The 288,358-nt window shown below is 47.2% G+C and overlaps 12 protein-coding genes across 14 annotated transcripts in view; 5 read left to right on the top strand and 7 right to left on the bottom strand.

The window, feature by feature from the left end:
* Positions 1 to 47,903: 47,903 nt before the first annotated feature.
* LOC119374927 (uncharacterized) lies at positions 47,904 to 198,341 on the top strand. The gene is made up of 3 exons (XM_049420321.1): positions 47,904 to 48,067; positions 196,979 to 197,236; positions 198,092 to 198,341. Exons 2-3 carry the CDS (start codon positions 197,123 to 197,125, stop codon positions 198,311 to 198,313), a joined length of 336 nt encoding a protein of 111 aa, XP_049276278.1. The 5' UTR covers positions 47,904 to 48,067; positions 196,979 to 197,122; the 3' UTR covers positions 198,314 to 198,341.
* On the bottom strand, positions 77,859 to 81,657 carry LOC119373501 (uncharacterized). The gene is made up of 3 exons (XM_037643548.2): positions 81,364 to 81,657; positions 79,498 to 79,855; positions 77,859 to 78,178 (listed from the first exon to the last, which is right to left on the bottom strand). Exons 1-3 carry the CDS (start codon positions 81,583 to 81,585, stop codon positions 78,135 to 78,137), a joined length of 624 nt encoding a protein of 207 aa, XP_037499476.2. The 5' UTR covers positions 81,586 to 81,657; the 3' UTR covers positions 77,859 to 78,134.
* On the bottom strand, positions 173,362 to 174,868 carry LOC119373502 (uncharacterized). Its single transcript, XM_037643549.2, has 2 exons — positions 174,666 to 174,868; positions 173,362 to 173,698 (listed from the first exon to the last, which is right to left on the bottom strand). The coding sequence occupies exons 1-2, from the start codon at positions 174,849 to 174,851 to the stop codon at positions 173,381 to 173,383; spliced, it is 504 nt and encodes a 167-aa protein (XP_037499477.1). The 5' UTR covers positions 174,852 to 174,868; the 3' UTR covers positions 173,362 to 173,380.
* Positions 198,342 to 199,196: 855 nt separating the features above from the next.
* LOC119375477 (peptidoglycan recognition protein 1) lies at positions 199,197 to 202,291 on the bottom strand. Its single transcript, XM_037645654.2, has 3 exons — positions 201,925 to 202,291; positions 200,046 to 200,251; positions 199,197 to 199,344 (listed from the first exon to the last, which is right to left on the bottom strand). Exons 1-3 carry the CDS (start codon positions 202,274 to 202,276, stop codon positions 199,210 to 199,212), a joined length of 693 nt encoding a protein of 230 aa, XP_037501582.2. The 5' UTR covers positions 202,277 to 202,291; the 3' UTR covers positions 199,197 to 199,209.
* A 4,205-nt stretch (positions 202,292 to 206,496) lies between these two features.
* On the bottom strand, positions 206,497 to 220,943 carry LOC119375476 (peptidoglycan recognition protein 1). The gene is made up of 4 exons (XM_049411090.1): positions 220,795 to 220,943; positions 219,756 to 220,043; positions 218,316 to 218,521; positions 206,497 to 206,673 (listed from the first exon to the last, which is right to left on the bottom strand). The coding sequence occupies exons 1-4, from the start codon at positions 220,895 to 220,897 to the stop codon at positions 206,497 to 206,499; spliced, it is 774 nt and encodes a 257-aa protein (XP_049267047.1). The 5' UTR covers positions 220,898 to 220,943.
* An 8,597-nt stretch (positions 220,944 to 229,540) lies between these two features.
* Positions 229,541 to 249,223, bottom strand: LOC119373577 (E3 ubiquitin-protein ligase synoviolin B). Of its 2 annotated transcripts, none has more exons than XM_037643639.2 (14): positions 248,793 to 249,223; positions 245,481 to 245,573; positions 245,248 to 245,400; positions 245,088 to 245,136; positions 244,827 to 244,930; positions 242,813 to 242,939; positions 242,064 to 242,163; positions 241,492 to 241,557; positions 240,849 to 241,150; positions 239,442 to 239,576; positions 235,689 to 235,844; positions 234,289 to 234,472; positions 232,609 to 232,724; positions 229,541 to 230,386 (listed from the first exon to the last, which is right to left on the bottom strand). In XM_037643639.2, exons 1-14 carry the CDS (start codon positions 248,919 to 248,921, stop codon positions 230,202 to 230,204), a joined length of 1,899 nt encoding a protein of 632 aa, XP_037499567.1. In that variant the 5' UTR covers positions 248,922 to 249,223; the 3' UTR covers positions 229,541 to 230,201. The 2 variants fall into 2 exon arrangements, with proteins under 2 accessions (XP_037499567.1, XP_049266783.1); XM_049410826.1 differs by having other exon boundaries at positions 235,689 to 235,841.
* A 381-nt stretch (positions 249,224 to 249,604) lies between these two features.
* On the top strand, positions 249,605 to 257,503 carry LOC119373579 (distal membrane-arm assembly complex protein 2). The gene is made up of 4 exons (XM_037643640.2): positions 249,605 to 250,262; positions 252,250 to 252,470; positions 254,546 to 254,708; positions 257,169 to 257,503. The coding sequence occupies exons 1-4, from the start codon at positions 249,913 to 249,915 to the stop codon at positions 257,398 to 257,400; spliced, it is 966 nt and encodes a 321-aa protein (XP_037499568.1). The 5' UTR covers positions 249,605 to 249,912; the 3' UTR covers positions 257,401 to 257,503.
* Positions 257,504 to 262,178: 4,675 nt separating this feature from the next.
* LOC119374833 (WD repeat-containing protein 74) lies at positions 262,179 to 270,367 on the bottom strand. 2 transcript variants are annotated; one of them, XM_049411046.1, is made up of 9 exons: positions 270,257 to 270,367; positions 270,001 to 270,107; positions 268,371 to 268,492; positions 268,207 to 268,270; positions 267,839 to 267,982; positions 267,629 to 267,730; positions 267,030 to 267,130; positions 265,022 to 265,154; positions 262,179 to 262,443 (listed from the first exon to the last, which is right to left on the bottom strand). In XM_049411046.1, exons 1-9 carry the CDS (start codon positions 270,309 to 270,311, stop codon positions 262,207 to 262,209), a joined length of 1,065 nt encoding a protein of 354 aa, XP_049267003.1. In that variant the 5' UTR covers positions 270,312 to 270,367; the 3' UTR covers positions 262,179 to 262,206. The 2 variants fall into 2 exon arrangements, with proteins under 2 accessions (XP_049267003.1, XP_037500967.1); XM_037645039.2 differs by having other exon boundaries at positions 262,180 to 262,443; positions 264,956 to 265,154.
* A 1,318-nt stretch (positions 270,368 to 271,685) lies between these two features.
* Positions 271,686 to 272,414, bottom strand: LOC119374464 (histone H2B). The gene has a single exon (XM_037644564.2). The coding sequence runs from the start codon at positions 272,352 to 272,354 to the stop codon at positions 271,980 to 271,982; it is 375 nt and encodes a 124-aa protein (XP_037500492.1). The 5' UTR covers positions 272,355 to 272,414; the 3' UTR covers positions 271,686 to 271,979.
* A 489-nt stretch (positions 272,415 to 272,903) lies between these two features.
* LOC119373860 (histone H2A) lies at positions 272,904 to 273,677 on the top strand. The gene has a single exon (XM_037643927.2). It carries the CDS (start codon positions 273,029 to 273,031, stop codon positions 273,401 to 273,403), a length of 375 nt encoding a protein of 124 aa, XP_037499855.1. The 5' UTR covers positions 272,904 to 273,028; the 3' UTR covers positions 273,404 to 273,677.
* A 1,238-nt stretch (positions 273,678 to 274,915) lies between these two features.
* LOC119373861 (histone H4) lies at positions 274,916 to 275,601 on the top strand. Its single transcript, XM_037643928.2, has one exon. The coding sequence runs from the start codon at positions 275,030 to 275,032 to the stop codon at positions 275,339 to 275,341; it is 312 nt and encodes a 103-aa protein (XP_037499856.1). The 5' UTR covers positions 274,916 to 275,029; the 3' UTR covers positions 275,342 to 275,601.
* A 551-nt stretch (positions 275,602 to 276,152) lies between these two features.
* Positions 276,153 to 288,358, top strand: part of LOC119374394 (Fanconi anemia group M protein) — a 51,304-nt gene continuing 39,098 nt past the window's right edge. The window contains exons 1-8 of the mRNA XM_037644481.2: positions 276,153 to 276,780; positions 278,304 to 278,476; positions 279,736 to 279,813; positions 281,101 to 281,259; positions 283,845 to 284,088; positions 284,574 to 284,743; positions 285,613 to 285,721; positions 287,563 to 287,720. Coding sequence (XP_037500409.1) covers positions 276,267 to 276,780; positions 278,304 to 278,476; positions 279,736 to 279,813; positions 281,101 to 281,259; positions 283,845 to 284,088; positions 284,574 to 284,743; positions 285,613 to 285,721; positions 287,563 to 287,720 — 1,605 coding nt within the window. The 5' untranslated portion in view covers positions 276,153 to 276,266. The remainder of the gene's footprint in view (positions 276,781 to 278,303; positions 278,477 to 279,735; positions 279,814 to 281,100; positions 281,260 to 283,844; positions 284,089 to 284,573; positions 284,744 to 285,612; positions 285,722 to 287,562; positions 287,721 to 288,358) is intronic.

The raw sequence follows: 288,358 nt of genomic DNA, 5'->3' as shown, positions 1-288,358 counted from the left end.
ATCTTATCTCTCTCACAAGGAAAGATTTGCTAAACAGCTTTGCTAAACAACGTTAAATTCCATTTTCTGATACGTGAATATACGGAGGCAGATCCGAAGGCAACTCGCCTAACTGGCAGCAATGTCCCACAAGAAAAGAGAAGGCTAAAAAGTGACTGCGGAGGCTGCATCGCATGCAGCCTCCGCAGATGACTGGTAACATTAATGTGACTAGCAATATAACAAAGCAGAAAACTGGGCGAGTTGGTATGGCATAGAATGGCATAGCTATATCTGCTCTGCGATCAGCCCTGACAAAATCATGTGAACACATGATGGAAGCAAGTGTTAATGTTCAGTTAAGCAAACTTGGGAAGGCGGGATATCCGAACCAGACGACGGTTCTCGCATGTAGCCGGCTTTTGCGGGAGCTAAAAGAATCTGTGGCAGGGCAGCAGCTAGGCGCAACGGAGCCGAAAGCAAAAGACAAGGTGAAGTTTGCCGTGATACCTTATGTGCATGGGTTGTCACATCGTCTAAAAAAGGTGGGCGCCCGGCATGAGGTCAAGGTGGTGTTTTCCGCAGAACACAAGGTACGAGGCGTATGCCCCGCGGTGCGCAGACGCATAGAGTCGAGTTCTAGGAACAGTCAAGCCTGCAGCATTAACCACACCTACAGCCACGTACCTTGCGCCTCGGGAGTCGTATATAGCATCCCGTTATCATGTGGCCGCGTTTATGTTGGCCAGACGGGCAGATGTCTGAATCTGCGCCTCAATGAACATAAGAATGCAGTTAAAGGTCCTACGTTTTCGACACACCTTGGCATGCATTGCAGGGACTGCGGGTGCTCCGCTGATTTCACAGGCACCACAGTTTTATTCCGTCACAAAGACAAGACTACAAGGGAGATCTGTGAGGCCTTCCGAATCAAAAAAGAAGGACATAAATGTGTAAGCCAGACATCATTGGCACTAACAGATAAAGAAATGTCTTTTCTTGGCCACACTGATTAGCGCCTTGCAACGGTGAACAGATTGGTTATCAACTACCATGTTGTTAGGCTTTGATATTATGTGTGGCTTATAATTTAGTTATGTTTTCTGCGCAGTGACGCATGCGCGGTATTTTGTGTTATTTTCTTCTCTTCCGTTTTTCCTTGAATAAACTTTAGTTGAAAGTTAGCGCTTGTGTTGTCGTGTTCTTCTCCCTTTGTCCCCGTTGTAAGTGCGCGCTATCCTGTAGCAATATAAGTTGTGATCCGCGTGTGATTGGCCAGGTTATGTTTTATATATTTGATAATTAATATGGAGAGCGGCGTGCGGCCAGCGCCACCAGATAACGTGAGACACGGTTCCTGAATGGTGGCGCATATCTTTTCACACACACTCCAGTGAACTAAGTGTTGTAGTTGGTTCAGAACTCGCTCCATTCGCACATCACAACGCTACTTAGCCCATCAAACCATGAACGTCAATTTACTAAGGCGAAGCCTTGCGTAGAAGTGACTACAGGTAGACGTGGCTTTAATCCAGGCCGTGGCCATCGCATTTCGATGGTGGCGAAATGTTAGGGCCCGTGTACTCTGCGATTTCAGCGTCATGAAACCGTCATGAAAGGACTTCACTTCTAAGTGACTAGGTGGCGTGGACAGGCAGTTTAACGCGCTCTAGCGTCGTCCGCAAGTTTTCGCGGTTGACTGTACATGCTACTGAATCCTGCGACCTTATGATCTTCTCTTACATGTCCTACATAATACCGAGTGAAAGGTCCCAGGCAGCTAATCACTCCTCTCTGCCTTCATATCTGAGATGCCGTCTATACGAGGTGCTCCAATACTATTCATTTGTGACATGTCTACCAACTGTGTCATCATCAGTGTACACTTGTGGGGCATGGTTAACTTTCCCAGAACGCAACAGCCAGCCTCGCCCACCAGAGCTGTGCTGCACATCCCCGGACTGCCGAAATCTGTGTGAAGGTTCAGGCAAGGTTACGGAACTTTCTTGGGACGTGGAACTGTACCTGTGCTTTTTTTTCTTCATATAATTCTCTCTTTGTTCATCTTTTGCTGTTGCACTGCTCCGGGGGGGGGGGGGGGGGGTCCTGTGACGTCAGAAGGGTAAATGATAGCTGGTAGAAAGGAAGTGCGCGTGCAATCACACACGCACACACACACACACACACACACACACACACACACACACACACACACACACACACACACACACACACACACACACACACACACACACATATATATATATATATATATATTGCCACGTGCCTTTCTTTATCACTTTTGGTGTATTCGGTTTTCGGCCACAAAGACTGTCAGCAACGCTCAGCGCGAACCGCGCCTCATTGTTCGAGAACCTTCGCGACCATTGTAGATCGTTTTGTTAGATTGCGCGCAAGACGCGCACACTCGAGCTTATTCTAGAATTTGCACGGCAGCCAGCGATAACGCTGGAATATTCGACGGCACATGTTTAAATGCCGACGCGCTTCACCGCTAGTCAGTTGATCGACGGACGACGCCCTGTTCGCCGCTATCATTGTACAGCGTGTATTGCTGTAGTTCTAGTTCTCATTTTCTGGCCACAAGTTCGGCCAAATAAACAGTTTCATCCTGCAAACGCCGACTGCTGTCTTCGTCGACGTCACGACCACGTGACAATATATATATATATATATATATATATATATATATATATATATATATATATATATATATATATATATATATATATTGTCACGTGGTCGTGACGTCGTATATATATATATATATATATATATATATATATATATATTGTCACGTGGTCGTGACGTCGACGAAGACAGCAGTATATATATATGCGTGTGTGTGTGTGTGTGTGTGTGTGTGTGTGTGTGTGTGTGTGTGTGTGTGTGTGTGTGTGTGTGTGTGTGTGTGTGTGTGTGTGTGTGTGTGTGGGTCGCTGCCTTTCAGCCCTGGTTCCAGTGGGAATCCAACCCACGCCCTCTGCTTGGCAAGCGGGCGTTCTACCACAGAGCCACGCCATTGCTTGCAAATGCTTCTGAAAAAGACCCTATACGAGTCTCATGTAACGCATGTAATGTTTAGAATCGCCCCAGTCGTCAAGACATGTGAATTGCACGAGTGAGGATTTTACAATAAAGAGCAGCTTCGTAGGTTCTCGTGTTTCCTTACGGACGCGTAATGGGCGCTTCGCCGATTCGCAAAAGGAAGAATTATGGCGTAGCGAGCTCTTCGCAACTGCACTTGCAGCAGGCGTTTTAGGAACAGCCAATGCTACTCGCACAGACGTTCCTTTGATTGCGGCACGGTTGAGGCCTCCACCGAGAACCGAAACGAGGCTACCGATTGCGACGGGAATGCGAACAGGGCCCGATTACGCTATCGCGATCGGCTCTTGAGGCGACGATCAAGCGTCCTTCAATTTTTATTTTCATCCTACATGTGTACATGTCCAGGTGCGTGATCCAATGAGTCCAGGGTATAGTGCTGCAGGTCCAAAATAAACAAAGCGTGCTCTTAATATTTTGTAGCTTGTCGAAGCGTCAACAGCTGGATTAATTTAGGAAGGGGATTTTGCGATGAACTTGAACATAGCGTTCTCTTCGTGCTCTATACCACTTCAGTCATAATTTCAAATAGCGCGGTCTCCAGCCAAATCCTCGTCGGGATCCTAGAGCAATATTGCACTTCCTATACGCCAGCGCTTGCTGCAGAAGCGGCTTGGCCCTGGAGATCTGCGCAGAAACATAAGTCAAACGTTAGTATTTCTGGCATTTTACGTGCAAAACCGCGATACGATCATGAGTCACGCCATAAAGGGGGCGGACTGGGCATTTGTTCGACCAACTGGCGTTCTTTAACTCGCGCAGAAATCGAAGTACACGGGTGGTTTCGCATTTCAGCCTCGTGAAAGTGTGGCCGCCGTGGGTGCGACTCGAACCATAAGGGCGCGCCACCGTCGCCGTCAGCTACCACGTCAGAAAAATCAAAACCGATAAAGCCGCAATAACTGTAGCTTCACAATTTTCAGCCACTCTTCATTGACGTATAGAATGGCTATTCGGCTCATTGTGCACTTTTATTGTAAAGCACTTTATGTGAACTAAACACAAGGAATTTACCGGCCGACCTGAAAACACTTTCTAAATTAAAGAAGAAAAATGCACATGGACATAGCGCGAACCATGCGATGTATTGTAGCACGTAATGCAAAACAATGTATTGTGTAAAGCTGTGATAAAAACAAAATACACACCGTGGCATAAATCTCGATAAACAATTTTACACATGCATAATGTAAACTATTGTTTATACACTGTAGTTTTTAGTGAATCCTAAGGCATATATATATTCTGACGAAGGCCGTGCCACGGCCGAAACGTAAATGAGTAAAAATATGCAATTTTCGTAAGTGTGCTCCTTCATTTCTTCAACTACATGTGCACCGGACCTTCAGAACTTTCTTTTGAATTATATATATGTATATATGCATAAATTTATGTTCCTTGGATACGGTGAATAATAAGGAATTTGAAGTACGGACGCACGTACGAAAAGAAAAAAGTAGTTATTCCACGTTTCGACCGCGGACCAGTCCGCGGTCCAAACGTGGAATAAATGTAAAGTTGTTGCTTTCCGTGCGCCGGCACTTCATTATATATACATATATATGACGTCTATTCACTGCGTGTGTTTTTGGGATTGGCAGGACATTTCCGATCTTTCATAAAGGACTTTGCATAAAGGACCTTTCTTATGTGCAATATGAAAGCTTGTGAAATGGCCTTCGCGGTGGCGATACCAGCGCACCCTGCTTTCTTCACTTTGCTCGTCCCTCTGCTCCACAGTCCGCTGCAAGTTTCGCCATCTGTAAAAATATAGCTATTGCATAGGCCATTGTTTTTGCAAAGCCTAACGTGCATACTCGCATATCACCATCATTGCATAATGTTGGCTAACTATTGCTAAGTGTTGGCTGCGCACTCTTACGTGACAACATGATGCGCGTGTTCTGCTATGGCTCTGCTTCACTGCATTAACTTCTTCGCACACTGCAGCACTTTTCCTTAGGAAGTTTCACCGCGAGTGTTATTTTCCTTCGTTCGCAAAATGCGTACCGGCCCACTTGCGTCGATCCTTGCAGAGAGTCATGAGGATCCTCATAATCAAGAAATAGAAGAAGATGGCGATTAAATTCCGCCCTTCCCGCTTCAGTTTACGCAGGCACCGGCCGGTGAAGACCATTCGGGCCTCCGTCGTACGTCGCCAGTGGAAACCGAAAGCACGAAACGTCGCGCCGACGTCGTTCCCCGTGAGGACCACCAGCGAAGGGCCCAGCAGCAACGCTCCCACAAGTGCTTGCATCCTCGCCATGTCGGCAAGCCACCTCAGGTACCAGGTGAAATACTCCTGTCGGTACACCTCCGGGAAAAGCTGCGAGCGAGCAGTCCAGCGCATGGAATAGCAAACTGGAGGATGATGTTTACTGTATAGCGCTCATATTTGAAAATTCTCAAAGCGCCACTTGCGTAGCCTGGGATGGGGTTGGGAGAGTTAACCCCCCCCCCTCCCCCTGCCTTTGAAAATTTTCCATTATGTCGCCAGTGGAGTATGTAAATACGTGGAGTATGCATACAGGGGGCCCCAGCTAATTTAGCCAGATTTTAAAAGCACGCCGACGCACTCCATGACGACGTGACCAAATGCATGTAAAAGCTAGCTATTGCATGCTGTAAGTCACTTTTTGTGTGTGTGTGCTGCTTAACTACTTAATTATGCAAGATTAATCAACAAACTCCTGAAGCAATGAAGCTGAGCAAGAAATTTCGATGAGAAAGTTCTAGATCGGTTTGCAAAATGTCCCATTAGACACTGTCTAACGTCCTACGCATTTAGCATTAGTGTTTTTCTGCCTATTACACAGACTCGCGAAAAAAAAACACACATGACTTGCCCCCTTTCGCGCCTATGCGCTTTGGGATTGCAGTACTCCTTAAAAAAAATCCGGAGAAATTTGCCAGGAAGTTCCCTTTATCGACCTAAACCAGCGACACAACCGTATATCTTTGGAGGAAAATCAACCATTTTAAATATGGGTGCACGAATATTCGAGTTTCGAATTCGAATCGAATAATTCGATTCGACTTCTGAATAGCTATTATTCGAAGTTTCGAATAATTCTACAGGACGAATATCTAAAATGCAACAAAGTAGAATGGTGTAACTTGGCTATGGTGGGGTGGCTAAAACTAACGCTAACGTCGTTATTGTGGGCATTTCATTAAAACCTTCACCGATGTCCTGGCTCGAAAGCGAGTGCGTGTTTATTTTAAAGAATATGCCATTTCCGCACGTGATGGCTCTAACAAGGCCAGGAAACAGTCTCGAAGACTGTCGAACCTCTAGCGTCAAAAATGACTGGCAGAGTGAGCTCCGACCTTATAGTCAAGAGGTCCAAAAAATACTTCAATGAGCCTCTCATCCCAAGAAAGGATGAACCTTTGAAATACTGGAAAGAATATGGAGCTGCACTTTATCCAGGCAAGGCCAAAATTGCTTTGCCATACCTTCCCATCCCTGCTACCGAGGTAACCAGTGAGTGCATGTTTTGACCTGCAAGAATCACCGTAACATCACGGCCAGAGAGCCTGAAGCCAGTTCATGTGGAACAGCTTGTGTTTCTGCATGAAAACTTGCAGTCTTTCGGTAGCAGTCACTTACCGCGTTATGTGCTCGAAGACATGAGCAGAATTTAATGTCTCTGTTCGTTCTTTCAATTTTGAATAGAATCTTTAGTATTCGGTATTCGATATTTTTGGCCACTATTCGGCACTATTCGATTCGAGATGAAATTTCACTATTATCACACCTGTAATTTTAAACACTGGAAAGCACTGCACGTCACAGCAGGCCCGTAGCCAGGGAAGGGGGGGGGGGTGCCTAGCCCCCCCACCCCCACCCCCCCCCGAAGTTTACGTGAAGTAGGTGTTTTTACCAAAAATAAATAATGAAAATAGGTGTTTTTATCAAATAGTCAAGGTTTTCAGCAAGTGGGCGCCCCCCACCCCCCTCCCCCGGAAAAAATTTTTGGCCAAGGGCCTGCGTCAGAGATATAAGAAAATGTAATTGGAGAACACCCCTTTTGCATTAACGTATAGTTTCCAGCTGTGCCCCTATGAAAAAGGTAAAACAAAAGATGTTCAGCAAACAGGCCGTTGCCTAAATGATCGGCTAAGAGAGCATAGCAAAAAAAGTAAAACTCACCTTGATACCAGCGCGCACCTCGTAAATACAAGCGAAGCAAGAGGCCAGTAGGATCACAACGTTGGTCACCAGGAGACAGAACAGCAGAACGCCCACTCTAAGCTTCGTCACAAAGCTCGCGTTTGCCGCCAACAGCGAGAGAGAGCGCGTGACGAGAGAAAATGCGGCCGGACACACTATCGCCATCGCGAAGTGCTCAGAACAGGTCAGCAGAACACGTAGAGTGTTACACTCTGCCAGCGTCGACAGTACAGCCAGCATATGGAGGGCCTGCGTGCAAAGCGGCACCCATTAAGCAGGCAGAATACGGCAGTCCACTCAAACATTTGGTATTCAATAAAGAAAACGCTGCTATTATTAAAGCAGGTACCCAGTGTCATTATGAAACATTTAGCCAAGCATGTCAATATTATCCGGAGCTAACGAGCGCTGATAGTATAGGCAGTAGAATCTCGGTGATAGGATCACGGATCATACGAATTTCGGGGTGATACGAATTATTCTGTGGTCCCGGCCGAGCCCCATTAGCCTACATTCTGCTTAGAGTACGGCTGTTGCGAACGGTTCATGCGAACGTAGTACAAGGTCGATTCAAATAGGTCGCGAATCTTCGGGCGAAAAGCGGTTCAGAACCTATTGTGAACGACACCAGCAAGGGGAATTATGGGTGCTGCTATTGAAGCGCGACTATGTTTGGAGGGAACAAACACTAATACCGAAAAACCCAGTTTTATTCAAGGGCGAAGCAATCTTGATGTTTTACAAATTACATTTATTTTCGGAACAATATTATGTAGGTGCAATGTGCCAAGAATGTATGATAGTGTTTAATTATTACGAAAAACCTTTTTCTTAGCGCCCCCTGAAGAGAGGCGCACGTCATTGTTATTCAGTGCAGCTCTTGCAGTGCATCGAAAGGCGCGCTCGTAAGTTCGTCTGCAACGACACGCCCCCTCACGTGTTCTGGTGTTTCGCATTTGCATGCGTTCTGTGAATTATTGTGGTGAGAATTTGATTTTGGTGTTCGCGAAGTTTCGAGGTGCGTTTCATTGTTGGTGAACGTGTTGGCTGCGGTGTTCAACGGGCAACGGCACGACGCGGCTAACATTTCACGCCGAACGCTTTCCTCGGTATTTGCGGAAACGATGTGGTGTTCCAACGATGCATAGCAACACGCGTATGCCTGACGAGCCCTCTCTTCTAGACAAGACACCGGGGCAACGGTTCGGAGTATTGTGCTTGCAGGATTTTCATGGATCAGTATTCCTGCTGCCCGGTTTCCTTCGTGAACAAGCAGTGCCTACCTTATTTTCTGCTATCGGTGAGCAGATCGCTAAGTTATCTGTCGCGCTACAATTCGCATGTCTTGATACGTTACAGGTAAGGCTAATTTATCGGAACATAAGGCAAAACACAGTGCATTTAGTGTACGCACTTTTTATTCTTATTACGACATTTTTTGCGCATTGTGTAGGGTGTGATAAAATTGCGTTATTGTGACCATTGAATAAAACTGAAATGTCATTATTTTGGTGGGACCAGGCGTCATTTCTTCTCGTTAGAACTGAAGTACACATGCAATGTGCACTTTAAGTCCCCTGCGCATGTGCGAAGCAAATCAGCAACGTTGCAAACATGAGAGGTACGCTGCTGCCTACTTTATTCCCGCTGTGGAAGACGACACGAACGCAGAATAAAAGTTCCAAGAATAAGGTTTCCTAGTAAAACCAAGGCGAATTGAACGGCGGTACACTTAAACACCGCTGTTTAGTCACGGGTCGATATTAGTTTAGCTAGCGTTGACTTCAAGCGCACTCGCCAAGGGCTTGCCGGCTCGCCGTAGCGCGAGTCCTTAGCGATCAGAGGCCCAAGAAGAATATTTTGAGGTCAAATTTCGCGCTAGTGACAACAAAATGACGTCACTTTTTTACCGGATATTGCATCACATCCGCTTTATTTTTGTTCCGCCGGAAGTGTTCCCTCCTCACACAGATGGCGCTAAGCCCCATGAGCAGCTAGAGTCACTGGAAAATCAGAGTACCGCAAAGGTAGGCTGCAAGCGGGCAACATTGGGTAGCGGCGGCCATGTCCCTTCCAGACCGTCCGGCGCGTGGCTAGCGTGTGTTGAGAAGTGACCGATCTTTTAGCCTCAGTGCCGTGTTACGCTCGGTAGAACGGCATTATGTGTGTGTGTTTCTTCAAGAGGATATTAGAAGTGATTTCGAGTCATCGACAGGTATGGATCGACTGCGCTGTTAGCGGTGTAACTATGAAACGTATGGTGAATGTTGCCATGTGCTCGCGAACTCTATTGATGGCTTCATCGGTCTCTTTTCGTGTCACGCCCGGGCGTGTTCGCTAGCTCCGGATCTGTAAACATAGTTGCATTAGCGCAGTGACATCGGGCGAGATGCCATTTACTTCGACATTTGGTGAATCATGACTGCTTGCGCTAGCGTTGCAGTAGGTGTTCAGGTTCACTGCACTCGAGAACGTTATCGAACAACATCGAGAACATTCAACCGATTCAACATTGCGTCCTTCGACTGATCGCTGACGCATCGCTTGCTTGCGCACCGTGCTTGCTGTTCAACCGGTTGATATGTGTAATAGAAGTTGTGTGTGTACGGTAATTGGAAGTTGTGCGCGACGTCGTGATTCGGAACGCCAGCAGCCGAACGCACGGGCGAATCGGCGTGCGGTAGGTAAGGTGCATCTTATCTTACGGTACGTAGAAAATAGGCCATCAAAAATGATTGACATCACTACCTAATCGTTTCATTTCCTATGTCTTGTCTCCTTAATATTCCCAACGTTGCAATTATTTGCAAATATTTTGCTGTGTTCCGACAAACAGTTTTTTTTTTTTTGGCGTTGCCAGTACGTAAACAGCTGGGGTTCGGTTTTTGCACTGCTGCACTTTTTTTTCATACTGCACTCTTATTAAAACTTCCTCGGCACGGTGCTTGATGTTCTTTTGATCTGAAATAGCACATCCCGGAATTTTTAAAGCGCCATGCTACTGCAACACAGTATGTATATAGACCTAGGGCTCGCATAAAATCGACTCCCTCAATGCGTGGGATCTGCTTTTTTTTTTTTTTTTTTTTTTTGCTGTGACCATTTCTCACCAACTACAGTAAAACCTCGGTGATACGAATCTCGCGGGGTTATCAAAAATATTCGTATCATCCGAAATTCGTATCACCAGAAAACATGTAAAATGAGTATGCGACAAAAGAGAGTTGGCATACGTTTTGATTTAGTGTTTCTCAGGGTCGCAGCGACGTCATGAACAGCTCTAAATGAATGCCGGTAAAGTTTTTAGATGTCAACGATCATAATTGTACTCGTAAATGTACGGTGCATGTGCGCGTGTGTGATTAATGAACCAGATGTGTTGTGCCCCGTGACCGCTAGTAGTCCCTTCCTAATCTTACTACGCTTTTCTGCACGACACGAGAGTACTGCGGCGAAAGTGACTTAAGAAGCGCTTTGCACACAATAGATGGAGGCCAAGCTTCTTCGCCAAGGCCGTCAGCTTCGTCTCTTGGGGTCTTCGCCCACCTTTAACCCTTTCAGTCCCAATTTTTTTTTTCGATGTAAGCAACTGGTTTTTACAATTTGAGATGCGCATGATCATGGTAGTTCAAAAATATGAAAAAAACTGTGCTCGCATTTTCAATCAAGAGTAATTAGCGACCGAATTAATTTGTAAATTAATTATTATTTCATAATATGTCGATCATTTGTTTCTTAATTTCTTACTTAAAAATTATTTCGATGGGACAGCAAAATACCCAACGGCGAAAATTCGATTTTTCGACACAGAGCTCAGATAAATGCCCTACTTCTGCACGGTGAAAGAAGAAGCTGCCTCAGCGAACTGCGCGAACAGCGCGACCACTTCTGTAATTTCTTCGTTCACACGTGACCTCGCTTTGTTGAGTGTACCAGGTTGGCACCATATGTAGACCAAATGCTAAATATGAACTCTTTAAGAAGAACAATGCTTTATCTTTACCAGGTGCTTGCTGACTGACTTGCAAAATTTATGATTCCAATTGGAATCACTGGGACTGAAAGGGTTAATAGGACTTCATGACGGACCCGCAGCCCAAGTTTCGGTCTTGTTTCATAGAACGTCTGATTGTGGGGACATGGTTTGCATCGACGTGGCAGGCACGTGTTAACACAGTACAAAGACGCTGCTGCCTCGAGCACAGGAGCACGCGTCAACGAGTCGGGGAAAAAAAAAAAGCGCGACGTCAACTTCACCTGTAATCTAAACGCGAAGGCGCCTAAAGGCCTCCAAGATTCGCGCCCACTATCTCCCGAGGCAACGACGCACCGTGGATGGTCGCGCAGCGCGCATGTCCGCGCCCACGTGTGACTGCCGGGTCTTCCGCGACAGCGCGAGCTGCACCTGTTCGTACCTGTGCGCTAGCGTACGTTCGTATCAAACGTCGCGGGGTGCAAATCGGTTCGCAACAACCGTATTCCAATACATTGCAGGCTAATGGGCCTTGGCCAGGACCACAGAAAAATTCGTATCACCCCGAAATCCGTACGAGCCGTGATCGTATCACCGAGGTTTTACTGTATACAGTATTTTAAGGGTACGCTCGGTGCAATGCAGCATTAGCAGCATTTTTTTGCAACAAGTTTAAAAATACGCTTGATAACATTGTCTTATACCAAGTTTATTAACAGAGTTCCATGCTTCTGTTTTGTGCAATGCCAAAGATCATGCCACAATTGCCTTCAAGGTATACCAGTAAACAGTTATTATTTTATTAAATGTTTGATTTCGCTCTCGTGCGTGACACGCTTATAACTCGGATAGCATGCGTAATCTGTTCAACAGATCGAGATATAAAGAGCCGAGCAAATAGAAAGGTATGTAGTGTTCAATATTGCTGACCATAACGAACCGAAGAGGTGAAGTATCCTGTCGCATAAGATCTTTTCCAGCAAAGTTAGTGTAGTTCACTGCAGGAAGGAGGGAACGTTATTCAAGGGGGGCGAATACTTTCAGGCCAACTATGCAGCTACGTAGAACGGCGCTCTTTGCCATTAATTTTTCCCACACGGCAAACGAGATTCCCAGAGTAGCTCACCAGTAACGTTCGATTGATGGTGAGCTACTCTCTTCTGGCATCTGCATGCAGTGGCGTAGCCAGAGGGTGGCACACCGAGACCGTGCCCGCCCCCCCCCCCCCCCCCGCGCGAAAAAAATGTCTTCTTACGCCCCTGTCTGCATGACGCGTTATAAAAGCGACGAAGTACTTCTGAGGACCGTGGTACTGCTAAATGTCCGGCCACGCTCTGCATTGAACGCGCCTGCACCCAAAGCGCTTGGAAGGGATATGGCGGCGAGAGGTCACGTGATTCGAGTAAGCCAATCGCGTCGGCGGCGGCGCGCGGAAAACAGATGCGATACTCTGAAATTTTTCCAGTGACTCTACACGTGACCTCTCGCCGCCATATACCTTCCAAGCGCTTTGGGTGCAGGCGCGTTGAATGCAGAGCGCGGCCGGACATCTAGCAGTACCACGGTCCCTAGAAGTACTTCGTCGCTTTTTTAAACGCGTCATGCAGATGCCAGAAGAGAGTAGCTCACCAGTAATCGAACGTTGCTGGTGAGCTACTCTGGGAATCTCGTTTATTTTTGCATGCCGTGTGGAAAAAGTATGAAAGAGCGCCGTTCTACGTGGCTGCATAGTTGGCCGGAATGAATTCGCCCCCCTCGAATAACACTTCTTTCTGCAGTGAACTACACAAACTTTGCTGGAAAAGCTCTCATGCAACAGGATACTTCACCTTTCCGGTTCGCTATGGTCAGCGATATTGAAAACTACAAAGCTATTGCTCGGCTGTTTATATCGATCTGTTGAACAGATTACGCATGCTATCCAAGTTATGAGCGTGTCACCGACGAGAGTGAAATCGAAGATTTATTAAAATATTAAGTGTTTACTGGCAAACCTTGAAGGCAATTGTCGCATGATCATTTGCCACTGCGCAAAACTGAAGCGTGGAACTCTGTTGATAAATTTGGCATAAGGCAATGTTATTAAGCGTATTTTGTTTTTCCAAAAAAAGAATGTTGCTAATGCTGCATTGCGCCGAGCGTACCCTTACAATACTGTTTAGGGGGTGAGAAATGGTCACATCAAAAAAAAAAAAAAGGCTTATCCTCTCACGCATTGAGGGAATCGATTTCATGCGAGCCCTAGATCTATATACATACTGTGTTGCAGTAGCATGCGCGTTAAAAATTTTAGGGATGTGCTATTGCTGATCAAAATAACATAAAACACTGCGCCGAGGAAGTTTTAACAAGAGTGCATTACGAAAAAAAAAGTTGAAATTATGAGCAGTGCAGAAACCGAACCCCAGCTGTTTACGCGCTGGCAACGCCAAAAAAGAAAACTTTGTTGGAACACAGCAAAATATTTACAAATGCACTGCAACGTTGGGAATATTAAGGAGACAAAAAATAGGAAATGAAACAACTGAGTAGTGACGTCAATTGTTTTTGATGGCCTATTTTCTACGTATTTGTTAGGAAATGACAACGTATTCGCAAAATAAGATGCACCTTACCTACCGCACGCCGATTCGCCCGTGCGTTCGGCTGCTGGCGTTCCGAACCGAGACAAATACTTCACGCACAACTTCCACTTACCCTACACACACCACTTCTATTACAGATAACACCCAGCTGAACAGCAAGCATGGTACGCAAGTAAGGTATGCGTCAGCGATCAGTCGAAGGACGCAATGCTGATTGTTCTCGATGTTCGATCATGTTCTCGAATGCGCTAGAAGTGAACCTGAACACCGACTGCAAAGCTAGTGCAAACAATTAACATTCACCAAGTGTCGAAGTAAATGGCATCTCGCACGAAGTCACTGAGCTAATGCAACTATGCTTACAGCTCCGGACCTTGCGAACACACCCGGTCGTGAAACGAAAAGAGACCGATGAAGCCACGAAGAGAGTTCGCGAGCACATGGCAACATTCGCCGCACGTTTCATTAGCTACACCGCTTACCGCGCAGTCGATTCATGACTGTCGATGACTCGAAATCACTTCTAATATCCTTTTGAAGAAAGACACACACACACATTGCAGTTACGCTGAGCGTAACACCGCATCGAGGCGCAAAGATCGGTCACTTCTCAACACACGCTACATACGCGCCGGAAGGTCCGGAAGGGAAATGGCCGCCGCCGCCCAATGTTGCCGGCGTGCAGCCTACCTTTGCGGTACTCTGAAATTTTCCAGTGACTCTAACGCAGCGCGCGTCTATCGTCTTTCGGCGGGATTTGCAGCGTAGCACGCAGATACGCGGCAAATTTTTAGTGGCGAAGCTGGTCGGTCGTCGCTCCGTCCGGCGTTCCCCCGCCGTCGCGTCTTCCATATCATTCAATAGATGGCGCTGTTCCACAGAGATGCATGCAAACTGCAGTTGGGTGACGATATACTAGATGGCGCTGTCCCGTAGAGATGTGTGCAATATGGCGGTTGGGTGAATGCACGCTAGATGGCGTTATAGGTGCCGCTGCTCTCAGATTGGCTGCTGCGCCCGTTATCTCTCATTCTCCTTGATCGTCGACGTACGTGGAGGAGTGCGCTTGCCGGATCACGCCGCTTGGCGGACCATGGACGACGAGGAGCGCCGGGTGCGTCTCGGCCGCTGCGTCTCGTGCTCGTGCTCGGCCGCTGCGTCTCGGCCGCCTGGCGCCGCGCTCGCTTGGCGGCAGCCTCTCGATCCCGAGAGGCTCGCTTGCTTGGCGCTCGCTTGGCGGCAGCCAGGCGGATCCCGTGACTGTGCGCGCCAAGGACGCCGCTGCGAAACGGGCTCAACGAGAAGCGGATCCCGAGACCATGGTTACTTCAGGAGCTTCACCCAAGCTCTTAATCATTCACCCGTGGATATGCTATAATTTTTTAGTTTTAGCAGCGTCCATCAGCTGCGCGTCCTAATCTCCGAGATGGAGCGCTCGAATCTTGGAGGCCTCAAGGCGCCTTCCCTTTGATACAGATAACAGACTGCGTTGGCTTCGCTCATGTCTTTTTCTTTTTTCTTTTTTTTCTTGAGAGGCGTTGGTACGTGCAGCTGCAACGAAGGCCGCGCTGTTGTATTTATACCTGCTTTTTACGCCGAAGCAGGCCATGTCTCGCAATCAGACATGCTACGAAGCGCGAAAGAGGACCTAACAAGGAAGCGGACAGACTTGGCGAAGGAGCCACGTCTCACAACGTCAACGAGCACCTCTGTTGGGGAACGCATATCGGCCAGCTCTCCTACTTTTCCCTGGAAAAACTCTAATTTTGAGCAGTCCAGCCGATCGTCCGGTCGGGGTCCCCGCTTCTCCACAATAATAAAATAATAATAACGAAACACAACGGTTGCTAAATTTTCTGTCCTTGCTCTATGACGTGCGGACCGCTTAAGTCACTTTATCCGCAATACACTTATGTCATGCGAAAAAGCGCGCTAACATTGGAAGGGGCTACAGCTGCCTCGGGACAAAGGCCACTTCCTCCGCTGTCATGGCCCGTTGAAACTGCGTGTTCGTATAAAACGTCGCATTCGTCGAATTTGGGCTTGCATTGACCATCTCGGCACTGCAAGGAAAGATTCCTTGGCTCTCCTTGGGTTAGCGACCTTTTATGCTCCATTAATTTCTTACTAACACAACTGCCCGTCTGTCTTTCGCAGAAACGACCGCAGCTGAAAGGTACTTTATACGAACCACGCTGGTACGTCTGCTGCGAACACTCTCCGCATGGCTTTGCGCATAGCCGGCCGCATTTCACACGTAATCTGTGATTACTGAAAAGGCTGGTCGAGCGAAGGCTGGTCCCAAGCCCCTGTAGTCCTGGTAGCCTCCTTACCTAAAGTTTCGGCGATGAATTAGAGCGATAGAGAGCGCGAGGCGAGAAGCTCTGAGGGGCGTTCATAAAGTTCGTGTTATAGGCATGAATAAAGAGAGACAAAGAAACGAAATCTCAGTTCATTCTTTCTCTACATAATCTCCTCCACAACACACGCGCTTCTGCCAACGATGCACGAGCTATAACGCAGGGCATCGCAGTAGACATCTTCAGTTTGATGCTTCAGAAAGAGCTCAACTTCAGCGATGACTTCGTCGTCCCGAAGTTATTCCCGCGCATCGTACTCTTCATGCGAGGGTAGAGGAATCAGTAATGTAAAAAGTTGGGCGAGTTGGTGTTGGTTCACCAACACCAACTCGCCCAACTGTGGTGTTAGCGCGTCGTCCCGTGTTCATCTTTTTCTTTGTGTACCGTATTATCCGCCCCTCTATTTATCATAGAGGAATAAGTCACTTGGTGGCAAGGTCAGATAAAAATGGCGGGTGAGGCAAAATTTCGTAACCTAAACAGGCTGCATGCGTCACTGTCACGTGTTCTGTGTGAGCCGGACGTTCCCAAAGGATGCTGTCATTTTTGTTTTGGTACCGTAGTGGTGTTTCGCGGTATTACAAAGAATAGAAGTTTTATATTACGCTAAAATCAGATAGATGCTCGCTCACTTTGATGCCTATCGTGTACGCCTTTTGTAAATCTATCGCACTGATAGTACGAACTGTCTGAACGCTCCTCGTAGATCTGGGCTTAATGGTTCGGCATCTTTATGTTGTTACTCAGGCCGAACAAAAAAATGGACTGAAGGGCATATTACACTACATACACCATTACGTACTGCGCTGTGTGTTATCTGCTATGCATTTCTATGTGTCCGTCGTTCTGCCTGCCCTGAAAAGAAATAGGCAACCCAAAGCACTTGTTCACCTCTCCCTGCGCTCTTCCTCGCGTCAGGGTGATCACAGCGACTATGCTCGGTTATTTATTGACACCTACTCGGCTCAGCCTGTACGTGAGCGTGGCAGCATACTAATTTATTCTATTATCGACTGATTACTTTGGCACTTATACCAGAGAGAGATCTATAGCCTTTATTTAATATATTTTATATGTTACTTTTCATGCCAATGACTTGCGTTTAGGACAATACTTTGACTATATTTGCCCGTGTGTGCGTGCACTCTTAAAAAAAAGAGAGTCAAAAGGGAGTCACGTCTGCTTGACTCTCTTTGTGGCAGCCGATGACCACCTTTTTTTCTAAGGGGAGTCACAATGCTCTGGTCGACGCTCCTGAATGAAATAGATGACTCCCTTGCTCCAAGGGAGTCAGTGATGGTTCTGCATATACAGGGTGGGTTTTTTTTTAAAAAGAAAGCTTCACTGGCTGCGACCAAGATACAGTTCGCTGCTTTGGCTTGTGGTATACCGAAAAATTTTGGTTGAGAATATATAACATGGATTCGTAAAATGTGGAATTACGCACGTATTGTGTTATGGCTTCAGTTACGATATTGCTGAAACGGCGCTTCGAAAACGTCTACAAGTAAACAGGATTCTTAAAAAATCTTGCCCCCAAGCGAAACATTCAGAGTTATGACAACGTTTAACAATGGCAGCGCTGACAAATTTGCGAATCTTCGCACGTTTGCAAGCGAGGTTTGTAGATTCCTACGACAGCATGTATGGCAGAAAACATACATTTATTAGTGAAATGGACGTGCATGGTGTTGAACGCACTGGCGATCGGGAACACATCTAACTCGACGGCCGTAAAAACATGTGCCGCAAAGCTGGCATGATAACCGCGCAGACCGGTTATCAAGGCGACGCTTTACTGCGTCTCCTAAAGAGCGACAATACTACCAGAATTATAGCTCGCGTGGTCATCATTTCTGCCCGCCACACGATAATCCGCGCGGGCCACCAAATCGCTCAGCAAACGTTGAGCACAGTTAGGCACGCACACACGGCCTCACCGCACTCTCCCTAGCCCCTAGAGCAGGGGATGCACGTTCACCTGCGCCCCCTCCCACCGTACAGCCCTTACAGACACACACAGGGCACGCTTCGCCTCCTCCACCCTGATATTTTTCAATAGAGCTTTAACTATGCATGGATGTGTGTTCTATAGCACCAAAACAAAACCGAAACCATTTAGGCGTTCGTGGAGGCTACTTTAATCCAAAGCCGAAGCCATCAATACGAGACAGCCATTTTGGCGTCGTTAGACCAGTTTGACGGCATTGTTCGTGATCCGTCTCGTTGTGGTCGTTCTTTAGTCCGCCAGAATAATCTGTGTCGTCAGGCGTGATTGCAAGTGATTGTTTTGCGTGACTTTCTTCGTGCTATGCATTCGTGGCGTAGTATCGTATCGTCGGCTCGCTCTTGCCGTGTCTGGCTGATCGTTTTGCGTGACTTTCCTTCCGTGCTATGCATTCGTGGCGTAGTATCGTCGGCTCACGCTTGCCGTGACTGGCTGAAGCAGTGTCTCTCAGTGTTTGGGAAAAGCAGCCTCCGGACGGAGAAGTCCCTGCAGTAAGCTTCGTTTCGTCGTGAACTTGCCTGAGCAAGATGGCAGCGCATGACGGATCCCAGTGGCACCGACAGACGAAGCCTGTGGACGACGCTCCTACGGTCGTTATAGATTTCAGGTGAGTTCTGCCGGCTTCTGCCTACAACTCTTTTATTCGCTTCACACGTAGCTTTGCCACTTGTCTTTCTGATGTTCCAGTTGCGCGGATTTTGCTATCGTGTTTCAATGGCTTGGCAACGACGAAAACCGCACTGGACTATCCAGTAGCGGGTAAAACGGAGTGGTGCGCGCCAATATCGTGTTTCCTTATTCCATACATGCCAGAAAAACATGAAATTGCGAGTTGAAATCTCGGTTGCAAGTCGAGTGTGGTGACACGTAGAGCAACGTTGCACCGATATATATTTGAAGGGTAAGTAAGATCAGCTGATCAAAATCAATCTAATGCACCCGGCCCGAACATGCCTGATATCCAGATCATGATTTTGGCTCGTGAAACTCTAGAATTTAGTGTTTCTTTCCTTTGCTACCCAGACGTTGAAACACGTTTAATACGTATTTATTCGCTGCATATTCGAACTTCTCGCCGTGTTTGCTTGCTTGTTTGTTTGTGTGTGTGTGTGTGTGTGTGTGTGTGCGCGCGCGCGCGCGTGCGTGCGCGCGCGTCCGTGCGTGCGTGCGTGCGTGCGTAACTGCTATAAAACTTTGATGCAATAGCTTTTGTAGCACGGTTTCATTTAATTGAAACAGTGGTGACTTGATCTTATGATGCTAAAAATTATCATGCAACAAAGGTAAATGTGAGTTCACTTCAAAGTTGTAGTTTTTTTTTTTTTTTTTTTTGTCCACAAACTGCATACGAGCATAACCTCATCCTCCTGTGATACTTGCTTTGTCTAATGTGGTGTGGTGCTAGTACCTAATAGTAAACACAACACCGGCTAGTAATAATGGCAGTAAACATACTGCTCAAACGCTGTGTTTCGTGGATATTGGATGCCTTTGTTATACCAGCCGTGGTTCAGTTCTTTATTATTTTCAACACAAAGATACAGTCTACAGTGATGTTGTGGGCAGTGGACAAAAATCCTTTAAAATGGACTTGGAAGCGTTACGCTGCGAAGCCCAAGGACGCGGGTTCTATTCCTGACCCCGGCAGCTGCATTTAGAAGGGGGCGAGATACAGAAACTCCCATGCCCTCTGATTTGTGCACGTTGAAGAACTCCAGGTAGTTGAAATTAATCCGTGATCTCCCACTATGTAGCACCGCTTAATCGCATTGTGCTTTTCGCTCATAAATCTCTAGCAATTATTGCTTCGTCATTATACCTCGAAACACTCGCTGTATTCTATTTGAATTCTATTCGCCATAGTATGCAATGAATACTTAGCACTTTTTACAGCAGGGTACCTCATTTGACATTCTTTTACAATGCACCTTAATTGTCCCAATTTCGTGCCATAATCAGCTGTTGTTTTTAATATGTATATAAGTCACTTCAGCACTGTTCCTTTTTGTTTGACCGCTTCTCATCACCTCGATTGTTTGAGGTTTGAGGTGATGTTTGTGCTGCACAGTTTGCCCGAGTTTGCTCCCAACCCTCTATACTGGTCAACGCTGGCTGGTGAGTTGTCCTTCCAGACAAACGTAAAAACGAGACCTTTGCCTGTTGATATAGATCTGAAGAAAAAATGGCACATTAGGCCTTTAGAATAGCTGCACCTTCGTGCAGCTGTTCTGAAGCCAGGCACTAGAAGGGCACGCTCACAATGATGCGACAGAAAGAAGGCTGTGAAGGCAAGCCTAGTCTTGTCGTACATTCGCCATATTTCGTGTAGCTGTATACACATTTTGCCGTTTTCTTCGTTAAACTAATAATAACATTTGGCGTTTAACATCCCAAAACCACGATATGATTGAGAGACGCCGTAGTAGAGGGCTCTGGAAATTTAGACTACCTGGGGCATAGAGTTTCCTAAAATGACCTAGAGGGAACTCTGGTGCTGCGATCGTTCAGCCACCATGGGAATGATGGGTAGTACACGGATTTGCCTAGTCTTCGTGCTTGTGGGCTTCGAACGCACTTGTGGCTTTGTTTATTGCTATGTTTTGGTTTTCTTTCGGATAAAAGAATGGATCGTTGTGAACTTCGTGACCAGATTTGAATCGGTGAGCCTAAAGAAGTTAAAGTGGTGAAGTGAAACTGCTGATTTTTGCTGAACTTCGTTTTGCGACAAAGCGGATGCAGGCGACGCGGAGCCAAACGGAGCCGAAAGAACGAAGTTTAGACAAATCCGTGTACTACCCATGATTCCCATGCTGGCTGAAGCGCAATGCATTGCAGCTCCCATAGACACTAGCGCCAGAGTTCCCTCTAGTAAGTATTGTAGGAAACTCTATGACCTGGGGTTCTTTAACGTGCAGCTAAATCTAAGTACACGGGCCTCAAACATTTTCGCCTCCAACGAAAATGCAGCCGCCGAGGCCGGGACTCGATCCCGCGACCTACAGGTCTTCGTTAAAATACTGCTAGTCTAGTGGTTATGGTGCTCTACTGCTGACCCGCAGGTTGCGGGATCGAATCCTGGCCGCCGCGGCCGCATTTTCGATGGAGGCGAAAATGGTTTAGACCCGTGTGCTTAGATTTAGGTGCACGTTAAAGAACTCCAGGTGGTCGAAACTTCCGAAGCCCTCCACTACGGCGTCTCTCATAATCTTATCGTGGTTTTGGGACGTCAAACCCCAACAATTATTATTATTATTATTAAAATACTGCTGCCATGCTATACAGGGTGATTTTTTTTCAGACAGTACATATCTTTTATAAAAAAACTCTATGACAGTCACGCTCCAGTAGTACTCTAGTTCGAGGCGGAAATATTCTGCCGCAACAAAAAATGCGTTGACGGGACTAATTAACAAAAACCCGTTAACTAATTTTTATTTATTGACTTGAGGGCAGTTGTTTATATTAGAAGTTTGTAGTGCGTGCCGCTTTATGGTATACCCATTTTTCAGAAATCATGAAAGTTTTACGTAACTCGAGATATTTATTGTGAAATTTTAAGGGCTAAATCAAAACTGATTGTGTCCGGCACACAGAAAACGCGGTTTTTCTGTTACGTCAGACCGGAGCTGCCCGCGACAAGGGAGTGACGAAATTTGAATGAAGGCGCGTCGTGGTCGTAGCTTTTCGTGAAAACTGGCAAGTCATCTAACTTGCATCAGCGGATCGCCTTACCTTTGCATGTGGCGTTTGGTGCTCATTTGTTTCTTTCGAGATGCGCGCATCCGAAACGGCAGTAATATCAACCTTTTCTTTCTATGTTTACAGATAAGTACCACACATCGCACCCAAATAATAAGCTGTTTACTTGTGTATTTCTGAATGCTTGCAGATTTTCCTGATCACATTCTGCTTCGGCCCACCTTGATTAAACTATCATCACCTTCTTTTCACGTGTAGCTCCGAGCTTACGTAACAGAGAAGCGACGTTTCCTGCACGTCAGGCGCTATCAGTTTCGATTTCGTCCTTGAAATTCAAGGATGAATATCACGAATTACGTGTAACTTTCGCGATTAAAAAAATGTGTATGCCATAAATTGGCGTGCGCTACAACTTTCTAATATAAACAACTACCTCCAAATCAGGAATTAAAAGTTAATTAACGAGTTTTTGTTAATTAATCTCTTCATTGCCATTTTAGTTGCAGCAAACTATTTCCTTCTTGACATAGAGTGTGTGCGCGAAAACATCTTGAGCGTGACTATTATACAATTTTGATAAGAAATATGCGTTCTCTAAAAAAACATCCTTCTAATTGTACGGAGGTCATGCAGCGGAAACAGTTGCAGCTGGCTAAGGGAGTAACAGACCCTCAAAGTACAGCAAAGTTAATGAGTATCCCTGGTTTTGTTCATTGCCATGACACTTCATGGAATCTGGTGTGTGAGCGCTGCCCTTGTCAGATTAAAAGGTGATCGATCTGTCTGTCATCATGTGTTTATTTTTGTGCACTTGACTATTTCAGGTTGCTTCAAGACTGCACATTGAAGCTCTACAGCTGCATTTGACCAGGAAGCCTCCTTGGAAACTTCGTGTCTCGAGGTAGTCAAGACGTGTCCAAGAATTCGGAATAGCCACGCTTAAGGTCTGGCCGTGAGTGGTCTCGAATCAGTGCAACCTGCTGTCCTTTTCGCCAGAATGCCACCTGACCCTGACATGGTCTGGGAACACGACACTGCCAAGCTCATGCACGCAAGCTGTGTCACCTATTGGGGTCCTGTATCTCAGATGACTACATGAGAATCCTGTACTACATGAGAACTACACATGTTGCATGTTTTGCGCTGTATGCCACATAAAATATGTAATGGATGTCGCAAAGAAGTGCTTGATGGCTGGCCATTGATTCCTATTCATAAAAACTGACTGCTGGCTATGCTAATGTTTATGCCAGGTCTAGTATATTGCCGCATTTGACAGTAATGAACGATGTTAGCGAAACTATTGCTTTTCATATCTCACTCATTCTGACAGTAATGTGTCTCGCTGTATTTCTGGACGGTGTTTCTGTATTTCAGTTCTGTACAGAACTCTCCATACCACCGCTAAATATATATATTTATATATATCATACCTTATATATATAAGGTACTTGACACACGACGTACATTTTAGCATTAGCATAGTGCTAAAACGTACGTCGTGTGTCAAATGCCTTCCTACAGTATCAGGACCTTCGTGATCTTTCTGTAGCTCTTATATTTAAGGGTCATTCCATGCCAAGTGTCCCAGACGTGGCGCTCGCACATCGCAGCTTTTGCTGATAAAATTTGTGCCTTTTTCCTGTGCCACATGGAGTATTGTGGCAAAACATTCTTGCTCGAAAAAATTTTTGACGGTCCTGGCACCCCCTCGAATTTCGCTTCTATTTATTAAACTGTACCTAAAGAAAAATGTGTATAAAATCTACTTTTGTGTGTTGAGCTTCTAAACTGCGCTTGCGCTATCGCAGAGGTTCTGTTTAGTTGTCCCATTCATTATTTCCGAATTTTTATGTTTCACTACCAGCTACGTAGCTTCAAAAACTACAAAAATCTTCAAAGTTCGTGAATTTTTCTTGAGCTATCTGGAACTCACCCTAACCAATATTAATAATAGCCTGATTTCCAGGAAAGTGTATTTTAGTACAGAAATGTTTAGGGGTAAAATAGACTTCAGATCTTTCCGAAAAAAAATTGTGAAATTAGAGAAAATGTACGATTTGTTGCATGTTTGACCATATTTTTCATACTGATGCGGTCAAAGTAAAAATCCTCGTCATGCGGCGTTTGATAAAAGACTTCATCGTTAAGTAATGAAAAAAGTCTTATCAAATCATTTTTTTCTTTTAAGGAAGAAAATAATTTTTGAATTTGGCCCTCCGAACGCGCAGTGCATTTCATTTTGTTGCCACTTCGCCGCAAAGCACGTGGTAGCCCTTGCAGCTGACACTCGTCACAGGCAACGGCCAGATGCGAGATGTATGTCAGTGGCTCGTGAGTGGTCGAAAGTCTTGTCACGTTGATGTCAGGGCGATGAGTAATGAATTCGCGTTACAATGTGAGCTTGCTTGGCGGGCCCAATGGGAAGTATGGACGCCCGAGAGCAGCCTGTGGCGTCGTTGGCACATTGTGCTAGAGGCCGTCTGTACAACATGTATACCCTGAGAAAGAAGTGTGTACAGTGTGCATTATTTCTTTCAGTATGTGTATGCTAGTTGTGCAGACGTCCCTCTAGGACATTGTGCCAACGACTCCACATGCTGCTCTCGGGCGTCCATATTTCCCATTGGGCCCGCCTAGCAAATGCTCATTGTAACGCAAATTCATTACTCGTCGCCCTGACAGCGCGACAAGACTTTCGACCACTCACGGGCCGCTGACATACATCTCGCATCTGGCCACTGCCTGTGACGAGTGTCAGCTGTAAGGGCGACCACATGCTTTGCGGCGAAGTGGCAGCAAAATGAAATGCACTGCGCGATCGGAGGGCCAAATTCAAAAATTATTTTCTTCCTTAAAACAAAAAAAAATGATTTGATTAGACTTTCTTCATTACTTAACGATGAAGTCTTCTATCAAACGCCACATGACGAGGATTTTTACTTTGACCGCATCAGTATGAAAAATACGGTCAAACATGTGACAAATCGTACATTTTCTCAAATATCACAATTTTTTCGGAAAGATTTGAAGTCTATTTTACCCCTAAACATTTCTGTACTAAAATACACTTTCCTGGAAATCAGGCTATGATTAATATTGGTTAGGGTGAGTTGCAAATAGCTCAAGAAAAATTCACGAACATTGAAGATTTTTGTAGTTTTTGAAGCTACGTAGCTGGTAGTGAAACACAAAAAAAAATCGGAAATAATGAATGGGACAACTAAACAGAACCTCTGTGATAGCGCAAGCGCGGTTTCGTAGCTCAACACACAAAAATAGATTTTATACACATTTTTCTATTAGGTACAGTTTAATAGATAGAAGCGAATTTCGAGGGGGTGCCATGATAGTCAAAATTTTTTTCGACCAAAAGTGTTTTGCCACAATACTCCATGTGGCACAGGAAAAAGGCACAAATTTTATCAGCAAAATCTGTGATGTGCGAGCGCCACGTCTGGGACACTTGGCATGGAATGACACACACACACACACACACACACGCACACACACACACACATATATATATATATATTGAGAGAGCGTAGGCATCGGCAAGTTGGTAATTCATGTTTGACTTTTTGAGCGCGCAAAAGAACAGGGACGAAAAACGACACAGACACAGCGCTGACTTCCAACATATGCTTTATTTTCTACAGTGGTACATATATATATAGACAACAAAAAGCAACGCACGCAGGCGCATTGTACAGGAAGGCTTCATGTAAAACCACAAATAAGTATGCATGATAAGCAATCAAACAACCTGATACCGGATTTTTTTCTTCTTTAAGAGATCAAGCGGTCATTCCTGACTACCACTATCGTCTAGTCACCCTGTGGGCCTTGCTTAGAAAGTCTAGTTCTTTTTGGATAGGTCAATTGAAGGTGCACTAATGCACATGTCTCCCAAACTTGCAATCTTCGCCGCTTCAATTATCTCACGTGTTGTTTGTGCCTGGTTCCTTCCTGTCGCAGTGCACTGCGAATACATGGGATCGCACCCACACTTCCTGCAGTGGAAAGCCAAATGTCCCACACCTCCAGTTCGCACATTATTTGCGTGCTCACGCAGCCTGTCATTGGCACACCGTCCCATCCGCCCTATGTATTTCTTGCCACAGGACAGCAGTAACTCATAAACGATGTTGTTCTCACATTTAACAAAGCTTTTTTTGGCACCTGGGTTTTTCAGAACCACTGTAGGAGGCCTTGCACAGATTATAAAGCTTGTTTGGTGCTGAAAGGACGACTCTTACGTTGGCGTTGTTTCCTATCTTTTTCAGCTTATGTGAGACATCGTGAAGGTACGGTATGACGGCGCATTTCTGCTTGACAGGCTCCGTTTCTGGTGAAGCCTGCTCCTCACCCTCGCGAGCATGTTTGACAGTCTTGAGAAGACCCTCCGCCACAGATGTGACGACATACTGAGGAAACCCCGCCTTTTTCAGGCAGTCAGCTTGCGCCTGGAAACTACACGAACACTTGTGAGGACATGAGCGGCGAAGCGCATTCATTAGGGTTAATTTTGCAATACCCCTTTTAACTAGCTTGGAGTGGCCCGAAGAAAACGGCAGAAGCGGCTTATTGGCCCTAGGCTCGTTTGAAGTAAGTACGTTTGAAGAATCATTGCCAAATTCGCCTGGACTTGATTCTAGAAAGACAACGTAGTCGTCTACATATCTAAACACCTTCTTTACATTTGTGCCTGTTACTAGAAACTAGAAACAGAGCTAACAGGCACAAATGTAAAGAAGGTGTTTAGATATGTAGACGACTACGTTTTCTTTCTAGAATCAAGTCCAGGCGAATTTGGCAATGATTCTTCAAACGTACTTGATCTGTTCACGCGTTTCCTGCAACCGCTCGCAGTCACGCATGAAATGCCGCAAAACAACGCCTTGCGTTTTCTTGACTTACGAATGTTCTTCGAGCGAGACCAGGTCTGCTGGTCGTACGAGCCTAGGGCCAATAAGCCGCTTCTGCCGTTTTCTTCGGGCCACTCCAAGCTAGTTAAAAGGGGTATTGCAAAATTAACCCTAATGAATGCGCTTCGCCGCTCATGTCCTCACAAGTGTTCGTGTAGTTTCCAGGCGCAAGCTGACTGCCTGAAAAAGGCGGGGTTTCCTCAGTATGTCGTCACATCTGTGGCGGAGGGTCTTCTCAAGACTGTCAAACATGCTCGCGAGGGTGAGGAGCAGGCTTCACCAGAAACGGAGCCTGTCAAGCAGAAATGAGCCGTCATACCGTACCTTCACGATGTCTCACATAGGCTGAAAAAGATAGGAAACAACGCCAACGTTGCCAAAAAAAGCACAAAGAAAGCTTTGTTAAATGTGAGAACAACATCGTTTATGAGTTACTGCTGTCCTGTGGCAAGAAATACATAGGGCAGACGGGACGGTGTGCCAATGACAGGCTGCGTGAGCACGCAAATAACGTGCGAACTGGAGGTGTGGGACATGTGGCTTTCCACTGCAGGAAGTGTGGGCGCGATCACATGTATTCGCAGTGCACTGCGACAGGAAGGAGCCAGGCACAAACAACACGCGAGATAATTGAAGCGGCGAAGATTGCAAGTTTGGGAGACATGTGCATTAGTGCACCTTCAATTGACCTATCCAAAAAGAACTAGACTTTCTAAGCAAGGCCCACAGGGTGACTAGACGATAGTGGTAGTCAGGAATGACCGCTTGATCTCTTAAACAAGAAAAAAATCCGGTATCAGGTTGTTTGATTGCTTATCATGCATACTTATTTGTGGTTTTACATGAAGCCTTCCTGTACAATGCACCTGCGTGCGTTGCTTTTTGTTGTCTATATATATATATGTACCACTGTAGAAAATAAAGCATATGTTGGAAGTCAGCGCTGTGTCCGCGTCGTTTTTCGTCCCTGTTCTTTTGCGCGCTCAAAAATGTCAAACACACACACACACACAGATATATATATATATATATATATATATATATATATATATATATATATATATATATATATATATAAAATGCTTAACAATCGTGGTGACGTGGCTAAGGACTACGCATTATTCGCAGGATGTTGTGCCTATAGTTTAGGTGCTTACTGATAAAACAGTAGGTTGTCATTACAATGTGAACATGTATGAAATGGCATGAAGTGTTTAAAACCGATTCAAAGAATAATTTTACGAATCGCAGAAATTTCAGTTTGTTTATAGGATGAAGGCATGCAGACGTGAAAGAGAAGACACAGACAAACCAAACGCTAGCGTTTGAGCTGTCCGCATCTCTTCTGTTTCCGTGTTGCATGGCTTACTTTCTTCTAGAATCAACATTTTTTGTTGTTTTACGCGAGCGGAAATTGTTCTGAGACTCACCTATATAAACTTCGAGTAGTATTTTATTTCCCCCAGAGGAATCGAGTGCAGCACTGTAAAGTTGCTACAAAAACTTGTTGCGGCTGTCATGCATCCACCACAGTGTTCCTGTTTGCGTAAACCCGGTGGAAGTGCCTTGTTGAGTAACAAGAGGTAGCGGCACCAACTTTCGTCGATTGTCAGATAAAAACCCCAATGGTGTTCGCTCTGATTTGAAGTTCTTTTGAAATTCTTGATCAATCTCTATAAAACTTGTTTAGTTTATGTGTATTTGTACGCTGATTTTGAAAATGCAAATATTTTTCTACTATTATATGTCGTGTTAAGTATATCAAACATTTCATGTGCCATGTTAGGCCTGCACGAGTTACAAAGTAAGCATATCACAATAATATGAAATGGGAACTGTATGCAACATAATCAGAATGCATGTCCTAAACCCACTTAACAATAGTCATAGTATGCTGAACATTGACCAGTAAGTGTATGTCTAGCTGGTGATTCGCTCACGAGAGTTCAATATTACGTAACTTTTAACTCAAATGGGTTTAAAACGCGAGTTCGTATGTGGGCTAGTGGGTTCATGAACATTATGCCAGAACAGCGCAGTAAACTCCTTTAAAACTATTGCATACAGTTTTTATCCCCTAACTATAGCGATATGTCGATTTACTTTGTAACTCCAAGTTTGGAAAGGCTTGCTCATCAAGACACATGAAATTTTTATGTGTAAAAACTGCGTTTTCTTCCAGATAATTGCATATTTGAAATTGCCACATAAGTAAACCTAAACTCAGCAAGTTTCATCAATATCGACCAAGAAGAAAAATAAACGCATTATTTGTTGCAGAGTGTCTCATTGAGTACCACGAAGTGGTCACACTGACTCTTGCCAGGGGAGTCATGTACACCACTGTCCTTAAGGACAACGGAGTCAAAGGAACGCTCCAGTGGGGGTCAGCGTTACCATGGCAAAGGGGTCACCCTGACTACCTAGAGGTACTAGCGGGAAATAAAAGGTAGTCACGTAGACTCCTGCGTTGGGAGTAACGTAGACTCTCTGCTTGTGAAGAAGGGAGTCGTTGGTCTGAAGAACGAAGGGAGTCGTTTGACACCCCAAATTGTGAAGAAGGGAGTCGTTGGTCTGAGGAACGAAGGGAGTCGTTTGACACCCCAAAAGGTCATCATATGTGTAGCGAGGCGATTACCACCCAAAGGTAGTCAGTACAGACACCCTTTTTTTTAAGAGTGTGGAGACCTAATTTGTCTAGCAAGGAACATAACTGTAACTTGTTTTCTTCATGACGAAGACAAGAGCACCTTGTCGAAACGTTCGCTCCAGCTACATTCTTTACTCGGCTGCTTCTCTTGACTCTAAACCCTCAAATTGCCCTGAAAATTAAAGGTGAGTGGCATCACCATCCGCAGCTGAAACTGGATCGCGTATGTGTCGACTCACAGTATTCACGCAGAGGGCGCCGCCAAGGACGTATGCACGGGCGTTATCCCAGAAGGAGTCGCCAAAGAGAACGTCGTTCCAGGCTGAGCGACACCACTGCAAGAACCATCTTGCGACTCGGGCGCTCTCCTGTCCTTTAACCGCACTCGGAATGCTTTCCTGCTCGCCTTTCCCGTCACTATCTTCCTCCTTGAGAAGCACTTCCTTCTTTCCGTCGCCGCCATCTTGCAGAGAGACCCACTCTTCGCCGGCCGCAGACTCCGCGGTCTCCGTCGGTCGGTGGTTTGACGCGGCCATGACCTGCGCTTCCCGTCTCCCTACGGGACTCCGGGGCTTGTCGACTGCGCTGTTTTGTCCCTCCTGGAAGGGGACGACGGTCGGCTCCGTTTCCCCGACGGAGCTACGTCGAGATCAGAGAGTGGTCCTCGCGCGTGCTCGCCGTGTGATGATGAGGGTGATGATGGTGCTGCTGCCCATCATGATTAGGGTGATGATGGCTGTGACACCTACCCTTTCAAAATCATTAGCAAGGTATCGGCAAAGGTAACGTTTGTCCTTAAAAATTACGATTTATAAGAAATGGATCGACTTGGATCGACTTGAATGATTAGCAGACTGTAGTGAGGCTTGGTTGTCGGAATGATTGCCGTCTCATGCTTTAGAGCTGATGATGATTATTTGCACTCTGAAGGGCAGTGGTCGCACCAAATTCAAATTTAGTCACAAAATATACGTAACTAATGCGGATACGCGAATATTAGGGGCGTGCGAATATTCGAGTTCCGAATTCGAATCGAATACTACGTAATCGAATAATTCGATTCGACTTTCGAATAGGTGGTATTCGAACTTTCGAATAATTCGACAGGTCGAATATCTAAAACGCAACAACGGCCAATGGTGCAACTTGATGAAAGTGCGGTAGCTGAAGCTAACGCTAACGTCGTTAGAGTAGGCCTTTAGTGAAAACTTTCACCGACGTCCTGGTTCAAAAGTGAGCGCATGTTTACTTTACAGGAGATTATGTCATTTCAGTGCGTAAGAAAAAAGAAACAAGAGAAAACTGTCAAGGCCTTCTCCACTTCGCTTCCGAAACGAAGGTACGGACTTCTTGCGTAGTTCGGTCGCGTATACCGCAAGTGCCGTAAAACGTCCCGACTTTGGCCGGCGAAAGGATTGGCTTCACATCTGAAAATTTTATCACGCTGCGCTGTCGCTACTGCCGCATTGCACCACTCGTTCAGAAACTCCCGTCCTTCCGGCGCTCAATCAAAACGCTGCTGTGAACGGCCGCCCGAAGATTTTTGGGTTCAGAGCACCCATGGCGATGGAGCACAATAATGTGACCGTGGTCAGATGAGGCGTATTCTACGACTATACGGAAAAAAAAAAGACTAGCTACCGTACCACCCTCTGTTACCCAAGAGGTTAAGAGTGGCGCGGCTAACTGGAATGGCGGCTCTTCCATCAATCAACATGGTTGCGCAGCCATAAAATCTGAAAAAAAAAAAATCACAGCATATCCACGGAGTGAATGACGATGAGTGGGCGAAGCTGCGGAGGTTCATCGGTAAACCGTGAATCTTCCGTGAATTCTGCCCAGTACATCATCACCGACGTGAGATCGGGCGCGTTTATACTAAAGGTTCGATGAGTTATGACGACTTGCAGCTCACTTTAATTTTACATGTACGCTGTGAATTTTCATTGTTTAGAAAACCATTGCTTTAGAAAACATCTGGCGTCTTTCGTTAAGCAGCTGGCGTCTTTTCGTTTTGCTTTAGAAACAGCTGGCGTTCTTTTGTTTTGCTTTTAGAAAACATCTGGCGTCTTTCGTTGGTTTATTTCGTCAATCAACGGCGTTTTGAACAAAATTTTTATTGTTTAATCACGCACAGGAGAAATCTCACCAGGCACTACCTTGGAGGTAAACAATGGCTGCTAATGGGAATGAGAGACAGAAGAAGTCGGCTTTTAGCTAACACTTACACTTCTACTTCTACTAACGTTTCCCACTGGAACATGCCAATGGCTGCTAATGGGGAATGAGAGACAGAAGAATTCGGCTTTTAGTTAAAGCGCACGCTGCGAATTTTTTATTGTTCAACAACGCACAGGAAAAATCTCCCACCGGCACCACCTTGGAGGTCAAGATCTGGTACTAGCGTTACGACTGGTTACGCACTACTACGACTACGAGGGACGAACGGGTGCCGCCTTAAGGAGCTTCGCCCCTAAAAAAAGCTCCCGAACAAGCACGTAACAAACTTGTCACCACGCCATAGCTTTCTTAATTTTTCCTTTGCCTTGGCGTAACTGGCGCTGCACGCTTCGATACTATTCGATATTCGATATTTATGGCCACTATTCGGCACTATTCGATTCGAATTCGATTCGGGATGAAATTTCACTATTCGCATACCCCTAGCGAATGTACGTAAGACGGTGCGAATGTACCTGGCCGTAGCAGAGACTTCTGTGAAACTAAAACGCAGGATATAAAATATCTCCTATGTACGTATGGCGTCGCTACCGACTACGGCGCTATTGTATGGATGATGCCCGTGGACGCCTAAGCGACGAGGAAGAAGATAGAATAAAGAGTGATGGGTACCTGGCCATTGTGGATTAGAAATAAATGAAATGGCCGACACACTAGCGAGAGCGCCATTGAACGGTCCAATAATTTCGGTCCTTCCTGTAGTAGCCAGCATAACTGCGATTAGGTATAGAAAATTTTCCCTTCGAGCAGACGCCATAGAATCAATAAGTTCATGGACAGAATTTAGACATTTAAAATTTCCTTGGAAAATCCTGTGGTGTCGAACTAGACAATTAGAAGTATTATTAACTAGATTACGATGCCGAGTGCCCCCGTTGAATCTGTATGCACACAGGGCTGGTCTGGCGATATCTCCCCTCTGTCACTTTTGTTCAGAAATCGAATCAATAGAGCATTATTTTTTATCGTGTCGCCGCTATATATTACAAAGAAAAAGACTTCTTGAAACTCCATGTGCTAAGCTGGGGATAATCTTAACAATAGACGCTATTCTCACCTTCGGTGCTTCGGATTTGGGCGTCAGCCACAGGAATATTTTTGATGCTGTAAGTGCTTTCCTTCATGAAACAAAACGAATGTGTTTTTAAGTTCCTAATTGCATACCTGTTCCGATAGTAGCAATGAATCAATAAAAAAAACAATAAAAAAGAAGACGTTCGGTACCACATTAATTTCATTATTCTAATTTCTAGTTAGGATGAGAAGTCTGGGCTGAATGTAGAAGTAATTATTGCACTAGTTCTTTTTTATGTTTGCTTGTCTTTTGTGTTAACTCAGTAGTTATAACTTTAAATCTTCATATCTACAATTCTTGGCCAATCCCCCAGTGTGGGTATGAGCTATGTGTAGAGGCACACCATCATCATCATCATCATCATCAGTGAGGGATTGACGTCTCTGTTAATGTTGTCTTAACGTGCACGATATAACACTTTACGCGTCCCTCTTATAGAGATGCTCAGTGAGCTTAACGTCATTTTAAATGTAAGTTCCGATCAGTGTGTAATTGGTTCTGATGTGCTCTATATTTGATCACAAATAGTATGCAGTATGGAGCGCAGCACTTGCGTTTACCACTTATTGGTACTTGGCCGATGACTTCTGTGGCGGCTGCACCTCGAATTTCGCTGATAATGAGTGGCAATTTCTTAACATAACGAAGCCTGGACTTCATCGCATGTTCATTTGTCCTCGGCCTCAGCGCCAGGAAACACACATCCTTGTCGGGACAGCCTGTCTCGCCTTACCTTGCACCTACAGAGTACAGATCTAGACACATTATCTAAACTATCTGGACATAAACTACATAGACATATTTGGAAAATAAAACAATTTAGTTTCTAAAACAGGGCATCACCCGTATCAAAATCCAAGGCAAAGATTTCTCGAACTACCTTTCCGAAAACTTGGGCTTGAGTTTTCCTTAAGGGTATTACTCTGCCTGGGGGCAGGGGGGGGGGTCGTCACTGGGTCTCTGCAACAGGGACATATATGATACGGTACGATACGAAGAACTTTATTTCAAAATCCGGAGAAGTTCCACCCTGCGGTATTTAATTATATAAAAGAATCAAGGAGACTGCTACGCTAATATTTCAAGTATATACTTATTATTTTAATTCTTTATTTATTTATTTATTTCCTTTATATTTACCTATTTATTTATTTTATTTAACTCTCTCTCTCTCTCTCTCTCTCTCTGTTTTTAGCACTAAATAATGGAACCATAAACACAACTAATATCTTCGCTTGCCTACAATTATCTTTTTAGGATTATTTTTTTCTTTCACAAATCCTACTGCCGCACGATTCATGGCCGATTTTCCGTAGTGGTTTGAGCCATTTCTCCAGGAACCAACCGACCAACCAACCTCGCGTGTGTGTGCTGATGTGCATGCTACTGAAGCGCGTGCCCTTATGTTCTGTGTCATACGGAATGAAAGGTCAGAGGCAGCTAATTATTCTTCCCTGCCTTAATTCTCTTAAAATGGGGCGGAGACGATATACATACAAACAAGGTCTCGAATGGGGAACGCTCGCCGCCTTGGCTACGAGTGGCACTCGCTAACTAACGCATTACACGCATAAGCGTGCGCAGGGTTCCCCATTAAGCGGGGGGAAGGGGGTGAAATCTCACCGCAGCTACGCCACCCCAAAAAACCATTTTGAGGACCACGTAATCAGGACATTTTGCCAAAACTACATCCCCACAGGCCCTTCGCTGACTCGCGCACCGTATGCGGGCTCACCCATTGCCGCCCTAGATGAAGATTTCAGTGTAGCCGAGATCTGCACCGCCCTTCACAAGCTGCACAGCCGATCAGCCCCCGGTCCGAATGGCGTCACGAACCCTGAGGAACCTAGATGACCCATTGGTTGAACTGCTCACCGGTTACATCAATTATTGCTGGCGCCAGGGGTCCATCCCCCGACAATGTGAAACTACCAAAATAGTTCTTATCCTCAAGTCAGGCAAGGCGTCTTGTCTCGAAAATCTTCGCCCCATCTTCTTAACCTCGTGTGTAGGTAAGGTCGTGGAGCACGCGCTCCTTATCCGAGTGAACTCTAACCTCGACAATAAGGCGGCCTAGCCGCACTCCATCATCGGTTTTAAGTTACACCTGTCAACACAGGATGGCATGCTCCAACTCAAGCATGGAGTCCTCGATGGCTAATTCCGCCATGCGAAAGCAATCCTGGGACTAGACCTAGAGCGCTTTTGACAATATTGCTCACTCCAGTATACTAGAGTGCATTTCACAACTCAACCTCGGGGAACACACCGATCATTATGTCCGGGACTTTCTCTCAGACCGACGAGCGTTCTTTGTAGCCGGGAACATCACATCAGACGAGCACTCTCTTGGATGCTCGGGCACCCCACAAGAATCGGCCATATCCCCGATGCTTTTCAACCTGATCATAATCGGCCTAGCACAGAAACTCCAGGAACTTGGCGGCATTGAATATACAATCTCTGCGTACGACAAAGCCGTCTGGGCGACCAAGGGCGGTGACAGCAACTTGAAACAGCGTTACAAGAGGCTATCGGCACAGTGCAGAGTTACGCACAAAACACTGGGCTCGGATGTTCCCCAAACAAATCGGAACTCCTACTTTATCGCCCCACACTCCGCGGTCGCCCACCTGTGGCCTCCACCACCAAGCGAACTTACGAAGAGATCCACCTCCGTACACAGGACGGAGACACCATACCCGTGGTCTCAACCGTCAGGATGCTAGGCATGACAATCTAGTCAAACGGCGCAAACTCCACAGCAGTCACTAAGATCCTTCGCCAAACAGCCAATACGTCCCGTCTCCACACATACGTGACAATCAGGCAACAGGGAATGAAAGAGGAGAACTTCGTTCGCCTCGTTCACTCGTTCGTGATCTGCCACATCACGTATGTGCCCGCTTTCCACTATTAATATAAGGCAGAAAAGGCAAAACCCGATATCATCATCCGCAGTGCCTACAAACTTGTCCTAGGACTGGTGAACAACACAGGCACAGACCTTTCACTCTAGTTAGGCCTGCACAACACCCGTCGCCCAACTGATTGAGGCACAATGCCGTTCTCACACTAGAGAGACTGACACTCATCGAAACTGGGAGGCACATATTGGACAAACTCGGCAGCAACCATCATCGACAACATGGAGATAAGCACTCAATCCCAAGAAGCCTACCAGGCCGGCTACACATCGACCGAATCCCCCGAGAACATGCATCCCGAATGTAACAAAGGACGGCTCAAAGCGCGAGCAACGTCCCTTTTAAAAGCCTACGGAGAAATAAACGGCGCCAGCTTTGCAGACGCAGTTGAATACCAGGAAGGACATCGCTTCGTGGTGATAACTACCACTGGCGGTACGCTAGATCCTACGGCCTGTATCATCTCTCCCAATGCCGAAACAGTCGAGGATATCGCCGTAGCTTTAGCTATGCTCAATCCGAACTGCCATACCATTCATTGCAAGTGACTCTCGCACACACATCAGCAACTATGCCAAAGGAAGGCTCTCCCTTCAATCACTACGCATTCTACACCAAATCAATCGCAAGCACGAAAACTCTATTTCTCTTTCTCTCTCTGTACTCGTTCTCTCGCCCATTGGAGCTATTGCATCCCATACCGGACACATCGGCGCGCGCGTTCTGGGAGCGAAGCAGAAGAGGACGAAGGGAGCGCGTGCCGCTTCATCATTATAGTTCATCAAAACTGTTACAGCTACGCTGTAAAACAACAATCAACGTCCCCTATGTATTCCTTAGCCTGATTGTCTGTTGGATTCATTGGGTTGCGTCTAATAAGTTTACCTTCAGGTCACCACAATCACGCCACAAAGAAAATGTCTTTGTACTCCCGCTTACTTTGCCTCGCACCTACAGCGTAGGAATTGCGGGATGCGACGGGAACTTGTCCCATTTTCTTGAAAACTTGGAAACTTTCTACGCGTAACCAAGCCCAAATACGTGGTCATATGATATCGTATAAACGAAAGACGTTCTTTTGTAAAGACAATTTCATGTAAAGTACAAGGTGATAATTTTATCGTCAGTCATGTGTTTACTTGCGGAACCAAGGCGAAAGCGGCCTCCTTTGCGCCTGGGGACGGGGAATGCCGCAAACCGTCAGAAGGCCGACGATCCACTCTTCAGACCCAAAATTTCTAAGGGCCCAAGTGGATTATGCAGCGAGTCCGGAGCAGCGGTGCAGATCCAGGATGAACCGCGTGTGACGCAACCAATTTCGCAGCTTGCAGAAGAGTAGACAGCTCCGCTAGTGTTGTAAATTTAGGTGTTGTGAAGATCACAGCCTTTTTCTTGAGCTCTACACTAAGTGAACTATCATTTGGAATTTCTGAGTCTCCAGCCAGCTGCGAATCCCAGTGCTAGAGCAATTGTCCCGCTTCCTAGATGCCACCGCTTGCTGCAGGAGCGGCGTGGCCAGGGCGATCTGCGCAAAAGAATACGTCGAACGATAGGCCTCCATGAATATTATCACTGTAAATTTATAGACTATATCTATTGGTGTCTTACAATGTTATATCACTCCAAACGGTTTCTGATGACAAGTATTTTATCGGAAGTAAGTCAAACGCTAGGCTTGCATGAATATTACAGCTAGAAATTTGTAGAATATCTATTGATGTCTTACAATGTTATATGGCTAAAAAGAGGTTTTTCATGCGAAGCGTTTTACAGTATATAAGTATGATTAAAAAGGAGCTAATGGGTCATCATCCAAGAAGATATTTTCCTAGCTAAAATCAGTTCGAAAAAAAAAGATCTCTAGTTATTGAGTGGATTACATACAAACTGTCGTGAAGATAAAATTTTTACTAGAACAAAATGAGCCATCCGCCTAGCTAACTCTAAGGAGAGTGCTTGCCAAGAAAGCCTATGCTCTCACGAAGAACTCACTGAATTAGTGATTTCGCTGTCATTCGTGTCCGTGCCGCTGGTGTCGGACGCCGCAATTTTGCACTCATACTGATGGCCACACAAAGCTTTCGCTTTAACATACGCGTCGTGATACCCCCCCCCACTAGCACCACCCTTGGCGCACGTCACCCGGTGTTGCACACTAACTCGGTCCACCTGACCTTTGCTACCATTCCTGTGGATGCCGTCGACACGAAACGCCAGATTGTTTTAACGCGATAGCGTTAAAAGCTCGTTTCGCAGAAATTCCGGCGTCGCAGAGTTGGCGTCGTTGGTTGTGAGCGAAAAATCAGCGTTGCCCGTGAGCGAAAATTCAAGGTGATGCAAATAAAGAAATAATAAAATATCTTCGGCTCGGAGGAGGACCGGGGATTCGAACATGCGACCCCTCACTCCGATGCGTTTAGCAGCTCGGCCGATACGCGTATATCCTCTAGCGTACTAACACCGAGCTATTTATATGCACTATATGTCTTTGGTGGTACGCACATCTCGGAGGTGCTTGAGCGTGGCAGATGCTTGACTATCACCCGCGAGATGTCGCAAAGGGCCGACGAGTGTGCTTTAAACGGCATCGCCCCATGCATTGATATAGGAGCCGGAGGGCCTCCGCACTTTAGGGCACAGTTTAGGTGTCCGCCGAGAAGCGCACCTAGGCTAGCGGTTGTCCGCGTGGGGAAATCTCTGATTGGGAAGGCGATATGAACACGGTCCGATTGCGCTGTCGCGTTGTATTCTTGAAAGCGAAGCTCAAGCGTCCTCCAAGTTTTTGCACGATCATTGCCATAAAGTCTTCCGCCTTAATTATTGAAAAAAGTTAATTGCTAATGTTAAGTATACCATGTTGCTACTCTCATAACACCAGCTCTAATTAGCGTCGACAAATGTTGGCCATCCACTCTTGTAATGCATATATCCTTACTGTACATCCGCCCCAGTCGAATATTTCACGCCGTACAACAGCTTCACCTCGGAAGTTTCAACCCAAATTTTCGTTCATATTTTTTTTCTTATGAGAGTAACCTCTCTTCTCTTATTTTTTTAGGGGGGGGGGGTGGGGTGATTTCGTACCTATTACGGAAATCCGTACCGGTTATCCCAGGCAATCGCAGCCACATCAGGCCCAAAATCCAGTAAACCGCTGCTTCGAATATGACCATGCTGGTGTCCACAAACGGATGGAGTATCGACGGACGCCGGTAGGTGCTCTGCGCTCGGTCTAGCGTCTGGCCAGCTGCTTGTTTCCAGGTCTCCTCCATATTCTGTCGGCGTCGATGCAACATAGCACGTATTGTGGCTCTCACATCGATCCCCATTCGGACCACCAATGAAGCGGCCAGCACAACCGCCAGTGTAAGCGCTTGCACCCTCGCCATGTCCGCCAACAGCTGAAAGAACCACGAGAAATCCTCCTCCTGCCGCACCGCCTGGAAAACCTGGAAAATATTGAAGACTACTCGAACATTCGTCTACTGACGGCTGGAAAACGAAATCGCACAAAGTTCGGTCTCTTCAGCTTAGGCTATGTTCGGCTTTCTAGTTATCTTCTTTCGCTAATTTACCTACAATAATGACTGCAAATTTATAATCTGCATTGCATAGCTCAGCTTAAGTAACGCATTTGTTCGTAAGCATCTTGCCGCTCGTTGGAACGATTGCATTCCACTACCAAGTATAGTTGTTCATGCTTCGGCCTTTACTCAATACCCACTGCTGCGAAGCCCGATAGGACTATAGCAGGAGTGGGTTATACATTAGATACAAAATATAAGCACAGATCACTAGACATCCGATACAACACTGTAGGAATCATCATTGTTTCATAATTAAAGATACAACAGGTATTAATAAACATACCGTGAATTAAACCAACTTCAGAGAAATCCCACTGAACGCAACGACCTAGTTTCACGTGGTAGTATCAACTATACGAGGAAAGAAGGTGTACTTTAAAATGTTAGTGTATGATTCAAAGGTTGCAAGGCCTATAAGTAATGGTTTTCAATTGATCAGAAGACAGGTAGTCGTTATTTAATTAGTAATTTGGGGCGTTAATAAGGTTATGCAACAAATTAAGGCATCATTGATCGTGTCGCTCGGACACATGTCGTCGATATACCGCAACAAGGGGATATGAGGTGAGAAGTCCCACTCATGGTGCCGGTATATGAAACGGATTGCTTCATTTTGAACTGGTTTAAGGGCGTTCATGCGATACCATATAAGGGTTTAAATGTAAACATTTCGACAGAAGTCTGTCTGGCTGGGTGGAAGAATTAAGAAGTTAAGAATATCTTAACTCCGTCGACCAAGCAATCCAGTTTACGGTGGAAAGAGAACAAGACGGAGCGCTACCGTTCCTCGATATTTTAGTACGACGACAAGGCGAACGCATGACCTTCTCGGTGTACAAAAAACCAACGCACACCGGCAGGTATTTGCATTTCACCTCGAGTCACCCCACTGCCCACAAAGCTTCCGTGGTGTCGGCACTCTTTTCACGAGCAAGAGCCATTTGCACATCAGAAGGAGAGAGAAAGAGAGAAGAAGAGAGGATCGTGGCCGAGTTAAGAAGGAACGGATACACGACAGCTTTCATCCGCCGTGTGGCACGCCGCATGTCGAGAGATCAGCTTCCCCACCGCGGAGACGCATCTGCGAACGACACACGCGACCCTCCTCCCACCCTGGCCACTCCACCGGCTACAATGGTATCGAAGAAACCAGCCCAACGAGTCGTCATCCCGTATGTTCCGGGAACTAGCGAACAGCTCGCCAGGGTTCTCGGAAAAGCTGGGGTCACGGTGGTTCACAAGCCGGCCTCAACGCTCGCTCGCTTACTACCGCGGCCGAAAGATCGACCATCCCGGGAGCAACACCAGGGCGTGGTCTACAAAGTGTCATGTGCTGACTGTCCAGCGAGCTACATAGGCGAGAGTAAGTGCTTCCCGGAAAGAATGCGCCAACACAAAAACGACGTCAGGAAGATGGAAATACAACGCAGTGCCCTTGCAGAGCATTGCGAGAAGCACGACCACAAAATTGACTTCGAGGACGCTTCCATCATAGAAACGGAAAGGAATCTGGGAAGGAGGCTCTTGCTCGAGTCGTGGCACATCCAGAACACACCTGCGAATGTGAACCTGTCCCTCGGAACAATGCCTCCGACCTACGTGCACGGCCTCCGGAACGTGAGGGAAAGAGAAAGGCGGAGCCAAAAACAAGCTGCGACGAAGCCTCCCTGACCAGCACAGTCACCCCTGAAGAAGAGACCAAGCCGGTCTCGAAACGTCGGGTTTCCTCCAAGAATTTGTGGCTGGAGGTATTTCATATAAGGGTTCCAAGTGGAGCAGCCATATTCGAGGATTAGACGGATAAGTGATTCCGGCGTTGCGAAGAGTCATTTATATTATCACAGCGGATAGGCTGTAACTCCAAAACGTCGTTTTGTTTTCTAAAATTGCAGTCTACTACATGGTTAGAAGTAAATATGAGCCAACCATTCTAACTTTCCTTATCACGAAACTGGGGCCATCTAGGTTTCATTTCACTTCTCGGAAGAAACAGCTTAGCTGAAAATTCAGCTCTGATTTTTTGCGAGAAGACTACAGCAGCAAGAATAAACTCACCATGATGCCGGCGCGCACTTCATAAACACAGGCGATGCAAGTGACCAGTAGGATTTCTATGTTCGTCACCGCCAGATCGGACAGTAAAGACACTCTCGTGTTCTTCACTTCGCTCGCCTTGACCGCCGACAGAGAAAGAAATCGTGTGGCCATGGATGATACGGCAGCACATAGCATCGTGGTCGTGAAGTGTTTCAGACTGTTGAAGAGAGCTTGCATAGTGCCGCATTCGGTCAGTGACGCCAGTGCTGCGAGCACGTGCAGGACCTGCGCACAAGGCAGCAGCTATTGAACAGGAAAAGTAGGGTACGCAACTGAAACTTTGCATTGATACTGAACAAAAACAATGTGACTGTTGTTAAAGCCGATCGCCAGTGTTATCCAAAGTTAGCAGTTCGCCGCAAGGGCGAACTGCTAACTTTGGATAACACTGGCTAAAGATAACACTGGATAAAAATTTGGAGGGGCGAAGCACTAAATACGATAGCTACAAATTGGAATGTTATATAAAATAAGGCTAGCTGCTCACTTGTTTAGAAAACGCGGCCGCTGTGAGCGAAGTGTCCGTGTGATCTATGGCTTCAACGCAAACTTTTCAATGAGCACAACACGTACAGACGTCTGAACCATCTGTTGGTCCGCTGGCGACCACGACCGATCGGTCAAAGTATGCATTTCATCATCATCATCATCAGCAGCAGCAGCAGCAGCAGCAGCAGCAGCAGCAGCAGCAGCAGCAGCAGCAGCAGCAGCAGCCTGTCTACGCCCACTGCAGGGCAAAGGCCTCTCCCATGTTCCGCCAATCAACCCGGTCCTGTGCTTTCTGCTGCCACGTTATACATACCTACAAACTTCTTAATCTCATCTACCCACCTAATTTTCTGTCTCCCGCTCACGCGTTTGCCATCTCTTAAGAGACAGGAAGAGAGCAGAGTGGGTCAGGGAACAAAAGGGGGTTAAGGATATCATAGTTGAAATCAAGAAGAAGAAATGGATATGGGCCGGGCACGTAGTACGTCGGCAGGATAACCGGTGGTCATTAAGGGTAACTGACTGGATTCCAAATACGCATTTACTGCTGCGTAAATGCGTGCCGACCACCTCCGGCCCTATCTCCCTGTGCCTGTCGCGCGAAGAAGACGGCCCGCTCATTACGTCTCTGCTTTGATCCCGTTCGTCAGCAGCGGTGGCGCGCTTTCACTCGCACGTAGAACATACGAAGCGCGGGGCGATGTTATTGATTTGTACTTTGCACGAAACATCACGGCGACGGCAAAAATTCACCTGAAATGTCCATATAGTTGCTATAGCAATAAAATTAGCCAGCATGTTGCCAACCATACGGACGCACCTAGTGTTTCTTAGAAGCAGTCTTATCTAGAGTTTCGTTGCCGCGTCGAAGTGATAAGCAAAGCGAAATGAGTAGCTATACCTGGCCTTCAATCGTTCTACGGTTACTCCTTTGTTTAGCGCGGCCATAATTGCTAACTTTCAGAAAGGCGTATTAGGCAGTGTGCATGGCGATATCTTGCGCAGTATGTTATCGAATGTGATTTTCTTCGTGTTTCTCATTCTGCCTGCTCTAGAACGTAGTAGACAATGCGAAGCGTTTACTCACACAGTGCTGCAGCGATTGTTTTATGTTATTTACTGATATCTGTTGAGGTTCACATGTGCAAGAGTGCGAAAGCGCGCTTGTGCATTTATTTGGAAAGCAATGGTCTACAGGGACGCACGTGCCGTCGATAAATCGACATACCCTATTTCGTGTTATTGTGTAACACGTTACTTTGCCCGCGAATGATTAGCCTTCAGGACAAAACTGCCGCCTTCTTTGCGACATAGAATGTCGCAAAGAAGGCGACATAGAATGTCGCTGGAACCAACGATTGTAGTTCAAAGGCATTTGTCTTCGCCCTGAAGAAAGCAAGATCACCTTGTCGAAGCGTTGGCTCCAGCGACATTCCTTGCTCGGCGTCTTCTATTCACTTCAGAACTCCATCTTTCCCCGAGTCCAGTCTTGCTTGTACATATCTATATAGGCGTATGGCTACACACCCAACTTCTACAGGCGAAGCCCTACTGCGTATACTATATCAAGTGTTTCAACTCACAGTATTCATTGAGAGGACAGCGCCGAGGACGTATGGGCGCATGTCATCCCAGAGGGCGTTACGAACGGAAGCGTCGTTCCACGCGCAGCGACAACACCACAAGAACTTTCCCGTCGCTTGGCCGCTCTCCTGTCCTTGAACAGCATTGGAAACGTCTTCCTTCTCGCCTCTCGCGTCGCCATCTTGCTCCTCGAGCAGCTGTTCCTTCGCTGCGTCGCCGTCGTCTTGAAGGAAGACCCATTTTTCGTTGGCCGGAGACTGCACGACCTGCGTCTGTCGATGGTCCGACGCGGCCATGACTTCGCCGTCCCGTCTCCCCAGTGGACTCCGGGACTTGTCGGCTACGCTTCTTTGTCCCTCATGGAAGGGACAGGCGATCTCTGGAGGGTCCGTCTTCTCAGCCACGCCAAGGTCAGAGGCTGGTCCGCCCACGTGCGTGCCGGATGGTGATGATGGTGGCGGTACTGGTTGTCACGCCTACCCTTTAAAGTTCAATAGCCAGCTTTCGATATTTCGGTTCGCTAAAAATGTATTATATCAGAAATTTGTATTTAAAATAAAACTAGGTGAATTCAATTTCAATGCATAACGGAATCTCAGGATGATTGTCATCGCATTCTTTACCGATGATGATGGTGATTTCCTCTTTGAAGCGTATTCTTCGCATGAAATTCCAATTTAATCGCAAATACGTACCAAACGCGGATACGAGATTATAGTACATACAAGGAGCTCAGAAGGAAGGTGGGGCCCCTGCGCAACCAAAAAACAATATAGAAAAAATTCTCAACCCATCCATTGTTTCGAGATTATTGGCGGCATTAATGTTATCGGGAGTGTTTATTTATTTATTTATTTATTTATTTATTTATTTATTTATTTATTTATTTATTTATTTATTTATTTATTTATTTATTCTTATATATACCTCAATGGCCCCTGAGGGAAGGGGTTTTTGATGAGGGGTGGGCGTATCTATAGTAAAACCGCTCTTCGATGATGTGTTTCAAGGATAATTTATGATTGGTCATTATGCTTTTGCATTTCTCGGCAACTATGATGGATAGCGACGCGCAGCCAGTTAGCGAATACGGCCTACAAGGTGGTCGTTGAGGGGCGACGCAAAACTGCTCTCAGGAGAACGAATGCAGTTCGGTCGTTTGGGTTTGTTCCGAACTCGCTTCCGTTTCCACACCAATCCAATCCTCTAACCATCAGACACTGTGTGCTTTTATTTTTTACGGTTAAGCTGCCTGAGGCTAGCCTGTGCAGTAGTATTAGTAGTAGTACTTGTGGTAATAATAGTAGTAGTAGTAGTGGTAGTGGTAACGATAGTAGGAGGAGGAGGAGGCGTCTGCAGAAGTCTTCTAGTGGGTCTATTGGCTGAGCCGGCAGGTCACGTAATCTCACTTTGACCAATCAGAGGCAGGCGCGTGCATTTCAAATCTAGCGGCGGATTCACGACATCACGAGGCGTCCGCTGAAACAGCATTGGGTGTGCAGACAGGTCACGTGATCTCGGTTTGGCCAATCAGGTGTGCGCAGCATTTCAAATCTAGCGGCGGGTTCACAACATCACGTGATCTCGCTATAGTCAATCATACAGACTCGCGCGTATAGACGTCGCCGTGCCGAAGACAAATCTGAGTCAGTTCGCCAGCGGAGAGCTGAAGACTGCAAAATGCGAACTCTCTAAGCCGAGGCAACACGGCAACGAAAGGTAGCCGCTACTATTGAGGGCAGCGAGGGCCACTGTAAGAAATGCCGCAACAGGGATCATCATCGCGCAAAGAGAGCTTCGCTGTACAGTTTATTTATTTATTTATTTATTTATTTATTTATTTATTTATTTATTTATTTATTTATTTATTTATTTATTTATTTATTTATTTATTCCAGTTGCAGATAGTTTAAACAACAGAAAAGGCTACAGCAAAAGCTGCAATGAGGCACCTTGAGGCAGCTTGACCCATTCCACGACGCAAAATACTGGAAATTCCTTTGACTGAATAATTACCTGACATTACTAAGTCTTCAGTCATACACGCAAAGAAAGCTTTCAGAAGAATCTCGGAACTTATCCTGAAAAGCAATTTTGAAACCATTTCTTACCCTTGACATGCATGATCTATGACATTATCCAAATTGGGGGAAAATGCATAAAGACGTATAAATATCAGCCAAGGAAATATTTAGGCTAGCCTTCAACGCTGGTGTCATTGAATGGCTAACATTGAACCGATTAATGCGATACAATAACAGAGGAGGTATTAAGATGGGGTTAATATAACTAAACCCATATAATAGACAGTTTAATTTAACACGCCTTTGTACGTGTTGTGCTTTCATCGCAAAGTTTGCGTTGAAGCCATAGACAGAACAATGGTCGCTTCGCTCGCTGAAGCGGCCGCATTTTCTTACGTCATCGTTTCGTTGAGTTACGCCAGGTCGGATGCTAAACTAGTGAGCTGCTATCCGTTTACTTCGTGTAATATTCCAACTTCTTGCTATCCCATTCGTTGCTTCACCCTTGCGGCGAAAGTTGGATTTTATTTTTATCCACCATCTATACAGGTCCGGATACATGATCCAATTAATACAGGGCAGCGCTGCAGGTCCAAGATGAACAAGGTGCGTCGGTACTAATTTTGTAGCTTGCAGAAGTGCGCACAGCTGGGTTAATGTTGCAGAACTGGCAGATGATTTTGTGAGGAACATAGGATTCTTTCCGAGCTCAATACCACCTCAGTCATTACTCCAAATTCCTCGTCTACAGCCAACTATCAATTGGAATCGCAGAGCAGCGTTCCACTTCCTGGATGTCAGCACTTGCAAGCAGGAGCGGCTTCGTCCAGGAAAGCTGCGCAGAAAGATAAAATCAAACTTTAGCGATTCTGGCCTTCTACGAGCCAAGTGCGCGACACGACCATGAGGCAACTTGTAAAGGGGGACTCTGGATTAATTGCGACTAACTGGCGTTCCTTAACGCACGCATAAATGTAATTATTATTGGGGAAAAACGAGGACATGGTCATGAGAGGCGCCGTCTGGGGGAGAGGGGGGGGGGGGGCGCTCCGTAAATTTAGACCAGCTACGTGCACTTGAATCTAAGTACACGGGCCTCTAGCATTTCGCCTCCATCGAAATGCGGGCGGGAGTCGATCACGTGACCTTCGAGTCAGCAGTCGAGCACGGCAACCATTAGACCTCCGCGTGGGGTCACAGAAATCCTAAGCATTGCAAATCAATTCTGCGGAATCCCGCAGGGCGGCGGAAGGGTCAAGAAAGAGAAATTCACATTCAGTGTTCGTGTGCTTGGAGTTCTCGATGAATTCGCCCCCGCGCTGCCAATTGCAAGATTCCTGGTTACCTCAGTTGGTCGAGCGCCCGCCCCGGAAAGGCGTTGGTCCGGAGTTCGATCCCTGGACCAGGGCGATATTTTTGGGAAAAAAAGAAGCTTTCTTGCTGAGATATCCGTATTGGTTTCCTTGAGGATTCGTGCTACGAACGGATGGTTGTCAATTTCCCTTAAACAAATCTAAGTACACTGGCGTTTACGCACTTCAGCCCTATGCCTAAATGTGGACGCCGTGAGCGAGAATCGAACCCGTGTTCTCGACTATAAAAACGCGAAACCTTGGCCGTAAGATGCCACGGCGCGGAATTCAAAAGTGATACTGCCGTAATAAATGTAGCTTCAAAATTCCCGGCCACTATCCATTCATGTCTTAAATGAATATTTGACTCATTGCGCGCTTTATTGTGAAGCACTTGGTGGGAATTAAACACAAGCAATCCACCGGTCGGCTTCAAAACATTTTCTGAGCTAATGTTAAGAGAAACATATGCCGACGTATCGCGATACATATACCATGCATTGACGCATGTAGTGCAAAAAGTACAAAGTATCCTCTAAACTTGTGATAGAAAATATATATATATACTGTAACATTAAGCTCGACAAACAACTTTACATATGAATGATCTAAACTATACGTTATACAGTACACTTTTTGCGAAGCCCAATGCAAATTTATATATGAGCCGTATAAAATATCGTTATTCTACAAACCATATAGTTTCTGCGAGGCCTCGCGTGCATACTCGCATAGCACCATCATTAGACAATGTTGGCTGACTGTTGGCTTATGTTGGCTATGCACTCTTGCGTGACAACGTAATACGCGTGTTCTAATATGCCTCTGTTTTACTCCATCAACTGATCCTCAGAGTGCTGCAGTTTTTCTTGGGAAATTTCACCGCGAGTGTTCTTTTCCTTCGTTCGCAAAATGCGTACCGGCCGGCTTGCGTCCATCCTTGCCTAGCATCGTGAAGATCACCGGAAGACAGATACATAATAAGATGGGGGCAAATTCAGCGAAGCCCGACAGATCCCGCTTCAAGTCACGCAGGCACCGTCCGGTGAAGGCATTTCGGGCCTCCGCCGTGCCTTGCCAGTGGAGCCTGAAAGCAAGAAACGTTGCGCCGACGTCGCTTCCCGTCAGGACAACCAGCGAAGGAGCCAGCGCCGCTGCTACGACCAGTGCTTGCATCCTCGTCATGTCGGCAAGCCACTTCAGGTACCACCTGAAATACTTCTGTCGGTGCGCCTCCGGGAAAAGCTGCGAGCGAGCAGTCGAGTGCGTGGATTAGCAAACTTGAGCATGCTGTTCGCTATATAACATTCATATTTAAAGAACTTCAAAACGCCACTGGCGTAGCCACTGGTGGGGTTGGGAGAGTTCAACAACCCTGCGCCCTCCCAAATTTTTCAATATTGAATGTTGTCACGTTGGGTGACGAACGCTGCACCAAGAGTGGAAAATACGTAACGTTACAAGATCTCCGAATAAATTTTCCAGGAAGTTCCGTTGATCGACCTAAACCAGCGACACAACCGTATATCTTTGTGGTAAAATCAACTGCTTTTTCAAAAACTGAAAGCTCACAGAAAACACGGACGAAAAAAGGCACTCGTATACACACAGGTGCTTTTCTGTGCGCTTTTAGTTCTTCAAGATGGATTACCAGCGTACCCAGACTGCCGCATAGCTCCAACTGCTTTAAGCTCGCGAAAGTGCATTACGTCACAGGTATAAGAAAATGTCATTGGAGAGCACCTATTTTGCATTAATGTATACTTTCCTGCTGTGCCACAATGGAGAAGGTAAAAGAAAAGTTGGGCAGACCAGCCGTTGCCTAAATGATTGACTCAGAGAGCATGGCAAAAAAGAAAAAGTAAAACTCACCATGATACCGGCGCGCACCTCGTAAATACAAGCGAAGCAAGAGGCCAGGAGGACCACAACGTTGATCACCAGAAGAGAGAACAGCAGGACGTTCACCTCCAGCTTCTTCACAAAGCTCGCCTTTGCCGCCAACAGCGAGAGAAAGCGCGTGACGAAGGAAAATGCGGCCGGACAAAGTATCGCCATCGTGAAGTGCTCAGAACAGGTCAGCAGAATACGTAGAGCGTTATACTCGGCCAGTGTCGCAAGTACTCCCAGCATATGGAGGGCCTGCGTGCAAAGCGGCACCCATTAAGCAGGCAGAATACGGCAGTCCACTCAAACATGTGGTATTGAACAAAAACAACGTTGCTGTTATTAAAGCAGGTACCCAATGTCATTATGAAACATTTAGCGAACCACGCCAACCAGAGCCAACCATGCCAACCATGCTTTTTTACATTTATCCGGTGCTAACGATAGTAATAATTGTGGTGGTTTAATGTCCCAAAACCACGATATGATTATGAGAGACGCCGTAGTGGAGGGCTCCGGACCACCTTGGTTTCTTTAACGTGCCCCTAAATCTAAGTACACGGGCCTCAAGCAATGTCTCCTCCACCGAAAATGCGGCTGCCGCGGCCGGGATTCGATCCCGCGACCTTCGGGTCAGCAGTCGTGCACCATGACCACTAGAACACTGTCGCTGGGGCGGCGCTCACGAGCGCTGATAGTATGCAAGCAGTAGAATCTCGATACGATAACGGCTCGTACGAATTTCGGGGTGATACGAATTTTTGTGTGGTCCCGGCCGAGTTCCATTAGCCTACATTGTGTTGGAGCACGGTTGTTGCGAACGGTTGATAGGAACGTGGTACGCTGTCCAGCAGATGCGAACAGATGCTACCCAGCGGCCGAGGAAGTCGCGGCAATCACGCGCAGGCGCAAGGAACTGTAACGCGGGCAACGCGGGCATGTGCGCTGCGCCACACCTCCGGTTTCGTTATTTTCAGCAACGTGCATCAGCTGCGCGTCGTCACCTCCGAGATGGTGCAAGCGAATCTCGGAGGCCTCAGTGCGCCTTCGCTTTGATGTAGATTAGGACTGCGCTGGCTTGCGCAATTATTTTTCTTTTCTTTCTTTTTTCTTGCGATGCGTTGGTGCGTGCTACTGCAACCAAGGCCACGCTGTTTTTTTATGCCTGCTTTCCACGACGAAGCAAGCCATGTCTCGCAATTATTGGACATCCTACGAAAGGTGAATGAGGAGCCAAGCAGGATGCGGATGGACTTGGCTACGGAGCTACGACTCGCAGTGTGAACGAGCGCGACTTTTGGGAAACTCATACCTGCCAGTTCGCCCACTTTTCCTAGGAGACCCCCGAATTTTGAGAAATCCACCAGACTGCACGGGCGTAGCTCCCACCTCTCCGCGATAAGAACATAAAACTCACCAGGTCCCTCATACACTTAAGACGACTGGAAGGCAAAAGCTATCTCCTTTTTCTCCTTGGTAGATGTATTGATCCTGCCCCGGCATCATCCGAAAGCATTGTGCACCTAACGTGGTCTTCCTCTAACTCCAGGATCGGAGGCACCTCACCTGGTTTTACACTGCCTCCGTGATCGGCACGCCTTTGACCAAGTTACGATGTCATGTGATGACGCCATAATGATAGCCATCTGTGACGTCATGATGACGTCATATGGTGACGCCATCACGTGATGATGACTTTTTGCATCACTCGTATTGAGGCTGACGACAGAAGACACAGACGCGGAACGCTGGTCAAATTTCGCGTTTGATGAGGAACATAAGGCTTTCTCCTTAAGCAAACACGACAGTTCCAAAATTGTGTGGCCTTGCCCTTCGACGTGCGGACCGCTTGAGTCACTTTATCCGCGACACACTGGTGTCACGCGAAAAAGTGTACTAAGATAGGAAGGGGCTACTTGACATCTCGAGAGAAAGCACGTTTTCGCCGATGTCATGGCCTGTTGACACTGCGTGTCTGTATAAAACGTCGCATACATTGAATTTGGGCTTGTATTTGCTATCTCAACACTACAAAGAAAGCTTTGGCGATCCTCGGGTTGACGGCCTATCTCTTACTAACACAACTACCCGTCTGTGCTACGCAGAAACGCCGCAGCTAAAAAGAAACTTATAAACCACGCCGGTACGTCTCCTGCGAAAGCTCTCCGCATGGCTTTGCGCATAGCCGGCTGCATTTCGCACGTAATCTGCGATGACTGCAAAGGGTGATCGGGCGAAGATAGCTTGTGGCTCGTCTTATTTCCTTATCGAATGTTGCCAGTAAGAACTGAACAGATAAAGAGCGCGAGGCGAGAAGCTGTGCCTGGGCTTAATGGTCCAGCAACATCTATGTTTTAACGCAAGCAGACTGAGAGAAAGGCATATTACACTACATACACCGCTCTGTATTGGCCTGTGTATTATCTGGTAAGTTTCTATGTGTCCGTCGTTCTACATGCGCTGCAACGAAATAGACAACACAAAGCACTTTCTCACCTCTCCCTGCGCTCTTCCTCTCGTCATAGTGATCACAGTGACTATTCCCGGTTGTTTAGTGACATCCGCTCAGCTCCACCTGTACGTGAGCGTGGTAGTGTACATGATTTATTTAAATTTTAAATGGTTGCTATGGCAGTTATACCACAGATAAATCTATAGTATTTGTTCCATATATTTCATATATTACTTTTCCTGCCAATTATGTTGTGTTGATGTTTCTTGACTATATTTGCGCTCGTGTGCGTGGAGACATCAGTCGCCCAGCAAGGAACATCGCTGGAACTTGTCTTCTTCATGACGAAGACAAGAGCACCTTGTACGAACGTTCGCTCCCGCTACATTCCTTACTCGGCCACTCCTCTTGACTCTAAACATCCAAATTGCCCTGAACATTAAAGGTGGTTGGCCAGCACATAACCCTCTACAGCTGAAACTGGATCGCGTATGTGTCGACTCACTGCATTCACGCAGAGGGCGCCGCCAAGGACGTATGCACGAGCGTTATCCCAGAAGAAGTCGCCGAAGAGGACGTCGTTCCACGCTGCGCGACACCACCGCAAGAGCCATCTTGCGACTCGGCCGCTCTCCTGTCCTTCAACCGCACTCGGAATGCTTTCCTTCTCGCCTTTCGCGTGACCATCATTGTCCTTGTTAAGCAGTTCGCTCACTCCGTCGCCGCCATCTTGCAGAGATACCCAATCTTCGCCGGCCGCAGACTCCACGGTCTCCGTCGGTTGGTGGTCTGACGCGACCATGACCTGCGCTTCCCGTCTCCCTTGGGGACTCCGGGACTTGTCGGCTGCGCTGATTTGTCCCTTTTGGAAGGGACCGACGGTCGGCTCCGTTTCCCCTACGGAGCTGCGCCGAGGTCAGAGGCTGGCCTCCGCGCGTGCTCGCGGTGTGATGATGAGGGTGATGATGATGCTGCGGCTGTTAGTTTATGATGGCTGGGTCAACTACCCTCTCAAAGAGATTAGCAATGCATCGGCAAAGGTACCTTTTGTCTATAGAAATTTCGTTTTATGAAAAAAATGGGCGACATAGACTTGAGTGAATAACAGACTGTAGTGAAGCTTCGTCGTCAGAATGATTTTCATCGCGTTCATCATTGTTTATGAGAGTTCTTTCCACTTTGTAGGGCAGCGGTCACAGAATATGCCTAATGAATGCGGATAAGTAAATATGCGGGAGGCGTTCCTACGGTACCTCGCCGTAGCAAGGACCCCCGTGCAACTAAAACACAGGATGTAAAATGTCCCCTATTTTATATAAGGCGTTGCCGCCGACTGCGGCGACATTAGATGGCGCATGCTTGGTTTCTGCTTTATCGAGGAGGAAGATGATGGAATAGTCAGTCTAGAAATCAATATTAATTGACTAGCGCATCTAGAAATTATGCATTACAGAAAATATTGCATGAATTCACCCACTACTCGGCCAATTTCCTGCACTGGATATGTGTCATGCACAGAGGACAATAAAGAACAACAGCGACCGATGTATCCCGGTTCTTGGCCAGTCCCCCAGCGTGGGGGTGTGCCACGTGTTCAAGGTTCTACTCTACTCTACTTTTCTCTAGTGATGGTTCCATTAATTTATTAGCTAACGTACGCGATATAACACCCTACGCATCCAACTTTTAGATGTGCTGGTGGACTTTAAAGTCACTCTAAACTTACGATCAGTGGTTATGATATGCTTTATTTGTTATCATAATTAGCATGGAGAATGGGGCGCAGCATTTGTATTTGCCCACATATTGACACTCGGCCGATGACATCTGCGGTGGGTGGCTGCACCTGGAGTTTGGTTGAGCGTCAATTTTTAACGTACCGAAACCTCTACTTCATAGCATGCCAAGTTGTCTTTGGCCGAACACAAGCAAACAAACATTCTCCTCACCACACCCTCTCTCCCCTTGTCTTGCACCTACAGCGTGCGGATCCCGGGAGGCAACTGGAACTCGTCACATTTTCTTAAAAACTTACTAACTTACTACGATTAATAATAATATTTGGGGTTTTACGTACCGAAACCACGACATGATTATCAGAGACGCCGTAGTAGAAGGCCCGAGAAGCTTCACGTAAATCTAAGCACACGGTCGTTTAGCGTTCTGCCTCCATCAAAATGCGGCCGGAATTCGATCCCGTGACCTTCGGGTCAGCACCTAAGCCCCATAACCACAAGACCACCGCGCCTGGAAAACTTAATTACTAGGAGTAATCGGTGGTCATACTACTGTATCGTACAAAACAAAGCGCTTCTTTCCTACAGAGCGATGTCTTGTAAGGTAGAAGACACTTTCTGTGCAAGGGTACCATCCGAGACGCATTCGCGTGCTGAGCCGATACAGGACTGTCTGCTCTGCATGCCCAGTCAGAAAGCGCAGCAAACACTCAGAGAGTCGATGGCTGTTTAATTATTCATTTATTTAGATTTAACGTGTCCGTGGATACAGAAGGATTATTCAATGAGTCAAGGGCAGCGCTGCAGGTCCCAGATGAACCGTGTGTGAGGCGACGGATTTTGGACGTTCCATTACAGGGGACAGAGAGAGTATTGATGAATTTGGGAAAGGCTCTTGGGCAGATCATCGCATTCTTCTCGAATTCTTCACTACCTTAGCTATCCCATCAAATATCCCAATCTTCAGCCAGTTCTGTATCTGAACACCAGGGAAGCTTACTAGACACCGGTGCTTGCTGCCGGAGCGGCATGGCTTGGGAGAGCTGCACACAAGAATACGTGAAACATCAGGTCCCTTAGGCATTAAGCCTAACAATTATAGGATATTTCTATGGATATCCTATTTCTATGGATATTTTACAATGTTATTTGAATCCATAGAGGTCTTAAACGCGTAGCATTTTATTGGAAGTAAGCAGACCACAAAATATCCAGGGATAGGAAACAAAAGTCAGTTTCACCGCACGGGCACAACAATGAATGCGATAGCAACAAATTGGAATGTCACGAGAAGAACGACAAGCAGCTCGAAATTTGCAGCGCACTGCTCAAGCACAAAGGACGCACGAAAATAACACACACAGGGCGAGCGCGAGCTAACTTATCCAGCTCGACAATTAAAACGCGCTGCTAAAACACAAAGAAGGGCGCAGAAACAAATGCACAGGTGTGCACAGGACGAGCGCCAACCAAGAGCTGTCACAGTTGTTACTTCCTTGTGTTCGAGCAGAACGCTCCTTTCGCAAACGCGGCCGCTGCAGCGAGCGAAGTGACTTTTGTGCGCATGTAACATCAACGCATATTTTCCGGTGAAAGCGTAAGACGAACAGACCGCCCCCATCAAGAGATAAGACCGCGCGCAAGGGAGACAACGCCCTGTAGGGCGAAGTACAAGTGGTACGAGAGCGCGCGCATCGCAACGAGCGGGGCGATGACCTTTAAAGCGCGCCCTTCGCGCCATCTCGTTGGTAATGCAGTGAACAAGCCGCCGAGCTCTGCGTACAGCCAGTGGTAAATTCTCTATATAAATAGATCGCCGGTAGTATGCTGAGGGACGTACGCTCCGTTGCTGAGCCGTCTTATATATATATATATATATATATATATATATATATATATATATATATATATATATATATAAGGGTCATGACGGCGACTCCGACGGCACAAACAGCCTAGAGTGTCCATATAATTGCTATCGCAATAAAAAAAATCCAGGCAGAATCTACCTTGGTAGTTTCTTAAGGGATGCGTAAGCGTAGATTTTTATAGCGATAGCAGTTATATGGACACTCTCGGTGAGTTTTTGCCGTCGCCGTCGGCGCCACCGTCCCTTCCCGTACATTATTTTAAGTTGCAGCCTGGCCTAGAAAGCTGATTCGGGGCAGCATCGGCATGACGTCTTTCATCCTCTTTCTAGCCTTCGTCAGCGCCAGAAATAGCCACATGGAACACGCATCTTGCGATCACCGAAATGCGTATTTAGCATTAAATATTCGCACGAAGTCGATATTTTCCTGGTGTGTACACTGTAAAATGTTCCATGTGAGCTTTACACCTTGCCCTGCAGAGCGGTTTTATTCCACCTTCGTAGAAAGTGTTCTCTTACATTTTTTTTTGCACAGAACGCAATCGACTGGGAACGTCGGGGTAACTTAATGCGTGTACCTCACACGGCGGCTCGTTTTGTCTTCCAAGAAGTCTTGTCCACGAGTGTAAAGCTTAATGCAGTGCCAAGTGTGCAGCGGGCTTTAGCATTTAAGTGTCACAGAGAGTGCAACATGCTGCCGAACTTTTAACAGTCAAGCTGTGAAAGCTGGCAGCAAGACGTCCATTAACAATACACCCCTGCTGCGCCGTTGCTAAAAATAGCCAAGCCGCCGCCGCGCCGATAAGCAGCAGCCGCCAAGCCGTCACCATAGCAACTGCCACAGTGTCTTACACCGTGCCTCAGAGACAGCGATTTCAACACATTCAAAAGTAGCAAGCTTTTGCGCATATTCCGGATCCGGCCACCGCCGTCTCTTGGCTGTCGCTTCTTCGGCCAAGCATGCTGGATCAGCTTCGATGTGCCAAGCTTTGCGCAACTTAGTGCAAATTTCCCGCATTTCTTTCTTTATAGTGATGTTCATCTTACGTGACAAAGGCACGTACGGGCGGACACTTTTCTGGCTAAAATACTGTTACGTGAGTGACGAGTCGCTTTTACAAGTCGTTATTCACACGATATATTTGCAAGAGCGGCTGCAGCGCTGACCAGACCGGCTCCGAGCTCGAGCAGCTAGCGACCTTCGTCCTCTTCGTCGGGCGCACACGCGCGTCGACCATATGAATTCCGGCAGCCTACATGTAGCATAACCCCCGGCGGCAAAGGCGCCGTCTCGGCGCATCTAGACGTCAACGTCATTGGGCGAGTGGTACTGCTTCAGGCGTGCGACGTGTACAATGTCGCTGGCATGCGGGGTGGATGAAGACGGCGAGGCAGCAGGAGCGATTTCATAGGTGACGGGAGTCACCGCACGAAGCACTCGGTATGGCCCTGTGTACCGAGAGAGCAGTTTGTCGGACAGGCCAACGTGCCGGGTCGGAGACCACAGCAGAACCAAAGAACCGGGCGAAAAGTGTACGTCGCGGTGTCGTTGATCATACCGACGGCGTTGGTTCTCTTGGGAGGTCAGAAGGCGAGTACGAGCGGCTTCGCGTGCATGAGCGGCCCGGCTGATGGCGTCCAGGGCGTATTCAGTGGTCGGAGCTGCTGGCAACGGAATGACTGTATCGAGGGGCAATGTGGGTTCGCGGCCGAACAGCAGGAAAAATGGGGAGTAACCAGCCGTGTCATGGCGCGAGGAATTGTAGGCAAATGTCACGTACGGTAGAGCAAGGTCCCAGTCGGAGTGGTCTGAGGAGACATACTTTGAAAGCATGTCGGTTAGGGTTCGATTCAGACGCTCCGTGAGGCCATTCGTTTGCGGATGGTACGACGTAGTGAGCTTGTGCCGCGTTTCACATGAACGCAGGATGTCCGCTATGACTCTCGATAGAAATGTGCGGCCACGGTCCGTGAGCAGCTGGCGTGGAGCACCGTGTTGCAAGATCACGCCGCGCAGAAGGAAATCGGCGACATCTGTGGCGCAGCTTGTTGGAAGAGCTCGTGTGATGGCGTAGCGTGTGGCGTAGTCTGTGGCCACAGCTATCCACCTGTTGCCAGCAGAAGACAGGGGAAAAGGGCCGAGTAGGTCCAAGCCGACGCGAAAGAAGGGTTCAGACGAAATGTCGAGGGGTTGAAGGCACCCAGCCGGAAGCGTCGACGGTGTTTTGCGGCGTTGGCATTTCTCACACGCCGCGACGTATCGTCTGACGGAGCGTGCGAGACCTGGCCAATAGAAGCGACGGCGGATTCGGTCGTATGTGCGGGACACACCAAGGTGACCGGCAGTTGGAACGTCGTGAAGTTCGTGGAGTACAGCCGAGCGGAGGTGTTTGGGTACAACAAGCAGCAGAAATGGTCCGTCTGGATGAAAGTTGTGGCGGTATAGTGTACCATTCTGGAGTACGAACGAGCGATGAGATCGGTCCGAAGGTGAGGATTCGAGGCACTCGATGATAGCCCGTAAGGATGCATCACGGCGTTGCTCGTCGGCTATGTGGGTCAGTTGGGAAACGGTGCACACGCAAGCTTCCGTGTCAGGGACGGTGCGCGACTCGCCAACCGGATAGCGAGATAGGCAGTCGGCGTCCTGATGCAGGCGTCCAGACTTGTACGTCACTGCAAAAGTGTACTCTTGCAGTCGCAGAGCCCAGCGACCAAGTCGACCTGTGGGATCCCTTAATGATGAAAGCCAGCAGAGCGCGTGGTGGTCGGTGACTACCGAGAAGTGAGTGCCATATAAATATGGACGGAACTTGGAGACCGCCCACACAAGAGCAAGGCATTCTCGTTCGGTGATCGAATAGTTGCGCTCCGCAGGTGTAAGGAGGCGACTAGCGTAGGCGATAACGCGGTCGTGTCCCTGCTGACGTTGGGCGAGGACGGCTCCGATCCCGTGACCACTGGCATCAGTTCGGACCTCAGTCGGGGCGGATGGGTCAAAGTGGGCCAATACAGGTGGCGTCGTCAAAATTGTGATGAGGTGAGAGAAGGCGGCAGCTTGAGTGGACCCCCACGAAAATGGGACGTCTTTCTTCAGAATATCAGTAAGTGGTCGAGCGATTGCTGCAAAGTCTTTCACAAACCGCCGGAAATATGAACAGAGTCCCACAAAACTCCGAACATCTTTGGCGGATTGGGGTACTGGGAAACTGGTGACGGCACGAATTTTCTCAGGGTCCGGCCGCACACCAGAAGCATCAACGAGGTGGCCCAACAATACTTACGCACTTAAAATCTCTATCGTCGGTTACAACCTGAGTATAGATACAGGTACTACTCCCCGAACTGCGGCGCTGTTGCCCTTCATCTGTGCAAAAGAGTTGTGCTAAATGGTTGCCATTCCGACCTCAAGTACTTTTTCGCTCCCAATATAAATACTACTTAAAATAAGAGCTTAAAGTTCGTCGTGCTTACTGAGAGGCAACACTTTTAATCATCGGATGGATTCATTGAAAGAGCTCATTGCCTCACGAATAGACTGCCACAAAAAATTTTTAGAATCCGTCAAGTACGAGCGGAGTTACAGGGACTTGACGCACGTTACAGGCGCTTCCTCTCTCCTTTCGTACCTGCGAGCGCGCTGAAAACTACGCGGCGGAGGAGGGAGGTAATGACAGAGGGCAAGAAAGTGCGTCCTTTCGTCAGCGCGCGTCATGGCTTTGACAGCACTTTTGTTTTTTTCTTCGAACGCGCGGCTTACTTTCAGTGTGATCGCGAGGGGCCGTTTCTTTTTTTTTTTTTTGCAGGTCGAACTGTTTCGCCCACGTGACTATTGCGACGACGTCACCTTCTACGTCACTGACGACGCATCGTCTTGGGATTTTCGATCGTGGTGCCGTCACCGTCACTTTAAAGGGCCATTTTCCTGTTGCTCTGTGAAGGCCCTCTGCGCCCTTCGGGCGCGGAAATCTAATCGTGGCTTCGCGAGTGCGGCCATTTCGCTAACGCTCAATGGCCGGTTGGCAGGGTCTCCGTCACGCGCTACTGGCCGCTGTCACGGCCACGCGCTGTGTAGCCCGCGCGCCTGCCTCGCAGGGGCAGGCGCCCGTCCGTGCCAGCGTCCGTGGTGTGCCCGTGTAACTGGGGCGCACGTAACCCACGAGCCGCTTCGCGCTTCTCTGGTAACAGACTAATGCAACACCAAACAATACGCTGCCGGAAAAAAAGAAAGAAAAGAAAACGGCACAGCAGCGAGGTTCGAACCAACGTCCTCGCAGTTTCGAGCACGACACGTTAACCGCTGCGCCACTAGGGCCAATCGGGTGGCTTCGCACGGAAAGCCTGAAAAACGCGCCCGACAATAACGTGACGCGTCGTCAGTGACGTAGCGGTGACGTCGTCACAATAGTCACGTGGGCGAAACGGTTCGACCTGCAAAAAAAACCGTCCCGATCGCGAGCGAGCGAGCGCGTACGTGGCGGCATCCCGCGGCCGCCGCAGTAACTATGTAGCACACGATGCTCAAATCAGCTGATGACCGTAGAATTTGGGTTTAGGGCATCATTTGTCGAGAGAAGGGGGAACGATTTCTAGCTGATTTTGAGAAATAATTATAATTTCCAGGCTAGGTGCTGCGCTATATTATTTGGCTCGCGTGTTCTCAGGAGCCTCGGCTACCGATTGGCAGCGTTTTCTGACCCTGCTGAAAAGTGTTGCAGAGCCCCTTTAAATATTACGTTCTGCTGAGCGAATATGTCAGAATCTTCGCTTAAATTTGGCAGGAAGTTCAAGTTGTCTACCGAAAACCAGTGGGAGCACTTCAATAGAACCCACTAATGGGGTGCAAAGTTTCATCGCAGTTCCATCGCCCAATGTTCCAATTCCCTAATGGGTGCACAGCCTGCGCACGCCTATAGGCGTGCGCAGGCTGTGCGAAATACATAACGAGACTCGTTATGTATTTCGGGAATGCGTACCGTTAAGCCCACGGACTCCCTGCTCAAGGATGGTCAAGATCCACGCAAGGATCGTTACGAAGATGAGGACGGTGTTCGTTTTCAACGGGAGGCGTGAATGTGGACCCAGGTCAGCAATGACCTCTCGATCCAGCCTTCCTTCAGCGGCGCGTTCTCTGTCCAACGCCATCGCTTGGATGTGAAGTGACATAGCACGAAACGTGGTTCTGACATCGGTCCCCATCAGGACTGCCAGTGAAACGGCAAACACAACTGCTCCCGTGAACGCCTGCACCCTCACAATATCCGCGAGCAGCTGCCGGTACCACGTGAAATTCTCCTCTCGCCGCACCTCCTGGTAAACCTGCGAGCGAGCAATCGAGCGTGTGGAATGGTAAGTTTCAGCGGTATGTATGACGCAACCTTAATGGAAATTAGCAGATAATGAAGCCAAAGAAGGTACAGGGGACGTTAATTGTACTGTTTAACTTTGAAAAAAGATCCTATGCAGGCATAATGTCGGTGCGACGTCAGTTGTGGTTGCAGTGCTGGCTATCTAATTTGCACCAGAGCAATAAACATGACATATGTACTCCCATGATACAGGCGTCATGCTGGGTTAACGTCAATTGAGAACCAAAGGCACTTTAATCTATCTACGCATCTATCTATCTAGCCGCCTACGTCTGGGTGCTCTCGTGATCGCATCCTTAACTTGGTGTAGACGAAATTGGTATCGGAGGGTAAGAGAGCTTGACGAATATAACTGTCTGGTCATGGCACGAATAACGTGAAAATCCTGTCGTGTGCGTCTTCAAACCCTTTCTTCTAGACACGCGTGGTACACACGCATACTACGGGCCGCGGTATGCGCCACAGGTGTTTCACAGTTTATATCTGCCCAGCAACGGCGAGAACAGACATTGGTAATTGAAATGAGAGAGCTTTAGTAAAACCTTCCATCGGCAGCATCGTCCCGACGAATGTAACGAAAAAAATCAGGATCCCAGCAGGAATCGAACCCAAGCATTCTGCGTGGCAGTCAGGTATACTACCACAGAGCCACGCCAGGTCTAGAAACTGCATTGGAAAAACACCCTATAGGCGTAATGTCGGTGTAATGTCAATTGTGGTTGCAGTGCTGCCTGTGTAATTTTATAACAAAGCAATAAACATTACGTATGCACTTCTATGATGCAGGCGTCATTTCGGGTTAACGTGAATTGTGGTTCCAGTGTTGGCTCCGCTTTTATAGCCGTCTTATAAACATTGCATTTCTATCCCTATGATTCAGCAAGCTACATTCAAGCGTTGCCCGACCCCGGAGGAATATGCTAACGAAAGTTGCGTATGCTATTCACATCATCGCACCGTAAAGTGCACTTCCTTTGAATAACACTGACGTCTGTGGTCTAACGTCAGTGCTGCCGTTACGTCGGACCATAAGTCAGCCTTTAAACGCCAGTGTAGTCGACGTGCCTGGCAAGCCCACGATGCGCACACAACTACTACACTTAAAAAATCACAACATATCCACGGAGTGAATGATGATGAGTGGGCGAAGCTGCGGAGGTTCATCGGTAAACCGTGAATCCTCCGTGAATTCTCCCCAGTACATCATCACCGACGTGAGATCGGGCGCGTTTATACTAAAGGTTCGATGAGTTATGACAACTTGCAGCTCACTTTAATTTTACATGTACGCTGTGAATTTTCATTGTTTAGAAAACCATTGCTTTAGAAAACATCTGGCGTCTTTCGTTAAGCAGCTGGCGTCTTTTCCTCTTGCTTTAGAAACATCTGGCGTTCTTTCGTTTTGCTTTTAGAAAACATCTGGCGTCTTTCGTTGGTTTATTTCATCAATCAACGGCGTTTTGAACAAAATTTTTATTGTTTAATCACGCACAGGAGAAATCTCACCAGGCACTACCTTGGAGGTAAACAATGGCTGCTAATGGGAATGAGAGACAGAAGAAGTCGGCTTTTAGCTAACACTTACACTTCTACTTCTACTAACGTTTCCTACTGGTACATGCCAATGGCTGCTAATGGGGAATGAGAGACAGAAGAATTCGGCTTTTAGTTAACGCGCACGCTGCGAATTTTTTATTGTTCAACAACGCACAGGAAAAATCTCCCACCGGCACCACCTTGGAGGTCAAGATCTGGTACTAGCGTTACGACTGGTTACGCACTACTACGAGGGACGAACGGGTGCCGCCTTAAGGAGCTTCGCCCCTAAAACACGTTGATCCACCTCGTAAAACTTAGCCCAAAGTAAAAAAATGCCCCCACCTCCCCGAAGGGAGTCGTGAGGAAATGCGAATGCATTTCTTGCGCCGAGAGTACACGGCGTAGTAATTTTAATGGCGTAAAGCTGGACACATCGACGCGCTCAAGTGCCTCCCTTTTGGGCGCCTCTTTCAACGAACGCTTCCTACGTGCGTTCGTAATCACCTCAGGGATGTTGCCACCGCCTTCAATGCAGCAGAAACGCGTTTAGAACGCTCTGTTTTCAGGCTGTGCCAAGGCAGCACAAACGCTACAAACGCGTTTCAAACGCACTGCATTGAGGCGGTGGCGCAGGGAGGAGAGAGAGCGAACGGCGAGAGAAGGAGCGGCGAAGCACTGCACCTACCCTCTCCTACACTCTCTCCACACACGCGGGAGCTCCGCCAAGCTTCCTAGAGTGCCTCGATGTCCTCCTCGCCCGCCGAGGGGCGGGCGAGGAGGACATTGAGGCACTCTAGAGCTTCCGCAATGCGAGCGCCCTCACACGCCAGAGCGCGCTCCTCCTCTCCACTCACTCTCCGCTACTCCGCCCGCACCACCTGCTCCGGTTGCTAGGGGCGAGGATAAGCGCGCATGCCCGCAGCTGTTGCTATGGGAGAGGGCGTGAGAGCGGAGGCGCGCGGACAAGGCCGAATGCCACAACATAACCCGACTAAGAAATGCATTCGCATTTTAAAAAATGCTGCATAGACAATTACGCGGCGACTGCTTCGCATGGTACCGATTCCCACAAGGGGTGGAATCTGCCGAATTTTTTTTAAGTGCATTTTAGTAATTGTCATATAAATGTGAAGAAAGTAAAGTGGACGAAAAGGCTACGTGCCGCCGGCAGGGATCGAACCTGCAACCTTCGGGTTACGCGCCCGAGGCTCTTACCGATTGAGCTTCGGCGGCGGTCGTCCCCTCGTCCACATTATCGGGTATTTATGTGCATGAAACCTGGGAGTGTTAGTCGGCGCCACTCGCAGCTATGACGGCAAGTGTGGAACCGAAGTGTGTAAATCCGAACGTTGCAGGTTCGGTCCCTGCCGGCGGCAAGTTGTCTTTAGGTCCGCTTTACTTCACACCTATATATCACAGTTACTACAATACACTTAAAACAGAACCATTAACTTCCCCAATTAACTTCCTTGGCTTCATTATCAGCTGGTTTTCATTAAGGTTATTGTGTCAAACAAATAAACGAGCCCTCAACATTCCATGGCGTGATGTATGGTATTGTTTACCTTCATCAGCTACGCACGTATTACTAATGACAGATAACGTAATAGTAGATGTTGAGCTTGATTACTTCAAGCGGCGGACGTTACTTCTTCCACAAAAGAAAACTGCGATAAATGATCGGCTAACTGATACATCCTAGATCGTCAGATGAATATGTCGCAGGGTTAGCGTTACAAGTACACTGTGGAACGTTTTGCGAATTGCCGGTTTATGTAGACGCAATGAATTCCAAACTCTGTAGTACTGAGCATTTCATACCACGTTATTTTTTTATAACTTTATGCTTGAAATTGTATTTAAGCTGCGTAAGCGTCATAACACTCAAACGTGATGTAGCGTTTTTTTTTTTTTTTTTACTCAGCGGAGTGAAGTTTCGCCTGTGGATAGCCTACTAAGCCAATTACTGATCAATTATCGCGCCAAATCAGCTATAACTAAAGAAGTTTAGTTTTCATTCCTAAAAGTACTCTCCTCTACATGGTCGTAAATACATGTGAACCAGCCGCTCAGCTTTTTCTTGTTGCGGAACTTGGGCCTTCCAGCGTTGGTCTCATTTCTCGGAAGAAACCGCTACGTTAAAAATTCGGCCCCAATCGGTTTTGGTAAGAACATGCCCTAATTGACGGTAACTCTCACCATGATTCCGGCGCCCACTTCATGAATACTGGTGTAGCAAGCGGCCAGTAGGATAACTACGTTGGCCACCAGCAGCCAGAACAGCAAATCGGCCACCCCCGATTTATTCACAAGGCTCGCCTTGAGCGCAGCCACGGTGAGAAATCGTGTGGCGATGGAAAAAACGGCAGGGCACAGTATCGCCAAGGTCAAGTGTTTTAGACAGGCAAACAGAGCTTGTAGAATGCCAGATTCGGTCAGCGACGCCAGTGATGCCAGAAAGTGCAGCACCTGCGTACGAGGACACAGGCACTGAATAGGATAAACATAGGCAGCTGAAACGTTTCATACTGCGTAAGGACAATTATTGTTGCTGTTGTTAAGGCATACAGCGATTATTAGCCGGCATTATCCATCATATAGCTAACCAAGCTAGCGATCGTAGTGTTGGAAATAGCCGTACCTACAGTTTCCGTTACGCGTTGAAGCGAATGATCAGCGCGAGACAAGCAGGTAGCTATATTTGTGCGGGATGGTTCGGCACTTTGTGCTCACTTGTGACGCGGGCTGAACGACGGGTTCACTGAAAGTCAGATTAGATGACCTACAACGCTGTGTTGTGCGTTGTTATCAAATATGCTTTTCTCTGTATTCCTGATTCTGCTTGAGCTACAACGAAGTAGACAACGCGAAGCGTTTGCTCAATACTGTCGACGCTATTCCTTACGTGAGAGTGTCGCAGCGAGTGTTAGTAGATAACGAGATCTCTTCTCGTTTACCTGTGCATGACCGTGACAGAGTATGGGCTAATTAATGAGCGAACGACTTATGGGACATAAATACCATTGATAAATTGCAATCATTATTCCGTGCATCTAATCAATTACATTTTAAGGCGACAGCCTTAGATGCCTCATCAAACGCGAAATTTGACCGTCGGCGACGGCGTCCCGCGGCGTCGGGGACGAGTTATGCAAAAGACTCATCCTCACGCGATGATGTCAGCATATTGTCACCAGGTCGTGACGTCCACGAAGACAGCAGTCAGCGCGTTCAAGATGAAACTCTTCATTTGGCCGAACTTGTGGCCGGGAAATGAAAACCAAACCATAGCAATACACGCTGTACACTGATAGTGGCGAACAGGGCGTCGACCGTCGATAAACTGCTCATGGCTGGGACGCGCCGTCTTTTATACATCAAGCATCGAACTTTCCAGTCTTATCACTGGTGGTCGCGCAAGCTCCGGAATAATCTAGACTAACGGCGTTCTGCGCGCAACCTTAACAAAGTGATCTACTACAATTGTGAAGCTTCTCGAACACAGCGGCGCGGTCAGCGTCGAGCGTTGCTATCCGTCCTTGCTTAATAATAATAATAATAATATCTGGGGTTTAACGTCCCAAAACCACGATATGATTATGAGAGACGCCGTGGTGGAGGGCTCCGGAAATTTCGACCACCTGGGGTTCTTTAACGTGCACCTAAATCTAAGTACACGGGCCTCAGACATTTTCGCCTCCATCGAAAATGCAGCCGCCGCAGCCGGAATTTGATCCCGCGACCTTCGGGTCAGCAGTCGAGCGCCATAACCACTAGACCACCGTGGCGGGGCGCGTCCTTGCTTGTCAAACCCGAATAGATAAAAATAAAACAAGAAGCGGGCGTGGCAATATGACGTCGTGATGACGTTACAGATCACCAAAACATGTGATGTCATGATGACGTCATCGTGACGCCACCACACGTCACATTATGACGTCATCACATAACATTGTAGCTTGGTCAAAGATGGTCCGACCACGGAGGCACTACAAAAACCCATGAGGTGCCTCCAATCATGGAGTCAGTGCAAAACCACGTTAGGTGCAGAAACCTTTCGAAGGGTGGCGGAACAGCATCAATACATCGGCTGAGAGGAAAAAAGAAGATGGCTTTCGGCTTCGACTCGTATTAAGTGAATGCTTAAGGGGCCCTGTGAGTTTTACTGTCAGTGGATTGCCTTTAAGACGAAACTGCTACTTCCTTTACGCATGTAGTTGAGTAGAGAGATAAGTCGTTCCAAGATTAATTATTAATATCGCTAGAAAGAACGTTTCAGCAACAGAACCGGTCTTCGCGGGATGAAAGCAATATCACCTGGTCGAAACGTTGCCTCCAGCTATGCTCCTCTTTCGAACATTTCTCTACAAATGTGCACCATGCCCTGAACATAAGTCTCGTTTGTATATTGAGAGTTCTACAAAAGTTGCTCAGCAGCACATCCACTTTTCAAAGGCGCAACCAAATCTGATATGCGTCAACTATTCCTTGAACTCGCGGTAATTCTGCAGCAAGGCATACGCCTATTTAAGGCAAAGATACAGACATATTTAAAAAAAAACATGGCTGACCCCCTTTCATAGGAATCGGTATAACACGAAAGTGGAACATGTCTTCACAGGGGTAGTTGAACGTTTACTTAGCATTATTTCGCCACAAGGGCGAAGAAATGAATGCTGTAGCAACAAATTGTAATGTCACGCGAAAACGGCAAGCAGCTCGAAACTTGCAGCCCGCTCCAAAGCAGAAAGGACGCACGAAAAGAACATACACAGGACGAGCGCGAGCTAACAACTGTCACAATTGTTGCTTCTTTAAACGCGGCCGCTGTAGCGAGCGAAGTGACTTTCGTGTTCTCTGTAACGTCAGTGGAAACTTGCGGTGAAAGCACAAGACGTACAAACCGCCCTGATCACGAGATAAGCGCGTGCGCATGAGAGACATCTCCTGCAGAGGCGCGCTCGCATCGCTGCGCTGCGCGCGGGCGACGACCTTTAAGGGGTTGATATACTCCAACGTAACGTCGACGCGCGCGCGCGTCACGGCGACGTTACGTCACCAAGAAAGTGATAACAAGAAAACGCTGAAGCCACCAAGCTCCGAGGACCGCAAACGGTAAGTAGTGTATATGAATAGCTCGCCGTTAGTAACTTGAGGATCGTACGCTCTGTGGCATGGTTCGCGCCGCGCGCTGCGGAGCGAGGGGTCGTAAGTTCGACTCTCGGCAACGGAAGTTTTTCTTCTAGTTTTTTTTTTTGCCATCTGTTAGTGTATATTGTACAACGTCATATCCGTGACGGAAATACGTCAGCGGAGCCGTGGTGAACCCCAGCATAAAACACTTTCGTGTTGAAGAAACTCACGGTGATCACGCAGAGGGCGCCTCCCAGAACGTATGGCCGTATGCCGCAACAGAGTATGCTGCGAATGTGAACTTCGTTGCACACCGAGCGAAACCACCACAAGAAGCTTTTTGTATCTTTAGCGCTCTCCTCTCCTTGAGCTGCATTGGGAAGGCTTTCCTTCTCGCCTCTTGCACCGCCATCTTTCTCCTTGAGAAGCAATTCGCTCACTCCGTCGCCGCCATCTTGCAGAGAGACCCATTCTTCGTTGGCCTCAGATTGCGCGGTCTCTGTCTGTCGGGGGTCTGACGCAGCCATGACCTGGGCTCTCCTGGGGACTCCGGGATGTGTTGGCTGCGCTACTTCGTCCCTTTTGGGAGGGACCGACGGTCTCTGGTGGTTCCGTTTCCCCCCTCAGAACCACGCCGAGGTCAGAGACTGTGCCGCGCGCATGCTCGCCGTGTGATGATGATGGTGGTGGTGGTTTTGCTTGCTTGCTTGATTGCTTGCTTGCTTGCTTGTTCCTTGTGTTGGCTCTTATCCACTACGGAGGATCGGCCATGAAACCGGCGATTAATAAGATATTAAAAAAGATTTTTTAGCTAAAAAATGAGGAATAAATCAATTGCCGAAAGAATAAACGAAAATTTAAGAATGGCTTGTCGATATGGAAGAAGGAGCAGAATAATACAACAATATGAGAAACAATGAACGGATGACAGGAATTCTCGAGTACCAAATTTTGTTCAGGAATAAGTTAACAAGGAATTCTTCGTGTCTCACCGAGAAATTCGTATAGGGCTGAGCAGACGTTCCTGTTGCTGAAACCAAGAGTTGGGGCAACACTCAGAAAGGTTAGCGAAGTATAAGCAAATATAACTTTCGCCTTTATAAATTTCAATTTATGAGAAATAGGTGAGGCGACATTTTATATATTAGTTTGTGATACCCTCAATGTACATTCAGTACAACAAAAAGGAGAAGGGCAAGATTTTACTTGATCTTAGTCCCGCGACTAGTTGTTACGGGATTTTTAGTCACGTTACCGACTCACCCACCATAGTTATTTCAATCCGCGACGGACAAATCGGCGCACGTCTTTTGGGAGTGTCCACCGCGGTGGTGAAGCGGTTACAGTACCCGGCTGCTCACCAGAAGGTCGCAGGTTCGATCCCGACCGCAGCGGTCGCATTTTGATGGAGGTGAAATGCTAGAAGCCAGTGTACTGCGCGATGTCAGTGCACGTGAAACAACACCGGATGGTCGAAATTTCCGGAGCCCTCCACTACGGCGTCCCTCATGATCATATCGTGGTTTTGGAATGTAATACTCCTGGATTGTAAAACCGATCACATCCGTGGCACAGAACAATCTCAAGATGTGTCCCCACAAGCGAAGATGATGAAGAACACCATGTGATGACGATATTGTACAGATGATGAAGTGCCTGATAAATTTCCATATTATTATTATTATTATTATTATTATTATTATTATTATTATTATTATTATTATCCTGGTTGTTCCTGCGCACGTAAAATAAACGTTTGATTGATTGATTGATTGATTGATTGATTGATTGATTGATTGATTGATTGATTGATTGATTGATTGATTGATTGATTGATTGATTGATTGATTGATTGGTGTTGTGGGAGTGAAGCAGAAGATCAAGAAGAGGATGAAGCGAGTGAGTGCTGGTTCATGATGGTGATAGCTGCTGTTCACACTACCCGGCGCAACGAGAAGCTTAAGTAGCTCCGCTGTTAGACTCTTCCAGGATCGGCATCCAGATTTCAGCCGTTCTGGAGATTAGTACCGATCCGTTTCTCGAAGCGTGACTTTAAATCCCCTTCAAAAATGATCCTTAAGTGAGATACAGAAAAGGCCGCTATCAAATCGCAGCGTTAGCTGACACTTTTTTCACCCCCCCCCCTCCCCCCGCCTCCTTCACTGACCCGGCTCTCGTGGTAGACGAAGTTTCGCGACTGCGGCTTGCTAGCTGAGGCGAGTTTGAGACCGCTGTATTAGGAGTCAAGAGAAAGGAAAGGTGGACTTACGCAGGTATCTCTCAACAGGATTGGAACCACCTACCTTACGTCGCCGAAGTGATCGTCGGACGCGGTGGGCCACGGCTACAGTATTGGCTATGGATGCCCTCTATTTATTTTGATCCGACTTCTCTGCAGACCCAGCTGCATGATCCAAAGATTCCAGGGTAGCTCTGTAGGTCCAAGCTTAACAACGTACGAGGTACAAATTTTCGAGGATGCAGAAGGGGAACAGCTGGGTCAATGTTGCAATATTGGGGAGGGTATTTTGCGAGAAATATAGCGTTCTTTCCGAGCTCTATACTACCTCGGTCATTATTCCAGATAACGCGCTTTGCAGCCAGCCAAATCTTCATCGGAATGCTAGAGCAGTGTTGCACTTCCTAGATGTCACCGCTTGCTGCAGGAGCGGCTTGGCCCAGGAGAGCTGCGCATAAACATAAGTCAGACGTTAGCATTTCTTAGAATAACAGAGAGCTGAGCTAGGCGGTAAGCATTCATTCTAAAAGACAGGGCGAGCAAACACGGACACAAGAAAGAATTCAAGGCACCCCGAACGCCGACTAACAACTGAAGGAGTGCACAGTGGCGGATAAGAAAGGCACAAAAACTTATCTGCGCATGCCCAGGTAATATGCGAACCTATCAACCCGGCACGTAAACCCGGGGGTCTGCGTATCGACCCGGGGGTCTACGTTAAAGATAATATTTAAGGCATTTGATTTATTTGTGCAAATTAACCGACGGTTAACTCGCGCATGCGCTGCCACTATTATCGATATGCCATATACTTCATTCATTAGACGCGACCGTACAGAACTGCGCATTCGTCGAATTTTGGCGTGCGCTTGCACTCTCGACAATGTGAAGATAGACTGGAAGATCAGCCTCCGGTTAGCGATTTCTTGTGTTCCGATAGTAACTGGTTAACATTGAGTCTGTGTCTGTGTCCGTGTTTGGACGTCGTCTCTTTTAGAATGTTAGCAATTGTGGCCTTATACGTGCCAAAACCACGATACAATCCTGAGTGGCGCCGTAGAAGAGGCCTCGGGGTTATATTCGACGAACTGGCGTCCTTTAACGCACACATAAATTGGTTTCACAATTCACCATCATGGAAATGTGGCCGCCGTGGCAGAGAGTCGAACCCGCTTGATCATAAGAGCGCTACACCGTCGCCGTAAGCTACCACGGCGGGTAAGGCAAAAGTGATAACACCGTAAAAACTGCACCTTCACAATATGCAGCGAATCTTCATTGAAGTCTTGATTGATCATTCGACTCGCTTTATGATGTTATTGCGACGCACATCGTGAGAATTAAACATAAGCTCTCGTTTTTCGGTCGGCTTGACGAGAGAAAATTTACTGAACTAATGTTGAGAAGAAAAATACCGAGTGATGTACAAATGCGTTGAGTAGTGTAGTCTAAATGATAACATCTGTTGAAGCATGTAATGTAAAACGTGCAAGCTGTCCTGTAAAACTGTCCTGAAAAAAAAAAAAAACTAGCTCACATATCAAATGCGCAAACTACGCCTTATGCGTACACTATACATTTTGTGAAACGAGCCTAAGCTCATATATACGAACTGGAGTTTGTCTTTAAATTATTGTTTATGCAAAGCTTTACTGGCATATTACTAACACTGGATGATGCTATCTATTGACTCTCATAACAATGTAATAAAATTAAGCATGTGTAATATTATGCCCCTTCCTCACTTCGCAGACTACGCCACTTTTTGTAGAAAAATTCATCCTCAGTTATTATTATTCTTTTTTTGTAAATACGCACCTGTCGCCTGACCTCCAATTGAGGCCAGAATGCAGAAAATGCACTCAAGTACGACACTGATGATTGCGACGTAGAGTGTTTCCAACAGATGGCGCTTCAGTACGAGGAACAGTCGTTTCAGCCAGCGCCAAATGGCGAGTTTCCAGGCCTCCTTCGTCTCTCGCAAGTGGCGCACAAAAGTGCGAAGCGTGGCACAGACATCGGCCAGCATTGATATCAACTGGGACTGGGCCAGCAACCATGGTACGATGCTTGCTTTCAGCATCGCCGTGCCCGCAAAGTGCTTCAGGTTCCACACCAAATCTTCCTGCCGGAACAACTCTTGGAAAAGCTGCGAGTGAGCAGTACAGCGCGTGGAATAACGAGTTCGAGCATGCTGTTAAGTGCACACTGAAGTTTGTGACAACCAACGAAAAAAAATTGAAAAAAGAAAGGCTTCCACCCACACAACCGCGGGGCGCCTGCCCCTGAACTCTGTCAGATAACCATGCCAGCTGGTGGTTGTTCATACCCTGAGGTGAATTGAGAGTTGGAAAATGAGTTTCAGAATTTGGCCGTACAGCAATGGTAATAAAAGCTATGGCTATGAAACTTGCACAATATTTTGAAGATAGACACAGGTTCCATTGGAGCTCAAAATTAGTTTTAAACTGCATTTGTTTTGTTTTTATTTTGATTTTTGTTTTCTTATTTTTTCTACATATGTACTTCTTCCCTAAGAACTCCGATCTTCAGAGCATTTCAATCTTGTACAAAGGCGGCAATCATCGTTTTACACAAGTTCAACTAAAATGCTGAGCGTGCAGCAAAAGCTAGATTTGTTATATTTTTTTACGTTTGTCGATGCATGAAATGTGCCACTTATAAATGTTTTTTTTATACTTTAAAAGTACAAATAGACCTAGGTTACTGATTCTAGTTCCAGTTATGTAAATGCCACTAATAAACACATGTGAGAATTTTTGTTTGCTCACATGTGAGAATTTTTGTTTGCTCAGTTCTCGAGGAAAAGATACACTAACTTCCAAAAATGCTGTTTTGAGAAAGACACAGAGATAGCTTCGAGGTACACCTACATTTCCTGTCAACGTGTCGAAGAAAAAGGACCAAAAATTATTTTTGAAACCGACACGCGCAAACACCTAACGCCCCAAAAGTAAGCGAATGTAATTGGGGAACACTGGTTTTGCACAAAACCACGAGTTTCCGGCAGTGCCGTAACGAAGAACGTAAAAGAAAACAAGAAATTATGCCCGCATATTTTACATATTTTACATGAGCATATTTTACATGCGCGCATTTTACATATTTTACATATTTTACATGAGCGATGAAAGGGCTTGATGGTATTAATGTATTAATAATAATTATTGGGATTTTACGTCCCAAAAAAACTATCCTAATATGAGAGACGGCGTGTAGTTGAGGGCTTCGGAAATTTTGACCACCTGGGGTCCTTTAACGGGCATCTCAATCTAAGCACGCGACCCTCTACAGCAACTCGCCTCTATCGAAATGCGGCCGCAGCGGCCGGAATTTCCACTGTCTATAAACCCGCGTTAAAACTGCTGGAACTGCGGCTAGGACCATTGTTAATTAAGCGACGTAGTATCCCCATGTGATTCTTAAAATACCATTTTCTTTTGTAAGAACTGGGCGCTACACAGATAGAGATAAGCTCGAACACGCCGTTATAATTTTCCTTGATGTATAATTAAGGCCTTACGATGTCAGTGCCAGTTCTCACAGGAAACAGCTTCGCTGGAAAGTAGTCAAGGATTTTTTTTGTGTGTGTGAGAACATGACGGGGCTCAGGAGTGAAACGCACCTTGTGGCCAGCGTTGAGCTCGTATGGACAGGCAAGGCGAGCGGCCAGTAGCATCACAAAGTTGGTCATTAGCAGACCGAGCAGCAGGACGTTCGCGTCCAGTTTCTTTACGGCGCTGGTCTTGGCCGCCAACAGAGAGGTAAATCGCGCGGCGTAGGAAAACACGGCAGCGCACAGTACTGCCATCGCGAAGTGCCCTAGGCTGGTCAGCAGAATACGTGGCGCGTTCCATTCGGCCAGTGACGCTAGCACCGTGAGCAGACGCAGGACCTGCGTGCAAGGCGGCCGCCACTTAACGGGGAAAATATCGCAGTGGACACGAAGATTTGCTATTGAGAGAGATAGAGCGAGTAGACATCTTTACTCGGGTATTCTTCAAGCGTTGTCTTCTGAATGCTATCACCATTCGAGGAAACCATAGTCTATCTCCGCATCGGCGGCCCTCGCGACCAGATTCTCCATTTTCTGTACTTGCACAGAAAGAAACAAATAAAGAAAGAAAGAAAGAAAGAAAGAAAGAAAGAAAGAAAGAAAGAAAGAAAGAAAGAAAGAAAGAAAGAAAGAAAGAAAGAAAGAAAGAAAGAAAGAAAGAAAGAAAGAAAGAAAGAAAGAAAGAAAGAAAGATACCATTGTTTTGCGAGCTGTCTAGGGCTCTCTCCCAAAGCTCAGGTGTGTGGTGTGGATTGAGTGTGCCAGAGGCTCTTCTATACACCCGCCTGTCACGTGGTAAGGCGAGTCCTGTTCCACACCACAGAGGCTGAATACAGACAGTGTTGTTTTTATTAAAGCGGATACACACTGGGAGCCAACATTACCAATAATTTCGCCAACTATGTCAGTACAATCCCGTGGTAACCAACCGTGGTATTGCGCAAGTACGACAGGTGAAGCCGCTTAAATTATGTACACGCTACGCTAGACAACGCTGTTTTCCAGATCGGCCCATATTTTCGATCAGAAACCATACAGGGTGTTTTTTTTATATAATACAGGTTTTTATACAAATCCTATGACAGTAAGGTTCCTGTCGTTTCGCACACGAACTCTACGTCGAGGCGGAAATACCTTGTCGAAGCTGAAATGACACCGTTGCGACTAATTAACAAAAACTCGTTATTTAATCTTTAATTATTGAATGGAGGGCAGTTGTTTATATTAGAAAGTCGTAGTTCATGACAGTTTATGACATACCCATTTTTTTAGAAATCGCGAAAGTTCCCCGCAATTCCAGATATTCAACATCGAATTTTAAGGGTGATATCGAAAATGTTCGCGTCCGGTGCACATGAAACTCGACCACTCTGTTAGGTCGGACGGGAACTACCCGTGACAAGGAAGGGACGAAAGTGACGCATTGACGCGATCAGCTACATATGGGCCTAATGGTTCGCATGTTCTACGTTGTAACGCAAGCAGAACAGTAGGCTCTCTCGAACGCACATTAGATGACATGCACCTCTACGTCAGGCGCTATATGGTACGTGTTTTTTTTACGTCCGTCGTTCTGTCTGCGCCGCAAAGAGGTAGACAACGCGAAGAGTTAACTCATCTGTGATTGAGCTCTTCATCGTGTCAGAGTGGTCACAGCGAGTAGTCGCGTTTATTTAGCCAGATCCGTTCGTCATAATGTGGTTCAGCGCAGACTTATCGGCACTTTTCTTGATTTCACCTTTTGGTTTTTACTTCCTGGTTTCTTCTTTTCTTGCTTTCCCTGTGTGTATATATACATGCGTCCCAATCCAATAAACTTTAGTTGGAAGAATGCGCTGTGTCCTTGTCCTCTCGCTCGTCTGTTGCCTGTTTTTTGCGCTGAACCACATTATGACTGATTCGTTCCAACTCGCCCAACAAGCAACGTTGCTAAGTTACAGATCTGTTCACCTCAGCCTGTTCGTGAGCGTGGCAGCGTATTTCAAGATTTAATTACAGAACGAATGATTACTTCGACACCTATACTGCAGGTGGATCTACACTCCTTATTTAGTATATATTACTTTTTCTACAAATGACTTTCATTTCGGTCGATACTTCGGCGATATTTGCGCATGCGCACCTGGAAACATAAGTCGTGGTACAAGGAATATCCCTGGAATTGTCATCGTCATGATGAAGACAAGATCACCATTGCGAAGCGTTGGCTCTGGCTACATTCCTTACTTTTTTATTCGGCGGCTTGTCTTCCGTTCTAACGTTCGCGTTTCCCTCAACGTTATCCTCGTTTGTATACAGAGGGATGAAAAATCCGTGAACACGTGGTGTCGGTGCAGCCAACATTTGGACAAGCGGTCCTTTCTTCAAGGCCGCAACTTGAAGAAGACAACAGTTGCAGGCTTAAAGACTGCTTGGTTCCAGCGACACCATATGTTCACGAATTTTCCATCTCTTCAAGCTTCCATCTTTCCCTGAACTTCTGGCTTGTACGCAGAAAGTGCTATAAGTGGGTGCCGGCAGCGTATGCACTTCGCAGACTCGCTACCGGGTGTAATACGCTTCAAGTAGTGTTTCTACTCACAGTACTTCCGCAGAGGGCGACTCCGAGGGAGTACGCGCGAATGTCATCCCAGAGGTTCTTGCGGATAAGAACATCGTTCCAAGCAGAGCGAGACCAGCACAAGAACTTTTCCGTGTCCTCAGCGCTCCACAAAAGCAGATCCGCATTCTGACAGCCTTCCTGTTCGTTCGCTGCGTGGCCGTCGTGCTGCAGGAGGACCCATCTTTCGTCGGCCGAAGACTCCCCGCCCTCCGTCTCTCGGGGTTCTGATGTGGCCATGGCCTCGGCTTCCCGTCTCCCTTTAAGACTCCGGGGCTTGTAGGATGCGCTGCTCCGTCGCTTTCGAAAGGAACCGGCGGCTCCGTTTCCCCGACGGAGCTACGCCAGGATCTGACGCTGGCCCGCCGGCGTGCAGGCCCGATGATGATGATGACGACGACGACGACGACGGTAGTGGCAGTTGTGGTAGCATTGGTGGTTGTGGGTCATGGAGATAAGTAAGTAGCGGAAAAATATATGAATTTCAGAAATTACTTTAGTAATTGAATAGAATTATAAAATAAATAGCGTGGGTAATGGCGAGAGTAGATGGCGTGAAAGATGGCCCTTGAAGAGCGGCGCATACCCATTGTCACGTGATCAATAGAACCAGCTTTGTCCTATGGTTGGTTCCTAACTCGCTTCTGTCCACAAAGCAGCCTGCTCCTCTAACTTTGATGCTGTAGAGTGCATATATTTTTATTCATTAAGAGAGGAGCTCTTCAAGCCTTTCGTCGCGCCGGGTAGCGCGAACAGGAATTATCATCATCATGAACCGGTACTCGCTCTCTTCGTTCTCTTCAGCTTCTGCTTCTGTCCCGCAACACGTGCGGCGATTTGACCGGCGTGGGATACAATAAGTGTGATGGCGCGTCTGTTACATGACTAAAAATCACGTCACGTGACAACTAGTCACGGAACTAAAAACACGTAACCACTTAATACCTACTCACGCTACAAAAATCACTTATCATCACGCAACTAGTCACGTCACTGAAAATCACGTAACATCACGTAACTTCTAGTCGCGTGGCTAAAATCACGTACCATCACGTAACAACACTCACGTGACTACAAATCACGGAGCATCACGTAACTAGTCCCCTGACTAAAATCATGTAACACCACGTAAGTACTCTCGTGACTAAAAATTAGGTAACACTGCCTAACATAGCAGTCACGTGATTAGAATCACAACATAACGTAACTAGTCACGTGACATGTTCCCGCCATAATAAATTGCATACTTGAGCACTACTCGCTCAATGCATCGAGTGAGAAGAAAAAACATGGCTGATCCCTTTGTCATAGGAATCAGTATAACACGAAAGTGAAACGTGTCGTCACAGAAGTAGTGCTTATTGCGTAGTAATATATGAGAGCTTGTACAATGTCTATTGGTGTGTGGCAGCTATAGCATCCCTTGACGTGGACGCATACACGTTGACGCTTAGTGGCACATCTCCATCGCGAAGACTAACGCCCATGTCACGATTTAACCGATGTGGTAGCTGAAGTTAACATACACCTGGACAAAGCGTATCGTGAATCCCGCGCAATGATGACATCGACAAACACATAATATACACTGGTACCCGATATGCACTTCTTCAAAGCGTCATCTTCTTATACTGTTTCTTTCTCATCCATTAGCGTCCATTTTATCGACGTCATATCCGTGATGGAAATACGTCACTCAAGTCTTGGTGGACGCTGACATAAAACACTTTCGTGTTGAAAGAAGATGGCTTTTTCCTTGAAGTCGTCTTAGGAGAATGCATAAGGTACCCTGTGAGTTTTTGTTTGACTCGGTGATGAATCTTGACAATTTCCAACGTAGGCTGTTCGCGGCATCTGCGTCGGTGTAGTAACTGAATGTACTGTAACACCGGTTTCTAGTCTGAAAGCACGGCCCATTGGCTCAGTTTCTCAGTGTCGATGTACTCTAAGGCAACGCGCAGAGCCGTAAGTTCTGCCACCGCAGACGAAACGACACGTGATATCTTGAGTCGCAGAGTTATTCCTCATGCTGCCGTCATCCCAACCACAGCTCCATAACTCGACGCCATGGTCAAGCGATCGGTGTAGATCTGCATGTGCTCACTTTAGGTCTCGCGCATGAGTAATAGGTTCAGTTATTCTAGCGCTAGGACCGGTAGACCTTGACTTCTTTTGCAGCCCCGGGATTGCTTAGACGTATTTGTGGACGATTCAGACACCACGCAGGAAGCATCGGCTTGGCGTTGGGTGTCTTTGATCTCCACGTTACGCTATATCATTCGCGCGATCATCATCAGATTACAAGTTATGCATTGACTTAAAAATGCCGCGAAAAGTTCGCAGCCATTCCACTCTATGAATGTGGGCTGCCATCGAAACTTTAAGAGAACTACTCAAGCACGACTGTACGAGTAACTAGGTTGTGGGATGCGATTACAACTTTTTCGCACTTTGTCTTGTGAAATTAGAATCTTACTTCGCGCAACAACGTAAGCCGTCATACTATGTATTGGCGTTCCGAGCCAAGTGCGAAGACGGTTGGCTCTGCAGTCGTCGACGGGATGCGCAGCAAGCATTTAGAGGGGTCAATGGCTGTAAACCCGGTCTTTATTTAAATCCCATTCTAATAGTCCAGCTGGATGATCGAATGAGTCCAGGGCCGCGCTGCAGGCTCAAGATGAATAACTGCCTGGCGGCACAAATTTTAGAGATTGCACAAGAGTTGACAGCTGGACTTGTGTTGAAGAATTTGGGAAATGATTTTGCGGAGTATGATATCACTCTTCTCGAATTCCACTCTAGCTCAGACACTATTCTGAAATTTCGCATTCCCCAGCCAGATCTGAATCTGGGTGCTCAGTTTCGCTTCTTAGATGCCGCTGCTTGCTACCGGAGGAGCACGGCCCAGGAGAGCTGCGTACAAGAATAAGCCAAATGTTAGACCCCCGTTAATATTATATGTGAAAAATTAGAATATATGTGTCGATCTCTTCCAATATTCTTCGATTTCTTACAGGTCTCTAATGCGAAGCTGTTTACGTGAAGTAAACTGACGTTTTCAGAATCAGTTTCTGTGGGTCATCATAAAGAAACGTTTTCTTAGCTATAATAAGAAAAAGATTTCTCTAGGGATGTAGTGTATGGCATACAAACTATCATCAAGATTAAATATATAGTAGAATGAACAAAATAACCCAGCTTCACTGACTTGACATCGCAAACGCTGATGTTGATGTTAATAGTGAAGTTTCTGTCGTTCCTGTCGCAAGTCGATGGGCTTCACAGAAATTCTAAAGCTTGCAAAGCCAACAGATCAATTTGCCTAAGCTAAACTGGCTGAGCGCTATTCTATCCAAGCCATGCCACACTTTTCTGACTGCCGTGCGAAGCCCAGCATGTATTTTTACAGCCGAGCTGTTGTTCTAGGTTTGCCGTGTGTAGTCGATAAAAAATTATGATAATTAAACAAATTAAGACAGCGTTCGTGTGTGTCCGTTCCTTTTAGTCTTCCGTCCGGGTCATGCTGCCCACAAAGCAATAGTATGTAGAAAATCATCAAGAGCCGGCACGCGCTCATTGAGCAGCCATGCATTCTGTGCGGATGGTTAACAAGAGGAGCTGAAACGTGTCCACCAGATCTGTTGTTAAACAGCCTTGCGCGACTTTGTGTAAGCTACGCTAATTTGTTTTCTCATACTGCTAACACTTCCTAGCGTTGGCAAATGGTATCTGCACACACTAATAATGCATGTGTGCCTGCTTGGCCTTCGCCTCACTCCATGCATTTTTCACGCGGTACGAGCACTCCGTCTTCGGAAATTCATCCCGAATTCTCTTTCAATTCTTTTCCGTATGCGGTTACCAACAGCTACACGCGCCACCACTGGACATGACGTCAACACTAACCTCCTGAAAACTAACACGCCAAGGATGACAAGGCGCCTTTGACCAAGATAGGTATTCCTATCGAAGCGTCGGCCAGCCTGTCTGAGGCACTTTCTCCTTTCTCGTTGAACCTATCCCTTTCCGTATGCGAGTAATTCTTTAGCGAAGTTAACCAGCACGAAAGACGAGACGAAATGTACAAACAGGACCAGTGCTGACAGGATGTGTCTTTCGTCTCGTCTATCGGGCTGGTTAACTTCGCAAATGTCGCACCAACTTGCCCCGACAAGAGCACTCCTAAGCATAATACTTTAGGACTACTCGGCATGTATTTCGGACAAGCGTACCTTTCACCTTACGGACACCGAGGCACAGTACGTTGATGATTGGTCCAAGAACAGCAACCAGGATAATGGTCAGTCGCCCAAGTGTGGCAACCAGGATGATGTCATTGATTTGGAGTAACGTACTGCGTCTGTATACAACCGGGTACGGATCGTTCGGATGCTGAGCGTTGTGTTGTATCACTTCCTCTCGGATGCGGTACAAGTGAGCGTGAAACGAGTCTCTGGCATCGATCCCCATTAGGACAACCAGTGCATTGGCCAGTACAACTGATCCTGCAAGCACTTGCACCCTCGCCGTGTCTGTGAGCAGCTGCAGGTACCACACGAAGTTCTCCTCTCGCCGCGCCTGCTGCAAAACCTGCGATCAAACAATCCACCGTGAGCAAATGTAAGTTTTAGCATCACGTAAAGTGAATACTAGCGGCAAGCTTTTAAGCGAAGCTTTTGTAGCCGGAATGTACCTAAATGGTTGGTACATCGTTACAACGGGAACAAACAGAGCTGGACACGGGACAGCGATAGAACGGCAGACCCAGCGCGCTGTCTGTCGTTGCATCACCGCCCCGTGTCTATAGAGCTGTTTGTTCCCGTTGTAAGGAAGCTCTTGTAAATGACATATTTCAGCGGCAGAGTCGTATGGAGAAAACTTGGCGCCGGCGAGCGTACGGAAATACGGTCATCGAAGGTGAGCCGGTCACAGCCGTATTGGTGTGCGCCGTTTTCCAAAAACGCACAGGCTTTCTTATGCACTCACCTGAGACGAGTGGAAGGCGTAAGCCATCATCTTTTACTTCTCAGTCGATGTATTGTTCTGCCCCGCCACCCACTGAAAGATTTCGGCTTCCAATCTGGTTTTGCATTGCCTCCAGGATCGAAGGCACCTCACCTAGTTTAGCACTGCTTCCGTGATCGGCACACCTTTGACGAAGCTTCGATGCCATGTGATGACGTCGTCATGTGACGCGACGTCATCGTGATGTGATGACGACGTCATAATGACGTCACAAAATTTGGCGATCTGTGGCGTAGTGCTGACGTCACCTTGTGATGATTTTTGGCATCACTCGTGTTGATGCCGACAGAAGACGGCGACGCTGGACGTCGGTCAATTTTCGCGTTTGATGTGGCATCTAAGGTTTGATGAGGCCTCAATACATTGATGGTTTGTCGATCGTGGGCTTCTAGGCCAGCACCTGTTGCTGCTATGGCAACCTGATCTTTTATGGGATTCACTTGTGATGTCACGTTCCTACATTCCATTGCTGCCTGATATGAACGTATAACCTCACGTTCCACTGCCGGAACGTGGGCCATTAGGCGCGATGCCAACTGCGTAGGCGCTTTTAACATCATGCCGACGCAAAGAAAGAAAGAAAGAAAGAAAGAAAGAAAGAAAGAAAGAAGAAAGAAAGAAAGAAAGAAAGAAAGAAAGAAAGAAAGAAAGAAAGAAAGAAAGAAAGAAAGAAAGAAAGAAAGAAAGAAAGAAGAAAGAAGAAAGAACTACGTCAGGCACGCACACGCCGAGCTTCGCTTGCCACCCTTTTCCCGATGGGCCAAGGGCTGCTGAGTTTCTATCACCTACACTAGCTGCGCTCGTGCAACCAGTGCTATACAGCTTAATGCGCTAACTCGAAGTGGTGGACAATTGTTTCGCGAAAAGTGGAACGACATAATCAGTCAACTCGATAATTTTACTAAATAGCTTTACTCTTACTTACTTCTCTGCAGATTTTCAAATGTGCGAATTCTATGCAATGACTTCACCAGCGCAACCACATTTAAGATATTTTCAGGATGGCACCACTTCGTAAATATTCATTCCTGATAGCTACGACAAAATAACACCGGACATAAAGCAAAGCTTACCATGATGCCGGCGCGCACTTCGTAAGTACAGGCGAGGCAAGCGGCCAAGAGGATCATACCGTTGCTGAAAACCAGATCGCCGGTCAGAAAATTATTCCGTTGTATCTTTCCGCGGCTCTCCTTAACCGCCGTCAGAGAAAGAAATCGTGTGGCCATGGAGAATACGGCAGCACTCAGCGTCGCCGTCGTGAAGTGCTTCAGACCGATGAACAGAGCTTGCATGGTGCCGCATTCGGTCAGCGACGCCAGTACTGCGAGCACGTGCAGAACCTGCGTGCAAGGCAGAAGGTATTGAACAGGACAAATGTGATAGTCATGGGCGTACGCACGGGGCAGTGGCGGCGCCTCCCTAGTCATATAAGGGGGCGCTAAGTGTGCACCACACCTTTACTCAATCGACACACTCTGCGTCATCCTTTAAACTGCAGGGTTACAGCCATACAGGCATTTGACGGTAATTGGTAATTAATAATTACGGCCTAGGACCCCTACTGTTGCATTCCAAGAACTGTTTACTTCCCCATTTATCCCTGGAAAGTCGGAACCAAAGGCAGGTCGTTGTGAGAAGCGTGTCATTGCTTCATTATCATATTTGCATAATTTGCGCAGTGGGCTGCGATGTGGCAGGTGGGGGAGGGAGGACGGGTGCTCCGGTAAATTATTAAAACTGCTCAGCGCAAAAAAGTAGACACAGTACACACAGAATTAATGAGGACTGCGCTGATCCTCGTTAATTCTGTGTGTACTGTGTGTACCTCTTTGCGCTGAGCAGTTTTAATAATGGAAGACCAACTAGCCCGATCCCACACTTTACTTGTGTCGATAAAATGGGGTGCATCGCTGCGAGCACGTACAATGCTGCGCACAATGCGACATCTATTGAACAGAAAAAAAATTTTATATGAACTAAAAGTTTGGATTGATGCTGAATCAATACACTGTTGTTAATAGGAATGATAGATAACCAGTGTTAGCCGACACTGGTAATCATTTAGTTAATCAAGACAACGCGCCTTGTTGGAAGTAGCCTTACGTGAAGTTTCAGAGAAGCATTGAACCGATAAACAACGCGAAGCGATTAGCTAGCCCCACTTGGGCTGGATGTTAGCTATCCTACACATTGTTGCAACGCAGGCAGTGTAACAGGCTCACAGAAAGGCACATTAGACCATCTGCTTTGCTTTGCTTTGCTTTGTGCTGTGTGTTATCGAATGATTTTTTCTTACGTGTTCGTCGTTCTTTCTTCAATGCAATGGAGTAGACAACGCGAAAAGCTAGCTCACCTCCGCTTGTGCTCTTTATAGAATTCACAGTTCTTTCACTTATCGAGCGAGATGGGCTCGCGTTTTCCCGTGCGCGAGCGTGCCGTCATATTTGTTACTTTAATAAAGAATTCATTGTGTTACAATGGCATATATACCATAGATAAATCTAATACTTTATTTCGTCTATTTCTGTAATTCATTTTTTCCCTGTCATCGTTCGGCCTTCAGCACGAAACTACGACATTCTTAGGGCATCTGCACTTGGAGTCGTTCGACGTCGAACGAGCAGTATCGCTGAAACCAACGTTTCGACAATAACACGTGCCATCGCGATGATGAAGACAAGATCACCTGGCCGAAAAGCTGCCGAAAACGACATTCCTTCTTCAAATACTTCAGTTCAAACCTCCATCTTTCCCTGAATACCAGTCTTGTTTGTACATGGAGAGCGTTACAAAAGGTGTGTAATCTACACATCCCCTTTCCAATCTCGCAACCCGATAGAAAAGCTTACCCCAGTTCCACCCAGTGTTCAATCTGCAGAAACAGCGGAGTTGCGGTGCATTACGTTTCATTTTTGATTTCCTGGGATTTTCTGTGATTTTCTTGTGATTTTGTGTGGGTGTCTGTGACCACGTTATTTGTACAGTAGAGAGGCACGGGTAAGGACGTGTGGCATCCCCTGACACACCCACCCCTGATACAGTTACTTTATGCTCTATTCACGCTCGAGCCGGGTTTACCAGTTACATGGTGCGGCTACCGCTTCGTCCGCGACCGAAGCAGTGACGCCATCTATGGGGGTATCTGGGAACTGGGTTTTGCGGAACGGCTTCGGGTCCTATTCACCATGGAGGGGGGGAAAATAGGAGAGAGCTTCACGTGACAATGTTGAAGCCCAGCCATAAGAAATGATACGGGGGCATGCTGGCAATTTTGCAAGAGCATGGAGCACCAGGAGAGAGCGGCATCGAAGGAGGTTGGCTTGTGAACGCTAGGCGCGCGCGCTCGTCAATTTGTTTTTGCTCTCCACGAGCTGAGCAAAAAAGAAAATGGAACAGGAGATGATGGGAATCGTGTCATTAACACGAGGTGGAAGCGGCTTCAGAGAAAGTTGGCTAGTGGATGCTTCTCGTGCTTCCTTCTATATTTTTTCCTCCATGCTATTCACGCTCGAACCGCGCTCCCCTGCCGTTCCAGAGTGCGGCTACCGCTTCGTCCGTGATCGAGGCAGCTACGCCATCTATGGGTGTATCTGAGAACCGGAGCGTGACTACCGCGGACACTCATCTGTCGTCCGGCTCGGCCCAACGGCTCCGCCGTTAATATGCGTCAGTTAGTGTTTCAACTCACGGTATTCACGCAGAGGGTGGCTACAAGGACGTATCGACGTCTGTCATCCCAGAGGGCGTTGCGAATGGAAAGGTCGTTCCATGCCGAGTGAATGCACCGCAAGAAACTTCCTGTATTGCCGCCCCTCGCGTCGCCATCTTGTTCCTCTTGCAGCTGTTCATTCGCGGCTTCGCCGTCGCCTTGGAGGAAGACCCATTTTTCGTCAGCCGCAGAGCGCACGGCCTCCGTCTGTTGGTGGTCGGACGTGGCCATATCTGGGCTTCCTGTCTCTCTTGCGGGGCTGCGAGACGTCGGCTTCTTTGTCCCTCCGGGAAAAGACCGGAGGTCTCTGGCGGCTCCGTTTCCCCCACGAAGCTACGCCAAGGTCAGAGCCTGGTCCGCGTCCGTGCTCGCCGGGTGATGATGATGAGCAGGAGGATGAGGATGGTGCTGCTGCCTGTAGTGGCGATGATTGTGGCACCTGCCTTGTCAAGGGGATCAACCAAGCATCGGCAACGATAACTTTTGGCTTTAAAATTTTCAATTTATGAGAAACTGGTGCCATTGACTTGAAAGAGTAGCAGACTGTAGTTGAACTTCGTTGTCAGAATTACTGCCATCTCATTCTGCGCTGATGATTGCGATTTCCGCTTTGAAGGTCAGTCGTCCCATCACATTCATATCTATTCGGATAATTATCATATGTTAAACCACCGATACTGCGCGGAACGCGCAGTACAGTCACAGCGAAAGCTGCAACAGCGGCCTTTCCAGAGCCCGTTCTAAACTCTCATGGGGCAACTAATACAAGTACACTTACAGGGTACCCACTACGCCATAAATCATAATTTTTGTTAAATAGGGAAGCACCAACTATGCCACCATTCGTCATTCTAAGGAGAAGCGAGGTACCCGCTACACAGCTGCAAAGCATTATGTGCACATTGTTTATGTTGTGTCTGATGGAATGGAATGGAATCGCAAAACTTTATTTGGTACGACAGGGCGTGAACCAGCACGTAGCGGGCCGCTCTCACGTCGGGAAAAATAGGCCAAGTCTCTCCGCCACGTCGCGGTCCCGTTGGACTGCCCATAGCTGTGCTTCAAAATCCTGACTGCGTAGCGCAGCATCCCACTTGGACGACGTAACGTCTTCGTCAACCCGTAACGCGGGGCACCGCCAGAGCGTGTGGTCTAAGCTGGCAAAGTCTGAGCAAAGCGCGCAAGTGTTCGACGTCTGAATTTCGGTATAGACCTTGTGCAAGAGTGCGGGACTATGATATGCCCCGTCGATTCAATCTCAGTCGATGCAATACATCGACAGAGAAGAAAAAGAAAATGGCCTTCGCCATCGAGTCGTCTAAGGTGAATGCATAGGGAATGAATGAATAAACTTTATTAAAGGTCCGGCAGTTTCCTCCGGGCGAGGCGGGGGGAAGAGGGGATTAACCCCTGTCCCGTCCCACCCTCCGTCGATGATGATGGCGTCAGGTGACGGCTCGAAGTCCTTGGGCCCGGGCGGCATCTTCGGCTTGCCGGGCGGCCCAAAGTTGGTCGATCAGCTTGTCGCATAAGGAACCCGTGAGTTTTTTGTTGCTTTTACCCTCGTAAAGGTAGACTATTTAGTTTAGCCCTCTGTTCGGAGAAACGACATCGGTGTTTATTGCCCTCTAGCGGCTTCTGCAGCCCCCACAAGCGACATCGGTCCGCCAAAATTAATGCCCCGTACTTTTTGCCTGACGCCTGTTTCTTAGCAGATGCACCGATTAATCCTGTTGTATTTTCCCATGCATTGACGCTGGGTCGAGGCCACACGCTATGGCGGCGCCTGGAGTTTTCACGGGCGGCAGTCAAACTACTAAAGCATCAACATTGTAGCAGCTATTTCTGCCCGTGACGCAAGTACTGCTTATAGGGCTACATTGTTTCTTTGCGCACAGCACGAGAAAGCGAACAGGCATCCTTCGCGACACACCCTCTCTCGTTTTCCTCGCACCTACACCGTACGGAGCATGGGACGATATAGGAAATTGTCTAATTGGAAACTAAGAAAACCACTACGGTCAACGTAGCCCCATTCTGTGGTGATGCTAATGTATCGTATATTGAAGTTTTCTTCGGAAGAAAGTGTAAGATGATAACTTTACGTCCACGCGCTTTCTCTGAGATGTGTTCGCGTGCCGAGCCAATGAAAAAACTGTCTGCTGTACAGCGGCAGGAGGCAAGCGCAGTAACCGCTTAGAGATTCGGTGGCTTCGTGTTGAAACTGGTCAGGCTCCGCAAGAGCGCCGATGTGGAGCCTCCCTATAAACAAGTGGGTATCTCTGCAGGATTCGAACCACCTAGCCGCCGTAGCCGAAGCAGACGGCCTACACACTGATTCACTGCTACAGTAGTGGATATGGATTGACTCTTTATTTAGATCCAACATCTATACAGGCCCAAGTGAATGATCCAACCATGTCCGGGATGAACAAAGCGTGATGGCGCGAATTTTGGAGCTTGCAGAAGAGTGAAAAGCTGAGTCAATGTTGTAGAACTGGGGAGGCAATTTTAGGGATTAGTATAGCGGTCTCTTCGAATTATATACCACCTCAGTAATCATTTCAAATATCCCGGTCTCCAGCCAACACTCTATCGGGCTCTCAGAGCAGTGTCCCACTTCCTATACGCCACCGCTTGCTGCAGAAGCGGCTTGGATCAGGCGAGCTGCGCAGAAACATAAGTTAAACGTCAGCATTTGTGGCCTTTTACGTGCCAAAACCGCGACACAATCATGAGACACAGGTGAGACTCAGCATTAATTTTGACCAACTGGGGTGCTTTATCGCGCCCATAGATCTAAGTACACTGACGTTTTCGCATTTCGCCCCCATAGAAACGCGGCATTCGTGACCAAGCATCGCACCCGTGTTCTTAACTTAAGGAGCGCTACACCTTTCAATGCTATGCTACCACGGAACGTAATCCGAAGTGACACTTCCGTGATAATAGCAGTTGCAAAAAGTGCAGTGCATCTCCATCAATGTCTGAAGAGATTATTTGTCCCATTGTATGCTTTTATCAAAAGCTGAGCTGTTTAAGGTGACCTTTACACCATGTAAAGTGAACACAAAGCTATCATCATCATGACCCGCCACGCGATCTCTTCGTCCTCTTCTTCCTCTTGGTCATCTGCTTCGGTCCGAGAACACGTGCGCCCATTCGTCCGACATAGGATGCACTCACTCTGATGGGTGAGAGAAAGAGTAGAGAGAGAGAAAGAAAGAGGGAAATAGAGATAATAATATCTGGGATTTTACGTCCCAAAACCACGATATGATTATGAGGGACGCCGTAGTAGAGGGTTCCGGAAATTTTTACCATCTCGTGTTCTTTTACGTGCACTGACATCGCACTGCACACGGGCCTCTATCATTCCGCCTCCATCGAAATGCGACCGCTGCGGAGAGAAAGAGAGAGAAAGAGGCAAATTCTTCTCGAGGCGGGATTCAAACCCGCGTACCCAAGAACCGACGGTGAGCATCGTAACCACTCAGCTATCCAGGCACGCGAGCATAGCATAGCATAGCCTTGTATAGCTGCGTTCTCTCCGAAAGGAGACAAAGAGGACGACCCACTAGAAGGTGCTCGAGAGGACGACCCACTGTAGAGGTCCAATGCTTCGCTACAAGTGTAGTATAGCGAGGGGGTTGGAAAGGGAAGGCGAGGGGGAGGAGGGAAATGGAGAGTGTAAAGCGTAACATAGAAACAAGGAGAGAGAAAGAAAGGGAAGAAATAGGAAGAAAGAGAGAGACAGAATCAAAGAAAGACAGAGAAAGAGATAGAAAGATAGGAAGAGCGAGAGAGAGAACTAAATACATGAAGATAGAAAGAGAGCAAAAGAAATGAACAGAGACAAAAAAAAAAGTCATCGAAAAAACAGAGATGAGAGAGGAAGAAAAATAAAGACAAACAGGCAAACAAAGAAGGCCGTTCAGTACCGCGTGTCCTTCGGGCTTGGCGCCACTAGTGCGTAGCTGCTTTAATTTTTTGAGTACTTCATGAGAATTACACACAAGCATTTTTTCGGTCAGCGTGAAAAGAGGGCATTTTCTTAAATAAAAGTGATAAGAAAACATTGACAATTTCGCGCAAGGGCGAAACGATTAATTCTGCAGTAAGGTCAGACCGGGAGTACAGACTTTTGGGCTAGTCCGTTCGGCCCATCCAATCAGGCCATAGCGCTGAAAAGACAGGGACAAAGGAAGCGCGCGTCCTTTTAATAGCGCAGCTGTTTAAGCTTGGCAAAATTCCGGATGGCGTTGACAAAATCTCGGGCGGGTATGAGTCACTGAAAGCGGTATGTGCCAAGTAGCTCCTTGCATAGCATAACCATGCACAGTATGGTATAGCAAGCGGTGCGAAAGGGAAGTGAAGGTGACAAAGAAAGCGCACGTCTTTTCTCCCTGTCTTTCCAGTGCTAAGTCCTCGCTGAATGGACCCCTCCGGGATTTCTTCCTATCTGACCTCCTAGGCCTCTCACGCGACCAAAGACGGCCGACGCCTTTTCTCTACACTCGAGTCGCGATCGTCAGCTGCCTCGCACCCTTTCGGCTGGCCGAGAACGCCGCCAAGACTCAAGGTCTGGCCGCCACCTGAGGCGGCGGCCACGTCAAAAGCCTGCCTAGCCAAGTCTTTGAACATTAAACAATGACGCGACAGGCCCAACAGAGTGAAGGTACGAGGCGGACTCAGCGCCCCCCTTAGATGAATAAGGGGGTGGGGAGGCAGCTGCCCCCCCCTCCCCCCTCCCCCCCCCCCGGGCGCACGCGTATAAGCGTTGGATAATGTTGTTTATACACGGTTATGTGACAACCTCTGCTTGACTCCATTAACTGTTTCGCAAACTGCAGCACTTTTCCTTGGGAAACATCGCCGCAAACATTCCTTCTTTTTGAGAAGCGTTGACCATTGAGTCAGTTGGTGCATCTACTGCCTAACCCGTCCTGTACTGTGTTTTGTGGCGCTCAACTATTTCACAAGGATCCTTTCTTTTGCTTCGGAAATGCCGGGTTCCTTACCTCCAAACACGACTGGGATGACGACGATCCCCGCAGCCACAGACAACAAGCCGACAAGAATAAACGATGCCAGTACTTGGCCTATCAGTGGATGCAGCCATCGCTTGGCGAAGAGTTTCCTGGCCTCCTCCGTCTCTCGCCAGTGGAGCACAAAAGTGTGAAACGTGGCGACGACATCGGTCTTCATGAGCACCACCAGTGAGGGCGACAAAATTACTGCCGCCATAAGTATGGGTCCTCGCACCATGGCCACAGGTAGCTCCAGGTACCCCGCGAAATACTTCCCTCGCCTCGTCAACGAGGAAACCTGCGAGCAAGCAGCCGAGAATGTGGAACAGCCCATGCTAGCGTTGTGTTAGGTACATAATATATGTCAGGGGTCTCAAACACGCGGCCCGCGGACTTCGCGGTAACGGCCCGTGGCTTCACACGGAATAAAGATGTGTGACTTTGCTAAATACTACTCGCATTGTTTTCTCGCCTCCTGCAATTGAAAGCGTTTTGTTCGGGTAATTAAGCTACAGAGGCGGGACTGATATCAAGCATATTTTTCGTGAGGAACCCCATGCGGTCACTGAGTTGAAACTTCAGCGTAGAACGAAAACTCGATATTTAAGAATCGGCGTCAAGATTTCAGTCATTGTGGAAATCAGTATCGATATGTTTTTCGAAACCCGACTTGATATAGCCTTCATAAATTACCCATATAAGGCGTTCTTTCAAATGGAAACGTTACGTGAGATTTTGTTCAAAAGTTCTCCGACCCCCGCCCTCTTCCCCCCGCTCCCACTGGCTTCACTGTCCCGGCACTTGTGGGACTAAATTTCTTGACTGCGCCCCGTTAGCTTAGGTGAGTTTGACTCCCTGCGATATGTGGTCACGACCTAAGAAAAAAAACATTAAAGTCCACCCCAACAATCGCGGTGCGCCGGCCCTTCCACTCTGGCACATAGCCGCGCAAGCTGTCTTCCGTTCGTACCCTTAGCATTCTTCTTATGCCAAGGTAAATACTAGGCATATTGGAAAATTGAGATGTGTCATTTATGATTCTCTGAGTACCGGTGACTCGATATCCAAATTTATCCGCCAGGGCGTCCAAGTGTTCGACTTAACCCAGCGAGAACAGTTCTATGGTAAAATCAACTCTCAAACGCTCAACAGTACTTGACCTCGCCGAAATAAAGGAACATAATTGAAGAACACTCACTGCGCATAAAACTAGTTTCGGAACGTGTCATAATAAAGAACGTAAAAGAAAAGTGGCGTCAACCCCTTTCTGTCCCCTAGTTATAGTGGTGCGACGTTTTAGCAAAAAACACGTTTCTCGTCGTAGGACGCTATGAATTATTGCAGTTTTTACAACGTTGCACATACCTATTGTGTAAGTTCTACCAACGCGAGTTACAAGCATAATTCGTGCATAAGCGTCTGTAGGGCTGGCGTGTATTGGCTGAATATAAGTCCCTCCCTGCTGAAACATTTCGTATTTCATTCCAATAATTCCATGCTTCTTTATTGAATCAATATGTTTTCCATACATCTGCCCCATATTTCTGTAAAAATTTTACGGAAACATGCGCAATTATTCAAATGGCATACAGAACGGTTCAGTGGGACTTCGTCGATTTCAGGGCAGACATGACTACACAAGTGAAATGTGACTACGTTGTGGCGCAAAATGAGATGCACTGTAATCATTTCGAAAGTACAGCTAACCTTGAGGCCGGCGATCACCTCGTAGAGACAGGCAAAGCAGGCGGTCAGTAGGATCACAGCGTTGATCGCGACAAGACCGAACAGCAGAGCGTTCGCCTCGAGCTTCTTCACCACGCTCGCCTTGGTCGCCAAGAGAGAGATGAACCGCGTAGCGTAGGAAAACACGGCAGCGCACACTACCGCCATCGTGAAATTACCGAGGCAGGTGAAGAGAATATGCAGCGCGGTATATTCGCCATGTGCCGCCACTTCCGTCAACAGGTGCAGGACCTGCGGGCAAAGCGACAGGAAAAAATTATGGTAGAAACATTAGACTGTTACTGAATAAGGACACTGTTACTTAGCGCTTACTATTTTAGCGCACTGTTAAACAAGACAGAGGACAGAAGAACGACACGGACAAAGCGCTTTGCCCAAAGCGCTTTGCCCGTGTCGTTCTTCTGTCCTCTGTCTTGTTTGCGCTAACCAGTAAAACCAGTAACCACAGTGCGCTAAAACAATAAAATGGATTACCAACATGCCCAAGCCTACGCTCTGTCAAGAATACTTGACGTTAGCCAACATTAGTCGTCATTTAGTCATAGCCAAAGTAAACCAGCACACTAACCAGTGCTGCTAGTCTGCAAGTAAATAGGACAGTTTAAGTCACGTGACTTCGCAGGTAATCTGCGGAGACTGCAAAGGCTGGCCGAGCCTAGATAGCTGGTGGCACTGGCGTAGTCAGATGCGTGTGCTTGTTGGGGTGAGAGTTGGAGGGGAAGTTCATAACCCTTCCCCCGAAATCTTTCAATTTTGCATGCGTACATATCGTATATACACGCACACTAGAAACAGATGCACGAATGTGCATAAAGAATGGTTGAGCACTACTCCCCTTCCCGAAAAACAAATTCTGGCTACGCCCCTGGCTGGTGGTTTGGTGTGCGCTTTCTTCCGCTGTGCATAGTGTTGGAAGCCGCTTTAGGTTTCTTTGATACATTGAAGTGATAAGCAACGCGAAACGAGTGCCTATATATGGGCTTGATGGTTGAGCATCTTCCACTTCGTTGTGACGCTGGCGAAACGACGGAATCAGAAGAAGGCTGCACTAGACAATGTACAGCGCTGCCTTCTGCGCTGTGTGTTATCTAATTAATATGCCTTCCTCTTTGTGCACCGAAGAAGGTAACGCGAAGAATTCGCTCACCTCTACCTACGTTCTTCCTCACGAAAGAACGGTCGCGACGAGTTTTGTCACACATATACCACCACGAATCTACAGTTCTTCTTTCGTGTCCCTCTCTAATATAGTACTTTTCCTGAAAATAATGTGCCTTTAGGACGAAACTGCGACTTCTTTTGTGTGTGTGTGCGTACAAAAAGCAGGGTTGGATACAGGATTTTTACGAGGCTAGCTTAAGGGAAGTATGATAGCTGCAGCTGAGCGTAATGTGTCAACACCACACAGAGATTCTTGTAGAGGAAGGAAGGAAATAGGCCATAAGTTAAGCAGTAACTGCCCTGCTCAGCTGATACATTCAAAAATTAAAGTGGATGGGGTTGAACCTTCCTCTGAATCCACCCATGAATATAACTGTCCAACAAAGAATGCCCCTGAAACCAACGTTTCTACGAGGCTACCCGTCCTCAACAAAGAATGCCCCTGAAAGTAACGTTTCTAAAAGGCTACCCGTTTTCAACAAAGAATGCCCGTGGAAATAATGTTTCTACGAGGCTACCCGTCTTCGACAAAGAATACCCGTGGAACCAACGTTTCTAGGAGGCTACCCGTTTTCAACAAACCTGAAAATAACTTTTCAAGGAGGCTACCCGTCTTCAACAAAGAATGCCCCTGGAACCAACATTTCTGCGAGGCTACCCGTCTTCACCATGAAGACAAGATCGACTTGTCGAAACGTTGCCTCCTGTGACATTCCTCGCTGACAACCTCTTTTCAAACCTCCATCTTGACTGGAACTTTAGTCTTGCATGTACGTACATAGAGTGCTATAAAGGTGGATAGCCAGCACAACCACCATCTACCTCTGCAACCATACCGCATCCACGTGAACTGGTGCATCAACTCACAGTATTCAAGGAGACGGCGACGCCGAGGGCGTATGGCCGTATGTCGTCCCAGATGTCGTTACGGACGGGAACGTCCTTCCACGCCGAGCGACACCAGCCCAAGAACTTTTCCACATCTAGGGCGTTCTCCTGTCCGTCTTGCTCCTCGAGCAGCAGTTCCTTCGCTACGTCTCCGCCGTCTTGCAGGAGGACCCATTTTTCATCGGCCGTAGACTGGACGGCATCTGTCTGTCGGGGTTCCGGCGCGGCCATAACCTGAGCTTCCCGTCTCCCTTGGGGACTGCGGGGCTTGTCGGCTGCACTTCTTTGTCCCTCTTGTAAGAGACCGGCGGTCTACAGCGGCTCTGTTTCCCCGACGTAGCTATGCCAAGGTCAGAGGCTGGCGCGCGTCCATGCTCGCCTAGTGATTATGATGACGATGATGAGGAGGAGGATGGTGCTGCTGCTGGTAGTGAGGATGATTGTGGCACTTGCCCTCTCGAGGAAATTAGTCGAGTATTGACAAAGATAACTGTTGTTATTAGATATTTTTATTTATGAGAAATTGGTGACATCGATTTGAATGAATGGCAGACTGTAGTGAAGCTTCGTTCAAAAATGTTGTGGTATAAACATCTACTGACAGTGGCATTCATGTCTAGTGGGTGGGTCCCCCAGTCCAGGGCCCCACTGATGATCGCGGTACGCCGGGCTTCGAAGAGAAAAGCCAACTGGTCCTTCCGCACCTAGCCGGTATGCAGCACCTCACACTGGCCGCTGTCATAGTTTGGCCCCAAAAGGGGGAATGAAACTTTTTTGTGGCCGATTCTGACACGATTATGTGATGTAGTCAAAAGGTTGTCATCCCATTCTTCGTTGATGATTTTGGTGATGTCCACTTTGAAGGGCAGTTTAAGAATAATTTCGGGTAGGTTAACGAAGGTTTCGCGCTGTTGAAAAAAATGCCACTCTCTTTGTGCGTCTTTGTGCGTCATCCTGACGCACAAAGAGACTGCTATTTTTTTCAACCTTCGTTAAACTACACTAAATTATTGTTAAACTTAACAATTTATGCTTAAATATAAGCAATTGTTATAGTGAAGTGTTTATGCCGTGCGCGTTTAAGTTCTCGTGAAAGACTTTTGCAATTTGTAATTTCAATGAAAATGTCAGTTATTTTCGCACACGCCTGGCTACTTTTGGCTACTTTTGCTCCCATTGGTTCAAGTTGGCTACTTTCTGGCTACTTTTTCTCATTTCTTTGCATATTTTCTGCGTTTTCGATCTAGCAACCCTGGTGGTCGCCCGTGCGCGCGCGCACTTATCTCGTGATGGGGGCGGTTTGTACACCTTGGTTTGTGCATCTTGTGCGTTCACTGCAAAGGCGGCGATGAAGTTACACAGTGCACGAAGCTTCGCTCGCTGCAGCGGCCGCGTTTGCGAAAGGAGCGCTCTGCTCAAACACAAAAAAGTAACAACTGCGACAGTTGTTAGTTCGCGCTCGTCCTGAGTATACTTGTGCGTTCGTTTCGTGCGTCCTCCTTTGTGTTTGATGGTGCTACAGCTGCCAAAGGCCAATAGACATTATACAAGCTCTCATATCTCAATGCACAATAAACGCTCAATGACCTCTGTGAAGACACTTTCACTTTCGTGCTATACCGATTCCTATGACGAAGGGATCAGCCATGTTTTTTTCTACCACTCCAGTGATTATTTTGAGAAACTAGATCAGTGTTTCTTGGCTTCTAGCGGCTTCTGTAGCCCCCAGAAGTGAAGCGCAGCAACCGCTTATTGATCCAGCGGGCATGTGGAGTGGCATCAGCCATTGGGGCCCTGAAATAAGGGCTACACCCTCGGAAGACGGCGGCTTACCCTTCTACGAATAATAGTTCTCTCTCTCTCTCTCTCTCTCTCTCTCTCTCTCTCTCTGTTGGTGGCTTTGTATTGAAAGTGGATATATGCTCTGCTACAGGGCTGATGTCAAGCCTTCCAGTCTTTTCCTGTAAACGACTGGGTATCCCTGGACAGGATTCGAACCACTTACCTTACGTAGCCCAAGCGTACGGCCTACAAACTATGTCACTGCTGCGGCAATGGGTGTGGAGTCACTCTTTATTTTGATCCAACATTTCTACAAGCCCAAGTGGGTGATTTAAAGACTCCAAGCATGCGCTGCGTGTCCAGGACGAACAAAGAGCTGCGGTACGAATTTTGGAGTTTGTAGAAGGGTGACCAGCTGGGTCAATGCTGCGGAACTTGGAGAGGGTGTTTTGGGAGGAATGTAGCCTTCTTTCCGAACTTTGTACTAGCTCAGTCATTATTTCGAATATCCCAGTCTGCAGCCAACTTTCTGTCGGTATCCTAGAGCAGTGGTCCACTTCCTAGGTGTCACCGCTTGCTGCAGGAGCGGCATGGGCTACCCGGCATGGGTTACCCAAACTGCGCACAAGGATAAGGCAAACGTTAGCATTTCTGGCGTTTTCCGTGCCAAAACAGCAATAAGGCAGGATGCGGCATTAGTTTTCACTAACTGGGGTTCTTTAACGCACGCTTAATCTAAGTGCACTGGCGTTTTCGCATTTTGTCGCCATCGAAGTATAGCCTCCGTGGCCGAGAATTTCACCCGCGTTCTTGGCTTCCGGAGCGCGACACCCTCACCGCTATGCTACGATTGCGCGCAAGTCAAAAGTGACACTGCTTCTAAAAGTGTCGTCACTCTCCATCAATATCTGAAAAGATTGTCACATTGTATACTTTTATATTGAGGAACTTAATGAGAACTAAACACAAGCAGTTTTTCGATCAGCATGAAAAGAGAACATTTTCTTAACTAATCCTGGGAAAAAAACAGTCACAATTTCGAGGAAGGGCGAAGCGTGGAATGCGATCGCAAATAGTCCCTCGTTTATATTGATCTTGAGAATTGTGGTCGCAATATATTGGAAAGTTATACGAAGTAAGGCTTGCCGCTAACTTATTGAGCATCCGCTCGGGCGTATAGCTGACCAAAGTGCCGGCGTAAGTAAACGCGGCCTACGCAGCAAGTGCGCCCGTGCAATCTATCGCTTCAACGCGAACGGCGAGAATAGAGCGCATACAAAAATATGAGCCGTCTAGCTAATCCCTGTCACGATAGCGTGACTGTGTCCGGCCAGTCAAAGTGCGCACTTTCAGTGCTGGAAGGGGAGATGCAGTCCCCGCTTCCGCGACGCTCCCACCTCGGCCCCATGGGCCTTTCGCACAACGAAAGGTCGCCGGCGCGTTTTCTCTCCGCTTCAGTCCCGATCGTCGGCAGCCCTCGCGCGCTTTAGGCTAGCCGAAGACGCCACCGGTTTGAATCTTATACGGAACCTCACACCAATGCCGATGGCGCAATTCACTTAAATTAAGCTTATTTATACACTGTCTGGGCTGAAAGGACTAAATGCCGATAATTTCTACCTGACTAAGGTCCATCCACCCATACGCCTGTTCAGGAGCAGTGACAAGAACAGTGGCTTTTTTTTTTTGTCATTTTTCGAATAGAACGTGACAAAAATATTTGAAAACCAGAAGAACCGCTCCCCCTCCCCCATCAGCATGGATAAGCCTCATAGCACAACTATGAGCATTGCATAATGCTCATAGATGTGCAACGCTCATGTAACAACCTGATGCGCGCTTTTATGCATCTGCTTAACTCCATTAACTGCTTCGAGCACTGCCGCATTTTTCCTCGGGAAAGTTCGCCGCAAACATTTTTTTCTGATTTTTCTTTCCTCGGGAAATACCGGTCGGCTTACCTTGAATTATCATTAGGATCCCGACGATCATAAAAAACACAAACATGTAGGCGATCGTGATGAACGTATTCATCAGCTCGCGTTTCAGCGGAAGCAGCCACCTCCTGGTGAAGAGTTCCCTCGCCTCTTTCGTCTCCTGCCTGTGAAGCAGAAAAGTGCGAAACGTAGCGGCCACGTCGGTCTTCGTGAGCAGCACCAGAGAAGGGGCTAACACCACTGCTGCCATAAGTGCGGCTCCTCGGACCACGTCCACAGGCAGCTGCAGGTACCCCTCGAAACACTTCTCTCGCTGCGTCAACGGGCACACCTGCGGGCAACCAGTCGAGAATGTGGAATGGCACATCTGAGGGCTGTGTAAGCTACGTCCTACATGTGGTTACAACCTAAGTAAATGATTGAGGAGCCCTTGCCCGGTTGGAAAAATGGGTGCAAGCGATGCTTTGTGTCTGCATGCATGAAGTACTACTTATGCTTTGTTTACCTATTTCTTCATTTCTTTCTCTCTTTCTTTCGCGTTGTGCAATGCTCCCTCCTAACTGTTTCCTTCCTTCATGCCGGGAATTAACCTTCATCCACGTGCTTAGGAACTTAGGCGTGCGCACGAAGGTGGCAGCCCCCCCCCCCCCTTTCACCTAAGAGGGGGAGGGGGGCGCAAAGTCTACCCCATACTTTGACTTAGTAGGGAGGGGAGGGCACTGCAATGAACCTTCGCCCCCCCCCCTTCCCTGACGAGGAACCCTGCGTACGCCTACGCTTAGGAACGCAACACTTCAGTTGCTACATACAACAACGACGGTCATGCGTTCATATCCAGGCAACAATGAAATGCGGCAACGTAAAATGACAAGTCGCCTCGAAAAATATCAGTAACGGCTGGTCGCCGACAAGCCCACGATCTAGAGAACACCAATTATTGGAAAACGGCGCATAGAAATGCGCAGGTGACAAGTGCACCTTCGAGAGACGCACTCTGCACGCTCGCCGGCGCCGGTTTTTTCGCGTATGACGCAGGCAATGAAATCTGCGAGTTGTAAAAGCTTCGTTTTAAAGTTAAGCTCCCCACAAACAGTTGTGGTACGCCTGCCTTTGAACTCTGGCAGATATCTGTACCACCTGGTTTGCGTTCGTGCCGTGTTTTGTCCATGCAAATGTAGGCATATTATATGAAATAATGGGTTGTCATTTCCTTCTAAAATATTGCAATTCGCTAATTACTCACGCTTCAATGTCCAAATCTATCTGCCAGGGCTTCCTTGTGTCTGACCTAAGCCAGCGACAAAAACTCAATGGTAAAATCAACTCTCTTAAACGCGCCGAAGTGCTCGACCTCGCGGAAATGAACGAGCATACCTAAAGAACACTCATTCAGCATGAAACGAGTTTCGGAAAGTCCCATCGTAAGGAACATCAAGGAAAACAAGTGGCCCCAACCCATTTCCGTCCCCTAGTTTGAGTGGTGCGATGTTTTAGTCGTAGTGCACGATGAATTATTCCAGTTTCTATAACATATCCTGCTTAGCGTTTGTGTAAGTTATACAGACGTGAGTTATAAGCATAATTACTGCATAAGCGCCTCTAGGTCTTCCGTGTAGTGGTTGAATGCACGTTCCTCCCGCTCCTCCCTACTGAAACGTTCGGTATTTCCTTCCAATAATTCCATGTTTCCTAAAGGAGTCCTTATGCTTTCCATATATTTTCCATGTATTTGTAACATATTCCATGTACTTGGAACATACCATATTTCTCAAATAGTGCGGGCTCGCGTTCATTTATTCCCAGGGCAGCAGGAAATTGTAACCGCTTACCTGCCTTTATAACTGATATAACTAATCCGACTGCATTTAAAAATGTCCTATCAAACCTGCTGTAGCATTACACGTTTGTATCTGCTACGTAATTTACTTTACTTGATGTTTGTAATTATTTCAATGCTTCCATTTTACTATTATTATTGTCTATGCTTTTTTTTTTTTTTGCTATGTATACCCCCACCCCCTCTGCAATTCATTTGTACCCTGAGGATACTACAAATAAATAAATAAATAAATAAATAAATAAATAAATAAATAATAAATAAATAAATAAATAAATAAATAAATCGGTGAGAATCTGACAGAAACATATGGAATTATTGGCATAGCACGGAACGCTTAAGTAGGGCTTTGTCGATTTCAGGGTAAACATGGCTACACGGGTGAAACGTAATTACGTTGAGACCATAGGCGAGAGCAGAATTCTCCATTGGGGGAGGCAAGTACGACCGCAGGGATCCACCCCCCCTCTCTCCATCTTTGGTCGAGTTCGAAAGAAAACAAGCTTTCCAATGGACGCAAAAATGAAAAGGAAGCCACTAGGTGCTTCTCACGACGGCCAGCTTTTGGTCCATGGCTTTGCGGGTTCTTGGAATTAATCACCAGTGGCTCTCGGCCCCTATTATATTTACACTCGGACGGCCATAAATGTTCACATTAAACAATGTCGGGACAAGCCCGACAGACTAAAGGTACGGTGCCGACTTGGTGCCCCCCTCACATGAATTAGGGGGGGGGGGGGGGTGCGGGTGTGCCACCCATCGTGCACACTTCTATGGCTGACACGCAAAGAGAGGTGTATTCTAATCGATTTAAACGTAAAGCTAACCTTGAAGCCGGCGATCACTTCGTGAACACAGGCAAAGCAAGCAGCCAGTAGTAGAACCACGTTGGTCACCAGCAGGCCGAACAGCAGAACGCCCATCTCCAGTCTCCTCACGACGCTCGCCTTGGCCGCCAACAGAGAGACGAATCGTGCGGCGTAGGAAAACACGGCAGTGCACAATACCGCCATCGTGACGTGATCTAGGGAGGTGAGCAGAACGTGTAGCGCGGTACTTTCGGCATGCGACGCCAAATCCGTGAACAGATGCAGAACCTGTGGAGCGAAGCCGCAGCCATTGAACAGTTGAAATATAGTAAAAACATTAGACTGACACTGAGTAAAGATGATGTTGCTGTTATTAAAGGAGCACTGACATCAAATTTTAAAGTCGAGATGTGCCATTCATTCGATTGCTCGGTATGCATAGGTCTTCTTGGCCAAATTTGAATGGCGTCCGTCGCGTGGAAGTAATCTTATTTCGAGGGCAAACAGCGTACAAAAGCTCAACGGAAGATTGATCACGCTGCGACATCGACACTAGTGCTACGTGTAAGGTGTGATACATTCCGCAAATACCATCCTGAGTGACGATACGCTAGTAACAGTGACGTCGCCGATCTGAGTGTATTTATTGTGGCGCCGACGCCAGGCGACGCTCTCACTCCCAGCCAGTGGCTCTCCTTGCTGTCCCGATCCGTGCTTGCGATTCATCATGTCGCAGACTAATTTGTCGTGTTCTCCACAGCGCGAGTGCGATCAATCGGAGCGACTACGTGCCAGCATGTCGGGGAACCGCTGCGTAGTGCTGACCTGCTCGTCGAGGCGCGGAAAAAGCGGAAAGTGCGTCGCGTTTCATTACACGTACGGTACACGCCAACACGACCACAAGCCATCAAAGTGGAGTAGCCTATAGATAAATAACATCGCTAACAAGTAACACGCATGTAGCGTTAATAGTGAATGTTAGTTCGTCCGTGGACTTCCTTGCGCTGGCGTAATACCGGGTTACTGCAGCCATAACCGTGAGAGGATAGGTGGGGCCATCTGGCGGCGCAAAGAAGAACCTGGCAAGCACAGAATTGTTATTGTAGAAACCTATCGTATTCTATTTCTCCGCTGGTGTGCATTCGCTATGCCGATATTCCATAGACCCCTTCCCAAGCGTGCGTCCCCGGGCACCTCCTCGTTGCTGCTTGGAACAGCGTCCATTTCTAAATCGCTGTTTTGCAAAGGGTCGAAGCGAAAATGATTCGCGACGTCGCGTATCGCGGTGATTCTAAGTACCAGAATGTCATCTTCAACACAAGTCGATACTTTTGACGGCGACGACGGCTACGCTGGTGACAAGGCATGACTGAACTGCGCGCCTAGCAGACGAAATGTTAGCTGAGCAGCTGATCCTCACGTCACTCCTTTCTGTGGACAAGTGGTAAACTGGGGCGCGGTCTGGAGTTGACCGCGAGGGAGCGCTGCCAGCGCTAAAAAATTAGAACGCGTAGTTATAACCTTAGAACGCGTAGTTATAAAGCGAGATTTAGTAACGAAGAAGAACAATGTACATGCTGCGGGGGAACTAAGGAAACGATGGAACATGTACTGATTGAATGTGGCGATATTCACCAGGTATACGTGTGGGCACGAGTCTACATGAAGCCTTGGGTTTTAGGGACAACAATGGAAAGCTGAACACGTCCGCGATAGAAATAAGTAAGAGACGGTTAGAGTATTGGTGGCAGAAAAGTAGAGGATAAAGAACAAAAATAAATAATGGGGGAAAAATAAGGTCATTCTGCCTTAAGAGGCAGAGAGATGGACCGTGAATTTATATTTTTTGGTATAATAACATAGATTTAATCAATGTAGATAAGGTATTTGGCCAACATGAAACAAGGAAGGTTTTTTTTTTTTTTTTTTTTTTTTTTTTTTTTTTCTTCGAGCCTGGTGGCAGACATGTCACCGCCCCGTTTTAAAGGGGACGCTCATAGCATCCATCCATCCATCCAATGGCGGGCTTGCAGGCCGTTTTGAATCGTGCTAGATACCGGTGATATAAATCAATAAAACAGATAGCTATTCGTCCCTCAGTTGCATTTTCGGTCGCGAATCACTACTAGGGGTAGATAACTACTCGTGGACGCAAAAATCTTGACATGCGTAAAATTTGATGTCAGTGCTCCTTTAAAGCGGATACTCAACGTTAGACAACATTAGCAGTCATTTAGTCATAGCCAAAGTAAGCCTGTATATATACTAGCCAGTGCTGCTAGTATGCAGGTAAATACGACAGTTTCAGTCGCGTGATTTTGCAAGTAGTCTGCGGTGACTGCAAAGGTTGGCCGAGCCTAGATAGCTGGTGGCACTGGCGTAGCCAGATTGGTGGGGGAGAGGTTTCTCCCCCCCCCCCCGAATTTTTTTTTTCAATTTTGCAATATGTACACATACAAATGTCCATATGTGTACATATGTAGATACATATGTGTACATATGCACATACGTGTACATATATACACGCACACATAGAACACACGCACGAATATGCATAAAGGTTGTTGACCACCCCCGGCGAAAAATATTTCTGGCCCAGCCCCTGGCTGGTGGTTTGATGCACGCTTTCTAAGTTTATTCGATGCATTGAAGCGATAAGCAACGCGAAGCGAGTGCACATATATATATGGGCTTGATGGTACGGCATCTACGACTTCGCTGTTACGCTGGCCAAACGACGGAATCAGAAAGAGGCTACATTAGACGACGTACAGCGCTGTCTCCAGCGCTGTGTGTTATCTGATATGCCTTATTCCGTGTAAGTGGTTCTGCCGGCGCTACAACAAACCAGACAACGATAAAGAAATTCAGATGCTTCACTTTCCCGAATTACATCAAGAAAGATTACACCAAGATTATACCAAGATTACGCCTAAATATACTAAAGGCCCGAACACACGTACGCCTTGCAGCGCGTCAACGCGTGACTTTGTGACGCGGCATCGCGCCCTCTACCTATGGGGAGAGAGGGCGCGCGGCTACGCGAAGCTGCGCGCCCTCCCTCTCCATAGGGAGAGGGCGCGACGCCGCGTCAGAAAGTCACGCGTTGACGCGCTGCAAGGCGTACGTGTGTTCGGGCCTTAAGAAATTTGCTCACCTCTACCTCCGCTCTTCCTCATGAAGCAGTGGTCGCAACGAGTTTTGTCACGCGTATACCACCCACAAATCTACAATTCTTGTTTCGTGTGTTTCTCTCATATATTACTTTTCCTGTCAGTATTTCGCCTTTAGGACGAAACTGCGACTTCTTTTGTGTGTGAGTGTGTGTGTGTGTGTGCGAGTGTGTGTGCGTGTGTGTGTGTGTGTGTGTGTGTGTGTGTGTGTGTGCGCGCGCGCGCGTGCGTGCGTGCGTGCGTGTGTGTGTGTGTGTGTGTGTGTGTGTGTGTGTGTGTGTGTGTGTGTGTGTGTGTGTGTGTGTGTGTGTGTGTGTGTGTGTGTGTGTGTGTGTGTGTGTGTGTGTGTGTGTGTGTGTGTGTTCAAAGAAGCAGGTTTAGATACGGGATTTTTATGAGGCTCAGCTTATAGGAAGATGATACCTAAAAGTGAATGCGGGGCGTCAACACCTCTCAGCTTATACCTTGAAAAAATTAAGGGCAGGGGGGTGGATCCTCCCACTGGATTCATCCGTGAATATAATTGTCCAACAAAGAATGCCCTTGGAACCAAAGATTCTACAAGCTTACCCGTCTTCACCATGAAGAAGACAAGATCAACTTGTCGAAATCTTGCCTCCAGCGACATTGCTCACTCGACAAACATCTTTTCAAACCTCCATCTTGACCTGAACTTTCACCTTGCTTCTACATGACGTGACGCCAGCTGGCAAAGAAAGTGTTCCACACTTGCCATCATGGCTGCGAGCGGCGCTGACTAACACTCCCAGGGTTTGCATGCACATAAATACCCCCACAAAGTGGACGAGGGGACGGCCGCCGCCGTAGCTCAATTGGTTAAAAGCATCGGGCGCGTAATCCGAAGGTTGCAGGTTCGGTCCCTGCCGGCGGCAAGTTGTCTTTTCGTCCACTTTGCTTTTTCACATCTATATCACAATTACTACAATACACTTAAAAGACTACAATTAACGTCCCCTATAGTTTCCTTGGCTTCATTATCTCGTGGTTTTCATTAACATTGTACATAGAGAGTGCTGTAAAGGTGGATGGTCAGCACAACCACAATCTATCTCTGCAACCGTACCGTATTCGCGTGAACTGCTGTATCAACTCACGGTATTCACGGAGAGGGTGACGCCGAGGACGTACGGCCGTATGTCGTCCCAGATGTCGTTGCGGACGGGAACGTCGTTCCACGCCGAGCGACACCAGCCCAAGAACTTCCCCACATCCAGGGCGTTCTCCTGTCCGTCTTGCTCCTCGAGCAGCAGTTCCTTCGCTGCGTCTCCGCCGTCTTGCAGGAAGACCCATTTTTCATCGGCCGTAGATTGGACGGCATCTGTCTGTCGGGGTTCAGACGCGGCCATGACCTGAGCTTCCCGTCTCCCTTGGGGACTGCGGGGCTTGTCGGCTGCGCTTCTTTGTCCCTCTTGTAAGGGACCGGAGGTCTACGGCGGCTCCGTTTCCGGACGAGCCTACGCCAAAGCTCGAAGGCTGGGCCGCCCGCGTGCTCTTCTTCTTTTTCACCTCAGTAAAGGAAGCTCATACCCAATGCAAGGGCACGAAGCGGGTCTATTATTCCGCTGAATCCGATAGGTTAACACGGCTGGGCTGCAGTAATGAAAATACATGCAATATAACGAATTGCTAATGATCAGTAATGAAGTACGGCTTGCCGGATAATTATGATGGTCGTGATGATGATGATGATGATGATGATGCACGCGATGATGGTTGTGTCACGTACTTAAGCAAATGCATTAGCCAAAAAACTTGGAGGACGCTCGAGTTTCGCCTTCAAGAGTAGCGTAGTGCCCACTACGCCATAATACTTCCTTCTGCGAATCAGAGAAGGGCCCACTACGCAATTGTTCGATTCTTTTGCTGATGGTGACGATTAAATATGTCGTAGCGCTTTGTAACGGGTGGGCCTTTAAGACACCCACTTTTTGTGAAATTCGCATGTTTTTATGCCTGGCGCGATTCTACGCTTAGCCACTCAATATTACATGCGTTAAGGAGACTGCTCCCCGTTACATGACAGATACATGTAGTGTTTTTTTTTTCGGAGCAGCTTCAACCAATGGCGCGGTTCAATGGTAGCCTGCCTGCCACGCAAAAGGTCCTGGTTCCATTCTCGCTCGAACCCAATATTTTCAGAATTTATTTCATTTGCATCTTTCTCGATGTTTCAGTCACGGACAACACTAATTTTTCGCTCACAACCAAAGACGCCGACACCGGAATTTCCGCGAAACGAGCTTTTAACGCTGTCGCGTTAATATCTGCAAATATAACTTGGAATTATTAGAGTTGTCCCAGACAGTCTTCAAGTGCAAAGTTCGAGGAAGTATTCCAAGAAGAAGCAAAATATAACAATCGCGTGTTAAAAACAACGCAAAAATTACACACCATTACGTTACGTACACTTAAAGACGCGCACGTGTAAATGCCGAATAAATATAAATTATGATTGCAAGGTATTGCAATAATTCGGTGAAAGACCGATGATGCATAACCGGTTCGAACCGTTTTATGTTTAAGTTATCAACGTCGACATCGTGAACAAATCCAGCGCTAATTCTTCGGTAAACGAGTATAATTCTTGCGTAGGTCTTGGTCTAGTTCTAAATCTCACGCTAAATCCTGCTCTAATGCCGTTCTTGTAGTTCTAAATCCTGCAAGCATCAAACCTGTGGAAGTGCGTAGCACGGGCAACCCAGCGATTCCCTCGGCAATCGTGCGCTTGCCGAGGTGATGGCGCCCTCTCTTGCATGGCGCGAGTATCCGGTGGATGTTTCGCAAACGTTTTTCGCGATTATAGATAAATTATTGCGATTAATTTTGGCCTATTTCTGTAGTTTGTAGTATTTTAGACCTTGTTAGTTTATCTTGCACTGGTTTTGAGCATCGTTAGCCGTGTTTTAGGCCTGTATTGACCACTTCATGACCATGTGACATGAGAAGACATGAGATGGACGACAAGCCGGGCCAATAATGTGCTACGCATTTAAAGAGCTAAGCACGCTCTCTAATTTTTTGTCTCATTGCGCGCTTTAATTGGTTCGCGCTAACGTACCTAGACGCTCCGCGCTGCCTTTCATTGGAGGATCCAGCAGCGAACGCCTTCGGTTCGCTGTCGAAGTGAAAAACCTACTGTGGCGGTTGCCCGTCCGGCCAGCTCAGAGCCAGTCACAGTACGGATCAGGAGCGTAGGCAGAAATGTTTCGCTGGTTGGGGAAAGGAGGGGGTGGAAGGGGACGGAATCAAGTATTCGTTATGTATGCTCGTGCATGCGTTTGTATGTGTGCGTGAGTACTCATGCAAAATTGAAAATTTTCGGACGGGTAGGTTCGATGCCCCCCCTCCCCTCAGGATCGCCAGGAATACGAATAGATGGACAAGCTGTGCTTACACGTTCGCTCACTCGGTATTACAAAAAAAAAACGAACACGTGGGAGAGAGAATACAAACTTATACGGAAGCAAATGCGCCTTCGTCGCCGCCATCAATCCCTTCAGCAGGAGACAGCGGACGAAGTTCGCCGCTTTGGCGCTGGAAGTTAGGTCCATGAGGGTCGCGCCTTAGTGGGCTAACGGAACGACGACGCGTATCAAGCCACCATCATTCGCAAAACACCAAGGTGGCGACTGGTATGAAGGTCAAGGTATCTTGGTGTGCGTTACCTGTGCGAATTCAATTTAAACTTGTAACCTAGCGCCGACAATTACGTGAAAAATTATTCGGTACTCACCTATCGTTGCTCAGCGACTGCCACTCACCTGAAGTACTCAATGTGTTTCATTGCTAATTCCGTCTATCTCTCATGCGAACGTGACCGTGAGAGAGAAAGACAACTTTATTCACGGCACAATCAGGCCGCTGGAGTTAGCCTTCCGGTTGTTGGAAGCGGGGTGGCCAGTAGCTAGCCACGACCGTCTCGGCCCAGTTAATCATGTCTGCCTGAATGCGGTTGTTAGTTGCTGACAGGAGTGACTCCCGCTCTTCGAGGGAGGAAGCTGGCAGTTTTGTCTTAGGAGGTGGGAACCCTTTCGCGTTTCCAAAGAATGAGCGAAAAGCCTGTGTTACGTGGCGTGAGCGAAATGAAAAAGTAATGACGACGATTTGACCACGCAAGCTGCGCGCTCAGATCGTCATGGCGGCGTTCACGTGACCAAACATTTTTTTAAAGTAGTGCTTCTCTCAAGCGTAGCTAGACGCGCGCGAGCTGCAGGTTCACTTCGTCTTTGCGGCGTTCGCGTGACTTCAAACAATACTAAAAGCGGCGTTCGCGTCAAAAAATAAATGTGAAGTACATGTTAAAATAGCCACCCGGGATAGATTTCGCCTTTGAGTCGTCTAAGGCGATTCCATAATGTAACCTTGCCAGTATTACCAGCGGAGCTGTTCAAGAGCTTGACCTGACGACAGACGAGTGTCCGCGTCGCATGTCACGCTCCGGTTCCCAGATACACCCATAGATGGCGTTGCTGCCTCGGTCGCGCACGAAGCGCTAGCCGCACAATGAAACGGGGAAGGGCGGCTCGAGTGGGAATAGCGCCTAAAGTCACTGTAGCAGGGGCGAGTGTGGCAGGGGCTGCCACACGTTTTAGATGCGAAGCAGCTTATGAACGAGGCCTGTCCCCCCGGCGTGACCAGTGCCCCGCGTGCCACAAGATGTATGGAAAAGAAGAGAACGAAGTGCTGGCACGAGAGGAGAGCTCGGGCATTGTGCGCAGAAAGGAATGTTTGCCTGAGAAAACGGTGCCACTAGATATATGGAAGAAAGAAGAGAACGAAGTTTTCGCACGAGCGGAGAGCTCGCGCATGGTGTGCAGAAAGGAATGTTTGCCTGATATATGGACGTGCGATAGAGCGCTCGCTCCACTTCGGCGCGTGCTCTAGTATAAATCATGCAAGGTACCCACTAAGGCATAAATCATGCAAGGTACCCACTTCGCCATAAATCATCGTCATTCATGCAAGGTACATATTACGCCATAAATTATGCAAGGTACCCTTAGTGCGAAGCAGCTTATGAACGAGGCCTATCTCCCCGGCGTCGTGTCGACGTAGCCAGTGCCCCAGCCGATCCGGAGCGGCGGGCTCGCGAAGCCGAAGCGAAACGGACGCATTGACATCGCATTCTCAAACTTCAAGCTGCAACCTTTGCAGCAAGAGTCATTAAACTTTATACATTACGGACCACAAAACCGTTATACTCAAGGGAAAACGTTCCCTTAGCTTAAAGTCATATACGACGAGTAACAACATCAGGGGAACCTCGGATAGAAGGACCATGAACAGTGTTGAAGAACATAGAACATTTACAAAAATCTAAGTCGACTCATGGCTGCTTCGCATAATACTCAGGGTTCCCTTTACGGGGAGATGGCGGGAATTTTTTTTCCCGTTTATCTCTTCTCTACAAATTACGTAATTCCAGAAACCAACGCAGATTCAGAAAACATAACAGAAAATCACTAAAAGTCGCAAGAGAAACACAGGAGAACCGCAGTTTTCTCTGTTTCTGCACATTTCCCATTGGGTGGAACTGGGGTAAGTCCTTTTCATAGATCCTGCGATATGCATACTATTTCTGTGAGCTTTGCCGTTTCGATCACTCAACTCCGTTGGCATTTTTGTTGTTTGTAGTTGTGCGGGAATGTTAAACCATGCTACTTACCCAACTATTCAGTACCCTAGCTGAGACACTCCGGCAGCGTTTCTTGGCTTTACCGGCTTATAGCGTAACCACAAGCAACATCGTTTCACCAAGACTAATATGCTGTTCTTTTTTTCAGACACCCGGTTTCTAGTAGATACACCAGTTGTTCCCGTTGTATTTGGTCCCGTATAGATACTCTATCGATCGATCGATGGCCTGTGGCGTTGCTGCTCCTCTAGTTTGGCTGAGCATCAATTTTCCGACCAACTGAAGCCTCACCTTCAAATCAAGCAGTTAAGCCCGTGCAACATCTAGACGTTCTCCAAATAAGGGTAATATAACTTGGGGCTCAGCATAAGCAATACATTTGCAGTGAAGTTTTACTCCGTGAACTCGGGCGGGTGCCATGGATGTCTGAGGAGCTGTGCAAGGGTTCTTTATTTAGATCAAACACGTCTACGGCTCCAGGTAGGTCAGCTTGACGATCCAGTGAGTCCCGGGCAGCATTGCAGGTCCAAGATGAACAATGCATGAGGGTATCAATTTTTGAAGTTGCAGAGGAGCTCGGCTAATGTTGTATAACTCAAGAAGGAATTTTGGGAGGATCACTACGTTCTTCTCGAACTCTACGATACCTCAGCCTTAATTTCAAATACACGGTGTCAGCAGAGCTCTGGGTATTGAAGGTAAACATTAGACAGAAGTCTGTCTGGTTGGGTAAGTAAACTGAGCTCTGGGTATGTGTGCTAGAGCACGGTCCCACTTGCTAGGTGCCGCCGCTTTCTGCCGGCACGACACGGAATGAGAGAGCTGCGAACAAGAATAAGTCAAACGCTAAGAATTCTTTCCTTCTTCGATCCGAAACTCCAATATGATTATGAGGTACGCCGTACATATTGTTTGACACCTCAATAATTCTGACAACCTGGGGTTCGACCAGCCTTGGTAGCTTATAAGGCATGGTGTCGCACTGCTAAGCTCGTTGACGTGGGTTCGATTCCCAGCGGCGGCAAATTAAAAGTTATACTGCCGTCATTATTAAAGCGTTACAATTTGGAGATTGTCTGTGATTCCTTCACTCCTTGTAAACGAAGCAATTAACGAGATGTAAACAGAACCAATTTTTCGATTAGCGTGAAACTGAAACACTTTTATAAACAAAAACAGAGAAGACAGATGTCTACTGATATATTGCAGGACATAACAAGTATCAAACGACGCTTTGTAAAACATAGCTATCTAACATATCAACTTGTGTTCAAAAGAAAACATGTGCTGCAATACTGATATTGAAAAACAAGTTTATAGTGTCTGTGAAACCGAACGTGCTCATTCGTGTGAACGAAAATTGTTGGCCAATTGTCGCCTAATGTTACAAGTCTATTCTAGTAGCAATTTAATAAAATAATGCAAATCTAATAACATGCCAAAGAGAGGCGAACCATGCCTCTCATATACCATGCCATGCCTTCAAAGGCGGGAGAGAGGGGGAGGCTTTAACACCCCCCCCCCCCCCGCGGAAATTGTTCGATTTTGCATATGTATACATACACGCACACATATAAACGCACGGACAAACATGTATAGAGTATGATTGAACCACCCCTTCCCCTGGAACAAATTTTCCGGCTGTGCCACTAATGCATCAGCCTAACTCCGTTAGCTACTTCGCACTGTAACACTTTTCCTTCAAATATTTCGACCAGTATATCTTCTTTCTTGTTGTTTCATTCGAAATTGCGTACCAGCCGGCTTACCCCCATTCGGAGATAGGGCGTAGAAGATCAAGATAAGCACCGATGCGCAGAAGGTGGCGATAATATTTTTGAGCAGACCGCGTGCCATAGCCGCGAATTCTTCGACGATCCCTCGCCAGGGCTTCCCAATAGCGCGTCGTCTCCTTGCCTCCCACAGCTCTCGAGAGAGCGGCTTCAATGCGCGATGTGTTTCTCTGATGTCGGTTCCCATCAGGAATATCAGTGAAGCGGTCAGCACCATCGCTCCTGCAAGTGCTTGCATCCTCGCCACGTCCGCGGCCAGCTGCAGGTACAACGCGAAATGCTCCTCTCGCCGCGCCTTCTGGAAAACCTGAGAGCGAGAGTGTGGAATAGTAACATTGAGCACGATCCTAGGCACATAATACAATTTGTCGCAACCTTACAAAAAAAAGTAGGAGCCCTTCGCCCGTCGGGAAAATGGGGGGAAACGAAGATTCGCGTCTGAGCGCTTGACGTACTTTTCTTTCTTTCTTTCTTTCTTTCTTTCTTTCTTTCTTTCTTTCTTTCTTTCTTTCTTTCTTTCTTTCTTTCTTTCTTTCTTTCTTTCTTTCTTTCTTTCTTTCTTTCTTTCTTTCTTTCCTTCTTTCTTTCTTTCGCATCGCGCTACCCTCCCTCCTAACTTTATCTTCGCACCACGCCGCCAGTCGGACCTTCACCCAGTGTTTAGCAGCGCGACACTTCACTTGCTAGAGGCAACAACAACGGTGATGCGTTCATATCCAGGCAACAATAAAATGTGACAACGTGAAATGGCGAGTCGCCCCGATTAAAGATCAGATTGCCATATGAGAAACGGCTGATGGATCGCCGACAAGCATACAGTATACAGAGCACCACTTATCGGGAAAAGGCGCATGCAGCCAGCGCACCTACAGTAGCCGCATTTCTATAGGCACCGTCCACTGACCCGAGGGAGCTGCGTTTCTTGCACTGGCCCGTCCCAAGTTCGCTGACATCGGCCGTTAGGGGCGCGCAGAAAACAGACGCGCCCATGCGTCCCCCTTCTAGCCCGGCCACAATCCGCCCACTCATGCAGGTAGGGAGGCGCTTGCGCCGCGTTCTATTTTGACCGACCCCGTCTCAATATTGCTTTTTTTATCCGCTAGGCTGTGCGTTCTGGCGCTGCAGTCACACAGGAAAACTCGACTGCACGGTGCCAGAGCCTGCACGGTGCCAGCCCCGCGTTTTTCGCGTGCGACGCCGCTAAGTCCCTGCAAGTTCCACTATGTTCCACCAGCGTCCAGCGTCGGCGGCGTCAACGCGAGTGGTGCAAAAAATCATCATTACAGGATGACGTCGCCATACGACGTCATCGCAGATTGCCAAAATTTGTGACGGCACGTGATGGCGTCGTAACGTGACATCGTGGCTCGATCAAATGTAGGCTCATCACGGAGGCAGTGCAAAACCAGGTGAGGTGCCTCCGATCCTGAAGGCAGTGGAAAACCGCGTTAGTTGCAGATAGCTTTCGTAGGGTGGTGGGGCCGGATCAATACATTGACTTAGAAGACAAAGAAGATGGCTTTCGCCTTCCAGTCGTCTTAGGTGAGTGCATAAAGGACCCTGTGCGTTTTTTTTTCTTGTTTTTTTTTTTTGCGAGAATACGGCGAGACTGAGGGTATAGCTCACCGTGATGCCGGCGCACACGTGGAAAAGGCAGGCAAAGAAAGCGACGAGAAGGATCAGTCCTTTGAAGTGAAACAGGTTGTCCACCAGTTCTAGCACCTCCGACTTCTTGACAACGCTCGCCTTGACCACCGACAACGAGAGAAATCGCGTGGCGCAGGAAAATGCGGCAGCGTACAGGATCGCCAACGTGGCGTGCCTCAGACAGGTCAGCGTCACTTGCACGTTGTTACATTCGGTCAGCTACGCCACCACTGCGAGCAGAATCAGGACCTGCGCGCAAGGGCCAATGAGCAAGTAAAGTAAGGCAGACCATTCAAGCATTCTACTGAGGCTCCTTGAAAACAATGTTGCTGTTACAACAATGAAAATTCAACCAACATTTGCCAACCTTTAGCCGCACCATTTACAAAGCTAGCCAACTGTGCCTATATCACTTAGCCAGCACAGGGCAGCTTCAGCTGGCGCTGGTAGTCAGCGAGTAGATACAGTAGTTAGCCAAGGAAGGTATCAAATGGTAACTAGTTAAATTGGATCAGAAATGATAGTGGACATCATCATGCCCCATTACAGAGAGAAAGTAGTAAAGGCCCAGGAAGACATCGTCTTCGTTAAAACCCTCATAAATGCTCGTTTTTCTTTGTTAGACACAATATTAATGAGAACTAACAGGCAATAATGCCCAGGAAAGTACAGGGAATTTTATTTCTAGTAATTAGAACACAAATGTGAAGAAAGTAAAGTGGACGAAAAGATAACTTGCCGCCGGCAGGGACCGAACCTGCGACCTTCGAATAACGCGTCCGATGCTCTACCACTGAGCTACGCCGGCGGTCATCCTCCCGTCCACTTTTTGGGGTGTATATGTGCATATAAACCTAGAGTGTTAGTCAGCGCCGACCGGAGCCACGGCGGCGAGTGTGGAACACTCTTTTTCTGCCTTTTTTGGCGTCACGTAGCACGCGATCTTTTTACGAGCTGGCAGCTGACCAATAATCCCTCGCATACTACCTGAAGGCATCAAGTCTGCCAGGACGAGACCCTCGCTATGAATGAAGGAAAGAAGTGTTAATTTCTAAGGGCTCGTTTTCTTTGTTATACACAATATTAATGAGCACTAACAGACAATAATACCAAGGAAAGCATAGGGGATATTATTTGTAGTAATTAGAATATAAATTTGAAGAAAAAACCTTGGCGCTCGTGAAAAACCCTGGCACTCGTTAAAACACTGGTACTTGTGCGAATATCTACAGATAACAGGACAGCTGGAAAACACAATGGCACTCTTTGCGAGCACGCTATTCCAGCTAGCGCGTCCATCGAAGCTCCGCGGGCTATCCACGTGGTTTCGCGCGCAGGCGACATCATTCTCCTAGTACACGCCGCGGTGGTCTGTGGTGTTCGGTTGCTGACCCGCAGGTCGCGGGATCGAATCGCGGCCCCGGCGGCCGTATTTTGATGGAGTCGAAATGCAAAAGGCCCGTGTACTTAGATTTAGATGCAGGTCCAAGAACTTCACGTGGTCGAAATTTCCGGCGCCCTCCACTACGGCATCCCTCATAATCATATCGTGGTCTGGGGAACCAAGAATTATTAGGAATAGCCTGCGAATAATTTCCGCCGGGTGCGAACGCTTGGCGAGGAGAAACACCCGGTGTCTCTGTGCATGCTGCTTTTCCACGCGACTATTGTTCAATATCACCTTGTCCAAAGTTTCGGCGACCCATTGAAGCAATAAGCAACGCGAATGGAGTACCTTCATTTGTGATTGACGGTGCGGCGTTTTGTTTGCTTTAATGCAGGCACAACCACGGATTCAATGGAAGGCACATCACACATAGTAAGCCGCTACCTTTTGCGATGTGTGTTTTAAACAGGGTGTCGGAACGAAATGTTTTTCGTTTCGGTTGTAGCACCGCAAAAAGTTCCGTTCCGTTTCTGTTCCGGAACGAAAAAAAAATGTTCCGTAACGGTTCGTAACGTTTTTTTTTTTTTATGGAAAAATTTGAAGCTAAAGTAATCATTAAAAAAAACATTTGATTTGTGATGTAGGTATTTGCCTTCCTCCTAAGAAAGCGGGACAAGGGTAAAACACGTTCTTCAGAGGAGCGGAAGTAACTGTACGATGAATTCCTACCAACTAGCACAAACCAGTATACCCTTCAAAGTCATAGTATTTATTTTTTCCAAATTCAATCACGATTTTTAGTGGGCTCAGTGCTTTGTGTCAAGGGAGTGAGCACGATCTCAGAAGCAGCACGTCACTGAGTGCACTCTGTGATGTGCCAGACCGCTGTTTTCGTAAAAAGATTGCCAGGCCTGCGCGGAATGTGCAGCACAGTCACAGCGAAAGTTGGAAGAGCGGAGTTTGTAGAGCCCGTTGTAGAGTCTCTTGGGGCAGCTGCTACAAGTACACATGCAGGGTACCCACTACGCCATAAATCATCGTAATTTTTCTGAAGTACCGAAGTTCCCACTATGTCATTTTTCGTGATTCTTCGGAGAATCGTGGTAGCCGCTACACATCTGTAGGGACCCTAACATCTGTAAGGCATTATGTGCGCTTTGTGGCGTGGCTGATGACGATGAATTATGGCTGAGCACTTTGCAGTGGGTGGGAAGCATTTTAAACCACACACTCTTTGCGGAATTAGCATTCTGTGATGGCTGGTTGTCGTTTTACTCTTCTGCCACGCTGTATTACGTATGTTAACACGATTCCTTGCCCGACATGACGCCTGTATAGAGTATTTTTGCGAAGGAGTTATAAGCACTAGCGTGGCTCTGTGGTGGAAGACTCGACCGCCACGCAGGGGGCGCGGGTTAAAATCCTATCCGATCCTATAAATTTGTTTCCCATTTTATTTTTTTCTTACTTCACGCGATAGTGGTCACGAACACGGGCGGCGGCGGACAACTATGGTGCCAAAATCAGCTGTTGTGATCTCATAAGAGCCTTCGCTGTAACAAACTTCAGCGCCGACAATGCCCTCTCCACTTTGGCCTGCGTGACAGGCCCTCAAAAGTCCACTTGCGTTAATATAAACATCTCTGTGGTGCGATCTTGTACGCATTCCAAATAAACACGGAGGCGTGGCGTTACATCCAGCCGCACGCGAATGGCCCATTTGAACCGCGACAGACGTCACGGCTCTGCATTGACCAATCGCGTGCGGTCCCGTGCGGTCACGTGCGGCTGGATGTAATGCCACGCCTCCGTGTTTATTTTGTAACGCGTACAAGATCGCACCACTGGTTGCCACTGTTTTCGTTTTTCGCACAATTTCAACATATCTTTGCTTTGGAATTGCTGCCTGAGGTACGCGTTAATACTGTACCCTGAGATATGCTCACATTGCATGAGCTCAGTTGTTCCGGACTGCGAAGTTTTCTCGTGAACCGAAAAACGATTGAAAAAATTTCGGTTTCACTCCGGAACGAAATAATAGATAAAGTTTCGGTTACGTTTTCGTTCCGGTCAAAAATATCGTTTTTTATCGTTTTTCGTTTTCGGTTTTCTTTCCGTTCCGACACCCTGGTTTTAAATACGAAGCATGTCTCAGCGAACCCAAGGCACTCAGAGCGTTTCTATCTATCTATCTATCTATCTATCTATCTATCTATCTATCTATCTATCTATCTATCTATCTATCTATCTATCTATCTATCTATCTATCTATCTATCTATCTATCTATCTATCTATCTATCTATCTATCTATCTATCTATCTATCTATCTGTCTGTCTGTCTGTCTGTCTGTCTGTCTGTCTGTCTGTCTGTCTGTCTGTCTGTCTGTCTGTCTGTCTGTCTGTCTGTCTGTCTGTCTGTCTGTCTGTCTGTCTGTCTGTCTGTCTGTCTGTCTGTCTGTCTGTCTGTCTGTCTGTCTAGGCGCCTACGTCTGGGTGCTCTCGTGATCGCCTCCTTAACTTGGTTTAGACCAAAATTGGCATGGGAGGGTAAGCGGATTTGACGAATATGACTATCGGGTCATGACATGAATGACGTGAAAATCCTGTCGCGTACGTCGTCAACCCCTTTCCTCCAGACACGTGTGGCACATACCCGTTTACCACGGGCCGCGGTGTACGGGTATGCGCCACAGGTGACTGACGGATTATATCTACCCAGGAATATCGAGAACAAACCATTGTTAATTTAAGTGCGAGATCGTTAAGAGAAGCCGACGTCGCAGCATTGACCCGGCGAATGCAAACAATAAAAATTAGAATCCCAGCAGGAATCTAACCGAAGCATTCTGGGTAGCACTCAGTTATTCTACCACAGAGCCACGCCAGGTGTAGAAACTGCTTTGAAAAAACACCCTATGCAGACGTAAAGTCGGTGCAACCCCAATTGTGGTTGTGGTGCTGGCTACCTAATTTTATAACAAAGCAATAAATGTTACATATGTACTCCTACGATACAAGCGTGATGTCAGGTTAACGTCTGTCGTTCCAGTGTTGGCTCCGCTTTTATAGTAGTCTAATAAACATTACATTTGTATTCCCATGATTCAGCAAGCTATATACAAGCGTTGCGTGTTTCGAGCAGCTTGCCGTTCTTCGCGAGAGATTACAATTTGTTGCTATAGCATTCATTCCTTCGCTCTTGTGCCGAAACAATGCACAACAAACGCTCAACTACGTCTGTGAAGACACATTTCACTTTCGTGGTATGCAAATTCCTATGACAGAGGAATCAGCCATGTTTTTTTAACACGAAAGTGTTTTACGCCGGGGTCCACTAAGATTTTCATGACGTATTTCCGTCACGGAAGTGCGTCAGCAAAATGAACGCCACCAATGGCAAAGAAAGAAACTATAAGAAAATGTTCCGTCGAACGCTGGAGTCGAACCCATGACCTCTCGGTCCGCGACGATGGCTGGCGGGCATTAAGCCGACTGAGCTACCGCCAAACACATTACGGAGGCTACATGAACGCGCCTTTTATCTTTCACACTTTCCTCTCGCAGTGCTGTTGGATTTATTGATGGATGGATGGATGGATGGATGGATGGATGGATGGATGGATGGATGGATGGATGGATGGATGGATGGATGGATGGATGGATGGATGGATGGATACTATGAGTGTCCCCTTTATAACGGGGCGGTGACATCCGTGCCAACAGGCTCGAAAAAAAAACAAGAAACGCGTCGTTGCTACGACCGTCCTATTCGGCGCGTTTGCAATACAAGTTTAGTTTCATCAACGCTTTAACACACCGTGAGGTGGCGGCTTTACCCCAAACCTCGCTCATAGAATCCATCCACATCGAAAAATAGCTCTCCGACGCTCGCCTGCCTGTCGCACCGCGTTCCCCGCTCGCCCTGTGAGAAGTAACGGCCAGGCTAGAGGGAAGACACGACGCGCGTAGCGTTTCTCTTCGCATTTCACAACGCTTTGAAGGAGTGCATATCGAGTATCAGTATTTATTATGTGCTTGTTGATGCCATCTTTGCGCGGGATTCACCACATGGGGTGTCCACATATGTGTTAAGAACTTCAGCCATCGCAAGGGTTAAATCATGACCATGGACGTTAGTCGTCGGTACGGAGATGTGCCATTAGGCGTCAACGTGAGTGCGGTGCGTCCACCATCAAGCGCTGCTATATCTTCCAAACAACAGTAGACATTGTACAAGCTCTCATATACCAATGCACTATAAACAATGAACTGCTTCTGTGACGACTTGTTTCACTTTCGTGTTATACCGATTCTTATGATGGAGGAATCAGCCACCTTTTTTTAATCTTCCTTCATCCGTGTCTGTCATTCTGCCTGCGTTACAAGTAGACAGCGTGAAGAATTTTTCACTCCGCCGCCCGCGCTATTGATCACGTCAGAGCGGTCTCACCGATTGTTTGCCGATTCTTAGTGAGATCTATACCGGTATGGCTGTGCGCGAACGTGATAGCATGATTGTTAATTTAATCATTACTTTGACTACTGCGACATATTTAACACTGATAAACCTAAGACCCCTATTCCATTTCTTTGACTAATGCATTAATTTCCCTGTCATATATTTACCATCAGGACGAAACTGCGACGATTTTTCCGCATATGTGCGTGGATAGATAATTATTCTAACAAAGAGTGCTGCTGGAACCAACGTTAAGACGAGGGAACTTGTGCTCGTGATAACGATGACAAAGCGCTCTTATTGGTTGGTTTGAGGGTTTAACTTCCCAAAGCGACATTTACCAGGGTAGCTCATGCTTGTTGTTTAGCCATAATTAAATTCAGAAAAAGCTCTAAGGACAAGCACTACACAGACTACAAAGGCGGCGATGTGCCTGTAGTCTCTGTTCTTCTTGCCATTCGTGCCGTTTCTGGATTCCCAAAGCAACTATGCGGCTATGAGAGACGCCGTAGTGGAGGGCACCAAATAATTTCAGTCCAATGAGGTTCTCTAACGTGCACTGACATCGTTCAGTATAAAAAATACCTCTTGTCGAAACGTTGTCTCCAGAGATATTCGATGCTCGCTATGTTCTCTTCATGCCTCCACCTCACCGTGAACGTAGTCCTTTCTGCATATGGATAGCTTTACAAAGTTCGGTGGCCAGAATATCCACCTTCCACAACAGGGCCGTAGCCAGAAATTTCTTTGCGTGGTATTCAACCACCCTCTATGTATGTTCGTACGTGTTTTGTATGTGTGCGTGTAGATAAAGACAGGCAAAATTTAAAAATTTCGTGAATAGTGCGCGGGGGGTGGAACCTTCCAACACCCCGTCCCCCCTATGGCTACGCCAATCTTCACCCTTTATGGATGTTCGTGCATGTATAAATGCACACGCAAAATTTAAGAATTTCGGGGGGGGGAGGGGGGTACGGGGGAGAGAGTTGTTGAAGCCTGCTCCCAACTCAACCCCACCATGGCCACGCCAATGTTTCACATGCGCTAGAATCGCGTATGTTGGTGTGTTTCTATGTATACGTCTACCTATACACAGGCAAAATTTAAATATTTCGGGAGGTGGGGGAGCGGGTCGAACCCCGAACTTCCCCCACGCCCCCCTAGCTGCGCCAATGTTCCACAAGTGCCATCGAATCCTGTATGTGTAACCTTCTGTGTGTACTCACGGCATTAACGGAGAGGGCGATGGCGAGGATGTATGGACGTTTGTCTTCCCAGAGGGCTTTGCGGACGAAGGCGTCGTTCCACGCCGAGCGAAAGCACCAGGAGTAGGAGTACGATCCCGTATCTTGGGCCCCCTCCATCACCTCAGCCGCATTCCGAGTGCTGTCCTTTCCTTCTCTCTCGTCGCCATCTTGCTCCTGGAGCAGCAGTTCCTTCAATGTGTCGCCGTCGCGTTGCAGGCAGACCCATTGCTCGTCGGGCTCAGACTGCACGGTGTCTGCCTGTCGGAGGTCAGATGACGCCATAACCTGTGCTCCCGACTCCCTTGGGGACTCCGGGACCTGCCGAGTGCGCTGCTTTGACGCTACTGGAAGGGGCCGGTGATATATGGCGGCGCCGTCTTCACCGGCGGAGCAGCGAGCTCCGAGGCTGGATCGCCCGCTTTTAGTCTGGTTGATGATGATGATGGTAATCGGCATGCCTGAGACATGGATCTCTAGGTAACTAGTGATGATGATATGTTTTAAACCACGGGTACCAAACAAGAAGGTGGCCCGAGAATCTGGCTGCTGGAAGTTTATCACAACGATCTATTCAAGAAATGATAGAGGAAAACCTAAATTAAAATATAGAATGAATGGACATGTAAAAAACGCGAGCAATCATCCTAACAGATGGAAGAGTATTGAAAAGGTAATACACACGAGGTAGGAAACATCCGCATGATAAATAGAGAAGCAACTTTATTGAAGTGAAAATATTATCCGCATGATAAACATTTGGAACCAAATGAATGTGGAACAAAGAATAGAAAGAAAGAGAACATGGTAATCGTGATCACTAATATTCTTGGCCAAATTAATGGCAATTATACTATCATTACGGAAACTTCCAACGTATATTTATTCAGTAGCTGTATTGAATGATTCCTTGTTCGTTTGCACTGCCGTGACAGTACCAAAGCTGCCTAACAGAACTTTCTACATACATGCCCAGTCATATACGTTTTGTCTTTCGGGTTTTGGTGTCAGGCCATAAAGATTAATATTAAGTGAAGCGGCGGCACTCTGGCGGCAGCATCAGTTAAAGGCTCAGTCCTGAACGGTCTAAAGTTCTCTTCCCGTGATACCATCGCACGATTTCGAAACTTTTGCATTCGAGAGGACGATACTAAATCTTTTGTCCTAAACGGTGCAAATTTTCAGCACCTTAGGTTTCCGTGGCAAGACACATGGTGTAGCACTAGGTAATATCAGGTTAGTTACATTAAGACAACTGCGTTGCAGAATACCATCATTCAATGCTTAATTGCGCGCGTATGTTTTCGTTCTTTCCTTAAGTTATACTACTGTAATCAAGTGGAAACCACAACGCACCTCTTCGCATGTTGTCGCAGATATGAAAACTAAAGAAAAAATTTCTTAGAGCTACTTTTAGAAAACTTTTGCTCAGGTTTTCTGTATCGTTATTACACTCCCTGGGTGCGTCGGCATTGGGTTGCTGCAAGAGGGACAACATATAGATGCCATATTTAATGCTATAAAAGAAGCAATGAGATGGTGACGGTCATGCTAATATAATGTTATGTGTCTGTTATTAATATCATTATTATTATCATTGTTATGTGGCGAAGCATTTGGTACTGTTTAACGGTTGCGTTCTCCAGCGGCTCCTAGTGGGTCGTCCTCTTACAAACGCCGCTCGCTCTCGGAGCCCGTGCTTTGGCCTTGACTGTCGCCATAGCGAGTTGTCGCCGAGTGCCGTCCAATAAACAGCTTAACAAATTGGTGGAGGTGATGTGCTCCCATTCGATGCCTCTGGAGCTTCGATCCCGTACCCTACCAGCTACCATGCCTCAAGACGCCGCCCAGCAGACGCCTCCGCCTACACCGACCTCATGTCCCGGTGTCCCTCGTATCCGCGACCTCCCAGTCTTCACTGGCGCAGATGGGACCGACGTGGAGGACTGGCTCGCGATCTACGAACGCGTGAGTGTCCCCAATAAATGGGACGAGGCAGGAAAATTGACCAACTTGGTTTTCTACCTCGCGGGTGTGGCCGGCCTGTGGTACAACAACCACGCATCCGATTTCACGACGTGGTCCGACTTCAAGACCGCCATTATCAACGTGTTTGGCCGCCCTGCCGTTCGTAAGCTGCAGGCCGAACAGCGTTTGCGAGAACGAGCTCAGCAGGCCGGCGAAACCTTTACCAGCTACATTGAAGACATCCTCGATTTGTGTAAGAAAGCCGACGCCACCATGTCGGAATCTGACAAGATGAGGCACATTCTGAAAGGCATCGACGACGATGCCTTCACTATGCTGCTCGCCAAAAACCCCAGCACAGTGGCCGAGGTCATCACGCTCTGCCAGAGCTACGAGGAGCTGCGCCGGCAGCGGTCGATGACCCGTCGCTCTCCATCCCGCGACGCCGAGCTCGCTGGCTTGTCGACCATATCCGACCACTCAGCCTTGCTCGCAGAGGTGAAGTCATTCGTGCGCGAGGAAATCGCGCGCCAGTTCTCTCTGCTGGACTTTGCTCAACCTCACTACGTTCAACAGCCGTCAACCACTCTTCTCCCTCCCCTCCGTCGAGCGATTGAGCAGGAAATCGCGGAGGTCATGCCTGAGTACCACCAGCACCATCCGGCTCCTGCACCACTCAGTTACGCCCAAGTTGTCGCCAGGACGTCCCCAGTAATACCTACGGCAGCCCCACACAGTTACGCCGAAGCCGCCGCTAGACATCGGTCCTTCGAAGCGGCTGTGCCGGCTACCTACGCCGACGTCATGCAGAGGCCACGACTGCAGCCCACGACGCCGTCATATCAATCGCCACCCCGTCAATCACGTCCTGCGCCATGGGCGGGCCCTGCTCCAGCAAACCGATGGCACACAACTGACAACCGCCCCATCTGCTTCGCATGCGGTTACGCCGGCCACGTGGCGCGTTATTGCAATCGCGTCCAGCCGCCTCAAGTCGTGTCGCCCGACACCAGCCAGTCAAACCGCACATTTTACGCCCCACCTACGCCTCTGTCACCGACGTCACGCCAAGCTCCATCTACTCGGCGCTCTCCGTCTCCACGACGTCGCTCACTGTCGCCGATGCGCCCACGTCCGGTCGCACGCGACCAGGAAAACTAGTCGTCGCAGTCCAGGAGGCAAGGGCTGCGACGCTATCGAACTGCGAAAGCTCTCAGCGAAGCCCATCGAACGTGATAGACGTGTTTGTCGACGGTGTTCCCGCATCTGCCCTTGTCGACACTGGAGCCGCCGTATCCGTTATGGACCAAAAATTGAGCCGATTACTACGAAAAGTGAGGACGCCACTTTCTGGGATGTCTCTTCGTACAGCCAGCTCCCAGAGTATTCATCCTACAGCAATATGCACAGCTCGCGTCGTCATTCAGGACGTTCTGTACGACGTCGAGTTCATTATAATTGCTGCATGCTCTCACGACGTCATCCTGGGATGGTATTTTCTCTCCCGCCACGACGCCGTAATCCATTGTGCACAAGCCGAAATCGAACTCTCCCCGTTCTCAGATCTGACGCCGGCAGACACTTCATCGGTATCGAGCAAGATCCTCGTCAAAGACGATACCAATGTGCCTCCAAACTCGTCGACGGCTGTGTCAGTCGACTGCGCCGGTCTCTCCGACACCATTGCACTCATTTCGCCATCTGACCACGTTTGCACAAGGAGAGGCTTGCTGGTACCTTTCGCGACCGTCCAAGTCACTCAGGGCAGTACGTCAATTTTTGTTATCAACCCATCTCCGTACAGTGTTATGTTGGTCCGAGGGGAATGTCTCGGCAGCGTGGAACCCCTCGAAGACGCACAAGTTATGGACGCACCCGATGACACGCACTGTCCCAGTTCCGGTACGCTCAGTGCTGTTTCCGCGTCCGATTCGTCACCTGCTGATGTGTTTAGGTCCTCCATTGCTGACAACCTCACATCGGTCCAGCGTTCCCAACTTCTGTGCCTGCTGGAAGAATTTCGTTCTTCTTTCGATGTCGGGCAAAGTTCTCTCGGCCGCACTTCCACCGTTACGCATCGCATCGCATCGACACCGGCGCCCAACCACCACTGCGGCAACGTCCATATCGCGTATCTCCCGCAGAACGGCGGGTCATTAATGAGCAAGTCGACGATATGCTTCGACGCGACGTTATTCGGCCCTCGGACAGCCCATGGGCGTCTCCCGTTGTTCTCGTTGCGAAGAAGGACGGTTCCGTGCGGTTCTGTGTGGACTACCGACGGCTCAACAAGATCACTCGCAAGGATGTTTATCCGCTGCCGCGAATCGACGACGCAATTGACAGCCTGCAAGGAGCCGAATTCTTTTCATCTCTTGATTTGCGCTCGGGGTACTGGCAAGTACCCATGGCGGATGACGCTCGACCGAAGACAGCTTTTGTCACGCCTGACGGCTTGTACGAGTTCAACGTCATGCCGTTTGGTCTGTGTAATGCGCCCGCGACCTTCGAGCGCATGATGGACACCGTTCTGCGCAACTTGAAATGGCACACGTGCTTGTGTTACCTGGACGACGTCGTGGTTTTCGCTCCGGACTTCTCCACGCATCTCCAACGTCTGCGGCATGTTTTGACGCGTTTGCGCAACGCCGGCCTCCAACTGAATCTGAAGAAGTGCCGATTTGCAGCACTGCAGCTGACAATCCTCGGCTACGTCGTGTCCAAGGACGGAATACTTCCCGATCCGGCCAAGCTTCGGGCCGTGGCCGAATTTCCCAAACCTACGTCCGTAAAAGAACTGCGCAGTATCGTAGGACTGTGTTCGTACTTTCGACGCTTCATACGAAACTTTGCCACCATCATATCGCCGCTGACGAAGCTCCTTGGAAGTAACGGACCCCTAAATTCGTGGTCGTCCGAGTGTGACGACGCGTTCGCAAAGCTCCGTCATTTGTTGACGTCTCCTCCCATACTACGCCACTACGATCCTACGGCCCCAACGGAGGTACACACGGACGCCAGCGGTGTAGGCCTCGGCGCTGTCCTTGCGCAGCGCAAACCAGGGTTCCCCGAATATGTCGTGGCATACGCAAGCCGTACGCTTACCAGAGCCGAGACCAATTACTCAGTCACGGAGAAAGAGTGCCTGGCGATCATATGGGCCCTTACAAAGTTTCGACCTTATTTGTATGGTCGCCCATTTGATGTCGTCACCGACCATCATGCACTATGCTGGCTGTCGTCATTGAAGGATCCCTCAGGCCGTCTCGCCCGCTGGGCACTTCGCCTGCAGGACTACGACATCCGCGTGCTGTACCGCAACGGACGCCAGCACGCTGACGCCGACGCTCTCTCGCGCTCTCCCTTGCCTGACGACCATGCCCCCTGCTCAGTATCTCACATAGCTGTTGCTTCAATCGACGTTTACACCATCGCTACCGAACAGCGCAAGGATAAATGGATCACCTCGCTGATCGACTTGCTCACTGATCCGTCGGCGACACCATCCACTCGCGCGTTGCGTCGTCAAGCCCACCATTTCGCCGTTCGCGACGACCTCCTGCACCGACGCAATTACAACGCCGACGGCCGCCAGTGGCTACTAGTGATACCCCGCAGTCTGCCTTCTGAAATATGCGACGCCTTCCACACTGACCCGCAATGTGCGCACTCTGGGGTATCCAAAACTTACCACCGCATTCGACAACGATACTTCTGGCGTGGGATGTACCGCTACGTCCAGAAGTTCGTTCGCTCCTGCCTCGATTGCCAACGCCGGAAACCTGCAACGCACGTGTCGCCAGCAGGTCTACAACCATTACCTTGCCCTAACCGTCCGTTTGGGCGCGTAGGCATCGATTTGTATGGACCACTTCCTCTGACTTCGGCTGGTAACCGCTGGGCCATCGTCGCTGTTGACCACCTAACGCGATACGCCGAAACCGCTGCCCTCCCAGCGGCTACAGCGCGCGATGTTGCCTCCTTCCTACTACACCGATTCATACTGCGTCACGGTCCACCCCAAGAGCTTCTCAGCGATCGGGGCCGTGTCTTCTTATCGGAAGTCGTGGAAGCCATTCTGAAAGAGTGCCATGCTGTTCACCGCAAAACTACTGCTTACCACCCGCAGACGAATGGCCTAACCGAACGCTTTAACCGCACGCTCGGCGACATGCTGTCAATGTACGTCGCCGCCGATCACACCAATTGGGATGCTATTCTGCCCTTCGTCACCTACGCTTATAATACCGCCCCTCAGAGCACTACTGGTTTTTCACCTTTCTTCTTACTGTACGGAAGGCACCCGTCGCACACCATCGACACGATACTGCCATACAAGCCGGATCCATCTTAGTGTGCGCCTATTTCTGACACAGCCAGGCTTGCTGAAGAGTGTCGCGAGCTTGCCAAGACATTTACGACGCAGGAACAAGAGCTGCAGAAGAGCATTCGCGATGGCACCACCACTTCTGAGCCCACGTTCCTCCCTGGATCGCTCGTATGGCTCTCGGTCCCTACCACTGCAAGTGGCCTCTCTTCAAAACTGCTGCCGAAATACGAAGGCCCATACCGGGTCGTCGAGCGCACATCCCCGGTCAACTACTTGATCGAACCCATCGAACCAGCTTCGGACATGCGCCGTCGAGGGCGCGACATAGTCAACGTGGAGCGCCTCAAGGCCTACTGTGACCCACTCATAGTGACGAGCTGTTAGGTCGCCGGTCGGCTCCCTTTTCGTACCCGGGGTAATTGTGGCGAAGCATTTGGTAGTGTTTAACGGTTGCGTTCTCCAGCGGCTCCTAGTGGGTCGGCCTCTTACAAACGCCGCTCGCTCTCGGAGCCCGTGCTTTGGCCTTGACTGTCGCCATAGCGAGTTGTCGCCGAGTGCCGTCCAATAAACAGCTTAACAGTTATATTAATATTATCATTATCATTATTATTATCAATATTAGTAGTAGTAGTAGTAGTAGTAGTAGTAGTAGTAGTAGTAGTACATTCTTTTATTCTTCATTTACTTATTTTTATTTATGACAGGTTAATCGAAAGAATGTCTCCTAGTTAATATTCCAGAAAGAAACCAGAATCACCACTACAATGTTTTGACGATGGTGCAGATGCACTTTGAACACGCAGACGGAGATTAGACGGGACGCTCAAATCTGCGTCCCTCTTATCTCTATCCGCTTCTTCAAAGCGCATCGACATCGCCGTCATGCAGAACCAGCAAGCCCGACTGAGCGCGCTAATGATGTTTTCCTTCGTCTACATTCTATCTTTCGAGCACATTTTTTTTTTTTTTACAGATTCTGCTGGCGCACGATTCACGGCTGTTTTCACCTAGTGCGGCATTCAGATTAGAGGTGTGCACGGGCTCCGGGTAGCCCGAAAGCCCGAGCCCGACCCTGCCCGCGGGCCGGGCTCGGGCGGCCCGATGTATTTTCGCCTCGGGTCCGAGCCGGGCTCGGGCTACTTGGAGTTTTATCGGGCCGGGCTCGAACCCGGCGCAAAGCCCGACTCAAGCCCGAAATATAGAGAATGAGCGGAAATTGTTTTCCAGCACGCATACAGCGCCTTTTCCGCGACCGCCCTTTACCGCTTTTCTTTCCATTCGCTACTTTAAACAAAAAGAGAGCAGGTAAAGCACTGCCTCTGTTGCACTCCGACAAACAGAGAAGTAACACCATCTGAGCTAGTGACGGCGCCACGCGACTGTTCGCGTTATATTTAAGGCCAAATCCCATATGAGTGAAAATGCCCGCGACAGCGATCCGACGTAGATCGCCTTCGTGCAGTCTTACGCTTGCATGGGCATACCACATACACGGGACGGCTTTGGCGAGCGAACTCCATTGTTGCTGTCATGAGGCCGTCTGCTTGTAATTTGTAATCTGTGTAATAGAGACTGTTCGTCGTGTGTCGTTTGATCATACTTGATATGCTCAATAAAATGCCATATTACCGGAAAACGATGTTTTGTTTTCGCAGCCAACCTTCAAAAAGCCGGGCCGGGCCGGGCCGGGCCCGGGATTATGTTTTCGTACGTCGGGCCGGGCCGGGCGGGCTCGCAGCCCTTTTCCGTCGGGCTCGGGCGGGCCTTCGACAATGTCAGCGGGCCCGGGCCGTGCTCGGGCTTGGAAATACGGCCCGTGCACAGCTCTAATTCAGATGTTCGCACGCAGTTACGTATATTGCAGCGTAGGATGTCATAAGTTCAGAAAAACGGTCGATATTTCTGGCGATATTGTCAGCTGCCGCCGGCTATTTCCAAGTATCAGTTCATAGATCCTAAGATATGTATACTTTGTGTGGGAGCTGTAATGTTTCCATTCGCCACTACCCTCTCCATTTTACAGCGAAAGCTGTTATGAGTATACAACAGCATTCGATTTTGGTGGCTTAGATGCCCGCCGCCGCCGGTGTCCGTAACCGCTTTCGCGCACAATGAGAACAAAATCCAGGATCTAGCGGGATCTGAACCCGGGACCTCCGCGTGGTATTTCAGTATTCTACCACAGAGCCACGCCGGTGCCCAAAAGTCGTTCGCAAAGAAGGTTCTATACAGTCCTCATGTCGGGCTAGAAATCGCGTTGACAGATGTAATATCGTAGTAGAAGGGTAAAATAATAACAGGAGCCACACAATGCGAATTACGTAACGAGTGGGTGGTTTAAAGCTTGCCATTCATTACAAACGGCTAAGACATAATTCTTCATCATCAGCCACAGCCTCAACAAAGTGGCCATAATTCCTTTCACCCGCGTAGAAGGGTACCGCGCTTCTTAGAAGAATGATCAACAATGGCATGTTGGGTACTTACCCTTCGTCGGAAAATTATGATTTATGGCGTGGTGGGTACCTTGCAACAACGCTTACAGTAGTCGTCCCAAGAGAGTTTACGACGGGCTCTAGGAGGGCCGCTTCTACAACTTTCGCTGTGACTGTGCTGCATGTTCCGCGCAGGCCTGGCGCTTTTTTCTTTCTTTCCTCCGCCCGTGTACGGATAGACAATGCTGTTCAACACTCGACTTGTTAATCTGAGCCATTGCAAAAGCGTTCCTTGACTTCTAACGGCATCTAGCGCACCCCCCCCCCCCACCGCCAATCGACATCGGTCAACTGAGATTATTGTCCCGTACTTTCCCAGACGCCGTGTCCGTAACAGACAGTTAAACCCGCTGCATGTGCCCACATATAGAGAGTCTGTCGACGACTTCTGCGGCGGCTACGCCTCTAGTTCAGCTGAGCGTCAATTTTGTTGACCAATACAAAAGCCTCAACTTCACATCCAGTAGTTTAGCTATTGCGACAACTCGAAGTTCTATACATAGAGGGTTAAGTGGAAGATGGAATTTCGAAGCGATTAAAAAATCCTTGAAATACGGAGTGTCGCTGGAGCCAACTTTTCGACAAGCTGACTTGTCTTCTTCAAGGATGCAACTTTGAAGCATTCAAGCAGGCACGTCAGCTTGTCCAAACGTTAGCTCCAACGACAACCCGTGTTCTAGGGATTCTTCACACATGTATGGCTAATGTCACTTTGGGCTCTGTGAACACAGAGGCATTTTTCTCGACATACGCTCTCTCGATTTCCTTTGCACCATCATCGTGCGGATCGTGGAACCAGATAAGTTCCTACCGCACTTTCCTACCGATTCAAAAACTTACTACAGACCACATAGCCCCAATCTTTGGTCATGTTTTTGTATCGCACAAGAAAGACGCTATTTAGAAAAGGATAATGTGCTGTGACTTACAAGATGGCAATTTCTCGTAGGAGCGTTTCGTCCTAGGTGTATTCACGTGCTGAGCCGAGGAGAAAGTGGCCTCCATTGCAGCGGGCGATGGTTGCAGCAGCAAATGCTCCGAGGTTTGACGGCGATGGATTTCAAATTTTTGGAGGTGCAACATATCTACCAGCCCAGGTGGATACTTCAATGAGTCCATGGCAGGGCTTAAGGTCCATGGTGAACAACGTGCGACGGAACGAATTACGGTGATTATAGGCGTCTACAGAAGAAACAGGAATGCAGTTTCGCTGGTAACCCGTTCTTTTAATTTTGCACCCCCCATGATGTTTTATGTGAGCGCTTCATGCGAGACGCATTCGCGTAGTGAGCCAATACGGAAACGCTCTCCTCTGCAGCCGTAGGCAGCAAGAGATGTCCTAGCGGCACTAGATGGTACGTTACTAAGTAGCGTTCCATCCAACGCAGACATCGGGCAGCAGACGCTTAGAGGGTAGATAGCTGTGCAGTGGTTCTTTATTTAGACCCCACATCCCTACGGCTCCATGTGGATGACCCAACGAGTCCAGGGCAGCACCACAGGTCCAAGATTAATAGCGCGTGAGGGTATCGATTTTTTAGGTTGCAGAAGAGCCCGGCTTGTGTTGTATAACTCAAGAAGGAATTTTGGGATGATCTTAGCGTTCTTCTTGAACTCTACGCTACCTCCATCATTTCAAATATAACGGTGTCCGCACAGCTGTGGGTGTGTGTGCTAGTGCACGGTCCCACTTGCTAGGTGCCACCGCTTGCTGCCGGAGTGACACTGAACGAGAGAGCTGCGAAAAAAATAAGCCAAACGTTAAACGTTCTTGCCTTTTTGTACCGAAACCCCCTATATGATTATGAGGTACGCCGAAATGTTTGACTCCAGATTAATGTCGATCACCTAGGGTTTGACCCGCCATGGTATCTTATAAGGCGCGGTGTCGCACTGCCTCGATGACGCGGGTTCGGTTCCCGGCGGCGGCAGACGCATTTCGATGGGGGCGAAATGCAAGAAACCCCGTGCATACATATCTATAGGCACGTAAAATATACCGACAGAGAGGGAGATAATAAAATGAGAGAAAATCAGGTAGGCCACTCAGAATTGTAGCATCTGGTTTGCTAGCCTACCCTAAGGGGAGGGGGAAGGGAAAGAACAGGTGGTCAAAAATAATGACTCCTCCACTAAGGCGCGCCTCGTAGTGATATCGGCGTTGTGGCACGTAAAACCCTAGGCATTATTATTCTTTGCGGCTCTTAAGCCTGCACTGGAATCTAAGTTGACTGACATTTTACGTCTTTAGCCCTAATCTAGTTGTAATTGCCATGGCAGAGAAAGAAACCCGCGTTCTCGTGCATAGCAGCGCTACGCCTTCGCTGCTAAGCCACCACTGCGTGCAAAACAAAAAACTAACATATCCACGGAGTGAATGATGATGAGTGGGCGAAGCTGCGGAGGTTCATCGGTAAACCGTGAATCTTCCGTGAATTCTGCCCAGTACATCATCACCGACGTGAGATCGGGCGCGTTTATACTAAAGGTTCGATGAGTTATGACGACTTGCAGCTCACTTTAATTTTACATGTACGCTGTGAATTTTCATTGTTTAGAAAACCATTGCTTTAGAAAACACCTTGCGTCTTTCGTTAAGCAGCTGGCGTCTTTTTCGTTTTGCTTTAGAAACATCTGGCGTTCTTTCGTTTTGTTTTTACAAAACATCTGGCGTCTTTCGTTGGTTTATTTCATCAATCAACGGCGTTTTGAACAAAATTTTTATTGTTTAATCACGCACAGGAGAAATCTCACCAGGCACTACCTTGGAGGTAAACAATGGCTGCTAATGGGAATGAGAGACAGAAGAAGTCGGCTTTTAGCTAACACTTACACTTCTACAGAGACAGAAGAATTCGGCTTTTAGTTAACGCGCACGCTGCGAATTTTTTATTGTTCAACAACGCACAGGAGAAATCTCCCACCGGCACCACCTTGGAGGTCAAAGGGTAAGACTTGTTACTCACTACTACGAGCACGACGAGGGACGAACGGGTGCCGCCTTAAGGAGCTTCGCCCCTAAAAGATATACCACCGTCATGATTAAAGCGTTACAATTTGCAGACTCTCTCCGTTGATGACATCAGGGATCATTTCAGTCCCTGTAGGCATTTAATGCGAAGCAACTTACGAGAAATAAACAGAACCAGTTTTTCCATGAGCACGAAAAGAAATCTAACAGGACAGACTTTTGGGCTACTTGGTTCGTTACGTTCATTGAAGCCATAGCGCTGATAAGACAGGGACCACAGAAAAAGGACAGGACGTGCGCTACTCACAACTGAATCTTTATTTCGGAAACATGTTGTACTTATACAGCAATGAAAAGGCAGCAATCGTCACCACAAAACCGTATCACAAGCGCAAGCCTGCATCATCCAGATACGCGATTTCCTTAGCACTGAGAGCAATCTAGGGCGCATTGACACAATTGGTATCTTCTCTAGCAATCAACCATGCCTCGACAATTTCCCGCGTATCTTTATCAAAGTTCCTATGCAGAACTACGCACTCATTGAACACAGGTCGGCAGCCGCAGTCATTACAATGCACTGATACATGCCCGTCGCGGTAACAGTTAAGCTTCTGTTTGTGCTCTCTGAGCCTATCATTCAGGCATCTGCCCGTCTGCCCGATATATGCCTTGCCGCACGAAAACGGAAGTCTATAAACAACACTCTGAGCACAGGCCACGAAAGGGCACTGGTGCTTCTTCCGCATCCTCGGCGTTTCTTGTGGAAGGGGTCAGAACCATTACAAAGGCTCACTAATTTCTGTGGAGCTGAAAACAACACATCTACTTCCGCTTTGCTGGCCACCTTCTTAAGGTTGTGGGATAGCCCATGCATATATGGCACAGAAACGTATTTCCGCCTGTCTTGATTGCGCCTGCTCAAGCTTGCCGGTTCTTTTAACTTTCTTAATACCTTCTCTGCCACTGACAGGAGCACGTGAGCAGGATAGCCTGCATCCAGCAGCCGCTCTTTTTGTCTGCAGAAGCTGAACTGCATTCGGTGGGGGCAAGACTTGCGTAATGCATTAACGAAACAGAGGTTAGCAATAGCACGCTTCACTAATTTTGAATGTGCTGAAGTGTGCGGAAGTAGCTTTTTATTCTCGCGAGGGTGATATTCCCAACAACAATGGCTGCTGGTCAAAGCTAGTTGAATGTCTAAAAACTGTATGACATTATCGACAATAACTTCATGCGTACTAACTAGCTCGTCAAGGCACTCGCGAAACATCGAAATCACATCAGTCACAGTGTTATTTGAATCAGGCTCGTACAGCACAAGGTAGTTGTCGACGTACCTAAAAATGCGTAAAATCTTTAGCACCGTCATTTTTTCTTTTATGCGTCTGTCAAGATGGCCGAGAAATAAATCGCTCAAGACTGGGGCCAAACAGGAGCCAATGCAGACACCTGCTTTCTGATGATAGACGGTACCATCACATTCAACATATTGGGTTTTAGATAAAACGCCAGTAGTTCTAGGAATCCACTGGCAGATATTCCTATCCGGGTCTGGAAGGCAATGACACCATAGTCATCTATGCGGTCTTCAATGCAACTCATAAGCGCATATTGCGGCATGGAATAGTACAGGTCTTTAACGTCCATCGAGCAGGCAAACATTCTTGTCTCGTTATTTGAACTAAGGTACTTATCTACTCTGCCAAGATTGTTCCACATTACGTTCCACATGGCCGGCCCACATCCATTTCTTCTTCTTAATTTCAACTATGATATCCTTAACCCACGTTTGTTCCCTGACCCACTCTGCTCTTTTCCTGTCTCTTAAGGTTACACCTATCATTTTCCTTTCCATCGCTCGCTGCGTCGTCCTCAATTTCAGTTGAACCCTCTTTGTAAGTCTCCAGGTTTCTGCTCCGTAGGTAGTACCGGTAAGATGCAGCTGTTATATACCTTCCTCTTGAGAGATAGTGGTAGACTACCATTCATGATTTTATCATGCTTGCCGAATGAGCCCCATCCCATCCTTATTCTTCTAGTTATTTCACTCTCATGGTTCGGCTCCGCGGTTACTACCTGTCCTAAGTAGACGTACTCCTTTACAACTTCCAGCGTCTCGCCACCTATCGCAAAGCGCTGTTCTCTCGCCACCTATCGCAAAGCGAGTAACGCGGGAGACGAATTACAGCTCATGATTACTGAACTGGATACGGAAAGTAGAAGAGTAGGTCTGAAAATTAATATGCATAAAACTAAAGTAATGTGGAACAATCTTGGCAGAGTAGATAAGTACCTTAGTTCAAATAACGAGACAAGAATGTTTGCCTGCTCGATGGACGTTAAAGACCTGTACTATTCCATGCCGCAATATGCGCTTATGAGTTGCATTGAAGACCGCATAGATGACTATGGTGTGATTGCCTTCCAGACCCGGATAGGAATATCTGCCAGTGGATTCCTAGAACTACTGGCGTTTTATCTAAAACCCAATATGTTGAATGTGATGGTACCATCTATCATCAGAAAGCAGGTGTCTGCATTGGCTCCGGTTTGGCCCCAGTCTCGAGAGATTTATTTCTCGGCCATCTTGACAGACGCATAAAAGAAAAAAATGACGGTGCTAAAGATTTTACGCATTTTTAGGTACGTCGACAACTACCTTGTGCTGTACGAGCCTGATTCAAATAACACTGTGACTGATGTGATTTCGATGTTTCGCGAGTGCCTTGACGAGCTAGTTAGTACGCATGAAGTTATTGTCGATAATGTCATACAGTTTTTAGACATTCAACTAGCTTTGACCAGCAGCCATTGTTGTTGGGAATATCACCCTCGCGAGAATAAAAAGCTACTTCCGCACACTTCAGCACATTCAAAATTAGTGAAGCGTGCTATTGCTAACCTCTGTTTCGTTAATGCATTACGCAAGTCTTGCCCCCACCGAATGCAGTTCAGCTTCTGCAGACAAAAAGGGCGGCTGCTGGATGCAGGCTATCCTGCTCACGTGCTCCTGTCAGTGGCAGAGAAGGTATTAAGAAAGTTAAAAGAACCGGCAAGCTTGAGCAGGCGCAATCAAGACAGGCGGAAATACGTTTCTGTGCCATATATGCATGGGCTATCCCACAACCTTAAGAAGGTGGCCAGCAAAGCGGAAGTAGATGTGTTGTTTTCAGCTCCACAGAAATTAGTGAGCCTTTGTAATGGTTCTGACCCCTTCCACAAGAAACGCCGAGGATGCGGAAGAAGCACCAGTGCCCTTTCGTGGCCTGTGCTCAGAGTGTTGTTTATAGACTTCCGTTTTCGTGCGGCAAGGCATATATCGGGCAGACGGGCAGATGCCTGAATGATAGGCTCAGAGAGCACAAACAGAAGCTTAACTGTTACCGCGACGGGCATGTATCAGTGCATTGTAATGACTGCGGCTGCCGACCTGTGTTCAATGAGTGCGTAGTTCTGCATAGGAACTTTGATAAAGATACGCGGGAAATTGTCGAGGCATGGTTGATTGCTAGAGAAGATACCAATTGTGTCAATGCGCCCTCGATTGCTCTCAGTGCTAAGGAAATCGCGTATCTGGATGATGCAGGCTTGCGCTTGTGATACGGTTTTGTGGTGACGATTGCTGTCTTTTCATTGCTGTATAAGTACAACATGTTTCCGAAATAAAGATTCAGTTGTGAGTAGCGCACGTCCTGTCCTTTTTCTGTGGTCCCTGTCTTATCAGCGCTATGGCTTCAATGCACGAAAAGAAAACACTTTTTGACAATAACTGAGAAGAAAGATATCTACTAATATATTGCAGGACATAAAAAGCGTTAAGGGACACTCTGTAAAGCATCTATCTATCGTATAAAGCTGTGTTCAAAAGAAAGTATGCGCTGCAATACTGATATTGAAAAACAAGTTTATAGTATTTGTGGAACCTAACTTGCTTGCTCGTGTCATTCCAGCACTAAATATTGCTGGTCAACTGTCGTCTAATGTTACAAATCTACTCTCATAAGAGAGCGTAGTTTAGGTGAATGCCTGTTTTGTTCCTTGCGCTCTTATCGCGCCACTTTGATATATGAGCAATAATTACAAACGAAGAAGGGTTTTAAAGCGTTTTCGTAGCGCCTGTAAACGCCTATTTCGGCGTTTGTGCCTAAATGCCTACAAATGCTTGTAAATGCCTATTTTCAGAATTGGCGCCCATATGAACACTGTTCAGCCTCGCTTCCGGGCGCAGTTTGAAACCGCTATTCATGTTTCTGTGCGGCATTGACTGTTCGGAATTCTATGGGTTTCAACTTAGTCCTCTAGCACAACCGACACGCGGAAAACAACCGCTAGTAGCAGTGAAATGGGACGCGCCGGCGATCATAGGCCGCCTCGCTGACATGGCGCGAGCGGTTGTCGAATGCGAAACCGAGGAGAGCCGTGAGGGGAGAGTGAAGAGCAAAAAAGAAAAAAAGATGTGGTGCGCCTGCGGTGTGTAATTTGCTTCTTAAGGTGCTCACCATTAGTGTAGAAATAGGCTCTACGCGATTCGACCCAGCCAAGAGGAGTCACCATTCCTTCTGGTCTTTTAGCGATCTGCCTGTCTGCTCGTGCTCTGCCCTTCCCAGCCATGCAGAAAAGAAAGTGAGGTTTATTCGAAGATTAGACGCTTGACTCACCATGCTGCAGAATAAACGGAGAGACCGTTTTTTTCGAACCGTGTGGGACAGAAGATAAAATTGCACGGCTATGTTCAACTGTTGGCGCCTGCGTGCCATTTAAAGAATATAATTTTGGTTTTTCTGCCGCAGATAGAGGCCGCGCACGTCTTTCTTTGAAATTATTTCCATTTATGTAAAAAAAAATTGTGCCTACAATTACGACTATTGAGGGCTGAAGCGTTGTTTGCCTGCCTATTTTTGGCGCCTAAAACGCGCTTCTTAATACCTAAGAATCTAGCCTCTACTCATAACGATGCAATAGAATAATGCATGTGTAGTGCAACGCCTTCAGCTAACTCGATTAGCTACATCGCACATTACAACACCTTTCCTTAAAATATTTCGCCCAACATCTCCTTTACTTTCCTTTTATTCGAAATTGTGCACCATTCTGCTCACCTCCGTCCGGGGATAAGGTGATGAAGATCAGGAAAGCGACCACTATGCAGAAGGCGGCGATAACATTTTTCAGCAGACCACGTGCCATAGCCGCGAATTCTTCGGAGATCCCTCGCCAGGGCTTCCCAATAGCGCCTCGTCTCCTTGCCTCCCACAACTCTCGAGAAAGCGGGGTCAATGCGCGATACGTGGCCCTGATGTCGGTTCCCATCAGGAATATTAGTGAAGCGGACAGCACCATTGCTCCTGTAAGTGCTTGCACCCTCGCCACATCCGCGGGCAGCTGCACGTACCAGGCGAAATACTCCTCTCGCCTTGCCTTCTGGTAAACCTGAGAGCAAAAGTGGGGAATGGTAACTTTGATCATGATGTGAGGAATGTACTATAGTTTGTTACTATTGAAATAGTACAAAGCTCCTTTGTTACAACCTACGAAAAAAATTAGAGAAGGGACGGCGTGCCTAAGGGTAAACCTCACCGTGATGCCAGAACCCACGTGGTAAAGAGAGGTAAGGAAAGCGAAGAGAAGGATCAGTGTTTTGAAGCAAGACAGCTCATGCAGCAGTTCTTCCACTTCGAACTTCTTCACAACACTGGCCTTGACCGCCGACAGGGAGAGAAATCGCGTGGCGCAGGAAGATGCGGCAGCGTATAGCATCGCCAACGCGGCGTGTCTCAGACAGGTCAGTGTCACTTGTACATTGTTACATTCGGTCAGTGACGTCAGCGCTGCGAGGAGAATCAGGACCTGCGTGCAAGACACCCGAAATTGAGCAGGTAAAATAAGTCAGTATACTCAAGCATTCAATTGCGGTAGTCTAAAAAATGTTGCTGTTGCCAACTTTTAGCCATACCGTTTCCAAGTCTAGTCAACTTTGCATATGTCACTAAGCTAACACAGGGAAGCTTCAGCCAGCGCTAATAGCAAGCGAGTAGGTAGAGTAGCTAGCCAAGGAAGGTATCAAATGCTAACAGCATGAATTAGGTCAGAAATCGTAGTGGACGTGCCCCGTTACAGAGAGAGGGTAGTAAATGCCCAGGAAAAGTCAACTCCTCCGCCCGCCCTGTCTACGCCAATGTTCCACAAGCGCCATCGAATCGCGTATAAGCGGCATTGTGTGTCAGCTCACGGCATTAACGGAGAGTGCGACGCCGAAGACGTATGGACGTTTGTCTTCCCAGAGGGCTTTGCGGACGAGGGCGTCGTTCCACGCCGAGCGGAAGCACCAGGAGAAGGAGAGCGATCCCGTATCTTTTGCCCCTTCCAGTACATCAGCCGCATTCCGAGTGCCTTCCTTCCCGTCTCTCTCGTCGCCATCTTGCTCTTGGAGCAGCAGGTCTTTGACTGTGTCGCCGTCGTGTTCTAGGAGCACCCATTCCTCGGCGGTCTCTGCCTGTCGGTGGTCTGACATGGCCATGACCTGGGCTTCCCGTATGCCTAGGGAACTCCGAGGCCTCTCGGCTGCGCTGCTTTGTCACTCTTGGAAGGGACCGGGAATCTATGACGAATCCGTTTTTTCCCGACGGCGCAGCAAGCTGCGAGGCTGGATCGATGATGATGATGATGATGCTCCTGGGATGATTGGCACCTACCCGCTCAGGGGGATCGGCCAAGAGTCGGGCGGATCATATGGTCTGAAATTTTTAGGTGCTAATAGGCGTTACAGCATCAATTAGAATGAATGGTTTTTTTATTGAATTCCAGTTTTAGATTAGACCGTGTTGCATAACCTCCCAAATGGCCAATGTGATTCTGTCATTATGACAATTTAAAAATTATTAGCGGTTGGTGTGTCGAATAAGACGATTTGATTCGCATATGAATTTCTCGATAGCACTGCATATATTCCCGTCCGAGTGCCCCAGCACAGAAGCCCCAAATGACAACAGTATAGTTGAAGTAACCGGCAGACCAAGGTGCCGCATTACAATTTCGATGGTTCGTTTTCTGAGAGAGGAAAAACGTCGGCATTCCAGCAAGAAATGTTCAATTGTTTCTGCCTCATTGCAAAAGGAACATGTAGGAGAGATCGCCAGATCAGCTCTATGCGTGTATAAATTAAGAGTTGGGATCCTACATCGCAATCTTGTCATTGCTACTTCTGTCTGCCTTGTTTTACACCATTTTCTGCTCCAAGGGAACTGAAGCTGCTGAAAATCTGGTGATGAAGCAAGACTTGGAGTAAGCAATGATACAGCGTGTTTTCTAAATCTGGCCGCAGCGACGAACGCCGTAACTGGAAGTAGATCAAGGACTGGGCCTGAAAGGAAAGCCTTTGCCAAAGTGTCCGCAACTTCATTCAATACTATTCATTTATGCCCCGGAACCCAAGTTAACTGCAGGTTTCGCAAATGCTGTGGACCAAGTACGCGCAATAATCTCAGGGTATGTGATTCAGCTGGGGTTGTTAAAGCAGAACACAATGATAATGAATCTGTTACTATAGCTACTGAAGTTATGGAGACTGGAAGTTTACGCAGGGCCAAAATGGCAGCTAAGAATTCAGCCAAAAATATTGGTGTATGATCAGGGAGTCTTACAGAAAAGGACCAGTCTAGTTGTGTGGAAAAAATTCCAACAGCGGCCTTTTCCTCACACTGCTAAGCGTCAGTTGCTATCACAACAGTCGTGCTAATCTGATTTAAGTGATCTTGTAAAAGTCCATTCAGTACATTTCAAGGAAATAACTTCGCGTTGTTAGGGAATATGTCATCATATGATATCGCCAATGAACTCAACCTATTATTCATTACCATTATATCATAATGGGTCCAATAGCCGCTGTGTAAGAATCACCTGTGGGGTGTGAAACCGAGGCCACGAGACATTAAAAAACACGGTTGATCCCTCCGTCATAGGAATCGGAATAACACGAAAGTAAAGCGTGCCCTTACAGAAGTAACTGAATGTTTACTGTACATTGATATAAGAGAGTTTGCACAATGTATATTGATGTCTGGCAGCTATAGCACCGTTTAACGTGGATGCACCCACTTTGATGATTGGTGGTACGTCTCCATCCCGACGACGAACGTCCGTGTTAAATGATTAAACAAACCCTTGTGGTAGCTGTAGTAGTTAACGGTGAAAGCGTAATCAGAGAACGAGGTGTGATAGCCAGAAGAGCGTCGCATATTTGACGCAGAACTTTGTCGCCATCCCGCGGCATGTTAAAATGTGATTGAACACCACGGCCGGACTAGAGGGAAACGCAAAGCACGTCGTGCCGCCCCGGTAGCCCGGCCGCGATTTTTCTCGGGGCGAGCGCGTGAGCATGGAACGCGCTGTTACAGCCAGGTGAGGCAGGCGTGCATCGCAGAGCTATTTTTGGTTTGTATTAGCGTGATGCTGAGCGAGGCCGACGCTTTTACGACGCTTGGGCAAAGGTCGCCATCTCGCGGTGTGTTGAGGCATTGACAAAATTCAACTTTTATTGAAAACGCGGCGAATGGGACGGACGCGTAAACGCGTTGCAGGTGCTAGTCGCGAAGGCCACAGCAATGACGAATTACTTTACCTTACCACTCCCAGAGGTCAACACCACCCAGCCGACCGGGAGAGTGGTAGATATAAAATGCGCGTTCGTAAAGCCTCCAAGGTCTGTGACCGTGGCGCAGTGGATAGCGTGCCCGGCATCTGTTGTTGCGGACCGAGCGGTCGTGGGTTCGACGCCCGTTTACAGGACCTTTTTTTCTTTGCCATCTGATTGTGTATATTTTTTCGACGTCATTTCCGTGACGGAAATACGTCACTGAAGTCTTGGTGGACCCCGGCATAAAACACTTTCGTGTTAAAACAGTTCTGGCTGGCTTATAAATACGTACTGATCTCGTCTTATCGGCGATTCATAGAGCCTTAAGAATGTTTGAACTGTTAATATTTTGAATCTAGTGTTCAAAGAAGGTATTCGGGATCCCTTATATAGAACTGCATTTGCTACAAATTTTGGTAACCCAAGTCACCAGCGAAGTGCTTGGCGTTCAAGCAAAACTAGCGGATTTAACTTCCACGCTGGTGCGCCGGAGAATAAGGCACATCCAAACTCCGCCTGCTTTCATTAGGCTTGATGATGATGATGATGATTGTAATCGCGATACATGAGACATGAATCCTTAGGTAACTAACAATTATGTGGAGGCGAAAATGTCCGAGGCCCGTGTACTTAGCTTTAGGTGCACGTTAAAGAACCCCAGGTGGTCGAAATCTCCGGAGCCCTCCACTACGGCGTCTCTCATAATCATATCGTGGTTTTGGGACGTTAAACCCCATATATTAAAATTATTATTAACTAACAATTATGCATTGTTTTGCACCGCGCGCACCTTGTGAGGAAGTGTCAATACAATCGGGCACCTAAAAATGCGATTTATTCAAGAAGTCGTAACAGAAATCCTAAATTAAAGTAAAATATTGAATGAACGAACGTGTTCAAAACGAGAGCAATCATGCTAACAGATGGAAGACTATTAAAAAGGTTCAATATTAATGAGAACAGACAGTAATGCCAAGGAAAGTATAGGGGACGTTCCTTGCAATAATTGGGATATAAATGTGAAGAAAGTAAAGTGGACGAAAAGACAACTTGCCGCCGGCAGGGACCGAACCTGAGACCTTCGATTAACGCGTCCGATGCTCTACCACTGAGCTACGGCGGCAGTCATCCCCCCGTCCACTTTATAGGGTATATATGTGCATTTAAACCTACCATGGCGGTAGAACTTGCATGGGGCCTTATCTTGGAGACAACCTGTTGCTGAACGTGACCCTAAATTGTAATTTGAAGTGAACAATAAAGTCACAAGTTATCCGCTTCCAGGGCGCTCTAGTCTCATCCACATTCGAAATCGAATATCCGATGAACTTCCTGTATTAATATCAAGAATTAAGTACCCACTGTGACTCGGGAATATCAACTGTCGGACTTCGTCCTCGCGGGAGAAACGATGGAAAAAATGACCAGTTTATACTTCAGTTCCAGAAACTGTGACGTTGAGCTCACTCATGCAGTACTCATTTTTACTGTACCCTTACAAAAATATGTTTAGATAGTCCATATAAAGTTTGTAGACATCTGTCTATAAAATCAATTGACGTTCTATAGCTGAATTCTTTAGACTGGTCTATAGACAGTCTATGGAATAGTGGCCACACTCGTTTTTATAGACCAGTCTACAAGAAAGTCTAAGTCTATAGATTGGCTATAGAAGGTCTGTAGATTAATAAAAATTCATGCGTTTAAACCGATGTCTGCAGAATGTCTATAAACAAAAGTCTATAGGCTCATATAAATCTACTTTGGTTTACTTTTGTCTATAAAATATCCACAGACAAATGTCTGTAGATTATCCATAGGCTATTCCTATGACCCAGTATATAGAGTGTCTACGGACTTATTACCTCACAAATATACTGTGGTCTACAGATTGCCTAGAGGCAGTTCCTGTAGATTAGTGATGTATAAATTTGTCCCAATAAATTCTGGAAAAGAAAACGAGGCAAAGCACACAGAAAAGAATGACAAGCACAAGCGCTGACTTACAACAGAGCTTTAATCAGAAAAAGATACAAAAATATAAAAACTTGCGACAAAGCATGCGCGAAAAACTAATGCAGACCCATATATGCATACAATGTAACGAAGCTACTTCTCTGTTAATAGAACTTTTACTAGACAGACAATTTATGGTTCATCAAACAATGAAAATATGGAGTGGCAGGACCAATATTTGCCCCAGTTTTTCTCACACAGATACAGCAACAAGGAGAGCATGCACTCGCTTAACAAGTTTAATTGAACTGAAGCTCACATCCACCAACGATAATTTACATATACGTGGTGTGCTACTTCGAATGAATTAAGTTTGTAGTTGTATGTGTGTACTTACTGTTACTACCAGTTCAAAACGTGTTTCAGACAAATGAATTGCCTTACAGTGAGCCTCGTGTACAAACCTAATGAACGAGCGAATGGGAATTTTTTCGAGGGCCTCGTTTCTTTGTTAGACACAACCAAATTAATCGAACAGACAATTAAGCCAGGGAAAGCATAGCGGACATTAATTGTCGTCTTTAAAGAGGCACTGAAGAGCAAAACGATTTTTCTCATATTAGTAAATTACTCTTTCACGATACCAAAACCACCACGCTTGCTGCGAGAAGATGCTTAGTAAGCATGAAAATACGCAAAAACAAAATGTGGGTGGCGACGCCACCTTGAAGTTTCCACACCATTCGCCGTGACGTTACATGTTTTGACGGCGCCTACTAGGGACTACGTAGTTCTTAATCGGTAAAAATGAAGTACATTGTCCTCTGAGGGGGCCAGAGACTTGACATACCAAGTTTGGGGTAATTTTATTGAGCAAATGGCGCCAAAATAAGATAAATACACTTTGAAATCAGTGACGTCACGCGGGAAGATTTCGGCGCGAAATTTAAAAATGAAACTTTGACGTTGGTTTTCTCCTCAATTAATAAACCTATGGTGGCGAAATTAACGACATTAGAGTTCTCAGAGCCCAATTTAGCGATCTAAACCGATTCATTGTTTCTCTTTAGTGTCCCTTTAATTGTAGTGTAGCAATAATCGCGTACGTTGAAATTGATTACAGTGGACGAAAACTCACCCTTTCCGTCGGTGGGATCTGAATCCACAACCTTCTAGTTACACGTCTGGCGCTTCCCCGTTTACTTCGTTGGGTACTTACGTATTTGTTATCCCTAGGAGTCTCAGCCAGCACCGCACGTAGCCCAGGTGGCGAGTTTGGAACATTCATTTTTGACAGAGGGCATCACGTGGCACTTGATCTTAGCATCACGTAATAATAATAATATCTGGGGTTTAACGTCCCAAAACCACGATATGATTATGAGAGACGCCGTACTGGAGGGCTCCGGAAATTTGGACCACCTGGGATTCTTCAACGTGCACCTAAATCTAAGTACACGGGCCTCAAACATTTTCGCCTCCACCGAAAAAGCAGCCGCCGCGGCCGGGATTCGATCCCGCGACCTTCGGGTCAGCAGTCGAGCGCCATAACCACTAGACCACCGCGGCGGGGTGTTAATTAGCACCACATACAGCTGACCAATAAACCCTCGCATGCTAACTTGATGCTTTAAGTCTACCGGGGCGACGCCCTCGCTGAATCTACGAAAGAATGGGATCTTTTCGATCGTTTTGGTTGTGTATAAAAAAGAAACGAGGCTCTCCAAAAATCCCCTCATGGAAAAAGCCGCCTCATGGAAAGATCGCGTGCCACGTGACAAACTCTGGCAAAGAAGAGTGTTCCACACTCACCGCCTTGAGTACGAGTGGCACTGGCTAACACTCCAAGGGACTACACATACATAAATGCCCAGCAGCAAAGAGTACGGCGAAGCGCTTTCCGTCGTAGCTCAATCGGCTGAGCATCGGGCGTTTAGATACCATCAACGCAAAGGGAGATTTTCCGTTCACTTTATTTCATTTCAATTTAGGCCATTATTACTACACTACAGTTAAAGCCAACAATTAAAGTCCGCTGTGCTTTCCCTTGGCTAATCGATTGATTTGGTTGTGTCTGTACACACCCAAGAGCTACGATCTGCGACAGACAGACTAAAATATTTAATATAGAACAATTACGTACATTCTTTGCAAAAACGAGCGCGGCACCGTAGACGGCGACGCAGCTACAAACACATAGCCTCTGAGCAGCATGGCGTATGCATGACCGCGCCGTGTGTGTACATGTGCCTCTCTATCTGCACACCCGTCTACTTTTATAAAGTTGTTTTGCACGTTAGTTAACTATAACCATGCTTATAACAATAATTGATGGGGTTTAACATCCAAAAACCAGGATTATGAGCGACGCCGTAGTGGAGGGCTCCAGAAATTTTGACCACCCGGGGTCCTTTATACGGGCACCTAAATTTAAGAACACGGGCCTCAAGCACTTCGCGAGCCCTCAAGCAAAGCGACCGCCGCGGCCGGGATTCGATCTCCGCGACCTGTGGGTAAGCAGTCGAGCACCTTAACAACTATATATATTTAGACCACCGTGGCGGGTAACTATGCTTATTGAACGATAACGTCTGTTGCATTTCCACAACAGAAAGGGTACGGGGCGACCAGTAATGTTTAAAAGCAGACTCAATTTTATAGTGACAAGGCATGTGCACGTCATTTCATGCAAGGATGCCGCATTGCATACAGTCAAGGAAGAAGGGCGAAACAACACAAGGCCTGCCATCGCGCAATGCAACGCGTATTCTTCAGGCTGTTTTTAGCTCTAATCGACGCACACGGCAACGCCTCCGCGGAAGCGTATAACGAACACCACAGAAGGCAGAGACACTAGTACAAGGCATACTTTCTTATCAAACACTTCCTCTTGCACACCATCTCTATTATGGCAGCTTGCCGCTCGGGCAATCTTACCTACACAAAGTCGTCATGCACAGTCACGCAATTTGGCAACGTTCTTGAACTCACCGAAGAGCGATATTCGCTGTGGCGACAGTCTCGTCAAAAGGCGCGCGCTTGTGATCTTGTTCAAAACATCGCGCTCGTTGGGGCTACGACAACACATGGCCGTCAACGATTCCATGTCAAACAACGATGCGTCCGTCCCGACACTGCCGTGTAAGTACGTGTCCATTCCACGACTTCCAGCGACGATACCGGCACGTAATATTATTCAACGCGGTAAAAATACACGCGCGCAACGAACTTATTTCGGCATTACACACAGCGCTGCGACAACTTATTTTACAACGACCCTCAACTGGCTCAACTGGCTCAACCAGGCTCAACTGCCTGAACGGCTTAAACGTCAGTGCGCCTGCGCGCCCCCTGGTTTGAACTGATTGGCTCTCGGTCAGCGAGCGATTTGAAACTGAGTTGCAGCTGCGCGCCCTCTTGCGTTCGTTTGCCGCACCGGTTCTCGCTTTTCTCCCCTTCCTTATCCTGTTCGCTCGCGCGCCTTCACGATTCAAGGCGAAACCCCGTATGCGCAAAAATTCACGCGACAGCGACGAGCGATGCTATGAGCGACGAAACGAGCCGTTCGCGCGACGTGTTGCGTGGTCCATTTCGCGCGATCGCTCGGTTTTTCAGATTTGGAATCCGTCGCATGTCCGTCGCTCGTCGCCCGGAAGTGCTGTGCTCAAGCAGCCAATAGCAAAACACCGGAATAAGATGCATCAGTGACGTATTGCTGATTGCCGCCACTTTCTTATCGACGCACATCAACAACAACGTTCATCAACATGACCAACGGCGACGAGCGCAATGTTGACGTTGTTGAACGCGAACGCTGGGACCTGCGCCGTCTGTGACGCGGCTTGGCAGCACGTAGCAGCAGTGATGGGATCGAAAAAAATGCTGCAAGACAATGATAAACATTTTATGTACCATTATGCAACAAAACATCGTATTTTACATTGCATACCGCTGAGAACGGGCCACTTTTGGTACGAGTAAACGCCCTCATGTCAGCAACAGTGGCGATCGCTCGCCGAGGGCGTCGCGTGAATGGGGTTTGCTCATCCAAGCGACCGCTTGCGCGAAGACGATCTACGTCGCGTCGCTCGTCGCTGTCGCGTGCATTTTCGCGTATATGGGGTTTGGCCTTCACGGCAGTGCCTGAACGAAAAAGCAACTTCTTAGTGGGGAGGCCGCTTCTGAGCGATTCTTCAATTGTATTTCCAGTGCTTGCTGTTTAAACATACCGTTCGTGGACCATTCGTGTACAGGATATGTAACGAACGGTCCGTTTTTACTACTATCTGTAACAGCTGTTGCCCTCACGGCCGTGTCTGTGTGTATGATCACAAGCATGTGGAAAACTTGAGCCTTTGACAGCAAGTGTATTTGAAATCGCTTACTGAAACACGATTTAATATTACATTGCACGTCGTCGTAATGAAAACAGAAAAATGCATATTTGTTGAAGAACATCTTAATTAACATATTACCTTCTGAAAATGTCGTGAAAATGAACAAATATAATGAGCTAGCGAAAGGGCCACAGCTAATTCGCAAAATATTTTTAACAAAATTGGTTTCTGGGCACAGTGCTTCGTATATGAAAAGAATGGCGAAATACTATATATTGAATAGTAACAAAAATGAAAGCACTGCAGTGGGCCCTGCTATTTTGTCTTGAAAAAGAGCTGTTGTACTCTGTTCACTGTTTGCCCATCGTCCCGCTTCAAAGCTGCGATTTCCAGTGTTCGACGAAATACATTGCCCTTTGCATTGTAGCAACGAAGGCGGAAAGAACCACACAGTCCTTGCAGTACATCCAGTCGGTGAGCCATAGAGTGCGACATACTTACTGGAAACATCTTTAGTTCTAATGTGAGCATGCGAGTTACGAGGGGAAATATATATGTGCCATGTGCGCCAGAATGTGTTAATGAGATATACAAAAACGCATTCCTGCTCAATTTCACATTGTGGTTCAATTAATTAATGAGCCCCCTTAGTTCTTTTTTAACATACCTTACAGCTAGGGCCCAATGGGGCAATAAGGAGTGCATGCTTAGATGTTATATAAACAAAAAGGTAGCAAAATTGCATAAAGTACACACGTCTGATAAAATTTCAATGAAAAACCTTATTTTCAGCAAAAAATTAAATAACTCCACTTTAGCTTCTGTCTTTAGACAGTCTATAGACTGGGATTTGACAATAGGAAATAACACCAATTTATCAACCTTTGTATATAGACAACCTATACACTGGGATTAGACAAAACACAAACTTCATCAACTTAACTTTTGTCTATAGATTGTATATAGACCAACAATAGAAAAAAAAAAAACCATACGCTTTTTAAAAACTTTTGTTTATAGACAATCTATAGAACGCAATTAGACAAAAGATGACACGCATTTATAAACTTTTGTCTATAGATTGTCAAAGGATTTTCTTTAGGCAAAATACTAAATCTACATAAAGGCGAACTCGACTACAAGAAGTCTACAGACACTCTATAGACTGTCTAAATCCATTTTTGTAAGGGTAGCCACAAGGTTGGTACTTGCAAGGTTTTTGACCGGGCTAGTTGGTGAAGATCCATTATTGCTTACAGCGCACTCTGACACACGGACGAAGAATACGCGGACTTTTAAATCTTTGCGCAGGCAACGGCGTGTTGCACGCATCGGTGTCACTTCCCACTGTTTCGTAAGCACACTATCCCGTCTTCAATGGACAGCTGCATGTGGTTAAATGTACTCTAGCAGGGTTCGCATTTCTCGTTCACTCAGGCCAATACTCACCCGTAAAGTATTCAAATAAGCAAGGGCAAAGATGATTGTGATGTCTAGATGTTCCGTGGAAAAGTTCGTGCCCACGCAGGTTGTACTTACCGCTGGACGCGTTCCTGCGAATACAAAACACGAGCGAGAACAGACACCGGCAGAACACAACTTCAAAAATATTTTTCTTGCCTAAAACAAAAATTAATTTGATAAAACTTTCTCAGCCAATAGACAACTAACGTTGCTAGTAAATGAGCTATTTAGCATAACTTTAGTAGGACCACCTCAGTGTTAGATTAACGATAAACATGTGCGAAAATGAACGTTTTTGCAACTTTGCCGCCAGCTGTATACACATATACGTCTCACACTATTTCTGTCTACAGTAAAAATTCCTGACGATCAGTTAATACAACATATTACATTTCATTGAGTGTCGCCTTTTTTACGAAAAAATCTCCAATATGGGCCATATTGCCCATATTTAAGGCAGCATACAAATAACCCACGAAAGCGTAAAAGTTCGTGAAACTTACTTTAAGTGAAAAGCCTACGGTCGTCCTGTAGCGATTTGGTTCTAACCTAATTTACAATACAAAAATTTTTTGACAACGCGTTTTAGAGCCATAGTTTCGAGCTTTCCGAAAAAACTTCACATACGGTTCGCGGCACTGAAAAATTTTTTTCGCCAAAAATATTTTGCCGGAAGACTTCTTCACTTGGTTAGATAGTCCTCGAATTTATTCATTCAAATCCCAGATGGTCGGGCGCCAAGGTTGGGACAGTTGGTGTGGAATGACCGGTATACCAGAATATACGTTTCTTTTTTTTTCTTTCATGGTATTTATTCAACATAGGATAGCACTTGAAAGCAATTGAATACAGACAAAGAACTAATATGTTGATTATGCCCTTATCGCAACACAATGACGAACAGAAGGCACTACAGAATTCGCAATCACCTCTATACTAATACATCAAGTAACTGATTTTCCAATTGTATGCTAGAACAGCGGTAAGGATAAGCACCTCACCAATGCCGTATACCATTCTGGTTGATATTCCAGCGTTGCTACATGTGCGCATGTGTGTGTGTTACTTGGAGCTCGCAACGTGGGAATCTTGGTGATCTATTGTGATATACGCCGTGCTGTGCTCCTATATAAGTGACTTATGTGCGAACGAAGCGGGAGAGAAAGAAAGCGACCAACATAGCCCGTTAGCGCAACACAGTGCGAAAGTAGGCAAACCAGGTGTGGAGAATATGCAGTGGTGTGTGCATTATAAGAAGATAACTGTGGTCATTTGGTGCGTGTGTGATTATGCGACGTGTGCCTATTGGCGCAGTTGCGTCGTCTTAACGGAATCCAGTTCCACCAGCCCTGAATGATGTGCTAGCTCGAAGTGCCCGTCGCGTAAGTATCGCGCTCGATGCGCGAACGCCTTGCACTGAGAAACGCCGTGCGAGGTAACCGTTGTCTACAAACTTTGAAATGATGCGCTCGCTGTGACACGTCGATTGCATGAATCGTAATCGTGACTGAAGTGACACCGTTAAAATTATTATTGAGTGAAAAAAAAGAAAAAAAAAGCTTTTGTTTTTAATGGCGTTGCATCATACTTCACGATATTATGTTTGGAATTCTTGTTTTTGTCTAACGTGCGTTTTTATCATCTCGCGTGTATTGTGTGCATGTATTACGCAGTGATAATTTGTTTATATTAAACTCGTGAAGCTTATAGTGCATAGACCCTTTTTTTAAGCGCTTATCCCTTCTTGTGAAGCTTCGCCCCCTCACTATGCTTCACGAACAAATGAGGAGGGGGGATCCGGAGAGGTGGGGCTTGACAATGTACGAAAGGAATGTACTTACTGATTGTGTCCACCGAGACTATCTATGTAGACATCGATATGTTTTTCTTTATTTTTCTTTGAGGATGCACGTGTTTTTTCTATGTCCGAGTGTATACGAGTGGTCTTTTGGCTACTGATATTTTATTTTAATTTATAATTTTTTTCTCTCGCTCTACCTGCACGGAGGACGATGCTATAGAAGTGCATCGAAATCTCGTAAATTTTGCCTCGATGAAGATCGGTCTCCGATCGAAACGTTGACAAATAAACTGTCTTTTGAGAAGCGTGTATCCTTTTCCTGTTTGTCTTACGGCAACCGATGACAGCCTCTTCACAATCTACGTAAATATATATATACCTTCGCACAGACACACACATATATAGAAGGTAGGGGCCCCTCTTCCAGTAAAAGTGCCCCCCCCCCCCTTGCTGTAATGCCGACTGGGGCGACGCAGGTATGTAATAAATAAATAATAAATTAATTAAAAACTTGAACGTTCAAAGGCTTAAGGGGTAATGTAAGTGCCAGTGCAAGTTGTCGCAGCGAGTAACAATCCCACGTAAAGCTTTTAGTCAATGCCAATTTAGCCGCGTACATCTCCTTGGCGTGAACGTAACGGCAACGCATGCAATGGCCCCCGCAGTTAAACGCCATGTGTGCTACACGGTTTTATTTCGTTGAAACAAGACGTCAAATGAGCCTTGGCATTTTCCTCAAACACGATGACAAGCACGGCGATGAGGGAGGCGAATGCGGTATTTATGGCAACACAAGAGTCGAAATTCACAAAGGTAATCTCAGACCATTTCGCCATACTTCGCTTTTAGTCACAGTTGCCATAGTTACAGCAGACAGTGAAGAAAACTGGCGGCTAGAGTTTCGCAAAAAAATTACAAACGACCTTATAAAATGTGATTAATGTTCCTGTTTTGTTCTGTGAAACCGTAAAATAACGATTCCTTTATTTTAAGTTTTATGTTAAATCTAGCTTTCTTTGTTTTAATACCATAATAGGTACTGCTCAGAAACATGACCTTTGAAATGTACATCACTTCTTCGTATAGATTCCGAGATGAACGCGGCGGGGGGTGCGATTTAAACAACACATATATTGTTATGCTGACGCTGAACTCCGTGCCTACACAATTTATTTTATCAAGATTTGCTTTCTTTATTTCAATATTAGTGTAGTATTGCAAAATAAGGTTTATATGCGTGAAAATTATTGCCATTGTTTAGGAGCTACTTCGTTTGTAGCGCGGAGGCATGCAAAATATGAGCAATGCGGCCTCGTGGGTGGAGCTTATATTTATTCTTAGGCTGTCACCGACTATAGTTTGATTCTCTTGGCGCGCTTCCTTTCTCTTCCGCCGGGAACCACTCAGTGCCCTTCGCTACCGCTGCTCATCATGAACACCGGCCTCGCGAGCCCTCGCTGCTGCCGCCGTTTCGGTGCTGGTAGTGGCCTGTGCTTGCTTTGGCGCTGGCGTCTCTCTTCGGCCTTGCGATGCCGAAGCTAAACGGGCTCGTCGACAAGCGGACCCGGAGGCGGCAAGGGGACCGCGAGGCCGCAGCGAATGGGGCGCAAGGACAAGCGGACCCCGAGATGAGAGCCCGCAAAGCAGAAAAAACGGGGAAGGTGTCAAAACTCACGACTCTGATCGATAACTATTGAGCTGACGTATGAACGTTAGTGCGCTGAAGTATATGTAAGTAGACGTAAATAGACGTGAGTATAAACGTGAGCTGGCGTAAGGTTGATGGTAATGCTGAAGTTGAATAGATAGGACCTAAGGTCGGCAAACAATGTGGAGCTCAATCAGACTCACACAAGAAATATATTTTGCGCTTAGGGATCATTCGGACTCAGTCTCACCAAAATTTTCTCAACCGCACTCACTCGCACTCAGACTAACTAAAATTTTTCTCACACGGACTTACTCGGACTCAAGCTCACCAGAATATTACACGGACTCACACTCACGGCTCGATCTGTATCTGAGTGATCCTGAGTGTGTCGACTCATCAGTGAGCTTGCCGACCTATGCTGTGCATTGAAGGTGTTTATTGGGATCCAACATCTATACGGCTCCAGGGGAATGTTCCCATGAGTCCGGGTTATAGCACACCAGGTCCAAGATTAAGTGCGCGAGGGTATCAACTTTTGCGCTGGCAGAAGAGCCCGGCTAATTTATTTATTACAAATACCTACAGCGCCCGAGTTGGGCATTATAGTATGAGGTTAATCGGACACGCAAAATTGTAACAAAATGTCACAAATCAGCAGTATCAAAACCATACAGAACTAGCATATACAGACACCGTGGTAAAAGAGACAAATAAATCAAAAGACTGCGTAAGACATTATAAAGAAACTCGAAGTAATATTTAAACGGATTTATAGAAAGTGCTCTATGGCAGAAGAAGAGTGTGGTGTGGTACTATTTTATCGGGAAGCAGATTCTATTCTTCAGTTCTTCGAGGCAAGAATGAAAACCTAGAAACCTTAATATGACATTGCTAGGGCCCCATTTTCCGGGCTTGCCGCGTCATGTAGACGGATAATGAGGTTGTTTTAAATATGTCTCGTTATCGATTACCGTGTTACCACTGTAGATGTTGTGTAAAAGCTTTGGCCTGACTACTTTTCTGCGTGTGGAATGTAACTTCCACCCCACTTGTTCTCTCATTTTCGAACAGTTTGGTAATCGTAGTTTCCCGCGACGAATCTCGCAGCTCTTTTCGCACTCACTCTAACTTACGTTCAAGAGCACTTGTGAAAGGCTTCTACGCTGCGCATGCGTATTCCAACACCGGCCTAATATAATAGTGAGGTACAACGTTTCCTTGAACGCTTTGGGTGCATACTTGAAATTTCTTGAAAAAAGTTCAGTGAGCGACAGGGAATAGCGCATGTTTTAATGTCAATGTGCGATGTCCAGTCCAATGTCGTAATTAAAGGAACGGCGAGGTACTTTACTTCATTAGCGCATTGCACTAATACATTAATTAGAAAGTATACAAACTAGACACCTTCCTTTTGTTGGTAAACTGCACATGACAGATTTTTCAAGATCAGACTGCAAGACATTCACATCATCTGCACGCGACATAGGATTGTATCCTGTTCCGTGCAATTATCCGCATACAGTCCGACATTCTAAACGAGGCCATCACTGAGACCATTGATAAAAAATACGGAGCAGCAGTGGCCCAAGGAATGACCCCTGAGGCACACCCAAAAAAAGGTTAGCCGTTTTTGATGCCGCATCGCTGAGTACCACTTTCTGCTGTCGTTCGTACAAATAAAGTAGTCCTTAAGCCAACCTAAAAATGAACCGGGAAGACCAAGAAATTAGAGTTTATATAAAATTAAACTGTGCGGGACTACGTGACACGCCTTTCTAAAATCAGTAAATAAAGCGTCTATCTGAGTACTATTGTCAAATCCGAATGCAACCTCATGTAAAAATTCAGTAAGTTGAGTGGCACAGGAACCCGGTGCGAAATGCATGCTGGGTCGGGATGAAAAAGCCATTTTTATGAAGGTGCTCATAATAAGCGAAGAGTAAATATGCCGCGTAACAATACGCTCCGATGTTTTCCAACAGATATCAAAGATACCGGTCTATAATTGCTTACCAAGCCACGAGAGCCGCTTTTAAATATATAGGAGTTACATTTGCAATTTTTCTTTCACTAGTGTGTATAACTCGAGAAGGAACTTTTGGAGGATCGTATCGTTCTTCTCAAAGTCTACACTACCCCACCCATCGTTTCAAATATCACGATGTCCGCACAGCTCTGGATGAGTGGGCTAGAGCACGGCCCCACTTGCTAGGTGCCGCCGCTTGCTGCCGGAGCGACACGGAACGAGAGTGCTGCGAACAAGAATGAGCAATCCGTTAAGAATTATGGTATTCTTCGATCCGAAACCCCGATATAGTTATGAGGCACACCGTAGTGTTTTACTCCAGATTAATGAGCACCTCATGAGATTGACCCGCCTTCGTAGCTTATAAGGCACGGTGCCGCACTGGCAAGCTCGACGACGCGGGTTTGACTGCGGGAGGCGGTGGCCGCGTTTTGACGGAGGCAAAATGCAAGAAACCCCGAGTACAAAGGTACAGACGCATATAAAAGCCACCTAGGGGGTCAAAATTAATAATAATTCCTCTCACTAAGACGTACCTCACGATCATATTGACGTTGTGGCACGTAAAACACTAGGCATTCTTTGCGGCTCTTAAGCGTGCACTGGAATCTAAGTTGACTGACATTTTACGCCTTTAGCCCTAATCGAGTTGTAATTGCCATGGCCGGGAATAAAACCCGTGTTCTCGCGCTTTGCAGCGCAACACGTTAACTGCTCGGCCACCACCGCGTGCAAGTCGAAAGTGATGCCGCCGTCATGATTAAAGCGTTACAGTTTGCACGCTCTCCCCATCGACGGCTTCAAGGATCCTTTCTCTCCTTGCAGGCTTTTCATTTCATTTATTATACCCCTCAGGGCCAGAGGCCTTGCAGAAGGCCAGTTGTAAATCACAAAAATAAAGGAAAAAGGGAGGAAAATATACTACACACAGTATCCTAAATAGGACCCAGAAAGTAATGTTACCTTTTGCACTACGTAACTGCTCGAAATCGTTAATGTCTACAATGTCTTTTAATGTGAAGCAACGTAACGAGATGTAAACAGGACCAATTTTTCGGTGACCATGAAAACAATATACTCTTTAACAAAACTGAGATCAGAGAAATATACTGATATATTGCAGAACATAAGAAGTATTAAACGACGCTTTGTAAAAACATAAATATTTATTCTATAAAGCTGTCGTCAAAGTAAAATATGCGTTACAATATTGATAGTGAAAAACTAGTATACATTTTCTGTGAAACCCAACGGGCTTACTCGTGTTATGCCAGCACCAAATACTGTCGGCTAACTGTCGGCTAATGTTGGAAAATGTACTCTCGTAGCAATGTAATAAAATAATGCATGTGTAATACCATTGCGGAACAGATTGTTGGCCTAGTTGGCTATCCATGAACACTAAAAAAGTGTAGCGCAAAAACTAAGCACACGGGAAAGGGAAGCAGACAACGGACAGGCGCTTCCATGCCTCTGCCTAACTCCATTAAACGCAATACTACTTCACATAATGCAACACTTTTTCCTTAAGGGGCCCTGCAACACTTTTCCGAGTAATCGTCGAGTGGCTTCATTAAGATGGCTTATTGCTTCACGAATCGACTGCCGCAAATTTTTTTAGAATCCGTCAAGTCCAAGCGGACATTTGTCGCACGCTTCAAGCGCTTCCTTCCTCCTTTCCTGCCAGCGAACGCGCTTGAGATACGCAGGGAGGGAAGGGGCCAAGAAGATGCGTCCCTTCGTCAGCGCGCGTCGTGTACATGAGCACGTTCACTTTTTTTTTCTTTCTTCGGACGCGCGGATTTCATACAGTGTGATCGCGAGGGCGTGCAAGGGCACGTGGCAGCATCCCGCGGCGGCGGCAGTAAATATGCCGCTCACGATGCTCAAATTAGCCAGTGGCCGTTGACTTTGTGTCTGTTACGTGGTCATTTGGGTTTATGGAATAATTTGTATAGAGAAGAGGGAACGATTGGTAGCTGACTCTGAAAGTTAATCGTAAATTCCAGGCCGCGTGCTGTGCTATAACGTTGCGTGTTCTCAGGAGTCTCGACTACCGATCGGCAGCGTTTTCTGACCATGCTCAAAAATTGTTGCAGAGCCCTTTTATAACATTTCGCCCAACATTTCTTTACTTTTACGTCCACTCGATATTAAGTACCAGTGGGCGCACCTCCATCCGGAGATAGCACGAAGAAGACCAGCATAAGGACCGATGCGCAGAAGGTGACGATAATTTGTTCCAGCAGACCGCGTGCCATAGCCGTGATCCCTTCGCGTGCCATGGCCGCGAATTCTTTGGAGATCCCTCGCCAGGGCTTCGGAATAGCGCCCCGTCTCTTTTCCTCCCACATCTCTCGGGAGAGTGGCAACTTTGCGCGAAACGTGGCCCTGATATCGGTTCCCATCAGGAATATTAGTGAAGCGGACAGCACGATTGCTCCTGAAAGTGCTTGCACCCTCGCCACGTCCGCGGGCAGCTGCACGTACCAGGCGAAATTCTCCTCTCGCCTTGCCTTCTGGTAAACCTGAGCGGGAGAGCATGGAATGGTAACTTTTGATCAGGATGTAAGGTATATACCTGTTTGTTACTATTGAAAAGGTACAAAGCGTCTTGGTTACAACCTACAAAGAAATTAGAGAAGGCCTTACCCCTTCAGGAATAGTGGGGCAAGCGAAGCTTTGCGTCTATATGGCTAACGTACTACTTTTCTTTCTTTCTTTCTTTCTTTCTTTCTTTCTTTCTTTCTTTCTTTCTTTCTTTCTTTCTTTCTTTCTTTCTTTCTTTCTTTCTTTCTTTCTTTCTTTCTTTCTTTCTTTCTTTCTTCTCTCTTTCTTTCTTTCTTTCTTTCTTTCCTTCGCTTTGTTCAATGCTCCCTCCTAACTTTTTCATCCCTATGCATGCTGGGAACTGAGCGTTCACCCACGTGCATAGCAGCGCAACGCTTCACTTGCTAGAGGCAACAACAACGATGATATGTTCATATCCAGGCAATAATGAAATGCAGCAACGTGATATGGTGACACTCCCCGATAAAATATGAAGTTGGCATGTCAGAAACAGCTGATCGCCGACGAGCCCACGATCGAGAGAGAAATGACGCATACAAAGACGCCTGCGACCGGCGCACCTTCGAGAGCCGTATTTTTATACACTTGCCAGCTCCTGGCTTTTCGCGTGCGACGGCTCTATCTTCCAGCCAGTTCCATTATGTTCATTGCAAGTTTTGTGGCGCATGAGTAAGGTTACTTGTCGACTTCTCGAATGTACGTTTGATTTCAACCCTCCACAACACAACGTCATCGACAAAGGCATGGTAAGTGAACGTGACGATAACAAAAATAACTACATTAGCATCCAAAATGCGAATAATCCCACAAAGCGCAACACGCGAGCGGAAGATTCTACAAGCGACTCTATGAAAAAAAGCAGGCCAAATGCGTTTACTCTGAGCAACCCTGCCTTACGGGGTTGATTCCACTGGTCGGAAGAAACGGCTTTGCTAAGAATTCGCTATTGATTATTTTTTGCGAGAACATGACGGAACTGAGGGTAAAGCTCACCGTGATGCCGGCGTCCACGTGGTAAAGACAGGCAAAGAAAGCGAAGATAAGGATCAGTCCTTTCAAGGCAGACAGCTGGAGCAGCAGTTCTTCCACCTCGAACTTCTTCACAACGCTTGCCTTGACCGCCGACAAGGAGAGAAATCGCGTGGCGCAGGAAAATGCGGCAGCGTATAGCATCGCCAACGTGGAGTGTCTCAGGCAGGTCAGCGTCACTTGTACATTGTTACATTCGGTCAGTGACGTCAGCGCTGCGAGCAGAATCAGGACCTGCGTGCAAGGCACCCGCCAATGAGCAAGTAAAGTAAGGCAGACCATTCAAGCATTCAATCGAGGTTGCTGTTACAACAACGGCCAGCTGTTAGCCGTACTATTTCCAACACTAGTCCACTTGAATATATCACTTAGCTAACACAGAGTTGCTTCAGCCGGGGCTCGTAGTAAGCGAGCAGATACCGTAGCTAGCCAAGCAAGTTATCAAATCGTAGCCACATGAATTAGGTCAGAAATCATAGTGCACATTATTACGCACCGTTACAGACAGAAAGTAGTAAAGGCCCAGGAAAACCCAACTCCCTGACCCCGCCCCTGTCTACGCCAATGTTCCACAAGCGCCATCGAATCGCGTATGCGCGGCATTGTGTGTTAACTCACGGCATTAACGGAGAGGGCGATGGCGAGGATGTATGGGCGTTTGTCTTCCCAGAGGGCTTTGCGGACGACGGCGTCGTTCCAGGCAGAGCGTAAGCACCAGGAGTAGGAGTACGATCCCGTATCTTGGGCCCCCTCCATCACCTCAGCCGCATTCCGAGTGCTGTCCTTTCCTTCTCTCTCTTCGCCATCTTGCTCTTGGAGCAGCAGTTCCTTCAGTGTGTCGCCGTCGTGTTGCAGGCAGACCCATTGCTCGTCGGGCTCAGGCTGCATGGTGTCTGCCTGTCGGAGGTCAGATGACGCCATGACCTGTGCTTCCCGACTCCCTTGGGGACTCCGGGACCTTCCGGGTGGGCTGCGGTGATCTATGGCGGCCCCGTCTTAACCGGCGGAGCAGCGAGCTCCGAGGCTGGATCGCCCACTTTTGATCAGGTTGATAATGATGATTCTAACAGTGATACATAAAGCATGGATCTCTAGGTAAGTAGTGAGGATATGTTTTATACTAAGCATACCAAGAGAGGAAGTGGGCCGAGAATCGGGCAACAGAAAATTTATGACAACAATATGTTCTAGAAATGATAGCCTAAAAGCTAAATTAATATATATAGAAAATTAACGGGCGTGTCAAAGACGCGAGCAAACACAGGAGGTAGCAAACGGGCGTGCATGGACGCGAGCAAACACAGGAGGTAGCAAACGGGCCCGCATGGTAATCAGTTTCACCCAAATGATGGAACAAACAATAGAAAGAAAAAGAACACGGCAATCGTGATCACCAATACTCTAGGCCGAGTTAATGGAAATTATTCTAGCATTACGCAAACCCCCAACATATCTTTCTTCAGAAGTCGTATTGAACGACTCTATGTACGTTTACACCGCTTTGACAGCGCCAAAGCTGCCTAACAGAACTTTATGCATGTATGCTCAATTATATACGTTTTGTACGTCTGGTTCGGGTGTCAGGCCACACAGGATTAACATTAAATGAAGCGGTGGACGCTCTGGCGGCCGCATCAATTAAAGACTCAGTCCTGAACGTTCTAAAATGCTCTTCCCATGATACTATTCAACGATTTCCAAAATTTTTTACTCAAGAGGAAGATACGAAATCTTTTGTCCTAAGCGGTGCAGATTTTCGGCACCTTAAGTTTCCGTGGCATATCACATGGTGTAGCACTAGGCAATATAAAGTTAGTTACATTAAGAGAACTGCGTTGCAGAATGCTATCATTAAATTTTTATTTTCACGCGTCTGCTTTCACTCCTTCCCTTTAGTGATATTATTGTATAATATTATATTTCTTGGGCTTTAAATTATATTACTGTAATCAGGCGGGAACCATAAAGCACTTCTGCACAGAATGTCGCAGATATGAAAATCAATGGCAAAGATTTATGAGAACTGCTTTTCTAAAACTTGGGCTTCGGCTTTCTGTATTGGTATTACTCTACCAAGGCGGGCCATCGGTAGAGTGGCCTACTACAACAGGGACAACATATAGACGCCATATTTAATTTTATAAAGGAACCAATGAAACTGGTGATGAGGATGATGCTCCTGGGATGATTGGCACCTACTCGCTCATGGGGATCGGCCGCCACGCTAATATTATGTGTCGTTCTTGTTCTTCTTGGTCTTCTTCTTATCATTATTTTTCATTTATTTATTGATTTTTTCGCAACCAACTAGTCAAAAGAAATTTAACTGTTATTCACATTCCATACAGAAACGGAAATCACCACTATAATATTTTCATTTGTCTACAGATTATCTTGCCAGCATATTTCCCTTTTTACAGTTTCGGCGACCACACGGTTGAGCCGTACCACCAAGAGCATAGCCAACCAACCTGGACGTGGGTCATCATTCTTCAAGGCACGAAGATTGGGATTCAGGTGTTTGCGCGCACTTATGTATATTGCAGCGTAAGCTGTTGTAAGCTCAGAACAACAGCCGTTACTCGTGGCGACGTCGTCCGCCGCCTCCGCGGAGGTCCAACGTCTCCGCGAGTCCAGGCGGATGATTCAATGAGTCCACGGCAGCGCTGCTGGTCCACGGTGAACAAAGTGTGACGGTACTAATTTTGGAAGTTGCAGAAGAGTTCACAGCTAGGCTAGCGTTGTAGTATTTAGAAAATGCTTTAAGGTGGATTTAAGCATTATTGTCTAAATCTGTGGTGCCTCAGTCATGTTTCACGTTTTAGCGCCCAAAGACCAAGGATGAAAAGCGACAGACACAGCGCTGTCGCTCTTCGTCCTTCATTTGTGCGTTGATGTGACCGAGGAGGGGTTGACGCTGACACCCAGGCTCCGGCGAAGAAGAGATATTGCGACGCTTCTTACGTACAAGTAGAATACACGTTTTAATCTTGAACAGGCTAAGATTGAACGCAATTTCCCATGTGCTATCAGTTGTAAACGAAAATATCTCACTGCGGTCGCGTGATTTCATGTGTGTGTATATATGACCGATCCTGAAAATAAAATTTTCGTTGTTGAAAGTTAGCGCTTGTGTTCGTCTTGTACCTCTTCTTTGTCCGTGTGTCTTCCCGTGCTATGCTACTAGCCTGTTCAAGTTGCATAGGCTGTTACTCCAAACCAGTTTATAGACCTGGCGTGGCTCTGTGGTAGAATACCTAATTGCCACGCAGAATGCTTGGGTTCGATTCCTGCTGGGATCCCAATTTTTATTCTTTCCCTTCGCCGGGTCAACGCTTCCGATGTCAATTTTTCTTAACACTCTCGCATTTAAAGTACCAATGTCTGTTCTCGCCGTTCTTGGGTTGATATAAACTGTCAATTACCTGTGGCGCATACTCATACACCGCGGACCGTGGTAAACGGGTATGTGCCACACGTGTCTGGAGGAAAGGGTTTGACGGCGTACTCGACAGGACTTTCAAGTTATTCATGTCATGACCCGACAGTCATATTCCTCAAATCCTCTTACCCTCCCATGCCAATTTTGGTCTACGCCAAGTTAAGGAGGCGATCATGAGAGCACCCAGACGTAGGTGGCTAGATAGATAGATAGATAGATAGATAGATAGATAGAAGCGCTCAAAGTGCCAAAGGTTCGCTAAGAAATCCTTCGCATTTAATATATAGTGATGATGATATGCTTGGCAAGTAAGGAAGGGGGCCGAAAATCAGGCTGCTCGAGATTTATGACAAGGATCTAGTCAAGAAATGGTGGTGGAAAAACTTAAATTAATATAAAAGGTTGAATGCACGGACATGATAAAAACGCGTGACGCTAACAGATGAAATAGTATTGAAGGAGTTGTAAACATCGGCAATATAACGCGGTACATGTTTTACTTCTTATGTAACCCTCCCCTTATGTAATAAATACCCCGACAGGGTTCTTTTAGGGAAAATATATTTTGACAATCAGTTTCACCAAAATGAATATGGAACAAAGAATAGGGAGGAAAATGACGTGGTAACCTTGATTGCCAATATCCCCGGCTGAATTTATCGCAATTACTCTAGCATTACACGAACCCCCAATATGAATTCATTCAGTAGTTACATCGATTGATTCCCAGTTCGTCTGCACTGTGTTGACAGTACATATGGTGAGGCAAGAAATGGAACATAAAATAAACGCCTCCGCCTTTGCCACCAAGGTATAAAAGGCTTAAACGAATTAAAATAGAATGAATAGGGTATGTGCTACCTCTACGTCGTGTAACGTCACGTAAGTAGTCCCGCAACAAAAAATCATGCAACATCACGTAACAAGTGGTCACGTAACATGTTCCCGCCGAAAGCGCGTAACAGCTAATCGGGTGGCATGTTCCCGCTTAAAACCACGTAGTAGCTCGTCCTCTCACTAAAATCCCGTAACATCACGTAACATCTAGTCATATGATTGAAATCAGGTAACGTCACGTAATATCTAGTCACTTGGCTAAAGCCTCGTAACATGACGTAACAACTAGTCATGTGACTCAAGAACGTGTAGCGTCTAGTCATTTAAAACCACGTAACATCACGTAACAACTAATCATGTGACTAAAGAACGTGTAGCGTCTAGTCATTTGACAAAAACCACGTAACATCACGTCACAACTAGTCGCGGGACTAAAGATCACGTAACATCACGCAACAACTATTCACGTGACCAAAACCACGTAACGTCACGTAACAGCTAGTCACGGGACTGAATGCACATCAAGTAACAGCTCACCACGTGACATGTTCCCGCCAGAACCAAGTAACAGGTGCGTAGTGTGGAGAACCGGCCGAAACCGAAGAATAGCCAAGCCTAGCCATACTTCGTACTATTAGCAAAAGCTTCAGCATTACTAGCAAAAACTGAGAGGCTAGGTCGACCACTAGCTCCGCTGTTGGTTCCAGCCTTGCGTCACTAGTGCAAGGAGCGCGCAACCTTTCTTTTTTTTTTTTAGCAGCTGAACTGTTTATGCTAGGAAAAAGTCTGTCAATTGCGAACAAAAATGATCCCGGTCATAAATCGGCACGCGCTCTTTTCGTCCTCTTTTTCCTTTTGGTGAACATACTGCTGCACTCCCACAACGCGTGCGCCGATTTGGTCAGTGTGGGACGCAAGAGAGAGAGAGAGAGAGAAATAAAATGAATGGGGAAGTGGGAGTAGAGAGAGAGAGAAAGCAAAGAAAGAAAGAAAGAGCGAGGAATACAAAGAAATAGAGAAGAAACCTATAAATAGAAATAAACAGCCAAAAAAAGATAAAAAAGAAGAATAGGGGAAGATAGAAAGAGAAAATTAAAGAGAAGCAAAAGGCAGGTCACCCAACTCCCCACTTCCTTCAGGCTTGTCTCCACTACTGCGAAGCTTCCTTTTTATTTATTTTATTTGTTATTTTATTTTATTCGCAACAAACGTTTAATTCACCGCCAGAATGTGTGGCGATACGTTTCATCGCACAGACCTGAAGTTGGACGAGCCATGTCTTGTAAACACCAATGGGATAATTTTTTCGTGCAGGCGTTTCGTTGGCGTACTGAGGCAATGCGCAAGCTGTCTGCTCTGAAGCTGGCGACAAGCGCAGCTTGCGCTTCGGCGACTGATGGGTTTCCCTCTCTTCGCAAGTCCGACAACAATACGAGTCCAGGTGGATGATCGGAGGGATCCGGGCCACCGCTTCATCTTCAACTTGTGGCGATACCAGGTTTGAAGGTTGAAGTAGATCGGGCAGCTGGGTTAGTGTCGTAGAAGTTGAGGGGGGGGGGGGTAATATAATTTTTTAGAACTTGATATCACCTCAGTCATTTAGTCAAATATCACGCTTTGCTACCAATTCTTAATAATGCCTCAGAATTGTCCAAACTTCCCCGATGACGTCTGCTGCCTAAGCGTGACCGCTCGGGAAAGCTGCGCACAAAGAATGAGCGAAAAGATTTTTAAAAATCACAGTTTTGCCGCAACGTAGAAGCAATGAATGCCATAGCAACTAATTGAAATGTCACACAAAGAAAAGCTAGCAGTTCACTCCTTCAGCAAACACTGCTGCTGCAGCGAGCAAAGTGACCTTCGTGCGATCTATGGCTTCAGCGCAAACTCCCCGATGAAATCGCAACACGTATGAGCCCTCTCTTGAACACTCCTAAACAGATGAGCGCGCGGGCGACCACGCCGTGTAGGCCAAAGCACAGGGCCGGAGCTCGGCGCGCGGCCTCATCCGGCGAAAAAAGGGCGGGGCGACGCCCTTTGAAGCGCGCCCTTTGGCCCTTTGCGCCATCTTGCGGGTGATAGTGAACAGGCCTCTGCCACGCTGAAGCACCTCGGAGATGTGCGTGACAGCTACGATAAATGGAGTAGATAAATAGCTCGCTGTTAGCGTGTTGGAGGATGTATGCGTTGTGACCGAGAGGTCTAACGCGTCGCGCCGCGGAGCGACGGGCTGCAGGTTCAAATCCCCAGTCTCGTGCTACAGAAGAGGTTTCTGAACTATTTTTCTTTGTGGGTTATCTACATACATATACATGTACGGAACGGCGGCGCCAACGGCGACGGCAAAAACCTGCCGAGTATGCCCGCATAAATGCTATCGCAATAAAATCCTGGTCTTCTGCGTGCCGAAACCACGATATTATTATAAGGCACGCAGTTGTGGTTGACTCCGGATTAAGGCTGCTCCGTTGGATTTTGACACGCCATTGTAGCTTAGCAAGAACGGCATCCCAGTGCTAAGCTCGATAACGCGGGTTCGATTCCCGTCGAACCCGCATTCGACGGGAATCGAGCGCGAAATCCAAGAACACCATGTACTTAAATCAAGGAGCACGTTAATGAATCCGAGAGGTTCAAAGTTAATATGGAGTCCAACACTGCCTCATAGTCACATAAATCTTGTGGCACGCAATACATCTACAAATTACTATTATTTTTAGCTGGAATTGATTAACGTGCATCTGAATCTACGAATACTTGCGTTTTCGAATTCCGCTGCTGTCAAATGGTGGCCGCCGTGGCGGGGAATGACATCGGGAGCTTAGCAGTGCAACCTTTCGGCTCTACGCTGCCTTGGTGTGCGAGTCAAACCTTAATAATTGTAGCTATAAAATTCGCATTCTCTGTCCATTGATACCTCAAAACGTTGTTTCTTTTATTGTAGACTTTAAGCGCGAAATAATTTAAGAGATGTAAAGAGGACCAATTTTTCGATGAGTATAAAAACAGTTTTCAATAATTATTATCTGGGGTTTTATGTCCCCAAACGACGCTACGATTATGAGGGACGCCATAGTGAAGGGCTCCGCAAATTTCGACCATCCGCTGTTCTTTAACGTTCACTGATATCGCACAGTACACGGGCCTCTAGCATTTAGCCTCCATCTAAATGCGGCCGGCGCGGCCAGGATCGAACCCGTGACCTTCGGATCAGCAGCAGAGCACCATAAGCACTGTTCCACAAGGGCGGACAGTTTTTAACTATACAACTGAGCAGAAAGATCCGTAGTTATATAGTGCCGGGCATAGGATGCACTATATGAAGCAGTGTAAAATTTAGAAACTTTCCTATAAAAGTGGTACAAAAAGAAAAATACTATAACATTACTCTTGAATAACAAGCTTGTAGTTTACGTGAGAGTTAAAGCCCTTACTCGCATAAAATCAGCACTACATACCATTGGCTAACTGTTGGCTTGTATTGGCCATCAACTCTCACGCAAAGTAATCAACTAATGCAATAAGGTCGAAGTATGGGTCAGTTGTTACATGACTCTGAGGCAAAAACCAGTCAAAGATCAACTAACGCTTGTGTGATGTAATGCATCTGCCTCAGTCCAATAACTGCTTCGCACACTACGACACTTTTCCTCTTTCGGAAATGCGTACAAGTCGGCTCACCTCGATTCGGGGATACGAGGGAGAGGATCAAGAAAAGCACGCTTCCGCATATGTAGGTGATCATCCACTTCAACATATGGCGGTGCTGTATCGGTCCTTCCAAGGTTCCTGGATTCGTCCACGGAACAGCGCCTCGTCTCCTGGCCTCCAACATCTCTTTGGAGAGGCGGCAATAAGCACGAAAGCTGGCTCTGATATCGGCCCCCATGAGGAAGACCAGCCAAACGGTCAGCGCCATTGCTCCTGTAAGTGCTTCCACCCTCGCCACGTCCGCGAGCAGCTGCAGGGGCAACACTAAATTCTCCTGTCGTCGTGCCTCCTGAAAAAACTGAGAGCGAGAGCGTGCAATGGTAACCTTGAGCGCCAGGTAAGGTACATACTATAATGTGCTACGACCAAAGAGGTTTTCAAGCTTCTATAGTCGATTACAACGTAAGAATAAATACAAGCCATCTCTGTCCCACCCACAGAATACTTGGGTGGCTGTGAACATACTTGTTCCATCCAATCACATTTGTTCATTTCGGTAACGTCAAGCACTTTATGCGTGTTTAAAATGGTTTGCGGACCCATGCAGACACATGCTCTTGTCACTAGTGTTAAGCCGAAAAGTCAAACGTCCTGGCAAATTTCGTCAGGCATATTCTGACATCACAGCTTAGCCAAAGGTCACACTTGGGAGGAATGCGAGTAAATCTCACCGTGATTGCGGCACCCATGTGGTCAGCACACGAATGGACAACACTCCACAGGATCCATGCTTTCGTCACCAGTAGCTCTAGCAGCAGTTGTTCCACTTCCGGATTCCTCAGAGCGCTTGCCTTCACCGCCGCCAGCGAGAGAAATCGCGTGGCGCAGGAAGATGCGGCAGCGTACAGAATCACCATCGTGCAGTGTCTTAGACAGGTCAGCACAAACTGCACACTCTTACATTCGGCCAGTGACACCAGTGCTGTGAGCAGACTCAGGACCTGCGAGCAAGATGGCCAAACAGGTAAAATGTGGTTGTCAACTCAAACAATAGATTGGCATGGAATAAGGGCAGCGTTGCTGTTATTAAAGCGGATAGTCAGTGTTAGCCAACCTGATCCAACATTCAGCCAAGACTACAGTGAGTTACAGCCTTAAAATAATTATAAGCTCCGCCCACAGCCGTCGCAGTGCCACACAGACAGAATTTACACAGTTGCCCTATCCAGTCGCATTTGCTAATTTCCATGACGGGAAGGGCCTTTCGCGTATTTCAGGTATAGGGATTTTCCTGCAGAGAAACATGTTAGTGTCGCTGGTTTTCACTTGAAAGTTCGAACTTCCTGCCAAATTGCAGCAAATTGCGGCGCCACCGTTCAGCCAAACATAGTATTTTAGGTACAAACGACAAACATTTCATTCTTAGTATGCATAGCATTTACGTTAGCAGGCAAAAAGTACTCAAGCCGTGAACGGAAACCACTTAGCACCACGACTCTCTGGCACAGTTCAATGGCAGGAAGGTAGGTAATTTTCCTATAAAGATACATGCTAATGTCTCTGGTCATGGTCAGGAATTGGGGACGTTGACGTAGCTGAGGAAGCTGCCACCAGATGCCACTACAGAAGCTAAAATTGCGCGCGCGCTGCTTTCACCAGTGGCGAGGCGGAGTTATTGAGGCATTGAAGCACCCTCTTCGTCTCGCTCTCCCGCACACACTCCCCAGCATTGCATTCAAAAACTTTGTCAGCACCACGAGCTGTTCCGACACACCCCGATACAATACAGGAACAGATGTGGGCATTAGAAACAACAAGAATAAAGCGACAAAAACGACCGAGGAAGTTACATGGCTTCAGCTACACAATAAAGTAGCATATCAGTTGAAAGAGCGCTTCTCAGACGGTCTAAAACCGGGAGTCGTTTTTGAAACACCTTCTCTGAGCTTTGCAATCTAAGTTGAAAGAGGCCAAAATGGGTCCGAATTGAGGCAGCTCTTATGGGCTGTGTGGTAAAATCTTCAAATGGCCTTGGAAGGTAGGCGCTTTGTGGCATGTTATTAGAATTACGCCTAAAATGTGCTAATGGTTCCCTGTTATCTGAAACCGAGAGCCGTTTTCAATGTCATAATTCGTTGGTGAGATATGATTTTTTGTGTACTTCTCATTCAGTTACGGTGGGGCGCCCGACCGCCGCCGAAAGATGGCGCGGCATGTTTATGTCCCTTAGAATCACTGTATATGCTACCTTTAGGTAGCAGAGTAGCGCATAGGTCCGCCGAGCAACCACAGCTATGCGGTGAAGTCGCACTCCATTTTTGCAGGCGACGTGCCTACCGCGTCGCCGATAAACATGTCTGGCGTGTCGAAGGCCAGCGATAAACATTGGCTGTCGATGACTAGTGTTAATTGAGTGAGCTGTAGCGGCGGCGTCGAGAAATACAAAAATTGGCCCGAGCGTCAGCTTCTCCGCAATGCATGGTTGCTAGCGGCGTTTGGAAAGCAGATGCGCAACTCTGCTACCTAAAGGTAGCATATACAGTAATTCTAATGTCCCGAAATCCTGGGGATGTTTCACTTGACGTCCCGGACTTCGATAACCGCGGAACGATTAGCCGCCATTTCCGGTTAGCCACCATTTCTCAGAACGGACAGCCACCATTTCCAAAACTAGCCAATTTTGGCTTCCACTTGGAAGCTAGGAAGCTTGAAGATGAGGAGGAGACGTTGAGGTGAAGAAAGGACCATTTCTGCAGCCCTAGTTCTGAGCAAGGCTAAACGTAATTGAAGTTAGCGAGTAAATACAGTTCCTAGCTAAGGAAGGTCTCAAATTACATCAAATTGAATTGGGTTAAAAATTACAGTTACCATGACCATGTCTCATTAGAGAAAGAAGCTGAAAGAGGCCTAGGAAGCCACTGTCATCAACAAAACCGCGGTACTCGCTTGCAAATCCACAAATAGCAGGTTCGTAAACGCTATGAAAGTGTTTGTCACCGCGCATCTTCCCTTCTACCTAGCCCGGTCATCGCAGGTGCGCGAGATGCCCGTGTGGTTTCGTCCATTGGCGGCCGTATTCTGCAAGTAATTTCCGACGGGTGCAAGTGCTGGCCGAGCCGACATAGCTTGTGGTAGGCACTGTTACCTACCCACGTTCCCAGAGTTAGAAGCAGCCTTTCTAAAGTTTTGCCGAAGCATTATAGGACCCCTAAACCACCCAGAGGTCGAAATTTAGTTGTGGTGTTACAAATGTGTACCAGTCTTCAACGAACACGTAGCGGCGATAATTTTTTTGAAACGCTGCCGTAATAGCGGAGTTACACGCGTGCAGTGATCCAAAAGCTGCCCTCGTTTGCTTCACTCTTTCCTTCGCTATGCTCCGTTCGTGGGCTCGTCTCTTCTCCTCGCCGTGCGAGGAGGAAGAGCGGCGAACGCGCTTGCATGTGAGCAGAGAAACAGGTTATTTTTGCTGCTGGCATGACCAGACGCGAGTGTTGACGGCCCGGAGAAGACAAAGTATGGGCACTGTGCATACGTTAGGAGCCGCCACAGTCGCGCGCTGCCTCCAGCGCCAAAGCGGCCACGGCAGCAGATTTGGCGGGATGGGGAGGCAGACGACACAGGCGGCGGCAAGCCACTGCGCCGTGTTTTGGTGCTTCGCTTGAAGCGTTCTCTTTCCCGTTTGCTTCCAAAAGACGTCAAATTGTTATCAGCTGTCAGAGAACGTAGCGTTAGCGCATGTGCTTCTTTTCGCCAGACCTCGTGTATCCTCAGGCGAACGCGGCAACATAAAATGCATTAACTGGGGGAAGACAACGGAGGTGACGAGCCCGCTGAGCGAAACTGCGCACGTGTAACGCGGGCCGGCTCACTCACTAGACAATCACAGCTTATCACCCTCGAGCTAACGCGGCAGCGAACTCAGCGGCAGCTTGAAACCGGCAATACCAGCAATTGCACTGTCACGGCCGCTGAATGAAAAAAAAAAACGCTTTCCATCGAACGGCCATGGCACTGCATTCGCTGCGCCGACTTATTCAGTGCAGCCGAGTTCGTCGTCGCGGCTTGTGTTTTGCTGTCATGGCACTGCAAAGCGTGCCAATTATTATTACGTTTGGATTCAGAGAGCTACGTGATATAGATAGTTTCTTCCGAGGAGCTAACCTGAAGAAGGGCAGGGAACTCCTCTAAGCGGGTCACGTTCACGGCGTCGTGGAAGAGGTGTTGCTCGGCAGATCAACAATCACGGGCAAATGCAACCCCAGAAAAAAAAACAATCTATTTACAAAACTCACTTTTGTCGTCGAACGAGTGCGATCCACCGTTCACGCCGATTCCGTTCATATTCTCTAAATGGAAACCGGTAAAAACGCGTGCCCAGAGAATTCCTGTAGGGGTTATTGCACCCAACAACGCAGCGATTATTCCTGGAGTTCGGTATTCCTACGAACAGCGGAACCGGCACAAAACGAACTGCCCGCGAAAATACCTCGCGCTGTCGCAGCGGGAGCGTGGAGCGAGCAGGGGTGCAATCGCGGAGCGATGTTGTATGCTATATTATTCTTATCGTCCACCACATGCGGCTAACTGATCGCGTTGATAACGCGGACGTACCGTCGCTCTGGTCACTAGCCAAGCGCGAGAAGCACGGAAAGTGTAGTCATCGTAAAAGGCATAGTGTGTGTGTGTGTGTGTGTGTGTGTGTGTGTGTGTGTGTGTGTGTGTGTGTGTGTGTGTGTGTGTGTGTGTGTGTGTGTGTGTGTGTGCGCGTGCGTGTGTGTGTGTGTGTGTGTGTGCGTGCGTGCGCGTGCGCGTGTGTGTGTGTGTGTGTGTGTGTGTGTGTGTGTGTGTGTGTGTGTGTGTGTGTGTGTGTGTGTGTGTGTGTGTGTGCGCGTGTGCCCGCAGCACTGATGCGTTCACATTCTGAACTTGATGCGCGCGTTTACTGGAAACGTTAAAAAACTATCGCAGGTGGTTTAGGGGCCCTTTCAAGCGATAAGCGACGCGAAGAAGGTGGCTATATCTGTGCTTGATGGTGAGCCATCTACTACATTGCTGTAACGCAGCCAGAAATACGGAGCCGCAGAGAGGATCATTATACAACCTACAGTGTTTTCATACGTGAAAAAACCCAAAAACACTAGCGCAAAAGAAAGACGGAAAAACACGACGGCGCGCTACCAACAACTGACATTTTATTCTGCGCTATGTGCTATCGAATCTACCTTCCTCTCTGCCCGTCATGCCTTCCTCGCTAAAGCGAATAGACCACGCAAAGTGTTTTTACACCTGTGCTCGCGTCTTCTTCATGCCACACTGGTTAAGTAAACAGTGCTCGGTGTTAATTCGAGAGATGCGTTCGGGTTTGTCTGAGCGCGAGCGGAGCAGCATGCTTCTTAATTTAACAAACGAAAATCTACTGTGACGTATATGCCACAGTTAAGTCTACGGCCCCTACTTCCTTTATTTGTCTAATGTACTACTACTTCTCTTCATGACAGTCGGGTGAAACTGCGTCTATTGTTACGCATGTGTGCGTAGAAGAGACAGGTCGTCGAACAAGCAACAACCAACGTTTCGACGATAATACCGGTGTCACACGGGAGCTTTTGATCGCGATCAGGGCCGATCCGGGTTAGGCTCGATCCTGGTCCGGTGCTGCTACACTGTCTCATTTAATCGCGGTTAGGCTTCGTGATCGCGATTTGGCTGACGTCTGCGCCACACTCGATCCGGGTTGAGCTGTACCGTGTAGGAGCGACAAATCTGTTCATGGTAATCAAGAAGTCCGAACCGGATCGGCACTTATCGCGATCAAAAGTGCTCGCGTGACACCGGTATAAAACTTGTCATCGCGATGATGAAGCAAGGATCCCCTCGTCAAAACATCGTCTCCAGCGACATTTCTTGTTCGGCGACGTAACTTCAAACCTACATCTTGCCCTGAACGTCAGTCTTGTTTGTACATAGTGTGATTTACAAAGGTGGGTGGCCAGCGTATCCACGCTCCACAGGCGCAACCAGATCGCGTATATGTCAACTTCTGTGTTAAACTCACGGCATACCCGCAAATGGCGGTGATGATGTCGCATATGGACGCGTATCATCCCAGACGGCTCCATTTGGCTGCTTTTTACGTCCTTTGCTTAAGTTGGCTATCTTTTACTAGCTTCTTTTTTTTTTCATTTCATGGCTAATTTTTGTGTTTTCGACCTGGCACCCTGCCTGTCTGTCGCGTTGAAAACAACATCATACTGTAGAAACGTTTGCTCTGGATTCACTCGTTACTCGACGACATCTCTTCGCTTCAGACCTCCATCTCGCCCTGAACATTACTCTTCTATGCACATGCATACTATTCAAAAGGGGGATAGCCAAGGCATGTACATTGTACAGGCGCAACCAGACCGCGTATGCGTCAATTAGTGCGTCAACTCACCGTATACACGGAAAGGGCGGCGATGAGGACGTATGGACGCCTGTCATCCCAGAGGGCGTTGCGAACGGAAACATCGTTCCACGCTGAACGACATCCCCAGAAGAACTTTTCCGTATCTTCAGAGCTGTCCTGTCGGTCGGTCGCATTCTGAATGCTTTCTTTCTCGCCCCTCTCGTCGCCATATTGCTCATTGAGCAACAGTTCCTTCAATGTGTCGCCGTCGGGTTGCAGGCACACCCATTGCTCGTCGGCCGCAGAATTCACGGTCTCCGACTGCCGGTGGTTTGACATGGCCATGACCTGGGCTTCCCGTCTCCTTAGGGGACTCCGGGACTTGCCAGTTGCGCTGCTTTGTCGCTCCCGGAAGGGACCGGCATTCTATGGCGGCTCCTCGCCGCCGACTGAGCTACGGACTGCGATGCTGGATCGCCGGTTTCATTCGCGTTGATGATGATGATGGTCATCTGCATACTTCACTTGAGGCACCGTTCCTCAGTTATCTGGTGATGATGATCCGTTTTACATGTCGCGTGCCCATTAAGCAAGATTGACCAGTAATCGGGACTCTAAAGGTTAAGACATCGATGTACCACTGTAATGAACGCAAAACCAAAATTTAAATAAGACATTCAATGTATGAACACGCTAAAAAATCCCAGCAGCCAAGCTAACAGATGGAAGAGCATCCAGAGGGTAATAGAGCAAACGGGATGGGGAAGCAGATATGCATAGAGACTAATTTCACCGAAGGAACGAGGAATATTTGCAAGGAAAAAAAAGTAGCTACAGATATGATCACATTAATCATTAAAGCTCCGCCCACAAGAAGTCGTTGTTCACCCAATACTTGTGCCTTTTGCGATTTAGGACTAGTTCCCCGAGAGCCGCCGCTGCTGCAAGTTCTCCTCCGCCGTCACGTCACAGAACCGAGCGAACGTAACTAATTGGTGCATTAACACGGATTCCATTGACTCGGAAAGCGTGTATCTGCCGCTCGATCGTTTTTTTTTTTTTAGTTATAAGCGACTTACGGCACCTTGCCAGAGTTAGGATATGCTCACCGCAAGAGCGTCCCACTTGGCGCGGATACCTTTTGAGATTTCCCGTTTGGGTGCGTACAGATCCTGGGAGAACGGAAAACGAGGCGAGTCAGGATAGGCCTTGCGGGTTCGGTTCTGCTCGCTGAACATCACTCATGGGAAGGTCGTCACGTCAAAACTTATTTCGAAGGAATCTCTCCCGCCACCCAAGAGAACAGACTTTTGGGCTAGTTCGTTTGTTACGTTCTTATTGGGAGCCATAGCGCTAAAAAGACGGAGGCCAAGGAAGAGGACAGGACGTGCGCTACTCACAATTGAATTTTTATTTCTGAAACACGTTGTATTTATACTACAGATGAAGACAGCAGAAAGACTTACCAAAACAGCAAGCCTGCATCGTTCAGACACGCAATTTTTTTTGTGTGTGCTACAAGTAATCGAAAGGGCTCTCACACAGTTGACATCTTCTCTAGCAATCAAACTGGCCTCGACAATCTCGCGCGTATTCTTAGGCCTCGTGCGCTCAGTTGATGGCGCCACCACTCTCCGAGTGTGCATCGCCAATGCGGCCACTTCGCACATTTTGTCCCTGTTCCCTTCCCGGCACGTAGCTCGAAGTTTTGTGCCGTGAACGTCGTTGCGTGAAAACGGCAACGCAAAACGAGTCACGCTTGCTTTTTTGCGGCTACGGACGAATAGGAAATGCTCACGAATACTTCAAACGAAGTAGTTCGCTTCGGGGTGGCGACTTGTACGCCGCTAATCACGTTTGCTGCGTGCGAGAGCTCCAAAGTGCCAGCAGAAATATTAAGAAAATTCGTCGCACAAGTGAAGAGCGTGGAGTACGACGTGCATTTAGAGGCGAGTAAACTTTTTTCCTTGGCATACGATAGAAAATACTTTTTATCGGCTGCCCCGCGTGTCGCTTCTCCTATGACCGACGCGCATTAGCAGAAAGCTGGGATAGTTGAAATGACATATTAGCAAAGATAAAAAGATAGAGACCGCATCCAGTGCCCGTCTCTTAGTTTTCCACTGCTGTTAGTACGTCGAGCACTTTGCGGTGTTATATTTTTGAACATGCGCAACTGTGTTTTTCATCTAGGTCGTCCCATCATAAAGTCAATCCTGAGGCCCCGCAGCCCGACCGTCGTGCACAAAGTGGGCACTGCAGAGCAGCAGAGGACTGTTTTGCGTCGCAATGGTTGCCACAAATCTCCGTTCGGGCTAACAATAACTAAAGGAACAAGGGAACCAACAATGTGTTAATATTACCTGGAGCAGTATCGTAGCCAGAATTTTTTTTTCGGTGGGGTTTCAACCATACTTTATGTATGTTCGTCCGTGCGTTTGTATGTGTCCGTGTATACATACACATGAAAAATTAAAAACAATTCCGGAGGTGGGTGGGGGGAGGGGGAAGGGCTTGAACCTTCCTGGCTACGCCAGTGACTTGGATAGCAAGCGAAAGAAACCATGCGAAGACAGGGCGCGTTTGCTTATCGGGTGCGCCGAACGGCTGCGATCCAATGTTATCGCCGAGCAGCCTCGTACGACTTCCATGGAAAACGATAACATTGCGCCTCCGACAGTTTCCCGGCCGTGTTCTTGTAGCTCTTATGACATCCGAACTCGCAAGAGCAGATCGAAGTCGACTGTTCTTAGTCGCGGCTTTCATGTCCGGGGTCGTGGTAGCGGTGATCACGCGGCCTCGCAGTGTGGCGAGAGTGAGGCTCGGTAGGAAGGGCAGGGCTGCATGGGCTGCGAGGGCGGAGGATGTCGAGGGGTGAACCTTCGAGAAACGCGCCAAGATGGGGTGACAGTGAGGCGCTGGGGAGTGTAAAATAGCGTGTCAGTGGTAGTGTTCAGGAGTTTGCGCTTTCAAGATGGCGAACATTTCTCATTCTCCTGATGAAGAAACCGCCCGACGTGAGCGTCAGCGAGAGCTGACGCGAGAACGGGCATGTCGTCGCCGAGCCAACCGCGATGTTCGCGCAAGGGAGGCCGAAGCTAAGCGCCAACGAAGGGAAGACTTGAAAAACATAGAAGTACGATATAGCCTGATTAATGACGGGCATAAGATTCGCTGCTTCGACAGTGTTCGCGAAGTGGAGCTGGCTGGATTTTTTTTTATTGCTCTAGGTATCATCCATGCCACTAGGTCAGTGAGGTGTCCATCATTTCATCATCCCAGCAACCAGCCGCAGGGGGGAGAGAGAGCGCGGATGAGGATGGGCTCAGCCGGCGTCGCCTTTCCGTGCACGATCCATCGCAGCGCCGCCGCTGTACAGAGGGCGTCCGTTCGAGCGGCTCTCCCGTCCAGCTGGAGCTGCCTGCTGTACGCGAAGATGTGCCAGGCGGAGACGACGCCGGTGTACATCGACATTAGCATCTTGACGGCCACCCACGCCGCACTACCCAGAGCGAACGCCCAGGCGCACGTGGCGAACGCGTAGAGGCGAACGAAGTGCTCCAGGGACTGCCCCCGCAATTCCTGGATCATCTGAAAGACAGAGAAACGAAAGGCATCGTCATCATCAGCGTAGTATTATGGTGAAAGCCTTAGATGCTTCATCAAGTGCGAAAATTGACCGGGCGGCGTCCCGCCGCGCTCGCGTCCACCCAAATGACGCAAGAAATCATCGCCTGATGACGTCACCATATAACGTCATCACGAAATCACAATTCACCAAATTTGGTGACGTAAGCATACGACATTGTCGCTTGGTCAAAGGCGGGCCGATCGCGGAGTCAGTGCAAGACCATTAGGGGTGCAGAAAGCTTGCAATGACTCCGATCCTGGAGGCAGCGAAAAACCACGGCGCAGAAAGCTTTCGGAAAGTGGCGGCGGGCTATCACTACATCGACTAAGAAGAAAACCAAGAAGACGGCTTTCGCTTTCGGGTCGTCTTAGGCGAAATCGTAAGGGACCCTGCGAGTTTTGCGACAGCAATTATATGGACACTACGGGCCCATTGTTGCCGCAGCCATCGCGTGAGGTCCCGTATAAAGCACGAGGGCGGTAACATCGTCCCTAGCGTCGTATGTTCGTTGTGCGAGTGACAGCGTGAGAGGGCAGCCGACGATCGCGGCTAAAGCGAAGAACAAATGCGCCGACCGTGTTCCGTCGCGTGAAAGGACCATGGGATGTACCTGAGGTGGGCTTCGTGGCTCCGGCATGTTCCCGAAGTGCGTAAGCATACCAGGAGGAAATGCGCACAAAGCGGTTATTTGGCCAAACAGGCCGTTTGCGTTGATTAACGTATAGCGAGGACGAAATAGACGCGTCAGGCCGACTGTCGATGACAGAAAAGGGCAAGTGGGCGGGCAGCTTCACGAAGAGCTTCTGTGGGAAAGCAAGATGCAGGACGTCAAAGCAGTTCATTTCCTTCGTCCCCGCTACAATCAACCGTCTCCTACACCTACTGGCCCTCTGTTATCGAAACGGGCATTGTCAAACCTGAACGCACCTGTATCAGTTGACCTTGACCTGACGAGGCAATCTCGTACACGAAGGAGTCGAGTGTGTTGCTGTTCGTGCTGCTACCGGGCGCTTGGCACCAGGCGGGAAGCATGCAGTCTTTTGGGTCCCGCCTGCGCGGCAGGCAGACGAGGTACTTGTTGCAGCTGTCGTAGGTCGAGAGCCACGCCGTCATAGCGAAGCGCACGAGCAGCTCCTGCGGGGAGAACCAGCGGGCAACACAAAGTTACAGTTTTGCCGCAATGACGAAGCAGTGAATACGATAGCAACGAATTGGAATGTTATACGAAGAAGATGCACGCCTTCCTTCTAAAAAATATTACACCATCTCCCGCTAAAGGGGAACATGAGGCGATGCGAAGCAGCGTTTCGGCATGTCGAGCCCGCGTTTCATCCGTAGCAGTTTCCCGCCGACGTTGCCGTTTGCGCTGGGCTTCCCTAGCCCGGAGCTCGGGGTCCGCTTGCCGACGTTTACGTTGCGCTTCGGCGCGTCGAGCCTTCCGCTGCTCCGCTATCTTGGCAGGCGTAAGGTATTACTATTGTAGAGAAGCCTTGGGACATGGTAATGGGTTGGTAACAAAAATAGTGGTGCTGCCCTGAGTGACTCGCACGGTCGCAAAAGGTACCAGCAACCCTTTCCTAGTGCAGACGCCATCCCTCGGCCCCGACTGCAGCCCACCATGCAGTCATTTCAGCAGCCGACCCGTCAATCACGTACTGCGACATGGGCGGGACCTACCCCGGCGAACCGATGGCGCACCCCCGACAACCGGCCCATCTGCTTTGCTTGCGGTTACGCCGGTCACGTGGCACGTTATTGTCAACGCGTGCAGCCGCCTCGAGTCGCGTCACCTGTCACCAGCCAGTCAAGCCGTGCATTCTACGACCCACTAGAAGGCGCTGGAGAGGGTAACCCATTACCATGTCTCCATCTATGTCTCCATTACCATCTCCAACGTCTGCGGCATGTTTTGACACGTTTGAGCAACGCCGGCCTCCAACTGAATCTGAAGAAGTGCCGATTTGCGGCACGGCGGCTGACAATCCTCGGCTACGTCGTGTCCAAAGACGGAATCCTTCCCGATCCGGCCAAGCTTCGGGCCGTGGCCGAATTTCCCAAACCTACGTCCGTCAAAGAACTGCGCAGTTTCGTCGGACTGTGTTCATACTTTCGACGCTTCATACGAAACTTTGCCACCATCATATCGCCGCTGACGAAGCTCCTTGCAAGTAACGGACCCCTAAATTCGTGGTCGTCGGAGTGTGACGACGCGTTCGCAAAGCTCCGTCGTTTGTTGACGTCTCCTCCCATACTACGCCACTACGATCCTACGGCCCCAACGGAGGTACACACGGACGCCAGCGGTGTAGGCCTCGGCGCTGTCCTTGCGCAACGCAAACCAGGGTTCCCCGAATATGTCGTGGCATACGCAAGCCGTACGCTTACCAGAGCCGAGACCATAGAGTTTCATACAATAACCTAGAGAGGAAACTGGCGCTGCGATCGTTCAACCACCATGGGAATGATGGGAAGTACAGGCTTCGGATTGGATAGCGTTAGCTAGCGAACTGTCTACGGATCTTCTTCTACAGTTTCAGTTTCGTTGTTCGCGAGGCCTGGGTAGTGGGGTGCGTTTCAAAGCACTCAAGCAGCGCCTTTGTTGTTCAAAGAGGCTGAAAACCGCTAGATTTCTTAATTTCCTGGAACGCTGCAGCTTTACAGGTTGTATTTGACAGTTTTAGCAAAGCATCATGCACTCACCGCTGCGCACAGATGTAGCGTTCCATGTCAGTGCAGCAGACTGCATCGCGTTCACGTTTGTTTGATAAGCGCGTCTTACCAAAACACGTTCAAATCAGCTTCAAAACGACGGCGAAGCTAAGTAGACGCACCGTCGCGCTCCTCTGACTTCACTTCACAACAAAACGAGAGAAGCGTTGGAGGCAGACCACTTCAACAGACGCACCTGGCATCGCAGCAGACGATACGTTAAGTGCTTCTCACTCAATACAGTACTGTTATTTCTATAAATAGATAATGCGTACTTTCGACGGAAAAACAAGCGTGTTTGTTTTAAGTGTTGTAAAGAAAATAATTCATTATATTGTGATGCCAAATCTGGAACGCAAATGCCGAGCAATGCATACCCTGGTGGTCAAATTTGTCCACGTTTCAGTTATATCTCACGGTCGCGCAAACTTTTTGCAATAAGTTTTACGTGCAAAAGAATGAAGCAAGTTTTAATTGGAAATAACTTCATATCGCTTTGTTTTACATTCGGCAAACAAGCGTCGCGAATCTCAAGAACCTAATCCATCCGAAGCAAATCCGAAGCCTGTACTTCCCATCATTCCCATGGTGGTTGAAGCGCCGCTCAAAGAGTCCGCGTAGACACTAGCGCCAGATTCCACTCTAGGTATTATTGTAAGAAACTCTATGGCCGAGACCAATTACTCAGTCACGGAAAAAGAGTGCCTGGCGATCATATGGGCCCTTACAAAGTTTCGACCTTATTTGTATGGTCGCCCATTTGATGTCATCACCGACCATCATGCACTATGCTGGCTGTCGTCATTGAAGGATCCCTCAGGCCGTCTCGCCCGCTGGGCACTTCGCCTGCAGGACTACGACATCCGCGTGCTGTACCGCAACGGACGACAGCATGCTGACGCCGACGCCCTCTCGCGCTCTCCCTTGCCTGACGACAATGCCCCCTGCTCAGTATCTCACATAACTGTTGCTTCAATCAGCGTTCACACCATCGCTACCGAACAGCGCAAGGATAAATGGATCGCCTCGCTGATCGACTTGCTCACTGATCCGACGGCAACACCATCCACTCGCGCGTTGCGTCGTCAAGCCCACCATTTTGCCGTTCGTGACGACCTCCTGCACCGACGCAATTACAACGCCGACGGCCGCCAGTGGCTACTAGTGATACCCCGCAGTCTGCGTTCTGATATATGCGAGGCCTTCCACTCTGACCCGCAATGCGCGCACTCTGGGGTATCCAAAACTTACCACCGCATTCGACAATGATACTTCTGGCGTGGGATGTACCGCTACGTGCAGAAGTTCGTTCGCTCCTGCCTCGATTGCCAACGCCGAAAACCTGCAACGCACGTGTCGCCAGCAGGTCTACAACCATTACCTTGCCCTAACCGTCCGTTCGGGCGCGTGGGCATCGATTTGTATGGACCACTTCCTCTGACTTCGGCTGGTAACCGCTGGGCCATCGTCGCTGTTGACCATCTAACGCGCTACGCCGAAACCGCCGCCCTCCCAGCGGCTACAGCGCGCGATGTTGCCTCCTTCCTACTACACCGATTCATACTGCGTCATGGTCCACCCCAAGAGCTTCTCAGCGATCGAGGCCGTGTCTTCTTATCGGAAGTCGTGGCAAGCCATTCTGAAAGAGTGCCATGCTGTTCACCGCAAAACTGCTGCTTACCACCCGCAGACGAATGGCCTAACCGAACGCTTTAAACCGCACGCTCGGCGACATGCTGTCAATGTACGTCGCCGCCGATCACACCAATTGGGATGCCATTCTGCCCTTCGTCACCTACGCCTATAACACCGCCCCTCAGAGCACTACTGGTTTTTCACCGTTCTTCTTACTGTACGGAAGGCACCCGTCGCACACCATCGACACGATACTTCCATACAAGCCGGATTCATCTGAGTGTGCGCCTATTCCTGACACAGCCAGGCTCGCTGAAGAGTGTCGCGAGCTTGCCAAGACATTTACGACGCAGGAACAAGAGCTGCAGAAGAGCATTCGCGATGGCACCACCACTTCTGAACCCACGTTCCTCCCTGGAGCGCTCGTATGGCTCTCGGTCCCTACCACTGCAAGTGGCCTTTCTTCAAAACTGCTGCCGAAATACGAAGGCCCATACCGGATCGTCGAGCGCACATCCCCGGTCAACTACTTGATCGAACCTACCGAACCAGCTTCGGACATTCGCCGTCGAGGGCGCGACATTGTCAACGTGGAGCGCCTCAAGGCCTACTATGACCCACTCATAGTGACGAGCTGTTAGGTCGCCGGACGGCTCCCTTTTCGTACCCGGGGTAATTGTAGAGAAGCCTTGGGACATGGTAATGGGTTACCCTCTCCAGCGCCTTCTAGTGGGTCGCCCTCTTTAGTTGCTTGAAAAAAGAACGCCGTTCGCGCAGAGAGTTCGTGCCTTGCCGTGACTGTCGCCATTACTCATTGTCGTTGAGTACTGTCTATTAAACACCTCAACACTATATACAACTGGCGCCGACGTTGACGTTGGAACTCATTACACCGGCGCAGCCGGCGCAGTGACTGAGCGTGTGTGCGACCTAACGCGAGCCTTTTATCTAAACTAGGACGGGGAGTGGAGAGGGGGAGAGGAGAGGAGGTGTGTGGAGAGGGTTTGCTCATGCGCAGTAAGAGTGGTCACGCCGCACACCACCACCACCAGATTGAACTCCGCCATAAGATGTTTCGCATCTAAAATCCATACAGACTTTCACACCGCTTTCGATTCCTCTTCCTATCTTGTGTAACTATCATATGCTGCACGTGGATGGCTTGGTGGGCTAATTATAGCGCACACAGACGGGGAGGAAGGAAGAACAGCGCTATGTTCTTCTTTCCTCCCCGTCTGTGTGTGCTGTAACCTTTCATGCTGCACATGCCTGTTCGTAGCTATTGCTGTGTATAAGTTGCTGTGCTTATTTTTTTATGTTTCCGCGTGTTAATCTTAATTATGCGCATATTTTTGCTTCTATAGTGGCTCGATTTATGAAAATATCGCGATGTTTGATGCCACCCTATGTTCATATTTGTTTTGTCATGTATGACTCGTTATCCACGTGTGCACGCGGGTGATCTGCCCTTTGTCAAGCTTTCTTTGCCTATACGCCGATTCTCTAGGCTACTATGTATACTCGTCCTCTGAAATAAATATGAGGTGGTGGAAGCACATCAGCCATTCTTCCGTGGCGCTTTTAGAAAATGAAGTACTGTTGTTGGAAAGGCAAAAGGCATGCGCGGGGTGCATCAAGAGTGATCGCAAAAATACACATCACCCTGTCGGTGCGTGCTCTCCTCTGATCAGTTGTAGTCTCTTGTGTTATCAGGATGGGTGATTGCCGTCGTTTGCTTTGGATCTTAGTTTTCAAGCATGTGACTTCTGTGAATAAAAAACCAGGTGAAGGTATACGTTTGTCGCGCTACGACCACAGTGAATCCTCACCAACTAGCCCAATTTGCAGTTCTGATAAATATGAAATAAGTAAGGCCAGCAGCTCACTCCGTTAGGAAACACGGCCGCTGCAGCGAGCGCAGTGACCTCCATGCTGTCAATGGCTTCAGCGCAAACTTTGCCATGACAGCGCCACACGTACAAAGGTATGAGCCGTCTGCTGATCCCCTCTAAAGATACGGTGGCGTGGGCGACTGCGGGCAACCACGCCCGGTGGGTCAAAGTATGCATTTCCTGCCGTACGCACGCAGCCCCCCTTCCGGTTATTCTCTCCATGCGCATTTCATGTGACGGGGATGGTCGGCTCGTTTCATCTCTGCTTGAGCCGCGTTCGTCGGCAGCGCCCGCGCGCTTTCACTCGCACATAGAACATATGCCGCGCGGGTTGATGTTATCGATTTTCACTTTGTACGAAACATGGCGGCTAGGCCGACAGCGTAAATGCGCCTGGGGTGACCGTATCAACGCTATCGCAACAAAAATCGCGGCAAATACAACGTGTTTTGTTGGGACAGAGAGGCCCTTTCGCATTCCCGCCTTTCAAGGAGTATGCCGGCGTACTCGAGCCATTTCCACCCAGTTTGTGTAAAGGAGCACGTTGTCCTTAATGTCGACGATCATCTCTGTGTACACTTTTCTCATGGATCCTCCGAAGTTTGGCTATAACCGAAAGTGAAGCGGAAACCGTAAACGAAAGTGAATAAAAAAACCGGAAGAAACTGAGAGCGTGCGTATGAGCGGAAGTGCGCATTCGGAAGTCACTCATGTTAGACAGCAGCAGTTTCCATAAGCAACGAGCTCAGCAAAACCGGGAGAGGTTCACAAAGAGTGCTTGGTTTTAAAGCACGTACGCGAGTTGCAAGATGACGGAGGTTGCCTGTGTACCGTATTTCTTCGCGAATAATGAAAGCACGGAGCTTTCTGAGCGCTCTTTCACACTGGCGATTGACGCAGGTCGTGTGACCGACCACGATTGGCAACCGAACAGCCACTCACGGTGACAAGGCATAAGGGTGTGCAGGGTTCTCTATTAAGGAGGAGGGTGGTGGTGGTGGGGGGGGGGGGGTCACTGCAGCGCTCCGTCCCCCCCATCCGACTGGTCGAGTGCGAAAGAAATGTAAAGTCGAGGTGGATACATAAATGCAAATGAAGCTATGACGTGCTTCTCACAACGGACTGCCTTTAGTCCATAGCTTTCTGGGGCCAAAGGGTGGGAAGTAAACCGTTTTTATGCAACGTCAGGGGTCTTCTAGCCGCCATTTTCGTTAAAAACCTGCATAGCCATGACCTTGCGCCTTAAACAATGGCGGCATAGGTCCGACTGATTAAGGGCATGGGGCATTTGGCGCCCCCTTCAGACGATCGGGGCGGGGGGTGGTTCTGTCCCCTCATCCTCCCCCCCCCCCCCCGTGTGCTCGCCTATGCCTGCAAGTGCAGCCTTCCCGTCGCCGCATCGATATGTCTGGCGAGTGACACCGTTCACACCTGCGCGCATCGCCACATGATATTGTAACGCACAGTTAAAAGGCACACTTTATTGAACTATAGTAAGTTGGGCGAACTTGTGCCCGAGAAGGAAGCAGGAGATAACTAAAACGGAAGTCCGCAAGCAGCTCTGGAGAAGAGTCCTCTTCCAGCTCTGAAAGCTCCACCTCTTATTTTTCCTCTGGTTGTCTCCCGCGTAGTTCGCGCGCAGCTGTTCTGGTCTGGGTCAAGCAGGCACGCGCTCTCGGTCACACATTTACCTTCTTTCGAACGTATGCCACAAACAATTGGGAGGGCGTACAAATCGGCCTGGGCGCGTAGTTTGAAACCACCTTGTGTCATTACCCCCCTTTCGAGAGTGCATCGTCCCGATGCTGAATAGAAACTGGTTTCCAGGCGATCGTTTACAACACCTCGTGGTGAATGCAGTTGCCGTCAAGCAGTGTGGTGTCCTCGGTGGTTCATTCCCTGTCGTAGTAAGGTTTCATTCTGACGACATGCACAATTTCTGTGCGATGCCGCCGTCGTGATGAGATTTCCTGTCCCTCTGGAACAACTTCGTAATTCACCGAGCCAAGGCGGCGGAGCACTCTGTATGGACCAAAATAGCGGCGTAGCAGCTTTTCGGATAGGCCACGTACCCGAACGGGAATCCACACCCATACTCTGTCTCCCGGCGCATACTGGACGTCTCTTCGTCGCAGGTTGTATCGATGCGTGTCGGCTTTCTGTTGTTGCTGAATACGGTGCCGCGCCAGCTGTCTTGCTTCTGCTCTTTGTATATAGTCGCTGACGTCATACTCATTTTCTGTCACCTCATCAACAGGTAGCATAGCATCTAACGGTGTGGTGACTGTCCGGCCGAATACAAGCTGAAACGGCGCCATTCGGGTAGTCTCTTGCATTGCGGTATTATACGCGAACGTTGCATAGGGTAATATTTTATCCCATGTACGATGCTCTACGTCCACGTACATCGACAACATATCAGCCAACGTTCTGTTCAGTCGTTCTGTGAGTCCATTTGCTTGTGGGTGATATGCTGTCGTTTTCCTATGACTGGTGTGCGTCAATTTCATAATAGACTTTATCAGGTCAGCCGTAAACGCGGTTCCTCGGTCCGTGATTAGCACTGTAGGAGCGCCATGCCGCAGTACGATGTTGGTGACGAAGAATTCGGCCACTTCAACGGCCGTTCCTCTAACAAGAGACGCTGTCTCGGCGTATCGAGTCAGATAGTCGGTCGCAACTATGATCCACCGTTTCCCCGACGACGACGTAGGAAATGGGCCAAGTAAGTCCATTCCCACTTGTGCGAATGGGACCTCTGGTGTTTCTATAGGCTGAAGGAGACCTGCTGGTTTCAACGGCGGGGTTTTGCGTCTTTGGCAGTCACGGCAAGTTCTGACGTAGTGTTGCACAGAGCTTAGCAACTTCGGCCAGTAATATTTAGTGCGGATACGTGCTAACGTTCTGCTCACTCCTAAGTGTCCCGCTGACGGATCGTCGTGGCAAGCCTCCAAGATCTCAGGTCGTAAATGTGCAGGGACGACGAGCAGGAATGCCGCTGTATTGTTTTCAAAATTCCTTTTATATAGGACGTTATTGCGAAGGACGAACGCCGACAAGCCGCGGGAAAAGGCTCGTGGAACATCGACAGACTGTCCCTGTAGGTACTTGATTATTTGTAGTAATTCCGGGTCAGATTGCTGATGATGTGCCATCTGCGATGTTGTCACAGCCCCCAAGAATGGTAAATCCTGTCCGTCGTCGGCGGAAGTAGAGGCAGCGGGTTCAATCGGAGCACGTGACAAGCAATCAGCATCACTGTGCTTGCGACCGGACTTATATACGACCGTGATATCGTATTCTTGTAATCGTAGGCTCCATCTTGCAAGCCGTCCACACGGATCCTTGAGATTGGCCAGCCAGCATAGTGAGTGATGGTCACTTATAGCTCGAAAATGCCTGCCGTATAAATATGGTCGAAACTTGGTGATAGCCCATATCACAGCGAGGCATTCTTTTTCCGTCGCTGAGTAGTTCACCTCAGCTTTCGAAAGAGTTCGACTGGCGTACGCAATGACTCGTTCTTGTCCATTTTGCCATTGAATAAGTACGGCCCCAAGACCTGCATTACTTGCATCTGTGTGGATGTCTGTTGCCGCTTCTTCGTCAAAATGCGCAAGAACAGGATGGCTTTGAAGGCAATTCCGTAGTTCATTGAAGGCATCCTCCTGTTCACTAAGCCAAACGAAGGGCACATCTTCTTTTGTCAGCCGAGTCAGCGGTTCAGCGATTCGCGAAAAATTTTTGACGAATCGTCTGTAATAGGCACAGAGACCTAAAAATCGCCTCACGGCCTTTTTATCCGTTGGCTTTGGAAATTTTGCGACGGCCTCAGTCTTCCCTGGATCTGGGCGGACGCCTTCCGCACTGATGACATGGCCGAGGAAAAGGAGTTCACGGAAGCCGAAATGGCATATCTGAGGTTTTATCGTCAAATCTGCTGACTTGATAGCGGTGAGCACTGCCCGAAGCCTTTCCACGTGTTGCTCGAAGGTAGCAGAGAACATTACGACGTCGTCCAAATAAACCAGACAAGACTGCCATTTCAGACCTGAGAGCACTGTGTCCATCATTCGCTGGAAGGTGGCGGGTGCTGAACAAAGGCCAAACGGAAGAACCTTAAACTCGTATAAACCGTCCGGTGTCACAAACGCCGTCTTTTCGCGATCTCTTTCGTCAACTTCGATCTGCCAATATCCACTTTTAAGGTCCAGCGAGGAAAAATACTTCGCATCTCGTAGCCTATCCAGAGTGTCATCAATCCTTGGAAGAGGATAAACATCCCGTTTAGTGACGGCGTTCAGTTTCCGGTAATCAATGCAGAAACGCAAGGTCTGATCCTTTTTCTTCACAAGCACAACAGGTGAGGCCCAGGGACTTGCTGACGGCTGAATGACGTCATCCTTGAGCATTTCTTGAACCTGATTCCCTATAGCCTCTCTTTCTTTAGGTGACACACGGTAGGGATGCTGGTATATAGGCCTCACCGACTCATCGACAATGATGCGATGTTTGGCGATAGGTGTACGACGGACTTTGGATGACATCGAGAAGCATGCGGAGAATTCCCTTACAAGTCTCTCTATTTCTTCCTTTTGATGGGGCAGTAGTCCTGGTTCAATGTCGATAGCTGCCAGGACAGAGTCCACGTCTTGTAAATCAGATGTCGTGGTTTCAGAAGTGTTCAGCTCCGTAACCTGGACGAAATCATTCAGACTGGCGATGACGGTTCCCTTTGCGATGTGTTGTATCTCGTTTCCAAAGTTTGTAAGCAAAACATTGGTACAACCGCTACGCAGCTGAACGAGGCCTCGTGGCATGCAGATACCTTTCTGAAGCATCAGGTCGGTGTTGCTGTCAGCAAATCCTTCGAAGTCACTGAACGCTCTGTTGGTTACTGCGACAGATATGCTTGATCTCGGCGGTATCATGACATCGTCATCCGCAATACAGAGATCATAAACGTCTTCTTCAGTGTCGAAAGTTGCGATAGCGTGCCTCGTTGAGAATGAGACGCAAGATTCTCGCAAGTTGATTACAGCGCCGTTAGCTTGCAAGAAGTCCATGCCGATAATCAAGTCTCTTGAGCATTCGGGCAGCACAATAAGGCTGGCGACGTATGTGAAGCCCCGTATACCAATTCTTGCTGTGCATCTTCCCGTCGGGTCGATGAGGTGCCCTCCTGCTGTGCGAACTTGTGGTCCCTTCCAAGGCGTCAGCACTTTCTTCAGTATTTTCGAAAGCTCATTACTCATTACTGAATAATCTGCGCCTGTATCTACCAGTGCAATGACTTCGTAACCATCAATAAACACGCGTAAATCTGAAGCAACATCGCTACCACGGTACCGGTTTCCGAGTATGTCGTCGTCGTTCAGCGTCGGCGATGGAGGTTCTTCTGCGTCAGCGTCGACAGCGGCCTTGCCTCCACAGGTCGCTGACTCTAGTTTTCCCGGCGCGGGCTTGGTGAACGGCGTCTTGGAGAGCTTGCTGAAAGGCGGGGGCTTGGCGACCGATACCTCCCCGTCGTCGTTGCTCGAGGTTGATGTTGCTGAAAGCCACGTGAGCTTTGACGACTCGAGAGGCATTCCTCGATTTCGATGGGGCGCTCACCATTTCGTGGTCGCGGTGCGTTTACAGGGAAACCACGAAGTCCTGCCTGGCGATATTGGCACATGCGGTAGATGTGTCCAGCCTCCCCACAGTGGTAACAAAGGGGTACCCTATCGGGAGTGCGCCAGATATCGCTCTTTCTGAGTCTCCTCTCGGGTGGTGGCTGCAGTGTGCTTGGATACATCGGGTGATGTATCGGAGTAGTGGCTGCGACGTCTGCACGTCCGGAAGTTCCTCGCAGTAGGGCATCGGCATAGGACACACTGGGCTGCTGGCGCTGTAGTGGCACTTCTGTATGTGCGTTTGTCTGAGGCTCCTGGACCGCCTGTCGGACCTCCTCGCGTATCACGTCGGCCAGTGACGAAAGCATTGGAGCGCTCTGGCCAAGTCTTTGTTTCTGTAGCTCTTCTCGTACTACAGACCGTACCAGCTCACGCAACGTCTCCATACTGTTTCCGAAGGCTGCTGGCAATGCGTCCAAAGAGGCGATGTTCATCTCTCGGTTATACATTCTTGCTCGCTGTTGTAGCGTTCTTTCCATTGCAGCCGCCTCGGAACAAAACTCAGCGACGGTGCGCGGCGGGCTGCGAACAAGTCCGGCAAACAGTTCCTGTTTTACCCCTCGCATTAAATGACGCAGCTTCTTGTCCTCGCTCATGTTTGGGTCCGCTCGGCGGAATAGACGAGACATGTCCTCCACATACATGGCCACGCTCTCGTTGTTGCGCTGGCTTCTTGCTTGGAGAGCAGCTTCGGCTCTTTCTCTGCGATCTGTACTCGGGTAAGTGGTAAGCAGCTCCCGTCGGAAGTCATCCCATGACGGCATGGCAGATTCGTGGTTTTCAAACCACTTTCGTGCGTTATCCTCCAACGCGAAGTAAACGCGTCCCAGTCTGCGATCTGCTTCCCATCCGTTAGCCTTCGCAACGCGCTCGAATTGTTCTAGCCAATCCTCCGCGTCTTCGTAGGTGTCGCCGTGAAAAGGCTGCGGCGTCAATGGGGGATTCACTACGATGTTAGCTGGTGTGAGCTGAGCTGTCATGTCGGTAGCGCCGCCGTTCACAGCCGCTAAGGGTCTAAGAGAACCCGACAAACGTGAAAACTCAGGAGCCTCACCACGTAGGCGTCGACTGCAGCGCTGATGAACGGGCGTCAGCTCGCTGGGTTCAAGTCGCTGTGGTTCTGGACTGCGTTCGGTCACTCGAGAAGGGCTTGGCATCCTACCCCGCACCTCCACCAGATTTGTAACGCACAGTTAAAAGGCACACTTTATTGAACTATAGTAAGTTGGGCGAACTTGTGCCCGAGAAGGAAGCAGGAGATAACTAAAACGGAAGTCCGCAAGCAGCTCTGGAGAAGAGTCCTCTTCCAGCTCTGAAAGCTCCACCTCTTCTTCTTTTTCCTCTGGTTGTCTCCTGCGTAGTTCGCGCGCAGCTGTTCTGGTCTGGGTCAAGCAGGCACGCGCTCTCGGTCACACATTTACCTTCTTTCGAACGTATGCCACAAACAATTGGGAGGGCGTACAAATCGGCCTGGGCGCGTAGTTTGAAACCACCTTGTGTCAATATAAACGCCAACGTCCTGTTCCTCCCACTCGTTGGTAAGGTAGGTTGTAGATTTGCAACTGGCCGTCGCACGACCAGAAAATCGAGCAGAGAACGATTGATCCAAAACAGTCGATTTTCGACCAAAACCACCCTTTCTGACTAGACTCGTGACCCATGACTGACCTTACAACCAACTTGGTCGCGCGACCTTTGTGAGCCACCGGTATGACTGAGCACTTGGCAACCTTTCTAGGATGAAGAGCTCAAAAATTGTCGATGAATAACTACACCGACGAAGGGGGCACCGGAGTGACAGAAGAGCGCCTTTCCTGTCAGTCCTGTGCCCCTATCGTTGGTGTAGTTATTCATCGACAATTTTCGCTCTTAATCCTATAAACGTCGCACCAAATAGCCCAACGGTTCGCGCATCTACACTTAGAAACCATTTCGAATGTTCGAGCGCCAGCGGCGATGTGTCTCGCGTGAAAGAAAGGGTAGCGTATAAGCACTGCAGGCCAGAAAAGGTGTGAGCGCTCGCTGACTGGTCTTCACCGCACCGCTATGTCGTGTTCCTGTGTTGCGTTGTGTTGGCGTGGGTGCGTGTTAATGGATTCGATATCTCACCTTGGCGCCCTGAGTCAGCAAGACGAAGTGAATGCTGCAAGCGGTAAGCAGCAGCACTGCGAGCAGCAGGACGAGCAGGAAGAGGATCGTGGGGACCAGGCCATCGTTGGTTGCACTCAGCTTCGCAATCGACCAGGACACCAGTCGAGCTGTTGCGACGAACAGGTGCGCCCTGAACAGTATCGCCACCGGTATGTCGACTCCGCACAGAAGTTGTCTGAGGCCAGAGTGCTCATTCGGTGTTCCCTCCACGAGCGACGTGAGCACGTAGACATACTGCACACAGTGGTCGACGCTCGCTCATAGTTTACGTGTTTGGGGGCCTTTAGAACCGCCCTACGCGACTTAATTAGAAGGGAGCATGCACTACAGTAACTCCCGGTTTGTGTGTGGGGTTACTGTATAGACGTCTTCAGGAGCCAGAGTTACGCATGAGTCGGCCATCTTGCGCGCAAAGCGAACAAAGGTTTTGAGGGGAAGCCGCACGTCACGTTCACAGGAGGCAAACTCGATGCAACATGAGCGATCATGGTCGGACAGTGCTACGCTTGTGTTCCGCCCTGTTTATCAGGGACAATCGAGGTCCACTTGACTGCAGACTCGTACATGTGAGCGGCGGTTTCTTCTTCACGATGAGAAATATCTCGTTGCGCGTGCCGACACCTCGCGTAGCACTGGATCTTTCGTCGCGCATGGCCTTGTAGCGTGGTGTGTATAGAAGAACATGCCAACCAGATACCAAAAGCTTTAGACGAGTTCAAAATACGAAAAAAAATTATAACGCCGCCTTGGTTCTAATGAAAGAAAGGCAACTGAGACTAATTTCAGAAGCAACGGTCAGGGTGTTGGTAATCCAGTTAAGCGCTAAGCTTTGGTTACACGTTTGTGCTTTCATGGTCAGCTTGTTGTCTTAAATTATTAAATGCACTTAAAGGGACACTAAAGGCAAATAACAATTATGTCAGAGTGAAAGCTCAATGTATGACAACGTCTAAAACGGCAGTATTATGAACAGTAGTGCCCTACTTACCGAGAAATTAAGCTAAATGTATCACACGATGAGCGCCACGAGCGGGACATTTTCGAAATGATCCCGATGACGTGAGAGAGTCCGACTACAATTAATCACTCGTAATCAAACTAGCTGCAATAAAAAAAGAACCTTCCGTGCATCAAGAGACATAATAAAATGCTGCTTGTTCGTTTCTGTTTGATTCATGGAAAAAAGAACCTCTTTGGCGTTGCCATGGGGAACGGCGAGCGTGGTTCAAAGGTTCCGTTTTCTCCGAACTACGCTTCGCCTGGCGCCCTGCTTCGCTCACGCGGTCGCGTCTCAGTGGTAGTTTCGGTATCGCGTACTGCCGCATGTGTTCTGCCAGCTCGTGAAAGTCGCTCGGACAGAAAGTTCGACAAAATACCGCATGCATGTGATGTTTCCGGATGCCCGAATGGTGCACGCCGCCGCGCAGTAAGGGCGGGCAACGTTGGGCACGGCAACAGCGACGTGAGAAAGACCGCTTTCAGGCGGGTGATTTGAAGTGCGCTAACGCGATGCGAACCACTAAAACGTGATTTTATTTCAAAATAAGCACTTCCTTGGCACATAAGTGGCACTACGAGGTTTCTGGACCGCTATTTCAACAATAAACGTCGGCTTAATATTTGCCTTTAGGGCCTATGTGTGGCGCCGCGGTGGCGGCTTCGCACTGCGTGGTTGCTTTTCGAACCACGCGACTGCGTTCGGTGAATTGAGACGTCAATGATGAGTGGAAAACAGAAGCGCAACTCTGACTCCCTAATCGGAACCTCTACAGTAATGTTGAGATATTGATGAACGTGGGTATCTGAAGGAATCGATAAATAACAATGCTTTCGGGATGAACCTTCTCTTGTTAGTCCCATTTCTTTGTTTTGTTGCCACATTAAATTTGGTCACACAGAACATAACTCACCACTGATCATAACCAGTGCATATCCCTTTTGTCACCGGCGTGTCCACACTGAGGCAGAAACTTCAGAGTGGGCACGCTCTCGTAGGCTTCAACACCAGCAGCAGCAGCAACAGCAGAAGCCCGACTTAGCCCCCTGCAGGGCAAAGGCCTCTCCTATGTTTCGCCACTCAACCCGGTCCTGCGCCTGCTGTGGCCATGTTATCCCCGTAAACTTCTTCATCTCATCTGCCCACTTAACTTTCTGCCTTCTCCTCGCGCGCTTGCCTTCTCTGGGAATCCAATCTGCTACTATTAATGACGAGCGGTTATCTTGCCTACACGCTACATGTCCCGCCCATGCCCATTTATTCTTCTTGATTTCGACTAAGATCATTGGCGTAGCCAGGCGAGGGTGAAAGAATTAAAACATACCCCCCCCCCCCTTTCACCGAAAAAAAATTTCTGGCTGCGCTATTGAGTAAGATGTCCTTAACACCCGTTTGTTGCCTGATCCACTTTGCTCTTTTCTTGTCCCTTAAGGTTACACATATCAATTTCCTTTCCATGGCCCGCTGCATCGTCCTCAATTTAAGTTGAACCTTCTTTGTAAGCCTCTATAGCTTTCTGCAGGTTCGTAGGCTTCAACAATGTCATAAATGCGTTTTTGTTGCCCCATGCACTTCGTTATCCCATATCCCTTGCGCGGAATCTTAAAATGGTGCCTCTCGGCTCTCACCGCGGCATCGAAAGCGCAGCGATAGAGGTCAGGAGCGATGGCATCGGCGAGCTTCAGTAGGTCGCTGCGCGTGTCCCTGGGGGCCGGAGACCACCGAAACCTCTCGCTGTCGCGACTTTCGCAGCGTTCGTCGTCCGTTGTGCTATAAAAGGAATCTCGTTTTTCTTCGTCCTCGCTTTCTGTCTCGGTATCCTCGGTCGTAGTTCCGTCCCTCTCGAGCGGATACCAAGGGCCGCTGACTTCCTCGACTTCGATGTCCCAGACACACATGGCCGATTGCAGCCCGGGACCGGCCATCGGTGGCCAAGCGTCCCGGGATCAAGCACGGCTGTTTTGAGGCGACTATGGTATTTCTGTCCGTAACTGGCTACACTATGGATGAGCCTCGTCTTGGCTCGGTTTGTACTATTATTGAGAGGAAGGTTCCAGCCAACTGCTTGTACGAGGACAGAAAGACAGATGACATACCGCTGGTGTCGTCTTTCTGTCGTCGTCCAAGTAGTTGGCTGGAACCCTCCTCATTATGTGCAACCAACGAGCTCAAGCAAACGCAATTCTCTTGTACCATTGACTTCGACGACGGTCATCATCATCATTTACAACAACAGTGTGATTCCTGGCGTTCGCGACACTCTCAGCGATTTACGGCCAATCCATTATCAATCCGTAATCGTAACCAATTTAAGGCAGTGCAAGAATGGTTATATCCGCAGTAACTAAGCAGCCTTATGAAAGTCGTTTCTGTCATGGACGATTCCCTGCAGTGGACCGTGCCAAGCCTCCAGTACTCTATAACAACCAACCTCAAAGAGGGAATGGCCAAGAAGCGAACCGCAGAGGAAGAAGAGGGGGTGAGGGTGAAAAAGTTCGGCCAATCCCCTGTATTGGGTGTGAGCCATGCTCAGAGGGGAAAAAAAAGCAACCACTCTCTGTAACACTTGCAGGTACACTCGGTAATCCATTAAGTCATACAATTCAGAACGTTACGAGAAACAACGCAACTTGGCATTACAGAAAGAAGCAAGGAGGAAGCAAAGAGACAGGAAGCAAGGATAGGGTGACTGAAAATATCGAAATGAACGTGTATAACTCCATTGTTAGTAATATTAGGTATCACGCAATAATTTAGGGGAACATATGCGTTGCAATATGTAGTTCATGCATCAGAAAGAAATTTAATGAGCAATGCTGGATTATGCGTTAAGATGTGTTGAACTTCTCCCCTTGCCTTGCTTTTGTCTTAGCGTTTACATTTACTAACCGTCGGCTTCTTGGCCAATCCCCCGTACTGGGTAGGAGCCAATATTAAGAAGCAAGCAAGCAAGGACAGCCAGTATCAGCAGCCATTGTCTACGGACTTGTCATCAAGCTATCGGCAAGGACAACGCCAGCGACATGCCTGATCCGGCACTGAACGCCGCAAACGTGATTGCAAATTTGGATGTCAACGGAGACTTGCAAGGACGTGAAGGATCGTTGAACGCGAACAACAACGCCGGCCCCTTTGAAGATGACGAAGAGGTGTCGACGTTCGGCGTGGCAGAGGCAGCGATTGCGAGCGTGAACGGATCCTGGCAAGAAATGGAAAAGGCGTTGAACGCTGCAGTCCGGGGCAACGCTGACGAAGGGGCGTCGGCGGACGACGAAGAAATGCCTGAGCCTGCGTTTAACGCGAATTTCTTGCAGGGACTCGAAGAGCAGGTGAACGCGGAGATCCAAGACGCCGACGAAGAGGCGTCGGACGAAAGCGACGACGATGAAGAGGAGGCGACTGAGCTGATCCATCCTGAGCTCTACCGCTTGCTCTACCAAATATGTCTGATCCTTGGATCGCTGGTCGTCGCCATGTCTTCCGCCGTTGCCATATACCGTGTGGTGAGTGTATGATCACCATACCTGCTGTCGCGAGCACTGTCGCACTCGTGCTAATGCGCTTTGTATGACACAAACCTAAAGGAGGAGTTAATGACACAAAAAAAACTTAAGCAAAGTATTAGGTGAGCGACTAGCGCCACCTGACGGCGAAACAAGATAGAGTAATGTGAGTGAGCTTTGGGAAAGACGGTATTTTCTGTTTGCCTTGCAGGGACCACGGATCGGCATCTGTGCGAAAGAGAATAGAGGGGGGAAAAGAGTGAAAGAGGAGGAGATGAGATCAGGAAGGGAGAGCATTGTTCATGGTTCTGAGAACGAGAGGTACCCGGCCTGGCGCTCGGTATTTTGGGTACTCGTATCTCGGGAAGATGGCCTCTCCTTCCCTCTCTCTTCTTTAGCTCTCCCTTCCCTCTGACACTGCGCCGTGTTCCCTTGTCGGTTGCAGAAATAAGCGTCCTTGCTCTGCTTGAACCACTAAACACACAGTGGTGCTTCAGGCTCGCCGCCCCAACTCGTGAACTAGGCGATACACCACTGAACAGCGCCATGTATCATGAAACAACAGATAGGTGTAGTACACATGGGCGTGGGGTGCACAAGGAGCACCCCCCCCCAACCCCAAGCCACATCAGCGTTCCCCTTCCCCCCCGCCGCAATGCAACAAGGCTTTGCAACCCCCCCCCCCCCCCCCCCAAGGACAAAATCCTGCCGACGCCCATGATGCACATGAACGACAAGGTCACCAGAGGGCCTCGGCCCCCTCCCCTCTTCGGGATATAGCTGATACGTCACCATACCATTGTAATACACCACGCATCGCCAAAGAGCACATCGACCTCGTTTTTTTACAACAGCTGTTATAGTCGAGGTTTGCCGTCTGTCGTAGATAGAAAATTAGCATCTCTCTTAATGATGAACCGGTACCCGCTCTCTTCGTCCTCTTCTTCATAACACACAATTAGACAGTGTCACCTCATACAAGTACCTCGGAGTTCATATCAGTAACAACCAAACATGGCATACTCATATTAACTATGTTGTCTGTAACGCTAATCGCATGTTCGGATATCTTGCCGTAACTTCACAAAATCACCTTCTGCTGTCAAACTAACGCTGTATAAAACACTCGTTCGCACTAAACTCGAATATGCTGCATCGGTTTGGGATCCATATCACAATAACTTGGTGCATTCATTAGAAATGGTATCACACTTGTGAAATCTAACCTTAAATTACCTTCACTTGCTTCTCGTCGTACAATGCTCCGCTTAACCCTTTTTCACAAACTTCACCACCATTCATACTTACGTGATTTGCTAATACTTTCGCCGCATTATGTTTCTCACCGATTGAATCATGCTCATATGGTTGGCATCCCATCGTCTAAAACTGAATCATTTCGACAATCATACCTTCCGCGCACATCAAATGATTGGAATTGCCTTCCCGCATCGCTTGTAACAATTTCAGATCATGACACATTTGTGACTGTATTAGCCAATTCTTTTAATGCCTTGTAGTAGTTTTCATCTGATATGCCATATTTGTATCTCTATAAATAAGAACATTGCACTGTTACCTGTTGTATTGAATTGTAACAGCGATTATTGTATATTGAGAAACATTCCTCTTATTAAATGTGAAGCATTTCTTAGCGAACTTCTGCGAGTTTGAGCGTATCTATCTATCTATCTATCTATCTATCTATCTATCTATCTATCTATCTATCTATCTATCTATCTATCTATCTATCTATCTATCTATCTATCTATCTATCTATCTATCTATCTATCTATCTATCTAGCCGCCTACGACTTTGTGCTCTCCTGGCCGTTTCGTTAATCGGATGTATACCAAAATTGGTATGGAATAACATGACCGTATTACGAACATAAATGACAGGTCATAACATGAAAATCATGACATGCATGTCATGAACAGCATGATTTACATTCCACGGCCTTGGGGCTCTTGCGGCCATTCCGTTGATTTCACATATACCAAAACTGGTAGGACGTGACAAGAGTTCATGGCGAACATAATGACAGGTCCTAACGTGAAAATCATGACACGTATGTCATGTGCGGCATGATTTACATGACATGGTCTCAGGGCGCTCGCGGCCGTTTAAATGAACGGATATATACGAAAACTGGTATGACGACACATTTCGACATGACGAACATAAGTGACACGTGGTAACATGAAAATCATGACACGCGTGTTATGCACGTCATGATTTACATGCCACGCTCATGACGCACTCGCGGCCGTTTCGCTAGGTTGATATACACCAAAATTGGTATTGCACGATGTGACTGTATGAAGAACATGAATAACAGGTGGTAACATGAAAACCATGACGTGCATGTCATGTATGTCATGATTTACATGCCACGCTCATGGTGCATTCGCGGCTGTTTCGCTGGCTTGATATACACCAAAACTGGTATTGCGCGACACGACTGTATGACGAACGTAAATTAGAGGTGGTAACATGAAAATAATGACACGCGTGTCATGCACGACATGATTTACATGCCACGCTCATGGTGCATTCGCGGCCGTTTTGCTGGCTTGATATACACGAAAATTGGCATTGCGCGACGCGACTGTATGAAGAACGTAAATTAGAGGTGGTAACATGAAAATCATGACACGCGTGTCATGCACGACATGATTTACATGCCACGCTCATGACGCACTCGCGGCCGTTTCGCTAGGTTGATATACACCAAAATTGGTATTGCGCGATGTGACTGTATGAAGAACATGAATAACAGGTGGCAACATGAAAACCATGACATGCATGTCATGTATGTCATGATTTACATGTCATGCTCATGGTGCATTCGCGGCCGTTTCGCTAGATTGATATACACCAAAATTGGTATTGCACGACGCGACTATATGACGAACGTAAATTAGAGGTGGTAACATGACAATCATGACATGCGTGTCATGTACGACTTGATTTACATGGCACGCTCATGGTGCGCTCGCGGCCGTTTCGCTCGCTTGATATACACCAAAATTGGTATTGCGCAACGTGACTGTATGACAAACATATATGACAGGTGGTAACTTGAAAATTATGATATGCATATCATTTACGGCATGATTTACATGCCACGCTCATTGTCCGATCGCGGCCACTCCGATCGCGGCCACTTCGCTAGCTTGATATACACCAAAATTGGCATTGCGTGACGCGAATGTATGACGAACATAAATGGCAGGTGGTAACATGAAAACCATGACATGCATGTCGAGTATGGTATGATTTACATGCCACGCTAATGGTGGGCCCGCGGCCATTTCGCTCGTTTGATATACACGAAAATTGGTATTGTGCGATGTGACTGTATGACGAACATAAATGACAGGTCCTAACATGCGAATTATGTTATGCATGTCATGTAGGGTATGGTTTACATGACACTGTTATGGTGCGCTTCCGGTCGTTTACATAACTAGATATATACCAAAACTGGTATGGCATGACAGGAGCGCGTGATGAACACAAATGAGCGGTCATGCAGTGTACATACCAGAATATACGTTTCATTGGCATGGTATATACCACATTGTGCATGCACGCGTGCATGGCAAACATGCGATATATGGTGAACTAGATGCCATGGCATGAATGATTTCATTTGGCTCAAAAATAAACAAAGCGATGTATGCAGCTCTTTTCTGGCTGCTTCGCATTACATCGATTCCCACAGTGCGTGGGATCTGCCGGATTTTTTTTTTACCAGAATGTATCCTTCTATTTTCTATTTTCCTCTGTCATTTTGATATTTGCTATTTTTGTATTTTTTGCCTATCATAATCTGTTGTATAATCAGGAACATTGTATTGCCTCTTTGTACTTACAAACTTGTTCGTTATTATTTTTACCACTCCCCTCTGTAATGTCTGTTGACCCTGAGGGTAAAATAAATAAATAAATAAATATTTTGTTTCTCTCCCAGAACACGTACGCCGATTTTTCCGGCGTGGGAGGCAATAACTCTGGTGTGCGAGAGAACGAGTGCAGAGGGAGATAAAGGAAGAGATGAGAGAGATAAAGAAAGAGAGAGGGAAATTCCTGGCGAAAAAAATTTCGTGGCCATTTGCGAGATTCGAACCCGCGTCCCCATGATCCGAAGGCGAGCATCGCAACCACTCGGCTATGCAGGCACGCTAGCAGAGCATAGCATAGCCTTGTATAGTACAGCAAGGGGGTGGGATAGGAAAGTGAGGGCGAGGAGGAGGGGAGAACGAAAAGAGAGGAATTGATAAAGAGATAGATAGAAAGGAAATAAAGGAGGAAAAGGATAGAAGGCCAGAGAACGACTACACAGAAAGGAAGAGAGACAAATAAAGGTATAGAAAGAGAAAAAGAAAACAAGAGAAAAGGACCAGAAAAGGGTAGAAAGACAGAGAAGGAACTAGACATACAGAGAAAAAGTTGGAAAGACAGACTCAAAAAGAAAATTAGAAAAAAAAGAGAGAGAGAGAGCACGCATAGCCATCTATAGGGCAAAATGGCAAGCGCTGGGAAAGAGAGATGTGAGAGGGTAAACGCCTCGCCAAGCCAGGACCTGATAGGTGCCCACCTCTCTGCTATGACCCCGCCTTGCGCGACTTACTGCAAGCTGCGCCCTTTTTTTTTTTTTATCGGACGCAGGAGACGTCCCTGAACTGGTGGTCCAAGCAAGCGGCCTGTGGACGCATTTTGCTGCCCGACGAAGTGTTTCCCTGCCTGAAATGGCGGGCCCACGGGTTCCTGGCAACGAACCTGATCGTGGCTATCATTGGGACCCTGGGAGCAATGTTTCGAAACTTACGCCTCCTCTTACTCTTCATCTTCGCGGAGGCGTCGCTGATTCCTGCCCCTTTCGTTGTTGCTATCTGCTGCCTCCTGCCGCACTCCATGAGCTGCTACGTAAGCCACGTGACTGACATTGTTTGTCTTGTCATCGTCATAGCGATTGCTTATAAACCCTTATTAAATCAATTACCAGAACCAACTCTACGCACATGCGATAGCATCAGTAGATTGAGAGTGAATGAAGACGATGTTGCTGTCACAGCCGCAGATAGCCTACATCCGCCGGCATAAGCCAACGTTAGCAAGCAACAGGCTACATTAACCGAGATTAGCCAACATCATCGCCATCCAGCAGCTGGCATTACTCAACTTAACAGCCTCATTACACCAGCCTACATTACCCGACATTTGTCATCGTTATAGCCAACACCATCCTGCATTAAGCGGCGTTAGTCAGCACCAGTTTACATTAGCCGACATTAGCAAACACCAGTGAATGATGGTGAATATAGCGCCATATTGTGAGAAGAAACAAGGACAGAAGCCAACACTGTAGCGTACATTAGCTGACATAATAAGTTATCCACCACGAGTCAGTATTAGCACCCGTTAAAACATATTTAGCCTATGTGAGCCATATATGACTTACATGATACACAGTAAATATCCTTCAACACTTAAAAGGTGCTGGTTTATTTTGTACCGCTGGTAACCTTACCTTAACAAACATAAAAACATTCCTGCGCACGACAGCTGCCTCAAATTGCAGATGTGAAGAGACAAGGCACAACTAGAAACTGCGCACTAATCTTTAGCTCCTGGTGGCGTGCAACGAAATATATGGCGCTAGAGGTCGACAGCGGTAGTAAAGTTTCTTTCACAGCGCGTATTCTGTTCTGGTGTCTAAGCACCGTTTCAGCACGCCGCCAAAAAAAAGTTAATTTGTGTTCATTCTGCAATTTATTGCAGATATTCCCGAACTCCTTCCAGTACTTCCTCTTCATCGCTTGGGAAGGCAACAGCAGGTCACTGTGGATACCGATGCTCTGCGCCGGTCCGGTGATTGTGGCTTGCTTCGCGTGCGCAGCAAAGTTGTACGACGCTGTAGACATTGCAGTGCAGGCGCGGGCACTGATTGCTGCGGCGCAGGAACGACGGGACCGGCGCCACACCCTTCGTCGGCGTGGCTAGACTCCAGGGACGCCGACGTCCCTTCTTCGCTGCGTGCTGTCCCTCTTATCCTCAAGAAGCTGCGCGACTGTTTGCGTGAAATGTTAGGAAGTCCACCATTGTTGTTGTTGTTGGCGTGCCCGACCAACATGAGCACTTTCAGAGTATTTTGTACTTCTGTTATCCCACACATGGCTATCTGCTCTATTGAGTGGTACCCCCTGCCATTGCTACACAGAGAGCTACACCTTGCCTGGTATCCTGGTAAACGCAAGGACGTTTGCGCAATACCGGATTACCGGACGCTCGTAGCGACATCATTGAGCTCTTTTGTCTAACCACAATTACAATACGTTTGTTTTGTTTTGTTTGTTTGTTTGGTTGGTTGGTTGGTTGTTTGTTTGTGTGCGTGCGTACGTGCGTGCATGCGAGTATGCATGTGTGTGTGTGTATGTGTGTGTGTGTGTGCGTCTGTGGGTGTGAAATTTTGCGTATTGCGTAAATTACGTACCTTTTCTTTCGTGCACTTCAAACTTCAACCGTTGAAGAGCGGCTTAGGAAACGCATACGAAGGAGGCACGAGTACACGAACGGCCGCAGTGCCGTTGTGTACTTGCGCCTCCATTGTCTGTGTTTCCGGTGCGGTTCTTTTGAAAGTCAAGAGTATGAACCAACTTGGCCTAAACCGAAGTTTTATCGCAACTTATACTTCCTCCTTAATTTGCGATTTCGGATCGGTAAATTCTCTTATTTTCAACTTCTTCAACCGCATGGCCAGTCAGCCACAATGAGTGCAGTCGCGGTTGCTTAGTCCAACAACATCAACAACGTAAAACTGGGCGAAGGAAGAGCGGGTAATTGAGAAGGGGGCGCCACCTCAATCGTTTCCTAGACTCTTTAGCGCGCACAGCACTTCTTCAGCAGGTGTATGTCTGGAGTCTTCCACGGAAGCGTCTCCGTCGGCTGATGAAGGCGTACAGGGCGTCCCCAGGACTCAATGTACAGGTGGCGTCTCGGTGGCCGTGAAGGGTGTAGTCCGGGCTAATCTTGCCCTGGCGAGAGTAACAATGATTGATTGATTGATTAATTGATTGATTGATTGATTGATTGATTGATTGATTGATTGATTGATTGATTGATTGATTGATTGATTGATTGATTGATTGATTGATAAGAGTAACTAAGTTCAGATTCTTTTTCTCTTTTTCGATCACAGTGATCTATTTATTTCCGACCTTCTTTCTCAGAATTTTGTTTATTTTGATAATGAGTTACTGCTAAACTAGTGATTTCTAAACCTATTCTTTCTGCATGCTAATTAATTTCCTAAACAAGGCACCGTGTGATACGTGGTCGATCTCCCGGGGTGGTTGGCGCCAGGTATCTCAGGAACACAAAAAAACAATCAACCGCAGGAAACGCGATAGAAATGACACTGAAGAAGATTGACACCTGGACGCTGCTTTGCTTATACCAGCCAGGGAACGTGCAACTGTAGCCAACATTCGGACGGGGGGGACTAAAACAGGTTTAGAGAGTTGTTATTTGAACTGGTTGGAACCAATCATTCATAATGGAACTAAGAGCAAGCACAAGACGAAGGACCGGCGCTGCGCCCTCGTATCTCTCGCCCTTCGTCTTGTGCTTGGTATCATTATGAAGACGGGGCGCCATGTCGAAACGTTGACTGCAGCGACGTTCCAGTCGTTCGACGACTTCTAAACACTATAACTATGGTATAGTATAACCTTACCAGGGCGACGCCACACTGGAGCAGCTTGTCGAGTGTCCTGATCGCCCAGGGTGTCGGCAGGTGGTGCGAGAAGTCACCGAAGAAGGCTATGGAAAGAGCGTCCTTGTTGTGACCCTTGGTGTGGGCGCCGACCGCGTCCCAGCCCCTTGCAACGTACACGCGCCCATCGCCTCCGATGAGGAAGCTGTAGGCGATGTCCTCCCAACCTGCGAGGATGCGTCGTGTTAGAAGGGTTTGAACTTGAGCTTGCTGGCACGACTTCATATCAGGAAGCAGCGCGGGCACACGGGACAATAAATACAGACGGGACTTGGTGCTGGCTAACAACATGAGCGTTTATTTCGAAGGTACACATATATTCCATTGACCCTTGGTGTGTAAACGCACCGTCAATCTTACTGACAAGGAGATTAGTTATCTCCGCATTTGAACATTGAATACTCATGCAGTAGTCGGGACGCATGCGTAGGGCTTCATCTTTCTTCCTTTTCTTGTTATTTTCATTTCCAACTAATAACTGTCTTCCCGGTCAGCTCGACTGCTAACCGGAAAGACGCGGGTTCGATCACGGTCGCGGCGGTCACATTTCTACGGAAGTGAAATGCTAGAGACCTGTGGATAGTGTCGTCAGTGAACGTTAAAGAAACTCATATGGACGAAATTGTCCAAGGCCTTTCACTACGGCTTCTGTCATGTTCTAAGTAACTTTGGGACGTTAAACGGACCCTAAAGTGAAACAATGAAACGGTTTATATCGACAAATTTCAGTCTGAAAATTCCAATGTCTTTATGTTCAGCATCATTGCTTTAGTAATAGAGGAGAAAATCAAGATCGAAGTCACATTTTTAAACTTCGCGCGGAAATCTCCGCGCGTGGCGTGCATTTTCAAAGTGCATTTTGCGTATTTTTTACGACATTAGCCCAACTAAATTTCCTTAAACTTGGCATGTTAAGTCTGTGGCCACATCAGAGGACAATGTACTTCGTTTTTACCGATTATGACCGACGTAGGTCCGAGTCGACGCCGTCAAAATCTATGACGTCATGGTGATTGGTCCGGAAACTTCATTGAGGCATCGCCACCCGCATTTTCTTTTTGCGCGTTTTCTCGCTTGGCACGCTCTTGTCGCGGTAAGCGTGGTGATTTTGGTATTGTGAAAGTGTAATTGACTAATACTAGAAAAATAGGTTTTCTCTTTTGTATTCCATTAAACCCCATAAACGAGCCAACTATGTATAACACGTTACCTTACCAACATGGACAAACACACCAAAGACCCGTTTTCCAAGTGAGAGGTGATCATGCTACACTATGATACGTTATACAGTACAAAAGTTGTGCTGTGCGCATATGTGCACTATAGATGCATTATGCGCAAGGGTCCTCACATCGTAGATTCTCTATGAAGACGGGCATCATAGCCTGTCTCATTTAAAAAGTTGGACAACTATTTTACAGCGCCTTGGGTGTGGTCAACACGTCTCCATTCGCCCGAAAGCTTCTGCTCCGAAAAAGGCCGCTAGTCTAAACAATCCACATCACATTGAAGCGGACTCCTTCAATCAGCCGTATATTGGGGGGAACCAGCAGAGAATGTGTTTTATAAGTTTATTAAGCACTATGAGCATAGAACGTGTTGGTTATTACGGCGACATTTCGGAGTATGTCTATGGGTCGCTTACACTGTTATCCAGCCTTTCTTTAGACGCAGTATTCGTAGCCGTGTGGGTGAACATAGCACAAAGCGCGAGCACATTTTCAATAAGCGAGAGAATTGTAACGTATCGCTATTGTATCGCTATGCCATTGCGTTCAGAGGTTCATCAATTAAGATTGGTGTTTCCGAATCTTATCGCGGCTGGTTCAGCAGCTCATACCTTTAGTAACTTGGTGGTAGCGTTGAATGTACCGCATCTTCTCTGAGCAAGTCCATGGGTCGAAGCATTCCCCTCCAGCAGTATGGTGCACGAAGACGCGTGGTACAGGTTGAACCTTTAGCCTTTCCCATGCCTTGGGCGGCCGTGCACCCCATGCCTGGCGGGGCACAAACTCAATGCCTGAACATGCCAGCATCACGTTGTACTTTTGTCGCAGCAGCCAGGGTAGCCACCACGCTGCGCCCACTGTCCCTTGGTTCAAGCCAGGATAGCCATACGAAGTCGAGCCAACCGCCAAGGAGCCTTCACGTAAGAAGACAATAACAATAATCTGCGCAACGTCCGTGCTCATTTCTGCGCCATAATTCGCTAGCGACATTCTTATCAACCTGTGACTAATACTCCTCTCCTCCAAAATACCGTTTGCTGCACTTTGCCAACAAAGTACTTTCTCTTGAGCCAAACTGGAAGCCTACATCAACACATGTACACTTCAAACTGAAGATATGGCACGTGGGCTGCCGTTACGAAAGTTTTCTTGGAATCGAATAAATATAACCTTCCGCATGCTTACTTACAGCCACCTGGTAAAATGTGGCGGGGAAAAATAGTGGCGTATCCCGGGGGTGTGCCACCCGTGGCTACAAAACTGGTCAGACCTGTCCCGTCGTTTCGTAAATGAGCACGGTTACGGCCATGCAGGATTTCGACAATGATGGCGGCCGACAACTCCTGATGTTGCATTCCAAGAACGGTTTACTTCTCTTCTTTAGTCCCAGAAAGCCGGGGACCAAAGGCAGGCCGTTCTGAGATCCTTATTCTTTTGCTGCGCTATACTGAAACACCAGGACAAAACGTGAAGACAGGACACTTATGTGCGCAATGTATTGAACATTCTGAGAAGCAAGTCGTTGCCTCAATTCCAGCTTTGCATCCATCCCGAAGCTTGTTGTGTTTCTCACCCGACCAGGGGGGAACAGGGAGGATGGAACTTTGCTGCCCCTAATTAAGAACCCTGCGCACGCCTATGTACATTCACGCAATAACCAAAAGATTCACTCAGCTTGTCTGCTTCCGGTCACTAGAGGTGACACCTTTCAGCACAGTTGTCATGGCGATGACAGCGACCAGTCCGCGAATCATGTCGTTCCTCCTCCTCGAAGCACTTTTTTTTCGTGGATTCTTTAAACGAACGTAACGTCGTTGCCCGATCTGTACCTCGGCTCTTGCTATATCCACTATTCTCAAGTTCGCGAAAGGTGCAAATATAGGTAACAATGTTCATTGCATGATGGATCGCATAGCTTCGCGGCGCGCACAAATGCCGCAACCGAATACGTGTAAGGCCGGCGCCTTTACTAACAGCAAACCAAAAGTATGCTGTTTCCCATGATATGGTCAGCGAATATCTGTGTCTATTCTCTACGGACTTCAATTGAAGTGAACCGTCCGTGTATGCGAAACAATTGGAAATCTTTTGTTAATGATAGTTCTTCTAAAACTTCGTAAAGCAAGTGAAAGTTTCATTTACCAATGAATTCGCCTTCGTTCACCTTTCAGATGAAGAACTTTGCAATGACGCAATAAGAAAACTCGAGGGTTATCTTTTTTATTGCTGCTATGCTGGTCGTATGCGTGCTCGCAACTTTTTTTTTATGTTTCCTATCTAGCAACACAAGCTCGCTGCACTTCCTTCGCACATGAGATTCCAACTAAAGATCAAAGAAGTGTTGGCAGGACACAGTTGACTCACTTTTTAGGAGCTGGCTCACCAGGTTCTTAAGCTGGGGCAAAGTCCCGCGTCGTACGCGTAACCTTAGCTCCAGAGGTGACCGCTACAGGCGCAGCTAGCGCGAAAGAGTAGGGTGCCTTGATGCGCGTTTTGGGCGCACACATCGAGGCACACTAGAAAGAGAAGACTTCTTTCTGTTGTTCTTTGAGCGCCTTGATGATGACATTAACGCAGGCAAAACCACATATATATAATAGCCAACTGTACCACGCGCAAGCTCGCGCGCATTCACGGTTTACCCGATTATCTCTGAGTCAGCGCTCCTCAATCATCATTCACTTCGTGGATATGGCGTGATTTTAGGTTGCTTCCGCCTCTTTGACTTGTTTTTTTTTTTTTTCATGTATATGCAAGTGAAGTGAAATAGCTGTAAGAAACATTAATTGTCGGAGAGAGATCGAACTAACGAGGCGGACGTGAGGCTTCTCAGCTTTGTTAGCTTTACACACACGGCCTCGTGCATGAGTCCTATTGCTTCTCAGTTACCTTATGCATGAATTAGACTCACCTTGCTAAGTAATTCTGCCTTTCTCACCTCTTCACAAGCAGTCCACCTCTCCTGCGAGCTAGAAAATGAATCAGACGTCTTCGTTCGTTCGTTCGTTCGTTCGTTCGTTCGTTCGTTCGTTCGTTCGTTCGATCGTTCGCCCTTGCTTTCATTTATTTTACTACGCCTTAACATGTTTTCAGTGTCACGTGGATCCTGGTAAACGCATCGTACGGTCGGTGACTCACAAACTGCTGTTCGCAGCACAGTCAATCTGAAGGAGAAAGTAACTCGGCATCAGTTTCGTGCGCGTTCGCTTGCGTGCGTGCGTGCGTGCGTGCGTGCGTGCGTGCGTGCGTGCGTGCGTGCGTGCGTGCGTGCGTGCGTGCGTGCGTGCGTGCGCAATGTCATTTTATTTTAAGACGAAAGCCTTAGGTGCCGCAAACGCGAAAACTGGCCGTCGGCGGCGTCAATACGAGTGACGCAAAAAAAAATCATGACGTGATGACGTCACCATATGACGTCAGCATGACGTCACAGATCACCAAAACTTGTGACGTTATCATGGCGTCATCGTGACGCCCCTGTGACGTCACATAACGACGTCACGTGGTAAAGCCATCACATTACACCGTTGCTTGGTCAAAGGTGCGCCGATCACGGAGGCAATGCAAAACCAGGTGATGTCCAGAAAGCTTACAATGCCTCCGGTGCGGGAGGAAGTGCGAAATCATCTTAAGCATTGGCGTAAATCATGGGGGGGCAGGGGGTCCTGACCCCCCCCCCCCTTGTGTTCAGGCTGGGGGGACAGCCCTTGCAAATGACCCCCCTTGAGATTTAGCTTTAGAACATCATATATTCGAATTACTTGACAGTTAGGTATAGTGCATTCAACCTTTTTTAAGGGCTGATTATTTTATCAGGGTGTACCTGTGTTCGATACCCCTCAGCTGTGTCAGACTGTAAAAATCGCAAAAGCCGCTCGACCGGTTCAAAGAAGACTGAATAGAACAATGCAACTGCTCGAGCTGGGACCACATATACGCTTGTTTTTTTTTTATTTGATTTTAAAGGACGGTTTAATTTTTATGTAAATAAAAATACAACCCTTATGTATCAAAACAAAATGGCCGCCATGGTCTGATGTGTGTCCCTCCTTGTGATTTTTCTGGATTTACTCCACAGATCTTAAGTGCAGACAGCTTTCGGAGAGGGGCGCGAGAGGATCAACACATCAACTGAGAAGAAAATGAAAAAGGAGATAGCTTTCGCATTCGAGTTGTTTTAGGCGAACGCATAAGGTACCCTATAAGATTTTGCGACTAAGCTTTTGCGCGGAATTTACGTAAACATTAAATGAAGGCCTAAATCCAGCAACGATGTTTCGACGGTCGGCATTACTTAAATTTTAGAGTGAAAGCTCTACTACTCCATGTCTCGCAAGGTCATTCATGGCGTCGCAATGACCTTGAGCCACCGGAGCGCAAGTGTGGCAGGCGTGACGTCACGACACGTGATCCGCTGGGGAAGAGGAGTAGCAGCTGCGCTCGCTCGGTGCCGCTGCGGTACCGTGTGACCAGGCGAAGCTTTAATGAAACACTGTGTGCATATGCTGTGCTTTCGAAACCAAGCCGAACATGTCTTTCGCTCGTGATAACTAGGCTTACAGAATTTAAACCTCAGCCACATTTCTTCTAAGTGTAACAGTTTTCATTTAGGTATAACCTATTAACGTCAGTGTTTGGGCGAGTTGGTAGTTCATCGTGAAGAAAATTTCAACAGCACGGGAATAAACACGAACACACGAAAATGAAGCTGACACGACAAGCGCTTGTCCGTGTCAGCTCCCTTTTCGTGCATTCGTGTTTATTCCCGCGCTGTTGAAATTTTCTTCATTTAAGTACGTTCAACGAGTGGCTAAGTGAGAGGATTTTGGCTTTTCACTCGTTACATTAGAAGAAGCAGCATTTGCCAACGTGTTTCTGCATTCAGGAGTACGACCGAGTGCAACATTTATTGAAGGAAATTTTAATGCGATTCCCCGGTCTCCTCTTGAAAACTTTTTGTATCGTTATTTTAAACAATGTGTGAGATCGGGTTAGCTCGTAATCTGTTACAATGGGAACAGCGTAGCAAACCAACAAAAGACAAAAAAAAATAATCGACGAAGACTACAGCGCTTCGGAGTACTTGACATTTTTACCTTCCGTCACCTTTTTTTCGTTCTCAGTTTGTTGGTTACTCCAAAGGACTGCAAAGTGAAACTTTATAAACGTCAAACCGCATGATGATTTTAACGGGTCGGTACATCTTTCTCGTAAGCCTTGTGCTTCATCTCGCAAACGTACTTCTGCAGTCTCCCGCCGTAGTGTTTCCAATGGCGGAGGAGAGCGTACAGGGCGTCCCCTGGACTGACCCGGCAGGCGGCGTCTCTGTGACCGTGCAACGTGTAGTCGGCACGGATCTTTCCCTGCGATGAGCATTGTGTTCATTGTGGTGCAGTTCTCAGTAAGACGGCAGTATACCAGTCAACTTCAATTGTTGCAGTATTCTTCACAATAAAATATGCGGAACGCAATAAGGTGTGGTTCTGCCTTATGTATCGAGACAACCTCACAAGGTAGCAGCGCGTAGCCAGGAGGAGCGGAGGGGGTCAGACCTTTCGAAATTTTTAACTTTTGCATGTTTATATATACACGCGCACATAAAAACGCACGCACGAGCATACATAAAAGGTGGTTGAACCCTTGAACCCCCCTGAAAATAATTTCTGGCATCTCCCCTGGCGCGAGCGCTGTTTGAGTCGCTCTTTTGACCAACGAGTTTCCTCTTGTGGATGGTCTAGAAGCACACTAGTCTAGAAGTTTAGATCCAAGTCTCCATGGAGGGTTGAGAATCATTATATGTACCCGTTTCTCAATATGCCAACCTGCAAAATGCATCGAGTTATATACATCCGTCGTCAATCACTCCTGTATCACGCGTTCGTGTTCCTTCTCGCAGTGAACCACCTTGCACTACTTGTTGGTATTGCAGTAATGCCGCAATTTCGACTTGAAGGTTCCCGTCGGGCTGAACTTTCGTGCCCTCTAATTTCGACGAGTTAAAGGGGTCCTGAACCACTTTTCGCAGTAATCACCGAATCAACTCAGTATCGGAGTTTATTGCCTCGCGAATCTTTGCCGCAAAAATTTCTCGAATCCTTTAATAACGAGCGGAGAGACGGGGTTTCGTCGCGCGCTTTAACTCTTGTGCCGATGAGCGCGCTGGAAGGCATGGCACGGCCGGGGAAAAGAAGTTTTGTCAGCGCGCGTCATGACTTTGAGCGCGCGTGATTAAACGCGATCTCTCTCTCTCTCTCTCTCTCTCTCTCTCTGTCTCTCTCTCTCTCTCGTTGTGATTCCTGTGCACGAGTGTGGCTCACTGTGTTAGTAGACAATGGAGCACTGCGTCGGCGCTTGGTGACACCCCGTGGCAAGAAGCGCATCTGATCAAAACGCCGCTCTTGATTTATGTCGGCTATTGGCCAATAAAATGTCATCTGCTGTTCGACGTCAAACAGCAGGCGCCGGCAGCTCCGAAGAGAGTGAGCACAGGCATCTGTATGAAAAGAGGGTACCTAAGAAAATGGCAACTTCGCACTCCGCTTCTAAGCTCTCTTTGCTGCGCACGGCTGCAAGATTTCACTGAGCTGTTCATAGAAGTGCCTGTTATCCGCAGGATGTGTTTTCTCACCAAGACCGAGAGGTAGTTCATGACTCCTTTAAAGGCCTTATTGTGTCAACCCCTAGAACACCGCGTGCTATTGCGCGTATACGTTATCAAGCCGACGCCGCACTGCAGAAGCCTGTCGAGCGTTTTAATCGCCCATGGTGTCGGCAGGTGGCGCGAGAAGTCGCCGAAGAAGGCCACTGCCAATGCGTCTTCGTTGTGCCCCTTCGTGTGGGCGCCGACGGCGTCCCAGTCCCGTGCCACATAGGCACGCCCGTCGCCACCGATGAGGAAGCTGTAGCCAATGTCATTCCAGCCTGCAAGACGTTCATTATAAATGCAACAGACCATGCTACCGTATAGACGTGCGTATGGTTCTCCATTGGGGGCGAGGGAAGCGGCAAGTTTGACGCCCCTCTGTGCATGTTACGTCTATGCATGTTACACAACAGATCATGCCGTGTCACTGAATTCCGACAGCACTGCAGGATGTCGCAGCGTCTGGAATAGCACACCGTGTATTACTTACGAAGCGCTCGAGTAGCAGGCTAGAGCGCTCAAGCTCAGGCCGACCTCTCTGCCTTCTAATAAATTCGCTCTATCTGTCCTTTTAAAAGCACTTGAATTCGCGGCAATCATCAAAATGTCTCACCTGCGTCAAATGACTCAATCCGCATACCTGCAAATTTCCGTAGTCTCATCATTACCCTGGACTGAGTTATAGCCTAAACACGTGATGTAGCTCGGCTACACGGATTACACCCTGTTCTGCGCGCATTGCACCCTCCGCTGTGGCGAAGCGGCTACGGCGTTCTTCTGTTGAGAACGAGGTCATGTGTTCGAATACGAGTGCTAGTGTTGTGTCACCACAGGGCGTTATGCCACATGAATGAATGAATCGATCAACCTACGAATTGCTTGCCCATTTAGACTTTCAATCAATCGACCTATGCATAACCTGCCTATTTACGTTTTTTTTTTTAATGTTAACTATGTGTTAGCTAAAAGCACGTTTAAAGAGCTGGGAGGCGGACACAGGCGAGAAGTGTGCGTGTTTTGGGCCATTTCGATAGTTTCGAGTTGGCGCTCATTACTGACGCGCGCAAACAGCCATTCTGGCGACATCGACTAAAAGAAAATGAAACCTAGATTTGCTGCGCAAGCAGAAAGAAGGAAGAAGGGAGACATTATATAGCGCAGACGTGTACGTGGTGCACGGCTCCATGGTGGATGACATCTGCGATACCAATGTTAAAATACTGTTGGTTTTTTGTGTGTGTTTGTGTGCATTGCGATGGCGCAGTGATATGCAAGCCTATATTTTGGCTACTCGAACGCAAGATAAACAGTTGGCTGCCTGCGCTCTATCCTGTCTCCTCTCTTCCTTCTTGCGCAGCAAGTCTAGATTTCAGTATGAACCGACTTGTCTGCAAAGAAGTATTGCTGCAAAAGAAAATTATCTGCCCTTACGTGACCTTCAGTGCATTTGCTGCCGTTTGTCGTTAATTGAAAACAGGGGCACCTGCATCACAACCTCTCTGGAAGACAGCTAGGCGATCTCCAATTCCGCGTTTTCTACTTGAGTTCCTGTGCAGTTTAGTCCAATTTCACGCTTCTGTCCTGATCTGATTGCGCCATTTAAAAAATACATAAAAGTTCTGCGCCTGCCTCCATATTATACCTCTGACGTCCATGTGGAAGTGTTGAATGTAGCGCATCCACTCGGAGCAGGACCACGGGTCGAAGCACTCCCCACCGGCTGTGTGGTGCACGAACACGCGAGGCACGGGTTGCACCTTGAGCCTCTCCCTCAACTTGGGAGGCCGGGCACCCCACGAGTGGCGAGGCACGAACCCGATACCCGAGCAGGCCAGTGTCACCCGGATCTCGTCACCTGGTGCTCGGGGCCAGCTAGGGTCGCCGTACAAAGCCGGTCCAGGGAGTCGATAGCCTTTCACAAAAGAAGAGCCCGAAAGAAAAGTTGTCGGCACCTTTTCGTTCATTTGCATGACAGAGATAACTTTCATGTGCATTGGTGAGAAACGAGCCCTCGAAAATTTCCTTCTTTCATTCATTCATAGCGTACTACGGTCGAGGCTTGGGCTAGTTGTTTCATGGTTAAACAGGGGAGAAAACTGATTCGTAGCGAGGGTCTCGTTCCGACAGACTTGATGCCTTCAGGTATAGTATGCGAGGGCTTATTGGCCAGTTGTGCGTTAGTTAAAGGATCACTGGCTTCGTGACGCCAGCTGGCAAAGAAAGTGTGTTGCACGCTTGCCGTCATGGCTACGAGCGGCGCTGACTAACACTCCCAGGTTTGCATGCGCATAAATACCCGATAGTGTGGACGAGAGGACGACCGTCGCCGTAGCTGAATGAGCATCGGGCGCGTTATGCGAAGGTTGCAGGTTCGGTCCCCGCCGGCGGCAAGTTGTCTTTTCGTCCACTTCACTTCCTTTACATCTGTCTCACTATTACTATACAATACACATAAATCAGCACAATTAACCTTGGCTCCAGTATCTGCTGGTTCTCATTAACGGGCTACTCAGATCGTTCATATAATCCAGGAGCCTCAAACACGCGGACCTCTCGCTAACGGCCCGCCCAGTCATCCTATCATATTTGCTTTTATTTTCTTAATACTTATGTTCATGAGCTACACAGGCGTGACTGGTCTCGAGATTTTTTTTTTTTTTTTCGTAAGGCATCCCACGCGGTCACCATGTATTAAAACACAATCGTGCAACAAAAATCCTGCATTTTAGAATCGGCGTAGAGATTTCAGCCATTCTGGAGGTCAGCAACGATATGTTTCTCGAAACATTCAGCGATAAAATTCGGCGATAACATTCTAGAAGGTTTCTGTACATAAGGACGCCGCTTGCGCTGCGCGACCGCAGTTTTTTGCCGGTCTCCGAGAAAAACGTGCGGCATTATGGTCGTATACTTCATCTTTGCCGCGTCATATCTATACCGAGTTTATTCCTCAAAAACGCGCATGTTCGTTTTATCTTTTTCTCCTACCAGCTCAGCTAAATCGACAGCTCATTGCTTCCGCTCGATACTGTGAGATGTCCTGCTCAGTCCCCAACATGTGCATACAATAACAGGATGCACTGTAGCGTATTCAACGCGTGTACAGTGCGGCAGTTCCTTTGTAACGAACAGTGTTGCACTCGCCACCATGGCTCGGTCGCTTCAATGCCCATTGTCTCAGATTGCCAAAGCATCCAAGTCCAGACTCGGATGTTCGCAAAAGGACGCGACGCTCGGGCTTGTTGGCGCGTATCGGAAATAGAAAGCCGGCGTGGGGAAACAGCCCAATGACGTAGACACACGACACTTGCACTGACTAACAGATGTGTCCATTGTGTAGTCCAAAATGTTCGACACGTATTATACTCCTCTGCAGCACAAGAAGGCGAAAGCGTTGCTGCACTCGTGCTAGGCGAGATGTGCTGCTATGAGCGCTACGTATGTTTGGTATTAAAGGGGCACTAAAGCGAAATAATGAATCGGTTTAGATCGATAAATTTTACTCTGAAAACTTTAATGTCGGTTACTTCACGATCGTGGCTTTAAAAATTGAGAAAATCAAGGTCAAAGTTTCACTTTCAAGTTCCCCGCCGTAATCTCCGCGCGTGACGTCACGGATTTCAATGTGAATGTTTCGTATTTTGGCGACAATGACTCGACGAAATTTCCTTAAACCTGGTACGTAAAGTCTCTGTCCGCCTCAGAGGACAATGTACTTCATTTTCACCGATTAGGGTCCTAGCAAACGCAGTCAAAACCTATGACGTCATGGCGAATGGTGCGGGAATTTCAAGGTGGCCTCGCAACCCGGATCTTCTTTTTGGGCGTTTTCTCGCTTACCAAGCGTCTCCTCATGGCAAGCGTGCCGGTTTTTGCATTACGAAGGAGTATTGTTTACTAATACAAGAGTAATTGGTTTTCTCTTTGGTGTCCATTTAAAGGGGCCCTGCAACACTTTTCGAGCATGCTCAAAAAGCGCTGCCGATCGGTAGTCGAGGCTCCCGAGAACACGCGAGCCAAATATTATAGCGATGCGCACGGCCTGGAATTTACAATAAATTCTCAAAGTCAGCTGAAAATCGCTCCCTCTTCTCTCGACAAATGATGTATTAGTCCGCAAAATATGACGCGATTGCCGGCAGTTCCACCATTGGCTGATGTTATAATCACGATAACACCCTCATTATTACTTTCGTTGTTAATTTTGAGTTCAATAAGTAGATAATATGTATGTTTATATTCTGTTATCGCGTTAAAAACACCGAACAAACATTAATATTAGCACTTCCGGTCTCACCGACAGCTCGTCTGCTCGTAGTTGCGTGGTTCCGTTTTCTTCGCCATGCGCAGTGCAGAAAACGTGAATATTTCTGTGCTTTTGACCATCGCCGGTTGCCGTTGAGAGTGGCAGCCGTTCGAGTGTTGCCTCGTCAGCTGGGAACTGCATCGTCGGCACGTTCTCACGACCGACTGAGGCAGCCGTGCAGCATGTCTCCGATAACAATGCTGGCGTCCGGTAATGGCGGCGCTTCGGGGTCGTCTGCCAGTGCCGTCTTACGAGGCGGTGTATCGGAGTATGGGCCGAAACCGATCTCAGCTGTCATTCGTTCCAAACGAGCGCGCAGGTTTGCTTCCATGGTTGGCAAAGCGATGAAAACACTACGGCGTTCGAGGTGCACATCCAACATTACCAAACCGACGCGCAGTTTTCAAGCACGCGCGATACACAGTGCGATCGACTCCGCTCGACGAGAACGACGCAAGCCGACCGGAAGTGGCGGCGTGGTTGCGCCGTGGTTGCGCCAGACGTCAGAGAGACCACGTGGTTGCGCCCAGACGTCAGAGAGAAAAAAATGAAGAAAAAATTTCCGCCGGCGCTCTTGGGCGGAGCCTCGCTCGTCTGCGCTCCCTTCCTCGACTCGCTGCCTAGCTCTCCGCGCGCTCGCAGAGTTGAGTTGAGGGAGAAAGCTGCGGAACGTGATCTCTATAATTTGGTAACACCACTTAGACTTGACGGATTCGAAAAATTTTTGCGGCATATGACTCGTGAAGAGTCATACGTCAATAATGAGACTATTCCAATATAACTAAGAAAGGTGTTGCAGGGCCCCTTTAAAGTGGACCCTTTGAACGCCTTATGCGAGCCCCTTTTGGTGTTGTGCAGGTATTTACGTCTTCCGGTCATCGCGCCCGTCGTGATTCTGCTTCCGAGTTTGGTATTCCCTTATGTTTGGCATCACCCGCCACGGTGTTCTAGTGGTTATGGTGCACGACTGCTGACCCGAAGGTAGCGGGATCGAACCCCGGCCGCGGCGGCCACATTTCGATGGAGGCGGAATGCTAGAGGCCCGTGTACTTAGATTTAGGTGCACGTTAAAGAACACCAGATGGTCGAAATTTCCAGAGTCCTCCACTAAATTGTCAATCATAATCGTATCGTGGCTTTTGGCGTAAAACCCCAACAATTATTATTATTCACACGCTTTGACGCCAAGTGTAGTGCCATTGTTGTAATATGAGGCTCTAAATATCCGCATATTGCTTCCCAGTGCCCACGCGAGAAACATACCATGCTGCGCTCGTAAGCAGCACTGCGAAAAAATGAAGATTATAACGACCATACATGTACGTAAATTTTCATCGACAAAATAAGTATTCAAATCAGAAATAAAGTCAGAAACAAAAGAGCTGATAACAAAAAGATGTCCACATAAGAATGAAGTGTCTCAATCAACATCTCAAAAATAAATATATAAAAAAACTCAGCTTGTTTGATTCATTGTGTCTGTGGTAGCATATCCAAGGAGGGATGCGAACAGGACTATCATGGCGACCTGTGCGCGAGTCATCTTTAAACTGTTTCACCAGCCGCAAACCCAATTTCGGGATTTATGACGGAAGCGCTACATCATTCTTCGATCCGTCCTTTATATATTCATAAACAGTGCAAACACCGTCAACATTGTTCAGACAGTGATGCATTGCACGTCGGTGTGCAGCATCGTAGTGGCACACATGCCGTTCCGCATTACCGACATTGTGGACGAAACGGCGGAAATGTGCAGCTTGTGCTTTCGTTCTGAATGCCCTTTGCTATTTCAGAACAGTGTACTATGTTTCCACAAAAATAACGCTCTTTTCCTATAACAGCTTCAACAATTGCGTTTTTCACCGCAACATTTTGTTCGCATTCATGCGCTGTTGCTTTTTTTATTGATCTTTTTAGATGCATGCATGCATATATTTATGCACCGTGGTTGGCGTGTTCTTCCACACATGGCGGCATACATAACAATTGAAAAACTTGGAGGACACTTGAGCTTCGCCTGCAAGACTCGAACGCGATAGCGCGATCGGCACACCACGAAGGTGTTATATGCTTACAGCCCGAACCGATTTTTTTTAACACGTGATGACAGGGCTTAAATAATTCGCAAGTATCTCTTTGAGGTGTGGCTTCACGGCAGAGTGAAACATGCTGCTCTTAAGAGAGAAAAGATTCGTGAACACGGGATGTCGCTGGGGCCGACGTTTCGACAAGCCTTCTTCCAGGCTACCCTGAAGCAACGCTTGGAGGAGAAATTCTCCTATTCCAAACTTCTTCACCTAATAGAGGATGTTCCGAGGTTAAAAAAGCGCGTTAAGACGATTACATAACAGAGATGCACGGCACGCACGTATATGTGTCTATCTCTCGACGACAGGCCTTCAAGGCTCAGCAGAAGCTTTACGACGATATGACATGGAATTCGTAGAAGTGGACGCCTGGTTGAAATGAATGCTTGAATATTATTACTGCAATGCCACAGTCCTTTTTCAGCACAGAGAGTTTACGAAGGCGAAGGCCTTAGACGTCTCTAAGAGGACAGACTTTTGGGCTAGTTGGTTTGTTACGTTCATTGAAGCCATAGCGCCAGGGGCGTAGCCAGAAATTTTTTTCGGGGGGGGGGGGGAGGGTTCAAACATACTTTATGTATGTTCGTGCGTCTGTTTGTATGTGTGCGTGTATACAGGGTGTCTCAGCTATCACGCAGAGCACGATTCAAAAAAAAAAAAAGGAACGGCGTTACGCGAAGCAAACCTACTGCATATTGTTCCTAGCACACTGCAGTAGCCACTGCAACTTTTTTCATTATTGAGGTTTAAGTAATTAGTCATAATTACATTTGTAACTCGACAAGTATTCACCTAATTGTCAAAATGTCAATGAGGCGTATGTAGGCATGTTCAAATGGCATCTAACTGCGCTACTTTCAACAACGTGCTAATTGCGCGCTCATTTTTTCCGCTTGATCAAGAAAGCCCGCGAAATATGAAAAGTGACACGTGATTAGACTGTAGCGCGCGTTGGGAACTAGCGCCCTCAAACAGGCTCCCTATGAGGTAGACATTATCAATGAAAAAATGCAGAAAGAATAAAAAACGCATCGCCATATATGCCACTCTCCGGCCTAAGAAACGCACCGCTTGGTTTTACAGAGTCATCAGGATACCTGCCGCGTTATCAGTAAGAACAGTCGGCCGTGAGATATGGATGATGATTGTGGCGTACTATCGAACGGAATGAATCCCAGCGCAATTGCACGCCTATCGTTGGCGCCCGACCTGTACCCTTGCCAAAATGCGGAACGCTGTCTCTGGCCACGGATAACAGGCAAAGCGGTTGTTTGCAGTAAGCTTATTTGAGGGCGCTGGTTTCCATTGCGGGTTAAAGTCCCTGGATATTCTTGGGAAAGTACCGTCCTTCTTTTAACCGAGCCGCCACGCCGAGCACCCTCCTCTCCCGCCTTCCACCTCCCCACTTCACGGGCCGTCGCCTGGGAAACGCGCGCGTTATCTGCGTGACATAGCATTCTTGATAGGAAAGTGGCGCGAGCCGGGTTATAGGGCCGGCGACCGCACGGTGGTCGTTTGGGAGAGGAGATGGATACGGTTTGGACACTTGGGAGAGGAGGGTTGGACACTTGAGAGAGGATATGGAGGAGAGTGTCGCTACTTTCTATATATCAAGGGACTTTATTGCGGGTGGGAGCGTAGTCACATGTTATTTTTCATATTTCACGGGCTTTCTTTATCAGCCGGAAAAAATGATGACGTAATTACTACGTTGTTAAAAATTGCGCAGTTAGATGTCCTTTGAACATGCTTACATACGCCTCATTGACATTTTGACAATTAGGTGAGTGCTTGTCGAGTTAAAAATATAAGTATGACTAATTAATCAAACCTCATTAACGAAAAAATAGCAGTGGCTACTGCAGTGTACTAGGAACAATATGCATTACGTTTGCTTCGCGTAACGCCGTTGCTCTTTTTTTAAATCGTGCTGCGTGATAGCTGGGACACCCTGTATATACGCAAGCAAAACTGAAAAATTTGGGGGGGGGGGGGAGGGTGTTGAACCCCCCCAGCCCCCCGCCCCCCTTGTCTACGCCCCTGCATAGCGCTGATAAGACAGGGACCACAGAAAGAGACCACAGCGCACGTCCCGTCCTCTTTCTGTGGTCCCTGTCTTATCAGCGCTATGGCTTCAATGAGCTTAGACGTCTCACCAAACGCGAAAATTGACCGGCGTCCCACATAGGCGGCGTCAACGCGAGTGATGAAAAAAAAAAAAACATCACGTGATGACGTCACCATATGATGTCATTATGACGACACAGATAGCCAAGATGTGTGACGTCACGTGACGTAACGTCACATGATGACGCCATCACATGTCATTGCAGCTTTGTTAAGGGTGCATGGGCCGATCACGGAGGCAGTGCAAAACCAGGTGAGGTGCCCACGATCCTGGAGGCAGTGGAAAAACACGTTAGGTGCAGAGAGCTTTAGGAGGGCGGCGGGGCAAGATGAATACATCGACTAAGAGAAGAAGAAGGTGGCTTTCGCCTTCCAGTCGTCTTAGGTGAACGCATAAGGGACCCTGTGAGCTTTTTTAGAGTTCTTTTAATGTGGCACGCTGCTCCCCGCTGTGTTGCAGATGTACTTTTGGAGTTTCCCGCCAAAGTGACTCCACCGACTGATGTACGCGTACAGGGCGTCACCGGGGCAACTTGTGCAGCCGGCGTCTCGGTGCCCGTGAAGGGTGTAATCAGGACGGATCTTTCCCTGCAAAGAAGTGTCGGGACTGCTGATTATAGCTACGTGATTGCATGAATGGCCTTGTACCGAGAAGAATGATGCGAAATGTGGAATCTTTGATTTAGTTACACAACCATCGAGGTAAAGAAAAAAAATACAACCATATCACTGACTCGGGGAAGGAAAGCATTGAAATATTTTAAAGTGTTTATGTTGTGGGGCTCACTCAGAAAAAAGTTCCCACTTTTTTCTGTGTTTGCTTCTTTACTGTCTCCGTAAGGTGCTAGCGGTAAAGCAAGGGACGTCATTTAAGCCAACGTTTCGATCAGGTGCGCAGTAAGAGATTTTTTTTTCCAGGGGGGCGGGGTCACTGTTCTTTATGTATGTTCGTGCGTGTGTTTATATGCGTACATGTGTAGTATAATGAAAACCACCAGATCCTGAAGCCAGGGAAGGGACAGGGGACGTTTCAAGTGTATCATAACAATTGTGATATAGACGCGAAGAAAGTAAAGTGGACGAAAAGACAACTTGTCGCCGGCAGGGACCGAACCTGCGACCTTCGGATTACGCGCCCGATTACGCGCATCGGGCGCGTAATCCGAAGGTCGCAGGTTCGGTCCCTGCCGGCGACAAGTTGTCTTTTCGTCCACTTTACTTTCTTCGCGTCTATATCACAATTGTCATGATACACTTATGTCTCAACCGTACCAGTTATTATTTGTGTGCATTAAAACGGTATCTATAGGCATGGTGATCAGCTAGCACATATAGCTGCATTTCGTAGCGCCGATAGGGCGCTACGAAATGCTACAATATTTTCTACAATGTTCGATATTTACTACAATATTTACAAAAGGGAAGTATGGCACAGCGATCGTTCAACCACCATGGGAATGATGGGTAGTACGAGGATTTGCCTATTCTTCGTGCTTGCCTCTTCGAACGCACTTGCAACTTGGTTTATTGCTGTGTTCTGGCCTCTGTTTCGGATAAAAGAATGGCTCGTTGTGAACCTCGTGAGCTTATTTTAGTTGGTGAGCCTAAAAGGGTGAAGGAAGGGAAGTAGGACTGCTAAACTTTTGCTGAACTTTGTCTTGCGACAAATCGGCTGCAGGCCACACGAAACCACACGGAGCCGAAAGGACGAAGCTTACGCAAATCCATGTACTACCTGTCATTCCCATGCTGGCTGAAGTGTCATGCGTTACCGCTACCATAGACACTAGCGCCAGATTTCCTCTAGTGTATTATTATGAAACTCAACGGTAGTGTCACCAGGGCAACGCCGCATTGCAGCAGCCTGTGCAGCGCCCATATGGCCCTCGGTGTGGGCAGGTGTCGCGAGAAGTCGCCGATGAAGGACGCGGAAAGCGCGTCTTCGTTGTGTCCCTTCGTGTGAGCGCCAGTAGCGTCCCAGCCTCGTGCCACGTACACCCTTCCGTCTCCACCGATGAGGAAGCTGTAGCCGAGGTCGTACCAGTCTGCAAATACACGACATCATTTGCACCGGTTAATCTAGCCTGCGCAAGCAACGCAGTCACGCAAAGCTTATGATTAGCATTGTGCAGTGTTTGTGCCCTTTCTGTGGAGATGCAATGTAAGCACCGCTATTCTCGGTTACATCCTTAGAGAAACGTCGGCTCCGTCCACGATGTTCCTTTGCGTGGTGTCATTTGTGTGACTCAGTTTCGTGACGTGAAGCACTTATCGAGTTCTTCTGATAGTTGACTTTCCCATACAGACTCACGTTTGTGTCACTGGTTTTAGGTCATCTTAATGAAAACCAACAGATAATGAAGCCAATGAAGTTAATTGGGGAAGTTAATTGTGCTGTTTTAAGTGTATTGCAGTAATTATGATATAGATGTGAAGAAAGGAATGCGGACGAAAAGGCAACTTGGTGCCGGCAGGTACTGAACCTGCAGCCTTCGGATTGCACAGCCAGATGCTTTATCAATCTGAGCTACGGCGGTGGTCGTACCCTATGCTGCTGCTGAAATGATAATTAAAGTCAACATGAACCAACTATTGCTCCCTGATGGTGGGCAACGCTGTGAGTGAGTGAGTGAGTGAGTGAGTGAGTGAGTGAGTGAGTGAGTGAGTGAGTGAGTGAGTGAGTGAGTGAGTGAGTGAGTGAGTGAGTGAGTGAGTGAGTGAGTGAGTGAGTGAGTGAGTGAGTGAGTGAGTGAGTGAGTGAGTGAGTGAGTGAGTGAGTGAGTGAGTGAGTGAGTGAGTGAGTGAGTGAGTGAGTGAGTGAGCGAGCGAGCGAGCTTCTTATATTGCCTAATCTCGACGCTTATATAACCGTCGTTCAAACCATGTACCCAGCGCAAAATTTGTCACTTTGTTCATGCACACATAGAAACACACTTACGTAGGTATTAATGAGCACTAATGAGGTCGCAGGTTCGGTCTCTGCCCGCGGCAAGCTATCTTTTCGTCCACTTTTCTTTCTTAACATTTACCTTACATTTACTACTAAAAACATCCTCTCTACTATCCTTGACATTATTGTCTGTTAGTGCTCATTAATATTGTGTATAACAAAGAAGACGAGCCCTTAAAATTCACACTTACGTAAGTATGCACATATAGGAGTCAAACCACCCCCCCCCCCTAGAAATAACATCCTGGCTTCGGCACTGGTGATAGTCACCATCTCAGTAAAGTAAGTCATCATCTATGGTGTATATATACCCGCCGTGGTATATATACCTCTAGTGTCCATGTGAAAGTTCTGCCAGTAGCGCATTCTCTGCGAACAGCTCCAGAAGTCGAAGCACTCCGTTTCCGTCGTGTGGTGCACGAAGAACCGTGGCACCGGTTGCACCTTGAGTCTCTCCCAAGCCTTGGGCGGCCGGGCGCCCCAAGCTTGGCGAGGCACGAATTCGATGCCCGAACAGGCGAGCATCACGCGCATCGCATCCGGAATCGGCCAAGGTCGCCACCACTCGCCGGCGATCCCTTGCTGCCAGTGAGGGTAGCCATATGTGGCAGTGCCGGCTACATTGTAGCCGTCACAAAAAAAAAAAAAAAAAAAAAACGTAACAATACTGTTTGTAAACGACATTCAGCAAATTGCACGTTGTGTCCGGTGATAGCTTTATGAGCTCACTTATATGTTAAGTTGCTGCAACCTCGATCATTGATGACTCAAGAATGAAGGCAGTAAAAATATCGAGTAATTATAAGCTCTGACATTTCGCCCGTCTCTTTCACTGTATGCGTAAGACGGTATAAATTGCATGTCATGAAGGAAATATCCAACAATCAATCTCGTTTATTGGCCAGTCCTGAAGAACACTCATTTTTGACCACGAACCAACGGGTTATAGCTGCATCCGAAGAGAGTCCACATTTCGCACCGATGGTATTTGAATGAGGCAGTGCGATTACCGAGATTGCCTACCAATACGCGCAGAAAGAGTGCAGAGTCACTTTCAGTGTGCTGTTTGCGAATGTAGACACAACGATGACGGGTATACAATACGGCCAGCTCACTGACACCCTTCTATACAGACATTACCGGAAAGCAGTCAAACTACTACATTAAATATTTTTCACCGGAAAGACACTAGCAAGCTTTTATATGAACAGCAAAGTGACCGAACAAAATATCTTCCGAAATAAAACAGTAAAATCAATAACGGACTACGGTTATGGGGCGCGTTTGACAGGACGCTGAACGCGAGACAAATGCTGTCTGTTTGTTATTATACTTAACGCCATTACATCAATAGGAGATCAACTCAACTTGTTTGCTTCCTCTCGCCGGAACTTGCGCGGTCAAGCACAACTGCAACGATAACCATCGTGGTTGTCAGAACGTGCACTATGCTGAAACGTTTCCTAACCATGTTCTCAGGCGCCTGAGCTCATATGTTTTGATAGCTGACCGCTAAGAATATTGCGAACGGTTATTGTAAGCAACATTGTTCGCAGCATGATTGATTACTACTCAAATTCCTACGACAATGCACTGCGGAACACTTGTCGCACTTTGCCGGACGCTGAAATTTCCTTTTCTTTTTCCCTCTAGGTCAGCGTTGACGAAACAATGAAAAGTACTTCGTACTTATTGTACTGTGCCGAGGGATGCGAATGTGTGGGTTTCTGTTGTAGATTTCGGCTAAATTTCAAAGTAAGAAGCGGCCGGCGGAAGAAAATGCTGCACGGACTTTTAAGGATCCAATAGAAAATACGAATACATTACATCGCGCTTGATAGGTGTAACCGTAAGCGACATGAAGAGAGCAGAGAGGGCCAGGGAACCACTGGCGTAAATCATGAGGGGGGGGGGGGCGTCCTGACCCCCCTCATGCTCAGGATGGGGGTGGGGGGGACAGCCCTTGCAAATGACCCCCCTTGAGATTTAGCTTTAGAACATCATATATTCGAATTACTTGACAGTTAGGTATAGTGCATTCAACCTTTTTTAAGGGCTGATTATTTTATCAGGGTGTACCTGTGTTCGATACCCCTCAGCTGTGTCAGACTGTAAATATCGCAAAAGCCGCTCGACCGGTTCAAAGAAGACTGAATAGAACAATGCAACTGCTCGAGCTGGGACCACATATATGCTTGTTTTTTTTTTATTTGATTTTAAAGGATGGTTTAATTTTTATGTAAATAAAAATACAACCCTTATGTATCAAAACAAAATGGACGCCATGGTCTGATGTGTGTCCCTCCTTGTGATTTTTCTGGATTTACTCCACAGATCTTAAGTGCAGACAGCTTTCGGAAAGGGGCGCGAGAGGATCAACACATCAACGGTTCAAAGAAGGCTGAATATGCGATTGCTCGATCTGGGACCCTATGCTCGTTGTTTGTTTTTTTAATTTTATTTCAAAACATGGTTTAATTCTTATGTAAATAAAAATACAACCCTTATGTGTAAAAATAAAATGGCCGCCATGGTCTGATGTGTGTCCCCTCTTGTGATTTTGCTGGATTTACGCCACTGCAGGGAACGAACGCGCGTTAAGGACATCTTAGTCAAAATCAAGAAAAAATGGACGTGGGCAGGGCAAACGTGCGAGAGGGGAGACAGAAAGTTAGGTGGGCAGATGCGAGTAAGAAGTTTGCGGGCTATAGCGCGGCCGCAGCAAGCACGGGACCGGGCTGATTTGCGAAACATGGGTGAGGCCTTTGCCCTGCAGTTGGCACAGTCAGGCTGATGATGATGATGAGGGGGAGGGGATTGGAACGCAGGTATGCTTTGTCGAAGTGCCGCTTGCGGGGCCAGTTGCTCAATACTGTCATACAGTAAGAAGAAAAAAAAAACGGAGAGAGGAATAGTTGAGGCCTTTTCCAATAAGCGAACAAGATATCAGTGTCCCGTCTATCTATCTGAGCGATAAAGAGAGAGCTTTTCTAAAAAGCAGAGCTGTAGACACAGGAAGTAGAATGAGTTAGGGCGAATTATGGCTTATATTCACTTTTTTTTTTACTTTGCTGAGAGCACGGCCCATTTGTTGCTGCTTGATTAAAGTGTAGATTGTCAAATATACGGCATGACTGTTTTTGCGCAACACACACAGACAAGATGGACACCACGGGCGCCCGTAGTGTCTATTTCTATCTTGTCCGTGTGTGTGTTGCGCAAAAATAGTCATGAGTCAGTACCAACTCGCCCTATCGTCAGTATCTGTTGCTACAAATCAGTTGCTGATCCAGCGAGGTGCCCGATGGACCACAATCGATCCGCAGAGCATCCTCTGGATGTTTAGCGCCGAATGCTGGGAAATTCAGTGGACATCGGTACATATTGCGATGACATAGGGTGGACGTCTCACGGACCATCCCCTGCGATAAAAAAGACGTCAGATCACGTCTTTCTCGGCCATTGAGACGTCGGCCAGATTTGAAAATTTAGATACAGATGTCCAGGGGACACTTGTCGGATTCTAAATGTAAGTTAGTTAAATTCAAGTTAACATACATTGCCTTTATGATGCATATTTTGGCTAATTTGGTGCATTTGGAATCAGTTTTTATACATTAATATGACTGCATACCAATGTAACTTACATTAACTATGTTGAATTTGCCACAGACGCTGTAGACAATGTGCTTTTTCGGGGGATGTTCGGCCTTGAGCTAATATGTTGTCACCCGTGCAACCTTTACCAGTAAGACAGTCCTATGGTTGCATTGAGGGCACTTATTTGCAAATGCAACAGCACAGTAAAGCAAGTGAAGTACAATGCATATGTTGTTGGGGAATACAGCTTCTCAAGCATTGAGAAAGCCAAAGTATGAAAGCCAGGGACCAGTGCTAGAGAAAAAAAAAAAGTCACGCCATATCCACGAAGTGAATGATGTTAGAGGAGCTTGCTCGGAGATGATCGCGCGGGCAACCCGTGAATCCTCCATACAAATTCCTCTATCGTCATATAAAGACGTGACCACGTTGTTATATATATACACAATGTTTATTAACTTACAAGCGGCGACAAGCGACCGCACAGCTTAGGCTGCGCGAGCCCTCGCCGCTGCCTCTGGAGTAGCGGTAGCGAAGTGCACTGAGTGAGCTCCCGGCGAAGAGGAAGAAGCGCGCCGAGAGCAAGCGCTGCATATGGCCGCGGCCCTCTAGCGGTCACCTATCTAACGAGAGCACGCGCCGAGTGTGCAGCAGCATGGAGGAATAAAAAAAACTAGGAGGGAGCGTCACGTGACATTTTTGAAGCCCAGCCAAAAAAAAATGAAACAGGGGCATGCTGGGAAATGAGCACACCCACGTGATTGAGTTTTCGAGTACGAGGGGGGAGCGGCGTCTGAGGAGCTTGGCTTGTGAACGCTAGGCGCGCGCGCTAGTCAAATTTTGTTTTTGTTCATGAGCCCGCCAAGAAAGAAAATGAAGCAGGAGCATCATGGGAAATGAGCCTCGAACGCGAGGAGCAAGCGGCTTCAGAGGAGGCTGGCTTGTGGACGCTAGGCGTGCTCCCTCCTATTATTTTTCTTTCCTCCATGTGCAGCAGAGTGTGCGGCGCCGCGCCATCTAGTGAGCGCGCTTGAATCACCGGAGAGAGCACAGCTGCGCCTCTAGCGGGAGCAATGAGAACTAGCGGATACGGCGCGATGGACAAGGCGCGAGCATAAGAAGCTTGCCGAGCAAGCTCCTAAAAAATGGCGAGGTGCCGCTTGAGCAAAGGCAGACAAAAGTAAGGTCCAGGATAGAACTAGCCAAAAATATGGAGGATTTTAGCACTCTTGATCACCTTGTGTAAGCGCTGCACCTGTTTCAAATCCTTTTTGTCAGTCTTCTCAGAACTTAAATTTGTAGTATTTTTCCGTACGCAAACAAGCATAACTTTTTTTCCAATAAAGATTTTTTGTTAAAACTTGACACACTTCCTCATCACAGTATCACATTAGTGAGTGCGCAATGAGCCTCAATAAGTAAAGTGGTGCCGCAAGATTTAATACAGCTGCCTGTTATACGAAGCTGCCCTTAGCGTTAGTTCATAATTTTTTGGTTATTTAATGTTTTTCATATTCATCTGATTTCATTTGTTTTGATTCATTGTACTGGCCAAAGATTTTATGTCCCTAAAAATTAGGTTTTTTTATTGAGTGGAAATTGAGTTAGGAGTGTTGCATAAGATTCACTTTTAATGAAATTTTTAATTATGAAAAATTAACAAAAACTAGGAGCTGCTTTACAATGCTCATATGTGCCTGAAAAGGCGTGCTTTATAATGTAGACTAATAATATCTAGTGCTTATTGCTTTTTAAAATTTTTAACACGAAAGTGTTTTATGCCGGGGTCCACCAAGTACATCCGTCACGGATATGACGTTGATAAAATGGACGCCAACGGGTGAGGAAGAAAAAAACCAAGAAAAAGATACCTCGCTGGGAATCGAACCCACGACGTTGCGGCTGCGAAGTCAAGCGCCCGACGCCCTACCGAAAAAAAAAAAAGACTAACCTAACTCGGGAGATGCGAGACACGGCGCGAACGCGCCTTATATCTTTCACTCATTCTCTTTCGCGGCGGGCGGAGCGAGGCGGTGCCGCCGTCTGTGAGATGTGAAAAGAAGTAATGCTTCACGATCGACACTTACTAGCGCTTACTCCGAGATTGCACGCGATATCAGAGGTCATGGTTAAAGCGTCTCGATACCAGAGAGGTAGACTGGCCGCGCTGGCGTCGCCGAAGCACCATTGACGCAGTTACGTTCTTCGCCTTTGGCTTCGCGTTAGCGTGCGTCGGCTCATCGGAGTAGTGCAGATTCCACGTGCACCAACGGGATTTCTCCGCCGCCGACTGCTTCAATTGCGAGAGCACCGACTAACAAAACTGCTGCAATATGCGTTGCAGAAAGGACGCGATTTCGACGGGCGAATGTCGTGCCTTGGTGGAGCGAGAGCAGCGCCTGCGAGACAGAAACCAACGGGACGCACGCGTTTGCGGCTCTGGCTACGAACCTCTACCTCCCGTGTTGCTGAAGCGCAGTGTGTGTTAGTGTATGCATGAGCACAGGCGTCGGCTACCCATTACTAGAAAGCACACATCGTGCCGTTTCTCTCCTTAATTGACGACGCTTTGAAGAAGTGCATACCGGGTACCAGTGTTGATTACAAGCTTGTTGATATCATCCTTACGCGGGATTCACGATTCTCTGTGTCCAAATACATGTTCACACCGTCAGCTACCACAACGGTTTAATCATGATCATGGGCGTTAGTCGTCGCGATAGAGACATGCTGTAAACATGGGTGCATGCACGTCAAACGGTGCTATAGCTGCCAAACACGAATAGACATTGTACAAGCGCTCATATATCACTACACAATAAGCACTACTTCTGTGAAGACACGTTTCACTTTCGTGTTATACCGATTCCTATGACGGAGGGATCAGTCATGTTTTTTTTCCCGACACCTGGCCTCATACCTTAAAGGGCCACTAAACCACCAACAGACGCTCGCCTACTCCTCTCCGTGCCTTTGCTCTGTCGACAACAGCCGCCGTGACGTCACCTGTATGATTAGGTGACGTCGCAAGCAAGAGACGCTGCCAGTGGGCGAACAAGAGCCTGTTTTCTGCTAGCAGATGCGCGCGCTTCTTGCGTTTGCACCTCGGACGCTGAGGAAGGGCACTCGGAGAGGTGGACAGACGAGCCGACGAATGCAGACTAAAGAAGGAATGGGCGAAACGAGAAAGCGCGTGCAACTCCGCTAGCGTTCGCTGTAGACTCGTGCACAACTGCAACGCCAGAACTAAATTTCGACCTCTGGGTGGTTTAGGGGCCCTTCAAAGGGACACTAAAGAGCAAAACGATTTTTCTCATATGAGTATACTACTCTTCCACGACACCAAAACACCATGCTTGCTGCAAGAAGACGCTTAGTAAGCGAGAAAACGCGCAAAAACAAAATGTGGGTGGCGACGCCACCTTGTTTCCCCACCATTCACCGTGACGTTACACGTTTTGACGGCGCCTACTAGGGACTACGTAGTAGAGCACTGCACGGGCCCGGGCCGGGCCGTCCGATGCGTTTTCCGTCGGCCCCGGGCTGGGCTCGGGCTTGAAAGTGCGGGCCCTTGAAGCCCGGGCCGGGCCCAGGCTTGATTCTGCGGGCCGGGCCGGACTCGGACCCGCTCATTAAAAGGCGTAAGTCGGGCCTTCGAGCACACGCGAACGTTATGCATTGCATGGTCTAAGGTATACTGTGCCAAGCTGAAGTGACACGTGCAAAGAGCTGGCTCTTTAGTAAAGCTTAGCAATAAAAATAGAAAAACAGATGAAGTGCTATTATTTTTCACCAATATAGATATAGATTGGCACTGTATATTTTCACTAACGTTTCGTCTGCTCGTCCAGACCTTGTCAAAGTAACAAGTACATCGTGGTGGGTTTCCTTATAAACACGCCAGATCACGTGTATATATATATATATATATATATATATATATATATATATATATATATATATATATATATATATATATATATATATATATATATATATATATAGGGGTGTTTCAGGAAATGTGTCCAACCTTCTCAAAAAATCAGGAAAATGCGATATTTAACTGCTGCCTTCAGAATTGGTTTTTCTGTAGTGGCAGGGATTTTAAGATGGTTAAAGAAATTATTTGGGACTGTAATTAAAAAAGTTAAATTAATTAACTTTTTAATTAGTGGAGTTAGGTCGTTGTGTCAAATGTGAGAATTGAAGTTCTTCATGTCAGAAACACAACCCAACTTTGAGATTTCGAGAAAGTGGCATCTAGTAAAAATTACAAAGTAATGAAATTCAACCAAATTCAATGGCGAAACCTAAACAGAAACATGAAAGAACGCAACTGCCATATTCTTCTGAGATGTCGAAAATGAGTGAATGACTTTTTCTGCAGCGCTAGGCATCTTAAGATGGTTAGAGACATGACTTGAGACAGTAATTAAGAAAGTTAAATTAATTAACTTTTTAATTAGTGCAGTTAGGTGACTGTTTCAAATTGGGGAATTGAAGTTCTTCGTGCCAGAAACCCATCCCAACATTGAAATTTCGAAAAAGCGGCGTCTAGTAATAATAACGAAGTAATGAAATTCAACCGAATTCGATGGCTTTCGCTGTTGAAAGCCGTTGCATTTGGTTGAATTTCATTACGCCACAACAATTACTAGAGGACGCTTTTTCGAAATCTCAAAGCGCGGATGGGTTCCTCGCATGAAGAACTTCAATTCTCCCATTTGACATAATCACCGAACTCCAGTAATTAAAAAGTTAATTAATGTAACTTTCTTAATTACTGTCCTAAATGATGTCATTAACTACCTTAAGATTCCTGCCGCTACAGAAAAAGCAATTCTGAAAGCCCCGAGCAAATATCGCATTTTCCTGATTTTTTGAGAAGGTTGGACACATTTCTTGAAACACCCTGTATATTAACAGCACTAACAATGGGCCAGATCACGGTTGTTCCCACGGGAGGAATAAAGATTTTGGTCTTGTATTCGGGGTTGACACATACGGTACATTTCATTTATATTCCTTGGTATTACGTGCCAAAACCACGATATGATTACGAGGCACGCCGTTGTGGCACCGGTTCAGTTTCGACCACCTAGAGTTCTCTAAGGTGCACTTAAAGATAAGCATTTCACCCCCATCAAACTGCGGACGCCGTGGCCGCGGGAATCGCACCCGCGTCCTAGGGCTTAACAGCGAGACAGCTTAACCGCTGAGCTACCACCGCGGGCAAAGCAACATTTCGATGCATGTACACACCGGATTTTCCGTCCGATCGCCCGCTACAAAGCACACGGCATCATTAATAATCATCATCAACAACTAATATCCTCTAGTGGACCCGCGCCGGGCCTGGTCATGAACAAGCGCGCCCTGGATTAGTTTAGTAATGAACGCCCGGGCCCGGGCTTCGAACGACGGGCCCGGGCCGGGCTCGGTCATGTACGCCCGGGCCCGGGCTGGGCTTCATAAAGCGGGCCCGGGCCGGGCCCGTGCAGTGCTCTACTACGTAGTTCCTAATCGGTAAAAATGAAGGACATTGTTCTCTGAGGGGGCCATAGACTTAATACAAAGTTTGGCGTAATTTTGCTGAGCCAATGGCGCCAAAATACGATAAGTACACGTTGAAATCCGTGACGTCACGAGTGGAAATTTCGGCGCGAAATTTAAAAATGAAACTTTGAACTTGATTTTCTCCTCTAATGATAAACCTATGATGGCGAAATCAACATTAGAGTTCTCAGAGCACAATTTATCCATCTAGGCTGATTCACTGTTTCTCTTTAGTGTTCCTTTAAAGACCACGCAGGTTTTTGATGACAATGGTGGGTGAGAAGCCCCTGATGTTGCGTTCCAAGAGCTGTCTACTTACCATCTTTACTCCCGGAAAGCCAAGGACCAAAGGCAGGCCATTGTGAGAAACACATCATCGCATCATTTTCATTTTTTCATGCATTGTGAAGCATGTTGTCTTTTGGCCTGGACAGTGGTGGTGGTGGTGGGGGGGGGGGTTGCGGTGAAACTTTGCCCCCCCCCCCCTTTTGATGGGGAACCCTACGCATGCCTATGGGTGTGACTTTTGTGAATATAAAGGGCTGTCATTCAAACACATGCTAGATAACAGTGCAATGAACACTGAAGCAAACACAAAAGATGTCTGAAACACGCACAGCATCTGTACCCTGGTTGTATACATCCTTTGTGTAACTGTAGTGGCAATTCACGTGCAAGAGCATGTAGGTAAGTAGTGCTGTGTGCAAAGAGGACTTCAACTTGTCAGCCCTTTCAGCCAGACAGCCTTTTTGTTTTCTTGCGAGTACGACTTGCAAGTTTCACAGTTCAGTGAAGCACTGCAGTGAAAAGCTCACTTTTTGTGAGCCATGAATGCTGCTAGAGGCTCAATACTGCATCCGTAAGGGTGTCAGTCGGATGACACATATTTCTGCAAAGTGCTGCAGCACAGGAGTGCCTTTATTGGCTGGCTTCTTCGTTCAAAAGGAATGTCTAACAGTCCTGGGCTGAATTCCTTTTTACTTGGTCAAGCTTTTTATACACAATCTGTACAATAAATAAGAACACCACCGCTGCCAGCACACTTGCTAGGCACCGCAGCAGTCTGGCCCAGGGAGGGGAAGAGTCGAGGTGAAGGTAGGTGCCCGTGGCAGTCCAAGCAAATCAATAAACCACTGCTGGCGTAGAGTCACTTAAGGAAGAAAGACAAGAGATTAAGTGCAAACGAGTAACAAAACGAGGGCTGGGACAATCCTTCATTTTCACAATCGCCCCGAAAGAAACCGGCAACATATACAGGCGAGGCACGTCCGTGAACACTTTTCCCTCCGCTAATGGCATCACGAAAAGGAAAAAAAAAGAGCGGGACATTGTCTTCCAATTTGGAGCTGGAACTCATGGTCGGTGCTGAGGCGAGAAGATCACGGAAAAGAGCAGAAGCGTTGCCACGACGACGCGAGACATCGTAACGGTGCGGCACCGTCTTTCCGGTTGTCCTGGTGGTGGACAGGGTCGAGACGTATGGCAGAGGAAAGGGAGCCAAGAAAAGAAAAAAAGAAGAAAAACGACCACGACTTGTGTCGGTGAGAAAAAGGAGGTTGCTGCTGTGTGTCGCTGCTCTTGCTGTCCTAAGTGTTTAATTAATTGGTGGCGGCATGCCTCTAGTGAGGATGCCTGCTGTCGTCGTTGGTGCCGTTCGACTCGGTCGCTGTGTCTGGACTAGAAACTCCGTTGGGCATGGCGCCCTGGGAGAACCGCTGGAGCCGTCGCCGGCGCACCTCTGCGTTGGGGTCGTCGTCGGATTGCCTCAGCCTCACTGCTGCAGATGCCGCACCCTCTTTCGAGCCTGCGGCAATGCGTGAAAAAAAAAGAACATCAACTCTCTTGGCTCCCAAATTCCATTTTCTAAATCCTTGTATGTAGACATGGGCAAATGTTCGAGCACTTCAAATATTCGAAAGAATGTTATAGTATTCAAGTTCACTTCGACACGAATTTGAATTATTTGAAATTTTGTAGTATTCGAAATTAAAAAATAGGCGCATATTTGACCCCAGGTAATCGCCCTGAAAAGGTTGTTTCACTGTGGCGTGGGGCTGCTCTGCCGTGAAAACACTTATCCAGTAGAAATCCGTACTGCCACGAAGCAACACTTCAAGCTTGTTAAGTGTACATGTCTTACCTGCGCTTCGATCAACTGTTTTTTTTTTAGTTTAATGGCATGTTATAAGGGATTATATGCATTAAGTATAACAAATATTAAAACGTAACGTATTTTATCTCTCTAACTTGCACCCTATTGCTATTCATGTCTTGCTACAAATAAGTTTCTTCTGCTTCTCTTCGAACCAAAAGAAGTGACATTCACGCATGCCTAGTTCCAATTCTTAAAAATATTGTTCGAGTTAGTTAAGTCATGACAAAAATGCGCATTTTCCTTTATCATATATGATATATACTATTCAAAGTATTCGTTTCGAAATTATCTGATCATGTTACTACAGTGAAACCTCGTTAATACGTACCTGCCGGGAACGCGGCATAACTACGCACTAAACAGTAGTACGCATTAACCACCAAGTACAAATTTGCCTCTCCTGGCGTACGCCATCGCCGCCAGCAAAGAAAAAAAGAGTGCCGCAGCAAATATTGCCTAAACTACTCACTGCAAAGCCTTTTCTTTCTTTTTGCCAAAGTGGAGAGAAGATCCTGGCACTCTCGCACGACTGCCCGATAGCGCGTGGTAGCCGCCACGCGGCCCACGCCAAAGAGCATTTCGAAACTATTACAGGGTCCGGGATACTCAGTGCCCGACATAGCGACAGAACAGACAGTGTCTGCATTCCGCGATAAATGTGTATGCGTCTGTGCCGCGATCTACTACTAAACGAAAACGGACACGCGGAACGGCTGCGTGGAGCCGATCGTCTCCTGGGTAGTTGCGTGCAGCGCGTCGCCTACTTGGCTCACGCCGTCACTGCCGGGCCGCTTGCCATACCGCACGCGCGCATTAGTCGCGGGAGTGTTCTTCGTGCCCGCTTCGCTCCAGACCTTGCACAGATGCGGCGAGTAGCTTGTTCAGATTACGCGGCGATGTCGTGCTTCCTCCGCGACGCTGTAGCGGTCCTGGCAGCAGACGGAGGTTTGTTGGGTGGTCGCCTAATAAAAGCGTGCAGTATGGTTACAACAGCGCTATGCTTGCTGTACCGTACGCGTGCGTTTAGCGTGATAGCGTCAATGCAGCGAGATTTCACGGCGTACGCGCCCCGCAGCGCTCAACTCCGTAACAGCGATCTGCTTTCGTTTCTACAAAGCGGTGCGCGCTTGAACACGGCCCCGCACGAGGTAGCAGCGATCGGCGGCCCAGCACGTTCAGGTTGTGGCCAAATAAAACCTTGCAGTATGCTTAAAGTAGCGCTGCGCTGCACGCGAGCCCGAGCAGATAGCTGAAGATACTTATTGTGATAAGGCTGTCGGCGCTAAGTCATGCTGGCGCGTTTGTCGGTGGCCGCCGCTTCGCCTTCGTTCTTTCCCGATGCTTACCTGCAAAGGCGTCGCCGCAATCGCGCGGAAGTCGGAATCGGTGATCGACCGATCTCCGCATGTCTCGAAAAGACGGGAAACCTTTGGCGCCACACTGTGGCGTCGAGAATTTCACTGGTGCAGCAAAATTTTATGGCAGAAAAAGTTATCGCGGTACGCGTAGGTACGCACTAACCGGTAGGCATAGGGCGAACCACTACGGCTTAAGCGGTCAGCGAATGCATTGGGCTCTATGGGACTCGGCCGGGGATTCGTCGCAACTACGTTTTAACCGTTAGTACGTTTAAAGCGGGTACGTATTAACGAGGTTTGACTGTACTCACATTGAATTCACTTCGAACCTAAAGTTTAATATTCGCCCATCCCAAGCAGTAAGTTAAGTGTGGTTGACACAAACCTCACACATTAACTCCACTGATGCATGACAGATTCTAAATATTTGTAGGGCAACAAAGTCCAATAGTAAGCGAAGTGGTTACAGGGCCCCTTTAAACCTTTTCTAGAGCAAATAAGAGCAAGCAATACCTGATGCAGACAGATCTACAGAGCTTGGTGCCGAGGAAGCCGCAGAAGGCGCGCCAGCACTGGTGTTTGACGACGGCCGCTGCTGCTGTGCTGACTGCTGCCCAGACGTTGTTTCCCTGCAATCAAAAGTAGTGAGATTAGCTAAAACAACGGCCCCACTTTGCACAAACACATCAAGGACTCATCACAAGAGTGCTGCTGCCCTGGCACAACAGTGCAGCGAGCATAATAATACCAGAACGTATGAAAACGAGAAATAAGGAATTGTGGCACAAATCCAAACACTGTAGTTAAGCTATTCCTATCAAGCAAAATTTTAATATACAGTCGCCAATGGACTTTTTGGACTCCAAAAATTCGGACTTGATGGATATTTCAGACTACATAAATGCACCGTCAAGGTTCCCACAGCACTAATACATTCTTGCGACCGATCTTTCGGACTAATTTATGCCCTAAAGCTCGATTTGTCGGACTAAATTGCTGGTTTCAAGACCCACTGCTTGATCTTGAAAGCCGCCTTGTTCGATTTTCCACTGGCTTGGTCAAGTTTGGCTTCCAGTGGCCAGTTGTGTAGCCTCCAAGACCGAGGGCGTGCACAATCTTCCGGTTTCAGAGGATATGCCCACTCTTCCTTGGCTGACAAAACACTCTAATGGACACAATTTTTCTTCTTCAGTCAGCCTTATCATCATCATTACTACATGGGTAGGTTTTTTTGTGCACGTGTTTGTTTTTCCGGCTTTTGTTTCGCACTTGGTCGTGTTGGTGGTGTGTCAAGAAGGTTTTTGAGACGTTTTGTGCATCACAAGTTCTCTTCCGTTGCGGTGGCTCAGTGATGCAGTGTTCTGTACTTACGGGTTAAGGTGCTCGATCGCAGACCCGAAACACGCAGACTGCAGCCACGGTGGTCGCGTTTCGATGGAGGCGAAATGCTAGAGGCTCGCATACTGTACTTTGTCAGTGCACGTGAAAGAACCCCAGACTGCATCATTAGATCCCACCAACAGAGACGTGTGCATCTTCTTGTGTCCTACTTCAAATTTTGCGTATGTGGTGCCACGCGGCTACTTCCTGTGCAACTACAACAGTCTGTGGTAGCGATTGCCAATGCGCTGAGGTCACTGTACCCCAAGTACAACCACATCTGCTTGTCTGCAAGCGCAGCATGAAGCAGGATATTATTAGAGATTTTTTTAGGCTGCCCTAATCCAGATAAGTTTGATTTTCATGCCTTACCCTTTTCGGACTGCTCCGATTTTTCAGACCATTTTTCAGTCCCCTCCAGGTGCAGAAAATAGGTCGGCCACTGTACTATGTAGGACCAGCAACGCTCTTATGCTTTTAGCAAGAACTGCATGCACACAGCCTTGTCAACTACGTGAAGTACAGCAGGGATCTACAGGGCTAGTGTGACACAATCAGTATAACATGAGACAGTGAAACATGCCACTGATGAGTGGAGTAGAAAGGCTCACTCTAATGGAACACCTTCTCGATGGTTTCGTTCAGGTGGCATCAGACAATGTGCAATTAGGGGCAACCAACAGAGCTGCACTTCTTAAAGCTCTCTTTTCAGGTTAGCCGATATGACAGATAACTTTTGTTGCACAGAGTTCGCGGAATGGAGTAAAACATTCAAAGTGACAAAGTCTGGAGTTGCATGTGGACTTCACTCACCTGGCCACTACAGCGCTGTACTGCTGCAGCTGCAACACAGCCGCGTCAAGCAGCGTCTGGATGTTGCGCAGGACGCGGATGCGTGCTGCTATCTGCTCACGCTCCTGCCCCTCCATGGCGCTCAGCTCCTCAGCAGACAGGGCCTCCAGACCTTCGGGGGGAACCGGAGGTGGTGGCGGCAGCACTGCACCCAATAGACAAGAGGATATGAAAGTCCCATATGCAAAGCAACGTATATGTGGCAATAGATGTTGCTGTACAACCTCTGCAAGTTCACTGCAGTATAAACGTCTTTCCCAGTGAACTACGGTTACAGTCGAGCATCGCTGAAAATCAGTCGCATCTCATACAGAAGTACATTCTATTTATCTTTGTTACAGCACAACCTCCATATAACAGAATTGCAACAAATTACTGATACTACACGCATCAAATATATATTCATTATGAACACTGGATATTAAACAAGGCATTTTCGTGTTTGATGCAGCTTCAGTATAACGTAATTTCAACACAGCATGCATTCATAACTTTGATATTCACATGAAACAATCAAAATTTATGGCCTTATACCAATCTTCACTATGCTGAGGTTTGACTTGACTCTAATCTAATAGTGCCGTGCTGTCCTCGACCGTGTCTTCCTTCCCTCAACACCAATCACACCCTACTCGCGCAAAAGATCCCAGTTTATGAAAAGCGTCAAGATAGCTTTGCTGCAGTGCGCAATCGTGCGAAATTTAGTGAAAAGTACACTGCCAACATCTCAGTGCTGATTCACCCCACTGCTAATTCATTGTCCTTGCTGAAGGTATGTCGCCACCTTTTTAGAAGTGCTTTTAAATTTTGATCCTATTGCTTTGTGTCTGCCTTGAAAAGGGCAGCTTTAAAGGACTTCTCATATGTGTCATGTAGAAAAAAATTTAAAACTTGCCAATACTACCCAAAATAAGCCTACCATGCTAGCAGTCATAACTACTGATCCTACAACACGAAAAGAAAATGGCTTGGCAACACTGTAGTTGCACACAAAGGCTACATTGGCGGCATCCTACGGTGGCCAAGCGCAGCTCACGATGCTGAAATCAGCCAATGGCCATGTACTTTGGGCTTACGGCGAGGTCATTTGGGTTTATGGCATCATTTGTCGAGAGAAGAGGGAACGATTCCTAGCCGACTCTGAGAATTAATTGTAAATTCCAGGCTGCATGCTGCGCTATAATGCTTGGCTCGCGTGTTCTCGGGAGCCTCGACTACTAATTGGCAGCGCTTTCTGACCATGCTGAAAAAGTGTTGCAGGGCCCCTTTAAGAGAAAGCAGATGCACAAATGTGAGTACAATGTACCCACTTTGCATTGATGCCTACTTGAGCCCCACACTAGCCAGTGTTGAATACGTACGCAACGGGAAGAAGGGAGGCAGGAAGAAAGCGGTTCCGGCTGCCACCCCCGCTGCGCCACCGGCTTCCGTTGCACTTGGCTGCTGTTGCTGCTGCTGCGGCTGCTGCTGCTGCTGCTGCTGATCAGAAGTACTGGCTGATGGACTGGGTGCACCTGCTGCACAGCAAGCACACAGTCTTGGTAGAAGTGTCAATGGCTTTTACGAGGCACAACTGCCCACGGCAGCTATGATCACCTTGCGAGTCAATTCCAAGCTAGTAAGACATGAATGCATTTTTGCACAAAGGACTTAGGAGCTATTGGCAGTCAACGTGGGATGCCGCAGTACCTAATAAGCTTCACTTAGCTAAACCACATTTGGGAAATCGGCTGCAAACTACAAAAGTAAGACGAACTGAAGTAACACTTGTCAACTTAGGATAGGCCGTAGAAATGGCACGCATTCCTTCCTACTGACCCATGATGAACCCCCTGTGTGTCCCAAGTGTGGTGAGCCATTGACCGTGCTCCATGTTTAATTGCAATGTAGAGTGGTGGAGCTACAAAGGAAAAAGCACTTCCCATTGACGTATACACAATATATTCCCCCCCCCCCCCATCTGGCATTGCTTCTGTCCAACATACCTCTCTTTGATATGAAATTGGTTACATCCTATCTAAATGATGTAGACTTGCATGTCATCATAGAGAATCTTAGCATGACCTCTTCTAAGAGGCCTATGCTACAACCTTAATATTTTGTACAGCACATGCCTTTGGGCCCTTGTGCTCAAGGCAACATGGCTTGGCATTGGTGCTATCGCCATTCAAAACATTTTATTTTAACACCTAATTTTATCATGTTTTCTGTGCAGACAGTTCACCTCTATCCATTTTCACAGTTGCAGTAGATACTACATATATATTTTACGCACTTTTGCAGCAACTGCAGTCTCTTCACATCTATGCATGGCCACTAATCACTTCATAATGAACCGCCATCACGATTGTGAATTCCAAGCTTGTCAAATAGCACAACCTCTGCACCTTCATTTTATTTTGCACAGGCAAGCACTTCCTTATTCACTATTGTGAGCTTGAGTCGCAGTCGACAGGCTGGCTGAATAGAGAGCTCAACGTCACTTCACTTTGCAGTGATGACACTTCTTCCAGATGCACTCCAAGTTTCAATGCGACAATGTGTAGCTGGTGACTCGAAGGCCAGAGACAGAAACCATGCAAGTGCAGCCACTTCTGGAAAAATGAATTTGGGCAGGGCACATATGCCAAAACCTTCGGTCAAAATGTCTGCAGCCGATGCAGCACCAACAATAGAGTTTGGTGCGGTTACACCACTGCAACCCAACCAAACCTCAACTGCAATAAGAACGCAACTGTGTGAGCACCTATAAGCTTTTATGTGCACTGCAGTGATTGAACCAGGTATGTAAACACATCGCCAGTGCTAGATTTTACCCAGCTCAATGCCAAGTGCCTAGAATGCTCTACAGCACTCAAAACCAAGCTGTCAAATCTGCCACAATGTTACGTGCCACTGGTAATTACTTACTGTAAAACGACAGTGTGTGCATTAATGTTGCAGCTATTACAGTCAAATCCTGTTACAGTGAACCTCAGATTAACGATTTTTTCAGATTAAGAATTAAGTGGAACCCCGATTACACGACTTTGAGGGGACCACGCAAAACTGTCGTATAATCCGGGCGTCGTATCATCGAAAAACTAAGAATATAGGCAGTGGCAATCAGCCTTGCCCAAAAAATGGGAACAGACCGCCTGAATAAGCACACGACACGACCCTGTGCTTCTCCAAGGAAGGTGAATAAAATTATTTTTGAAAATGGCAGCTAATGGCAGCATTAGTTAGTTGAAGGAGGTGTGAGTGAATCGTCATCTTTAACATGAAAAAATCGAATGCAATGAGCATTTTTTCTCCCGATAAATCGTGTCCAAAAATTGCCTGCGCGTGAAAATGAAACCGAAACCGCATCAGCAACAGCCTCCCGTAAGAAGAGTCAGACACAGTGTCATCGCCATCACATAATGGCGACGGAGTACGAGTTTGTGTGGGAGCATGGAGAAAAGAAAAAAATATAGGAGGGAGCACGCCTAGCGTTCACAAGCCAACCTCCTCTGAAGCCGCTTGCTTCTCGCGTTCGTGTCTCATTTCCCATGATGCTCCTGTTTCATTTCCTTTTTTGGTGGGCTCATGAACAAAAACAAAAATTGACGAGCGCGCGCGTATAGCGTCCACAAGCCAACCTCTTCAGACGCCGCTCCCCCCCTCTCACCGCTTGCCTATCACGTGAGGGTGCTCATTTCCCAGCATGCCCCTGTTTCATTTGTTTTTGGATGGGCTTCAGAAATGTCACGTGACGCTCCCTCCTGGTTTTTTTTTTGCTCCATGGTGTGGGAGGCTTTCATGCGCGATTGAGCTGTACGCATCGTGTTTGTTCCCTTGTGAAGTGCAAATGGTGATGTCCCGCTGTTATTATGAACATTCCCATCAAGCGAAAGTTATTTTGCACGGTGAAAACAGCTGCGACGCGTCCTTTCGCATGCTCAAGGCCTGTGACTGCAAGTTCTGCAAACAAAGGCAGGAAATCAGCTGTATGTCGACCAGGAAAAGTTTCCATGGACCGAAAATGTGAAAATATCCAGATCTCAAAGATGAGCTTTACGGCCAGCTGAAGCTACTCTGTGTGGATAGAGCTTGTCTAGGTAACGACCCAGGATACGAACGTAATCGAGACGTATCCAGAAGCGATCTGAAAGGCCATAATAATAATATCTGGGGTTTAACGTCCCAAAACCACGATATGATGAGAGACGCCGATCTCAAAAGCCAGGAAAACTGGATCACCGAAGCCAGGAGAATTAATTTTCCATTCTAAGAAAGCATAATGTCTAACTCTCTACTTTTCTAATCGACAACCTAGGGGAACATAAGTTCTTATTTTGCACTCGCAAATATTTGGTCGGTGTTCGATTCGAGTAAAGAGGGTATCCTTTCTCTCAGATGGAATCGGAAAGTCGTCGAAGATGTGGGATTAGCGCAAAATTGCTTCATATAACCAAGGTTTTTAATACATTATTTCTATGGGGGTTTTGCCGGGACCAAACCAATTTGTCGTAAAATGTGGGTCATTGCGAAACCAGAGGATGTATCATCGAAGTTCCACTGTATTTCAAAAATCCGCCTCCAAATGTCCATTGGTTTTAATGTAAAAATATTTCACTGCTACAAATTTCAGAATACTACAGAATGTTTCAGAATAATGTATCGAGATTTATCACCCTTGTATCTCAACAACACTTTAAAATAACGAACTGCGAACTTAAAAAGTTACTTGCGGCGATGTAAATAATGCCCAGCTCCATATATGCCACTATCATCATCGTCATCAGAACAGCCGCTTATTTCTCTATGCACATGCCCCATTATAAATGTGCAGCAGCCCTACCACCCCCACCATCGCCGGTACTTGATTCGTCAGGATTATTAGAGAACAACGCAATCGTGGATGTGTATCCAGCAAAGTAGGCGACTCCTTTGGTTGCATTTACGATTTTTAGCACGAATTTTCAATTTTTTCACTACAACAATTTTTAATGTGACGAACGATTTTTAGCGGTCCCTTGAGATTCGTTGTATCGAGATTTGGCTGCATTGCCTTCGTCCCCTTGTGCTTTGAGCCAAGCTGTGAATTTCGTTAGCGTGTGATAATGGAAGGCCACAGAGATTATGCATACCAGCATTTTGCGCACCCCTCTGTTGCTGCTGCTGCTGTTGCTGCTGCTGCTGATGCTGTTGTTGGTGCTGTATGAAGTGCTGCTGCAACTGCTGAAATGGTGGGAAAAGTGGGAAACCCGCCATCCCGGGAGGCCCTGCATGAAGAAGGGGCAGCCATGCAACGCCACGATTAAGACGTGAATGGTACTGACTGCTGCATTACGACGAAGCTATCAATGAACTGCACTGCAAGGTGGGAAACTTGATTTGTGAACATCAAAGTAAGAGCAGAAGCATTACCACAAGCGCTCGTTTCCTTTTAAACGTACGCCATATTTCTTGTTTGTCAAGCAACTCACTTGAAGGAAGTAGATAAAAGTGCAAGCAAGCAGTAAAATGCAGGGGCATTAGAAAAAAAAATTCTGGTGTTTTGCATGCCAGAACCACAATATGATCATGAGGCACGCCGTAGTGGGCGACTCCAGATTAATTGTGACTATCAGCGGTTCCTTAACATGCACCTAAATCTATGTACACAGGTGCTTTTACATTTTGCCCGCCTGAAAATGTGGCCACTGTAGCAAAGAATTGAACCTGCACCTTCGTGCTTAGCAGCCCAACATCACAGTCTCCAAGTCACCACGGCGGGTCCTTGTGACAATGCGATCTACGATCCTCAGAGGTTGTGAGCACAGCTTGGTACCTATTGTTATGACTCGATGCGCTTGTCACATGCACTTTCAATTATAGAACAAACTGATCTCACAAGTTACACACATTTGAAGACCCAAGCACAGCCCTCGCTTGTTTCGCTCTTTCCTTCACTATTCATTGGCTCGTATCACCTCCTCACAGAGTGCACCTCCTCACTGTGCGAGGAGGAAGATCAGGGAGCTTGCAGATATTGGGTGCAAAATTTGAGCAATAAAACAGCTCTAGAACAAGACAATGTTGAGAAAGAACACACATGGTGTAGTGCTTCCGTCCTCTCATCTTTCTCTTGTTCCAGCACTGTTTCAACATTAAAATTGCAATGTGTACCGACCAACCCAATTCGAGATGCCAACACTCCAAACAAACAAGTTCTTGCGGATGCTGACATGACCAGATGCAGGTGCTTACACCACGAGCCCTCTTCTCATCCCTGTCTCCTTTTACCCTGGTAACCATGTGCTCAGTACCTACCAGCCCAACGTTAAGCCCTAACTTACATCACAAGCAATGCTGGGGAAACCGCAATACCCGGAGAGGAACACGGGATTGTCTTTCGATATTGCGGTGCGCCCGTGGCTTGTAGCAATGCCGTGTTTGGCATTGTTGGTTGTGACGGCATTCTGAACTCGATAAGTGTGTTCACTTGAAACATTGAAAAAAATATCAGAGGTGGTTTGGGTGCCGTTTAAAACACCATGGTAAGCACGACTTACACTGTGGAAAGGCCTGACCAGGCACATTTGGCGGGGCCTGGGGAGCAGCCTGGCCGGCGGCCGGGGGCGGGGCCGCCCCTTGGTTGGCAGCCGCCGCCGCGGCTGCGGCCGCCGGCTGCCTGAGCACGTCCATGCGACAGGTGGGGCACGTCTGCTGGCGCTGGAACCAGGAACGCAGGCAGGCCGTGTGGAAGATGTGGCTGCAGGGCAGCCGCTTGTTGCCACCACCCACCATCTCCTCGCGGCAGATGATACACACGTTGTCGGCCGAGGCAAGCTCTTCGGGCGTTGCATCCGGATAACTGCACGCCACGACAGAGACGAGGAACAATCAAGACCAAAGAGCAAACTGGACAAGCTGGTGTGAATTCACTGCAAGGGAAGGGCACGGAGACTAAAAGGCTCATTGGCCATGGCCTCCATCATCTTCTACATTTAAATGCAAAAACAAAATTATCTCGAGACAATGGCCTTGAGAGGATGATCTTGCATTGGTTACCTTTGTCGATCGCTACATCAGCTTAATTAGGAAGTGGTCCATAAAATAAATATACATGGTTACAATTAACGTGGTTACAGTGTGCACATGCAAGAAGAATCTGGGAATGCTTAACGAGAACCGTAGATGTACGAGACTACTTACAGAGTGTTCATGTTCCGGATTGCTCGCCGTGACATAATGACGTCGTTGAAGGCCTTCTTGAAAGCCCTGGGTACACACACACAAAGCGCTTAGGAATGCAAATTCAAGGCTTTCATTTCTTATTACTAGGTCTACAGCTTGTAGTAAAGGAAACAGTAATATTAGTATACTGGCATGGAATCTTGCTCAATTATTAAGCTAGTCCGCAAGTAAGCTTAGAGGATGATTCCCTAAGTATGGAGCATAACTTTCAAGTGGAATGCATTTATGTATACGATTATTGGCTAAGCATTTAGAACAATAATGAGGCTACATAGCTCTTTACAAAATGTGTTCAGCTACTTGTAACATAAAGAAAAGCTACGTGCATAGCAATTCTATACTCGTAACAAAATGTCAGTAACTCAATATAGTCAAATCCTGGGACAGCAATTGTAATACAAACCCAGCATAAGCTGTAACAATTGACAGCAATTTTTCAACTAGCCACTGACGAGACATTTAACGTGCTCGTTACTTCTTTTATATAGCTTAGCTGTAAGTGATTTAACATCGTCACCTGAACTTCTTACCTCATGCTCAGGTACATGGGACGGATCGCAAAGAGCGGGAATGTGTGGATCTTAATCATAATTGCCATGAAGGTCAAATACAGCACCACCTTGATGAAACCTGCAGGAACATGGAAAACAGGCTCAATTTTTGCCACGTTCTAGCCGATGCACTTTTTCTCTGTGCTTATACTCTCAGTGCCTGTCCCTAGTAGCATTATCATTAAAACTGTGAAACGGGTTGTAGCTGTGAACGTGACCCAAAGGTCACAATGATGACCAGTCATTCTCGTGAAATCATTTAGATATCCTGATCCGGTACTGCTGCGAGTAGACGGCTGGACAACCAGCGAAACGTTGACCACCTACATTTTACCCTTCCTTTTAACAACCATACAGATCAATAAAATGAATGTAATTTAGACTTCAAGGATAACAGGTGTATAGAGTTATATGAACATATTAAACATTTTCACACTTCAATATGTAAAGGGCAAATTTTGATAATCTGCTTTTAGCACCTGTGACACATTTCATGCGAATAAGTGATAGACAATCAGCTTTACTTGAAACAAGTGCTCGGTACATTATCGCTTGCATCCCTTCCACAACAGACTGCCCAACTCTCTGACGTTCACTTAAGCGTCTTGAAATCCAAGCGTGCATCTCACAGGGCACAAATTCACTAATTTTGCTGTCCAACTATGCCAGAGGATGGTCAAACCTAATGACACACTTCAGTTTACCAATGCAAGCCAGCTGTGACTTACTGATGATGAGCTCTGTGTACAGCAGGTAAACAGCCTTGTTTTCCCAAGGGTTTTCACTGTGCAGGTCCATCGTATGCAGGAAGTACTTGACATAGATATTGGCCACTATGCTGAGAAGAATGGCGTACTGAAGCAAAAAATTTCCGACACGTTAAAGGGTCTCCGCAAAGCACATCGGGAAGTGAAAAGCTTGCAGCAGAACATACATATACTTGCAATCTGGGATATGCGCTTTTTCGGGCACTGACCTAGTAGCAGGCACGCGGTCACTGCCACAAAAAAGTGCACAACAAAGACACAAATAAGAACTGATTAATAAGAAGTAATTAACATGAATGAACAAACTGGACAATTATGAGGCCAGAGAGCTTTCAAGTCTCAGCTGATCAATTAATAAAGCAATGACTAAAACCGTAATGATTCAGCCTAAGTGACTTTAAAAGAAAGCCATACCTTGGAGTTCCCAAATTCCAATTTCCTTTAATCAAATACACATTTCAATTCAATTAAGTTATTAAGTTATTCATTGCACACCGTGCAAGTACATTTTTGTAAGTACCATGTAAGTGCACACTTCCCTACATATTTTTATACAGGAGGAGGTCTCAAAGACAAATAGTGCAAAGGCTCACTCTAAAAGCTGTTAACGCTTACAAACAAAAAAATAAACATGCGCATAACAACAAAAGGCAAGTACTCGCATAAAACATTTAAATGTGAGCATCATTATGTAACAATAAATGACACGTATGCATGAAAACAGTACAAATAAGGGCACTACCACCACAGCACATAAATTAAGCCAAGACTGTACGTATTGTAACTAGGCAAGTACAGTAGACTCAGTGAACGGAAGTCTCTTAAAACGAAACTGCCGCTTAAATGGAACAAGTGCTTCTGACAAGATTGGTTTCGTACTTGTATTCTGCACCCTTGTTCATCTCTCAGTAAATGGAGCTCCTGTTAAATGGAACATACCTTCCTGGTCCCTTCAGGTTCCATTTAATGAGAGTCTACTGTAATTCAAAACATGGTGGATGATGCAATTGGAGGGGAAAATGATGCAAGTCTTTTGTCACATTGCCTTCACAGCAATTCTTCATCACTCAAAACTGTTTGGCTTGTCTAGCGAGCTAAGATAACAGAAAGTTCAACGAACATACGTGTACTTAACACATTAGTGGATAGCCTGACGACGATCGAAGTAATGGCGACTTGGGAACCAAGCAGTAGAAGAGTCTGGCGCTGGGCCTGATGGTACATAGTTTGGAAAATCGGCGAAACCAGCCTTGAATTACGTGCAAGACGTGTACACAGGAGGAGAAATTTGGACGAACACACAGGCTGGGACTAACAACAGTTGAATGAAACAACAGCTACTCTTTCTTAAGGACCATGGCCGTTTTGGTTGTGCTTGGTTGATCTCATGCCCACCGCTCTCACTTCTACGGTATCATGTATGGTGAGTGTGCGTCTTGGTTTTCTTTTCAAGTAGTAGTCGTCTCATTAAACTGTCGCTAGTCCTAGTGTGTGTGTTCATAAAAATTTCTCCTCTTGTGTACACGTCTTTCAAGGCTGGGTTCGTCAGTTTCCTAAGTAGTACTTTCATTTTATCATGAATTTGTCTAGCAGTTCCCACAACGTGCTCTCATTTCATTGGCAATGCATATGAATGGACACAGCAAGAGTGTAAAGAACCCACATATACAAACTTTTGTCACATCCACTGCTTTCACCTTCCTGCATTTTATGAGTAAACCCATGGAAGTCGGTTTCGATTGCAGAACATGTTAATTTATTGTGGACAGCAATCTAGAACAGCTGCATTGGCCATCAGCACACAATAATGTCTGCAATGTTCCTCAAATGTTTCTCAAATGCCTTACAATAGTGACAAAAACTTCTTGCATGCAACTATGCGCCGTTTTTCAAAACAGTCAGCTCTACGTGAAGCCAATGCCTCTATGCAGCAAATAGCTCTAAACAGGGCATGGCAGACAGAACCTGAGCTTACCTCAAAGCCAAAGACGACCTGCACGGACGCCCCTTTCGTGAGGGTAGTGTGGTATGCGTGGGCGACAAATGCATAGTCCAGGAAACCCAGAAGTAAGAGCAAGGCTGTCACAAGAACAAAGAAACAGAATGCTGTAGGTACAAGCTAGCACCACCTTTATCATTGCAGACAATAACACACAGACTCGGGCAAGTCTTAATTAAAAAGCAATGCAAGTTGACCAAGAAGCTTCAATGCAGATATCTTTCATCTTGCACTTACCTATAACCCTTACATGGAAGAGATAGGATATGACAGGACTTCTCTCCATCTGGAAGAAGAAGGCATCCCTCGGGCTTAGATACAGGACTCTTCATCAAGTTTATATCGTGAAAGTGGCAATGACAGTAATAAGTTCGATAAGAGGCGGAGACGGACTTACGTAGTCGACTCTGTCCTCTGCCAGCCAATGGAAACACTTAAGGAAGAGCAGGAGCGTGAATAGTGCCACGAATTTGGGGCTGAAGTCATCTCTGAAGACGGTGAACGCCAGGCACGTCTCCGTGACGGCGTACCACGACCTCTCAATGAGGTGCTGCAATAGGAAACAGTTAACATCCTCAGTCACGAGCACTGCTCGAGCGATAACTTTAGAATGAGGGGTTGAACACTCGCCTCCATTTCGGCCGCTCGCAGCTGTCCGAAGAATACTTTTCGCATTAACTTTCCCATGAGGATTACGAACACGAATGCTTGGAGGTAAATTATCTGCAAAGGAAGCAAGCAGGGATAAGTAATTTGAAGAAGTAACAGCCTATAGTCGGGCACACCTTCAGAAAGCAGCAGCATTTTCACCTCAAAGGCAGGATACACACAGGCAAGCACCAATGAGTGCGTGCTCTAGACTGACATAAGATGCATGGTTGATGACCCCACCATCAGAGAACATCTCTGAGTGCATGAGCGGGACTATTTCGTTGGCCACGAAGGCAATAGGATGCCGTGCTTCGATCATCTTGGTGGGGCCTGTCCTGCCTTCTTAAGTTGTATTCAACAATACATTCAGAAACAACCTTTACTTCAAAATATGTTCATGAATCCAAAACAATGTTGAAGATTTTAGCAATGACCCATTTTGGCAACTATTGTTGATTGCAGCATGTATTAGCACGCAACACATATATGCACCACAGCACACACAAAGAGACCCTTTTGAACTTCACAGTGTCGATCATGTGCGGGAATGAGTTGTGCAATGGCAATAACATCCTCGGATATTGAATACGATGACCAAATCCTGTTTTTGAAGAAAAAAAAAACAGACTTGTGAGAAAATCGTCTAGCGAATAGAATAACGTGCAGAATTTTGCTAAACAAAATTTCGTCACTGGGACTGAGTAATCTGGCACGGCTTCCAAGGCCAGTGGCACACCATTTTATGCACTTCAACCGTCCATCAGGTCAAGTGAGAAAACTGAATGCATTATGCAACATTTATTATGACCCATGATTGACTGACCACTTTAAAGGGACACTAAAGAGCAAAACAATTTTTCTCGCATTAGTAAAGTAGTCTTCCACGATACCAAAAACACCACGCTTGCTGCGAGAAGACTCTTAATAAGCGAGAAAACGCGCAAAAAAAAAATGCAGGTGGTGACGCCACCTTGGAATTCCCGCACCATTTGCCGTGACATCACATATTTTTGACGGCGCCTGCTTGGACCTACGTAGTTCCTAATCAGTTAAATCGAAGTACGTTGTCCTCTGAGGGGGCCAGAGACTTGACATAGCGAGTTTGTGGAAATTTCGTCGAGCCAGTGGCGCCAAAATACGTTAAATGCTCTTTGAAACCTTTTATGTCATGAATTACAAAGTTCGGCGCGAAATTTAAAAATGAAACTTTGAACTTGGTTTTCTCCTCTAATAATAAACCTATGGTGGTGAAATAAACAAGAGTTCTCCGAGCACACTTTATCAATCTAAACCAATTCATCATTTCTCTTTAGTGTCCCTTTAAATATTTTCGCAAGGTATTAATCAAACACCAAAGAGAATTTTGTTGCTGTTTTACAGTTCCAGTTAGCCAGAACAGGAGAGATAATGCAGAAATGTAAGATTTTTAAAACAGCTATAAAGTACGAAATACGGGCTTCTGTTACAGTGCAATTCTTCCATCTACTTTTTTTTTTCTTGCAACACATCTGACCAATTCACTCAAACAAGAGTTCCACTACAGAAGCTGTAGTGAGGATCTTGGAAGGCATGTCCTTCTTAATGCTGCCAAGGTTATGAGCAAAAAGTGTGCTGCTACTGCCCGAACAGCTATGTATTCCCGATCTACACTAACAATTACCATGACTATGATGGCTGCAAAGGCGCACAGTGCATGGATAACAATGTATCAAGTTGTACAGCTGAGAACAAGGACAAAGATTCAATTTCGAGCTGCCACATTCCAGCAGGAGTGGAATGCAAGAGGCAATCATGTAGTTCAATTTAGGCCAACGTTAAAATAACACCAGGTGGTCAGAGCCGATTTGCAGTACCTCACCATACAGCACTGCTCGTAGCTTGTATCTTGCTTTGAGTGTTTAAACTTCATAGTTATATTTGATCACAGGGTGTGTGTGTGCTTGTGCATTTTTTTGTTTAGTGTCCCAGTCTGCTCTACATGCGGCGCCAGCCTCTGGCGTGAAACACCAAAACACCCAAACACACAAGGGTATCATGAATATGACACAACCGTCACTGCAAATAACGACACCCAGCCATGGTGAACACAGTTTTATATTCTCGGAGCACTGTTTGATGTGTGTTGCACTTGTGCTGGTTAAATATAGTTACTGCACCGCCAAGGTTTTGTAGTATAGCCGAGATATATATAAAGTTACTCTAAATGTTTTGTGCAGGGCTGCTAATAGAGGGATGCTGGCTTCATGGATGTGTTGGTCAGCACACATAACCACACTGGAAGCAAAGCATCAGTACAACGGTGCCTGCTAACAGAAATTGAAGGTCTGTGTATAAATAACATGATTGAAAGGCTAGCTTTAGGACGGCTGACGTCACACATTTGACCTGACGTCACACATTAAGCTTGTCAATGCATTACAGCTGCTCTGAAAGACACGTGCATTCTACACAATCAAAATTTTCAAATTAAATAACTGTATTGGAAATTAACGTCATCTTTGGAAATACAGTGCTACGAGACTGACTATTTATTAACCTTGAAACGCCATATCATTTCAAACAAACGGATAGGTGTGCCAGAGAGCATTTATGCGAAGTTTACGGGAGTTTCGTTCAAGGCAATCGGACGCTCTACGATCACGTCCACAGTTCGTACGACACACTCCCTTCAAAGCAACTCTAAACCGAAAATTTTTACTAGTGCACGCAACTAAACGACCGATCACGGTGAAGATTTCTCGCTGCCACGGGACGACACTGGTCGCAGGGGCTGGGTTCCTTTCCCGACGCAGCAACAGGTTTTCAGTGCAGCACTTTTTCTTCATTCGACCAGCAAAACTAAGAAGCAACCTACGCGGACGTCGCCGCACCGGTCAACAGCTGACCTATTTGTCTTCTCTGCACACCTACTTGACGGCCGCAAAGCAACGATGATCAACACGATCGCTGGCCTCTAAAAACGATCGCGAAACATCGTAAAACACTATATCACCCCGTCAAACATCTGCGACACTTTCTGCGCGTTTCTGAGCGGTCCTGCGTCCAGTGAGAACCTATACCGCGTCACAGACACAACTATAAACAAGTCAACTGTGCACAAAACAGCTGGCGTAAATAACAGTGGACGCTCGCGCGCGGTTCTCAAGGCGCCACTTCGAGCGACCTGACACGCAGGACGGACCCAAGATTTTTTCTTTTTTTCCTAGATCGCGTGCCAACCTGTTGACTTTTTGGCAAACCACAGAAGCGAAAACAAAAACCGTGCAAAGGCTTACGTAGATCAACACTCACCGCCATGCTGGGGTTTGACTTGGTTAAATAGACCACGGAGGGATAGAACTGTTTCTTCTGGTAGTACGCATTGCCGATAACTGCGGTAGTTAGAACTACACTACCCAGAGTTAATAGGAATGCCCGCATTTTGACCGCTCGGGGTGTGTGTTGACGCTTTGCGGGGACCTCCAAAATTACATGATTTTTACGTCTGCTGGCAGCTTTCGCTTGGCTACGCTAGATGGCCGGGGAGCAGAGACGAAAATACAAGAAAAACAGGGCTCCGAGGCGACGGCTGGGTGTTACAACTCGTGTCTGATGGGGATTGGACGTCCTTTTTACGGGCCTCTACGCTGACAGCAACTAAGCTGGGACGCGGACGCGTAATCGATCGGAATTTAAGCAATTTCCTTCGAGCTTATCGCGCAACGACGCATGAGATGTTGGCTGGCGTATCGCAGCCTGTGCACGCCGACGCCCAAGACATAAAGCGCGCTGTGAAAGCGTTTAGGCCCCACTTAGCCTCTTTGACAATTTTCCCGATAACGCGCGTCACTTTATCGCTGAAAAATAAGCTTCGATAATTTTGCCCGGAGCTTGCAATCACAGACTGAAACCGCTAGCTACACGTGTTCGGTAAAAATGTATCGTCTTCATCGCATTACGCGATTTTAACAACGCTATCAGATTTTGTCCGTTATTAGTAAACGTTTTTGCCCCATTTATGATCAAAAATGTTTATTTTTAGAACAATAAAAAAAACAGCTTGGCTTGACTTGACGTTCGACCGCGCCGGTAATGAGCGCTATTTCGACGTCTGCCCTCCTTTGCTGTCGGATATTTTTTATGGAGCGCGGAGCCATGTGGTGGTGTTGTAGCATGAATATGTTTGTGCAGCCAATTCACCACTAATATTTGGCCCTCATGGAGTGAATTAAGGCCGCGCTTCGTTGCAGGAAAGTGTCAACAGTACCATTCACTCCGACGCTGTTGTGGTAACACTGGTGAAAGTGCGCCTGGGGTAATCGTTTTACCGTAGATAGTTCTACGCACCTACCATCCGACCGGTTTATTTCGAGAAACTGGACCGCCACGTTACCGTGGGGGTGTGTAGCAGTTTAGGAATTCAGTGGGTCACATGTTTCCTGGTCAACGTCTCACGATGCTGCGACGCCTTCCCCGCGTTCTGGCGGCGTCCGCTATCGATGCAAACCGTGCGGGCGCGTCGCTGCTGGGAACCACTCGCCGTTGCCTCAGCGATGACACCGAGTGGAAGCGCAAGAAGAGACAGGTGCCCGTCAACACGAGCGTCGACTACGTGACGATCGACTCGAAGCCCAACCCACTCGAGACGGTGGGCTCAATGTTCAAGGGACTCGGGGTCGACTTCGTGGCCTCCCTGCATAACGTACCGACTTACTTCACGGAGAGAGCTGCCTTCGATCGCAAACTGCGTCGGGAAAGGATGCGACGTCTGTCGAGCCAAAAGTACGTACTTAACATCGCATCAAAGAGTTAGGCAGACATGTACTACGGGGAACAGGAGAGATGTCACCCTTCTATTCTGCATGTGCGCTTAGCTTTGAAAGTCCGTTAGTCGCGAACAAAAATTATCACCATCATGAAGCGGCATACGCTTTCTTCGTCCTCGTCTTCATCGCCGTTATCCTCTGCATCGCTCCCAGAACACGTGCGCCGATTTGTCCGGCGTGGGATGCAATAACTCTGACGAGCGAGATACCGAGTACAGAGAGGGAGAAATAGAAGCAAAAAAAGATAGAAAGACATAGAGAGAAGGAAACAGACACAAAAAGAGATAGAAACAAACTGAGAAAAAGAAAGAGAAACAAGGAAGGCCGCCCAGTTCTGCACTTTCTTCAGGCTTGGTGCCAATAGTGCGGAGCTACCTTAATTTTACTTTTTTTTTTCTTACATTGAAGCCCTACCAGCTAGCTGGTCAGCTTTTCGCCCAGGTGTAGTGCGTCTGAATTAGGTGTTCCCTTTTTTTTTTTTTTTTTTCCCAACCACAGCGAGAGGTTTTGAGGGGGTCATCACTGCCCCGGAGATAAGTTGAAGTTAAAAGAATGTAAGTACGGAATGGTGGAGACACGTGCAATAAAAATGCGCAGCTCGATCAACTGCACAAACGAATACCACCTGTCACGACGGGAATATTTCAAATGATTTTAGACTCGCAATGTCACTGCTGTTGGGCTAGTATTGTAAGCAAAGCTTCTAGTGTAAGTGATCCCAGTATAGATGTTACTGGTGAGTATATTTAACTTACTTGATGCACATCCATCTATGAGTCGATGCACAACAAAGGTTGGCCAAGTGACGTTGTATGGCTTGACCTCTTTGAGGTCGTATCCCCAGGCTTGACCTCATTTTGCAGTTTGGATGTCGAGTACTCAATACTGAACAGACCTTTGTGTTTTCTATGTAACTATGTTCCGCCGGTGCTTTAGGTACAGGAGCCTCAGGGTCGTCATACAACTAATTGCCTATATTTCTGTGCAAGATATTTATCATTTTACAAATACATGAAAAATTTTGAGAAGTCCACGAAATGTTGCCAGCTTATTTGTTCAATGAGAGCAAATATCAACCAAAGCAATACTTTACCAAGTATTCAACGTCACTCAAACCCTGCCATGGTTACTTGGCTCGTAAGGTGTCTAAACGCTATCTCGAGGACACGGGTTCGATACCCAGGCACAACGATCAAATTTCGATGGTGTCGAAATGCTAGAACACTCGTGTGCTTAGATCTAGGTGCACATTAAAGAACCCCAGGTGTCGAAACTTATCTAGAGTCCCCCACTATGGCGTGACTCATAATAATAATATGGTCTTATTGTGTAAAACCGCAGCGATTATTAAAACACCTCACTCAACCTCAAATTCATGCATTATGTTGAGGTTGAAGTTGTTGACTTCAATGTCAAGATTTCAAGCTTTGAGGACCGAGCTTGACACTTGCTGCACTTATATCCATTGGCAAGGGCTGCAAGGTGTCTAGAAGCATATGACATTAAGCTTGTGGGTATGCAGTCATGGTACAAAGAAACAGCGCAATGAAACGACGACTAGAAAAACCAAACAGGATCAGCACTGACTACCAACAGGAGCGTTTATTCTTGCTGCACAAACATAGAATGCGTATATATTTGTGCAGCAAAAATAAACGAAACTGTTGGTAGTCGGTCCTGGTCATGTTTGGTCTTTGTTGTTGTCGCTTTATTGCGCTGTTTTTTTGTACTATGTACTACAAGGTGTGCAGCACCGTGCATGGCAATTCAGAAAAGTTGTTCACAAAGTGCAATGCGATTGAGGAAACCTAGAATTTTACGAAAACCTGCGAAATGCCTGGCGCATTGTAATTTCAACCCATAACTTTCTTAGTTACCCCCACATGTGTTGAGTAGTTGTTCTAGGAACTAAATTTTTTTGCATTTTTTTACTGCCTGTCCAGATTCTTTCCAGAGCGCCACGGTATCCTGGGCCCCGATCTGGCCGCTGCATCGTTCCTCATCTTCCGAGGAGCGCTTGTCAAGTTCCAGGACAAGGACGAATGGTACAAGAAGACTGAAGACGACGAGACGGGCCTTCCGCTGAAGTATGAACCGGGCTGGGTCGTCGAAGCCATCGATGCTTCCAATGCCGAGCTCTACTACGAGGGCTTGGACAATCTCAGTGAGCATAAAGAATTTGTGTGAAACGAGGAACAGCATATTTGACCTTGTATTTGTTTGTGAAACTCCCCCACAGCCCTCGTGGCCTGTAAGGCACCTTAAAGTTCACTATGATAGCTTTTTCAAGCGGAGCTTGTTATGACTTATAGATTTCGGTGGTGGCGACGTACGCGAAAAACACAGCGCCAGCGAGTGTACAGAAACTTGGCTGTCGAAAGTGCGCCGGACATGCGTATTTGTATGCACCGTTTTCAAATAATTGATGCTCTCTCGATCGTAGGTTTGTCGATGATCAGCCGCCTCTGATATGTCAATCTTATCTTTTATCGAGGTCACTTGCCATTCCACGTTGCCACATTATATTGTTGTCTGGGTGTGAACGCATGACTGTCGTTGTTGCCTGTAGCAACTGAAGTGTTGTGCTGCTAAGCACGTGGATCCCTGGCATGAAGAAGGAAAAAGTCGGGAGGGAGCACTGCACAGGATGACAGAAACAAAGAAAAGTAGTAGGTCAGCCACGCACATGCCAAGTTTGCTTGCCCCCATTTTCATGGCTGGGGAAGGACATCTGAATTTCTCTCTCTCTCTCTTTTTTCTTTTTTTTCCTGAGATAGAAGTGACCAGAATACAGTAGAACCTTGTTTGTATGATTCTCACTTCTACATGTAATATAACGTTTCTGGCATTAAGAGCCATGAAAGAATCTACAGAGACCTATGCGTTAGAATTCCCGTTTCACACATCGTTCCTGCAGCATTCCTGCCTGATAGGTGGTGAACTGTCGCTGTGCTAAATGCGCTGAGGACGTACACCAATGAGTTTGACAATGTGGTCGGCCACAAGGTCATCAAAGTGATAGAAAAAAGGTCTGGTTCTGACAGAGGCATGAAAGAAACACCACACTTTCTCTGAGGACTTCATTAAGCCTTAAACCAATGAATAAATTCTTCTGAGGTAGAGCTGTGTGCAGTGTGCGTGTTTCATCACTTAGCAGCACCTTCCCCCTTTTTAACCATATGTTCACATTTTATGTGTCCCAGATACTGCATTCTTTTTATTTTTTTCCATGGTCCTGTGAGAAACATATTAGAGGGGTCCTATTCTACTGTACTTTGAGCTGTTCATATTTAAAACCCAGAGATTGGCACACTGTGCAGAAATAAATTTTATGAGCTCTGCCACCCTTTTGTCGTAACTCTTAGTTGCTTACCATTGTGAATGAATTAGTTTATGAAAAGCTTTGCTCGGGAACTGAGGTGTCCTTTTAACGGGGTGTGGCTAATTTTGTGCATATTGAAGTCGCAAAAATTAATTTTCACATGGTACGACAACATCTGCTTGATTTCATGTTTTGTAAAAAAGAAAAGTAATAGGCAGATGTGAAGGACCCTCACTAAACCATTTATCGACTAGACGCCCAGGCCTTTGACTGCACGGATAGCTAAAGTTCTGCCATTTTTACAAGAAGCAAACTCCATTCTACCTTATTTTAATTAGAAGAAAAAAATGCACTTGTGCTTTCTGCTAGTGTTCTCTTACAATACTGACGTATTGAACAAGCTTTGCCACCTCTCGTGTGCTTGTCTTTTTCTTTATTTAGGCCTCGTGTGGTGCATCGTGGCTTCAGACACTTTTGCACCATCATCATAACTCGAACAAGCAAACATACTAGGAACAAAAACGTGACAGAGTGGCTACCAAATTCTGCTGCTAGGCGGAAGGGCACTTCATCCATCCATTTCCCCTATATGGTGGCCACATTCTATATCCATCTGGGATGCATAAATGCTCGTGTCTAGCTTTGGTTGCACTCTTGACACTTGCGCGTTTAAATGCCACTTCGCAATGTCAGATCTGACATTATGTGAATATGCTAAGGCACGAAGAGACATTGTGAATACATACGGAAATGTCAAGGTTTTGCTTTAAGACTAAAACGGCTGCAAATTATCTGAAAAGCATTCAATATCCTATTCTATCTCAAAGGTACCATGCACACAATCCTAGAATCAGAGGTATTGCACATTTGGTTTCTTTTGAAACTGACTTTATTCTTTTGGCGGGGGGGGTCTCCAGCATGTCTCGAGGGCCTTAAGGCGCTACGGCTGGCTGGTAATCCAAACGTTGACGACTGGTTCATGGACAGGCTAAGCCAGTTCAGGGAGACCTTAGAACACCTGGACGTCTCTGGGTGTCCTCAGATCACAGAGCATGGCTTGGCTGCCCTCTACAGGCTGAGGTGAGGCGCTGAGCCCTAGTACATTTTTGTTTAATTTGACTTCGTAAAATGGCACAATTAACCCTAAGTGGCGATGCAATCCTAAACTGCAGTGATTGTTAAATCATTGAGCTGCGCTTTAGAAGAGTACTGATTTAACATTTCTAACTTGTCCTTGTTTGTGTTGTTGTTTTTTTTTCTTTTTGAAGGTAAAGCCTAAATTAAATACTGAGTATTAGAGTAGCACAAATGACCTGCTGTAAGTGGGCTCTTTAAGGCCTAGTTTGTACATATGAGGGTAATTGCGTAAGTTTCTGGCCTGACCAACTCTTAATGTCGATAGAAATGAAACAGCTGTGACACTTTTCAAATGTACCCTCCCTTCAACACATTTTTTTGTGCCTCTGAACTAACATTTGTACGCCCTTCTAAATATAGTCTGAACTTTTGTCTTCGATATGTCCATGGACTGCATTCTTCACTTCATCATCAGCTGCAACTTTTTTTGCCTCGAATATCTTTCTTCAGCTTTGACAAGAAGTAGTAGTCACTGGGTGTTAGGTCTGGGATATGGGCGGGTGATCGGTCTTCTGAAAGCTACAGTCCTTCACCAGAGAGTTGACACTTAGGCAAGTTGGTATGGATCCATTAGAAAATGTTAACAGCACATAAAAAGTTGGGAAAGGGACGGAACAAACAAAGCAAGGAACGCTGTTTGCCTCTGTTTGTTCTGTCCCTTTCCTAACTTTTTATGCGTTGTCAACATTCTGTAACGGCTTCACCACAGCCTTCGCAGCACTCACCGTGTGAACCGGAGCGTTGTTGCAAAGCAGGTGGACCCCGTGATGGAAAATCCCTTGCCTCTTGTTGTTTATTGCTTCGTGCAGTTCGTGAAACACGTACACGAAGTTGCAACTCGTATGCAGGCCTGATGGCACTATGTGTTCAAGGCTGCTGTTTTGAAATCACTCTGAGTTTTAGATGACAGACCAGAAACTTATGAGGTTACCCCTGTATATGACATAAGTGCACAAAAATACGAAAGAAGGGGAATTGCTCGAGGGGCTCACTTCTTTGTTAGACACAATTAATGAACCAACAGACAATTAAGCAAAGGAAAGCATAGAGGGCATTATTTGCTGTTTTTTAACTGTAGTGTAATGATTTTTTTTTACCTAAATTTAAAGGAATTAAAGTGGATGAAAAATCGCCTGTCAGTGGGACCTGAACCCACAACCTTAGAACTATGCACCTCTGTTGAGAGATAGCATGAAAGGAGGAGGGTAGACACTAGCATTCTCACTCTTATGTTGCACCGACTTGCTCTAATCCGTGTGACCAGCTTCAGTAACCAGGATGTATATCATGACATCATATAGCATGGGCTTGCTTTATTCCTGCCATTGCCGCAGCACTCTTTACTACAATGCAAGGAAAGTTCGCCCTATGTAATGATGTCGCGACAGTGTAATGTGATGCCATGTCAATTATTTTTAGACTGACTTTGATAGTAAATTAAAATATGTTAAAAGTGCTTCTCAACCTTGATGCGCTTGCTGACATCCTCTCACTTGCAAGAAACTTGCAAGCTTCTGGCAGTTCGAAAATACATTTTAAGCTCGTTATTCAACCCCCGTTAATGTGGAAAAACGGATGTTGGCCGCGTTCAGTGGTCCTCGCAAGCCTATGTTTTGTTCAACGACATCAAACTCTCGTTAGTTTGGTCATATTTGGCCACAACCCGGTTAATTCGGACAATTCTCGGAGTGCACCAAGCGCGAAGCACTGCAAATGCGCGACACAGAGGACCGAAAAAGGCGTTCACGGACAACCGAAACGAGGCAGTGCAGTTTACATTGCCATCATCATAAACACGAACCGTACGGTAATGACGTATCGGATTCATTTAGGGTTAGCGCATTTTGGCTTAGTTAGGACAGGGAAGTCTTGAGCTGCGGTCACATTGTGAACAAAGTCGCGAGTGGCGAACATTGCAGCTTTCACACTGCTCTTATGCTAAGTAACTACAGGATTTACGTATTCATCAAGAAAATGAAAGTGTATTCACATAAACGTTTGTTCCGATACTTTTGTTTACTTGAAATTTGGACATTATTTTTGGTCCCCTGAAATCCGAATTAACTAGCTTTTGCTGTATGTATCGTGTTCTGTTTGAAAGGTGCCTGTTAATTTTTGAAAACTCTGCTTCTGGCCAATTCTTCCTACATTAATATTATTACGAAAACTTGTTCAAGCCGTCTTCCTTCTCTAGGTTTTGAGTTAGAAACATTCTTCTGTTTTTGCCAGCATTACAGAACTCATTTTAACATTTGTGTCGTCTTATTGTTTCAGTGAAGCGCACATTGATGTTAGCCAAGACTTCACATTAGTAGTGGCTTTTGCATGGCACATGGCTTTATGTGAATCAACCTCGTGAGTCAACTTTGAGGTTCTCTTGGCACATCCTTTCCTCGCTTGCAGGAATTTGAAGACCATAACACTAGCCCACCTGTCTCACATTAAGCACATCAAGCTTGTCGGCTTGATGCTGGAGGAAGCCATACCTGGCTGCCGAGTGCTGGGCATTAACTACTTCGACTCGGACGCATCGCCTGGGCAAAGCAAGGAGTCCTCGTCCAGTCAAGCTAATCAAAAGCCACAGGGACAACAGGAGGAACCGTTTCAGTCACCAGAAAAACTGAAATCATTTTAGGAGAATTTGCAGAGAAAAAGCGCTGTGAGAAGCACACAGAACTGCAGTGTAAATATTAGGCACTTTTTGAATTGGAATGTGGAAGTAAATTTTCTTCACTGAAGCTATTCTGTCTGTTCATGTTTTACGAGTTTGATTGTGTGTGCACAAATTAATGAAGCAATCAGCAGTAACTTGGTTTGTCTGCCTGTTTGGGTTTACCATTAAATTATTGCCTTTCGCTCAAAAAATTGGGATTAAAGCACAGATAGTTAAAGGACAGCGTGATGAAAAACTACACAGAGTAAAAGCACAGGACTAGCGCTGAGTGATAACAAACTTCTAGTGGCAACACACACTTTATAATGACATCCATCATGCCACTTGCTCCACGAAGGACGCATAAGACGGGAAGGAGCCGTAAACGTGGCATTTCAGAGCCAGCTCAACTTGATGACAGATGGTGACAGGTTGCAGCTTTTATAAAAATATCTTAGTCGGGCGTAATAACCAATAACCATGATGCAGCCTCGAACAGCGACAGCCTCCGCACGTGCTGGGAGTCTCAGTTCTCACCTGGAGCACCAACCTATGGGCTGTCTAGTGACCGGAGGAAGCCACCAAGGGCCAGCAGCCCTTGACCAAAGCCTAGGCAGGCTCCAGGCCCATCCTACCAATTTGCAGGGCACTGAATAAAGTGATTTGATCTGATAAATTACTTACAATATATTAATGCCTATCTTGATAATTATCCAAATAGTACTATTTTATTTTGAGAGCTCTTAGAATGCTGCGCTCTGCTGCCATCTGTTTAACATAACCCCTGAGGAAGGAGTCAAATTAGACCTGAAATATGGGGCTTAATTATGAAATCCCACTTTTTGGTTATGGAGTTCATGAATTTCGTAACAGCCTATTCTCCTCCGACGCCCACGCACTTGCATAATTTATAGTATTTTTTACCTTGCGCAAGAAAAATGTTGATCCCTCTTTTACAGGAATTCTTCATAATACATAAGTGGAACATGTGTCCATAAAAGTAGTAACATTCGTGTTGCATGTTAATACAATTTGCACAGTGTGCATTGCTATTGTGCTATCATGACAGGCTACGATGTGGATGCACCTATGTTAGCCCCTTACTGTCGCATTTCTACGAAGAATTTTCATCCAACTTTGTAGCATCTTTGGCAGCCCAGGATGTTGCACTGTGCTCAGATTCATGAATGCGAGAGGTGCAGTTCATAGTATGCACCTCAAATGCATGAAAACATATTTTGTGCCTAAACACAAAATATATTTCTTGGGTGAGTCTGAGTGAGTTACATTTTTTAGTGCTGACTGATCGTCCTATCTACTCATCTTCAGCATTACTATCAGTCTTATATTGGCTTAGGTTTATACTCAGGTCTATTCATGCATATGTCAATGCACGAGTGTTCATGCACCACCTCAATATTGATCAGAAGCGTGACTTGGAAGGGGGGTGGTGCCATGACCTCACACGCAAACTCTTTTGCGGGAAGTTCTTGATAAAATATCTCATGTGAGTCGTGTATGTCATAATAATGTTATTACTTCATTGAAACCATGTCACTCGTCCCGTTGATAGGGAGGCAATTGCCTGGCAGATTCCAAGGGCTGACGTATCGGCCCCCCAAAATGCACCACGAAAGCGCGGACAATTTAGAGTAGGTCCTTTTAGTGCACCAGCGAATGTCAGTTGTGGTCCAAAGGCCGAGTCAGAGCCAAGAGTTGATAACACAAACAAAGTATACTCTCAGTTAAGGCAATACAAGCATCACACAAACGTGCACACTTGTCTGGTATCAATTACAACTCGCAACATAACTTAGATGGTATTTAAAACAATGGAAACAAAACAAACATAGCACACTACAAATGCAATCTCATGCATTACAAACTATTCAAGAACACTTAAAGTTTTGAATAATGCACCAAATGTATCCAGTCCACAGTTCTTGGAACGTAAATTGAATGTTTCTCTTCCAGGAAGCACTCGCGTAACTTTTCACTGCTCACACGGCGTCATCACCCGATTCTTCCAGATCAACTGACCGCACAACATCATAAAACACGTCTTCTTCGGCCGACCGAACCACACTCAACATAACTTCTTCACTTCACCATCTCCAAACCAACTACTAACTCCCCGTCGCTGCACAATTACCTCCTCGCTCCCGGGTTCCAGAGGCTTCGGGTGTCTTCTTCGGCGTGCAGCACAGTCAAAGCTAGGGAAAGAGCCAGATTCTTCTCGCTGGTTCCACTCGCGGTAGCTTCACTCGGCGTTGCATCATCTGTTCTTTCAGACTTTCAGACTGTTTGCAGACTTTGCCAGGTGTTTGATCCGAGACTGCTGGTTGTCGGCAGCTGTTTCGAGTGGGTGAGGAGGCGCGCTTGCGGCATCTTTTGATCCTTTTTTTCCGTGGTGCACTTTGTTACGGGTAAACGCTGGCGCCGGGATTTCATGTCGTCGTTTTAAATCGGTGACGCACGCCCAATTAAGTGCTCGTTGGTGACAAACCACTGATAACACGTATTTGAGGGCACAAGATCAGAAAGGCATATCGTCGAGCACCAATTATGTGAGATATTGGCATTAAAGAGCATTGGCACTATGATCAAAAAAGCTAATTCTGCACTAATGGACTAGTGAGTCAACTCACTCAGATTCAGGTCAAACCGTGAGTCTGACTGTGGGTGAGTCTGGCTGAGTAATATGTTGGTGAGTCTGAGTCCAAGTGAGCCCTCGGAGCAAAATATATTTCTTGAGTGAGTCTCAGTGGGCACCAATTTTTTTGCCGGCCTATTGCCTGTAAGCAATCATTGAAGTATGTGGATCTCCTCTGATAAGACCAGTAGAATTTTCTGCCACGGAAAAGAAAAGAAGCCTGCTCCAGAACGCCCAGTGAATTCTTTCATTTTGTACATGTTGAGAGTGTAGCTGGTATGTTGTGCTTCCTCACCAAAAAAAAACTGCTTCTCTGTCATCCTGTGCAGTGCAGTGAGCTGTCTTTCAAGACACACGTGCCATGGAACTCTTGTGTGAGGCCCTTCAGAATTTATGGATCCTCTGTTTTCTGGGCACCATTGTGCAGCTGTTCCATTATTTGTCCCAGTGTATGACACCATCTTACTATGGTACGACAAAGTATGGGGCTACATTTCGTGTGTTATGGTTGTAGCTAGCTCTAGCCACTTACAATCTTTATTTGGTAGTAAATGTCTCGCAACATTTAGCTTAAATTCAGCTAAACGTGTGCTGGTTACTTTTAGCATCACAGCAGCGTCTTGAAACGGAGGCCCCATCAAGCTGGCCGACCACAATTTATGAAAAATGACACGCACACAGGCAATACACAAAAAAATGGAATGTGCACGCTGCAGTGTAGCTGTGTGTAATTGTGGGTTATTTTTATGCGATTCTGTTGAAATGGCACAACCTACAATACACTCCCGATTCAATGCGGCAGGGACTTCTGCCACAGGTGCAATGCTCCGAGTGCAGAAAGTGGCACAGAGTGCTTTATGACTGTAACCTGTCGAACATTTGTTTCAAAAAAAGCGTACAAGTCGAATGAAGAGGCCGAAATTCAGTGAACATTCAGTGCAGCATCCCTCGGCACTCCATGGGATGCACTTGTAGAACTGGAGGATTGGGGGAGGGGGGGGGGGGCTTTATTTTTTGCTTCATACAAATATATAGTTTGAGATGTGTTCATAAATTACCCTTCTAGAATTTCAACAGTCACCCTTACCACGAGAAGGGAGCTTGACAGGCCAGAAAAAAAGAATGCAGAGACAAAGCATGCATGGCAACTTTGAAAGTTCCCACACCAACTTCACAGAGACATGAATCATGAAAGCATCTGCATGGGCCTATTGTTCTCACTAAAAAAAATCGGCTGTATTGTATTCTATAAGAGCCATATATTGGATTTGACAAGATTCGACAATTGTTACCAAGGCACAGCAGCCCCCCCCCCCCCCCCCGAAAAAAACCAAAAAAACAAATTGAAATTCATGTCGCGCAGACACCCCAGTACATATAAGGTTTGTGGGAGCCACCGCCATCACCTGGCTGGCTTGACAAGCTTGCCTGCGACATGTGCTGCGCAGTGGCAATGCGTGTGGCCCAGTGGTGCTCTTTAAAAGCCGGTGCGCGGGCCAGGGCGGCGGGAGCGGACTGGCGGGCAGTGTGGCCAGCAGTGTGTATTCGTGGTTGTGGTGTGCCCCGCTGGGGGCAAGGATAGTCGCGTGTGAGTTACGCGACGTGACATCTGTTGTTTCCAGTTCCAGTGCTCTTCAAGTTGTTACTGCTATATAAATGTTTTTTGAGTTTGGAGGCAGCGGTCACATTCCGTTCTTTGGCCAGAGGGCGAGAACCCCCGCAGGTTTCAATGCAAAATTTGAAAAATTTGACATTGGCCTGCCTTTAATCTTTTAGTAATCAACCTTCTAAGTTGAAACTAACAGAAATTCATTTCTGAAGCAAGTTTTTGTCAATGTAGGATGATTTTTCTTAGTTTTCTTGGTTCATTCGAAAACGGAGTAGTGGCGAGCTGTAAGGTGGGCTAGCTGGTGTTCCTTCATCTTCAAAAGTGCACTTAGTTAACAAAGACACAGTACAGAACGAATAAAATACAGGACATAAGGCATCGAGCGTGACGTCTTGCACTTAGCGTCTTATGTTCTGTACTGTGTTAACTAAGCACACTTTTGAAGAGGAGTAGTGGTGTGCACTGCAGACTTCAAACTCAAAACCTATGAGAAATCGACAACACACCAGCACCTTTGTCTTATACTCTAGCCATCCTTTTTAATGGATTTTCTCCTCTTTTTGCTCTTTGCGACGGTGACTTCGCGGCTTCTCTTCGTGGGGACCTTCTTCACCGAAACGTCGGCCATTTCATCGACTTCCTCCATCTCTTCCCAGAGTTCATCATCGGCTGCAGCCTCTTCTTCGTCTTTATTCTCTTCCTCGTCTTCAACGGTGAAGTCTGTTCGCATCAGCAGGCAGTTGAGCCTCGACTTGAGGTACAGCTAAACAAGAACAAACAGAGGGTACAATTTTTCAGAAATTATCTCTCCCCAAAACAAATAGAGAGTACAATGTTTCAGAAGTTACGTCTTACTGGAACAAATAGCAAGTACAATGTTTCAGAAATCATCTGTTACTGGGCTAGTTAATGAAACATGGCTAATATGCATGACAGGCACACAGACACGTGTAGAGGTAAGGAAAGAGTGACACTGTTTTCACGAGAATGCCGCATATTTAGAAGGGAGGCATTTAAGGTGCTCATCTAGGTTTGTGATGCGGTGAGTTTAAAAATGCTGTAACCAGAGCATGCATGCTTGATCTCATGCCTTGAAAGAACTTAGGGCCCGGCAAGTTGATGTGCTCTTCTGGAGATGTTTCACGACGGCGTGAAGCAGAGTGCGCCATTACACACGACAGCTGTGTACAGTAAATCAAGGAAACGCAACCTGGCTCTACACTCCTCGTAAATATATACGCAAGCACTGATATCAGTCGCCATAAGATTTCTGACCAGCTGATGAACTTTCTTCGGTTCTACATATTTGGGTATTGCCTCCTCCTTCACGGCTTCATAAAGCAATGTCATGGCGGGGGTCGGCCATTCAATAAATTATGGACTCTAAAGCCAAAACCACAATCTGATCATGAGGCAAGCATTAATGGGGGCCTCTGGATTTTTGCTCTCTCTTGGGTTCCTTAACTTGTACCTAAACCATAGTGAAATATAGTCACAAGCATGCAGAGGGTTCCCCTTCAGGGGGGGGGGGGGGCGAAGGTTCATCGAAGCGCCCCCCTCTCTTATGTGACTGGTGGGGGGGGGCCCTCCCCCTGCCCCCCCCCCACCCCTCTGCGCACGCCTATGAATATAGTGTTTTTGAATTTCCACAGCTAGAAACTTGAGATCTGCTGCACAATGCCACACCACTGTTTATTAAAGTTGTACACCATTTTCTCATTAGTCATAGGATAAGTGGGAAATGGCCACTGGCACATTAAAAGTTATAAAAGCATGCGCACACACTTGAAAATTTAAGGGGAAGGATGCGGTTGTTACAAGAGATACAGAAAAGTGACCACGACCATATGTGCCCTCTCTGCACAAACTTGGTAAGACTTTTAGGGGCGAAGCTCCTTATAGCGGCACCCGTTCGTCCCCTGTATGTAGTGTGTAACCAGTCCTAACGCTAGTACCAGATCTTCACCTCCAAGGTGGTGCCGGTGGGAGATTTCTCCTGTGCGTTGTTGAACAATAAAAAATTCGCAGCGTGCGCGTTAACTAAAAGCCGAATTCTTCTGTCTCTCATTCCCCATTAGCAGCCATTGGCATGTTCCAGTAGGAAACGTTAGTAGAAGTAGAAGTGTAAGTGTTAGCTAAAAGCCGACTTCTTCTGTCTCTCATTGCCATTAGCAGCCATTGTTTACCTCCAAGGTAGTGCCTGGTGAGATTTCTCCTGTGCGTGATTAAACAATAAAAATTCACAGCGTACATGTAAAATTAAAGTGAGCTGCAAGTCGCCATGACTCTCATCGACCCTTTAGTATAAACCGGCCCGATCTCACGTCGTTGATGATGTACTGGGCGTGAAGCTGCGCGACGCCACCGCCAAGATCCTGCCGTACGAGAGCTTCACCCCACTCATCATCATTCACCCCGTGGATATGCTGTGGAATTTTTTTTTTTAAAGGAAGAATTGGGATGACGGCCTGCAGCAAAGATGGTATCAAAGCATCACTCAGTCTAAAAAAATACAAAAAAAAATGTAAAGTGTAAACGTAAACCCCCCAGAACTTAAAGTACTCCTAGAATGCATTTTGTTTACTATCAACAATGTTGCATATCGCACACTGCTGAGCACCGAACTTGCAACAGCCTTTAATGTATGTTGTGTGTCGAGAGCACAAATTGTCGTAGGCACCGACTGCAATCAAAAATGTGCAAGGGTGCACTCTCATATATGTGTTCCGAGTTGCTGACGGTCTACATTAGTATACCGTTGGTGCATCCACACGGTGCCAGTGATTGCACGATGACTATACTGACAACTATACTTAATTACAACCTAAGAAAAAAATGGCAGCTCTGCTCACAGAACCATGGTGCACCTGCCCTTCACCTGTGGTGGAAGACGGTCACTCTAGCCGATATCCGCTTGAACCGTAAGCACTTTTTCTCCACTAATGTAAACACTACGCATATTAAGAGCTAAAGGTTCGTTGTTGCTACTTAAACATTACGCTTGGCTAAGCAGTGATGTCAGTTTCCCTGATGAAATTTACCGGGACGTTCAAGTTTCTGAACCTAAAACCAGCGACACAAACATGTGTCTGTATGGGAAAGTCAGCTATCTGAAGCACTCGAGAAGTGCCAGACGTCACGAAAATGAGTTTGGATGGAGTACTTATGCCGATTCTCTGTGGGAGAGACTGCAATAGCTGTGAGCGGAGCTGACATTTTTTTTTTTCTTATGTTGTAAACGAGTACAGCAAGAGCTGCGAGAGGGGCATGCCCACCTTGGTGATGAGCAGGCGGGAGTGAAGGTCATGAACTCTGACGAAGCGGTCGAGGCCGCAGCTCGCCACGATGGGCAGAGTCGGGTGGCAGCAGACGGAGCGGATGCTGCCGGCCACTCCCTTGTACACGTGCACCATGCCCTTGCGGCGGATGTCCAGCAGACCGACGCGGCCGTGACTGTTTCCAACCACAACTTGCCTGCACGATGAAATGAAGAGAGATGCAGACTACAGCTCAGACCACTTATAACGTAACCGCTTACAGTGCAGTACCGGCTATAATGCGGTTTTTTCTGACTCCCGTTTACTCTCCCATAGAACTCCATGTATAGGCATACCGCTTATTGTGCAGACCCCCGAGATGAAAGACCGGTTATAATGCGGCCTGCCGGAACATTCTCAGAGATGCGAGGGTGCGAGCGTGCTTCTCAGCGGAGATGCGCCGGCGGGGGAGAGAGCGGCGACGGCATTACAAAGGAGGAGGGGTGGCGGAACGAACGAACAAGGAGCGGGGGGGGAGAAAAAAAAAAGGGGGATGGCTGTGGGGGACAGCAGCCCGGCGCAGGTGCGTGGTGTGAGGAGGGGGAGCGGTTGCGCGGCCGACGGAGAAGCCTTTGCCCCCTTCGGCCGCTTGACATGCGCGCTTCGTCGTTGCTTCGTCGTAGAGCGCAGATATCGCGCGTGCAACCTCGATTCCCCCGCAAGTAACAATGCTTTGAGACGCGATTGAGCTTTCGCCTTTGCCACCAACAGGCGGACTTACAAGCTTGAAAGACTTTTTCAGGATAGTTGCCGCGGCTGTTCTCCCGATCGCGAACCGAAACTTCGTTTCACGCGTGATGCCCTCGGTTTAGCTCGCGAGTGCGATCTCTTCTACTCCCGATCTCCGTGTTGCCTAGGGCAAGCTTCTCGCGGTGGCATGCCAAGTTGCAACGCGCACGCTAGGCCTAACGAGCGCTAGCTGCCATGTCGGCGGCCGCGGACTACAGAAGTTGCGGTTTGGTGCCGAGTCAATGAAACATTTTGCAATTGTTGCATTTAGAAGGGGTGACTTACATCTTTTACGAAAACGCGGGCGTGCGTGTGAAACACTCGAGTGGTGGTTTGTGGTCGCCACCGTTTTCGACATCGCGGACGCGCAGTTTGTTACCGCGGCGACTTCCCTCCACGGCGCATTTTTTCCGCGTTCGTTATGTCGGCACCGCTTCTTTTGAAGCATTCGAATGTAGTCAAATGAGGTGCGATATATGGTTGGACATCATCAATGAGCCGCATCAGATGCGAAATAATTACTATCTTCTTTTTCAAACAAGGAGGAGATGGAGGCTTGAAGTGATGTGAAATTGTGAAACCAGGAATGTCGCTGAAACCAATGTTTCAACGAAGGGACTTGTCTTTGTCAGGGCAATGAATTAGAGCAAGCACCACTTTTGAGATATCGTGCCTTACAATGTGCAACGAGATAGAGTGCTTTCAGCTAATAGTATCTCAAAGGCTACCAAGCAGTTCAGGATTATTTTAGGTGTAAAGCAAATATCTTTATGGATGTACTATTGGGGCAACTGCAGGTTCAATCTTGAAATTGGAACAGGCACCCTAAAGTGAATAACTAAGAGTTCATCAGCAAGTCTTAATTAGCCACCTGAAAATTACGATTTTCTTTACTTTGTTCACACTAGAAGAAGCACAATATTAATTTGTGGCAGGATAGACTTTTTCGGGGTGTTTTATGTTTGTTGGCATTATGGATGTGAGTTTCCTCAGTATGCTACCTCAATGCACATGGAAGGTGTCGGTGAAACGGAAGAAGAGGTTGTGGTATATCAACACAACATTTACATGGCGATAAAACAACCAAATCTAAGGGCTGTTCCAAACACTTTTAGCAGAAAACTGTAGCACTATAGTAATATTAATGTCAGTACTTCACAATATCAGTTTTCCTTTTGTCTTGAAAAATAAGAACTTCCAAAAGCATCCACCACTTTTGCAGTTCACACCATCAAAGCATACACCACTAGACATTATAATGGAAAGACTCGTCATCTTTGCAGAGCAAGCACTAAGCACTCACTCTGGTCGTGGCGTCAGAGACAAGCACGTCAGGGGATACTCGTCAAACTCAAAGTCAATGACAGGTCGCCTCTGCCGGGAACAGGGATCGTAAACACGAACCTTAAGAGATGGAACAGGAAAAAAAAGAAATCAACCTTGGTAAGAATAGCCATAAGCATACTCAAGTGCATGCTCAAGTGTCACGTGGCCAACTACCATGGCAGCTCACTGGCTAAGGAACTGTACTTCTCCGCTTGAAGGTTCATTTTATGCCTGTGGTGGCCGCACTTCAATGAGGGCTATATCAAGAACACTGGTGTAGTATTTGGATTTAGGTGCACATTAAGAAACTCGGGTGGTCAATATTCAACCAGAGCCCTCCACTAAGGTGTCCCTCAGTTTTGGAATGTTAACCCACACAATTAAAATTAACATCACTGCCACAGAATCATTTGTATAAACCAGGTCAAGAATGGTCACAGGGATTTTTCAGTTATAAACAACTGCAGCAGCAGTGCAAACCTGCAACAAGAATTCCAGCCTACAACTCACAATAGATACACTTTCTTGACTCGCAGTACTATGAATAAAGCCATAAAGGATCTGTATGGGGCATACCTGGTGATGCCCTGTAATGGCAATAATTTTCTCGGAATCATTCATAAAGTCCATGTCTGTAACCCATACTGGTACTCTGAGATCAAGGAAATCATTCCGGACCTGTTGAAAAACAAAGAACATCAAGCAAACAAAGAAAAAGGTCAACGCAGCTAACTGAATTTAAAATGCTACACTGTGTCTCAGTTGTCTCGAGCAGGGCACACTGACATTTTTTGCCGTAAAGACGGGTTTCTGCAAGTTCTCCAGGTCCCACAACTTGAGCTCGTTTTCCTTGCCTCCCGTCGCCACGATTCCCTCTTTGCGTGGGTGCTGTCGCATTCGAAATACGTCTGCACCAACCTCCGTCTCTGCCTGTAAGTCAAGTTGGAAGCACTCGATTAAAAGTTTTTTAAAAATTAATAAATAAAGGACACCCATGACTAGGGTTTCCATCCTCTCTGAGTTTATACCATCCTCTCTGAGTTTATATATAAGCAAAATGGCTTGATTGTCAGTTGGTTGTCAGTATTAACAGTATGCAACTGAGTATACGGCGTGAGACTAGCAAAATGACCAAGCCAGTCATCAAGACATACCTGGGTGTTTCCATCCTGCGCCCACACCCTCAGAAGTCCTGAACTCACGCAGGTGACAAGGTTTCTAGAGCCGTGGCAGGTGAGAACGAAAAAGAGCAATGTATACTGAAGTGAACTGATCTAACGGAGCAGGCCTTCGTGAAAGTCACGTCGCGGTCACTTACGAGTTGACAACCCCGAGTCCTTTGATGGGGCCTTCGCCTCCTTTGACTTCGAATACGTCCTTGCAAATGCCGCTGTTTGGGCAGAACGTTTTCACAGTTTGTGATCGTATGCCAGCGTAAATCTGAAACAAACGAGATTCCAGCATTGTTTCAAAACAATGTGATGGCCTAGAGAAACGTTTTAAGAAAGTGTGCTGAGAGATACAGCAACAGAAACTTCATAACTGCTAGCAGTAACAGCAGCACAGCATGGTTTTGCGATAATTCGACGTGCTACAATTCCGACATCGGAAGTGCACTGCTGCAGCATAGAATAGATGTTAAAGGGACCGACAACTGCCCAGAACATGAAATGAGATGACTGCACTGATGGAAAGATTGTCCGTCGCATTGACTCAAACCAACCTTGTTTATCTCGTGAGAGGTGGATTTATATTTTTATTTCTTCACTGAAAGTCGCGAAAAATGACCTTTGGCGCCTCTGGCGGCAAAATCATAAACGGTCCGATGAAGCCGGTCACGTGACCATTGATGGTGTATGCGTTTGATGACTTTTCTGTTAGTACTGAAATATTGTTCCTTTCTTTATATTAAAAGGCATTACTCCATAAAAATGTACATATAGGCCTGCGTTAGTTGTATGCAACAAAGTGGCGCTGCCTTCGCTTGGCGTAATGATCCCATGCCGGGACAAACCATCCATAGAGTTTCCTAAAATGACCTAGAGGGAACTCTGGCGCTGCGATCGTTCAGCCACCATGGGAATGATGGGTAGTACACGGATTTGCCTAGTCTTCGTGCTTGTGGGCTTCGAACGCACTTGTGGCTTTGTTTATTGCTATGTTTTGGTTTTCTTTCGGATAAAAGAATGGATCGTTGTGAACTTCGTGACCAGATTTGAATCGGTGAGCCTAAAGAAGTTAAAGTGGTGAAGTGAAACTGCTGATTTTTGCTGAACTTCGTTTTGCGACAAAGCGGATGCAGGCGACGCGGAGCCAAACGGAGCCGAAAGAACGAAGTTTAGACAAATCCGTGTACTACCCATGATTCCCATGCTGGCTGAGGCGCGATGCATTGCAGCTCCCATAGACACTAGCGCCAGAGTTCCCTCTAGTGAGTATTGTAGGAAACTCTATGAAACCATCCATGACACAGGCGCAGGCAACCTTGGGCGCAAGCGCACACAACGCTGTACAAATACTGAGAAGGTGTATAAAGCCACATCATCTCATTGTAATGGTTGGAAAGCTCAAAATGAAGGTGGTTAAGCATAGCTACAGTAACTTCTGCGAAAGCAGAATAACGACAGCTTTCACAAGGACTAGCGGCATCGCTATCAATTCTCAGCGTTGTTGGAGCAAGCCTTCATGCGTGTTTGGAGCCTTTCAGATCGAAAAATACTGCTTATAAAATAACTACGTGCTTTTAGGATAAACCACTGCAGCTACAAACGCTACGAAGGGTAAGCTTCCTGTCGCGCTGTAAAAAACTGGGTCGAGAAAAATCAGTTGACGGTCCCTTTAAGCACGACAATCGAATAAACCGACTAAGTTAAATGTGTTGGGCATTTCAGCAGCTGATACCAGAGCCGTACACACAAGCTTGACAAACGGCAATCAGATGAACTTGCCTCAGATTCGGAGGCGTCTTTCCAGCGAAGACACGTGATTTCATTGCTCTTGCTGACCTCATGCAGGCTGTTCAGGTTCGCGAATGTGCGCTTCTCGGTGTTGACGCCTGGAAAACGTCACGACATGTGTGAACATTTCACGAACATTCAGACGCTGCCGTCTCGTTCTTTCCACGTTATCTCGGGTAGTGAGGCTCAATTGTAAATACTCCAGCTCTAAAAGGAACGAAAGCGTCATCGTATCGGCTCATTTTACCTTTTAAAAGACCAGTTTCAGCTCCGACAAACACATGGTACCTGGGCGCCGCCATATTGGCGAAGGGTCCAGATCGTCCACCTGGCGAGCGCAGAAAGTACTATTCTTTTTTTTTTTCTAGACGCAGTGAGCGATTACTTTTTTTTTATTAGAGAATAAAATGAAGAGGTGAACAGCAAACGCACTCTGCGTTGGTGTAAGACATTTTAGTTTTACTTCATACACTGCAGTTTTCTTCAAGAGAGGTCCTTGCGAGTTCGTCGATCTTCTAGTCGATCTCCTCGAAGAGAGCGAGAGAAACGTACACGAACGTAAACATAACAAAAACAACCAACAAAATACGTGGCGTGCTAGCCTGGGTCATGTAATTGCGCCGTACTACCTGTTCTGGCATTGTTCTCTGGTTCACGGGGTCACGGAAACGTCGATTAAATTTCCGTGACACATGTATATTTCTTTGAGGAGAACGTCTTGACATTTTGCCGCTAGTAAAGACGACACGCACGAGAAAGACACGAACACGCCGTCTGTGCTGTCGTGTCTTTCTTGTGTGTGTTGTCTTTACTAGCGGCAGAATGCCATACAGTAATGTATATTTCCTTGCTTAATTACGTGCGCTTTCGGATCTTCCCGTGCTGGTTTCTCTAATGGCTTTCTAAATTCTATCAAGTGCGCAGTTTAGCTCCTTCAGTGACGTATCACGCATTCGCGTACGCATTAAATATTGACATTTCTGTGCAACTGTGGCAAAGTTAAGTTCAACACACTACTGCGTTACAGTATGTGGGTCGATTAAATCATAAGCTACATGCTTGCAACACATGCACGCATTTATTTTAAAGAATACAGCGCCTTGGTATGAAATTTGGCAACTTATACAGGCGCTAACTGCAGGAAAATTAATTGGGGATCGAACCGGCCTGGTTCGTTGACTTCCTGGTCTACAATACGCGGTCGTCTCATTTTGTGTATGCTTCCAAGCGACAACCGCGAATGCAACTGCTCACTAGGTAGCAGTTTCCATTGCAATGAACGCATGCTAATACAACAGGATACGCCGAAACTGAATGTATTGTATTTTGTTGCGCTAGTTTCGGACGCTTTGCTTGCAACTAGGTAATGATTTCCATTGCAATGAACGCATGTTAACGCGACACAGGAGGCGCCAACTCTGAATGTAATACATTTCGGTGCATTAGTTTCGGAAGCGCTGCTTACAACTATGCAAATAACGAACCTGCATCCTGCAGTTTGGCAGCAGCACATGCAGTAGCGTACCAGACGGCGGTAGATGTGCGCTGCAAAGTTTGACTCGGCACTGGAAGAAAATTTGTCAAAGCTAGACTGATAAGAGCCGATGGCGTTTAGGAGCCAACGGCACTGACAGACAACTGCCAAGGCTGCAGGATTTCAGTGACATACCAGAAAGCACGGTGACGAAGAATTTTGTTTATTCACGCATCACAACACTCAGAAGTACTAGACAGTTTTTTTTTTTTTTCCATCACACGACGAAGGTTAAAACATGATGGATGACAAGATGTTCGGAGCCCCCGGAGGCGCGGCTTGCGGTGAAGGCGGAATGCACATGAAAAAAAAAAAAAAAAAAAGTTCACGTTGAGTGGAACAGCAAACTCAGCACTCCGCGGGCTTTGGTGATTAACGAGTTCTCCGACACTCTGGGTAAAGATGAGGAAGAAAAAAAATAAATAGTCCACATCTTTTACTTGGAGGAAGTGTACTTCGTGACGGCCTTCGTGCCTTCGGAGACCGCGTGCTTGGCGAGCTCTCCAGGTAGCAACAGGCGAACGGCGGTCTGCACTTCGCGGCTGGTGATGGTGGACCGCTTGTTGTAGTGCGCCAGCCGCGACGCCTCGGCAGCGATGCGTTCGAAGATGTCGTTGACAAAGCTGTTCATGATCGACATCGCCTTGCTCGACACGCCGGTGTCAGGGTGTACCTGCTTGAGAACCTTGTAAATGTAGATGCTGAAGCTCTCCTTCCTCCTGCGCTTCTTTTTCTTCTTGTCGGTAGCGCGCACGGCCTTCTGAGCCTTGCCGGCCTTCTTGATCGCTTTACCGCTCGGCTGGGGTGGCATCTCGACTGTCGCAGACACACAAGGCAATTCGAACAGGCGCTCTTGTGCCGAGAAAAACTGCAATGTCCGCCTTTTAAAGGAATCGGGGGTATCCACGCACCGCGCATTATCCAATGGTAGCACAGTTAAAATATTTTGGGTACAATGGTGCTACCCTCTATTGGCGAAACATAAAAGTCAGCATAATTTTTTTGTTAGTTATTGCATAAATATTACAAACTTATTAAATTCACTTTGTGTAAAGTAAACAATTATTATTACGATTTTTTAAAATTTTTATTGCTTTTTAAACATTAGTTTTGCCAAGCTTTTGAAGCTTTTTTTATCAACCGCTAGAGGCGCTCACGCATATATTACGCTACTACCATTGAAAATGTATACTTCGCTATCAGAATTCACGGTTTTTATTGGAGCGTAGAGAACGAGTCAAATCGCTGAATGTAATTTCGCCATTTGCTATTGGGTCAATTTGCAGCCAATGGGTATTGAGAATCCTCATCTCAGCTGTTTATTGAACCACGCCTTTCGCCGCCATCTTGTTTATAGACTGCGACGGACGCCGCGTTGACGCAACCTGCTTTGTGACGCGCCTCTGGTTGGAGCCCCAGCGCATTTGCCTGCAAGCTAAGCGGCTGTTCGTTTTTTTGCCGAAGTTTTCATTTCTAACGTTCGCTATGTCTGGTCGCGGCAAGGGTGGCAAAGTCAAGGGGAAGAGCAAGACCCGCTCTAGTCGTGCCGGGTTGCAATTCCCGGTGGGTCGTATTCACCGCCTGCTGCGGAAGGGAAACTACGCCGAGCGCGTCGGTGCCGGCGCTCCGGTCTACTTGGCCGCCGTCCTGGAGTACCTGGCCGCCGAAGTGCTCGAGTTGGCCGGAAACGCGGCCCGTGACAACAAGAAGACCCGCATCATTCCCCGGCACCTGCAGCTTGCTATCAGAAATGACGAGGAGCTCAACAAGCTTCTCTCCGGCGTCACCATCGCTCAGGGTGGTGTGCTGCCCAACATTCAAGCCGTCCTGCTCCCCAAAAAGACCGAGAAGAAGTCCTAAACACGCTGGCTGCAGGGTTCCACGCCAGCAGTTTGTATCTCGGCTGGAATGAAGAAACCAGACCTGTGTTCTCATCGTCATACGCAAGGCTGTTCTTAAAAATTCTGCTGGTGTCATTTTTTTTCTCCTGTAAATAACTGAAGGTTCAATTTGTGTGTCGTCGTCTTTGTGTATAGAACTGTGCGTGTAAGCATGTTCGTGCTCTGCGATTTGCGCTGTATGTTATGCTGGTGGCAGTCTTTCACGTGAATAAAGTTTTCATCTCGTCTGCCTACTTCCTCGTTTATTTCCTGGCGCTGACGTGCATTGCGCCGTTCTTAGAGCAGTAGTGCAAGCTGTTTCAGGTTGATGCAGAAAAATGTGAAAGTAGCGGTGCAAGTTTCAAATGTTAACGAGCTAGAAAACTTGCATTGTTAGTCCTCTGCACAAGGAATGCACCAACCTTTCACTGCTATTCAATAAAGAGCCAGAAGCCCTGAACGTTGAATCAGCTGTTCCGGCCGTAGCTTCCTTACAACAGCCTAGAATGCTTCCTTAAAACAGCAAGCAGCAGCTCATTTTTTAGTAGGAATGTAGGGAACAAGTAAATTCATCTAAATAAAATATTAAATTTTTAGGCTTATTTGGCGGCTCGCAGAAGGTTCTGCCCGAGTGATAGCTAAACCAATGCATTGCTGACCATTCTGGACGCATCACTTATTGCTATATGTTAACCGAACGCTTCATCGCAGAGAAATATGGGTTTAGGTTTTATGAGGTAGACGCTATTTAGGCGTGCTATTACTCTGACGACATGGGAAGGCAAACATGAGGTCAAGAGATTAGCGAAAGCACAGAGTTTCATACCACAAGCGAAAGCAAATGAGGATACTGACGTTTCGGCTATAGCTGAAACGAAACTGATCGACACATCGGTCGCACGGTTAATTCGAATGCCTTTCATTAATTTAAATGTTACTAGGTGCATCTTATTTTAATAAACGCTGTGTTTTGCAGCAGTCGTAACAGTGAGACGCTCGTAAAATAAACTGCTGTCTACGAGACGCTTCCGAAACAAGCAGCGGCGTTTCTACCGCGTCTCTTTATTCGTTCATTCTCCGCAATCGTGTCAACTGTTTTTCAGGCTGCGTCGATAACTATAGTGGCTTCTTGTCACTAATAGTTGATGATTAAAACAGCATGCAACGCAGTAATCGATTGAAAGCGCGAACGATGGCGTCCTGCTGTATACGTGTGTTTCGTTTCCGCTGTGTTGAGCCAATTCGCGTTTATCTTCACGACATGGATACCTAGAGCACACCGCACTATTTGAAGGCGATTAATACAGTCACGCGTACTGGGAATCAAACGAAACTTATCAACGCGTCACTACAATTACTGCTTTCATCCCCCCCCCCCCCCCAAACCAAGCCGCTTCCTGCCCCCCTCCTCATCCTTTTACCATTCAACCAATCACAGATTGCGCTTCCCACGAGTCCGCGCCACTGTTATATAACTGAGAGCCGTCCGCTCTCGTTCACAGACGCATTTTGCCGCCGTGGTGGAACTTACGCTGCGTGTGTAGCTGCGAGCGAGCGCTCTATTGATCTTTACCCGAGTGCATTTTGAATTCTCTGTGCGGTCGCCATGTCTGGACGAGGAAAGGGCGGAAAAGGACTTGGAAAAGGAGGTGCCAAGCGTCACCGCAAGGTTCTTCGTGACAACATCCAGGGGATCACAAAGCCAGCTATTCGTCGTCTTGCCCGCCGTGGCGGCGTGAAGCGAATCTCCGGTCTCATCTACGAAGAAACCAGAGGTGTGCTGAAGGTGTTCCTGGAGAACGTCATTCGTGATGCGGTCACTTACACGGAGCACGCCAAGAGAAAAACGGTGACTGCCATGGACGTTGTCTACGCGCTCAAGCGACAGGGCCGGACCCTGTACGGCTTCGGCGGCTAAAGGACTCCTTGCTGCTGAGCAAATCATTTCCGGTCTGGACTTCATCATTTTTGTGTACAAAGTCTCGCAGTGTACTCTTCGTGTAAACTCCCCAGTTTTTAACCACGTTCGGGCCATCCGTGGCGTCGTGCCGGATTTTTTTTCAAGATGGCGGACTTCAAACTGAAAGGTGTAAAATGATAGCAGTTAAGCCTATCAGTGCTATCACAGGTGTTTTTTGTGTTCATGAGTAAATAAAGATTGCCATCGTCACCTTGGAACCTTGTCGTTTTCACTCGAAACACGAGGCTCAATGCCTTTGCGTCGACGATTGCCTTCTTAATCTGCAATTTCCGGCTTGTGACGCCGTAGACGGGCACCGGTGTGATGGCGGTTCGTCGGCAACCCAGCAAAGCTAGCCGGCAGAGTACAAGCCGGGTTTGAAAGCGGCATGCTCGTCTTGCCAACAATATTCGCTAAGCTGTTAAAACGATGCTACGGTGGCAAACAAAATACCTTCGTTTACGACTACAAGACTGGTATGCTCGTTATGGTGCGCGGGTCGTCGGCGTTGAGGCCATGCAATCGTGCGTAAACTGTGTAAACAATCCACAACAAACGGTTAGTACAGAATTTCAAATTCTTCAGATATCTATAGTTTTCATTTACGGTAGTATTAAGCTAGTGTGACGCGAAAATACAATTTCGTACTACAAAACTAAAAAGATTTTTTTTTTTTGCATACGATGTCAAGCCAGAGCCGGACCCAATCCGCCAGCGAAGCCAACAGCGCAATTTGTGGCGCGGAACCAGAGCAGCAGTGTAGTGTTCTAGACTTTAGCAGCAGGTCGCAACAGGTCCGCTGTCAAACGCGATAAAATAGTTTTTGTTCGAAAGTTAATTTTACGTCCTGTGTCAGCCGTGGTGACCAACCCACAAAGAACACATGAAGCAGGCGACGCTTCTCAAAGCTTGGCACCCGAAAGGATCCACTGCGTCCGAGGTTCCGAAACCGAAGGACAAACCGCCGGACGACATGGTAGAACTTAGCGACGAGGATGACGAGTTCTTGGTGCAAGCAATGGACGAAACTCTCGCTGGTAACTCGCTCTCGACGTCCGCTGTTCGGGACGGACCCTCTTCGATGCAAAAGGCGCTCGAACAGCTCGAAGGGTTCGACGTTGTTGCCGGCCAGACTTGGGTCTACCCGACCAACTATCCCGTGCGAAGTTATCAGTTCAACATCGTACAGTCGGCCTTATTCAAGAACACGATGGTCATCCTCCCCACTGGTCTGGGAAAAACATTCATAGCGGCTGTGGTCATGTACAACTTTTACCGCTGGTACCCCACAGGCAAGATTGTTTTCATGGCGCCTACCAGGCCGCTCGTTGCTCAACAAATCGAAGCGTGTTACAACATAATGGGCATACCGTTGGAAGACACCATGGAAATGACAGGTTGGTTGTCTCGCCAGCATTCGCAGTTTCTCTGTTTCTTGGGAGCAACTTTTGCACGTTCGCTGATAATCGCGAACGCGTGTCCGTGCCTTTGTTTCGACGCTGTGTCTAAAGGTACGTCGGACGTACCCGAATCCCAAAAGCTAAAGGTACGTCGGACGTACGCGGAACCGGGAGTCTAGAAATACGTCGGACGTACCCGAATCCCGAAAGCTAAAGGTACGTCGGACGTAGCAGAATCCCAAAAGCTGAAGGTATGTACGTCGGACGTACCCGCAACTGGGAGTCTAAAAGATACGTCGGCCGTCGCGATGTTGTCGCACTCGTCGACGGGCGGGTCGCGGCTACCGATTTTTGCAGATATAAGACGCAACGAGCCTTTGTACGAGTCTGTTGACGTAAAAGACCGACAAGGAGCAAGCCGGGCGACCACTGCTGACAATGAAAAACTTTGAGCAATGAAAACTTTGAGCATCGCGTGTGTGACGAAGGGCGTCGCGGTCGCCTGCCGTGTCAGTCGCCAGCGTTTCACATGGCGCGATGACAGCGAAGTCGCTCCGTTCGGCTTAATTTCACATGTGCTGCGAATGGTCTGCGACTGGCGTGGCGAGCAAATTGCTTGCTGCCGTTCTTTGTGGCAGACACTGCACAATTTTTCAGACGAATGTAGAAATATGTGCGTTATGATTAAGCTTTCATGAACGGTAACGAACAGCACGCGTGCTCTGCCATTTATAAACACTTTGCATACATATATACAAAGAACTTTATTGGAGTCCTGAGCGACAAGATTAAAAGAGGCCAAGAGACCTCCCCAGTCAAGTGAGTGGCTCCACCCATGTCGGCACCTGGAGATGATGACTCTCGGCGACGATACGAGCCCTCTGGACGGCCTGGAGTTGGTGAGCAAGATCGGGATTGCGCAGTCGCTCATCTCAGCTGACCGCGTCGTGTAGAGTGGAGCCCAGTCGAAGAAGCAAGTTTCGTGCCTGGAAACGCTTGTCCAATCTAATACACGTCGGCGCAATTTTAACGGCTCGGCCGGCTTAGCGGGTACGTCCGACGTAGTACCTTCAGCTTTTGGGATTCCGCTACGTCCGACGTACCTTTAGCTTTTGGGATTCGGGTACGTCCGACCTATTTCTAGTCTCTCGGTTCCGCGTACGTCGGACGTACCTTTAGACACAGCGTTGTTTTGAAACGCTATCTTGAGCTTCGGTTCTAGTAGGCTCTAGCCATGGTCGATCGGAAGTTGCGTTTTGCATATGTAAGCGTCTCTGGAGCATTACCTAACTGCGCAAATTTAAAAGAAGACGACGTGTGAGAACAAACATAAACGCACACAGCGTACGCCATACGTGGTATTGAGTGCTAGTGTGCGCGTTGTCTTGTTCCCCGCTCGCGCAATCAGCTAATACTGTTAATATGAACCAACTAGCCCCTCGAGATCTCATTTTTCTTAAATAAGTGCTGCGTTATCAATGCGGCTGTTGTAGATGATATTGTCTTGCTCCGTCTTTCAGGAACAGTGCCTGCTGGTCAGAGAGCTCAAGGGTGGCGGGAAAGGCGAGTGTTTTTCCTTACGCCACAGGTAATGATGAATGACCTGCTACGCAACGCCCTAAGACCGCAGGACGTGAAGTGTCTGGTGATCGATGAAGCCCACAAAGCACTGGGCAGCTACTCCTACTGTCAGGTAACAACAGCCCGATGCGGCTCATTTGCAGAATGCAACAAAAGCATGTTGCTGCGCGAAACACTTTTTTAGTGTATTGGAAGCCATACAAAACAGCGTGGGCCTTTATGAAAGCAAACGCGCAATTGCGTGGCCTGTACTCTGCAGTGGCAAGAGGAAGCAGCTGATCCATCTTTGCCATAATCTACTAAGGATAACCCGACGTGGCCAGTAGGCAAGCATCTGATAGATTCCTTCCCTCGCCACCAATCGATATAACGCCAAAAGCAGACGCACCTCCTCTTGCTGCTTTTTGCCAGCTCACTAAGCAGCCATGACAAAGCATGTGCCCGCATGTTCCCTTTCATAACGGACTACCCGATACATCTTTATCGTTCAACGTGTCTGACCCTCAAGACTTTTGGCGCATTTAAAGTTTCACAAGATTTTAACATTACAAGTTTTTAAAGCCACTGTGGACAGCCTTTACAACTACCATACTTTCAAGCATTGATATCTACAAACCTTCTCGCCATTTACAAACACATTACCTTAGTGGCTTTCAAATTTTCCCATTGATTTTGCGTGCTCTCACCCTGCAAGTAATAATGACCTTACAAACAGGTTTTGCCATAGGTTACACAATGCATATTTGTCTGGTGGCATGACATGCCTTTCCTTTATTTGAAAACAAAAAAAAGAAAGAGACTTCCCGTAGTTAAAAAAATCATAACCAGCCTGTTTTCTAGCCGTAGTAGCCTGATAAGATTTGCAACTGTATGTTTGGCACATGTAAAACCATATGTAGGTCTTCACTACAGTGGCACGAATAATGTGGTGCTGTTTACCAGGTAAATTGAACTTGGGTACATTAAAACACTTCTGTGTTACACATTCCATGTGAATATTTGGAAGGATGCTTACACAAGCTTGTGCAATCTTTGTGAATGTACTGCAAGGAGGGTACAAAAGAATAAGCTGCCAGATATGAACTAATTGGTACATCTTTCAGACAAGCAAACGAAACAGTGCTAACCATGGTGCACTGTCATTGTCGTTGGCTTTTGTAGCCCAGTTTGTTTCTGAGTGCGCAGAATCTTCGAGGATGATGCAAAAGTCACTGCTGCATGTATTTTGATCAAGCAGCACCGTAGCATCTTACAAGGCACCACATTACTGTGACAATTTTTCGGTCTTGTAAATGTTGGTTTATCTAAAGTGAGAGCCTGTGTTGTTGCAGCAGAAACTTCAGCTAGCATTTGCGCTTGATGTTCTTGCAGGTTGTGAAGGAAATTCTTAAGGACAACAACCAATTTAGGATTCTTGCTTTAAGTGCCACACCAGGAACAGACGTAAAGGTGAGTTCACGTGTTACAGGTAGTAATTTAATAGTTGTTGGGGTTTTACATCCCAAAACCACGATATGATTAGTATGAGGGATGCCGTAGTGAAAAGCTCCAGAAATTTTGACCATTTGGTGTTCTTTAACGTGCACCTAAACCTAAGTAGACAGGTCTCAAGCATTCTGCCTCCATTGAAATTTGGCCGAGATTTGATCCCACGACCTACATTACAAGTAGTTTGTTTGCATAAACTGTATGTCAGTTGATGTGATTTTTGGTGAACGGAAAAAAAATTGAAGGGGGGGGGTCTGTGGCTGAATATGTGATGCCACATAGAAGCGGTTGTTTTTGTACACTGCATTTCTTTGTGAGACCACAGTTCTGAATTTTCAAGTGTGACCTTGACCACTCTGCTATGAAAGTGAACTGCTTACCACGAAAATTGAATTTTACGTTCGGTTAGATTTCGCTCTTTCTTTCAAGCCATTTTCTGTAACTTATACATATTAAGTCTCTAACTTAATGTAACCACAGAATTCTGAAGCAGGAAGCTGTGCTTGAATGGTAATGATGATTATTCAAGGAATGCACAAATAATAATTACACTTGGTGTTCTGCTTGTACACTCAGGTTTCACAAGTTTCTCATGTAATGAGTCATGTCTTCTGGCTACAAGGATATGACGCCCTATGATATTGCACAATGTGAAATATTTAATGAGATATGAATTTAAGTGTACTAATAACAAGCAATTTAGTGGCAACAAAATACTGTATGTGAAAAATATCTGGTCATGATATAACACTTTTTCGTTTTTTCACCATATACTAAAACAACTGAACACTTATACCTCTTCGAAATTTGGTGTTCAAGTATGAGACGATCATCCGATGCCAAAATGGCGAACAAAACTTGTTTTTTACGTATAATTTTGCAATAAAGGCACAGGACAAGTAGGTATTTGTGCTCAGTTTCAACTGACACTACCGTATTTTTTCGCATATAACCCGCACTAGTATACAGAAAATTTGGAACTGAAGCCAGGGTGCGGGTGAAACGCGAATTTCTGTGCACAAGTCGGCTTCACGGCACTACTTCATGCTAATGCAAGGAGAGCGGGTTCACAGAAATATCTGGGGATTTTTTTCAATTTTTAGTTTTCCAGTTTGTTGTTCGGGTTGCAGGTTATATGTTAGGAATCACAGTACTTTCATGGCCTTATGTTGTCTTGAGAGCCCATTTTGCTTTTTCATTGAAGACAGACTTTCTTTAAGGCAACTCACTTTGCTTCATCTTGTACAGGCTGTTCGCAATGTCCTTGCAAACCTGATGATCTCCCACGTGGAGCTGAGGACAGAGGACTCTCTCGACATCCAGGCGTTTACGCAGAAGAGGACGATCGAGAAAGTAGTGGTGCCACTTGGCGAGGAAATCGGCGAACTCAAGAACAAGTTTCTAGGGGTGAGTGAGAGGTGCCACTTTCCTGCTTGGCCGGTCTTTTGGCGGGCGCAAGTGTGAGTACAGCCGCCTGCAAATGTTTGTCTGTGATGCAAGTTCATTTTTTTCACGTCGTGTCACTGAGGCATAAACTTAGGGCGTCCGAAATAGGGAGAAAGCCATTACCACATCTGAAACATGCAGCCTTTAATTTAAATGTAAACATTTCAACAGAAATCTGTCTAGCTGGGTAGAAGATTTAGGCGTTCATCCGCCAGGTGTCACGCCGTCTATAGAGAGGGCAGCCACCGTACCGCGGAGAGGCAGCGAAAGACACACTACGCGACCCTCCTCCCTCCCTCCCTGGCCACCCCGCTGGCTACAACAGAATCGAAGAGCCAGCCAAGCGCGTCGTCATCCCATATGTGCCAGGCATCAGTGCACAACTCTCCAAGGTCCTTGGAAAAGCGGGGGTCACGGTAATTCGCAAACTGGAATCGACGCTCGCCCGCTTGCTACCGAGGCCGAAGGACCGACCATCTGAGGAGCAACACCAAGGCGTAGTCTACAAGGTGTCGTGTTCTGAGTGTTCAGGCAGCTACATAGGTGAGAGCAAGTGTTTCCCGGAGAGAATACACCAACACAAGAACGACGTCAGGAAGATGGAAGCGCAACGCAGTGCTCTTGCAGAGCAATGTGAGAAGCACGACCATAAAATCGACTTTGACGGCGCTTCTGTTCTAGAAACAGAAAGGATTCTGGGAAGGAGGCTCTTGCTCGAGTCTTGGCACTTTCAGCATACACCTCCAAACGGGAACCGCTCGCTAGGAACAATGCCCCCAATATAAATTCACGGCCTCCGAAACGTGAAAGGGAAAGGCGAAGCCCGGGGGAGAGAACAAGACACTGCGATGCTTCCATGATCAACGCAGTCACCCATTGAGGAAGGGACCGAAACGGTCCCGAAACGTTGGGCTGTCTTCAAACTGGGGCTGGAGCCATTTCAACTTCCTAAGGCTTTGATTTGCACCACATGAAAAAAAGGGAGGCAGCTAAATGACAATTGCAAAACATACAATCCTGAGACCTAGCGTTCCCAAGGCAATTACGTACCTACCACATGCATTGCATTATACATTACGACAGGCAGGGGCATCAATGACAGAACGTTGAGCTATTTGGTAGGGATTCAGTGTACGAAAAGTTAGGTGCACAGACACAGCCGCTAAAGAAGGGATACAGGAGGGCATGTGTTGTGTGTTTCCCTTGTCTTGTGTTCACATCTACAAGCCCAATTTTTTCCGTGGAAGCAAGTGTTGCAGTCAACACTACACAGCTCAATACAGCACCTACTTGTTGTCCCCTGAACTTACCTCTACATAAATGTACAGGACTTAATGTTTGTACGTCAACATAAAAGCGTGAGATTTAATGTTACATTGAATTATACACAATGCGCACCTAGTGTACCATTTCTTAATATGAGGCACAGTCTACTTACTTGTGCCGCTAATGCAAGCACCGAGGGAAGCCTCTGTAAGCTTTGCAGTGTTGCCTGCTACGTATATACTCAAGTACAGTAGACCCTCTACATAATTGTAAAGCTAGCTTTCCTGTGATTCAGTTTGCCGAACTAATGGAAGCGTAGCCATGTTGACGAAGTGTGTGTGCAAGTGCAGCTTTCTTGTACCGTGACGTGGAAAACATAGGCTCGGTTCTCGTGACACAAACATGCGGAATAGGCGAGTCTCGCCAAGTGCAGCTAGAAGTTTGTCTTCGTTTGAAGCATGACAGGAGTTTCAGCATGAAATTTTTACGACAGCTACCGTACGCAGAACAAAAAGTCAGGCTGAAGTAGGCCTATTTTTGCATTAAAGGCACACGTTCACTTAGCTTTGCGCGAATTGCTCCATGGATAGCATGCGAAAATCGCAAAAGATAGGTGGGGAGGAGACCAAGAACCTACCACTTTGGGGAGCTTCAATGCCTCTATATACGCCGCCATTTATCTTCACTATGTCAAAACGATTTAGCTGAAACCACACTGTGCCCAAACAAGTAATTTAATTGGCACGGACGATTTGAAGGAGGCTTGAAATCACACAAAAACCAGGATTCCGGAGGCATCTCTCATTTTCCCACTGCCAAGCATCGCAATCCTGGCATGGTTGTAAACCCCACGTTATCGTCTTTCCAATCCCACACTCCTTGCATACAGTGGCTGCATCGAAAAGCAGGAAACATTGAAAAGAAAGAGTGATAAAGACAGTTCTGACCCGATTCATGCACTACGCGCATGAATCGATGACAGACATTTCATTTTTATATAACACATTCTTGGCAAAACAGTACAAGGCAAGGTGCCACCGCGCTCTTGCGGCAGTAAGGTCAAGGTGCGGTCACTACACGGAAAAAAAAAAAGACTTTTGATGACGGAATTCAGGGGTGTGGTCATTACATGAGTGCAATCATCATGCAAGTAAGTATAGTAGTTGGGTCAACATGCAATGCGGAGAAGTGCAATTGCAAATTACGGAAAGGGTCTGTTGACTTAAATAGGATGGAACATTGTAACAAACAGGGTTACCACAGCTGGCGATTTTCTGCAGGTGATCCGCATGTACCTCGACCGACTGGACAGGAGCGGTGCCATACCCCGGGTGAACCCTGAGTCCTTGGGGAAGTACCGCATGCTGCTGCTCAAGGAGGGCTTCCAGCAGAACCCACCCAGTCGACTGAGCTCCCGCGAAGTGGGGCAGCTGCAGGGGTACTTCTCCCTGCTCATCAGCCTGTACCATGCGTACGAGCTACTGCTGGCACATGGCATGCAGCCATTCTTCTACTTCCTCAAGGGTGAGCACACTTTGACAGGAGATGCGTCTCAGTGTCAACAGTTACGACAAATATTAAATGGGACAGTTGTTAATACATAATAGTTGGGGTTTTATGACCCAAAACCGTGATATGATTATGAGGGGCACCGAAGTGGAGGGCTCTATAGATTTTGATCATCTGATGTTCTTTAACGGGTACTTAAATCCAAGTACACAGGCATCTAGTATTTCGCCTCCATCGAAATGCGGCCGCCGTGACCAGGAATATATCGCACAACCTTCGGGTCTGCAGTCAAGCACCATAACCACTAGACCACTTGCTCAGGATTTTACGGTAGCCATTTTCCATTTAAATATGGCAGATCAATTGCATGCACTTCCGAGTTCAAAGTTTCATTATGGTGACAACCAGAGAGCTCCTTGTAGAAGTTATCCCACCTCACTGTTCTAGCGCACTGAGCCTTTGCCGTGCTTCATGCGAAAGTGCTCCTGCGTAATGTGCAGGCATAGTGGATGGCGAGAAGAGTCAGCCACGTGTCCGCTACGAGCTGATGCACAACGGCGACTTCGAAGACCTCTACAAGCATCTGGAACAGCGCCTGGGGGTCTCCGAGGCCTCGGCCAATGACACCCTCCATCCGACCGCCGCAGCCGCGGCATCCTCGTTGTACGAGGTGATGTTATCCTTTTGTCTAATGATCGTCACGAGCTTGTAAAATGCTTTTAACGACTTGATAATTATGGCCACGACGTATGTGTACATTTCTGACATTGCATTGTGGCTCTAAGCCTCTCAACCCACCCTGTCTATTACGCTGGGTAGTTCCGGTCTAATGTAACAGGGCGGCTACTTTTGTGTGTGCCCACCATGCTTGGTTTTGATATCACCATTTAAGTTGCACATTGAATATCCCAAATTATGTGCTGTTTTTGTGATTTTTAAAAGATGGATATGCCATAAATCATGACAGCATACAACTACACCTGCCCTCAAGTTTGTAATTAACTCTTTGCTGTTCAAAACCTGGACCCGCCTTCTGTACGTTCTTGTCCAAAACTAGAAGACTCCAAGCTCAAGTAAGAGAAGTCTACTTACTCTTTTACAGATGGCACATAATGTAAGGAGAAAATGTGCACGTGAATCAGCTGCGAAAGAACTTGTCCAGTAGTGCCCGACTATGGACCTCTGCAGCAGTGTTGAGTTGTCGGACAGGGGCCGACAACAGACTACAAAGGGTTAAGAAGTCAATTAACGAGTGTTCGCTATTTAGTGTTTTCGGTGCAATTTTTTTCTGCGGCAAAGCATGCCGACAAGGAGTTCATGTGTGAAGGTGTCGGACGCTCGAGTCATAACGTTGTAATAAAAAATCAGTATTGTCTTTAAAAAAAAAAAAGATGCCTTGTATATATTTTTGTCCGTATTTTGCCCACTCTTTGTAAAGGGCAGCAAACGAGACTCTTTTGCAATTAACATCCCTGCCTTTTATCTTATCCCAGCTCTCTTTCTAACAGCTACTGCCATCTTTCAAATACTTTCTTACAGAACACTCTTTCCGACACCGAAAGCCAAGCACCACATGTTGTGGGTCATCCCAAGCTGGCAAAGCTTGAGGAAATAATCTTGGAGCATTTCAGGAAGTTTGCAGGCAATGGTATGTTCCAGTGTGTCCTGTGAGATGGGAATTCGCCAATCTTACCACCCATGTTCATAATGGTCGTTTGTAAAATGTGCTTTACTGTCCTTGAACATGACCAGTTGCTTTTGCCTTCAGATTTGTTCACTCATTAATTTCTTTAACAACAGAGCTGTTCTAAGTTGAGCCTGCGTGACCAGAGGGAGATGTTAATAAATAAATAAATAAAATGAAGTGATGATGATGCTCAGCATTCTGATGGTGATGCTTTAAATTATTATGATCGTGACGCGAAACGGTGATGACGATGATGCTCAAGCTGTCTTAAAGTGAGTGTCACACGATACATGTAATGTCATTCGCAGTAAATCAGGTTCCTACTGAATGTCATTGCACCGTTGCATTTCTGGTCTACACGGGTATGTAAAATGGCATTCGCAAGTGGTGTCGACGTTTGTCGTCAGTACACTGCGCTTTTTGCTTGTTATTGTTCTTCGCTGACGAAACTGCAGAGTTCATTCCATGACTGGCAGATAGACATTGCTTGCTACTGCGGCACTACTTCACTAAGATAACATGGAGGAATTCAAAAATTAAGAAAGAACAGAAAAGCGCTCTAGACGTGGCCGACAGAAGGCATTGACGTTATATTGTAGTCTGGGAATAAGAATGTACTTGCATGAATTGGGCTGTACGTCAAAAATTATCAGAAAGTTAGCAAGAGCCATTAATAAGAATCTCAACTCCGATTACATCTTGCTTCAAGTTATCGATTTCATAATTTTTTTGCTGAGCCCTGTTGTCGAGATTACACGTGTCGCACAAGCATGAATTTGGAAAACTCATTCAATGGGCGAATGCCACTAGCTGCGAATGTCATTCTCTGTGCTTGTGTAGCAGCGACAAAAATGGCATTAACACCTGAGCACTAGGTTTGTGCGAATAGTAAATTTCAGGTTCGAAGCCAATAGTGATTTGGTCGAATAATTTTAATCGAATTCGAATAGTATATATCACGTATTATAAATTAAAATGGTCATATTTGTCATGGCCCAACTAACCTGCACAATATTTTTTAAAATTGAAGCAAGGCATGTGCAAATGTCATTCTTTTTGTTTCAAAGAGAGTGGAAGCAACCTTGAATAGTATTAGGATTTGACTTTCGATAGAATGCGAGCGATAACCTGTAAAATACATTACGTTTTAAAATTTACTATACTTAGAGCATATAAGCCGGTATAATGAGCTTTTAAACTTAAAAAATGATAAATCAATGTGAAGGTAATTTGCTCACTTAACCTTGAAGTGGGGCTTTGTGGCAGTGCACATTTTTCCTGGAGGGGTGCATTCACGGCATAGCACCCGTCCACTGCAGTGAAAACACCTTTACGTGCCTATTTCTTCATTTCGAATGCTTCAAAATTTAGAATAATTTAAATTAGTTTGCCTATTTCTTCATTTCGAATGCTTCAAAATTTAGAATAATTTAAATTAGTTTCAAAGCAAATTCGAATACTGTAATATTCGGTCGAATATTCGAACTGCTTGAATATTCGCACTAGCCTACTAAGCACATTTACTACAAATCACATTACAAGAGCTGTGTGACAGGGGCCATTAGTCTACCCTCACATACACTCGCACACTTACAGCTTTGCTGTGCAATGGTTTTCACTGCGTGGAACTGGCCGATTCTTTTTTCTTTATAAGTACCAGTCATGCCATTTTGGCGTTACAAGAAACGGAAAGTTAGGCACATAAACGTGAACAGTGCAAGAATATGCAATTCATGAAGAATTGGCCTTTTAGAACGGATCGAACACCTTTGAAGCACTGTTTGTTCCGATGTCTTTGCCAGAGGGAGGCACCCGTGTGATGGTCTTCTCCCAGTACCGGGACAGCGTGAAAGAGATCACGGTGCAACTGAACCGCCACCAGCCGCTGGTCAAGGCCATGAACTTTGTGGGCCAGAGAGCTGGTGCGGCCAAGGGCTTCAGCCAAAAGGAGCAGCTCCTGGTACGAGACAAAAACTTCTTCGGCTCTCGGGCCAAAATGAAAACCCCATGCACTTGAATATCGCAGTCGTTGCTCCCGTTAATGTAAAGAGACATTGAAGAGAAACAAGGAATCAGTTTAGATTGATAAATTGCGTTCTCTGAGAACTCTAGTGTCGTTAATTTCACCATCATAGGTTTATTAATAAAGGAGAAAATCATGGTCAGAAATTCATTTTTAAATCTTGCGTTGAAACCTCTGTGTGTGACGTCATGGACTTCAAAGTATATTTTTCGTATTTTTGTGACATTGGCTAAACGAAATTTTCTGAAACTTAATATGTTAAGTCTGTGGCCCCCTCAGAGGACATTGTACTTTTTTACTGATTACTGACAGTGTACTTTTTACTGAGGACAGTGTACATTTTTACTGACTAGGAACTACGTAGGACCTAGCAGATGCTATCAAAATCTATGACGTCATGACGTTTGGTGTGGGAATTTCAAGGTGGCGCCGCCCGCATTTTCTTTTTTCGCATGTTCTTGCTTACCAAGAATCTTCTTGTGGCAGGCGTGGTGATTTTGGAAGAGTGAAATAGTAATTTACTAATATGAGAAAAATCATTTTTCGTCTAGTGTCCCTTTAAGAATGAATCGTTC

Source organism: Rhipicephalus sanguineus, chromosome 11 (genome assembly GCF_013339695.2).
Source record: "Rhipicephalus sanguineus isolate Rsan-2018 chromosome 11, BIME_Rsan_1.4, whole genome shotgun sequence".
Classification (NCBI taxonomy): Eukaryota; Metazoa; Arthropoda; class Arachnida; order Ixodida; family Ixodidae; genus Rhipicephalus; species Rhipicephalus sanguineus.
This window is presented reverse-complemented; position numbering and strand designations above follow the sequence as displayed.

Bases quoted from the DNA above. Each gene is read 5' to 3' on its own strand.
- LOC119374833 (XM_037645039.2), bottom strand. From the start codon at position 270,311: ATGGCGGCGCCCAGGTACCATGTGTTTGTCGGAGCTGAAACTGGTCTT. The intron at 270,108-270,256 runs GTAAAATGAGCC...GACGTTTTCCAG, and splicing joins TGAAACTGGTCTTTTAAAAG to GCGTCAACACCGAGAAGCGC. The intron at 262,444-264,955 runs GTGGGCATGCCC...GTTCTTGTTTAG, and splicing joins CCCGCCTGCTCATCACCAAG to CTGTACCTCAAGTCGAGGCT.
- LOC119373502 (XM_037643549.2), bottom strand. From the start codon at position 174,851: ATGACGGCGTGGCTCTCGACCTACGACAGCTGCAACAAGTACCTCGTC. The intron at 173,699-174,665 runs GTGCGTTCAGGT...TCTGTCTTTCAG, and splicing joins GTCAAGGTCAACTGATACAG to ATGATCCAGGAATTGCGGGG.
- LOC119373579 (XM_037643640.2), top strand. From the start codon at position 249,913: ATGTTTCCTGGTCAACGTCTCACGATGCTGCGACGCCTTCCCCGCGTT. The intron at 250,263-252,249 runs GTACGTACTTAA...CTGCCTGTCCAG, and splicing joins CGACGTCTGTCGAGCCAAAA to ATTCTTTCCAGAGCGCCACG. The intron at 254,709-257,168 runs GTGAGGCGCTGA...CCTCGCTTGCAG, and splicing joins GCTGCCCTCTACAGGCTGAG to GAATTTGAAGACCATAACAC.
- LOC119374927 (XM_049420321.1), top strand. From the start codon at position 197,123: ATGTTTCGAAACTTACGCCTCCTCTTACTCTTCATCTTCGCGGAGGCG. The intron at 197,237-198,091 runs GTAAGCCACGTG...AATTTATTGCAG, and splicing joins CGCACTCCATGAGCTGCTAC to ATATTCCCGAACTCCTTCCA.
- LOC119373861 (XM_037643928.2), top strand. From the start codon at position 275,030: ATGTCTGGACGAGGAAAGGGCGGAAAAGGACTTGGAAAAGGAGGTGCC.
- LOC119374464 (XM_037644564.2), bottom strand. From the start codon at position 272,354: ATGCCACCCCAGCCGAGCGGTAAAGCGATCAAGAAGGCCGGCAAGGCT.
- LOC119375476 (XM_049411090.1), bottom strand. From the start codon at position 220,897: ATGGTTAGGAAACGTTTCAGCATAGTGCACGTTCTGACAACCACGATG. The intron at 220,044-220,794 runs GTTGAGTTGATC...GCTACAATGTAG, and splicing joins CGGCGAGAGGAAGCAAACAA to CCGGCACTGCCACATATGGC. The intron at 206,674-218,315 runs GTGACACTACCG...TGCTCATCGCAG, and splicing joins TGCAATGCGGCGTTGCCCTG to GGAAAGATCCGTGCCGACTA.
- LOC119375477 (XM_037645654.2), bottom strand. From the start codon at position 202,276: ATGAGCACGGACGTTGCGCAGATTATTGTTATTGTCTTCTTACGTGAA. The intron at 200,252-201,924 runs GTATGAGCTGCT...GCATCCTCGCAG, and splicing joins CTACCACCAAGTTACTAAAG to GTTGGGAGGACATCGCCTAC. The intron at 199,345-200,045 runs GTAAGGTTATAC...TACTCTCGCCAG, and splicing joins TCCAGTGTGGCGTCGCCCTG to GGCAAGATTAGCCCGGACTA.
- LOC119373577 (XM_037643639.2), bottom strand. From the start codon at position 248,921: ATGCGGGCATTCCTATTAACTCTGGGTAGTGTAGTTCTAACTACCGCA. The intron at 242,940-244,826 runs GTAAGCTCAGGT...TTTTTGCTTCAG, and splicing joins AGGTCGTCTTTGGCTTTGAG to TACGCCATTCTTCTCAGCAT. The intron at 239,577-240,848 runs GTAAGTCGTGCT...TTCTTCATGCAG, and splicing joins TGGTCAGGCCTTTCCACAGT to GGCCTCCCGGGATGGCGGGT.
- LOC119373860 (XM_037643927.2), top strand. From the start codon at position 273,029: ATGTCTGGTCGCGGCAAGGGTGGCAAAGTCAAGGGGAAGAGCAAGACC.
- LOC119373501 (XM_037643548.2), bottom strand. From the start codon at position 81,585: ATGCAAGCTCTGTTCATCGGTCTGAAGCACTTCACGACGGCGACGCTG. The intron at 79,856-81,363 runs GTAAGCTTTGCT...GTTTGATCGCAG, and splicing joins AAGTGCGCGCCGGCATCATG to GTTTTGCAGCAGGCGCGGCG. The intron at 78,179-79,497 runs GTACGCTTGTCC...TCTTGTACGCAG, and splicing joins CGGTGTCCGTAAGGTGAAAG to CTCTCCTGGGCCGTGCTCCT.